This window comes from Coturnix japonica, chromosome 5 (genome assembly GCF_054131305.1).
Source record: "Coturnix japonica strain WE chromosome 5, WE-NBRP24, whole genome shotgun sequence".
NCBI lineage: Eukaryota > Metazoa > Chordata > Aves > Galliformes > Phasianidae > Coturnix > Coturnix japonica.
The window spans coordinates 31,145,930-31,377,666 of record NC_140667.1 but is presented as its reverse complement, the minus strand read 5'-3'; the positions used below and the strand labels follow the sequence as shown (position 1 = coordinate 31,377,666).

Here is a 231,737-nt window from a genome sequence, read left to right as displayed (position 1 = left end):
GCAGTGCATGGCTGCCTCACTGGTGGCCCACACAGACATTGGGTCATGGGCTTGTACAACACGTTAAAACCACCAGAGGAATCTTGCTGTGAAATGTATCATTAGTGTTACAGGGTGGATTATAGACTGCTCCTGTGATCTGAGAGTGCTGCAGGCAGTGTGTTAGGAGAAAAGCTTTCCAGATTGTGCTCATGCAAATTGGTATCTGTGATCACATTCATTATGGCTCCCACTACAACATTATTTTCACACTCTAGTGTGCTGTTCACTCAGTCTAAACTTTTTGTTACTGCAGGTTGTATGACTACAACTTAGCATCTCTTTGCCAACACCTTTACAAGAGTGAGAAAACATTATTTCAAAGATACAAATATGGTAACAGAGGCACATGAAAAGTAATGGGAGTGCTTAAAGTTAACCAGAAAAAGGGCGGCATGGCCCTAACACTAGAGTCCCCCAACAGCTTACTAAAGCAGAGTTTCTGTCAGTTTGTTTAGTTCATTTGGTTCAGCTTAGTTTTTTGTTCTCAGGAAATATTTTCTTTTGAATGGGAGATCTACGTAACTTAAAGAGCTGGAATTGCTGTAAGATGGAAAAGTAGAAGAGAAATATGACCACATTATTGAGCACATCCTGTTTTCAGTGGACAGTAGGTCTTTTCAGATTGATTAAACTGTAAAACTATTTCAAAATGACTTAGGATTAAAAATACAATCACAAAACAGCAACATAATAGGAAATTCAGAATAAGCAGACGTATCCAATAGATGGTTTTCAAACATTTTGCATGAAACAGAGAGTGAAAGGAATGACAAGGAGACAGAGCTGCCAGAACATAACCTTTGAGAAGATCCTCAGGACAACCTAAATAACTGTTTGGAACTAAAAGGAAAAAGCAGAGAGTGCTTTAAAAAAATGAGAAAGGCAAAATCTAGCCATGAATTAATCCAACAAAAGTCAAAGCCAAGAAATTGTGAGCAGTGAGTCATCAGTAAAAGGGCACTTGCGTGTAACATACGGGTTCAGTTCACAGGTACCCAATCTGTTTTTTAAAATTAAAATTTAAAATATGTCAAAAATATTCAGTGTTCAGATGAAAGTTGAAAAAAAGACTTTCAAGATTTCAAGTCTGTATTTTGAATGTTTGGCTAATACATCAACACAGGCTGGCTTGCCAAAAATATTAAAATACAACTAAGGAGATCATAAATTAGTAAATTGTCAAGTATTCTTAATACACGTTCCTAATGCCAGACATTTATAATAGTAAAAGAAGGTTACTTAAATAATAAGTGTCAGCTACTATTCAGAGAGCTCTGGATAGTTTTACTTTAATGTACAGGATAAACTTTGCTTCAGAAAAGCCATTTGGAAAGAAGTAATAATGCTTTAACTTGGAAACATGAAAAGTGCCTATATTTTAGGATTTCAATATTCACTTAGAGAACTATTATACCATGCAGTACAAAGCTTTTATTAAATCACTGCATTCATTTATTTGAAATAAAAGTTTTATTCAATCACTGTATTTTGATAGACCAGACTAGTGTGTGTAGACAGGAGATAATGGATTGAGCATAACGTCCTTGAAGGTGAGTAGCTGCTTCAGCTCACCTCTTTAATACTCAGGAGATATCCTGCTTCCATTGCCCATTGGACTTTTGAGAGCCAAGGGGAAAGATGCATCAGTGCTGTCTGGTGTAACAAATCAGCTCCTGAATCACCTAACTATAAAACTCGCAAAAAAAAAAAAAAAAAAAAAAATTAAATGATCTCTGCTTAAAATATCTCAATGTCATTTTTAAATCTCTTTAAGAAGATCAGCCCTGGTGACTTTATAGCAGCATAGCCATGTGCATTGTAAAGGCTCACTGGTACTGTAGCCATCACTGGGTTTAGAAATGACTAAAACACAAAGTTATTAAATCTGTTCTGGTCTTGCAGTCTCATTGACCACTTCATTTTAGTATGCTTACAAGCAATTAAAGAATTTGATACACAGATTTCTGAAAGAGGCGAGACAGAACTTCACTGGTGTAGTGATCTATAGGAAGGCATGGAAAAAAGAAAAAAAGAAAAAAAAAGTGATTGCCATATTCTTAACACTTCTTACATTGGAAAAAGAACAAATTACATTCATGGGTTACTTTTCAAAGACATCTTCCGAGCAATTATGTTGCATTTTTGAATTTTGAGTTCTTCAATGATCAGCAAACTTTTTGTGTCATAATACACACACAACATATTTTCCTGCAAGTTAAGCCCAAATGTTAGAATCTGTGTGCTTATATATAATCCTCAAAAACAGTGTCATAGAACAGGATATGTAGTCAAAATTAAAGTATAACAAAGAGCAACAAACAAAGTAAACAAACAAAACCCAAGGCAAAATAAAAACCAAAACAATTGCACCTATAAATGTTAAGTATTTGTTGTCTTTCCCTCTTTTCATGAAAACTAACATTTGTGTATCTATGTGCCCATGTGCCTGTCTCCTATCTGCCTATCTTCAGCTAGCATGTTTGTTACAAAGAAGCTGAAGAAGATCTTTGAAACAACTAATTAATGGTAGGATCCAGTAATTACAATGCATCTGCAGCATAAGGCAGATAAAATGGTATTAAGACATTTATTTCTATTATAAAAGCCTTACATATATGAAACAGCATTTTACCCTCCTACCTGCATATCAGTGTTGAAGAAATTGCCTTGTTCACCTTGTTCAAACTTACAGGTCAGCAGACTCAGTCTTAGTTACCTGGACACTTAGAAGATGAATGAAACAAACCAAAACCAATAACCTTTCTGATGAGGAAGAAAATATGTTACTGTTTTAAAACCAGTGCATTGTGTTATCATTTCTCAGTATTAGGAAAAAAGAAGACAGAAAACTTGCAGGAAAAGTGAGTTTCTGTGACTCTGGGCTGTGGACATAATGCAGTGAAAGAAATAGAATACTGATGTTTCCAGGGAGAAGTAAGAAAATGATTTAGCCTTCTAAAAGAATAGAATTCAAATAAAACAGGCACATCCAGGTATTAGCAAAATCTTTTTTGACTGTGGTGAAGAGCAAAGATCAAATGTGTTTTAGTGTAGCCTAAAAATGATGCTGAATGCTAGTAAACCAATACACTGTTAACAGATTCTAACCTTTCCTGTTATGAAATTTGATTTAATGCATCCATGTATTCATATGCTGGTGTATAAAAAACTTTCTGCCTTCTTTCTTCTAAAAATATTTGAATAAGTAAGTAAGTTTGACAAAAATAATTTTTACAGAAGAGGATGGCAGTTCTACTATATTTCTTGATGTAATAGTAAAGGAAAATGGCATTTAACAGTCTATTTTCAGATAATAATCAGCATAATATGCTGGACATGCAAAGCATCTGACAGTGTAAAATTCTTTTATCTTTAAAAACTGGTTTTGTATCAGCTGCCAAGTGCCTATCTGGTAATGGGGAAGAAAGTGTGGGGTGCAGTGCTACCCAGTATAAACATTGTGCCATTCATCTGACTTTGCTGGAGTTATCTCAGATACATGCTGGCACAGAAGAAGGGTAAATGTCGTACTGGTCATGTAACTCCTGTACTCACACATGAGAAAAGAATGAAAATAGATGTAGAACACTGGCAAAAATTTCTGTCTTGATGGCTTAATTGTATAGCTTTGGCCTTAAAATAAGATTTCTCTATAGTTGTACTGCCTCAAGTCATATCCAGAAGGCTTTCTCTCCTACACCAACCCTACGTCATAAGTAAAGTATTAATGCAAGGAAATCAGTAGGAGCTTCACCTATGAGTCCGAGCCTGTTTTAATGAAAGCAGAGATAAAACTCCTGTTGATTTTCCAGGGAAGAGTGAAGCCCTGGGGAATGCTGGTAGCTCTTTGTTAAGAGCTGTCTACCAGATGTACAGCATTGAGGCACTCACTATCACTCAGACAGAGGTGATAAATCCTACAGTCTAACTATCACCTCCATCACACATTTCGGTAAAACATTTGTCTTGTATATCCCTGTGAATAATATCTCCCCAGTCCAGAAAAGGGTTAATATCTGGCCACAAATAACTTATTTTGAGTTCACTTGAAGTCAGCAAATTCAACATAAAATTGAAAGGGAACAAAGTCTTTAAAACAATATTGGATCTAAAATTCTGAAGTTATAATCAGTTCATTGTAACCAGGCCTAAATATATCAAACTAAAGAACTGATGTGATCAGAGCAACTGTCATTTCCCAAGATCCACCTGTTATTGCCAGAATGTATCTAAAAATAAGTCAGAAAAAAAAGCACAATATTTTGAAAAAAAAACCCTTTATTGTTCATACAAAGCTGACTGTCACATATCATGAGGCATCATTAACAAGCTAAATATGACTTCGCTTAAATCAAACAGTGTTGCTTAATGAAAGTATCCAACACAGTCACGATCAATTCTTTGTTCTTTCCTGGATGAATGTGTGTTTTGATATCAGCTCATCTCTTTTAAGCTGCTAGCTTAGCCAGCATATTGTATGAATAACTTCTTTCCCAGGTAAATCCACCACAGGTACTAAAATCAGAGCTGGGGTCTTCTTGCCCAAACACTTTTCAAGGTTTTCTTGTAGCCCTAAAACAGAAACAAAACAATTAATGAATCCTCTTTGTCTCATTTACTATTATTTGTCATTTCTTAAAAATGATTCCTGAATGTGTTTTTGATAACTATAATGGAGTAACAATTAAAAAAAAGTGAAATGCAACACCGAGTTTTCAGTTTATACAGAAGGAAGAATCCAAGTTAACTAATCTGAGATGAACCATACACGAGTCTTTTTAAGGCTAGGATTCAGCAAAAGCTAGAAGCAGGACCAGCTTTGAGTCAGTGGTCTGTCAGTGACATACACAGCAAGCTCAAATGAAGTGCAGGCAGTAAAAATAACTAAGGCTGGTTGAAATATAGTTCTTTGTAATTTCTGATATTTGGATGATGAATGCATCGTTGTCTATAAGTATATTTCTGCTCTCAAGTCTCACCCTGTTGTGTCAATTTACTGATGTAAAATGGGCCATTTTAAGTAACGTTGTGAACATGATTTCTATTTGAAATCAATGGAAGCATTTTGTGTTGAAGATAAAAGGAAGTGCAAGGATGACAGCGTATACATATCTGAAACTACTAAAAATACACAATCCAGCTACAGAGCTTGGTCAAGTCTGTCCAGTGACAGAAATCTGTAAATTTCAGGTCTAGGAGGGGAATGATGATAGAGACAAACTAATCAGGAGAATAAATGAAGAAAACTAGAGAATGGAAAATTAAAAGGCAGCACTAAGACATTTCTGGTCTTGCTGCAGCCTCAATGGAACTGGTAGGAATCCAGCCACACAGAGTCTTTGAAGCAGACTACAGAAACCCTTTGAAATAGCCCTGCAAAAGGAGTGGTATGGTATTGCCTGCATAGATATGGGTTTCATTAAGTTATTTCTGTCTGTAGCTTCTGTGATTGCTGCAGTTCTTTTCAACACTAAGCATTCTTGGCTAGAGAATGTAAAGAGGGCAGAACTTGAAGACTGACAAACTGTTGGTTTGTGGTTTATTTATTTATTTATTTTTTGGAATGACTTCCTGTGAAACTGTGAATAGGCAGTTCAGTCAAAGTGTTACCTCATATAGGATAAAACAGGAATTTTGCCATTGTATTCATTGGTGCCAAAACTGTTCTCTCTTGCTACCTGGCAGCAGTATATAAATCAATGTAATAAAGGCAACACTGCCTGTGAAATATTGCAAGACGGTACCAGCCTTCTGAATTCTGCTGGCTTTCTTGTATTAACAACATTGACACTAGAGATGAAAACAGATGGGGTGAGCCAAAGATCAACAGTCACCTCAAAGGCCAAAGGGTGTCACGTTGTGTGTAAAAAGTAGCTCTATGTATTTCAGATATTCAGTGACTTGCTAATTAGGCATCAGCTAACATTCTCATTCTAAAATTCAATTTCAGTAAATGTTATAGCTATGCTAGCTCAGAAGGCATTAAATAGAAGTGGGTGAGAGAAATTAACTTCAAAAATCACCAATTCAGCCCTACAAAAATAGCATTTCCTCTCTTTCTTCAATTAACATTGTGAAAATGCAATTTCATTCTTTACTTTTTACAGCCTTAAAAGTTGTGTAACAGTGCTACCATAACGAAACCAGGTATTACTTTCAAAGGAAGAATTAGATGCATCTTTCTGCTTTTTGAGGCAGCCAAAACATTTGTAAATATTTACATTTGAACACAACCTAATGAACTTGCTTAGCAATCAGAAAGAGACACCTTCCTTGCTTTTCTATTGCAGGTGCAAACTATAGCAGCAAAGCCTACACATATAATTGAAATGTAGCTGAAAATCTGGGACACCTGTCTCTAAATGTTTTATTATACTTCTAAATCGAACAGTATGATGTGAAAATATTCTGCCTTAGACATTCATCATTTTATGATTGAAAACTGTAACTTAAAGTCTGCTTATGCAAATTTCCCCTGGAAAAAAGGATATGAGGTTTTCCAAAGTACAATTGTATGGTAAGGTCCCAGCAAAAGACAATGCACAGTTAGTAAATCTGTGTCAGTCTGTGTAATGATGGCTGACACAGTACAAAATGGACAGATGTGCATTTAACCTCCTATAAATAGTATATACGAAAACATCTTCCAATACTAATCATATATGTTAATGATGTGACACAGTTATTTATTAAAACTTGAAAATTATGCTTTTTGATGAATAAGAATCTCAGTCAACAGTGTGAGCCTTGGAGTTCAAAAGTTTTGTTGCTTTATGTACAAAAAAATGTTTCCTTAGTTGCACGCTGAACTTGTAAAAGTTGATCTTAAAAGTGAAGATATGTAAAGGGCAAAGGATTATAGTCAGCGTGTTTACTGGAGCTCTAACAGGAGTTTTGTGACATAATCATCTTAAATTTACTTAGTCTGCCCTTATGCAGAATGTTTGTTAATATAAAAACAAAAGCACTTTGTTAGGAAGCAGCAAACACATGGTATGTATTGTGCACGTTTTCATTTCCTGTTACAGTATTCAATATTATTACTACATGACATTTTCCTAAAGGAGGTGAGCTTCCTCCTGTAAGGTGAATGCCCCCTTTTGCAACTAAGCAGCAAAAGTCAATGGCACAACTTCCATACCAAGTTTCTTTCTGATCCACTATGCACTTTTCTATTGACCTAGGCACATATGAAAGATACGGACATAACCAAAAGCTAAAATGAATGAAAATAATTAAAATTTCTTCTCTCTCTCAATAGAAATTCTGGAATTATCTATTTCAGCCATTCCTTTGTAGGGACAGCATATTGAGATAAATAGTGATCATTATAATGATGAATTCATGCTGGCTTAGCATCCCTTCCATGTAATGTGGTATATAACATCATAAGCTATTGTTTTGGAAGGTGCTTTTCACACCAAGTGGATAAAACAATATTCTGGAAGCCCCTATAAGGTTAATGTCAAATGACCAGGAAGACTGTTTTCACATCTGCGCTGTCATTGGCTTCAATAGGATTTGAGCCAGTATGAGGTTAGACCACAGACTCCACTTAGGTGTTTCCAGAACCAGGTCTCTATTTTTGCTGACATATGCTTGCTTCAACAGATATTTGCAGGTGAGGAACAATCTGATAGCTCATATTGAAAAGGAAAATGGTAACAAAAATGAAGATCACATTTAGTCCAGTACATTAAAAAATCACTTTCATATTAGAACTACTATCTTTCCTTCACATTTTAACCAAAAGATATTGTTACATTGCTTAGAGCAGGCTTTTAAATCCCTGAGCTAATAAAGCTCAGTTGCTTCAGCTGCACAGATCTGACATGAAGCATGTACTTTGAAAAGATGCGTCACAGGAGATCAGGTTCCTAACAGTTGACTAAGAGTTCCAGTCCCAAAAGATGTGCCCCTGGTGTGCAGAACACTTAACCCTTCGACCAGTACCAACATGACTATTCACAAATTATTGATGTCCCTAAATCCCTGGCAGATTGCAGACAGTTCTTGTCTCCCTTGAAGTCAAAGCATATGGTCAACTAATGAGACGGATTAAAAAATACATGTACACATCCAAGGCTTTGCCACATGCATGTAAAGGCAAAAAAAATGGAAGAAGGTGATTGAACTGGACTGAACACTGTTAAATCCATGATTAGCCTCTTGTTATGGATCATTTCCATTGATCTATATACAGTTTCACAGCACAGTTTAATTAAAGCTGTCTGGAACAAGCCTCTGCCTTAAATGATCAGGCAGAGCAATGAAAAGGCAAAATACAAGGAACTGGAGACCACCAATCCCCTACACCTCCCCCCACTCCTTACCATCCTTAAGCATCCAGCTGACTGTGTTTCTGGGTTACAACAATAGCAAGGGAAGAAAAATTGTTTTTTAAAAAATATTCTGTATGTACTACTGTTTATGAGGCTTTAGTGTCAATGAAATCAGTTCAGGATTTTTCTCACACTTTTACATAAAAATAATATAGAGTTTAAAATGACGTACTTGAATGTAAGATTTTAAAACCAGTGTAATTGGTTTGCTTGATTTTCCTTGTCCAAACTAAAAATCTAGCCCAGTAAATAAAATTCATTGTTGGAATATAATAGTGAATTGCTTTGCAAAATATGATTTTGTTATATATATATATACATACATTTTATTTATATATATATATATATATATATATATATATATATATATAGTTATTGCAATGGTGAAGACTGCTCTGCCCACAGCAAAAACTGAGGTGACATGTTGTAAATACTTGTGATTCCATTTTGACAACTAAGCTCTTGAACTTAATCTACCAGGAGCCTATCAGTTCCAAGGAAAACTGTCCAAAGATATGTTATTCTGTGCTTGTATAAACAGCTTCCAAAATTACTGAATTTGAAGTCTGTGGGAAACATTCACATTAAGAAAAAGAGAAAAAATATGCAATTGCCATGTAACATAAGAAGCTAGTTCATCAAATTTTGATTTTGAAATAGAGAAGTCTAGACACAGCAAAACAAATCTTCACAACACAAACTGGATATTGAAAGCTATGTAGCAGAGAACACAAATTCTATTAGTTTGCTTTACATAGTTTCAAAGACTGGCTCGGGTAATCACAGGTTTAAATCAGTTTACCAGCCTGACTAAAATTCAGACTGGTCATTTGCGTCATATATTACGGCAACAGACTTCTGTAAGTCTGTTGCAACTTGAAGCATCTGTTTAATTATTATTCAGGAATATTTTCCATGCCAGGTTGTTTAACGTGCATCATCAGCATTGCATTAAGGAGCTTATAGTGTCTCTAGAACTGCTCCTAATCTGGTCTGCCAATACATGTCACTGAACTCCCCTATTTACCAGAGCTTAACAAAACTCAGTACACCCTGATCATCTTTAGAAGTACAGAAATAATCATTATCCTGATGTTATAAATGTGTGAAGACAGACTATCACCCACGCAGAACAAGAAGGACAAAGGAAAATAATACAATAATCAGGACAAATAATTGGGACTGGTTTGCTTCCAAAGCAAGTTTCATTTCCACCCTCCTATGTTTAATTATTGGGACAGGCTGTGAAACTTATTTAATAACATCTGTTTTAAAAAAAATAAAAAGTAGATGTCAATTAGAATATTTAAGAAAAACAAATGCATTCTTTTAGGCATATTTCTAAAGTATACGTATTCCAAAAGTAAATAAATGAAATTACAGAGGCAGTTGCAGGACTGCATTTGGAACTCTGGTCTCCAGATATATGTGTGTGGTCAGATGTTAATACAGTCACTCGGGTTTGCATAGTCTGCATTTGCAAGCAGTTCTTTTATAAAAATGTAACTTAAAGGATTTTTCCCAGTTTTATGGACCCTTCTTGGTATGGGAAGCCTATTGGCTTCTTACTTCAAGTTAGTTTTAGTTGTAAAAATTAAAATGCCTTTTCCATGTAATCACAAAACTGATGAAAATGGATTTGAAACATCAAATACAGCATCCAGCTTGTTCCTAATACCAAAGAGTCCTTATGGATAGCAACCTTGTTTGGTTAGCTGTTGGATAGCAACCCAGACTGATAGGACTCAGTGCCTTTTTGGTCAAAAAATACCATGTGTTGTAGGCAGAAATACTTACATAACAGGGTAGCACTCCACACAGCACACTGCTTTCTAAATGCGACCTCAGACAAAAATCTGCTATGAAGGGAAGACCACCAACTTATATATATATTTTAATAACTGACTGGTAATGCTGTCTGTGCAGTGTATTCCTTAATCCATTGAAATCTATCCCAAACCTGGGAAAAAAAAAAAAGATGAAGCAACCCAGTTCTAAAGTCCTTACACAGGCAATGGCAAAACCAGAATGCAAACTGATGTAAATTTAGATAGGTGCCTGCATCAAGGCCCAAGTAGCACTTCCTGAATCGAGCAGAAGAAGAGGAGGAAAATAAGCTGCTTTCCTCCATGCTTCATCAAGAACTTGTGCTCTCAGAATCTGTGTGGAAAAGTTGCGAGTATTCATGTAACAATTTGGCTGACTAAAGACGGGTAAGTGACTGATTTCCTCTGACCCAAACTAGTCGGCACTGAAGATGCCTATGCTCCACACTACCAGTGCAAAGTGAAGAGGGACAGACAACTCCAAACAACCAACTCTATAGGAACCTAACCACTGCCTGTTCCATCTCAGTCTCACTGAACTCTCTGCTGTTCTTCTGTGCCTAGATGGGAATGTGTGGGAAGGAAGAGGGCTCACTCATCATCACAGAGTGTGTTATTGTTTACAGAAATCTTAATTTCCTAGAGCAGAGTCATTAGGCTGAATAACTATGGAAGTTTTTTTAGACTGCAGCTAATGTATTTTTTTAGCATCTGAAAGAAAATTAGTAGATAAAGAAGTTATCTTTAGTGCTTCTTTGATGATGGACCTGTCAGCCTTGGCAATGCATCTCTTTTATCAATTTGCCACAATTTGTTTTCAAGGCAATCTTTGATTAAGGACCAATTTCAGAAGACTTACTCTGGGTGCTAATTAGTGCTTTCCGGACTCTGAAGGATTTAGCTTACAATCCTTTCTACTTACTAAACCTTGTAATTCAAGTTACACGAAGATGGGAACAAACCAACCCCTTTCTAATCTTCTGAACCCTGTTCAACTCAGTCAGGAACAAACCCCTGTTCTCTGCTTCCCTAAAATGGAATTCTATTTTCTGTCCTTGCCTACATGAATTTAAAAATAATACTTCACAACTATAAGGAGATTTCAAACTAATGAACTTGAAAGACATCCTCAGAGCTTCAATATGGAGTTGGAAGCCTTTGCTTCCAAATTACCTTTTCAGTGTTGCTGAAGTGTTAGGAAAACCAGGTAAATATCTATTTCACTTCCTGTTTCCTCTGCACTGTTCTGGGTGTGGAGTTATTCTTTAAGAGAAGGGCCCTTGCACCCTCCTTCCCACTCTCAGATAATCCTTTCACCTTTCTTCTGATGTCATACTAAGCAGAAGACCAGCCACTAGCTCAACAATGTTTAAAAGGTAGCTGGGGGGTACCAGGTAGCAGACTAAAGCTGAGTTTATAACATGATATTGTTCAAACTAGGAACTATGTAATAAAAGAAATGAAAATGCCATCAAATTACTACACAGAAATAACCAGACAAATAGTCCAGCCCAAACAAACCTGATATAGAATACTTGGCTACACTGGATATTTGAAACCAGACTAGAGAAAATAAGAAACTACATACTAGAGAGAATAAACACATGAAGGGTTACAGAAAATTACCTAAAATGATCCACCTGTGTTTTCTAGCAGACAGCCTGTAAAGAACTGAAGGTGGAGGAGATAAGATGTTTAAACCGAGTACACAAGTACAACCATTGTAAACTATCCTTGGACACAACTTCCCCCAGTCTTCCTTCCAAGTTTCTAATCTTCAGCGTAGTCTGAAGGCTGGCAATAGCTCTTTCTAAAGCTTTATGGTGTGACAAGATGCACCACAAACACCAAGGAGTTAAGCAAATCCAGAAAACTTAATCATCAAGTGCATATTTATGCTGATATTTCTAACAACTGCAGTTTCATCACAACTGCAGCCCTCTAGATAATTACATGCCACTTAACTGTCTCCACATATATAGAAGTAAGTTACCTTCCAAAGTACACTGTACCAATCAAATTAGGTATGTTATCATGCACATCAGTAGCAAGTCAGAGAAAGAAATGACTCTTTTAAAGATAAACAAATGTTGTGAGCTCTTCTGTGCATTAGCTATGGCTATTTCTCAGTAAAAAGAATAAAGATTTAGCTTCCATAATTCTTTCAAGCTGCCGGCTATAGTTTAGAAAACAGCAGAGCATGAAAACCCACTGCTTTGTGTTTTCCAGCATTCTGTTTTTAGCAATGTCCTATATACAGGTTAAGAATCAGCCTATACAAGGTTATAAATGTGGGCTTTTGTTTAAAATGTCATTAACCTTCAGCACTAAATAAAGAAACACTTAAACATGCCTTTCCAGTACCCACAGTGAGGTCTAAATATAATTTCAAAGAGAACAGAGGGCTGAACTTTCCGAGTGCAATCACTGGGGGAAGAACTTATGTTTTTTTTCTAAAACCATGACAGAGTGCAAAGATCACAAGCCTGGCTTTTTTTTTTCTGTGTGCTATCTTTCAACCCTGTAAGAACCCAATCTCTTTAAGGGGAGGATTGTTACTGAACTTGTATGCTAGCTGTATTCAGAATCTCTAGGGAGGACAGGCTACAATGACACCAAGTAGGGATGAGTTATGACTGGAGACAGATTATTACAAACTTATAGAACAGTAAGGACTCATTTTTCAAGTGGCATCTCAGAATGCATTTCACAGTATGTGGAAGCATTTGTTTGCTCAGATAGTAATCTTAATGTGACTATGAGAACAGTTATAAATGCAAGATTCACTAGAGGCTCATGTACACATTTTTTTTCCAATGCAAAATCAGAAAACTGTGCACTTCCTTAAGTTATTTATCTTTTTCAGATTAATTGAAAACCTGGTGTGAAAATGATCAACTGCAACAGCACCTGTGCAGTAATTATGAAACTTGCTTTTTCACCTCCAGGTCACATTACAGCTACTGCCTTTTGCCCCATAGTTCAGAGCATGAGATGGCACAGATTTGCAAGCTGTAGGACAGTTGGTGGCTGTGCCCTCCAGGTGAGGCTGGGAACATGGTGGGGCAGCGTGTGTAGGAAGCTCAGCTATGCCTGCTGGGAATTCAAGAACTTTTAACTCCAGGGCCTGTCAATCTGGCACCTTTCACAAGTGTTAAATTCACTGAAGTATATTTTTTAAGAACCTGTCATGGGACATACTGAAGCAAATATGTCCTTCAGTGGTTACACATGGACTCAGTTATAACAGTGTTTGTTAAGGGGTTTGACATCCCTGAATGATATGCTTGGTACAGCTTCCATATCTGATCACTTATTCAAGTCCACCAGTCTCTAAAACTGGTGGGTTTAAGAAATATCTGACTGCACACAGTACATATAAGATGCCCCACCACAAAGAGATGCTTATGTAATGGCTGGGCATTATATACATCTACTGGTGGAGGAGATACACTCTACAAATAACAAAAAGGGTTTCTAAAAATGTTGTGTTAAACATCTGTAGATAGGGTACAAAGAAGATAATATATAGTTATTTTATGATAAATTATGCCATAATCTTTTAAAATAAAATTGTTGGAATAATCATTTTCAGTTTCTAGGCCAGACTCTCAACTCTTGTAAATTGTATCTATGCTATTTTACACCTGCCAAGGAGTGTGCACAGTAGATCACATAGTTATATATAGATTCACGTTCAGACTAATGAGATTATTTCTAGATGTTTACTGTTGGAGAGAGCTCTGAAACTTTAAATCAATCTGCCGCAATAACATAAACAACTTATTGTAACAAAACTAGATAAAAGTGCACAGAACATGTTAAATACATTATTAGGTCGATGAAGATCATTCTTATTGATCCAGGTCTGGCTTCACAGCACAGTTTAATCAAAGCTGCCTGGAAGAGGTAACAAAGAGTGGTCATGGCATTCACCGTCTTTCATCCCAAGGTCACTGATTTAATCTTAGAGTCTAGAAATAACTGAAAATTCATTACTGTTGCATCTGACAACTTACGTGATATTGACTGGAGCAAGTTAAAAAGAAGGGTAGGCTAAAGCTGAAAAAGAAGGTATTTAGAAGAGGAGCAAAATGTGGCAGCCATTTCAGCCAAGACAATGTGCTGCTGGAGGATGCTGTTGGTCCATCCAGCAGTTTGCAGGTTCCGGATAGTCACCCAGACACCTCCCCTGGATTTGGAAGATTTATATTAATTGAATTTTTATCCCATATTGTAGAGACCCAAGATATCAATACCTTCTTATTCCCTACAGTCAAGAAAGAAAATGAGAGAGATGAAAGTCTTTTGTTCCTCTCCATGGCCTCCAAAGATGACAAATAAATCTCACTGCTAGTGCTTCCTGTGTAATATGAGCTCATAGTTTGTTTACAGATTTGGGAACAGGAGACTGGGAAAGTCATGCAGTTGTGTCAACTGGTAGCAAAATGAAAGAAAAAAGTCTGAAATTTGGCCACATAGCAATGTGAGCTGCAAGTAATTTCTGCTCTAACTCAAAGTTATTAACAACATTATTTATAAAAGCCTTCCTTAAGACTTATGTACCATTTTATCCGGCACTGAATAAACACTAAATAACAGACAAGGTCTACCACAAAGAGTTCAGTACTATCATAAATAAATAAATAAATAAATAAAAACAGAGCTTAAAAAGGAAAGGGTGGCAAGCAGATAGGAATCTGAAGCATGGAAAACTGTGCCAAAATTACACATTATTTGTTAACACAATTTTTGGAAAAATAAACGATTGACCCCGAATTCTGACCTACCACACTATTCTTCCTCTTGATAGCACAGCACAGCCAACACACTTAGTAGCAGCAATAAAACAAAGGCCAAGATCTGAATCATCCTTTTGTGGGGGTTGCTGCTGGATCTCTGAAAGATGAAATTGCACCCCTGTACAGCACTCTACTGCCTGTACATGTTTCAACTGCTCTGGAGTTTGAACACTTCAGAAGCCTCTCTCAATATTTCACCAATAGTGAACACTGGAGTTTAAAGAATATCTGAAAGTTACCTATGGACTTGATGTCAAAGCAGTCTATCATATGTTATAAACTTCAGAATCACAGAATGATCCAGGTTGGAAGGGACCTCAAGGATCATGAAGCTTCAACTCCCCTGCCTGGCAGGGCCACCAAACTTCCATGTTTACTAGATCAGGTTGCCCAGGGCCCCATCTAACCTGGTAGTGAACACCTCCAGGGATGGGGCATCCACAACGTCCCTGGGCAGCCTGTTCCAGGTCCTCACCATGCTCCTAGTAAAGAAAAAAACAAAAACAAACAAACAAAAAAAAAAAACTTGACTGTTTTATGAATGCTTGATAAATACTATAATTATACAAAATGCATTGCCTCTTTATAGCCACATGGGTGATGGTTAAAGTACCTAGCATAGTCTCTCAGTGAATGGAAAATCTGTCCAGGTCTGGCCCATGGCTAAAGTATTCCTTGTTCCAGCAGGTGGGCCAGCACCCATAGCTGAGCAGCCTATCAGAAAGTGTTGAACAGCTCTTCTGTCTGCACACTGGCTCCTCCAAAAGCAATTTTAGGTTCTAGAGCTGTAAGCCATATCTCTACCAAAAACAATATCAGCTCAGACAGCCAATTATATTGGAAATTCTTAGAAGGAAAATAGATGCAATGTTTTAACCACTCATAAGAAACATGAAGTGTGAGTGATGGAAAGGTGACCTTTATCTTTCCCATGGAAAGGAGGCCAACCCACAAGGCACAGGGAAACACGCTCTTGTTTTATCCTTGTGTCTGCTTCTGTTTTAATAATGTGACCTGCTGTAGATGATCTGGTTTTAACAATGTTGCTACTGCCAGAGGGAAATAAATTGTTCAAGAAGAGATGTTAGATTTAAAGTAAAGCGATGATGCCCACATAGCCCTCCCTTTGGTCAACAGTGATACTTCATGCCACGGGCCTTAACTTGTCAGGGGACATCTTGCCATCTGCACTACAGAACGCGGCAGAGAGAAAGACAGACTATAGAAAGCCATCAAAATCTGTTCACAGGGGGCAGATATTCTCCCAGAATATCTTCACTGTAATGGTCTTACTGGTATCTTCTACATTACATTAGGTAAATGAATTATGCAATTATCAGAAAGATTGAATAGAATCAGGCACATCTTTTTTTCCTATTGTAGCATGCGTTTGTGGGTAGATAAGAAAGACAATGGAACATACTTGGCCTTGCTTAAATTTTGCCAGATCACCTTGTGGGGCAAAGCAAACTTGCCTACAAGCTGCCACAAGAAGTCCTAGGGTCATTCAAGTCATAAAGATCATGGTAAGACAAGGTGAAACATGAAGATGCTAAAGACTTGTTAACATGATGATGAATAATAATCTGTCAGATTTCATTTTGGACTTACCAAGAGCAATGAGGAAAAACTAACTGGGTCTTATCATATGCAGTCAGAAGTCTAACCAATTGAGGCAAATGTAGCATTTGAAACGTAATCAGATCCAAATTTCTAATGAAAAATAACATGAAGTATTTAAGCTGTAACCTACTTGCTCAAAACATAAAACTTGGTTATTTATTCCTCCAGAATCCTAGCTTTTTCTCAAGGGAAATTTGGAAGTTTTAAGCTCATTGATCCTCAGCTTTGCCGCTCTTCTCTCCTCTGACCTTTTAGGTATTTTCTGACTACTGCTGCATTTCTGTTCTGACTGGTTTGTAAATTATAAATCCTATTTTACTTTTCTTTTCTTCTCTTCCCATCATAATCATTTTTCTGGCTCCATATCAATATAACTTTTTCTGCTTTATACAGTGGTTTACAACTTGAATAATTTAATACAACAGCTGCTATATTTTTACTGCAAGTTATTAAACTTGTACCATAGGTCTCTTCCATGCAATCTATTAAACAAAACAAAACAAACAAAATAATAATAAAAAAAGAAAAGACAGAAAAGAAAGGGAACTGATGATTGCTATAACTGTAATTCAGTCTTGAAATTCTGAATGTGTCATAAAATGCTCCTGATTCACTTGCATACAGTAGATCTTGTCAGAATTTCTCAGATCAACTACCTCTTCATACTTAGTTCTCCTCACCTGTTAATTCAGTCTTGATATATGAAAAACAATGATTTCACATTTCAGACAATGCAGTGTTTGTCCAGGGTACAGAATAAAGTATCCAGGGAGAGGAATGCTGTTGCCAGCTCTCCCCCTGAGTAGCTGAAAGTCCTAAGGAAAGTTCTTCTGGCCTCAATGATGCACATAGAGCTACTCTTTACTGATTTTTGCTATGGCTGTCAGTGGTGTAAAGAAAGGCAGTCATCTCCTTAGGCCTTAGGTGGGACTTTTTTGTCTGTGTTTTGAGTTTAAGGTTCCCAAAGTCAATCCCAAAATTTTATACTTTCATTTTTTAGACTAGTAATAGCACTTACCTTCAATTGTATTATGCTTTGTGATCACCTTAGAAATCACAGAATCACAGAATTGTAAGGGTTGGAAAATATCCCTATGGGATCATCTAGTCTGACTCCCTTCTAAAGCAGGTTTCTTAGAGCAGGTCAGACAGGGAAGTGTTCAGGTGAGTTCTGAATATCTCCAGAGAATGAGTCTCCACAACCTCTCTAAACAGTTTATTCCACTGCTCTGTTACCCTCAAAGTAAATAAGTTTCTCCTCATGTTTATACAGAACTTGCTGTGTTTCATTTTGTGCCCTTTGACCCTTGCCGTTTTTCTGGGATCACAGAAAAAAGCCTGGTCTCATTCCCTCGACACCCTCCCTTCAGATACTGAAAAGCACTGATAGACCTACTCTCTGTCTTCTCCAGTCTTAACAGTCCCAGGTCTCTCAGCCTTGTCTCATGAAGGAGATGCTCCAGTCCCCTAATCATCTTTGTGGTCCTCTTAAATTCTCTCCATAAGCTACCTTTCTTGAACTAGGAATCCCAGAACTGGACACAGTATTCCAGATGTGGCCTCACGAGATGAAGAAGGGGAGAACAACCTCCCTTGACCTGCTTTTAATGCACCCCAGGATACCATTAAGCCTTCTTGGCCACAAGGGCACACTGCTGGCTCACGGCCAACCTGTTGTCCACCAGGACACCCAGGTTCTTCTCTGCAGAGCTTCTCTCCAGCAGGTCAGACACTAACCTTTTGTAATACATCTGCTTATTCTTCCCCAGGCGTAGGACTCTGCACTTCATGGAATCATAGAGTGACCTGGATTAGAACGGGCCTCAAGGATCATCAAGTTCCAAACCAGCTGTCTCAGGTGGACTAATTTAAGTTTACTTCTGACAACATAAATTTGTCAGAAGTAGATCATACTGACTTGAAAATTATACATGTATTCCTATTTCCAGAATAATTATTCATATTTTTGAAACTTGGGATAAAAACTTCAAGATATAGTATAGATTCTTCACAATCCAGTGCAGTAAACAAATTCTGCACAAAATGGATTATTGGTGGATGCCTTATTTCTTTTACCTTACAGAAGTGAAATATTTCAATTTCTAGGGCTAGGCTTAATAATCTCCTGAACATGTTTCTAACGATTTGGCAAAAATAAAATAGGTAATTCCTGTAATTCACTTAACTGCATGACCTTAATACTGATAATACAAAGGCTTTTTACTTTGCCTGAATGATTAAGATTCTGCAGTAGAAATCAGCTTGAGACTTCTAAGAGATCAATATAACAAGCTGAGAAATAAACTTTACTATTTGTCCAAAAGCTTGATAGAAGAGCAGACATATCAAACTTAGTTTCCTAATTGTGTTGCTATGATTTCATCTCTACTTACAAGGATAGCTCACTTAATAGAGTGAAATGAAAGATCACAGGGGTCTTCTTTTTTTTTCAAGACTCCAATCATGCAATGCCAAAATGATTAATGGTAACAAAGACAATGTTGGACACCTAGATTAAGCAACAAGGTGTTTTTTGTTGTTGTTTGTTTGTTTGTTTTAAAATAAAATATACAGTAAAAACAAATCAAAAAATGACTTGGAAGACAATTTATGTTTATGTACTTGAGAAACCCCAAGAATATTATCTAGAGGCCAGCAACTCTATTTTGACATCTATCTTTTTCCTTCTCATTCCATATCTTAGATATTATATTTACCTTTGTAATTTTATAGTTACACAGATAATTAGATGAAGGCATATGTATATATAATGTATATCAAGAAATATGTTAATTACCTCCACTCCAGAGGTACTTCATGCTTGACCATTTGAACAACATTTAGTAACTGATCACAAATTTCTATTTATTGTCCCTTTACCAATCAGAATCCTACTTCTAACAGAATGATACAATTTGTGGATTTGCTTCTCTAAAGCTTTACTCTCAAAGTTCCAGGGTTCAGTACAAGGGTTGGATGTATTAGTAAGAAACTCAGCAATTCCAGTCAGAAAAGTCAAGACCATGAAACATCTGAAGAATAAGCTTGTTCCCATATGGAAATGTCTAAATGTCATCCGTCACTATTGTCGCTTTTCCATATATCAGATACTGAAACCAATACGCTGTACTGGTTCAGTAAATTTGTCTCTTAACAAGTTAATAAAACCGTGATCTCCACATAGTCTTTCCATCAAAATTTCATAGCAAAAAATGAGAATATTAAATGCACTAAGATAGGGAAGATCTGCTCCATTTGCTCTGTAATGATAATCTTTTACAAAAGAGGATTTTTATTATTAATTCTTCGCCTTCTAGGGATATTATAATTTCCTGGAATGTAAAAATGCCTTAAGCACAGCAATTTGCTGAGCTAGACTGAATTTCAGGATGTTTCAAATGAGCTGACAAACAATGGCATAATTAGCAATTATTAGATCAAGACTGTACAGAATAGATAGACAAGCAAACTGGCCAATTGACAAGCAAGTTGTGGATATTTTTTTTAAAACTGCAAGTCGGTGATATGCTTTGATGTGCATCATAACTTTTCTTTTAAAGAATTAAATACCATGCTGCTTATTCTTTCTTTAGAAATGCAGATTATTCTATCAACTAAATCCTTGGGGTCATAATCATTGAACACATCCTTCTGTGTATGAATAATGAGGAATTTACAGGCTGAATATAACTCATGCACTAAAAGTGATTAGACTGATATTTTATTTTTTTTTTCAATTAAATAGTTACAAATCAATTGCATAAGCATGCTAAAATGAAGACTTAGTGTATTTCCTAAGCACTCAGTTTCACAGCTCCTATATGAAATGTATTATTTTATCTTAGCAAACAAAGAATGCAATCAGATACACTACAGGAAAAGTGAAGTACAAGAATAATGTATTTTATACTATCACTATATTTTCACCTGGATATCACTATACATCTTTCACTATATATCACCTAGATATTTGTTATTTATATATAATTTTGTCAAGCTGTCAGATAGTGGCTGGGAAGTGTGGCAGCTAGATGACAGAGACAAGGCTAAGGGGCTGTTTGAGATGCAGAATAAAGTTACTAGCTGAGATTTTCCTCTGAAAGAGTCAAAAACGGAACAGTCAATAGGCTGTTATCTATAGAGACAGGTTCAGATTTCAACAGTGTCCTGCCAGAATGGATAGCCATTGAAATGAATGCCTTAATTATTATTTTAATTTTGACTTGATCACATTCAGGAGGAATACTTCACAAGAATATGTACTGATTCACGGATATTAGTCATGAGTCTTAGGATTCTTAAAATAAGAAAGTTCAAATTAGAAAAAAAGGAGGGAGCTATTTGCATGTAATTTAACAGTTTAAAAGCTAGGCATCTAAGGCAAAACAGCTCTCTGTTCCAAAAGATTATTAATCCCACTGCAAAATACATCATAGGATAAAGGGTCCTTGGAGGTGTCTGTCTCCCAGCACAAAGAACCTAGATCATTAGGTTAAACAAAACAGTCAACTTCTAGGCAGTTAGAAAAAATTAATCTTACCCTAGGTGTTCAGGCAACTGTGAATTGCATCACTCTCAGTTATAATAGCATCACTGAATTTAAATGGATGTCTGGTTAATTGAGTTATTACTGCAGACAACTTCATTGCATAGTCCCTCACATTAAATCATCGGCTAATCCCTCCTATTCAAAATTATTCCTGAATGGCTTTCCAGTCTTAACACACCAGCTTCAAGTGGAAATATAATCAATGTTCATGCAGAACAATGTAACACTTCTAATATCAGAATGATTTAGGCACACTTTATTCAGACATATAGTACTACGTATTTGTCTAGTAAACTTAGGCACGCTTTATGTAGAGAAATAATGCTATCTGTTTGTCTGGTAAGCTTTTCCTTGTCAGAAAAATTTAATTTTAAAAATAAGCAGAATATAGAAGTTTGCTATTCAGTATTTCTAGCCTAAAAGAAATCTTAAAGCACATAGATCAGCTGCTTAAAAGCAGCTATAATTAGAAAAGAAACTATGTAAACTGGAAGCTTCTTACTCAGATCTTCTACTTTGCAGTCTGCTTTGCAACTCCAAGAGCATTTCAAAACCTTTACACAAAGTGATTGTCTTTGCATTTATTGTTCCTGTAGGGCTAAATTTAGACTTCAGACAAAGCTTAATTTTAAGTGTTAAAAACAAGGAAGCCTTTCTTAGACATCCTAATTAAAATAAAGGAAGCTATTTAAATCTGCCCAACTGCACACCAGTGGCTGTCTTAGTGGCAACACTCTGGGCAACATGTAAGATGAGGAAGTCAAATGGATGAATCATATACTCAGCTGCACATCAAGCACACCACATTCATACAATTAAAAAGCTATATGCACATGCTTATACTCCTGAAAAAATCAAATTTAGATTAGACTAATACAATAAATAACAGTCAATACAAGAAATGCAAAAAAAAACCTAAACCACCCAAAACCAAAACAAAACCACAACTCAAACTGAACAAACAAGGAAACAAAGCAAACACACACAAAAACCCAAAACCACCACCAACAAAACCCAAAAACTAAACCAACCAACCAACCAAACAACAAAAACAAAAAAATAATATAAAAAAATCAAAAGAACCTTCAAACCCAAATAGCTTGGAACAGAATTAAAGGAAATAATTCTGACTCCACTCTACATCTGGAAAGTCTAGAAAATATTCAGGCACTACACATACTCCTCAATATTGTCATCTTTACCTACAGTTACATAATGATATTAACTGAACATATCCCCCTACTTTAACAAACTGAATCAATGCCAGCTAGTTGGCAGTCTTTGTTTTTATTTCTGATTTCACTGAAGACTGATTATCCATCAATTAATAACAGGTCTTTCAATCCTGACAGTTTTCTGTCACCTTTGAATCAATCAAATGTCTTCTAGATTAAGTCAGCCAGGCAGAACAGCGCTAAGCTATGTTGTCTCAAAGTAACTCAAAGAAACGAATCACTACTTTTAAATGAAATTCATGATAACTTTGCAGGGTCCAATACTCGCACCTTATTGGTCATGAGCATCATGAAAATAAATTATTGGTTGCATATATACACATAAAATGATGTGTGCATCTGGGCAAGAAAACATGCCTCAATACTGAAGATTATGTGATGACTAAATAATAGGAAACTATCATATGATGGGAATTAAATGGTTTTATGAAGAACTATTTAGAGATTGAGTAGCTCTTCAATTTTTCTTGGAGTACTAGTCAAACTTGTATGCTATCTTCACCTAATGCCAATGAATCAGTGCCAAAGCCTTACACAACTGTTAGCTTTAGTCTATCATATTAAGAAAAAAAGAACAACAGAGAAAATACTCTGTGATAGGAGAAAGACTAAGTCTGGCATATGTTTATACTATACTACATCTGATATGTCTGTACTTGAAAAGATAATCAGAGTATGACTTTAATATTAGTTCTGATAATAAGAAAAAGCGTATGCAACTAACTCTTGATAATACTCCATTGGTTATGTTCGTGCTATTATGAATTCTATTCTTAATTCTGTTATAGAATTATGAATTCTACAGACTATATAATTGCAAAATTAGTCTTAAATATACCATGTTTAAAAAGTCTGGCCTAGAGCTATGGCATTTTTCATTTTTAGTCTTTGATCTTTATCACAATCACAGAAACCATTTTAACTGGCAAGACTTAATTCTTTCATGCTAAGGGTAGAATATATTCTTTTCTTTATATCTGTTCACTAACTTACATGGAACTGAATTTCCAGTTATTGAGGTCAGTATCTACCACTTCAAAGGTTGTTTTACACATATTTTGTAAGCCAAGATTTTTTGTTGCTCAACAGTATGTCAGCTCAGTGGAATGAAATACATTCTATAGCAAACACATTGTTAGAAAATAAACCAGAAGATTGAAACTAATTGTCAAAATAAAATGAAATATATGTCCTTCCTGGTCTATGGCACCACAAATAAAAAAGCAATAGTAATTTCACCTTTGCAGGATGAGAAGATGTGTTTCCTTTTTGTATCAGTTACTTTTAAGTTTACTGCTCTACTTCTAGTATTACTGAGGCATATTTTTAGCAGTGATATGACAGAAAGTGATTTGGTGCAGATATAATTCATTAATGCTTTTAATTTCTTCACCTTTAAAACAGAAAGCAAGATCTAAGAATATTAACACTACTTAAAATTTGAAACTACATATTAGATTTTACTATTCTTAATTTATCTTTTCAATTGCCAGCCACTATATCAAGTACTGGATTAGATAGTCCAGGGCTCCATCCACCCTGGTGTTAAACATCTCCAGTAAAAAACTTCCCTGACAACTAATCTAAACTTCCCCTTCTTTAGTTTAAATACATTGCACCTTTTCCTATCACCATATACCCACGTAAAAAATTGATTTCTCATGTTTATAACCACCCTTTCAATACTGGAAGACCACAATGAGGTCTTCCTGCAGCCTTCTTTTTTTCCAGGCTGTACATGCCCAGTTCCTTCAGTCTATCTTGGACACTACTGTGTATGTTTAATTTATATCTATTTACATCATCTTCCTTTTATGCCTTTTTGCACTTAGGAATCTGCACTCCTGTGCAGGAGAGTAGGCTGGAGAAAATATTTGGCAAGAATTCAGAAGACAAAAGTTCAATTTCTGTTAACAGCTTGCTAAGAAACCTGAATTAGTCACTACCTTTGTCTCTTGTCTCTAGGTTCCTTTTCTGCAAAACACAGGTGGATGCTGCCTAAACTCTTTTCTCAGGTACCCTGTGATCAAAAGATAAGACTGTGCTACAGCTTGATATATCCTTTTATTTTACTGAAAATGCTCTCTATCAAATTCCATGATAGACCAATGTAATATCTCTGAAGGCACAAAAAGAAAAACATAATGAGAATATATAGGAAAGAAAAATCAGCTGATAATAGTTTCATGGTAATAGTGGCAGCTATTAAAATGATTTCATCTGAAATAACAACTAAAAAAACAGTTGAGGAACAGAAGCAGAAGTTCAAAATACAATTCATATGCTTAATAAGAAAAAGTCAGAACAGTGGAATTTCTACTTCCAGGTAATTCATTGGCCACAGTAGATTTCATAATACTTTGGAAATGTCACTAATGCTGCATTTAATGAAATGTCAACAAGCTCTGCACGGGCAGAACACTGAGCAAGATTACAGCCTTTCTGCAATCACTAACAGTTTGAACTTACTCCAGGAGTTATAATTTTTTTGGTCCACAGCCTACAGAATGTCTGTAAACTATCTGGCCTTTCATTTCAGCTTCAGTCTTGCAATACAATTTGTGTGAAATGCTCCCTATGGCTACAAGTTTGACTCACTTCAGCAGTAGGTCATGATTATGCTTTTAGGGACAACAAAAGCTGTTTGTAAATTTTAGATAAATTCTATTTCTTTACTACTCATTATTTGACTTTTTATGAAATTTACCCAATATAAAATCTGTGATCCATAAAGAAGGCAAGCAACAGCAATCACAGTCAAACAGCTTTAGTCAACCTAGTGAACTAGTCAACTCCAGTTCACAGCTACCCGATGATGCACAGAGGCTGATCAAGAAAGTTGACTCAAACACCAGATTAAGACACCCCTAGGAGCTTTAAGATCGTGAAACAGATTAATGAAGCTGACGCAATTAGTTCCAAACATGCAGAAATATTTAGCCTGTAGGAGGAGATAAAGATTCATATCTGGTCAAAGAACATTTTTTGAATGAGCTAATATGGAACTGTCACTTTGCAACCAGAACACTACTAGTCAAATAAGAAACTATGGTTGCAGGAACACCAGTAGCTGTTTTGCAACACATTCTGTAATGATTACAGTGTACCTGCACGTCTGTTTGTTTGTTTGTTTTTTAGTTTAAATAAAAGTGATCAGTATGGGGGAATTCCTGTTCCATGAGGATTTCAATAAGAGTTCTAGAGTTGTAAAAAGTTGTAAAGTTGTGAAGTTTTTATAGAGTTCTAATTGATCATAAGGTACTTGCTCCAAATTACCAGGCCTGCAGTTTGCCTTGTGATTATCTGAAAATTATGCAGTTTTTTTCATTCTGATATAACTCAGACTTTGCAAGAAAAATTATGCATCTCTTGTGAGAGTCCTCTGAGATTAATGGACTTCAGAATAATGGAGAAGCAGTTTGTCAAATACAAGATCTAAGAGTGTAGCCAACATTTGTTTTCTGTTACTAATTATCCAAATAGGATATTAGAAAATGAACTTGCAGAATCCTGAACAGAGACTGGCAGTGCTAGTGTCTATTTTAAGAAGAGAAAGACACTTCAAAAGCTAGACACTGCAAAGAAGCCAAGATGAGTTCACTGAGCTGCAATGAGATGTGTTTTTGCTTGAAAACTGAATGACATAAAACATGTTCAAGACAGACTTCATAACACTGGAAACTTAAATTGATCTCCCAAAGACAGTGAGTTTGAATCCCAGTTTAGGAGAAAATATTTGAAATTTCTTAAAAATTCAGAATGAAAGTGTCAACAGCCTGCTTACACAAATAATGAACACATGAAAAACATGAACAAATGTTATAGGTGAATGTTCAAATACTGAACACATGAAAAAACACAGTTTTCTGTGTTAACAGTTCAGCAAGGAAAAAGAAAAGCCTACTACTAAACTCTATATTACCTTTAAACCGTAGTTAAATTAGTATGGGCTGAAACGTAAAGACTGAATGTTATGTCGCTCTACTGATATGATTTTGTGTTTCTATGGTCTCTTTTATGTTGTCAGATTATTATTGGAGCTATGTGAACAACGCAGAAAAAAAATTTCAAGAGAAATCGGCAAAAGAAACCATAAGTAATATTAGAAAGAACAGGGACAATGGCAAAAGACATGACACTGAATTTCCAGAGAGAGAGCACTCTGATATACGACTTTCATTTTTAAATTTACATTGCCTGTTTTAATCCAATGAATGTTGGGAGTGAGAGAAAACAACTGTCACCTAAGTGTTTTCTTAAACATTTAAACATTAAAATCTCACAGGACCTGAATGACATCCTCCTCTATGTAGTCATGTAATCATGACAGAAGCTCTGATGCAAGCAAATCCAAAAGCAAGCAGAAGAATTAAACTGAAAGGGGCCAGAATCATCCTTCATTCCTTCCTAGCAACAGTCAGCAGCCACAATGACAGAAAAAATGGACAAAAATTAGAGGTGACCAAGATGGTATGATCAGGCTCCCATTTAATTATCAGCCTGCCCCAACAGCCCTTTCCACCCATCCCTCCCTCAACACCTTCTCTCAATTTTCTTCAGTCTTGACTTTGACCATGTACTTTTAGGAAACAACTGTTTCTTTTATTAAGAAATACAGTTTTTCCTTTCCAAATGATATAGAAATTTTATATGAGTGGGGGAAGGAAAAAACCTTTGTGGTTTAAAATGTTTAAATACTTTCTGTATTCTAAGATAATATTAAGATCAATTGATCGAAAATTTTCTCAGCAGAGATGGGAGACAGAAAATTCATGTTCACCTGAATTGTTCACAACACGTTTTTAAAACAGAAGCTTTGTCTTTATAATGCCGCTTGCCATATACTCGTATACATCACTCGTGTCTCCTTTGTCTGGATCTAGAAAGTTTAGACCCCTGCCTCTTGGTTCTTACATCTTGTTTTGTTGCAATTGGTACCTGCCTCAAGTTTCATTCTTCCACTGCAGAAATTCTTGCCAAATAATGTTAATAATGTAATTACCATTTCATTTTGCCTAAAAGACAAAACATCAGTTTCAAATGACGTTTGGTGTTCAGATTGATTCAATTTTAAGTTCTTTCTGAAACTTGGGCTTGTTTTACATGCCTTGGCATGTGTTATATGAGAACAGGGATCACCCTTCAGAAGAACTAGAGGCTGAAATCTGTCAGTACCATCACTCTGTTTCAAAAGGGCCAAGGTCTTGCTCTAGTTCCATAGCTCCTCCTGGCCAGTGCTCTTCCACTAATGCCAGGACAGGTTTTATTTGTGTGTCAGAAAAAACACACAAGTTTTCCTAAGTTTTACTTTCCTATGGGAAGTATATGCAAGTCTTACCACATAACAGAAGATGTCTGCCTTTTTGTCTTTAATGGCATAGTAGGAGGAACTGACTGGATATATTTTAATTAAGATAACTAATTGAGGGTTCCAAGCCAACTCAGTGCTAAAAATATACCATTTTTTTAATACCAATTATTCTTTAATATGACATCAGTGTACCCTGAAACTGGTAAAGTCTCCTTAATATAATTACTGACTTTGAATAGGGTTGTGCTGAAAACTTCTGGAGTGCTTTTCAGCCTGTCTGTAGTATATTCATTGAAAAGTGAAACATAACACGGGGAAAATTGTAAAAGAGCATTGTATGCAATCTGCTTAGAATTACTCCCACCTAACACCAAACACCAGAATGTTCCTTCCAATTAATGCCCGTCAAAGACATTTTTAAAGCAATATCATATGGTAAACTTTATGTAGAGCAAGTATTACAGCATTAATCTCTGTAGCCAGGAACTATTATACAACATGTTTCCTATCAAATGGAAATCTTAAAGCGCTTAAAAATTTTGCAGAACTCCTACACATTTTCAAACAAGTTAAGCCAAAAATGACAAGCAATGCCTTTAATGAAAGCATTGTTAAACAGCTGAGGTTTGTGCATCTGAATATTTAAAGGTATTAGATGAAAAGTTCAAGTGGTTTGCATACAATGACAGTTAAAGACAATAACCAACAAAACAAGAGATTTGAATTTAGATGAAAAGCAAACTTTAAAAAGGCCAAATCTAAAGATAGAGATACTGAGTATTTACGTTACTGTTGTAATCTGAGTGACCAAAATACCTGATTAAATCACAGCAGTTAAGCTGTGCTACATGTTATGAAAGAAAGTAATTCCAATCATATTCTATGCAGTTAATGCAAAGAAAAAATAGAGTAATCAGCTAAATTAGAACGTATTTATCTTTATGTACATAATTGTAGAAAAAGCCTTAGGCTCCTTCAATTAGCCATGCTCACTATAGAAGTCTGGAAATGACAAGATCCCTTGACAATTCTAAAATGATGTAGTTATACCCAATAGAAGAGCAATCTCAAAACAGATTTGATCTCATAGCCCTTTCTGAAACAAGACACACATTTCAATGAACAACTCTTCAGTGCTCTACTTACCTGGTCTTATTAGAATGCTTCCTGTAAAAGCACCTGACTTTGGAAGTTGCTTAGCATCTGTAACTTCAGCCAAGAACTCCAAGAAAAATAGAGCTGTAAAATTTCACCATTTTATATGAAGATAGCAAGTCTCATAATGCTTCCGTGCCACAAACAAAATGCTGTTCATACATCAGTGTACGGATGTGATATTCTTAAGAGGAAAACAAGTGAGATGCTGTTTCAACACAATAGCTTGTATACTGAATCATCATATACTGGATAGAATAATACACCAGGAAAATAAATCTTATATATATATAGTAGTTCTTTTTTTCCTGATTTTTAACTTATTCAGTGCCCTGGGGATAAGTTCACATTCATTCTCTGTAAGGGAAAATACTTTTAAAAAGGTGGTTTTTTTGTTTGTTTCTTTGTTTGTTTGTTTTTTTGTTTTGTTTTGGTTTTAATTCCTTTGCTTTTACTTTTTAAACAAAGGTATATAATTATGACCAAGTGCCAGTTAAGGAAATATGATGTAAAATAAATATTTCAATCAGATCCATTAATAAAACTTTCAGAAAAAATTGCAAAAGCAATATTACTGCAATTATTTTTAGATCCTTAGATACAAATATCTTTCTTTTTCTCCAGCCTAAGAAAACAACATTTTTTTAGGAGTTCAGTGAGATGTAATACTATAGTCCCATCACTTGTGGGCCACAACCATAAAGAGACTCTATTCACAGTTATACTACATATTAACTCTTTCGAACAGTTTCTGTGAAGCAGAAGACTACACAGTACAGGATAGAAAAGATTATCTTCTTCTTACATATTATTTTTATTATATATATATGCATGAAATATGCATGAAATCATGTACCAGTCTAATTTTCATTAGCAGCTGCCAATATCTTATGAAGCTTATGAATTTAGATGTCTATATAATATCACAAATATTAGCAAGAGCAACAAATCTGCTCCTCATTGAGTCAGTAGCTTGCAAAAATATTCTTAATCAAAATTCTCTAGTAATACAGCATACAACTTTATAACACACAATTCCATCATTGCCCTTAGAGACAGTGTAGAAAAATTACACTATGCAATAGCTGTCTAGTTAACTCAAACTTATACTGTTTTAGTTTTTGTGTTTTCCTGCATACTTTGAATTTACACTATTGATATGAAAATGTTGAAGGGATAGGAGAGCAAAAATTAAAAATACTTTTAAATAAAGAAAAAGCCTCCAAAACCACCTGATAAAGATGAAGTTGTTTAACCTTAATAACTTATTAGTAACTCATAGAGCTCAAAACAATGCGAAAACATAAGCTTCTGGTCTCCAAAAATGAAAATAATCTGACTTTAAAGACAAGTATAGATGTTTCTGTGAAGAAATCTGATAATTAAGTATCTCACTATTATGTTTTTATTGCTACTTAATGATAAAAACTAATAAAGTGTTTTGTATTTTTCAGAAACATAATTCATCTATGGAAGGAATGAACTCACAGAATACATTTGTATGCACTGCTTATCTTTAAGTTTACCTAAATAAACATACTGATTCTCCTTAGTGTAATATTCTCTTTATCAAAAAGGTATTATTATCTACTAATCTGTTTAAATGAGAGAAAAAAATAGAAAAAGAGATCAAAGAAAAAGAAAACAAGGAGAGATATGTTACTGATTCCTTTGCTGAAGAACTCAAAAACATGTCAACATAATGTGGAATGATGATAGAGAACACAGAATAACCCATAAATGTATCTTAGATTTCAGTAGCAGAAATTCAGAAAGAAACGTGAGGTAGTAGACAGCTTTAAAACAACTAGCTCTGTATCAGTGTGCTTATTCCAACACTGAGTGAATCAACTAAAGAACTTATTTTAATTTAAAGTTTTAGCCAAGGTTTTCATATACATCTATGTAATACATATCCTTCAAATGCCACATACTTTGAGTAAGAAGAAGCTCTAACTTTGGTATCTGCCCTTGGCACCAAGTGATTAGAAAATGAATTTATTTTTCTGAAAGAAAAATGGCCACTGCTCTGAAATAGGTACATAATATACTTTAAACTGCATCTGGGTATAATATGCTTTCCTATGAAAATTCATTCAAGAAGCAGTATTATTTTTTTAAAAAATCTGCAAGTCTTTGATAAAAAACAAAAAATTATTTCCCCATAATCTCATATGAGATGTTCACAGTGAAGTGTAGTAGGTACAGTAACAACATAGCCTTGAAAACAAGTGCAAAAACTTAGAGCCTTTTAGCAGTAATTTAATATATTAGGTCCTTCAGTTGGATATTTTGGATGGCAAAAGCAAGATTACAAAGACACCTCTGTAGCCCAAGACCAAATTTAGCCGCTTTTACCCTTTTAAAATGTCATTTCAAACACACTCATGAATCACATCAGCGTTTCCTAATTGCTTATATATATTGTAGTCTGATTCATTCCCCCAAGGACTAATTTAACTTTTTTATTTTCTTTTCTTTCTCTACTTTTTGAGTAGCAACATAGTTTTGCTGCTTGAAGAATTACACCTGAAAAAAATTTCGTTAACATGAAACAGAAAGAATTTAAAGTGAATTTTTTCATCTTCTTTCAGTTTGGCAACTTCTCAGAGTTTTCTTTTAGCCTACATTAATAAAATTTGGTAGAAAACCAGACTCAGTTTTTAGTCTACTTCAGACAGCATCATGATATTTTAAAAATATTTGTGCTTGGCCAAATTATCTGTTAGCCACAACAACTACTTCATTAAGCAATGACTGCAAAGATGGTCAGATACAAATCAATTTTATTTCTAACCACAAACTGAAACCTATCATAAATGCTATTTAGAAATCCTAGTTAGCACAAAATGTAGAAAAAGATTGCCTTCAGTTCTGTGGAATGCATTAACTATGTAACATACTAGAATGATTCCAAAGAATAGGAAAAAACACAGGTAATGAAAGAAATAGTTGATTGTGAACAGATTGCTTTGATATAGCAACATTTGTATGGCTGAGTGTAGAGAAGAACTTGATAGTGGCTTATGAATATCTGTAGGATGTAAACAGGAAGAAAAATGAGTATCTGTGTTTCACAGGTGACAAATAAACTAAAATAGGAACTAGCAAGTATGATTGCAACTATGGACACTGGGATGAAAGAAAAGTAAGAATAAGATTAAAGAAATTTTTTTTAAAATGACCAAATAGCTGAATGTTGAAATGGTGTCCTCTTATGGACTCTCAGATATTTTAAGGGAAAGGGAAAAGGTCATCATTCAGGCCTGAAAAGTAGACTATAATTTAACCCACTGAAACTATGCTGTAGGGATCACTTGTAGATTGGCAACTGGATAGTCTGATAGGGTATTTAAATTTTTGAACTTTGTTGTGCTGAACCTACAAGATAGATCTTGGAAGTTACCAGAATGCGGTTTTGATCACGTTATTACTCTCAAATCCTTCTATTAATTTCAATACTGAAATTCACTCACCGAGTTACACTGGTTTATCTTATGGTAAGGTTCCCTGCCTACTGAAAAAGGGGTATACGGAGAACTGTAACATCTGTACTGAACTGCTCCACTCATAAGCAGTCTTACTTACGTTATTGTCTCAAAAAAGGCAAAAGGCAGCATCACATCTGTGATTAGGTCTATGTGTGATGAGAGATGCAATACTGAAAATGTTTGCATATTCTCCACCCTTATTCTTGGAATATCTGAGACTCCATGCTCAATTTGCTTTATTCTTATTGCGCCAGCAGCTAAGGGACTATTCATGAATAAAATAAAACCACAGTAAGTATACAAGAATCATTGCATCAGTGATGCTGAAATCTAGATAAAAGATACAAAACACTGTTCCTCTGAAGTCACTGCTACTACTGGAGCTGCTTGCCAGTATTTCTGGAGAATGATCAGAGAGTCATATCTGCAGAAGCTACAAAAACTTCTTGAAATCATTGCGTCTGCTCAGTTACTTCTGATTAACTCAACCTGTTCTTGATTTCTATTTCTTTTGCCCAATATAAATTTTATAAATAACTTGAGAAAACAGGTTATTTGTGTCACTAGGTATATAGTTGTAAATGACTACATCTGTGATTTCTAGGGTTGTTCATAATTTCACAAAGAGACTGTATATTTAAATGTGATATGTACATTGCTACAATAGCACCTTATACTGTCATCGATATCTTGCTTCAAATAAGTTTTCCTCTTTATTAAAAAATGAAAATCCTCATTCTGAAACTGATAATCTCAGTAAGACAAAGAGAGTTGTGGTACTGCCTTGACAAATTCCTCAGAAAACATTTTCATATCTCAGAATTCTCAGAAGTACTTAATTCCTGGTGTTGTTTCCAGTATCTTCACAAGAAATTACATCTCCTTGTGTTCTTAATCTAGATTTGATATTGCAACTGCTGTGATAATCAGGACATTAAAACTGCAGAGGTTAAGAAATATAGTTGGATTATAGATCTGTTTTTTGACTAGGTCTGTTAGTAATTACCCACTAGCTGCTCAGCTTCGCTACACATTCCTTTAGGGCAAACAAGTAAATAAATACCGAACAATTAATTCAGCTTTACTTTTTTTGCAAGTCTAGTGCACATAGACATGTTGTTAAAAAATGTACTATTATTTTCCCTTGGTGCACTTCTAATTCACTGAGAATTACACTACAAAACTTACGTCCACCAATACTAGAAACCACATACTTTGGAAAACATGTAGAAAAAAATGCATGTTGATAATGCAGTATCTTAATTAATCACAGAATTATCAAGGTTGGAAAAGACCTAGAAGATCATCCAGTCCAACCATTACCAATACTTCCCAGCTAAATCATATCCCTCAACACAACATCCAAATGTTTCTTGAACACCCCCATGGTCAGCAACTCCACCACCTCTCTGGGCAGTGCATTCCAGTGCCTCACCACCCTTTCCGAGAAGTAATATTTCCTAATGTCCAACCTGAATCTTCCCTGGCAATGGAATAAAAAAAGATGGAATGTAATACTATGTTTAGAAGCAGTATGTTTTAAATGATTCAGGGAATTACTATGTCAGTGCAAGGATTCCTAAATGAATGCCTAATCACAAGTCCCATTTCAAGCAAGATTTTTTCCAGTCTGGTTGAACTCCACTCAACTAGTATTATCATTATTTTTTTAAAATTAAGTGTAGTATAATTGAAGCTTGATAAACATGTGAGTACAAACACCCTTTTAGTTTTAAGCATTTACAGACTACAGCCACATTTTAAACTGGTTACACGTTCATTTTAATGCTGATACCAGACTGTATTTCTATTCCTGTTAGCTTTTGCCTTTTTATATTCTCCCTTCATTTTTCTATAGCATTAAAAGGGGATTATGTAATATGATGTTCTGATGAATGCAGGACCTTTTCCACTCTCTAATAAATATTCAAAAATATTTTGCATACATCTTGTGAACAAGGCTTGTGAAATCATAATGGGATGACTTATGAGCATTCAACTTCCCTATTCTGGAGTATAAACTAGTCAAATGGATAGTATAGCAAATCATCCTGACACGTTTATATTAATGCATATTTAAATGAGAATAAGAAAGAAATAGTCAAATTTATGTTAAAGACTTCTAAAGGCTTAACAGCATCTTACTAAGTATGTATGTCAGCTTAATCTAATCCTCCTACTTCTATGTGTTCTGCAGTCTCAGCATGGTGCCCATAAAGCTCTCGTATGTTATGAGGGATTGCCTCTGAGAAGTTCACCATCAATACTACACTTTTAATAAAACTTTACATCTGGTCTTAGGATGACAGAAAGCTATCTGTCTCAAATTTGCATCACAAACCTTTAGCTTATTTTGACATCAGTAACATTCGCTATAGCAATTTCCAATAACCTGTTACAGTAGGTAGAGTGTATATATATGTATATATATATTTATATATATGCATAAATATATACATATATTCTTCACCCTCATCTTACTGTGTCAGGTACAAACAGGCTTTTCTGATTTATTTGGACTGTTCCTAATATATGTTCAATTTCTTTGCATCAGAAAAAGCATTAGTCTCATAAGAAGCTTATTTCAGACTGTCTGTGTTAGTATTCTTTTACTCCAGTTTTAATCTAAGACAAAAAGGTAACTTTACTTCATTTTCATGCTTTTGCTAGAAGAGGCAATACACTGTGATTCAAGCTCTTTCAAGACTTCTTCTAGACTATTTACCAATCTGATGACATGATGGAATTCCAACTGAATGTCAGCAAGACTGGAACAGCTTTTTCCTCAAGCCTATCTATAATAATTTCTATCTATCTCATTACAGTTACATCCGTCTGATGTGCTTCACATTAAAAATATTTGAAAAGCAAAGTCTAGCATACCCTGCTAAGTTATTAATATTATCATGCCCCAGCAGACAATGGATCTGATTGTAGTTGAAAACTCCAAAAGGATAGGTCTACTTGTGGGACTAGTAATGTCTAACACATGTTGAAGATCAAACATGTCAGTAATGGATCATCATACAGATGGTTAGCAACCAGCACTACCTGAGATGAATTAATAATTGCAACTGAAAAACTGCTCCCTCAGTATCATTTGTATTCTGGCAGCCATATCAAGGAAGGAATATTTTTAAAACTCCATGCATTAGGTCTCAGATTTTCATGATCAGAACACTCCTGCTTTATTCTCTTTCCTAGTAGAATGCTTCTCTGTGTTTGAAAGAAACCTACCATCCCATTGGTAGTGAAAATAACTTGTGACAGCCAACTGGGCTTGCAGTGAAGCAGACAGTAACCTTTGGAAGTAGTAGAAATTATTACAAAGAGATATCTAAATACTCAATATCTTAGGGAAGTCAAAAAAGGCAGGCATAAGCAAATTTAGGCTAAACTCAGAACTGACAAGACATATAATAGCTCTATTTTGGACGTAAGGACTGTTTCCCCTTGTGACTTCTCTGTCCCATTCTGATTCATGCATCCACAAGCACTCCAGAAGCAAAAGAAGTTTATTTGAACTTCCCTAGGTGTACTAAATGTAAGCATCTAAATCCATTCAGGTAATGAATTAAACTTCTGGGTAGTAAAATCATTATTTTTCCTCTCGTGCTGAATACAGATTTAGGGAGAAGGCTGAAAAGTTAATTGCTATTTGTAAATGAAACTTGAGGACTACATCAAAGCTGAAAAACAACATAGGAATATACTATGATAAACTGAAAGAAAGTATGGTCATCAGAGCTTAGCAATCTCTAAACAGTTAAAATACTTTAAGAATCAAAAGGAAAGTCTGATTCAGGTATACAGCCTATCGGGACTCTAGAGTTAAATCAGATTATTTTATCTTGCTTATGGGTACCTTCTGGAATATAGAGAAATGAATCTTGAAATCCCTATAAAGTGCTTGTTTAACTGAGTGTTAATATATATTTGAATACATTTTCAGTTATGAGAAGTATGACTATAAGTATAGTATAAAAGACAGTAAATTATATATTTCATTAATAGGCTTAATCCTTTCAAAAGGTAAGAAGATTTCACTGGAGTCTACATGCCTTTCAAGGCGCCAAGAACATATATAAACAAGACACTTTAAAATACCGTTGGAATATTTCTTCTTCTCATCACATGAACTTTCTGGAATTTTTTCCTAAGTAGACAAAAGTTCTTTTTGAAGTCTTTGTCAATGGGTTTGTGATACTTGTAAGTTTAATTTATTCTATATATTCTACAGATTGCAAGAATGTGTTTCTTATCCATGAAGATAATGATAAAATTGCTATAATGACAGGAATTATTATGACAGGATAGAGATCTGAACACAACTAGAATGAATATACGAATATCAAAACAACTTTCTGTATCTGGGCCATTAGTAGTGTAACATGAATCAAACTGAATCACATTTTCATGCAGACAATTTACACATCATATTGAGCAATATATTTAATAAAGCAAATTAAATTTATTTGGAAGTAATTATTTTATGGCCTGAGAAATATAAGAAAGAGAGCAGGCAAAATGATAATGTTAATCCCATGCCAGAAACATGTTTTATCAGGTTTCCTTTTAGCTCTTAAACAAGATGTAGTAAAAACAACAACATTCTGTCAGACTATATGTTCATTTCTTGCTTTCTGGATTAAATATGCTTATGCTATGCCACATTTTTATAGCTTTCAATTCCTGTGCTTTAAACCTATTAAACAATGTCAAGTTGAATTTTCTTCAAAAACTGCTGCAGGTTAAGAAAAAAAATAGGACAGTAGAATATTTGAGCGCTAACATTTATGTCAGCTAATTAATATGGATCAGTTGTGGTTTGCAAAGACTTTTAAAGTGCATGCATATTTGAGACAAATATAGATGAAGGATCTGATTTAGTTCCTTCTCAGATTGATAGAAAGCTCTTACTGATTTCAATACAAGTATGATCTACCAGTATTGTATGCTTGACAGATAAAAGAAGCTTTTTGTGTTCTTGCATAATATTAGTTTTTCCAAATTGACTACAGCCAAAAATACACATGCATCACATAAGAAATAAATCATAGTTGCAACATTGTATTTTTTGTTCTTTATTCTTTTTACTTGGTAATGGAATGTGATTTTGATAAAACTAAACACTGGGAAAAACATTAAACTTCTTCAATTAAAAAAATCTGTCTAATTAAACTGCTAAGAAATTAGCCTGTTTCAAACTTTGGCACCCCCTTATTTTGGGATACAACAGCATTTTCTTGTTTCAGAATATTAATATTTCATTATTTAGTCTCCAAAAAGTTCTTGTTAACACCAGATATTTGGTTGTCTGAACATAGTTCTACATCAAAACAAAAATGGACTACTGCTCAAGACTGTTTAAACAAAAGAATCATGATCCCTATGTTTGACCCCGAGGCTGCCAGGTTTCTTGGCAATTTCTTCTCTATAGAAGCATAGAATAAATCAGTCCAACCTCCTGCTGAAAGTCAGGATCAGAAAAAGCAAACTAGAGCTTCAATTTGGACTTTAACGTCTCCAAGAATAGAGCCTCTTTTTTTCAGAAGTATGCCTTAAAAGAACAAATATACCTTAATTGGACTTTTCCTTGAAAGGCACTTTTAACATGTTTTTTTGTAATCAAACCTTATGTAGGAATAAAACCAATTACATTATGCTTATTATTAAGACTTGTTTTCTATCAAAAGTCTTACCTGATTGTAACACTCCAATATCAAAGACATCCTTCTTGAAGAAAGCTCTAAATGACAAAGGACTTGCATTGAAATCTTCTGAAAGGTTCTCAACAGCTTGTCCAAACACAGAAACTAAGTCATGAAGAGGTCTATTTAAATCAAGCTGAGAAGCAGGAGGTAAAATCAAGCTCAGACGTACAGAGACTGATGCACAAGATGCAGAGCTGGACTTCACAGATTCACAATCAATTTGGTAGGACTCTGATAACATCTTCTTTGCAAAATGTTTTCTGTGCAGCGGGTCATCAATTACTGCAGTAACATGCCATTCAATGGCAGCATCTCTGGGTAAGTTAGTTACAACAACCACAGCAAGCGTCCCACACTCTGCAGCTACTTCATTATATGCTTCTAGATCTTCAACCTAAAAGATAAACAAAATATTGTGCATATTACATAACTAGTAGAAATTAATGTTGATCCTATGCAGATGATATATTAAAAAAAAAGTATCTGCAGTACAGCTATTTCGTGGTGGCTTTTATTTCTTTTTTTCCTCTGTAAAATTTCCTTCCTACTTAAGTCATTTTGAGCAACTATGAATTTGTCTGGCAGTTAATTTCTGCTCTTTTTTTGCATATGGCAATTTCTGTCCATTTCAATGAACAACATTTCTTTTCTTTAAAGAATAGAAATAGTAATAAGCACTGAAGCTACAGTGATGGATTAACAAAATACACTTATTTAGTTTATAGCAAAGATTCCTTTCAGACAATTGCAAACAGCAGAGAGGTTTAATTATTGTGCCCTGTTCTGGAGCCCCCAGCACAAGAAGGACATGGAGTTGTTGGGGTAGGTCCAGAGGAGGGCCATGAAGATTATCAAAGGGTTGGAACACCTTCACTGTCAAAACAGGCTGAGAGAGCTGGGGCTGTTCAGCCTGGAGGATTTTCCGAGTAGACATTAGAGTGGCCTTCCAGTACTTGAAGGGAGCCTACAGGAAAGCTGTGGCAGGACTGTTTATAAGTGTAGGTAGCCTTACAAGTACAAGGGGAAACGGTTTTAAACTGGAAGAGGGTAAAATTAGACTAGATATTAGGAAGAAATTCTTTAGTGTGAGGGTGGTGAGAACTGGAACAGGTTGCCCAGTGAGGTTGTGAATGTCCCCTACATGGATGCATTCAAGGCCAGACTGGATGGGGCTTTCATAGCAGAGGGTTGAAACTAGATGATCTTAAGGGTCCCTTCCAACTCAAACCATTCAATGATTCTATGATTCTAAATGAACCCTCTTAAACGCAAGAGCATCTTCTCAATAGCAGAATCACTTTGAAAGCACCCTAAGTTGTTTTTACATCAGTCAACACATCTAATTAGCTCACTTGCTAAGCCAACTCTGAGAGTCTGACCTCCTTTTCCTCTAATGGTATTAATGAAGCAGGAGGAGCTTTCTTCTAACTTCCTTGTAAAAAAAATAGGATAAATCACATTGGAACATGTTATTTAAATATTGGAAGTGCATATACTGTTTCAAAACACTTAAGTGGTATACCATGAGCCAGAAGAGGAAACTGTCAATTTGCAGTCATGTAAACACAAGTCAACTGCGCTTAAATACATTAACTAGCATTATCTTTAAAATCTAAAATTAGTTCATAAAAGTATCATCTTGTCCCCATATTTTTACAATGTATTCAATCCTTTTTTACCAGAATACATAGAACAGCGGCCTCAGAATGCCAGCTCCACAGCTGCTTTCTTGCTCCTTCCCACTCCAATGGCATAAGTGAAGAAATTCAAGGACTGACACAAAAGCAGTTTGATAAGCAAAGAGGAGGAAGAAAGGAAAAAATACAAAACAGCTCATGCAAAGACAATCCCTCAACACCTGTCACAAGCAGACCTATGTCCAGCCAGTCTCTAAGCAAGGAGTATCTTTCCAAAACCCACCTCCTCTTAGTTTTTATCATTGCATAAGATGTCGTGTGGCATGGGATATCCCTTTGAACTATCCAGACCGGCTGTCTTGCCTGTGCCTACCTCAGCTTCTTGTGCAACCTCAGCCTATTTGCTGTACGGGCAGTGTGAAGAGCAGAGAAAGTCCTGATGCTGCTCAGACACTGCTCAGATGTAGCTAAAGCACGTGATCCACACTGCTCTGGTCACTCATCCAATACACAGCACTGTAAGGGCTGAAGAAGTTCAGCTCCACAGGCCAGGCGCACATTTAGGCGTGCTGTTACCTTAAATTCATATACACCTATTAAATGACAATGTCTACTTATGGAAAGCAACTAAATTTTATGATATATGCTCTCAAAAAAAGATTAATGTACCTTATCTTTATCTCCTTTTTGAACAAATACATTCTAATTTGAAAAATTTTAGTTATATATTCTGTTCAGAAGATATTTTTTGTCTTATTTTTTCCTACATTTTTAAGAGACAATATATATATTTAGTGTTTTTGAGATTAGGGATTTACATCATCTTTGTGTACACAGATAATAAGTTTTTTATATACCAATTTGCTTACCCTGCAGTATATTTTGTTTATACTGTCCATTGCCTGATCTCTGAAAGGAAAAATAATAACAAGGCAAAACTGTCATTTTACCTGAAGTTGATAAGGCCATATAACTCTCAGTACCTTCAATTCACAAGCTCAATTTTCATCCGCTTGCTCTCAACTTTAAGAGGAAGAAATAATGACATGTTACAGGCACTCACAAGGTTATTGACAAGCATTTTCCAGAGAATATCTTTGATGCTTGACCCTTGTGAGCTGTTTACATGAAAAATGCACTTACTTCTATATTAACGATAGTGGAGTCTAATTCTATACCAAACATCTAGCAATTGCTTTAGCATTTCTGTTTTTGATATGGGAACAAAAATAGGGATAATTTGTCTCAAATTGCAGTCACTCCAGTTATAATAAAATCTCACTGAGTACTGTTTGCTTTCAGTACTTTCATTAGGCAAGCTGGGGCTGTTATTAAGGTACCAACACATAAATGTTATATTAGCACTTAACAGGAGGAGAGCACAATATTCTCCTCTAGGAGATGAATTCCAGCCTTGTCAATATAATTCTGCTCTGAGTGCTGTAAAACAGTTTGAAAAGATGAAACACTGGAGCTTTGCACTGAGGGAAAAGAAGAAAAAAAAAAGGCATGCTCATTCAGGCTTAAAGGCCACTTCGCTGGCCCAAGGTGCTGAGGTAGAGTTTAGAAAAAAAGTCTAGAGAAGCTCTCTCAGGTCACATCAAGCACTAAGACAAACTTTTCTACTTCCCTGTACTTGTCTTAGGTTGTTAAATCAATTACTCACTATTTCTGCTTGCCTTCAGCTGCCATTTAGAATATGAAGAAATACATGAAAATTAAGGCCAGGAGAAAGCACATTTCCAAATTTAACAAATGAGAATCATTCTGAGTGAAAGACTGTTCATGGTGCACCTGTGCAGTACCTTAGCACTCATAACCTTTAACTTCAGAATTTGCGCAAAGCACAAATGATAGAGCTAGTGGGGACTAAGAATCTTTCATCAGCTGCTAAAGAATCATACAGAAATACTTCTAACAATGACCTCTCCTGACTTATTTTCAAGAAATCACTGACATTTGTGTTGTACATGGATGCTGCATTTGAGTTACCTGTCAGAAATTTACAACTGGATTAAACAGCTGAATATAGCTATAATAGCCTCCCTTGTACATGGGGATGAATATTTATACATCTTCTGAGAAATTCTAATCATATGATGCAGGAACAATATAAGTTTGTATTAAGAATGAAAATAAGTTATTCTTTACAATTGATTCTACAGATACCTGTGGTAACAGGAAGAAAAACATGGATTTAAGGTTATTGCACAAGGATATTGCTGAAAAGCATTCTATAAACGAGCACAGGTTTCAGCCTAATCCTTCTCCCACAAATTGAGGTTGAGAAGGAAGAAGCCTGGCTTGGCCTATTATTCTTGGAGACGAAGTGTCAAATAATTCTTGGGAACCTCTGTGAAAATCTTATTAATGAGGTGATAAAACAAGGCCAGACAAAGTGATTCCTTAAAGTATGTACAACCTGAACTTTACAAATCCCTACAAATTTCATTATGCTGTAAGTGTAGCTGCTATCTAAAGGCATTTGCCCTTAAATAACTATTTCCTGGCTAAGAATTAACAGTACTCAAGTGATTTACAATTTAAGTAAGAGGGCATCGCCTGTAAAAGATCCTCATATCTTGCTATGAACATTTCCACAGGAAATTTAAATATTTAAACCAAAAACAAACACTGTAAAGTAAATTTACACTAGGAATAGTTTATCTGTCATCAGGAAAAATAACCAGAATGTAAAGCTTCAATGGCAGACTGCTGAGGTACTATGGAAATGGATACTTCTACAGCATATATATTTACATACTCTGATTTAAAGAAGACTGGAGCAGGAAGTCAGTATCCTTTCTCCATAAAGGAAATAGCCTCTGAAAATAAATTAATGTGTAACAATGCCTTCTTCCTTGGATGGATGCAAACTGCAATTTTATGATGCCAAATTAGACTGATACCATATTACAGTAAACACTGAAACAAGTCCCATGCTATGTTAAGTAACATCATGGAAAGTCTTCATGGACTGATTAATAAAGAATCACAGCGGGTGACAGCAGTCAGAAAACCAAGTAAAACATGATGAATTGTTAACAAAGGAATAGAGATCACAGTGGGCTGTGTTATGCCACTGTAGAAATTCACAGTTCATTCACATCATGTATAAAGATACACACCTCTTGATCTTTCATTTGAAAAAGGTCATGCTGGATGCAAAATGCATTCAGAGGAATACCACAAGAATGATCAAAAAGCTCTGAAAACTTTGAATGAAAATGTTCTCCAGCTTTATCAAGGAGAATTGTGCCAGGGTTTACAAAGTTATGCATGACATAAAAAGAGTAGATCGAGATAAGAACTGATTGTGCATGCTTGTCTTTCTGTAAAAGAGTCATGGATCATCAAATGACATTAGCAAGAGCATGGTTACAAAATGTACAGTAGTGGGTGACACTTAAGATTCCTTGACAGAGTGCAACGGTTCCAGGAGCATTATACAGATATACAAGGGAACCTGAACAAACATTTAGAAGATAGAGTCAGTAGGGATTATAAAAGAGACATACTGAAAATCCTACTAAAAATAATTTATATAAAATAGTTAATAATTTATACCTATATTAATGATTTACATAACAATTACAATAAATTTAGTTATTTTAAAGATGAACTAAAATGGTTTGAAGCTGGAAGAACATTAGAGTGGGTATACGCTTTTCATATTTTTATTGTTCACATCTGCTTAGGACTACTGTTAGGAGTCAGAATACTAAGCAGAATGTTCACCACTATTATTATTCTTATATTGTCACATAGGAAATTATGCAGTAATGTGTTTGGTGAAGAAAAATAACTGGGCTTTCTTGACAAGACAGGCTGAGTTTCCACAACTAGTCCCTTCCAACATTTCTGTAATTGTTAATATTTATCTAAGTACTCCACATTGATTTAACAGATTAATGGTGAGCATACAGTCAAGCAACAGAATACAGGTAACAGCTTTGAAAGGAAAAGCGCTTCTTGTGTCAGTTGAGCAGAGGTACTGCCATCACTTTCATAGTGGAAGATGCAGAGTTTAATCTGGTTACTCTTGGCCTCTTTCTGAGGGAAGAAGAAAAAAAAAAAGCTTTGTCTCCTTTTTTTTTTCTGAAGCAGAAGCACAGAGAGAACTGGAGTACCGCTTTTGAGGAGCTGAACATATTTTAAATTCTTGTTTATACAGATACAGCATTAGCACAGACAAGCAAACCCTAACGCACAGTGCCATGTATGAGGCTTGTCTGCTTTAGACACCTGACAGAAGTTCTTGAGCCCCACTACCACCAGAGCCACCAAGACAATCAGCTGTGTTTTAACTCCTCTAATGAGCTCATGCTATGGATACTTACCTCAAAACTGCAAAAGTATAAGGACAATTGGCTAGAAATATAAAGGGTCTAAAGGCATGACAGAACACCTACTGAAGTACACAGTACTACAGTTAATAAATGACATCACATTCAGTAGGCTATTCTAACCAGAAGAGATGAGAACTCTGTTTTCATTATATACATGGATAGACCAAAGCTGAGAAGATAGGGTGGTAGAGACATGACTTAGCTAACACTCATAAACAAGTTTAGTGCAGAAATATAAGCCTGTTCATAACACTAGACGGAAGGTTTACAACAGAGTGTGTCAATTCACTTTTAAATTTGTAATCAACCTATATCTCCACATTAAAGTAAAATGGCTAGCTGAACTGCTCTGTGCAGAACTCTTTCCTGAGATTTGCTCAGATACAAAGGTTATTGCTCTGGCTTACAGTACCACCACATTCTAGTGTTTTGTATACCTTAGTTCTTACTAACAAGTCATTTCATTTTCATCATGTGTGCTCCAGTGCTATAAGCTTAGTTAAATGAAATACACTGGGCTAGAATGAGTCTAAACCAGATTATTCATAGGGTGGTTTTAAAAGAGCCAACTTTAAAAGAGCATTTCTGTCTAGTGGTGTATTTTTTCAAAATCAAGTCAGAACTATTAAAATTCCTAGGGACAGAAGAGGAATACTAAGTATGGCACAAACCTATATTGGAATAATTTTATGAGCATTTCACACTTATTTAATAGAAACAGGTAAAAACTTCAGTTATTAACATTAATTACACAAATTTGTTTATTTTGGCTAGTTTCCATTTGTTCTAAATCAGAAATATTCTCTCTGTTGTGTAAGGTCTATCTACAGACTACCTACTTCACAGCTGAATATGGAACCAAGTTATAAGACAGATGAATGTATAATTGCTATCTCTACAAAGAACTGACTCAGAGAACAATAAGAAAGATACTGTGATGTTACTTTTAGAAGCTGAGTTTATGAAAACCTTCTATGGTATGCATTATTACACCATTATAGTGGCATGATTAATGTGCCTGTAAATAATACATTTAAAATGTCTTTTACACTGCCTGCATAAAACAGAGTGCATCAAACTCCTGAGATCCAGTTTAGGCTTGCTAGAGAGTCTCTCACAACAATAGGTTTATGACTTTAAAAAGTAAAGATTCCACTAGGAAAACTGAATAAGAATAAAAATGTCAGTTGCTGAAAGTAGGATAGAAACAATCCTTTTCAACATCCTAGTTAATCTAATAAATAGGCCACAGACATTCCTGGTCTAACAGCCCTGAATTAAAAAATTCAGACTTTTTGCAAAGCTTACAAAAATAAAAAGTCTGACACTCATTATTCTTTCCTGAAATAAAACAGATGCCACACAAACACAAAGGAAAGTAGAAACAGGAAAACAAATAAGGATTTAGAAATATAGGAGCAATATTATTTCTAAGGGTTTTTCTAATCAATGTTTCTTATCCTAATAGACTTCAAATTACTGTGATCTCTTCCTATAATATTCCCATAAGAAGGCATTTGAAAAAAATAAACATTGAGTAAAGTTAATTTGAAATTAAGTAAAAAGTAAATAAAGTAAAGTAAGTAAAATGCTTTCTTGAAAACAACTGTACTGTAGTGATGCAAATTTAACTATTAGATATGAACTGGTCAGCAATTAATATGCCAATCATTACTGCTGAGCTTTTGCCAAAGGCATTTTGTTGGCAAAAAAGAAAGTTTACTTTTAACTGTTTTATCAACAACTCATAAAATCTATATGATATAATTCCAACTATCAGAATTTTTTAAGTCTAAAATCTTCCGGCATGGTAGTCAACCAAATATATTGGAAGAAACTATCACAACTAACATAACATAACCACTACAATACAAGTAAGCACTCTCAGGGAGCACGCTGCACAATAAATCTGATCAATTTGATTTTAGAAGTCAAGACAGGTTTTGTGGGATGTGGATGTTATATTTAAGCCTATAGAATCAAAACTTTAATGATGAATGGTTTCTGAATAGCACAACTGTAAGCATATCTAAGATTTATATATAAGAAAGAAAAGCAAATGCAGAAGCCTGTGAAAAAAGAGTTTGTAAGAAATCAGATCAATAACTATATACAATCTATAGTTTACATCACTCAAACAGAATAATTTAGCAACTTGGTATTCTTTTACCCTAACCACCAACAGAGGCTTCAAGAAAAGGAATACATTTTCTTCATTTTTGTGTGACAGACAAAAGGCTCAGCTGAAATTAAAGACACAACCTTAAAAGGTCTCTTTTGATTATATTTAGTATACAAGGATATCATTTGCTTGTTAAGTTTGCTTCTCTTTTCTATTATTGGATCTGTGTTTTGAATCCTTTCATTTAGGACACTAAGAAGACACAGTGCAAACTCTGTGACATGATCAAAATAAAAGCAATCAGTCTCACATTTCTATTAAGACACAGTCAGCTTTGAACAAGCCTCAAGAAGAAATAAACAACCAAAAACCTGAACAAAGGCAGTATAGAAAGTCTGTAATAACTAGGCTAACCTGGGCTTACCAAACTGGAAATTTTCTTAAAAATTAATTATTACAGCTTTTCAAGGTAATTTGAAGGAAAAAATAAAACACAAATGGGAATCAGACCCTCTTCTTTCTCAGCCTGGGCAAGAATATCTCATGCTGAAATGCACTAGGACATACATGAAGTTGGTTTTAACCAAGAAAGTGGCTCAATTCAAACTGCAGTCTGGAGCAAAAGGCACCCGAGATCACAGTCAGTACAGTAACTAGCCCTAGTGACAGGCACCACATTGAGCTCTACTCCAGTCTTGTCAGAAATTTTAAGGCAGAGACAAATAGCAAGTCTATAACAAGTCGGAAAAACACCAGAAAAGGATTACAGGTCTGTCATTGGAGTATAAATGTGGCCACCAGCTCAGAAGATGGCGGGTCCTATGTGGTAGCATTTAAGTCAGCGCAGAGTATTGGCAGAGAGATAGAGCTATAGACAGCAGTGAAGAGAGCTGGCTTCTAGCCACTGCACCACCATCCAGGCTTAGTCTTGAGCTGAAGATGGTCTGCCCCATTCCATGTCTCTTACAGCCATGTACACACATCCCTTAAAATACATCCAAGAATGGATACTGTAACCCTTCCCTAGGCAGACCATTCCAATTCCTAATCACCCTCTTGATTAAGAAAATCTTCCTAATATCCAATTTAAACCACTCCTGGCACAACATGAGGCCATTTCCTTGTGTCCTATTACTTGTTACCCGAGAAAACAGACCAAAACCTTCCTTTTTGCTGTAACCTCCTTTCAGGAAGCTGTATTTTAAGTACACTCAAAATCAGAATACTTAGGTGAAATGTAATGGCCTGTGATATACAGGTCAGGCTAAATGATCTGAAGGTGCCTTCTGGCTGTAAAAGCTTCTAAAGCTAAGAAATTTGTTTTACTCACTATTTACACTCTACCAGGCTGCTGTGCCTGAACTCTAAATACCCACAATGAGAAGGCAATCATCTTACTCATTATGGCCTTTAATATTCCTTGCTGATAGTTTTAAATTTTTAAACAGCCTTACCTGTTGTGCTGCCTTTTATGTGTTCTCATACTTACAGATATAATTTTGGAAGCAAAATATCTAAACAGTAAGAATAATAAAAGTGAAACAGGTTAAAGCTTCTTAGCAGTAGGACGCTGCTGCAGCAAAATCCTTCCAGTTCCCCTACATTTCTTCCCCAGCAGGGACTTTCTGTCAAGCTGTGAGTTAGTTCTATACAATAATGCAGGCTGCTGTTACTGCAATTGCACCTTTCTGTATCTCACTATTGTACTAGAAATTCACTTTGATTTTTGCTTTACTCCTTGGTAATAATAATATTTAAAGAAATTCCTGCAGAGCTAAATGCAAATTTCAGCACTGCATGCTGGATACTCAAAAGGGTAGGAAAATGTAAAATTGGTAAGAAAATAATTGCACATTAAAAAGCTGTTCTATTTGCTTTAAAAATATTAACTTCTTCTCAACAAACTAAAGATTCCCGAGCCAAAAGATAACCAGTTAACGACTGGAGTTAAGATTCCTTGAAATACATCTCAAACATACATCATTCAATATATCAGTTACAATGTGGAAAAAAAAGATAACTACTTAGGAACAAAGTCGTAAATTGATAGCAATATAAACTGAAAGCAAATGAAGTCTGCCACATGAAACATGATCACAGACTGTCACTCTGAGGGTTTTATTCTTCATGTCTAGTGTCAAAAATAAGCACTTAGGAAAGAGATTCCACTTGAAAATTACTTGAGAATGTGTATTCAATTGGGACGAAGAATGGGAAAAAGTTAATGATCAAAATCTGCTTTCTGGGCATTAAGGATAGCTGTTTTTATTATTCAGAATTTAAATTTCAGATCTTGATTGAAAAGATGTTTTCTTTGAAAGACTGCTTTTCTTCTGGACTTTGAACTCGATCTGTTGAGCTAATTTTCAAATGAAGTTTCATCTTTTACTTCACATATTCTAACTACAGTCATATGTTCTCCTGTGGACATGTAGCATTTTTAGCAACTGGTTAAAACTCGTAATTAAATTTTACAGTATGCTTTGAACAGAACTGTGATGCTATTAGAGCCAGAAGAAAAATAATTTGGAAATTGTGGTGAAATTACTAAATTCCTATGAATTGTCATGCTTTAGCTCATTGGGACAGCCACCTTGATAAGTATTATGATATATGGATCTGGGTGAGCTGTCCTGGCTGTGCCCACGCCCACTGACTATGGAAATTAATTAGATGACAGCCAGACATAGCATATCCACTTGTGACAAGAATTTCAGGATAACTAATTTCAGGCACCTAAAAATTATACATATCTCAAGCTCGGCTTCTAACTTCTCAGCAGTTACTGGAATGACTCATATAAGAAAGTACAGTTCACCTGATGGTGAGGATACTTACTACTGAGATATTTAATGGGATATCAACTCTTACATGTAGGTTTACAGCACCATGCAAATTTTTTAATAAATGGTTTTTGTTCAACAGATTTTAATATATATGCTAATTAAAAGTTGAAAAATTAAGAATTCATGTTCATGGATAAGGTTTGTACTTTTTAATATATTTACCTATATGCATATATATGAAAATGGGAAGGATGGCACAATGAAAATATGTGAAAGAGAAATTAAAATGAAAAAGTATATGTATATGCATACATCTCCCCCATGTAATTCTCTGCACAGAACATGCATGAGATACCATGCACTATGGAACACATATCTAGAATTCCATGCAAATATACATTTGACAAATTATGACAAAACTTTACCAAAGTTACCAAATTAACTAGAAATTATAGAAAAATAGTATTTTCATCAGTTAATGTGTACATGTTTTTCTTTTAGACTTCTTCTTCACATTTATTAAAAATAACAAAAATAAACATTAAATAAAAAACTAAAATAAATATAACCTACACAAATAAAATAACTAACTAAATAAAATTAAATGAAGAAACTAGTAAATAAACAACTTTATTGATCTCCTCTTTGTTGAGAAGTGTGCAGAAGTAACTACATTGTCAAAAACAGGAGGTGGTCAACATGTTTTCAGAGTTGGTTATAAAGGAGATGAATAAAGACCTACATAATATTACCACTGATTACTGTCTAAAAAATGTTAGACTTCAAGTGTGACCAGCTCTGATCATTGTGTTACAACTAAAGGATCAATGAGGCTGTACACATGTATCATATCAGCTGGTAATGGTTTTATTTTTCATCCGAGAAGATGCGTAAATGCAGACAAAAAGTTGAATGCTGAGCTGGCATGCATGTTACTGAATATGGACCAATTAGCATTGCTTAACTTTGTTATAGAATCATCAGAATAATGCTAGTTTACTTTTAGGCTGTCTGATATACTTGTTTGGAAGTGAAGTACAGAAAAGGATAAATATTTATTGTTTTATTTTGACATTTATAAGTAGTCACACAGCAACAAAATTGAATGGAATATTGGTGGGAAGGTTCAAACTGTATTGTCATACCACCAAAATCCACCTCTGGAGTTGCCAGCCAACATGATAAAATAGGAGGCATTACTTTCGGAGCATACCTCATACTATATAATAGTAAAGAAGTATTTCCACTGGAAGATGGTCAAGATTCAGTGCAGAACAGTTGTTAGTAAAAATGTCACTGAAAGTTGGGATGGTGAACTTGCTCTTCTTTTGGTCCTAATCAACAAGATTACCTCACCCAGACAAGGACAGAAAAAGACCCTGATGAATCTCCTGAGGTTTCCTCCTTTGTTAAGGAGATTTAAAATGCCCTACCTGCAATTAGGAATACAGTTAAACAGGGAAGTTTCCTGAGTGAAAGTACGGCCTTGATCAGTTTTCAACCAGAATTGCATCCTACCCACTCTACAGAGGCACTGACAACAGGTACCAGCCTGGAGGCTGTAATCCTGTTAATGGCTTTCATAGCCATCACATGTAAGACTTTGGACCAGAGGCTCCAGTCTGAGCATAATACTAGATGTGTATATGCCCTCTTACTTAGCACAAAAGTGACAGGCTCAAAGTAGAATTAATATTTTCAGCAAAGGAGATGTAGAATCACTCAAAAAAAAACCCTCATAAAGGGACTGCTGCAGGGGAAAATCAGTCAACCTGGATGAACTAGGCTCTTTACCACCCTCAATAACTTGACATGTGTTTCTTCACTGTGTCTAACTGAAAAACAAAGTTTATACGCATGTATATATTACCTATAAATGGCAAATAAGCTAGTGTAAATCACTTCAAGGAAATCAGTTACTGTGTACTGTGACTTTTACCAGCTGAGGATTTGACTGTACCTCTATCTGCCTACTAAAACATCGACACAACAAAACAATAAAACCTCCCTTTTCTTATCTTGCATTGTTCATATTTTATGTTTATGTTGTGCAACAGGTTAATTTCATGTATGCTGTTTAGAACATTAGGCAGTCATATGCTTGTATATATGCTTGTTCAATTTCTAGTGAAAGCTTTAGTGAAAATGTGCGCTGCTGCATTGTTCTTTGTGTCGGCTATGTTCCTTTTTTAGAATTCATCAGCATTCCACTAATATTACAAATAATCTTTTTTTTTTTTTTTCTTTTTCTTTTTTCTTTTTTCGTTATATAAAAGGGAAGGGTAATACTTTCACCTCCCACTGTGGCCCAGTGTCAAAAGGCAGAATATTTTCAAGGACCTCCAGAGTTCCAATATCTGCATTTGACCTGTGTTAAGTATTCTCATTACAGTTGCTTCAAATGAATACAAAAGCTTTGTTTAATCCTAACACAGGGGAAATGAAATACACTAGGCATGAGATGAAAGACCCAGTACCTGTGCGCTGTTTGAATGCACTGTGTGTTCTTAACATGGGCCATAAAAGAAGGCCATTTTAATATATCAAACTGTAGAACACTCAGAATAGCATAGTAGAAAAATAAATGTTATAAACTTGATGAGACAAAAGAAGGAAAACAGAAACATATTTTCTTCTACTGGATTTTTGATCGGTAATCCTTTCCAAATACACTGTTTTCTTATGCTAAAATTATCAATTACCTTAATTCATCCAAGAAAGATTTACTTACAGTCCAAATCTAGCAGGGAATTTTCTATTCCGTTCAAGATGTAAGTAACAGAAGGAGACCATTTAAACTAGTACTGTCTATACTATTGTCTATAGGGCACAGAATTTATAGAACTATTTGCAAATCTAACACTTGCATTCAACATAAACACTAACTCATATGTAAGATAAAATATACAAAAACATGTACCTGAATATTGCAGACTTAAAAATCTGCTCAGGATGGTGAAAAAGTACATACCTGCTCACTGAAATCTGTTTGGGTTTTTTTGTTTGTTTTTGCTATTCCTTTTTAGTTATATGGTAACTTTATTCATAGGTAAAGAGAATCTTAAACCTCTGTCAAATCTATTGGAGTGCTAACAAACTGAATTCCATGATTTTAACACAATCTACTTATGTTCTACTTAAGATAGGGAATGCATTAATTTTACTTAAACTAATGTTCTGTGTACTCCAAATGTTATGTGCATACCTGTACAATGCAACACAGTGCTCTTTCACAGACCCACAATGCTGTTCTAAATGACTGCACTGAAGATGTAATTACTCCAGAAACAGCTAGTCAGCTTTTGGATCTGGAGTTAACTAGTTTTTAACTAACTTGAGACTCTGCAGTCTTCTGTAGGTAAAGCAGAAAGACACAGGGTAGTAAGAATGGTTTTTACAGGAGTGTCAAGGGAGACACGGTGCAGGGAATCCAGAGGCTCCTAGATGACTGCTCTATTTTTACAAAGTTCTAGTTCAGGTTAATTTACATCTTTTTACATCAGAACACTTCATATATCTGGCAAAAAGGATTTAAATTTAGATATTTAAAGTTGGCATCAAGATGCCCAGTGCTGAAATAAGCAAGGAACCCATTCATAACATATGTCAGATAAAATACCGCAAATCTTTCTTCCATCACTTCTGCACTGAGAGCTACCAAGACACATATTGTCATCAACCTGACTGGCAGGTTCCTCACAGAAAGAAAGTAAGCTGTAGCACTCTTCATTGGTTTTGAAACAACCATGGAACCACAACCACTTATACTGAATGCTTACTAAAAAAAAGGAGAAAGGTACACAGGAGTACTTTTAAAGTTTGTCTTATCTTTGTTTGGGAATTTACTGGAGAAAGAGGATGAAAAAAAAAAAAAAAAGATGACAGAAAATACAGTGGGAGCAGAGTAATAAAATAATTTAGAATGGAAAATGGAATTAATTTACAATATCATCATCTGAAAAAAGAAAAAGAATGTATAAAATGAATTTCTGAAGTAAAAGGTACATTTTATGGTCTTTGAGCTATTAATAAATCCTGCAGTTACATGAAATATGACATTCCTGTGTAATTCTTTCCTCAATTCTTAAAAAAAAAATAAATTGTTCTCACTATTTCATCAAAACTTTTTAAAGCTGCCTTCACCATTTCAGTTCACTTACAAATACAGACAATCTAAAACACTGAGGTGGTAACTAAACATTATGTGCTGAATATGTTAAAGTATTTCCTCATGCATTTTTCTTTTTATAGAAGTCAGATAGCTTCAGATAGGTCTGGCAAATATGTCCCAGATCTCATCAAATCATAATGAGAACTGAACTCATTTTTGACATTCACTGATGATTATCAAGAACTGTATTTCAAAAGCAGCAAATGGCCTCTGAGTTTTTCTGTGACTAAGATCATGTGCTCTTATCTCAGAGACAATACTAAATTACTAATACTTTGTCATGGAATGTACATTTGATCAGGAACAGCCAAAAAAAACACCTATTACACCAATTAACAAAACTGAAAAATGTTACTGGCCTAGCTGTACTCATTCTTGCCAGGCTTTAGCAAGATGAAAGAATAATCAAATGCAGCAGTTAAACAAGCTCAAATGCCTGAAATCTTAATACATTACAGCATGTTTCTTCCTCATACAGTTAAGAATGACAAAAGTAGATATTGTGAGGTATAAAAAATGTAGTGTTATCCATCTGAGCTAATCTAGTGGAGTCTGCCGGACAGACAGATGTGCAATGCACCACTTCAAATGCACCAACAGTGTACTACAGGAATGATTCTGCACAGAAAGCTCATGGGGAGTGGAAAAAGTAGGTAGAGGCTGGACTCAGATTTGAACTAAATCTAGTGAGAGCTCTATCCAAACAGCACAACTCAACCTCTATTGAATCCAGTGTGTACACAAAGTAAATTAATAAAATTTAGCAGGCACACTCACTGTTATATCATTATACAATAATTATTTGGAATATTTCCATCTATCAATAATGCCATCTGTCCCACCCAATACAAATGGACTACAACCCATCTGGCTTATTTTTTCTATTGATTACTCTGCTGAATGAGTTAGCAAAACTGCTTTTAAAATTATCATATTACATGACACTGTCATTAAAAGATGTGAAATAAAGAAAAACAGAAGATGAGACTTAATTGGGAGTCTGTCAGCTCTTCTTCCAGAAAGTTTTAGCAATGCTAAAAGCTTGTTTTTTCTTTCTTATCTTTTTTTTTTTTTTTTTTTTTTCCCAAGAGGGGGGCTACTTAAAATGCTAACTACTGGATTAGGCAGAAACTGTTCCTCCACACTACCACACAACTGCTACAATTTCTGACTATGTTTATTAACAAATCCTCATGAAAGTATCAAAAAAGTGTAAAAATGTCCCAAAGTATGCTGGTGAGAGCTTACTTTTTATTAGGACTCCTAAGGAGACTGTGGAAGGAGAGTAGCTTAAAATGGAATGTTGTAGGCTGCTGATAACTGAGACTTGTATTTGTTAATTCCAATTATTTTTCCTAGGTTTTGGCATTGATTATTTGTTTGTATAATTGTCTTTTTTCTGTTTTTATGGAGCTGTTTTATCTTTTGATTTTAACTACTGCTTCCCTTAGCTTTAATTTCTACAACAAATACTATTTAATAACAATGCAAACTTTCCTGTCAATCTGAATTTCAGACGGGATGGAATTGTTTTCTTCAGAATGTCTGGTATGATGCTATTTTTTTGTTCTAGGAGAAATATAATATTGATAATACACCAATGCTAATAGTTGCTGCTAAGCAGCATTGTGTAGGGCCAAGGCTATTCTCAGTGAAGGGCCTGAGGAGCTGGGACATAATTAGGACAGCTGACATAAAGTGGCCAAAGGGATATCCTATACCATGTGACTGAAGCAGTTTTGAAAAGGATGGAAGTTCATCTCGATCTTTTCTACTGCTCAGGGGCTGACTGAGCATTGGTTGTGGGGATGGTGAGCAATTACTTGTGCATCACAAGTATATTTATATATAGTCATAACTACTATCCTTCTCCTTTTCTCTGTTTTAGTAGGTAGTTTTATCTCAGCCCATGAGTTCTACTTCATGGGTTTTTTCTCTTGATTCTGTCCCTCCTCTATCCCACTGGGAAGGGGGAGGAATGAGAGATGGACTGTGTGGTGCTTAGCCATCTGCCAGGTTAAGCCACAAAACCATCCACAGAACTTAAATTCTTACCTAGACTCCCTTAATCTAGTTTCAGTTTCTACAATTCCCTGCTAGTTTTAACAAGTGAAACTTCTCTTGTGTCTGCTTAAAATGTTGATCCAAAGATTTTTTGCCAGCCCAGTCATTTAATATTTCTTTGGTGCAAGTCCTTACTGGGGCTGCTTTTTTATTCTTCCATTGCCACTCATGTTTTCTTTCTCCACAGTGGATTCTTATTACAACCTTCCACCTCTCATCCCAATCAGACTTCTTTTTCTCTGCCCCTGAATAGTGAGTTATGATATTCACTGCTTTGTTTTCACTAACAGAATCTTTTTTCCATGGATGACAGAAGAGCATTTTCAATTGAGACATCATCTGTTCCTATTAAGCAATCTGTAGGTTGTTATTGATTCACACTTTGACCACTGCTTTGAATAAAGTTCAAGAATAATAAAATACTGTTATGTTTGGATGGCTTAATTTACTTGCAGAAAACAGACTATTATTTCATTTCTATGGCTCTATGTCACTGTATCTCCTAAAACTCTCTGTAGTACTACTGGCATAAAATAGATGATTTCACAAACAAAAACTAAGATAAATAAGGAATGTGCTACTGATATTTTTAAACATAGATGCCTTCAGAGTAAAGCTGCTGTTTTCTGGCTTCCAGAAAGACAGTATGTTACAAGCTCCTTCAAATAAAACACTAAGAGGTATGAAAAGTACATTTCCTATTTTTATTGATTCTATGGAGGCAAGGAGAAGTGTAATTTAATTTACATATAAAATAAATTTAACAGTAAGCTCTGCCATTTTTCCCTGTTCTCAGAGCAGAATCAGTTGAAAAGATCGTTTCTCTTAATAACATGCCAGCTAGTACTCCTGCAAAACAAAAGCTCATTGATGAATATCTATTTAAATTAAATTAACAATTGCATGGTCAATTATATTTTCTGGAAAGGACAGATCCCTCTGGTTCTTTGTGATAGAAGTGTTTGAAACATCTTTTTCTATGCTTTGCTGTTTACATAAGCCATTACTAATCATAGAAGTATTCATAGCCTGAGGAAAAATGCAACCATTCTGAATCTCCTTTTAATAAAATGACAGGGAAACTGGAATATCCAGCTACTAGTCCATCTTGTTTCCACTGATATTTTGAATTTTTCCAATTTTATGTACATATTAGTTCACCTCCTAATGTTTTTGTACACTTTATACACTTCTAAGATGTTTTATCTTAAGCATTCCCAAAGCCTTCTAGGTGGCTAACTCTTCATAGGAGTGTACATAGGCACCAATGCAATTTTTAAGCTATGACTTGAGCAATCAGAAAGTGACATGAGTCAGATACTGTTAATAACTCAAAAGCAAGCAATCTCATAATGAGTTTCTCAAGTACCTAAGAAGAACCTGCCTAGTTATCTCATTAAGTGTAAGACCTGAAACACTATATAAAGACTGGCTGCCATGTACAATAATTACAATGTATTTAGAAGATTCTATATGGGAAAAGGAAAATTTTCAAAGATCAGCAAAACATTACCTATCTCCCCTCAAGTCTGTGTCTGTATATATTATAAATAAGGAAGTATGTGAAGCCAATGGAATGAAGTTCAACAAGACCAAATGCTGCATCCTGCACTTTGGCTACAACAACCCTGGGTGATGCTATGGGCTTAGTGCGGAGTGGCTGGAAGACTGGACCTAGGGGTATTGATTGATGCTTGGCTGAACATGAGCCAACAGTGTGCCCAGGTGGCCAAGAAGGCCAATGGCATCCTGGCTTGCATCAGAAACTGTTGCCAGCAGGAGCAGAGAGGTGAATGCCCTTCTGTACTCAGTGCTGGTGAAGCAGCATCTAGAATACTGTGTCCAGTTTTGGGCCAGCTAATGACAGCTAAAGATAGTATACTGATATTATTGAAAATGCACTGATGTCACACTTGCTGTTTCCATTTAAAGCAAGCATTGATCTGTAAAACCTGTAAACTTGGCAGACTCAACATCATCTTAAGAACTATGCTAATATCTCTATGGCAAGTCTGAGAACCTGGTATAAACATGACTAGCAAAAACAAAGGCCAAGGTTTTCAGTAAGACACAAGCTTTGGAATAATGTCCTTTACAGAAAAAACCTAAGACATTACTGAATTTCAAAAGACTAATATTCTGTGTGATGGTCTTACTTAGAAGAATGTATCTTTCTGAGTTCCTTAAGTGATTCCAAACCAAATCATAAAAAGTTATTACCATTTTTCATCAGCAGTCATAAAAGTAAAGTTATTTCTACACTCTGCAACTTAGCTACTTCTGAGAATTTTACAAGGACCTTAATAACTGACTCATTTCAAATATACTGTAAAATTCAAGGCATTCACCAAAAAAAGTAGAACATAAAAAACACCTGACAGCATGCCCTAGAGTAGAAATTGCAAGGTGTAAAACAAACAGTACATTTTACAGTGAAAACAGAAATGAAAAATCAGGTCCTAGCAGACCTGTAAGAGTGCTATGGAGAAGACTGGGAATCTTTCAAATTCAATACACTTAGTCTTGGAGGAGGATATCTTATTACAAAATCTATGTCAACTGTGTCAGCTTCCAAGCAAGTCTACCTCTTCCTTCAGAAAGACAAGTGCATATTGCAGACAGACTGAGCATGAATTAAAAAAGAAAGAAAACACTTGTGAAGCACTGCCTCTTCTTCCAGGGCAATATTAACTATTAACATATGCTATGCTTCCAAGCCACATACCTCCCAAGAAACAATAACAATTAAGTTATATCAAGTTGCATAGCAATTATGTAGTAACTAGTCTTGTTTACTCATTTATAGAGTACATAGCTACATTTTGTTTACAAGATTTGTGGGCATCATCCTTTTAATGCTTGCAGAGTGTTCTGTGGTTATTTAAGGAAAATGGTAAGTGGATAACAGAAATCATTATGATATCATTATAAATCACTGGGGAAATTGTTGTACGGTTAGAGATAATCTAAAGTCAACCAATAAACTAGCATACCTCATTCTGTCATAGAAGTTCAGCTGAATAAGAAATAATAAGCAGTGAAAAACTAAACTCAGTTGTCATGACAATATTGCTTGTAAGAAAGAATGGGGGGGAAAAAATCTCAACAGAGTAACTAATAAAAAGTTAAAGTAAAATGCCCTGTTCCTACTCTACAAAAATATATGGGCAGAGGTAATTCAAATAAGGTATTGTTCACATTTTGCTAGAGGAACTGACTGCTTTTTAAGAGTTTTTTTTTCCATATTGCTTGGGGAATTAAGACAAAGTTAGTGATGAATATAACTTTCTATTAAGCAATTTTCTTTCTCAATTGTGCACAACCACTCATGAGTCAGACATAACAGCTCAATCAAACCCTATTATATTAGTTTTACTTGAACCCCTCTGAAATACACTGAGAAAATTTTGATATTACTACAAGACATAAGGGGGGAAAAGACAACTCAAAACGAGGAACGTGGATATCATAGCTACCTTTTTACAACCTCTTACTTTCTTCCTCCAGATAGAATGAGCAACAGGAATGTGTTTGCTGTCCGTTACATAGCAGATCGCTGTGATCACATGGCATAGCATTGTCTTCTGGCTCATAGCCTGGAGGACTTTCTCTACATGGCTGAGAGCAACCGTGGCCTCAGACCACACACCACCGCTAACAAGCTGCATAGTACACGGTACTAGGCCAATCTGTCCAGCACAGTAGAGAATATCTCCAACCTAAAAGAATAAATAAATAAATAAAATTACAGGAGTACATAGGAAACAAAGGGAACAATTTTCAATTTTCCAAGTAATTTCAGCACTACTGTTCTTTGCCATTGTTTATCACTCACTAAAAATGTAGCAAACATCATTCTAAGGGTCATTTTTGATAGGGCTTTATATACTTCATATGAACACAGTACCATAATAAACTTTAAACTAACAGTTATTATATGGGTGCATGCACCATCTCAAAATAATATCTGATGTAACTGATTGTTACAGCTTGTGCTGATGCCCAGATATGATTCTTGCTTGTTTTCAGGTAAGCTTTCATTTCTTTTCAATGTTCCATTTGTTTCACTGTTGATTTTCAGAGTGAGAATGCACACCATCTTTCAGAGTATTACAAAAATCATCACAATCCTCTTGAAGGTAAAAGAAAATTGAAGATTGAAAATAAGATGCAAAAGAGTGCTATTTAAACAGGGATGGATATATCTTTTGAAAACTGAATTAAATGGGTGGTCAGATATGCCACAAACATATATTAAACCCTACTGCAATGGAGTTATCTTGAGCTGACTTTCCTAAATTTTCTCTCCAACACTGAACACCCGCTTTCTTGAAAGCAGGCAGCAAAGGAAATTTTTATTCTTATGACTCAGACATCTCAGAGATTTATTATAAAATCTTAATGTAAATATAAGAACTTTTCATCCTCTTATTCTATACTTCTCTTCAAGGTCTATATATGTCCTGATCAGAGAAGTAATGAATATTGTTCCAAATCAGAAGAAAACTAAGGACAGAAGTGGGAAATAAGGTAGGCGTAAGCCACTTTGAAGACTGCACAGGAAGCAATTTGCTCAAAGAGGAAAAATGGACTGAGTGAGGATTCTTCAGGAAAAATTTTCCAAAATTTACTGTAAAAACTGTAAAAATTCTTTACAATTAAGAATAATTAAAAAAGAAATCTGTGTCCTAAAAGACATGGCAATCAAACCATGTGACAGACCCATATGCAACTCCAAATCTGTCCTCATAACTGTCTGTGCCTCACAAAAGACTCACACATGTAACTATTGGAAGAGTATCTTATACAATTTGGCATACAAGTTCTATGATTAGCAGCTGAAGAGGGGGAGGAGGCACAGAAGAAACATATCAACTGACATCCATCAACAATTTAAATTGTTTAAAATATCTGAAATATTGTTTTGATAATGCTATATATAATCCTGAATTTTGAAAAAAAATATGCAAGTAATGTTTTACTTCATAGGAACAAATGGTCTTTTTTTTTTATCCTTTTCTTTCTTTCTTTCTTTCTTTCTTTTTTTTTTTTTTCCTAGTGCTATTTTAAAATATGTGCCATTGAACAAGGGAGTCCAGCCAGCTATCAAGTGGCACACTGACAAGATGAGAAAAAAATTCAGGAAGACATTCAGGATTCAGAGAGGCACAGGTTTGTTTTTAAATTAAGCCACTTATTTCCACCTCTGCTAAGTGAAATCCACGTGTTAGTCAAAAACTCTGATACAGGTAGTTAATAGTTTACAGAAAAAAAATCACACTGGCAATATTTCTTCCTCTTTCTGTTGGGCTCCTGCTTTTCCATGCATTACCCATTTTAATTATTAGGTAGACAGAAGAGCTGTTCACCCAGTTCACTTCCCCTTTCTTGAACAGATTGTTTGAGACATAATATGAATACTAATTAATGATAAAATATCTGTCAGTGTTTTGAAATACAGACTAAGATAGCACTTTCTTAAAGTATCCTGGATAGTTCTGATACAATTAGCTCCATTGATCATAAGCAGGGTCAAAAAATATCTCTGAAGGATTTGAGCAAAATTGGCACTGCTTTTGGCTCAGGTTCAATGAGAATTTTGCAGAGTTCATTTAAAAAAATAATTAAAAAAAAATCCCTCTGTTCCCAACATACTTGTTTGTATCTTAAGCTGTAATTAATAGAGAAACAGAGTTCTCAATGTGCTACTATGCTATGCAAGGGTGGATTCAAAGGGGAAATAGGGAAAAAGGGTCAAAAGAGGCCACAGGTTTTGAGCAACTGTACTTCAGGGGGACATGACTGAGAGTAAGGAGAGGGGGAGGGATGTTCTCCTCATTCCCAGTGACTTGGTCATGAAAAGAAAATACAAATAAACAATCAGCAGGGGCAAAGCAGCAAACCAGTAAAAACACTGTTTTAGCAGATTTCTAGAGGTTGTCCAGAATGTTTGAAGCATTATACAGAAAATTGTTAGCAGAGTAAAAGTATTTTAAACAGGGAAGACTTTATAATATCTTTTTCACAGTGCTGAACAACAGGAGATGTCACAATGTATGGTGCCAGTCCTTGTGTTGTGAAAGTGTTCAGCAAAATGCTGCTAGAATGCTGCAACAGTTTATCCTCTTGGAGCATCTTCAAAGATAAGATTTTTTCAGACTATAGATTCACAGTGTATCAACTCTAGAGGACTTCCATATTCAGTAAATTCAGCAGAGAAACAAAACTACAACATAATGGAAGTGTAGTCATACACTGATGATTTAATTTTTGCCATATCCCATACACATACTTCCAGTGCTAAAAAATCATTAAATATTAGGAAAAAATAGTAATAAAAATAACTTGTACTGCTGATATGCTCACTTATACCAATTCATTTCCAGAATAGCTTCAGAAGACCCAGGAGTTTATATACAGAGGCTCATGCAATTCTGATTTTTTAACCTTTCATTTTCATTTTACCACTGCAAGTTAAATGAAAGTTTAGTCTCTACAAACTAGCACAATAATTTGGCAGCTCATTGTTTCAGTTAGCACAACTGAAAGCACTCAAATGAACTCAACAGAATCACAAATTCAAAGCAAGAAATTTATACACACAGGAATGCTAAGCACTTATTTAAGCATTGCTGCTTTTCATTTTGTACTTATGCTGCAGAAAGTAGAATAGAAAGCTAGATCACAGCTAATATGGAGGAAAGTCACTATGGCAGCAAATAACTATTCCATTTTTTGAGCTGTCCTTCCTACATTCAGTTCTTATGAACTTAGAAATTCAAATTTTAGAAGCAAAATAAAGAAGTTGGAATGATGCTTGGTGCTGCTTCAAGTTGTTCTAGCACATAGAAAAATTTTTAACAATATTGTGAGACACAAAACATCTGTGTTATCAAGACAGCCCCTCCACAATACATGATTCAGGAAAAGACACAAGGAGAAAAATAGTCTTGATTGGACACAAGGACTAACCTAAAATGTTAATTAACCAGAGAATTCTATAATTCTGGCTACTTGCAAAGGAAAAACTAACAGGATACCTCTAGATCTGCACTGAGTTGGCTCATTTTGTTTGTTTTTGTTGATAAAGGCCAACAGCAACTACAGAAACTTTGTAATACTTTTCCTACTGGTATTATTAAAATGAGCTAGTGATTGACTGGCATAAATAATAATAATAAAAAAAAAGTGCAGAGATTTCTTAATAGAGACATTTCAATCATTCACCTATAGGTTTCTATGTCACTGGTAATATTTGCACGATATAAACCAGTACACTTTTCTTTGAAAGGATGAAGTCAATATGCAATTAACCAAACCTTTATTCTGAAGGCAGTATGGTGTCTGAGTGACTGCTGCCCTTTAACAGGCCAGGGTACTCAAAAGATTCAGTGACCCTCTGACCTAACAGTGAAATAACCTACCATTATGCTCAGTCAATGTAAATAAGCATAACTGACAATGTGCTAATAGGCTGCCTCTGGTCAGCCATGTGTACCTCTGACCTTAATGAAGACCTAAATCAATTAATACTCCAGGCAATAAAGACCTCTGGCTGATTAAGTTAGCTAGAAATCATCTTTTCTAACAGGATTAGAGCTATAAGGTGGTGAACTTTTTATTTAATATATGATAATCCTTTCTTCCTAGGGCCCTTTTATTTTAGCTAATGATGGTAAAATTGCTTTTTGCAATGTGAAATCTTTTATTCAACTACCCAATGTGAATAAAGTTTTAAAGGTACCATTTAGACAATGGTAACTGAAAGGCTCTAAGTTCATACTATGAACACAAATTACATCTGACTAACATGCTTCCAATACATCACAGTCTTCAATATGGTGCATGTGTTTTTTCTTAAACTATTTAATTTACAAGTGTGTAGGCTAAAAATTCAGTAAATATGTTGATCATACAGAGTTTAGCTTTATTCAGTGCAATATCAGCAGCTAAAAGATGAAGGATATACTCCCAAATGAAAAATTAAAAAATTGTTTTATTACCCTTAACTAAACAGAAATTGACTCGCATATGAATCCACTTAAGACTTAACTAAGAAGCTTGTGTATTGCCCTCAAATTTGGAGAACTTTCCTTTAATAAAGTTACTGCTTGTCTTAGGTTCAAAGGAGTGTAACCAATCAATGGTATCTGTTACTGCTTTCATACTGAAATATCTTTAACATTTATGCAGCTGTCAGAGATTTATAACTCAGTTATATGCTGTTAAATGCTGTAACATCAGCTAGCTGATTCTCAACCTAAGTTGGAGCTTTGTGTGTTTCAAAATCTATTTGATTACCTAATCTGCATGACTACAGAACACTCATATTCTAGTATTGTCCTTCACAATTTATATAATCAAATTGTGATACAATTTTTTCTCTTTCAACTTATATTTGTGAGTTTCTAGGCCACAAAAAAACATCCACTGAGTATTTTTGTACCAAGAACTGACCAAAATATTACATTTGTCTATACAATTGTGTTTTTTTAACTGTAATTTAGCAAATCTAACATACACTGACCCACAGTCAGACCTGACACTGAGCAAATTGTCTAGATGAACATCTAAAAAAATCCATGCATTTCTCAATTAGAAACTACAGCAAAGATAAGCACCATGTCCTGTAGTATGCAAAAAATAAATAGTTTAAAAGGACTACTAAATCAACAATCCATCTGAAAAAGCCACAACATCCATTGCCATCAATATGAAAACAATTTTTTAAATTCTTCCAAATATCTCTCATTCCGACTCTGTGCTTCCCAGCCATAAGCACCTGTTATCCTTTAAAATCCAAATAATTAAATAATTCAAATTAAGCCTTTAAACTGCACTGGATTTACAGCAAATCGTCATAGCAGATACTCCTGAAGGTGTGTGTAGCCCCTTGAAGTTCAGCAAAATGCTAAATACACAGGCATGAGGGAGACAATCAAGTCAGAAAGCGTAAGAAAGATCAAAGACCAAAGTTTCAACTTCAAAATCATTTTTTAAAAAATGTGTTCTAGATCATCACAGGAAACTGTACTGTTTGTATGTGTTTTTGTGGCAATATCAAATCTTGATCCATGTTGAATCAATTTATTCAACTGATGGGAATAAAACCCACATATTTTTGATTTTTAGAAGAAAAAGATTCTGTGAGGATTCAAACTGAAATGTTCACATGAAAACATCTCAAAAGCTGTCATTCACATTCCAGGGGAGTATAAAACAGAGAACAGAAAGAAATTTAGCTTTTTAAGTCAGTAAATGCCATGAACATTAGGAAGGGTCTCAAATAAGGTGGATGAAAAAAGCTTTGCCATCTAATATATTCATGGAAGCATGACAGCAAGGCTTAAGTCTGCTCCTGAACATTCATTTTGGTCCATTTGGAATGTCCAAAACATAGGGATGAAATGAAGAAAAGGGAAGTGAAATGTATTTTATGTATGCTATCTATTTATGTATATTTTGGCCACTGTCCTGTACCAGCACTCAGGTTATATATTGTTCCTTCATGGAGAACTACAATTGGACAGTTCAAAGTCTTAATTGCCTTATAGGATAAACTGTTCTTCATGACCAAAAAGATGTTTTTTTTCCAAAATAGAAAACAAGCAGTCTTCATATTGGAAAATGAGCAAGTTAATGCATTTCCTTATTGGGACAGTGGAATGCTAGTCTTCTTGACTATTAATCTGTCACCTTTTACAAAGCCTACCATTTCCTCTCAAGCTTTTGAAAAAAAATCGCAAGTTCTCACACAAGCACATTAGCAAAATCTGGCAACTGTGAAAAACTGCAGAACACTCAGATTTATGAACATACCTTACCTAAAAGATAGAGTAAAACTTCCAAACTGATTATCATTTACTAATTTCTTATTCATATCACTATGGATGAAGATGTCAAGCCAAACAAATGAGAAAATAAGAACTTAGATTACTCTACTGAAGACTATTTGGGCTGGGATGAGGATGGAGAGACTTTATAAAATCAGTTAATCAAGAAAAATATATACTCAAGGTCCATAAAAACAATACAGAAAAGACTAGTGTCTAAAAGTGTAAAGTGATAAAAATGACAACGTGGACATGCAATATTGAGAATGGATACAGAATTTTTAGAAAATGCACATTATGTCCAGTATTGCTGATTGCATTTTTGAATTATAATTACATATGCATAGATTAGGGAATTTAATAGTTGTAGTTCGTTTGGATTCTTAAAATATCTGATACAGCATCTTCACAAATTATTTTTAACTCTGCTAATTAAAAATGCTGTTAAATAGCTGATAGGCCGTAAGGAGAGAGTAATGAAAATGCAAGTGTGCTGAACTGGGGATCCGTAGGGATTGGTATCAAGCCTGATTTTATTTAACATCTTCATTAAATCAATGGAAGAAAGGATTAACGGCATGGTAATGAAACTCATGCAGGGTACTGTTAGAATATACACCAATAGAAATAATAAAAATGGACACAGATTTGAAACAGGCAGAAAATAACAATATTAGACTTAGGAGAAATGAAAACATATACCAGAACATATTGCAAAAATATTTTGAATCACAGATAATCGTATCACGGAAGAAAACTTGATTGCAGCAGTGCTGAGCATTGTATCATAATTCTTCCTAATAACAAATTAATCATAATATAAAGGAAGATTGTTTCTGTCTCTGTTCTCATGCAACAGGTTAGACTTAACAGATTTAGTAAATATTTGTTCCAGAACAAGCGACACTGATCCTTGGCTAATGGACTAAAATTTCATCAAAAGTCAGAAAGTGACACTATATTCTTTTGGAAAAGCTATGATTTCAAAAGGAATGTTGTAAAATATTGAGTGATATCAAAGTTTCAGATGATTGCTCAGGGTTTTTAAGTGCTTTTTTTTTTTAATTCCTAGCAGTTAATCAATAACACTGATTTTCAGCTTATAGGATAGCACAGCTGAACTCAAAGTATGAGAAACATTTTAATCAGCTATGGTAAGGATATAAAAAATTTAAAAAATATATCTATTTTTTCAAATAGTAAATATCTAAACCTTGCACAAGGTTAGATAAACATCCATTTGATGTTCCAAGTCAGTTCACTTGTGATTTTGCTTCTTATGACTAGAACGCTAAATTTACTCTGATGAGGATAGGTTTGTAACATCAGCTTTCTTTCTCAGTTCTGTATATGAAACAACAACAACAACAAACCCAACAACATAACTGGAATATTCTCTCTTTGATTTCTAACTCTACTTTGAGGGGAATGCCTCTAGAGGAATAGGTAGCGTATATAAAAGCGGGACAATAAGGTACTTTTATCCAAACACAATATCTAAAGAAAGATAAAGAAAACAGAGAAAGTGATTCAATATCCTTACATACTTACTTGTGTTTATACTACAAGCCTAGTCTCTACTTTTTTTCCTCAAACATTCCTGTACAATACACTTAGGGACCTCATTATATCCTGTTGTTACTGGAAATGTCCACTTATATTAAACTAAAGCATCATGTAAACTACAATTGCAGTGATAAAGCAGTCTAATAAGTTATAACAGAAATTTCTGGGTTGAAGTTTCATTATGTTTATTCATATTTCCACTCACCTTGTGGAAACTTCATCCACCCTAACCACCCTTATTCTTATAAGGGTGTTACTGCTCAAGGCTGCAACACTTTTCTGGAATACATCCAATAAAGATTGTACTCATAAAATACTATGAAGAATAAGTTATTTTTTTCCCTTTTCTACCCAATGGATAACTGGGCAGAGAAAATACTCTGCACTGAAAGATAAAAACTGTTCATCCCACTATAATAATTCCCTCAAAATGCACACTGTATGAAACATGCTAACCTGATGACATTCCATTCTTACAGAAAAGATTGCTTTCCCAGCCACTGCTTGGCTTAAAATTCTTACTGAAAATATGCCTTTCACAAATTTTATAGGATATTTAAGGAAATGGTCTGTGGTAACTGTGAGAAAGGAAAGAAATAGTTTCAGAAAATCTAGAAATGGTTTGAAAAGGGTTAATTGTATTGACACTATTACTGATCTGGGAGTGATAATTGTTACTTTAGCTATTTAGTGTAGCTTCATATTTCACCTGTTCCCTGTGTATATGCAGTCCAACAGGAATTTTACTTATGCCTGTGACTACTTAATAAGCAAAACTAAAATATCAGTTTGTATCAAAGACTATACAGTGCACAAGTCCAATTTATAATAGATACCCCCACTACATCCAAATGGAAAAGTGACTTATTTGTCACAGCTATACAAATATGTACAGTATATGAAATAGCAAAACAAATATTATATAACATATACAAATTATATATTTAATTGCTATTTATAAGTATTTTATCTATTTTTTTTTATACTGTGGTGATAATATTTTATTACATGGGGCACTTTTGTCTAGGGCTTCAACTTGCAAAAAGTTCTGATTACACTTAAAGAAACTGAAACCTACAACTACAATCCATCAATATATTTAATATTCTTCACCAAAATAATATAATATCATTGTTTCTGCATCAAAATTAAACTAAACTTGACAAAGAAATGAGTTTGGGTATCAAGAACAGTGTGGCATTAGCTGCAAATACCCTGTGAAATCTAGCAGTAGAAGAAAAGTTAAAATTCTGTGTGCTCTGAGCAGTAAATCATGATTGAATTTGTTAATTAAAATAAATTGTAATTTGACATTGAAAATTTACTATAAATTCTCACTAAAAAACCCTCAGAAATACAGTAATTGTGAGGTGTAATTCAAGAAGAAAATTCACTAGCAACGTTCTTGATGCAACTGCCTACTTATAAAAACTTCTAGCAGAATAAAACTAAGAAAAAGTAGACAAAGACATCAATAATCTCAGAAAGACACTAATTATACTAACATACTATCAAACACTTTTTCCTAAGTTGTCTTTGTTGCATTCTTAAGCACTGATTTTGTATCAGAATTTCAGAACAGACAACTTCCTTATATAAGATATATACTAAACTCCTAAATGCGTGATCAGAAATTTAAAAATTATTATGCTGGGTAGGCAGACTTTACAATATACCTTTCAGAGGGCAGATCTTTCTCTCGCTCTTGCAGGATTTCTTGACAAGAAGTTACCTAGTGACTAAACTGTAGCGTGTACCATTTAAAAATCAAGTTCCCAACACATTTTAATTATGTATGAGTGCATATATTTTGTTCTAATGGCGCAGTATTATAATTATACACTATAATATATATTAACTGATACTGGGAGTTAGAATCTTGCTATCTATTTTTCTGAATTTTTCTGTTTTATTTTTGTACATTCACATTATTTTTCTCTTAAACTACCTATTTTCATGGAGATTTCTAGATGCCATTAGAGAGATTACTATTAAAATAACTATTTTAAGTTCTGTCAACTGAGATGCAACAATGTTTCTAGCCATTTTAAATGAAACAGTGAGGTCAAGAACCCATGCTTGTAAAATTGCTGTGTGTTTAGCTCTTTTTGTTTGCATTATTAGTACAAATACTATTTTGACATATAATCACTAGTTGAGGAGTCATCCTCTGAAACATAAAAGGGAAAAAAGAGAAGCCTTGAAATTAAAAGTGGGTAAACAAGAGGATGGCAGAGGCAGAATTCAGTAAGGAATAATCCAAAAATTAGGACAAAATGCAGCAGTGCAGAGAACCAGGTTCAAATATCTCCTTTGGTATTGTTCTATTGCAGTACTGCTGCAGCAATGGGCAACATCTCTCAGGGCCTTCTACAGGAACTGCTCTACTTTGTTTAAATGAGCTCATGTCCTCAGATCAGTATTATTCTTCTGTTTCTTCATTATTATTTTTTAAAATAAATATGCACAAATTCAAGATTGCATGGTAAGATCCTCTCCACAAAATAAAATAAAATAAAAAATTATCAGCAAAGATCTGAAAAGCTTTACCATTAATTTCAAAGTAAGATTTCTATCTTGATAATTCAGTATGATCCAAAAAGAAACCACCTCCTAAAATTTTAGAATTCCAGGTCTCTGTGAGAGAGCCCTTGTTACATCTAGGTTTTAGAAATAATACAAAAAAAAATTACACTTAACATAGAATAAGCCTTATAATGAAGAATATTTAGACCAAGACGAGTCTGTATAAACACAGTTTTAGTGAAATATTTAATTTACTTATAAGAACTGATGTGATAAAGTGGGAACTGTGTAGGGAATTTAGTTTCAGTTTAATTTTTGAAAATAAAATAAAAATGCCTTTAGAAACTTAATGTGAATGTGAGATGTGATCTAGAAGTTCAGTTTGAAGTATAATGGTTAAAACTTACTTAAGCATAAGAAATGATGACTTAGAAACAGTGTCAATGGCGTTATCATTGGAAAATCTTTGAACTTGTTATTTGAATTTCATAAATAACCAATGCAGCAGCTCTTCAAAAACAGAGCCTGTATCAAAGAGAACAGTTTAAATATATAATTTTGCTTTTAAACTTAGGAAAATTATAGGCATTTCACAGAAAATATGACCTGACATGTCAAGACAAATGTCTAATACCTTTTTCTTCCAGCCTAACAGAAGAAGCTTCTAATTATCAATGAAACAGTATTTTAAAATTATTCAAACTGCCAAAAATAATGATGGAAACTGTCCTCTTTAAATCTTATTGACTGTTTACCTGACATACAAGCTTGAAATAGAATGACTTAACTGTCATAGATGTATCAGTAGTATGTATGGGTGTTGTTCTAAGGTGCTGTGAAAATAACTTTTGTTGTTGTTAAAAGATAGTTCTTATTTTTTGATTAAAAAGTTTGGTCTAAATTCAGCCGGTAAGAATTATTTGCTAAGAAGTCCAGTTAAATACAGTTAACATGCAGCACCTTTCAATATGTGAATTCAGAGTTTGCATTTGACACTGTAAGTTTTCACAGCACTTAACCACAAGCCATACAGAAGCTGCCACTTGGACCAGAAGGAGTTAAATTTTATAGTTCTTATAGGGAAAAACATTACAAGGTTTTGCAAAATAAATAAATAAATAAATAAATAAATAAATAAATCACATGCAGATAGTGAATAATTAAGTGTTTAAAACAAAGAGAAATGAACTATTTCTGTGATGTATGTTTTGACTCCTAATAGCAAGTATGATTCTTCAGAATAGCTGTGTTAGAATTAGGAACGACACTAACAGGGAACGAAAATGGATAGGAAAGAATTGTAGATGTAATATCAAAAAAGGTGGAGAAACAGTAATTCAAACTATTGCTTTTAATTGTTTGCAACATTAATCCTCACAGATGTTAGAGTAAAGGAATGCAATTCATGGTACAACATGACTTTGCAAAAATGATGTCATGCTTTGATTTCATGCAAAATTTTTTAGAAGCAGCCACCAAACTGCATATTGCAGGACTAGGCCACGGATGCAGATAATCATGAGATTCAAATGATATAAGCCCTTTAAAACACAGAGAATAATAAATCTTTACAGCTCAACACCTTTCCAACACAGGAAACAGAGAGTTAACCAGTGTATCTAATTTAAAAAAAAAAAAAAAAAATTAAAAAAAATACAGGAGGAATAAATCTGCTATAGGGACCTGGCTTGATAGACCTTTGAAGGTCTTCAAAACTCTCACTAATATGTTATTCTCTCAAAAATATTCCCATAATTCTGCTGTCTCCCATCATTCCTTGCCTCGAGATTCATCTGTCAACTTTGATGCATCTTTTAAAGTACCCCTCCAAGCCTAAAAACCATGACTACAGACCACAGAAGAGAACTCTTTGCTTTGAAACTAGCTGATCAATCAGAAGATCATTTACCTGCAAGCATTATTTGGTGAAGCTAAAGCGGCACATCAACCAGCAGCATCTGAAGGCTGAGGCAGCAAAACGTCAACAACAAATTGTCATTGGCATTCCATTTATGAGCCTTCAAACAGCATCAGATCTTTTCCATGGGAAACCAGATCAGGTCAGACTGGAGCTGAATATTTCTTAACAAGCTAACCATCAAAAGAACTTACGTTTTGAATAAAAAGGCTATCATTTGTTGATTTGAATATCAAAGGGATCCACTGCAAACTCCCAGTCTAGAAAAACCTCCCTAAGCTACACCAGACAGGTGTTTAATAATCTATTATTAAGGCACTATTTTAGGTTACTCAGAATCATAAAAAATAGCTGTAACTGTGAAGCTGCAAATGGGACTGCACAAAGAAATGAATGCTATTAACATACTATTAACAATTCAAAAGAATGAGTTGACATACCAATCAAACTTGTTAATTGACTGTCAATGGCCTGTCCCTGAATATACAACATGACTGCATTATATATTTCAAATGCTGACAGGAAGACAGTTTCATTTGCATTAACTTCATAAACTGATCAACAACCAAACTGCCACATACATTTATAATGGGAAGCTGAATCATTTCAATATTCATGCAGCTCTGTAATTGTAAATTAGGTACTGGCAAACAATACAATACTGTACATACTCTAAAATATCCTAAATTTCTCTGACCTAGTTTCTTTTAAAAAATAAAAAAAAAAAAAGAAAAAAGAAAAAAGTTGCCTCTTACAAAGATGATTATTACTTTAATTTATGGTTCATGCCTTAGGCAAAATTTGCTTGCAGCCTAGTTTGCAGCCATACTTTATAACTCTACTCTAGATGCATAACTGGTCTGCAATATATTAGGCACACAAAGTCATGTAAAATTTTCCTTGCTTTCTTTCTGTGAAGTGTAAATATCATTAAAATACAGAGTAAATCTGAAAAAAAAAAGTGAATGAAAATCTGTACTATTTCCCTGCTGTGACACAAAGCAGATGTCAGCACTAAAACCACTGCAACTTTCTAATTAGATATCAAAACATGTAATTTAAAGTGGAAAGTATTGTTCTTGCACATACTTCCTTGTGTCCTAGAATTTATTGCCCTCAAAGGTTCTGTCTATATAAAGCATGTTGCCCAAAAATATCTCATAATTACAGCCATTCAGTTTCACTGGGATTGACAGTGATAGCAGCTGAAATGGCTGTAGCAGCATTGCCATTTTAGCCAAATGGTTAGTCAGACACACTATGACGAAAGTCACAAATCACACTAGTTGTAAGAGCAGAAGTGTTTCTTATATTCCTACACGTATTTATGAACACAGCAGAAGTGATCATAGGCTGGTAGTACCTGGAAAGCTACAAAAAGAAAGAAGCTAACAAAAGACAGAGATGAACACTTATCTCATTTAGGATATCCCCCTGCAATATTTAGTATATTGTACTTGTTCTTACTGAAAAATATAGCTAACAGTTAAGCCTTCAAATAGTGTCATTAACAACTCTGTATACAAGTATCTATTTATATGGTTTGATTGTATAAGGTAGATATGAAAGAAGAAATTTGTTTTTATTTGTTCTTGAAGTGCTATAGGCATATTTAACACAGTGTATGCAGAAATAATAGCATTGCTTTGAGAACCAGAGAAATGAAGCTAAGTAGAAATGTCATAAATGAGGATTAAGTCATGAAACTTTGAAAAACTTCCACTGAAATCTAAGTAGTAATTGATAAAAAATTCTGAAGTTGTCAGGTCAAGAACATTCTGCCTCTATCCGTATGACCTGGAGGAAGCACAAGCAAGTTTTAAACACCTCAACTGTAAATGTATGCTGTCTTCTTTTCCTCTTTTATTACTACTACTTTCATCCTGTCAATACAGCAGCCACTTTCCTGACTTTAAAGTTATTGCAAGAAGAACCATGCACTATACACCAGCATAACCATACAGATATCACATAAATGTCCAATAAATCTGCAGTCATGACAATCTTCTCCTGCATTTCCTTTCACATAAAGCATATCAGAGGACAGTTTCTGTGAGCTGCTATATTTTAAAGTTTATTATTTGTAGTACAGATGTAAGACTGAGAAGCAAAAAATATTCACACTTATTGTTCTAGCAATTGCAATTGGAGAGTAGAAAGATTAACAAATTGAAATATAAATCCTTTTGAAAAGCTGGAATACAGGGGAGTCACTGTGGTGACAGCAGTCCCAAATCATCCTAACTGATAATCATGAAGGATTATTTATACAACAAACTAGATATTAGCTTTGATATCTTCCCTGAAGTATAAACTGAGTAACTATCATACTGAACAACACCTTATGGGGGTACTGCAAAGTTCTTATACTGACAAAATGGGCATCATTAAAGCTGCAACACTCTTTCAGATAATCAGTGTAATATACGTAGTATGTCATTAAAAGCTTTTTATGAAACCGTCAAGGTAAAGAACAGCTAATCACTAGAAGGATGTAGTATCCATAAAACTAGCCATCATAAAAGGAGCTGGTCATTTATGTGCTAATAGTAATATACAACTACAGTGAACACAGCAATTTATGCTCCAGGATTTATGAACATTGATCACAAAATATATACACATACACAGCTAAAATATATGTACACAAGCGCATTACTGAAAGAGAAATTGTGAGGGATATTCACATTTCAAAAAGGTACCTTATTCATTATAAGAAGCTGCAGTTTGACTTAATTCAAGCTTTACATTTTAAATGATTACTTGCTAATTTACTGAAATATGCATACTCAATGAATTTTTCACTATCTTTGCTGAAATCTTCCTGACTTTCAATTGCCTCTGACCAGCACAGATTATCTGGGTGGGGATAAAAACTGTGATTCATCACCCCTGTTCTAAAGAATGAAACTATAACAGCAGTTCAGACCAACATGCAAAACTATGCATGAGTTTAAACCACCAATAAATTTATTGTTATTCTACTACTATAGATTCTTTGTAATTAGATTAATGTCATAACATAATACCAGACTAATATCTAAATTTCATTTATAGAATTCAAATTCATTGCTGCCTTTTCAGAACTTAGGAAAAAATAATCTTGCAGATTTGTTATTGTTACAAACAAGAAAGCTCAAACTTCACACAGTGTGAGCCACAGACAACTTAACCAAGACACTACAGGCAGTTCCTTAAAAGCAGAATAAGATCTGACAGATTGCTTCACAGGAGGGAAAAGCCCAGAAAGAAAATGTTCAGTGAATGTTTAGTAATCTATCCATCTAAGAAATATCCAAAGCCTTTCCATCCCACTAGGAGAAGACTGCTTCTGAAAGACTAAGCACCACATAAACTTATCATATTACAGATCTCTTTTTACTTTATGCGCTGTTCATTCAAGGGCTGTGATCAATGTAATAACTCCAGAAGATATACATATTCGACAACATTTGTAAAAGTCTTGCATGACTAAAATTCACTTATCTATCAAGACAGTTAGAACAAAGTTGAACCATAAGGAAATAAAACCAAATTTGTCTCATGTGAATGTCAGTCTCAGAAAAAAATTTCACAGAAAAAACTGCAATATTTGCACAGTAGTTGCATGTCTCCAGCATGACAAAAAAGTAGATCAGTTTTCAGTAATATAGTTGGAGTTAGTGCTAATGTATTATTTACTATACTCATCTCAACCTTCACAACAATCCCATCCTGTTCAGTTGTCATTACTATAACTACCCCTTTTCCAAAGCAGTAGGGTATGTGAGTTGGTTAATTGGGACATACACAAAAAAGTGAACACAAGCCTTTGCAGACGGTGACTGAACCTTGCCAATCTTGTGTATTGGATATTTCACTTTGATAGGGGAAGTTCTCAGATTGCTCCATAATGAGATAAAAATCTCATTAATATTTTCAGAGTTTTAATGCCCAGTTTTTCACAGCAAGAATGTCATTGCAATTTATTCCCTCAAAACATTCCTGATTTTTATTGTCATGAAATTAGACCGTTGCAGAAGGCTTCTTTGGAAGAACAAGCTAGGAGGGTTTCTTCCTATTATAGAGCAATTCAGTTTTTCTTTCCTACCTGGTAAAACATGGATGAACCATAAAGATGAAAATGATTTTCAGATACATAAAATGCATGTTAAATATCAACAGAATTAAAGTCTGCTGTCTTTCTTCTGCAAAATCAAGTATGTCATGCAATTTACAGTATCTAACTGATCCAACTCAAAATCTGGCAGTTAGGAAGCCAAACTGCAGTGTAACTTAAGCTATACTATTTTTATTGTTTAAGGCTAAACATATAGCTCAAAAGTCTACCACATTCCTTACAGGAATATCACTGATAAAACAGTAAAGCAAAACCAACAAAAAAATAACAGAAAACAATTGCTGTTCTAATCTGAGATTAGTATATGACAAAAACACAGTGTAACAATCCAATTTCTAGCTTGTATCGTATATTTCATGACACTTAAAATGTATATGGATATGCTATGTCATTTCCATAAACATTTCAACGTACGTAGAAATTTTTAGTGTTGAACAACTTAGTTTATGTATAATACGTTCAGAACGGATACTTTATTTTCAAATGCAAAAACCTACCTTACCACATCAAGAGTAGTAAGGCCTAACACTAAAACAACTATTTCCATATACCAAAAGCACTTCACCAGTAAGGTTCTTCGGTTTGTTACTCAGCTACAAATGTTGCAGAATTTTAGCTTTAAATTTCTCAAGTCTTTCCTATTAGATGCTGAATAGGAGATCCTTGATGGTTTCTCTGTTTAGGCTCTCTAAGACCACACTGAATTCTGGTTCTTGGAAAAAGACAAACGATTCATAATCCACCATTAAAGAAGGTCTGTCTTTCTGCAGCACGAGTTTTTGTGTGCATATGCATGAATATATATATATACCTAAGAAATTAAAGCAAACATAAGCATACTATCAACACTATCTTTATATATTGTGTATACTCATGCTACAGTCTTTCCATTCAAAAAATGCCGAATACAGAGACAATGGGAAGACTCTGAAGAGGTTCAGTGATCTCTATCGAATAAAAGTATGAGAAAATGATGATGCATGATAGATTAAGACACAAAATTATTAAGTTACAGAGATCACAAAATATATGCAAGTCAGTAGGAAAAATATGCAAATCTAGAAATCACCTGAAAAATTCAGTTTTGCTGCATAGTTAAATGACATTGCTGAAGCTCACTGCAATATAGAAGTAAGAAGCACCTCTATGATCAGTACAGGAAAAGTAATTCATGATGAAACATGTTAGAAACAGCTACTGACTTTTATCTACAAGAGACATGATACACTTCAGCAAAACTACTTTGTAACTCTGCAGTTTGGAAGTTTACTCCAAGCTCAGACTGAGAAGTACACTCTTAGAAGAATCAGACTTTTAATCTGTAAGTTAGAATTCTCCCTGAATTTTGTCACTTCAAACTCTGCAGTTAGTCATTCCCATAATTAGTCAGACTGCACAAGCTCTCCTTTGTGTAGCAAGCAGATGTTCACAGACTACAGGGTTGGTCAGTTTGCTATTCAAAACTGCTATTCAACTAAACCTTTGTTTTCTTCTCTCATCGACTACTCAATATCCAGCTTTGAAATTCTTGTTCTATCTTTCTTGACACATTTACATAGCATTACCACCATTCTCCTGAGAAGGCAAGGACCATTCCTCATTTCCTTCAGCTGATACTCCAAATTAACAATGAATACTGCTGGTTTCCATTGGCCTCCCTAATATATCTTGTTCACTAAGCAGAAAGAATACAAAATTGGAAAAATCCTAGAGAATAAGAAAAAGATGTGGGTAAAAGATCCTGCTCTCCTCTATTAACTACCTCAAAAGTGACAGGAACAGAATTCTCACAGCAACAAAGCTCGACAAGTAACAAGGTACTGAATTACTGCATTAATCACTTTTCACACATACAGATGGGTGCTATTGCACAGTTCTGAGACCCCACAGACAGGTATATGTACAATGCAAGCAATATGATAATAATATACTGATGAAGAACAGATTCAATGATTTTCCCAGGTTTATAAAGGAAGTCTTGTATGTGAAACATACCCAGAAGCTTTTTCAGTGAGCATCACATGGTCTTTCTTCCTTTCAGGTTCTACTTTGAGCGCTTATGCTCTAGATCCTTTACTTCAGTCTGTTTGAAATATCAATAAAACAGTGCATAACACTGTTCATAACACTGGTCCAGTATTAGCAAAATGATGTGTTCTGAAACATGGCAGGGGATGTAATGGCTGCTCACGTTGCTGTTATTTATTTATTTTCCGAGAGCATAATATGATGACCCCAGTACCTGTTTGGCTAATATTTAACCAACTTATTACTTTCTGCTACATTTTCCAATTGGTCTTTACAGGCAAAAAAAAATTTGAAACTAAAAGTTATACTGGACGGACAATAGAGCTGTTGCTAAGACACCTGAGTCATAATTTATCAGCTGACCGCAGTGCAGACTTCTGAGCTGTCACAATTAAGCTAAAGCCATTAGGCAGAGTGAAAGCATTCAGCTAGTTTAAAGAAGGGACATAAAATACTGGTTTTAAAACTTTTCATAGAATTTAAGCAGAAATAAATGGAGAGTCCTGTAATATCCAATTGTCACTTGAGCAATTAAGTGAGATACAATTAACCTGGACAAATCCAAAACACTCTCATGCTAAAACATAGCCCCATAAACAATTTCAGTTTCAGTCCCTATCAGTTTGATCCTCCTGATAACCGAGTTTTAGAAGCCACCAGCTGAATATTACATAATATAAACATAACTCACGGACACGCACCCTATATTAACATCAATTGTGTACTTCAAGTGCACCATAAGCACAGAATAGATCTGAAACTGCAAGACTATTACACCTGAAATTCATAGAATCATAGAATGGTTTAGGTTGGAGGGGACCTTTAAGATCATCTAGTTCCAGCCCCCCTGCTATAAGAAGGGACAGCTCACTCTTGACTGGGTGGTTCACAGCCCCATCCAGCCCAGCCTTGAATGCCAAGGGGGTATTCAAAAAAACGAAATTATTCTATGATTTTAAATGTATGCCATAAGGATTCCCTTTCAAAAAGCAACAAAACACTACAATTTTGTTTGCAAGACACACAATTATTGAGAGTTAAATAATTATTAAAAGTTAATTATTACATGAGTTAAAATTAACATCTGATTCAAAAAATCACATCTGTATGCTTGAGCTCTTATAATAAAGGATCCCATCTTCACAGTATTTCAAATAGTTCAAAACTATCCAAAAACTGTTCAGTATAATGTTGAAAAACAAAATGCAAAAACAAAATTATTAATGCTGCCTAATACATAATTCTCATATTTATATAAGTGCTTGATCTAGGATCTATACTAAAGGTTGCAATGGAATACAAATTCCTACTTTTCCTTATCCACAAGTGGCTTTTCAAAGTGTATTTTAAGAACAGTAACTTTATGGACACTCCATCTAGTATACAATTTGTTAACACCTTCAAAATGCAATATCACTAAAGCTGGTACTGATCTATATCAATTTGCTTTTTTTCTAGTTGGAAATAGATACAAGATAAAACAGACTTTTTTCACATGATCTGAAACTCATGTTTTAGTTTCTCCATTTACATAATGGCAGAACTTACTACAGCTTTGTATCCATCAGGTTTTTCTAATAGAATTTTGGTATATAGTCTTTATGTGAGGTTTTGCTTTTGCGGATAGCAGAATACCTTTTTATCATTTTGTTGTATTAGACATGCTTTTCTAATATGTGTGCCCCCGTGGCGCAGGTAGGAATGTCACGTTGCAACACCGGAGGCCCTGGGTTCAAATCCCCCCTGTGGCACAAGTGGTAGAAGTGCCGCTCTGCTACACAGAGGCTCAAATCCCGGGACTCAACGATCTCTAAGGTCCCTTCCAACCCGCACAAGACTATGATACTATGATAACATACTTTTATTGCATTCCGTACTGTACCACTGAGCTGTTCAAGAAATAAAAATAAAAATAAAAAGGGTAGGGAGTAAATTGGCATCAATTATCAAGCTGACCAGTAAGATCAGAATTAGTATCTCCGGGATAGGCCGAAACAAATATGGAGATAAATATGAAAGAAAACAGTAACAGAGATTTCTCATTTTGGAGCTGCCACAGTCCAGAGAGTGAAATGCTTTTATTTTTATTTTTATTTATTTTTTTTTTCCCCTCTCCACTGAGAAAACAAAATCTCTTTATGAAAAAGGACTCAGACTAATCCCAGGGCCTTAACTGTTATGGAAAGAAGAGACCATTTCCTATTTGAAATTTCCCTATTGTTAAAAATACTCTGGATACAATATTACAGTAATTCATAAGCTAGTATGAATTTTAGAAGTCTGGGCAAGTCACTGTAAACTAGAGGGATTTGGAAGAAGAGACTGTAATTTGCAGCTGTTATTTGTATGTGTGCTGTTTTAAAGCACAGTAAAGAGAAAGGAAAAATTACTTCCTTTTTTCAGTTCTCAGTGTGGTTTCATATGGTTAAAATAAGCAGAGATTCAGGATCTGGAGGTCTCGCATGTATGCAGGGTTTCTAAACAAAGTAAGTAATTAATACTATTAAACAACTATTAGCTATTATTAAACTCTTTGCACCCCTTGTAGTTTCCATGGAAATAAACAGGAGGCATTACTTTTGAAGCACTTTTTTGTTTTGTTTTTCTAGAAAACCTCAAAAGCCTTACTACTTATGTATACTTCTAAAGCTTTGACTCTTACACATCACCATATCGTCAATATTGCTTAGCAGTTAGCAGCTCCCATGGAGAAACAGAAAGCTCAGAAAAACTGAAAATGTTATATGCTGAAGAGTAATCTAATAATATATAATAACAATACAAAAATACAGTTGGTTAACTACCCATGTACTGACAACAAAGGATTTCTATTTTAAATAACTGTCATGCTGAGACATCCTGAATACTAGTTAAATAATGAAGGTAATTAATTATTTTGGGGGCTGAAGAAATCAATTTTCTATAATTGGAAGGAAAAAGATAAACAACATAGTAACAAAAATCATGTGTATTGCCAGCAGACAAAATTTCCAAGAAACCCTTTTTCAACATCACATAGAAACCAACTGAACTGTGAGCAGTCATATAGTATAAATCTAAAACAAAGAACAACAGAAAAAAAAAAAAGGTGAATTGCCAAAGGAGACTTGGAAGGGTTCAGACTCACCTCCATGATTCACATATATGGAGGTAGAGTTTATATTTTTTTGTAAATTCTAATTAACATTTTGTATTTTGAACTGGTGAGAAGTCTCAGGAAGCACAAAAGCGTAGAGGGGTTCAGCTGTGAATGTAATAAACTGAACTAAGAACTTGCATCTTCCTCATGTTTAATCTGCTTTGAGAAGGGGAAATTCCACCAGTAATTTCATAAGTCTCACTCAAAGCCTCTCTCTTGCTACTCTGTCTTTCTCCTTTTCAATTTACAGTCTTCCATGCCCTTTATTAAACACTTTTCAAAATAACACTTCTGAATATAAAATCTTAATAAATGAGACGTCTGCAAGTATGCTTGACATCTCAATATCTTTCAATAGTTTTCTGAAAAACAATGACTTAATAACTACTTTATGGCCTAACAGTTCTATAAGAAAAAACTGAAAGGTCATTTTTTTTCATTTTTATTTTCAAATTTTTTAATTGAAAAAAAAAGATTTAAATGCTAAATCCTTATAAAAAATGGTGTCAAATTAAATCTTGGCAATAATTTCTGCTTTCCTCCAAACTCTGAAACTGTTTAGCTAGAGATGGATGAGTGGAGAATCTCACCACTGTATATAAATACCTGATGGGAGTGTGCAAAGAAGGAGTAGACAGGGTATACTCAGTGGTGTTCAGTCACAGAACAAGAGGCAGTGGGCACAACTGAAAACACACTGGGAATCACCTCCTGCTGAGTGAATAATGGAGCACTGGCACAGGATCACCAGAGAAGTTGAGGAGTCTCCTCCAGCCTCCTGGGAATGGGCCTGAACAATCTGCTTTCGGCAGCACTGCTTGAGCAGTGGTTGGACCACTAGAGGTCCCATCCACAAAATACTATCTGTAGTGTTTTCTCAGTTTTCTTAACTCTCCCACTCTCCTCGATGTTAGTCTTTTCTGTTCTACTCTTTCCTCTCATTTTCTCAGAACAACGTAATATGGAAGTAGCTTTAAGCTGGCTAACTGAAACGATTGCAGTTTGAGTCCACTATAGTTTAGCTGGGTTAAGGCAGTATAAAAACGACCCTATTTCATAGCTACAAACAGTATCTTTCTACTCACAGATTCTCTGTTAGCTTTATCATAATGCACTCAGAATACCATGTTTACTCTGTATCACATACAATCAAATCTATGTAGTTCTATTTCTTCTTCCCTCAATTCTTTCCTCCTTTTTGCAGATCAACTTAAGAGAATATTTCAAGAAGAATCAGACTTCACAGTATGTTTGTTCTATGTCTAGCGAAATGGGAATGAGTTAAATTTCTAGAGAATTCACATACAGAAAGAGAAAGGCCAGTGAAAGACATTCTCAGGTGAGTACCAAGGGACTTTCCTCTCCCTACCTAACTTATGATCTCTTGCCTTCCATTTTCTTTGCATTTTCTTGAGCTGGGTAACTGGCACAGTCTACTGAGGGTGTTAAAACCACAGACTGCTCCAATCTCTACTTTCAGAGTATGGCATTTCAATATTTTCAGGTTAACTCTCCAGTTACAAGTCAAAAACTACACAGGAAGTTCTAAAGAATAAGAAGGACAAAGGAATACATAAGTGCACACTACATACATGCATTTCACATATATGCAGAACTTAATCTGAATAATTTTTTTAGTTAAGAACTCTATGAATAAAAAGAATGTAGATCAAATGGGAAGCTTTAGACTGAGCTTGCTGCATGAACCACTGGAGAAAAAGAATAATGTTTGTTTGTTTTTTCCCCCACACATGCTAATAAACTGTGTTGGAAGTCACTGACAGTCAGTCGACAAAACCTCTTTAGAGCAAAGTAATATTCAAAGGATATTTAATATGTATGTATTGAAGTACTGTCAAGACTAATTTATCTGAAGATTTCCAAATGTGAAAGATATGAAAGAAAAGCAAAGAAAAAGGTAATGGAAACACATAAGGGAAGAACCACTTGGGATATGTATCCTTCTATCTGAAACCCTAATGAATCTAGAAAAATGTCCCTAGTTTCCTCCTATGGACTCTCTGGTTCCTTTTGCATTGGTAGTTTTAGTATGGTAGAGAAAAGAATTGGATTTAAGCATCTTCTTACACAATTTCTTAAATATTAGCTAGAAAAAAAGTAGTTCTTCAGACACAGCATTAATTCCAGAGTGTCCGCTATATAAACAACAGTGAAACTGAACAACCCTTATCATCTACTGCTTTTTTCAAAGGTAGTAGAAGAAGGAAATATGTGAATTCTACTCAACATAATAAACTGTTAAATTCCACGCTAACATGGCAAGGATCCCAGAAAAGTGATAAATGAACATTCATGATTGAAAATGGCAAACTTTGAGAAAACATTACAAAAGAACTTGCATCACATCTTTCATACTCACACAATTTGATCTTTCACTGGACATGTTCTTAACAAAATATCATTAATAGTGAACAGTATAAATTAAGAATTTTACATAGATTCTGATGTCAGAAAGGGGAATCCTAAAGGCATGTTTTAAATCCTTCACCAAACACTAGAAAGAAAAAATACGCAGAGGCCAAATGTAAAAATATTGCTTGAATATTCTGTATCAAGATTGTATTACAAATCATTAAACAATAATGGAAAGTTTCAAAGCTCTTATAATTCTTCAGTCACTTCTGTTATGTTTTTGTGCTTTGCTCTCATATATCCAAAAGTTGTATTTTCTATATTCTAAAATGAAGTTATACATGAAAATATTATCAATCCTTAAGAAATCACTGCAAACTCAAGGAATCATAACTCAAAGTTGTTCACTCATCAAATTTAGCCCTCAAAACACAATTCAATCTAGGCAACCAAAATGAAGAGGACTAATAGACAGTTCAAAAGATTTTCTGAGAGACAAAGAAAATCTGAACACTTGTTGCTTTCCATTCAAAAGTCACCAAAGCATAACTTAAGAATAAAATATTAATCAACCTTTAAATAGACAGGTAAAGACTATTTATTCTGTCAGTTGAAAACATAACCATCATAGATCACCCAGAAAAGTAATAAAATACACACTCATTTTTACAGATTGTTTTCCTCCCCCTTGTGAATAATGCAATATATAGTATTCAATTTCTATAATGAATAAAGTTCTTTTTTAATTATTTAATTATTTTTGTAATATATAGACCAGAATGTAAGACCATTTTTTTCCTATGGAAATAATATAGAAATAATGTTTTTCTCCATTGATTCCACACATTCGTTATGATCTGACAAGCATAGTGATTTGAAAACTTAACAAAAGCTGCAAATTATGGAAAAGATAATTAAGAACTCAAAGAATCTACACATCATTAGCAGGATTTTTTGTTTGTTTGTTTGTTTTTGCAGGGGACTTACAATATCAAAATGCAGTTCTTACACAGATCTCCATAAACAAAAAAAAAACCCTCACTAAAAACTTGATTAAATTACAATTATGCAGTCGTATTATTGTTACACGCACCTTGACCCAAGTGCCTGCAGTTTTATTTATACTGACTATCAACCTGAGGTAGGAAGAATTATTTGAATACCATGAACAGTAAAACAGGTCCTTAGAAGTGACAATTTTCTTTTTACTTCTCCCCCTTTTTATTTTGATTTTATTATTAGACCCTCAACTCGCAAATGCTCAACTGTCACAAAAGATCAGTGTTACTGCACCAATGGCATTAATCTGTTGTTTGAAATGTATAACAGAAGACAAATAAAGGAGACACTGCAAAATGTCTTCTTCAAGTAGAACCAGATATTGAAATGATAAATAACATAACCTATGAGCACTAGTTATAATGTTCTTGGGCAGAAGAGATTTCTAAATATCAAAGACTGTTGCTTCGTTGTCAGATGGTCCATAAATAAACTATGGTCAATTCATGACATTGGACCTTTTCTTCTTGCTATGCTACTGTAAATAAGTATGCTCCCCTTGCCTGTCTGAATTCTACATGCCTATTTCGAGAAATGCCGCAGCATATAAGTAACACTGTCATGTCCGTTTTGTCAACTACATGCTGATTATCCTTTTCTATCTGCAGTTTGGGAACATTATCAAGGTCAGAAGCAATCGCTCAGAAAACTGATTCTGAAGCACTTGTGTCTGATAATTTCTCTAAGGAATTTTCATAAATAAAACTCATATAACACAGTTATCTGAAAGATTTATCTTTTTTACGTAATGTAGAAACAGAAATTGTACCAGTAACTCACTAGGTGCCTAGTGAAAGTGTTCGTTTATTGCATGTAATTGTGTCTTATTCCAAAATGATATGTCTAATTTCCCATTATCATATCTAACTTCCATATGCGTTTAGGAAAGTGTCCACTTCCTTCAACTCTCCTGACCTCCACTTTTCTTGGTGGGGCATTTTTTTTTTTTTTTTTTTTTTTGACAAATTGGTTATGAGGCATTTACAACTGATGCACATATCGCAAAATTATTTCTGCCAAGCTTCCTCCATGACCTGCCCGTGGGACATGACATGCTCTGAGATGCATCGCTCTATCAAGCTGAATCTTTCCAGGACAATGCAAATTATGACAAATTCCATCATCCTGCATTATGCGCTTCATGCTAATCTTCCTAATTCGAGAAAATCAGAAGGGCTTGCTGTTCTGCTGAAGGGCACGTTGTCTGAATGAATGATGGTGAAGGAACATTTGCAATCCCCTTCATCTTCTAATCCCAGCTGTGGCCACCCTTGCCCTAAAACCACTGAGCAACCTTTCCTCCTATGTAACACTTGCATCAGAATTAATTCCAGATCAGTCCTTCAGTCCTTTGACAGAATGTAGAGAAAAACAGTGTGCTTTTTTTTTCTTTTTTTTTTTTTTTTTTTGTTCTGGAATTAAATGAATATACTTTTGTAATACTTGGGAAAAGCATTTTTAACAAAATTTTACCCACAGACTTTTTCTGCCTATTTCTTCTAGCCTAACAGCCTTTCACAGAAGGAGTACAATCTTCATGAAAATAAGAATCACTTCCCACAGATTGTGGAACCACAATTTCAACAAAGTTTAAGGCAATTTCTGTTCTTGAGCACTTTTGACTTTAGGAGGTTATGCTAGCTCAAAGAAAATAACCAACCTGCAATGAACTCTTCAGAAACTCCCTAGGATAGGAATCTACATCTCTGAGTCATTCTTCTCTAGCTCAGAAGGTGGCAGTATTACTACATGAAAGAAACTTGCTAACTACCTAGTATTACACGTTCACATCGCTGAAATAAACATGTTTAATTCCCAAAGAAGCATATATTTTATCCTGTGGCATAATTTACTTATAACATTAAAACTCAAACATGGAGCAATTTGTAGCAATAACTATGATTATGCTGTTAGTGGCCCAAATGTCACTGTCTAGATTAGGCTAAATGATACCTAGCACCAAAGAGCTTCTGTGATTTATTTTTTATTATCACTGGTAGAACTTGCATGCTTAAAAGGCTCCCCATTCAAATTATTCAGTTTTCTCAATGACTGGAGTAATCATAGAAATGATGATATCACAATAAATGACTAAAATCATAGCAATGCTTAAAACATTGAAACATTTTGGACAGGCAAATATTACAGATTTAAAAATAAAACTTCACAGTAAAAACACAAGGTATACTACAAGAGGAGAATTAAAATGCATCACAGTTTTTGCAGTCTGCAAGACAAATTAAAAGATTTTAGTCTCAAGAAAAAATATACTGCTTTATAAAATGAAATGTGTGCTTTAAAACTGTTTTCAGAAATATCAACAAATATATTCGTGATGCTGTTTCATTAAACAACAGAGAATATTGAGATAGATTAAACAGATTTTACTTTATTCTCATATTGAATAATAGGAATTTTTGCTATGTATAGCTAGATCCTTTCAATCTACAGGAATGGTGTCAGGTCAATATTGTGGATAACATTTCTTCTATACTATTATTTTAAATTAGAAAACTTTCATTTATAAAAAATGAAGTGTAAGCCATAATTTCTAGTTCAGTAAGTTTTTCAGAATCAATAAACTTACATAGTAACTAATACATTATGTATTAGTACACAAATATATAACACTAATATATTATAATACTAATATTACACTACTATGTAAGTAGTACGCCTACGTAGTAAATAAAATATAGACAAGTTTTATTTTGCATTTACTGTCTATGTCTTAATGGAATCTTGTATAATTGGCTTGATGCTTTACTGAGTCTTCATACATGCCTAATAAGTACTCAGCACAGATCTACATTAAAGAATTACTAAGAAGAGACAAGAAGATCTTTAGCTTTATACTTCATTCCCAGTGAGACCCAAACCCTCAGAGGTAAATGACTATGTGAGCATCATTTCAGCAAAAGGCACCGGGCACACCCTGTGCATGCTGCGGCTTGTTGACATGAACCAGGGCAGGCAGACACCAATAATACATGAAGTGCGGTTCAGAGGCAATTAGGATCAGTTGTCAAGGCCAGGCCATTAATGAAAGAACATGTCAGAGGAGCCGGAGACTTCAATGGTTGAGGGCAAGAAGGCGATTTAGTGTGACAGATCGAGTCCTTCCAATGTCCTCAGTGGTACATGCTAATACCAGCCTTAACAACCTTTTGTGGCAGTGTATAATGCGACTAACATGGACTTTGATTCAGCAAAATGACTGCTGCCACTGTTAGTCTGTTTCATTCCAACAACAGTAAAAGCACTGCTACAAATAATTACCCACTTCCTTCTCCCCCCTCCTCCATTTAACGCAGCACTCCTTTATGCATGCCATACTGTTTCTCACTAGAAGGTCACAACGTTTATCCTGCTGCTTTCCTTTCTTTTTTGTTCTTTGTAGGGCTTTTTTGGATGTTTTTTTTTTGTTGTTGTTGATGTTGTTGTTTGTTTTGTTTTTTTGGATGACACCTTTTCTATTTGTTAATATAATCTAAAATTTTCCCATAAAGTAATTAGGTTGAAAAAAAAGGAAATTAATTCAATATTGCCTCATGTGACTAATAACAAATGAAAAAAAGAGCAAACCAAACTGGTCTAAAGGATTCACTTATGTAAGGAAAGAGCTGATATGCCTGATTATTATTAACATAATCTAGTGAATTAAAAGTATACAGAAATTTGAGTATTCAGTACCTCTCTTCCAATATTATTTTCCTTCTTAGGATCTGAGTGTTCAGGTCCCATGTGAATACGCAACGCCACATGCATTTAGGAGTGAAAAATTTGTGATGTCACAAAATGAAGGAAAAAAATGTGTAGTCACATTCACTAAAATTCCCCACACATTTCAAGGGTGAATTCATAGATTTGTCAAAGTAAATACTGTTCCATCATTGATAAAAATTACAACTTGAGGCCTATTTTACTCCTCTTACACCAGATGATGCAGTTCTTCCCTATCACTTCTGTCATTCGGCAATTCCTGAGCTGACCTTTCTAGAGACAATACTTATCTGAGACTGACAGCAGAAACTATCTCTGTAGGATGAATTTCCTTCTCCCTCCACTATTTCTGTCCACTTTGACTATGTCTGACTCATCTTAGCTTCTCTTGTATTTTTCGTCTTTTCTTGCTGTATTAATTCTACAGCTAACCCCTTAACCAAACTTATCCAGCATTTTATTTTCAACCCAGAGCTTTGAGCACTGAATGTCTACTTTGTCTCATTTGGCATATTTTACTGAAATATTTGTTAGTTCCTTTGCAACATTCTTAGTCTCAGTTCAATGTTATTTTCCTTTTTATCTTCTTTACAATTTCACTTTATTCAGCTCCTGAACCCACTAGTTAGGAGAAAAATCCCAGTGACTGCAATGTAAATATGCTTTCATGAAAGTACACAGCACTACCAAAATTTAATCCAACACAAAATTTTTGGCATTTAAGCAGTTTTTCTGACACCTATTGATAATTTTGGTTTGCAACAATCATGACCAAAGGAAAGTTATATCTAACTCTCAGCACATATACTAGGAGTTAACAATAACTTGAAAATTAAGCACGTGGCTAACCCAATCAAGCCTTAAGATTTCAGTTGGCTTTAATTTTCTATCCACAGATGTATCAATGATCACCATTTTTTATCGAGTTTGATTTTTTTAAAAAGAGAGTATTAACAAATAGCATTACAAAAACCACAAACATTATTCTATGTTGCAATATTTGATACAGAGCAGAGGAATTGCTAAGAAACTTCAGGACAGATGTTTAAAGGCTATTTTAATTTCCCTGTGCTTTCCTGTAATACTTTAATTCTTTCATCTGTAGTCTACCATAAATTTTAAAAATTAAAGAAAATACTTGAAAACAGTTGCTTGAATATCAACAGTTTTTTCTGATATTGTCTGCACAATTAAACAAAACTTTTATTCACTAACTCAAATTTTGATAGATTGTTGTTATTGTAATGAACAGAGGATATTTGTATCATAATAAACAACTAGGTATGTAGTTGACAGCACACAATAATCATCACAAAGATTTAACATTATAAAGCTCTGAAATTTTCCTGAAATTTTAGGTATACGAGATAACGGACATTTTTGTAATAGAACCATTCACTTAAATGAAAAGCCTAGTAAGTTTTAAGAATAAATAGAAACATTTTAAAAGAACAGAACACAAATATATTATAAGCATATTAGAACCTGTAATATTTCACAATCAAGACATGTAACTAAACTGGAACTACTTTTACTATCTCCACTTGTATTTATAGGTACTTATTTTCTACTTGCTACCATCTCCCTTAATTTTGAATACCTTGAAAACACGTTTCAATTATAACTTACCAGACACCATACCAATCTTGTGACTTTAAGGAAGCACTATTTATTCTTAAAAACAACTCTTTCCCTCTCAAGTTACTGAATGGGGGTGGGGTGGGGGTGGGGGTGGAAGGCAAATAAAAAGAATGAAAGAAAATAAATATATCATACCAGTAAAAAATCCCCCTATGTAAGTGCTAAGACTTGCAGCAAAAGAAACATAAAAAATAATTAGAAAATGTAATAACTTCTCTGCCTAATACCATCTTCACAGTAAATTTCATCTCTATGGACTACAAAATATTTCTTTTTTTTTTTTTTTTAAATAATAACAGAAGGAAAATTAAGTCAGCACTGATATACAGCTGTAGTTGGAAACAGAAGAAACAGGTCACACTGACACCATACCATAAACAGGAGAGAAACAATGTTGCCTTGCTGAAAGTGAATTGTGACTTTCTCTAGAAAGATAACTAGACACAACACAAACTGAACCAGAACTCCAGAGCCAAAACTTTATAGTTTTGAACACCAGCTGGATATTGACCTCAAGTAACAAAAGCCCTCAGTGTGCATGCTGAAAGACAGAAATGGTTCAGGGAAGCAATGCATGTAAAAATGTCATCTGCAAGGTAAGTTTTCTACATTAACATGCAAGAACCAGTAGGAATAAGTCACCACAAGCTCAGAATATAGATAAATGCAACTATAATTTGGAGGTGTAACAAAATACAAACAACCAGAAATTATCTTCAAATGACTAGCAGCTATAGAAGAAGAACATTTAAAAACACTTCATTAGCCTTGGAAACAATAAGAATGAGATGTCAAAAAATTGCTCTCTGGTGCAGAAAAATCAAATCCTGGACTCTCTGAGCCTAAGACCAGTGCACCCCTTGCCACAGAAATGCAAGTAAGCTTGGCTTTTCCATTTTAACTTGCTGTAAAATGTAACAGTCAGGCCAACTAATTTTGCTTTGAAAATATTGTTCTGTTTCATCACAAAGAGCTGCTAAGAGAATGTTCTCTGAAACAGAATTCTCTAAAAGGATTTCAAGGATGCTTTTTATTCACAGAATTTGTGGTGAGAAACAGTACAGTTGAACTCAGGGATAAAAATGTGTTCAACCCCTGAAACATTATCTGTAGTTTAAAGGAAAGCTGTGCTTCTCTAGCACTTGTACTTGAGAGTAGATAATAATGTTGCCTTGAAAGAACAATTTTTTCTTCCTCCCCCCCCCCCAGGTTTTTAAAGAAGTAAAAGGAAGCTTTGTCAAAACAAATTGAAGAATAAAAATGATTTGCAGTCTTTCAAAATCAATAAGAAAGGATAGGAAAACAACCAATAATCTATCTCCTTAAAAGGTTGAAGATCTTACTAAGAGCCATGGACACAAACTGCACTGGCTCTAAAGATGATTGCTATCTTTGCTAGCACTGCCTGAGGGTGATAGATCCCATACTTGCATTGAAAGAGTGCAAGGAGGAAAAAGTTGGAACAAGAGCATAGTGTAACAGACTGATTTCCTCAACTCAGCTGCCTATAGTTTCAGCAATAAAATAACAACTAAAAGTAAAGAGGTTTCATGCTTAAAATATGTGTCAGATTTGGAGTATCAAAAGCTGTTTGGAAAAAAATATTTCATGTATTTTTGAAGTTCAGCACTGTGTATAATGATATGGAGGGCATTGATTTATCACAGTATGTTCTGCTTTAACTGGTTTTCAGTCCAATAGTAAAAATATGGCTATGTTTATGAAGATATGTTAGTGTCTCAGTAGAATACTTCTGCAAAGAAGTTGTAGAAATCACCAACTTGATGTCTTGTAACACCTGGATACTTTCCCAAGGAAGTACAAAACTGGACTAGAGAGGAAGTATCATGAAAAATAAATGGATAGTTTTATGAAACTAGTAAAGAGGGAAGTTTGGTTTACATGAGTGTTTCAGTGGGCACACAACAACACTGAGTATCCTCAGAAGTGGAATTTTTGCAAACCTAAAGTTGGGAGAAATACCAGCCACACAAAGAACCAAGATGTGATTTCTGTCTATTGTAGGGAATGTATAGGGATGAGTTTTCTAGGGCACAGTATGGCTCACAAACAGTTAACCTAGTGAAAATTCAAAGAGAAAGCACTTCATGAGCACTTCAAACCTGTCACAATAATCACATAACTGAACCTCTAGAGAAAGAGACAATGTTTCTGTTACTGAGCTCAACCCTCAGGCTCTGATGCATCAAATTCACCAGTGAAAACAAAGTGGGATGGGGGATGGAAAAATTTGAGGTGCCAAAATACCAAAATAATGTAGTGGACCCAAATAAATTTGCCAAAAGCAAATACATAATTCTGAAAAAGATGGTTGAACTCCAATTAGGATCCCTCTCAAAAATAAAATTAAAAAAATAATAAATAAATAAATATATATATATTTACATATATTAACATAAAACATGGAAAAGCAGAAAAATGTAGGAAAAAATGAGCTTATTCCTTGGAGATAATTTTGGTGACTGGTCTGAAAGCATTGACATAGCTTTTGAAGCTAAACACAGGATGGGGAGAAATGCATACATATCAGTTTGCTATCTTTATATGAAAAATGGAAACTGTAGAGGAGATGTCAGAGAAAGAGGCAAAGGTGGAGAAAGAGAAGATACTAATTACTTAGGAGAAACACAGACAGGCAGGCTAGTAACAATGTTCCAATATTCAAGGAACTTTACAGAGATCACTGTATATTTTTAGCAGATGTTCACTTAAAAAAAATAAATAACAGGAGTACAAATTCTTATTCTCATTTTCTGAAGACATTTAAGTGAATTTCCCTTAAGGATTAGAACTAAGAGATTACATAGACTTTGTTTCATTAGAAGTGCTTATGCTAGTGCAAAAGGATAATTTTTGCCCTTGACAGATTTTCTGTACCATGGGCGGCACACTAGTGGCTCGTTGTCACTTGGAAATTATCGTAACACTCAAAATTTATTATGATGCTAGAAGTGTTGAAAGAGAACCAAAAGATGATAAATAGTAGTTATTTACTTCAGAGAGATTCAATTTCACCCTGATACACACTCTAGATCTGTTGAGTGTACTTCGTATGACACAGTGAGAAACTCACTGAGGTTAAAGAGCAGCTTGAATACTAGGATAGATGGTTCTGAGGAAGTTTTTCTTGGAAGAAATTTTGAGACCAGGATATTCTTCTGTCACAGGCTGTAGGTATGCAATGATATTCTAATAGTTCCATTGATAGATGGCACGTGACAGGTAAGGATTTAGGATCTGCAGCAACTTTTTTTTTTTTTTTTTTTTTTTTTTTTTTAGGTTGATAATTCCTAACATTGTTTCCTGGTGGCCTTTTTTCACAGAAGTGTTTCTGTTGATTAAAAATCCTCCTTAGATGGCTGAGATAATTTCTGCTCAGACCATATGTCTTATTCAAGGGTCTAACTGCACACTGTATCTTTTAACAGGTTGTTGTAGATTTTTATTTTATGGAAGTAGGTGGACTCATTTTCTCTGCATACTGGAGTTTTTACACTGCAGTGTTGATGATGATAGTCTCTAGAAAACTAAGTGTAGGAATGCTTCACCGATGGCTTGGCAAAAAGCTGGTAATTATTGAATTAGTGGTGGAAATACATATAGTAGTCTTATGTTTACAGTCCAGACAATCAACTTTCTATCTGTATATGTCAGATTTATTATGATGTTAATAACAATAATTTTCAAGGCAGTCCATAAAGACACTGGCCAAGTGCAGGGTTATTCTCATGTTCACTTTTTTATCCAGTCTGATACAAATGGAATTAGTGAAATTAGCTGTTGTCACAGTGATACTGAGATGTTTATGCCAGTTTTTCAGATTTTGGTCATTTTCTGGTAAAGCTTCAATGGACATTATAAAGTGGCAGACTGTCGTAGAGATGAGAAGTAATGCAGAAGGCTGTGAAACTGTTGGTCAATAAGCTGGTCTTGTTATGGGATCAGTGAAGAGAGTCTCATTTCCACCATGGAAAACTTTTTGTTAGCATAAAAAGTGGAGTGAGGTTTTAGTGAGGGTTTCATGGAGTACTAGCAGATGGTAGTAGGCATGCTAAGGTTCCCTTGTTTGTGAATCAGAGAGAGCTAGCAAACAATCCAGAGAACAGGAGATGAAGAGAAGCTGAGTCAGGCTTAACACTTCCACTGAGTCTCAAAAGAATCTCTTGGAATTCCCTATAGGATTTACACATTAGTGTCAACTTCATTTAAATAGTCCACATAGTTTGTGATCACTATATATGTCTTCCATTATTTCTGGTTTAATTCAACATGTATGCTGAATCTTAGGGATTCTGAAGTACTCTTCTGATTGACAGGCTTTGATTGTGCTATTTATTGCTGATTATTGCAAAGCCAAATCCTTAATCCTTTTTTTTTCTTTTTCGAGACAATCAGCATAATAGCTGAACAGCTGAAGGTGTGATTTTTTTGTCTGTTATGTTTTTAATCCTATGCTTTTGATGTTGTTGGCGATCTCCTGGCATTTATCAGGTGAAGCAACTAAAGAAAACCATACAGATACCAAGTGACATTACTTTTAAAATTAAGGCAATGCTCAGAAGGATCAGGAATAATATGACTGCCAGCACAGCCAGTCATGCATTGCAGATGTTCAGTTGCTTGAGAAGTATGATTTTCAAGTCAAATTAAGGGAACAAGCAGTTACCTGGAATGAGCTGCTCATAGTAATCAAGCCATTTAGGGCACTAAATCCCACTGCTGCAAGTTTTTCATCTCTATATACTATATAAGTATAATATATAGTATACTATATATACTATATATCTCTATAAACTCCTATACATAAAATTTAAGTACATGAACAGAAATCAAAAGGATTCCTTTCATACATAAATTCACACATAGCTCCTCATAGAATTAGTAGAACAATTATGCATTTTCAAAAGAATGTCAAATACCAGGTCACAAACTTTTACATGTATCATTATTGAGAAAGTATTCATATCTCCCATTGATCAAATTCTAATCACATATTTAAAACACTGAAAAAAAGTTGGGTTTGTCAGTAAACATAAGCTTACCTGTGATGAGAATACAATACATATTTAGAGCCATCAAAAGAACATGGAAGTACAAACCACAAAAATACTAAGTCCTCTTCCTTTGAGGTAAAGAAAAATGCTGTCTGAGGAAAAGAAAGAGGAAGTAAAAAAACTGTGCAAGACACTTTCTATTAGGCAACTGGAAGAATTCTGACACACCTTTTTTTTGGCTTCTCTTTTAGTGTTACATTCACATTCCTAAATTTGAAACTTACCTGGTATTTACATCAGCCAGCACAGTGAACATACAGTTTACTAAAATAGCTACTTGGAGGCAATAAATAACTCCAAGTCAAATTCTGGAAGGACAATATCTAAGTCAGACAGAATGCCACAGTCTGGGACTGAAAAAACGTCAGTGTCTGTATCACTTCTCCAAGGAAAACAAACAAAAGCAAAACCAAACATAAATAACTAACCACCACAAGAAAAACAAAAAACAAAAACCCAACAAGAATGACAAAAAACCCCAGACCTGCTCATTTTCATTAAAGCTGAAGAAAAAGATGAAGTTGGTACCTTAATAAACATACTCTGAGCTTCCTCATGACGCAAAAGTGAAACACAGGCTGTCTACTCCAAGGACATCTCCCTCTTTTTAGGGTTCCTGAGTATCCCTCTAGAGAGTAAAGATGCCTATAGCATCTCAGATCTAAACTCTCTAACCTCTGAAATTTGACACTTTGTTTATAGTTCCTCACTTTTGGACTGTGTTTATAAAATAGGAAAGTGGGAAGCACATTTCCAGTACACCCTGCAGACAAACATTTGGGTAGTTTGAGCTCTCGATTAAATGTTCAGCCTCCAGGGAACTCAAACTTAATTTCTGCACTTCCTAAGCAAGCACACTAAACCCTTCATCATATAAAACATGACAGTCATCCTTTTCACCTCCTCATATTTAAATTCTTCTGGGGACCATGGTTTAGGTTTGCATATTCTTAAATTCGAAGAGATGAGACTGTAGAGACAAAACAGACAGATGTCTGTCTCCCTAGATGGCAGCAGCAGAACCAGTCAAGGTTTAGGCAGTTACAGATTTTTCAAGCAAACAGAGAACTACCTGGCAAATTTAAACTGATACAGAGTGAAGCAGAATTTGGGGGAAGACACTATGAAGAATTGCCCTAAGTAAGGCAGTTGAATCTGACAGCAGTGCCTTAATACACTTTGTGTAAAACAGCGGCCACTGAAGCTATGACAGACAGGCAAGAAGACAGTATATCCTTAATTTGTTTTAATGCACTAAGCATCTCAGTTCCACATCTGATTTCTGACAGTCACCTTAATATGTGTGGGAGCCAAGATGCTCTGTCGAATGCATGTTCAGAATACCTAAAAGCAGAGACAACATAATAGATGTCTTTTAGAAATCTCTATTACTATTAGGATTTTAATAAATATATTTTATTTACCATACTGTCTACTTATATATATTCTGTTTGCATTACTAGTTTTATAATACCAGTTGTTTGTTGTTTTTTTTTTCGTGGTTTACTGACCTCATCACTATTTGGATGCTGAATCCTAGGGAGGAGGAAGAGTTCAGTTTCATTAACAAAACTTAAGTGGCAAGGTTGAAAGAACAGGCTCCCTCATACAAATGTGGTATTAGGCAAGGCAAAATACCTTATCTAGTGAATCAAATCCTCTGTGATTCATCCTTCCTTAACTGGCGAATTATTATTAATCCACAGGAAGCATAAGCATTTTTGAAGTGTTCATTCACTTGGGGACTTTTAGTTTGTACACCCTTTCAAACACCTCTTTCACAAATGTTTATTTCTTTAAGAAACACATATATATTTGCATTTCTAGTTCTCAGCAAGTATTTAAAAACTGTGCCACGTATAATATGAAAATGACTACATCATAATCAAAGGGGAAAGGTTTGGAAAATGTAAATATATGCTTGGAGATGTTTGTTTTCTTGAATCAGCTACCATTTTCAAAATATGCTATATTTTCAATGTAACCCATTTTTCATCTGCCCAATTACCAGCAATCTTTTTTTCTGCTATCAAAAATGATCATTTGTTTCTTTATTGTAGTAGATAAAACATACTTTCATTGTTTCAGCTCACAAGCTGCGCAGATACTACCCACTGTTCTTGCCTCCAGCACTTCACATTATTGGTGTATTATTTCATGCGTGCCCTACTCTTTTATCAATTGCTTTTGAAGTAATGTTAATAGACTAGAAAATTGAGACATTTATGAAGTATAGGCAGTGTTTATGAAAAAATCCATAAAATATGACATAGGCAAGACAAGATAAAAGCAGCATTTTAATAGATTATGGCAAAGAGATCCTGTCAGAAGTTGACAACTGACTCCTCCGAGATCACTAATTTTTATGGGATTAATTCTTTAGTATTAAAAATGAAGTTAAATGTCCTAATTAATCTGTAAATAGCACACCCAGAATTAAACCTCGTGGCCCCTTCCTTGGCAGAGCAATACTTTTGAGTAATAATTTTGAGTAATCACCTCAAACTGATAAACTGAGTAAGATGATATTATTAGCTAAATAGCTACTTGGATCAGACGTTATTGTATCAGTGATGTAAGAAATTGGCACTATTTGATAAAGACGTTCATACAGTAACTTCTGATTCTCAAAAAGCTACAGATCACTTGGATTTAACTATACCAGATGTGTCCAGCCTGTGGCCCACGAGCTAGCTATGTGCAACCCTGGATAGGCCCACAGAAAAAAAAGCCACAAATAAGTGATTTACTGAAATAAAAATAAACAGGAAACAGAACCCAAATTAGATCAAGTTGCAGGGACCCGGACACTGGAATTTAGCCAGACTAAGAGTTTGTGTTACTAGGTTTAAACAGTGTAGAAGAGAACGCTGAGAATAAGGTGCCTGAAGGATAGTAGAAACTGGAATTTGGCAGCTGTCAGAGGGAAAGTATTGAGGTCATGAGGAAAATCTAGAAGTGTCATCAGACATAATTAAATCATAGATAATTGTGTATCATTATATTTATAAAATAGGTAATGTCATCATCAAAAATTATTGTAGAATATTTTACAATAGATTGTAAAAATATTGTACAATAGATTCTACTGTTCCAGTTTATTCGCTCATTTCCAGATAGAAAAACAATAAGGAAGTTTTCCAAAACAAAGTTCAAATAGACTTTTAAATTACTTCTGCTTTTCGTGTTTTAGTTGTGATACGTTTGTTTTTTTTTTGTTTGTTCGTTTGTTTTTTTAAATGAAAGCAAACCACTTTTGACTGCATATTCTGAGACAGAATATAGACTAGATACTCTATTGTACTTGTACTAGAAGGGTATAATATTACTTTGGAAGTCTGTTTACAAGGAACATCTCCAAACATCAGGGCAAAAGGACCATACAATTGCCTCTCATCATCAACTTAAGCTTTCCACAGATGTATTGAAAGCATGATGAGGACAGTGATAAACTAAGTGATTTCATTCTGCCTGACTGTTACAGTCTCCCAGTAACATCGGACATTAAAAAAAAACAAAACAAAACTGAAAATAAATATGCAAATACCTTAATTCTTTTTTAATATGGCTAAAATTCACTACTACAGGTTTCTCACACAGGACTGGAAGATGGTAAATAAGATTTACAAAACCAGCATGGAGTCTTTGATCTCTCATTACCCTGTGAGATTAGGCTTATTTAAAGGCATAATAACATTTATTACATCATCTAATATAATTAGAAAATAACACGCTATCACTGCAAGTCCTAGACGTTTCTGATACAATACAATAACTCTAATGTATCTTACATTCCAGTACCTGATATAGACAGTGTTCTACACTATGAAAATAAGTGAACCAAGAAAAATAATCTGTTTTTTTTTTTTTCTTACAAGTCAGTCAGTCATATTCTATCTTAAAACAGTTTACGTCTACTTAGAAACACTGAAGTCATTTTTAAAGACTGCCCCTGTTCTGCCACAGATCCAAAGGGTATTGTCATTATAAATTTCTAATTTTAACTTTTTGTCCTCATAGTACCAGTGGGCTAGACTTGGTTTATAAGAAAAACACTGGTAAAGACATACGGAGTTTTTGCAGTATAGAAGGTGACATACTTCATCAGCTCAGCTGGCGCCAGTTAAGAGGATTTCTGCTTCATTGCAAAAAGTTTTCATTCAGATTTTCAGTCTACTTAGCAATGATACTTTGTGCCTTGTTTTCATATTTTCTATATAGTGTGCAATAAATTTGTTATTAATTGGAAATAAAGTGCAGTTCTTCAGCCTCTGTGTACTTTTAAATGGTTGAACAACATCAAGAGCAACTTCACTGCTTAGGCACCTTACAATTGACTAACTGTGGAAAAAGTCTGGATTTGCTCACTTTAAACAAATTTAAATACACTTGGTTGTTCCTAAAGTCTATTTATAATCTAGGTAGATTATAAAAATGAGAATGTGATAATGACACAATCTAACCATAGTAAGCAACAAAAAGTTCTCTGTTTTTGAGATTTAATATGCTCTTAATACAATTAAGAATAATTTAACCTGTTTTGTGAACAATAACGTGATGATTTAGATTACTTTTTCTGTTTTGTCCATAAGTTTTAAAGATGTAACTTAAAAATGCTTATTTTAAATTTTTGTTCTCCTGGAAAGAGCACAGCAGAGTGTCACAATGATGATAAAGGGCCTGGAGCACACCTCTTATGTGGAAATGCTGAGCAACGTGGGACTGTTCAGCCTTGACAAAAGAAGACTCAGAGAGGATTTGATCAATGTCTAAAAATATCTAAGGTGCGGGAGGCAAAGGGATGAGGCCAGACTCTTTTCAGCAGTGAGCGGAAATAGAACAAGGGGAAACCGTCACAAATGGAAGCATAGGAAGTTCTGCACAAACGAGTGTAAGAACTGCTTCACAGTAAGGGTGATGGAGCACTTCTCTGGAGGCATTCAAGACCTGCCTGGACACCTACCTGTGCAACCCTGTCTTGGGGCCCTGCTTTGCAGGACGGCTGGACTCAATGATCTCTAGAGGTCCCTTCTAACTGCTACAATTCTGTGATTTAAAATTTTTTTTTACAATAGAAAATATTTTCCTTAAACTTTAATACCTTATTTCTTTCTGTTGTAAATTCATTTGGATAGGAAGGAGACTTTTAAATTTTACCCACTTCAGTAATCTGACATATAGTTCACATGAAATAACAAAGATTCCTTACCTTGATGGATTGACTGTAAGGTCCTATGCTAGCAGGTGCCCAGTGGGAAATACTCTGCACATGCATGACCAGCTTTTCTTCACTTAATACGTCATCTGTTGCAATGTCACAGCTATGCGCAAGGCAATCAATGCAAAACAGTACGTCATCAGGTAACAGGGTTTCCACACACACTCTGAAAACAGAAAAAGAATATCTTTTTTATAGTGTATATAGTTATTTTAGGAATATAAACAGCTAAAACAGCTTTTGGATAGTGAGGACCCTTGTCATATCACCAGCCATTTTTCACTGACTAACCTTCCATTTGTTGGACTAAATACTCAATCTTCTAAATATCAGCAGCAGCTCACTTTTGCTTTGCACCAGCCTCACATGTTATAATACAATACCAAGCACATTTTTCTGTTATACTATTAGTTGTTAGACAGATGCACATTTATGATAGCACAGAAAACCTACCTAAGCATTCATTAAGAAAGGTCATTTTTGTTTGCTCCAAGCTTAGAAAATGTTTGCCTGAATGACAGACAAAGTCTATTGCAAATGGTTAGTGAAAAAATCTGCATGTGTGTTGGGGGGTGTGTGGGAGAGGGGTGATGGTAGGGAGGGGCAAATAAATAAAAAGAAAGAAATAAAGATAAAAATAACAACAACAATGATGTTTCAAAGCCAGAAAAATAATTATATTTGCAGTTTATGCATTAAAAAGTCATTTAGTTCCCAGCAGGTATCCAACAAAAAATTACTTGTTCTCTTTACATAACATGAAACACAATCTTAAAAAATTCTTATCGGCTTGCTTATTTCATCCAATAAAACTATATTTCTCCCCTCCTCTCCCATGCAAATAATTTTTTTTTCCCTCATTACCATCATCACAAGCATGGATGAATGGATTTTCCGCTTGGGATAGTACATTTTCAAGACAATTTTGCAAATTTAGTGTAGATCTAGACCCCTGAGTCTATGCTTCTAGCATATTGCTTGTGAGAACTCCCACAAACACATCTCTGTGCATAATGCAGCGATGCAGACATGGAAACTGCTGCTTAATTTTTCTTTTGACTAAAATGCAACACAAACCTGTATGTACTATAAAATAATCATTAAGTCATTTCCCACTGCAACTTCTTAATCTTTCTACCTGCTATTTTATGACCTTTCCAAGAAGTGATGGAAAACTATGTGCTGGTTGTACAAATGTGAAGGCTTAAGACATGCAGCAGCATGAGAAATGAAAATGACGCAAAATCAGGGAAAGGGTAAGTGCCATAAAGAGCATTTAAGATACATAGCAGTAGAGATATATTTTTGTGTAGTTTACAGCAGAGTCTAAATTCTTCCTCTTCAGGCACAGACAACCAACACTACATTCCTCCATTGTTAGCTTACTCTGGACTACAATTAGGAGCTCAAAAAAACCTATTCCTGCTGTCTCTATTCTCTTCTGACACTCAGACTGTAGGTGGTTAAAAGGATGTGAACATACCATACCGTACATTATCTTAACAATATCTTCTACCTATTTTCACATTCTACTTAAAATTCACATGACTGAACTACACTCTGTAATAATAAGTATATAATATTTTACATTAGAAAATGCTGAAAAACTGATTTGAAAAACAACAAGATACGAGGCATATTTTAGGTGTCCCTGTTTTTGGAAGTGGGTTGGACTAGGTAACCTCCAGAGGGCCTATTCAACCTGTAGTAATCTATGATCCAAGTGATTTTTCAAACCATAGCAGTTCTGAACATGGTATCTCAGAAGCTTAAAAACATGAACTACTGTTACAAGAAATATGCTTTTCTGACAAATGCAAGAAAGAATTTCCAAAGGGAGAATTATGTTTAAGAACTTAAAAAAGCAGGGTAAATATTAATAGTCCAATTTCCAGCAATGTTAACAAACAACAACAAAACCCCTAACAATAAACAAACTAAAATCAAATAACATCAGGGACAAATTCTCAATACTAACAATTGTTTCATTATGTCAGAGCTCATCTAGTATCCAATTTAATAATTCTGTATAATGGATATTTAACAGTTATGATTTGAGGATCTATGAATGAAAACATTAAACTTGGTGCATTCTGAAGTAATTTCTTACTCATATTTTGGGTAAATAATCAGCTTGAGAGATGAGAGGGGAGGATTGGATATTGCATATCTTGACTACACAGAGGCCTCTGAGACTATCTAACATAGCATTTTCATAGAGAAGCTGATGAAGTATGGGTTGGATGAGCAGGCACTGAGGTAAAAACCAGCTCAAAGACCAGGCCCAGAGGGCAGTGCTCAGTGGCACGAGGTTGAGTGGGTGGCCTGTAACTAACAGAATATCCTGGGAGACTATGCAAAGTCCAACCCTGCTGAAATCTTCATCAGACCATCTCAATGATAGGGTATGCATAGCCTACCCTCAGAAAGTTTGGAAATAATACAAAATTAAGAGTGCTGAATGTTACATCAGAAAGTCATGCTACCATTCAGGATAACCTGGACAGGCTGGAGAAATAAACTGAGAGGAATCTCATGCAACAAGAGCAAAATCCTGCAATGAGATAAAACCCCAGGGCTTGCTGGGAATTGTCCAGCTGGAAAGCAGCTTCATAGAAAGGACCTGGTTGGTACTAGTATACACTGAAAGCCAGTAATGTGCCCTTATCACCAAGGTTTGATGGTATCATGGGCTGCATTAGGAGGAACACTGCCAAGATCAAGGGAGGTGCACTAACAGGCAAACAGAACTACATCAACACATAAGACCTGCCATTTCACCTGAGTTAAGGAGAACTGATACTCGCAAAAATGTATTACTTTTCACAGTATCACAGTCTGGTGTGGGTTGGAAGGGACCTTAGAGATCATTGAGTCCAACCCCCAGGATTCAAGCCCCCTGTGTAGCAGAGCGGCATTTCTACTTTTCTATAAAGTCATATTGAGGAGCATTTATAAACCTATTGGAAAGTAATAAGGCAAGAATTTCTAACTCCAGTGTTTCTGATTTGAGCACCCCTGATGTGATTACATCAAAAGGTAGCAGAAGTCTGTTTCCAGGTCTGAGAGACATAAACATTTGTAGAAAAGTTTCATAAATGTGATAACAATAATACAGGATGTTACAGTGTATCATAAATATACTCTATAGCAGTAGTCTAATCCTACCTTGCCGGTGGACACAAATCAAATTCTGTCACATAAACTGAATTTATAACATTGAAGTCTTTCATGCTCTTCATATACAGATGAACCAAAATAATATCCTTCAGTTTCAATCCTTCTGAAGTTATAGTTGCTGCAAGATAAAAAATAATGTAGCTGTTAAAGACAAAATATTTTAAACACAGGCATCCTGTGTTTGTTCAACAAAACAAACTGGTAATAACTACTTGTCTAAACATGACTGAAGGCTTAGCAACATACTACTTTTCTCTACATAATATCCAATTTTTCATGAAATTTTATCATGCTCATTTTCTAAATAGACAGAAATAGAATGAATAAATTTGTTCCACACAGTAGTGAATCCTTACCAAAAGAAAATGTATCATGCATTCATGCAAATAGATAAGTTAATTTCCTAATTATTTGCATCACTAAGTTTTATCCTTTTTTTTTTTTTTTTTCCTGTTCGTTTTTTGTTTTGTTTCAAACTATGACAGTAATCTATAAGATTTTGAATTAAAGGTGAACAAAATTGTAAGGGACAACAAGAAATCCTTTAGTCCATAACTCTTCTCAAAGAAGATCGAACATTTATGAGTTATTCTAGAGGGATGTTTGTCTAAGCTGATTAAAAAAAAAAAAAAAGAAAAAAAAAAAGTGCAATAATAATCTCTGCAAAATGAAAGAGTTATAAATGGCAAGATAGACGATAGGAAACAGAAGTAGCCACAGGAGAAATGAAGGAATGATGAAAGCATGGGAAAGCTCAAGCACACAGTTAATGAAATGATGCTGGGAAGTAGAAATAATAAGAATGTGTATGCCTAGAAAATTTCAGTCACAGCATTTAAGAAGAATGTGTTACTCTTACATATGTCAGTACCATACAAGATATGCAGATCAGCTCTGCAGTGTGGACCTTTTGTAACTCCTAAGTAGGAGAAATAAAATGAAGTAAGTCTTCTCTGAATGACATGAAGAAATATAATATATAATAGCAGTTACCTAACTTAAATTAGACAGATAAAGCTCTTCTTGGTGTAGTTTTGGGGATCAAGTCCTTTAGAATTACAGTCTGTATCTATGCATATCTATACATGGTCTTCCAGAGGAACAGCGTGAAAGTGTAGTCTTTACTGTCACCTTAGTGAGAAACAAGTCTTTTTTTGAAAAACATTTCTCTGCCTTTAAACACAGTCCAGGACCTGGCACACTTCCATGCAAGTCAATGTGGTCACACCAGCACTAGCTTTTATTCTAAATATTTCAGCTTTATTTAGTCATACTGTCATTAGTGATGGCAGTCTGAAGAGGAAAAGGGCAGTCTGAAGAGGAAAAGGGAAATTCTCACTGACAGAAAAAGAGAGTCCCTGCTATGTCACACAAGAGATTACAAAGCAACTGACATAGAACATTTATGAAGTCAAGATAGATCTACAGAAATAATCAGCTGAGAAATTAGCACATAATGATAATTCTGTCCAGAAATATAAATGTATTTTAAAACTGCCTGATTGTAATCAATAGGTGAATATCAGCTGCTATTTCATCACTCAAGGAGAAGATAATGACATTTCTCAAATTTCTGGCCAGAAGTTTAGTCAAGTAGAGTTTGGGACTGAAGCTAAAGGTTCTGCAGCATTATGTGGAATGCCAGAGAAACAAAAATAAAGATAAAAAAGGTAGTCTAAATTGTGTAAACTAAGAAACAAACTATAATTTTTGGACGTGTAATTGTATTATAGCGTGTAAAAGGTAAAGGGATTTCGATAAATTTATAATTTTTAGCTTTTTAGAAATATCTTAAGTACGGTCCCATTTTCTTCTGCATGAATGAGAGGAATGATGGGAAATAATAACTCCCTAGCTTGCAAACATAATAAAATTGACCTCCCGAAGTACTGCTGTTAGTATAAAGGTAAAAGAGATGAACCATTTACCAATTCATCACCGGGGTTCTTACCAACATGTCCTGCTTCCAAAGAGAGGACTATTGCATTGCATATTTCCAGGATACACCATGAAAGCCCTTCTGTTGAATTTTAAGCCATTCACTCTCATCACAAAGTAACTATAAAATACAGCCAGCTCAGTCTTTCTTATACAGAATTGCTTCTGACACACACACAAAAAAATGACTTTTTAAATTTTTTTATTTTTTTTTTTTCAAAGTTACCTGGATCGTTAGGCTGAGAGCTACAGAACGCAACATCAAAATTGTCTACAGCAAGTAGCATTCTGGACTAATTTTTAATGTAATAACAAACCATGTTGTTCCAGTGAAACCTAGGAAGATATGTCATGGTAAATCTGGCCCAAAGCTGCTTTTTATGTAAAGCATTTCAATCTTTGTCATTTAAAGACATGTTTTAAAAAAAAGTTTAAGGAAACAAAAGTAAACAGCAATGTACTGAATTCCCTCTTGTGCTTGGTTTTATGGGAGATATCCGGTCACCTTATGGAACAAATGCATGTTTCATAATGACTGACAATAAATTTATATTTCTGAATCCTTTTAGAAGGACTTATCCTTCTTAGAGATCATTCCATCAGTTAATCCTGGAAAGAAAAGGTTAAAAGGACTGTGCCTAATTCATTTTTAAACCATAAAGGACTGAAATGCTATATAGATAGGAAATATGACAACAGATGAAGCCTTGTGGATATCTGCCTATCAGCTAAGTTCTCAAAAACATATTGTTTTGTTTTTCCATGTCAGAAACTTAATCCATCTAGTCGTCTACAGTCTCTAACAAAAATAATATAACAACAAAGGAAATCTGAGAACTGACATTTTCAATCAAAGATGAGAATATTGCTGTTTTTCCTGATTATAATACAGCTAATGAAAGAAATGTGCTAAAAGCAACAGGCCACTGAACTACTCAAAGACACAATCAGTTCTCTTCTATGAGAGGTGCTGTAGCAAAAATATAAATTATATGTATTAGCAGGTACCCATTCAAATATAGTAAGAACAAATTCAAACATTATGCAGTCCCTTTGCTTTAACTAACAAATTTTGCCTGGAAGATTTATACTAAATACTGCTACCTTTCATTAAAAAATTAATCACATCTTCCCTTAAAACTTCCAAGCAACTAAAACTTTGCTTAAAGGCCTTTCATAAACAACTTCTTTTATTTCCAAACAATTTCTACGGTTTCTTAATCATCCTATATTCAATCATGAAATCAGGCACATATGTCAAAATTTTTACACAATAATATTTCACAAGAACTTGTGAGCAAGAATTGGAGCCCAACAATTTACTCAATAAGAATTATTTTCATTTTCATGAATTAAATGAAGACTGCATAAACATGCTTTATCAAATGATTTTAATTAAAAAAACCAACCAAACAGAAAAACAACACACCAAAATGTGAACACCTTGTATTATATCAGTGTCAATTAGGGACAGGAGAGTAAGGAACGTGGATTTCAAGATTTCCAAGAAAGAAATTTCTTACTTGCATTAAGAATATAAGCAAGATTTACAGCTACTGACCTAATCCTAGATTCCAAAATGTTCAACGGTTTTTCAGGAAAATTAATTTAAAATTACAGTGGCTACTAATGTGCTTTAGCAAGTAGACAACATCAACAGCACACATGCACTCTCACACAGTACATATTGCAAGAAAGCTATAAAGCCAGTAAGTACTATGGAAGCAGCATCACAGTGACACGAATACGGTGCTGCCTTTCTAGGGCCTTCAATGACAGCCAGTCAGATGTCCAGTATTAAAGCCAATAGTGATTCCAATCAAATGCTGGATGAGGTGGCAAAGTGACAACCATAACACCTGTAGTTACAAAATCAAATTGCAATACAGACTCTTTATTTAATACCATATTTGAAAAGTATTATTAGCAGCTGATAATGGATTATCTGAAAAAATCACCTTTTAGAGACGAAAATGCTTCCCTTGCTGCCTCTTGAGCATTTTTGTCTTTTGATGGATGAAAGTGTGCAGTGATGCATGAAAACCACTGGTAACCAGTCACAGATTTCCCTGAAATTCCAACTGTCTTACCTATGGGAGTTTAAGAACAGCGCTATGATAACAGAGATGAAAACAGTCACGTTAATGAAGAATACATTTTAAACTATTTAAGTCAGAAGAACTATCGGAAAAAAGAATAACAATATAAACTGTTTAAAATATCTTCATAACTTATTTACAGTATTATTACTTATTTACATCAAATATTACAAGTATGCTGGTATCCAAGCTACAATTCGGTGCTTGTCAAACAAAGCAGAATTTCTTTAACAGAGCCTCCAAAAAATGTGATTGTAAGTAGTATTTAGCTGAGAATTTCATTTTTTCTCTCCTCCTTTACTTCTTTTCCCCTGACTGTTTACAATTTTTCTACTTGTTCTGATAAAAACACATTACAAACAGCTATACTGGAAAGTTAAAATTTTAGAAACTATTCAGCCATCATAGGAACAGATTTTCAAAGTTACCTATCAAAATTTAACAGAACTTAAAGGTTTAACGTGGTTCTAATAAACAGCAAATGCTTAATCTGTGTAAGTGCTTTTGTTTTTATTGTTTTGTTTGTTTTAAAAATCCCTAAAAAATCCACGTTAAAGTGGATTTTTTTTTTGCCTGTGCACCACTCCATACCAAAAACTGTTACACTATGACTATGAAACTTCCTTTTCAGAGCTTATTAATCTTTGGGTTTAGAGTAAAAGTGATGCTGTGGTACTTCAGTGAGTTACCATTCTAAAAACATGACTTTATACTGCGTTAGTCATCTCATGTTTGAGGCAATACTAGTAGCAGGCATATGATTTGTTCTGCAGCTCACCTAAGGGACAGTAACTTGTTAGGGTGCTAAACATGATAATGCATGAAACACTGTGACTGCTTTTACTAATGGGACAGACACAAAGCCTGTCCGTATAAGCACGCCAAGTCATGACATTTTATTATTCATTCTAGAGTTCCCTTTTATTTTTTCATTTTAAAATGGAGTTAGGATACAGGTGCTGAAATGACCTTCTAAATAACTAATTCCCTCCCAGTGTAATGACAGTACTATTCCAGTAATTTAGTTCAGGCAAATTATAAACATTAATGTGTAAAAGAAAGAAAAAAAAAGAAAAAATTGGGTTATGTTTCTTCCACAAAATAACTTTCATTGCATTATCACAGATTTATTTATTCCTACCAGAAAACTTAATTGTAGTGGGATATTTTTTATTTTTTTTTAAGATGTGGCTATTAATGGGCACAAATTGTCTTATAGTCTTAACAGCTACACCCCTCCTCAGCAGCACATTATATATACACTATTACTTTCCTAATGAAAGTTGCACAAAACTCACTGAAATCCAAAGAAGTATGTTTCAAATCCTTCCAGATAACTGGACCAAAATCCTGAGGTTCATCCAGTTCTGAAGAAGGTAAAATATCACCATTGCTGCAGCTTTCTTCACAAGAGCAGCTACTGACCATAAATGTATCTGAAGATTTCTCCTGCTTGAGAAAAAAATTATAAAATAAACCAGCAAACAGCATGCCATGTAACGTGAAATGATCATATTTCATCATTCAAGCTTTCTGTTTTAATTACTAAAAACACTTCAGCTTTACAAGCACCTAAGCTTAGAAGAATTAATAGAAGAGCAAACAATTACAGTTTTCCCCACTATCTAGATTGCAAAATTACCAGCATACAATATGTTTCCATTGATACACTATATGGGTTCAAATTCCAGGTTTAGTAAGCAATAACAACCAGTATGAGAAACAAGGAAACTTCAGATAAGAGATAGGATGATAAAGAAACACTTTTCCACAACTTTGCAGGACAGCTATGTTTGCAAAAAAAAAATATAATAACTAAGGGAAAAAAGGAACAAGAGCACAATAGTAGCAACTTGATAATTAATTCTGTCAGTAAACACTTGAGACAATGCAAAAGACTACAAGAAAAGTTTTAAAACCCTGTTAAATCTCGAGTAAATGCAGCCACTGTAAGCCTTATTCCACTCACCTCATGAAAAGACTATGCACTCCATCAGACTCCACAAGCTTTAGAATGCTCAGAATGTTGAGATACATAGAACAGCATTTTTCAGAAACATCTTGATAAGGAAGAAAAATAACGTATGGTGTCTTCTTTTTTTTCCTAAATTCTATACATGCAGCAGATGGACTACCACTAGATAGACTATGTAGACTTCAGCAAAGCCTTTGACACTGTCTTCCACGGTACTCTCCTAGAGAAGCTGGCAGCCCATGACTTGGACAAGTATACCCTTTGCTGGTTAAAGAACTGGCTGAATGGCTGGGTCCAGAGAGTGGTGGTGAATGGAGTTAAACCCAACTGGTGACTGGCCATGAGTGGCATTCCCTAAGGGTCAGCATCAGGGCTTGTCCTGTTTAGTATCTTTACTGACAACCTGGACTAGGAGATCAAGTGCTTCCTCAGTAAGTTTGCAGATGACACCAAGTTAGGAAGAAATGCCAATCTGCCAGGGGGTAGAAAGGCCCTACAGAGTGACCTAGACAGGTAGGATAGCTGGGCTGAAGTCAATGGGATGAAGTTCAACAATGCCAACTTCCAGGTCCTATACTTTGGCCACAACAACCCCAGGCAATGCAACAGGCTTGTTTCCAACCTTGGCGATTCTGTACTTCTAAATGCTTTTCTGGGCCTAGGAAAGAAAACTACCCAGTGTGCCTTCTAATGCAAAAAGCATACACCGATAAGTCTTCCAAAACACTGTACTCACTATGCTTTCAACAAGTTGTGTGATTATAGCATACACATGTATCTATTTTTATTTTTAGATCAACAGTCAGAACCACAACTCTCTTTCATCTCATTTTCCAGTGCAGCCTAATCTGCAGGACGTGCTGACTTTGGCATCACTAGCTTGGCAAACACTACTTGTATTCACCTAAAGAGAAAATGAACTGAATGTTGTATGACTGAATTTGTCCATGAAACTTAACCAAATGATGCTGCAGCTTCACATACTACTCAAACATCTTATCTTTATATACCGTATAAAAATGATATATTTTGTTTTGCACACTTCTGAAATACATTCAGAAAATCATGATAAAACCTAAGAGAGCAAGTCAAAAAGGTGATAAAATATGAACCCTTAATATAGGATTAAAAACTACTGAATATTGTTTTAGCCCACAAATTAATTGCACTGAATATGGAATTCCTATGCAAATCTCGATGAAAAAGAACATCAATATTATACAGCAAAGCACACATAAATGCATAAGTTATATGACGTAAGGTCACCCAAAGTGTAACCCTCTGCATTCTCTGTTTATAAAGAACTAGATCTGAACAAGCTGTCAAATAACAGGTTATATGAAAGGTTACCAGTCAATTCTGAATATAAAATTTTTCAGAAATAAAGTCAATTTTATACATTTTTTATATTTTTCCATTGGAAAACAAAGCATATCTAGTAGTAAATTTAAAAGTTCTTGATATTAAGCAAAAATAATAAAGAAACCAAAAAGGCACAAATTCATACTACATATCAGAAGTCTGTGATGAGAGCTCTATATTTACATTGATGTTTCACCAGTTAAGTGAAAAAGTTAAGTGAAAGTAGGGTTTTGGAAATTTTTAGGAAAGGCTATATTACAAAACAGGTCTTTACTTTGAGAGGAAACTCAATTCAGCTTCCTCTAACAGGGCTCAAGGGGAGTGCTGCAAAATCTAAAACTATGCACTAAGAAGAGCTGGTGATCTTTCATTGGACCTCATTCTATTAATTCCAAGAAAAGGATGGACATCAGAGGAATAATCTACCTTACGTGAATCAATGGTACATGAGATGTTAAAAGAAGTCAACAAAAAGTAATGCTGTAGCACAAAAATGAAAACTGCAATTTATCACAAACACTATGTTCATTCAAACACTACAACGCACAAGTATCCAGTAGCATCTATACCACTTCCCATTCACTGAATTACACCTTCGACTACTGACATCAGTCAATATATTCTGCCATTACCTAGGGAACACCTGACAGCCAACTAGCTATTCAGTTACGACTTACAGAATAAAAATGAAGTAGCAGAAATCTAATTCAATTACAGATCTAAAATTTGATTATGCTACAACAATCAAGATGAAGAAAATAATAAAAGTTCCACAACACAGCTCTTCATAGAAATATACATACGCTGCTAAGTAGCACCAAGCACTATAAGTGCTATAGCATCCTTCTTGCAAATGATGCATTTTTTGAGTTAGCTGCTTTTGCTGACAAAATTGTGAAGTCCGTCATGAAACAAACGACTAGAATTAGAGCATGGACATTCAGAGAGTACTAATGCAATAAACACATCACTTGGTAATAGCCTTTGAGAATGCACAGACAATGACATGAATGACACTATGACAATGCTGTGTTCTTTTCTGTTTGCTCATTGTTTGCTTCTGTTCCTTTCTCATTAAAACACCTGGGTTTTAACTTCAATAGCATTATATTGCATTTAAATGGTTAACAAAGAATTACTGGGATAAAAATACACTGACTAGAAAGGGGGAGTTCCAGCTTGTTTCTTGATTTTGTCAGGCTTTACATAAATATCTTCTGAGACATCTAGTATTGATAGATAACTGTAAATTCTCTCCGTTACCTAATAAGGATGATTGGATTTATGACATAATGCAAGAGAACGTGAAAAGAGCACCTATTCAGTTTTCATGCTGTCTGTGAAGATCGCTCTTTCAACTATGTTTCTAAACATCTTTTCTGTAAAAGTGCTTCACAAAAAAATTCATGACCTACAGTAAGACTCACAGACTTTATTACAAGTGGTGTGGTGAAACCTACAGCACTTCTGTGTAGCACTAATAATATATTATTATTATTAGTTTATTATTATTATTATATTACATTATTATATTATTATAATACATTATATACATTATATTATTATTATTATTATATTACAAATAACTCAAATGTATGACACACTAAATTTTCAGATAATCGACTGTCAAATCAATTTTTTCTAAGTTTTTAATATTTTATAAGTGATCATATCAATATTGCTTCACAAATATAAATAAAATCATGCATGTTTACAAACACACACAAGCAGTTAGTTACCACATCCTAGAAATTCTTTGAGGCTTCTTAGATACATCAAAGACTATAAAAACAATTATAGGCTATCACTAATTTCAATGGCTACAATATATCACAATGATTCATTCACAGCTCACTCCTACAATGCTCCAAAAACATAGCTAATCAATCACATTCAACAGGAGTACAGTTGTAGGCTTTGGCAGAAGCATTAGGTGTGGAACCTGGCACACAAAGAACAGGCTCAATTCCAGTATAACTAGAGCAGCCAGACTCTGCTGAGTAGTTATATTCAAATCTCATACAAATGCTAATCTTCCACTGCTGTTAATAGAGAAAATAATCTAAGGACATAAATCCTAAAGTTACAGACTGCCACAAACAGACTTTCTTTGAATAACACTGTCATTATTAAAAAATAAAAATAAAAAAAACCAAGCTTGCTATAATGACATTTTAATTAAATCTTACTGAGCCTATTTTACCACATAACATTTTCATGTTACTTCACAGAAGCAATGTATTTTCCCATTTGTGTAGACTGTTTTTCCCTCACCCACTGTACATTGTGATACCAAACTAATTTTGGATCAGAGCCTGCATACATGCATATGGTTAACTATATTCATATAACTCTTGTCACTGATGTAAGCACACTCAGAATGAATTTAAGCAAATGCACAGAACGAAGTTAAGCAAATGCACAAGTGTTCCAAGATCCAAATTCTCTGGTTGAAAAAGCCTTGGAACTAGGACTCTTACTGATATAGCTGAAATTCCATGTAGTGGTCTTTTATGAAAACAACAGATTGTCTTCTTAAAAAGCTTACATTCGCCACCATAGAAACTGGTATAAAAACCCATCACAACAAAATTCCAAAACTGAAGGTTTTCCACTAAGCAGCAATGAGAATATAGCACAATAGAGAGCTTGTGAGACATAAGACATATGAGGACTGTGATGATCTGTTCTTTGCAACTTACCTTGATAACAAAACTCCTTGGAATAAATATAATGAGGGAGACTATGTACATCCCTTGCAGTAGAGGGAGACCATGTATATTCCTTGCAGTATATCAAGTAATACATACAGACACATACGAAAGAATGTCCTTTACTCTAAAAGATTTTAAAGTAATGAAGAGACCTCTCCAAAAGTATCTATTTTTTCTGAGAACTGGACTTCATCTGCAACCAAATGAAGCATGGAAAAATCATTCAGTTATTATCCTACTGTTTGAAATGAATCAATGTACAACGAAAAGATGTCTGCAATTATTTGTTACAAAGTTTGTGAAGTTATTTGTTACAAACTATAGTTTCCCACAGTGATGGCAAAGTATTAAAAAAAATGCCACCAACAAAACAGCAAAATTCCCTTTCGTGCTCCAATTATAAAGTCTAATTCCTAACATGCTAGGTGCAGATGGATTAAAATAATTCAGATAGAAGAAACAAGACAGAAAAAGGCCACAAAGTTAATTGAATCTAACCTCCACGATTATACTCCTTCAGCATAAAAGGCATGTACAAATCTACCAAACACCTTTCCTGACTTTTTGAAATATTTTAAAAAGTCATCTCTAAATTAGCCTTTGAAATTTATTTGCTGATGTTTAACAGAGGCACAACTGCTTGCATTTCAGCAAAACATTCCACCCAGATATGGAAAAATGAATGAATATCATTTCATAGCAAGTAAATACAATGCATTACTACGTGCCAAGGAAGTACAGCATCAAACATGACTCCTTTATCTGTTGCAGGTAATCAGGCTCCATTTCTTCTGCCAAGTGTAGATAGAAAGCTACATGGTTCTTTCTAATCCTGGACTAACTCTAACCTAAGGGGCTACAGTTTGACAGCTGGCATTGTTTTACGTATATGTACTCCTACTCACTGGGACTCAGGGAACAGAGCACTCATTATTAAATGTGACAAAGAGCAAATCTTAAAGCATGACTGATAGTTAATACATTCACTACTGTTATCAAAAATATTCTCAGAAAGAATTATTACATAAGAAGCTCCAGAAGCCTTAATTTCTGTTTCTAATAATTCAAAACCCAATATAGCTTATCATAGTAACAGAACAGTATGAGATGGGGCAAATGCAAAGGTTTTGAAAGTTAAATTTGCTGTAAATTAAAAACAAACAAACAAACAAACAAAAAACCAGAAACCCTTGCAGTTTTACGCAGTTATATTTTGCCACAATTGAAAAATATTACAATTATATTGCATGCAAAAATCTGTTACATTTGATTTACTGGAAAATGCTTCAGAAAGTGCCTCCCCTCAGCAAAGAATATCTTACAATTTAAAAATGCAAAGTCACAGAGTTATTGGAAAAGTGAAACAGCAATGAAGGTAGGTATCTATTTGATGTATATCAAAGTGGTAACCTTTTTTTTTTTTTCCCCACAATGAAGTAAATGAAGCAATAATGAATTTTAAGCATGCGTGTTTCATGAGCACTATTTATTCTCGATGTTTCTGTAGAATACCTTTGGAAAACAGTTTTCTTAAGCTGCTTTTTTGCTGAAATTCTAATATTAGTCTAATAATAAAATCGTACATTTAATTATCTCTTAATCTGCTTTGGTGTCACTGCTAATGAAAGAAAAAAAAGGAAGTAAGAAGAAAAAACTTTCAAATATAGAAGAATGCATCTTGTGGTTTCATACATATTAAATCAGAACAGTAAGTAAGATGTTATTTTCCCCCAGGCACAGGGGCTCATTTTGCTGCCAGAAACAATCTAAAACAAATTTCTACCCAAGCTTTGTAGTTAAACAAGAAGAGATTTATCTGAAGAAAATACATTCTAGAGGAAGAAAGACAGCAGAGACTAAGGTACACCTAGCATAACAAGTGCACAACAGTAATAAGGTAAATTTCAAAGAATGTAAAATTACCATCTGTGCCATATCACTAAGTTAAATTGAATACAAAAATAAAAATTAAAAATACATATTTCAGCTGAAATATGTTAAATGCTGAAATGATAACAAAATGTATGTCATGATGAATTACACATCACTGTACAGTCAATCAACAGTTTCTACAAAGAGCTTAGATAAGTGTCTACATTTATACATTTTTCATTCTCATTGAAAATTTTTGCTCAAATTTCAGTAATCTTTTGAAAGTCTGAAACTAAAATTGTTTTGTTTTTTTGGTTTTTTTTTCCGATCAGTGATTTGTTATTTTATGACTGACTTTCAATTGCTGAACTACTGATACCTAAAATTTTTTGAAGGGCTTGTAAAGCATGAAGGAGTGAGAAAAAGTACAGTGCTACAGGCATATTAATCTTAAAGACCTCTCTATCATTACAAAGATAAACTGTGCCTAGTAACATGCTGTGCTCTGAAGGACTGACTGGCTCTCAATATTAACACTATTCTTGAATAGTGAGCTCATTTTAACATGATGCAAAATTAACCTGCAGCCAAAAGATTCTAATGCTTTTCCTCATGACATAGACACGGCAGAAAACAGACTATTTTCCTTTTATTTCTACAAGATATTGTCTATATACTAAAATCCAGGGTATACCTCTGTAAACCTTATGCCTCTAGGAGTCTGACAGCTTTGTCTACAAGGAATATGAAATAAGATTTATTACAATACTGCCTGAAATTGTGAGGCTTTAACCAAATCTAAAACATCTACATAAGAAGGGCAAGAGTTTCCATTCAAATAAAAGTGAAAATCTTGATTCTTATATAAAATATTATGCATTTTAATATAACGTTTTCCTGATTTATGTAAAGCTTTGTGTTTTTCTTTTTCCCTAGACTGTCACTTTTTAGTGATATATGGTGCATTTTAGCATTAAGTTTGCCATAAGCAAGAAAAGTCAGGACCCCCAAAGAAATATTAATATGTCATCACTAGTTCCACGTGTCTCCAGATTTTCAATTATTCAGCCTATTTGGGTTTGTTTCATGTAGTTAGTTGACATTCTGTTTCTCCTCACATATACTTTACCATTTTGTATCTGAAAGAAGTCTCAAAATAGAAACAAACAGAATAAAATTCAATTCACTTTTTATGGGAACAGTGAGGTTACCATAGCATAAAAAAAAAACCCACAGATTTTATCTGTATAAAATTATTACATTACGAAAGGTAATAAATATGCGCACACAAAAAATAAAATACAATAAAATAAAATAAAATTAATCTCTCAAGAGAAATGAGATATAAATTAAAATTGTAATAACCGTAATAGCATTTGGTAACAATCCCTTCAACCAGAAGAGGTTCAGTGATTGGCAAAGCATAGAAAGAAATGGGAAGGACTATAAAAAGATGACTGCAGTAGTGGTAGGAAGATCAGCTCCAACAAAGTTGAAGCACTTAAAAATATTAAGGAATAAAAAAAACCCACATATTTTACCTGCAAGATAATAAGAGAAAAGTAGAAAAGAGTATATAGGTATGAAAACTGAGATGTATATATGACAAAAACTACTGAGGGAATCCCTGCTAACTACTGACAATTCTTTCAAGCTCATTGATCAGGATATCTTCACTGTTTTAAAGTAATTCATTAGACATAACTTTCATACAGAAAAGATGTTTGGTACTTGAGCACTAGGGTTCAGAGGGTTTTAGAATCGTCCACTCTGCAACAGAAACAGCGTAAAGAGATGACACCTCCAAGCAAATCAACACTGTTCATACGGTTCCAAATACAGATGCATTCTACTCTGGGGCTGGCTGTATGATGCAGCCAGTCACTTGACTGCCCCATGCCAGTTGAATACGTTAAAGTTTCAAAATGGAAAAATGCTACACAAATATAAGACCTTCATTCATTCATCATCCAAGCATTTATACTGAGTACTTCATTTGTCACGTTCTGAAATTCAACTAAATATGTACATCTTTATTTCAAAGAACACAAATGAGAAGGTGTAGCTTAACTTCAAACTATGCAACACAAAAAAAACATGCACACAGCTTTAAGGGGAGATAACATTAGGAATTTACTTGCCTTATTCTCCAGGTGCATTTTCAGAAAATGAAGGTAGGCCACTGGTGCAAATGCATCAGCTGAATGCATAACCACTTTTGCAGAATCTCTGAAATGCAAAGTTATCAGAATCACATATATATTAATGTACAATTTAACATGTTGATAATGCTTCACTGTGTAAAAGACTGCAAGATAATCAAGAATCTTTTTTTAAAACAATTAAGAAAGTTTTTGCCATACAAAATTATTCTGATGAACAGCATGCTATTTTCAATAAGTTTCAAAAGGAATAATTTATACATCCAGTTCGGAATGAAGATATTTATTTAGATATAGCCTATGCAATCATAATTGACATTATATTTTGCATTCCAGAGACTAATAAGTAATGCAATCTTTTCATTTTATCAATGTGAGATTTTTAAAAGTCTGTTTTTTCATCATTAATGCTCCAGGGACTAGCTCTTAAAGTATTAACACCATGCAATATTTCACGCTGAGAAACTGACTGATTTGACCATCTTGCATCTGATACTGAAGACTACTAGACACAACTTTTTAATGCCAAATGTGTTGGTAGCAATGATAAACTTACTGTGTGCTGATTCAAATTAGTTAATTGTAGCTTTTATTTTTACAGACACAATCTGTCACATTTTGATTCACAAGAGGCTTTATCTGTTATTTCCATCTGCACGGTTTTACTACTTAAGCAAAAGGTAGCTCTAGGAAATAAGTATCAGAAAGTGAGAAACTGAGATGCATTACAAGAAAACCTGAAAATTCCTATAAGAAATGCTGAAGACATACAGATAATTTTCTTGAAATCACAGTGCTCTTAAAACTTCACAGTATTCAATGAGTTTGGCCTGGGGATTCCAAACAAGATCTCTAGTAATGATACATGCATACTGGAAACAGCTGAAGTTGGCTAGATTCCACTGACTTAATGAAAGCATAAAGCTAACAGAAATATCTGCTTTTTAAAATGTGGCTTAGCATATATAATCAAAACTCCTTAATGCAATCACCATCACTATAATACAATGTACCTTTAGCATAAAAACTTTTAATTCACTATTAATAATAATAATAAGCTTTTAATTTATTGATTGTCAAGTTTATAGCTTCATTCTTGAGAGTTACTATCAAGACTTTTATGACTGAAAAATCAAATTCTTTTAGGACTTCTTAATGATAGCACCTTAAAATTAAAGTAATTCTTTTCAAATGGTCACAGTGCCTACTAATTCAAATAGAAATTTTGTAAATGGCTAGAATATCACTTCAGAAATTTTTAGTTGTAGGACCACATTGATGGAAAGCATAAAAACATACTTTGAGATGGCAATGATGTCAGAGGATAACACCTCAATAAGCACTGCTTGCTATTGAAAGATACAACACCAATGGGGAAGTCTGGTACTATTCAGTGATGCAGTAGTTACTTTAAATTTCAGAAAAGCTTATATCCAAGTGGAAAAATGATATTTTAGGGTTATTCATTGTACAATTTTGTACAATTTAAACAAATAGTAACTTTAAAAAAAAAATACTTTTACAGAGTAAAAGAAACTATCCCCACATGTACAAATTCAACAGTGCAGCATGCATGCTAAACATTGATACTTGTCCTAACAGTTCTATAACTGTAGCTTTTAGATCTTATCTGTTGCTCAAGAAGCACTGTAAACAGTAACATGTCTTCTAAGTATGAAATGCATTCCTGAAACAGACAGTTAACACATGGATGGCACCACAGTAGGTATTTGGTTTAAAATGCTAATATTTCTCCAAATAGCTAGATTATGTGGTGTTGAAAAGAGTATTGCAATATATAGCAGATAAAATATGTTTCTTCAATTAATTCATTTTCTGTCAGCCTCTCTGTACTGTGTTATTCAATACTAAATACAACAAATAGGTGGTATAAGAGTTTTGTTATCAGTAATAAGTCACCAATTCAAAACACAGGAAGTCCTTTACTTGGCATTATGTATAGCTTAGGAGACAGTAAAAGAAGTAAATAGCTAAAGAACATTAATAGCAGAGAGCTTATCAAAAAAACCCAGTCACTTGAGCGGTTCTGAAAATAGTGAGAGAAGTCAATCTCATACTCAAAGTCATAATTTTCCTTAGGAACATCATTATGTTATGACAGAAAACCAGGAATTTTTCGAAGACTTTAGACAACAATAAAAAATAGTTTGAAAAACTGTCCCAGTCTGATCCTTCAAATCATCTTGAAGAACTGGGAAAATACTTTAAACTAGAGAGTAATATTTTCACAAAGCAAACACAAGTTAGGGCAGGTCTCCTTTGTCATTTTCTCCTCAAGTTTACATATCTAGTTTTGTTTCTAAACCTAATCACAGAGCTAATGAAAAAGTAATCAATGCAAAATTATACTTCCAAAACATTTTCAGCACATCAATTTAACTTAGAAGGAAAACAAATTGAAGCATTCTATATTCCATACATACTAGTGGGCCTTCATCATAACATTAGGCATTAGGTAGCTCTTATGTAGACAAGAACTATATGATTTCCAGAGGTGTCAATCAATCGCACTATAAATAGGAATGTAATGGCAGAGTCTAAATGCTTAAATGCTGAGCATAAGAAAGATGACAACAGACATTCTCGTAAAACCAGATAAAACCCATCTGACTCCTGGTTGAGTATTCCTGCTGTAAGATCTTTGTTTCTCTGCTGAATATTGTTTATTTTCAAATATTTCACTCAATTTGGCATGCTTGGTTTGTGAGGCATATTTTTAAATGAAGACTGAATGGTTTTGCAAGACTTAATTTAATATTCAAAATCAAAATTAACCACATATTCTTACATTAAAACAACTCCCACTTCTCCAAAACTGACACAGAAAGGTTATTTTCTTCCTGATATAGCAGATTTCCTTATTCAAAGATGACAATGTGAAAACACAGTCACAAGTTTCATGCGACAAAAGCAGTAACCAGTGAAAATGCTACCCAAAAGTAGCATTTGGGAGGCTGCAGGAGTGCCTTCTGTGAGAAGAGACCAGGGACTGTCCCCAGTTCCAGCTGGCTACATAAGGGCCCCTATGACTGGTGAAAACTGAGACCATTGGCCACACAAGTAGCACCTCTGAGTAACTCATTTAAGGATGGGTAAGAAATGCTGAACAGCAGCTGTGTGAGAGGAGTGAGAAAAGAAAAGTGAGAAAAACAGCCCTGCAGCCACCAAGATCAGCACAGGAGGACAGGAAGTACTCCAGGTGCAGAAGTACCCTGTAAGCCCATGGTGGAGTATGTTGGCCCCCTGCAGCCCAAGAGACAACAGACAGCAGAAAAGCCAAAGCAGAAGAAGATTCCTGGCTGGAGCTGCAACCTATTAATTTTAATTGAGCTGTTCAATGGAGCAGTCCGTTATCCTTTTCCAAACCAAGCCTGTTTTGCCCATGATGGTCTCAATTTAGCCATCTTTCTGCCCTTATCTTGACCTGTAAGTTTTGCACCTTAATTTTTTCCCCTGCAAAATGAGAGGGTAGCTTGGTGAGTATTGGCCAACTAGCTGGCCAAAGTTAATATACTGTAACTGTTATTTGGGAAAGAATAATCACCAATGTCTTCCACAGAAACTTACACTAAGGAATTTAGGAACCCTGAAAAAAATTGTACAGGTTTTAACCTCTACCTTGGAACTCTTGCAATGCCACTTAAGTTTAAAAAAAAATTATCAGGACGTATATCACAATCATGGCTATTTAAGCATCTGGAAACTAACAGCTTAACAACATGATTACACAGTCTGTTTTGATTCACCCAGTGAATATGAAAAATAAGAATAAAAAACTAAGTAAAGTTGTAAAGATAATTACAGAATCACAGAATCACAGAATGACCCGGGTTGGAAGGGACCTCAAGGATCATGTAGTTCCAACCCCCCTGCTTGGCAGGGCCACCAAACATACACCTTTACTAGATCAGGTTGCCCAGAGCCCTGTCCAACCTGGTCTTGAACACCTCCAAGGACGGGGCATCCACAACCTCCCTGGGCAGCCTGTTCCAGGACCTAACCACTCTCCTAGTAAAGAACTTCCCCCTAACATCCAACCTAAATCTTCCTTCTTTTAACTTAAAACCATTTCCCCTAGTCCTGCTATTATCAGCCTTTTCGAAGAGTTTACTCCCCTCCTGGGAGTAAGTTCCCTTCAGGTATTGAAAGGCTGCAATGAGGTCACCCCGCAACCTTCTCTTCTCCAGGCTGAACAAACCCAACTCCCTCAGCCTGTCCTCATAGGGGAGGTGCTCCAGCCCCCTGATCATCTTTGTGGCCCTCCTCTGGACCCTTTCCAAAATCTCCATGTCTTTTTTGTACTGAGGGCTCCACACCTGGACACAGTACTCCAGATGGGGCCTCACAAGGGCAGAGTAGAGAGGGAGTGGTATTATTTTTTATATTATTATAAATTAATTAATTAATTGTGAATTATTGTGATAATTCACAAATAACAAATGATACTAAACAACATTTAATGAAAAAGAAACTACAAATATTGTAAAAGCTCACCAGGTAATAGATTTTTACATGAATGGCCCTTAAAAGGTACGCTTTTATAACAAAGCAGGAGACAGCTAAGCAGGCCTAATTACGCCTGAGAAACAAAATATCAGTGTAGCTAGCTATTCAGTTTCCACTATAGAATTTTAGAACTAGCTTGAGTAATTGTTTAATCTATCTCAGGTGTACAAAGAGATCTTTCCAAATGAATACTGGGCAGTTGTATATCAAATTCTAATGGAATACCCAGATTTAAACTGTAACATAAGAAACCAAATATAGTTAGTAACGTAAACAGTAAACTAAAAAAATTTAAGCCAAAAACTTACGCAGGTATATTTCATCTATCAGTTAAAACTTAGCTACCCTTCTTCCAAAGTATACATTTTGTTGCAAGTGACGAATACAAATACTGAACAGGCCACAACTGGTTTTATAGTTGGCTACGTAAGACATATCATGCAGTCAACTAATACTTCAGCTCAGCAGACTTCCACTATAGCAGTTACTAAACTTTTCACATTTTATCTATCGCTCAACCTCCCCCTGTGATGGAACAGAGTGAAATGCTTTCTGGTTCTCTGCTCTACACAGAGACCAGTGGTCTGGAAAAATGAAAGAAATAGATCTTCACTGTGAAATCTTTACCATGTCTATATGCACAAAAGTCCTGACCTTCTGTAAGATGGCCATCATCAATACATGACTACTGATCTGTTTACAAGAAAGGGAACAGCAGTTGAAACATCTCACTCAAAGCAAACAGACTTAGCTATTTAACAGACTACAAAGAAATTTACAAGACTCGAGCGTTATTCATGTCCCACTACACAGACTTTAGCAATTTATGTCAAAGGAAAAAGCTACTTAGATGGATTCATCCAGTGTTTGTATTTAAAATATCCTCTAATAATAGAAGTAAAATGTTTTCGACATCATTCTAAGCTGCTAAACTTACACACACTCACTTGTGCGCACACACACACAGTTAATGGAACCCACAGGCTACTGATGTGGCAGTTTATCAAATGTAGCTGTAATGAAAGATAAATATTACAGGCAATTCACACTTCATGAAAGGATAAAAGTGTCAGTGTGTAGGTACCAGTTTTACTGCAGGCTATAATCAGCAAGTAAACGAAAGTGCAAATGTCTAAGAAGTTTATAGCTTTCTATGAAGGCCTCGTCTTGTCAGGTATTGATTTAGGTTTTCAGAGGACTTGGCCAGTGTTAAACAAAGTGAGTGTTTGTGAACTTAGAGGATATGTTTTTCACTCTGCCAACAAAAGCTGCCTCAAGCTAAATGTGAAAATGCTCTCATTGCTTTAAAATAATGAAATGGAAGAAACTGTTCCTTACACAACTATTTTCTTCTTAAAGAGAGGGCAATCCAGAGTGAATGTTTCATATTCTCCACCTTCTCCGCAAATGTGTACACCATATTTCTCAGAAACCTAAAACAAAAATAAAATTTAAATACACCGGTGTTACAGTAAAGCACTCATATACATTTTGCTGATAAATTCAGTGTGTACCTTCTGAAAGAATAAAATAATAAAAAAACCCTCAAACATAACACAAAAAATTCTTGATTTTTTTGTATTGTGTATCACAATGATCTATGAATTACCATTGTGTTATATTTTAAGTCAAATTGATACAGCAGTATTCAGGTAAACAAATCAAATCCTAATCATTCTTTCACAAGAGTCTTTAAAGTTTGTTCAGGCACACTAACCTCGTTCTCTCCCTTTGGCAAAGACAGTTCACTTCTGTGAGAAGTCTGTACTGAAAATCAATAAAAGATGTAGCACTTTACATAGCAGTGTACAACAAATAAAATTTTGGCAACAGAATTAACAATTGCTTCCATACTTTTGTAAATGACTATCTTGTTCTTAAAAGTTCTCATAAATTGAACTTTCCAAGTCAAAAGCCAAAAAGCAAAAACAAAAACTGAAGAGGTAACAAAATATTGTTTCCATTCCAAATCATACTAAATACGGTTTCTAAGTTGATATATATGCAAATATTCCTGAAGCTCTGGGAATCACACTAAAACAAATAATTACATCATTTACTAAATTTCAAATAAGAGACATGATTAACATCAGTGACTGTGGAACATGAACCAAAGTTCATTTGCTTGAGTAGGAAGAATGAAATTGCTTAACAGGTCATTGTAATTCTACATTTACTGTGTCATTGGTAGTAATCAAGCACATGCATCATGCTCTGAGCACAGGGACACCCCCCCTTTCTCAGCATGAAAAAATTTTGATCCTGGTTGCATAACATTTATTTAAATTCAGTTAGTTAAACAAAAGGCCTAAGTCCTCTTCAAACTTTTTTATTTTTGGAAGGAATGGGTAATCAATCTGAGAAAACAATACCCTGGTAATAGTCTATGTGACCTTGCGGTTTAAGCGTTCGTGTGGTGAAAAATCTAAGTCTCATTTGCAAGAAATTTTAATGTATGACTATTGGAGACATTTTTCATTTTCCCTTTGATATTTTCTTAAAAACAAAATGGACAGAAGAAAACCTTTAATGAAGTGTGTTTTTTTAAACTACACTTCTGACAGAAGAATAAACTTTCTCTGTCAACAATAGCAAAAAGGTTCTACAGGACAAATACATCAAGAATAATTAATGTTGATGCAATAAGAATGGACAATCTACAAAACAGTTAGACAAAACCTTTTACTCTTCTTCTTGGAGCTTCCATAAAACAATAAATAAACAAAACCCCCTAAACAAAACCACAATATAAAATGAAGGAGAGAAACCTGGACAAGATCTTTCTAACCTTTTCCCTTGTGAAAATAAGTCACTTTTAAAATTGTTAGTTCTGCTTGTAAATATTTGTACCTGTAATAATTACAGGAAATTAACACCAAATACTCAAAAAGCAAAAGATGTTTTATTATGTTTGTGGCGGGAAATCCATTTTTTCAATGTTACTGGCTTTAAGATCATGCTTGTCAGCAATTACCCTGGGTGCTAAAGAGTTTTCCAGTTTCCACTAGTGTCAACGGGAATTGAGGACATTCAGCAGCTCTTACTCATAGAACAGGCATATAATGTGCATTTCACAAGTGGGTGGTATTTTAAAGATGCTATAAATGGCAACAGAAACTTGTCTTTTAATCATTAAAAATATTCACATTTTTTCAAAGATTAATATATTTTGTTTTGCAAGCTGTTATATTCATAAAGAGACAACACAGACTCTAATCAGAATTTTGTGATTGCTAGGACTAGTCTCAAATGAGCCAGAAAATTAAAAATTACACAACTAAAAATGCAAGTCCAATCCAAAATCTCTAAGAAATACATGTAGAAATTAACTTCTAGGCTCTTCATTTTAAATCAAATCCTCAGTCAGTCAAAGGGTGTTTAAAAGAAGAGTTCAAACATTAACAAAAGAATAGCCCCTTTTAACTTTGGGTAAAACAGAGGAGAAAACCTGATTTTCTGACTGAAGTTGCATAAGATAGAATACGTGAATTCCAGTGCTTCCTGTCCAAGCATAGACTTTTTTTCAACAAATCAGAAATTCTACATAACATAGATACGCTCTTTACATCCAGAATTACTCATCAACTTATAAGGTAAGCAAACAAACAACCAAACAAAAATAGGGACAGAAGCACAGACAAATATTACCATAATATACATTTAGTGTTCTATTAATAAATCCCAAGGAGAGGGTGAACAACCTCAGAGGTTTGGCAGGTTGCCAAAAATTCTTCAGTGTAAAATGCTAGGGCTCCTGGTATGCAAGAAATAGTTATACAAGAGAACAATTAAGTAATTTAGCAATTATATAGCAACCATTCCTTAGTAATTAATGTCTTATAATTTAGGGAAAAAAAAAAAATAAAAAATCAGGAACTTTCCTTGCCACTATCCTGAACCAATACTCATGATAAAAGCATGGACAGCAGATCATCACTGTACTTATGAACTCAACCTTCCATATGTAATGAGAAAAATATTGCAAATCTAATCAAAGTTCTTCCCATTTAATACTTAATTTTTTTTCCCCACTCAGTACAATTAGAAGACTGAAAATTTAGGCAGCAAAGTTAAATAATTCCATGAATGAAATCAGAGCTTTTTACCTCTTTTAATTATCACTGACACTGATCAGAACAATACATTTTGTTTCTACTCCTTCCTATAAATTGTAAACACCATGCAATCACATTCTGTCTACAAGATTTCTGATGCTGAAGACTTCATTGGGTTGCAAAATAATTTTTCAAACTGAAAACCTCTGAAGTTTATAGTTACTGATTTGTTTTCATCACTCTTTAAGACCAACTCAGCACAAAGAAAAGGCAATTCAGTTGTATTTTGACTTTCATAGCATGCACACGCAGAGGAAACTGCTACATACACATGTATCAGTTACGCAGTCTCTCTGACAATGACCCAATAAACAGTTACAAATAACCAGCCCACAAGCTCTACACTTTTCTCCCCAAAGCTCTCCCTCATTCCACTGGGAGTTGGCAGTGAGCAAAACTACATAGTAAGAGAGAAAAGCGAAGGAAAAATAGTAATGGTTACTTTATTTTTTCTCCCCAAAACGTGTTGTGCACCGTGCAGTTTCTCACCATTTGCTGACTGCTGACCAGCCAGTACCCAAGCAGCAGGCTGCCCCCTCAACTCCCTGCAGCTTTATTGTTCATCATGATGCCATATGGAATAACACATTCCTTTGGCCAATTTGAGTCAAGTGTCCTAGTTCTGTCCACTCCCAGCTCCTTCTCGTCCCCTTTTGTACAAGGCAGTTGAGGTTCAGGTTGGGTATTAGGAAAAGGCACTTCACCAGAGGGTGCTCAGGCACTGAACAATGCATCCCAGGGCAGTGGGTAAGACACCAAGCTGACAGAGTTAAAGGAGCATTTGGACAACACCCTCAGACATAGAGTCTGGATTTTGGGTAGTCTTGCGTGGAGCCTGGAGTTGGACTTGATGATCCTCATAGGCCCCTTCCAACTTATTGTTTCCAACAAAATTCCATAATCCTATGATTTTTTGGCGCTTCACAGCACCTGCTCAGCAATTTCTAAAGGATCACTGTGGTATCAAAACTGTCTTTTTCCTGAAGTCAATTCATGCCCTCATACCAGACACTACGAATAAAATCAACTCTGTCTCAGTTGAAACCAGGACAGAGTTGTTAATTTGCTTGAGAACAACAAAAGAGTAAGCTCACTTTGTGACAGGAAGCATACAAAAACACACTGTTAGGCAACAAGGTCAAGAACTGCTAACTTAACAGCCGAAGCAGAACCACAGATCGGGGATATGAAGAAGCACTTTGACGAATGCCCCTTGATGACATAATTTATGCAAGGGAGGACTTTGAAAGTGGAAAGGGAAATATGTGTGTGGGGTTGAATGGAGGTTGTACGGGACGTGCATGCATGGAGGCCATGCCAGTATATAAGCTGTGTGATGCAGCAATAAAGAGACAGCAGGCTCCATGGCATCCATGTTTGTGTCTCACTCCGGGCAGGGTCCAGCCTGGATTCAGTTGTCAGTAATGACACACACATTCAGGACAATTATTCTCAGACTGTACATAGCTCAATGTTTGACTCTTCTAGTTCAAACTCTGAGAAGATGAACAAAATCTGGTCTTCTTATTCTTATTATTCACCTTTTATTTAAGTAAATGTACTAGCTCCATCTATAAGCATTTCCATGATGTGATGACTACATACCCCTACGGACAGAATTTAGTATATGCTTGGGAATAATTTTCTTACTCAAATTTGAAAGGCGTTACTGTATGCATTCCAACTATATAAAATCTGACACAAAATGTTCAGATGGTGACAGCTACAGAGAAATTTTATATCACGTATGATCTTGTAACATCCATTACTCGCTGTTAATTTTTCTGACTGCAGTATCACATTCAAATTACAACTTTGCCTATGAGTATTTTTTTCAGTAATACAGTCATACCTCCAAAAGATAAGGCTCCATTTGATCCAGTGTTTTTCCAAGATGCTTATCTGGATCTAAACCTGAAAAACAATGAAAAAAAAGTATTAAAATATGTTTTATGAAGTAATGTTATGACTTTTTTTTTTTTTTTTAAATATAGCATGTCTACCACAGAAATTTGTCTCACTGTATTTAAAATAAGTTCTATTCTAAAGAAAACCTACTTTGTCAGAATATTTTCATCCCCTTTGGGCAACACGTTTTCATGCTCATTATGAATACAGCCAATTACCTTTTGTATTGCATGCCAACTAGATAAGCTGTTGCTTTCTTTCCCTAGAAATTTCAATAACCAAAGTAAACACATGGGTTCAAAGTAATAGATAACCTAAACAGAAATTACCTTCTCAACTCAGAAGTTCAGTTAGAAACTAAGAAGTTTCCTTTCTACACATATGTTAAATTAAAACACAAGTTTTTGTTGTTTCTGCAAGAGATATACTAAATTATTGGAAAAGACAATTTTATCCTTAAAAAAATAAAAAAGCTACCTCTCATATGTTTCTCACAAAAAAAGGCAGGAATTGGAAAGGATGAAGATATAAAATGAGTTCGGATTTGCAGAGTATCTTAAATGCTTTACCTCCTCATGCATTAGAAAACATTCTGTAAGATGTCTATGTATTGATTTAATTTTTCTAGACAAAAAGTAAGCTTTATTAGCATTTGATAGCTCCAATACCTGGCCTTTCTGCATTCCTTTCTTGGCTTTTGGCCTTTATGAGTTTTACCAGCTTAGGTCTGCTACATGGTCACTTCTCAGAAATAAACAAACAATTGGCAGTAATTAGCACTGGGATTAAAAAAAAATAATAATAAAATAAAAGCACCTCAGAAAAACTCTTTCAAGAGCTGACGTACTCATCAATGAGAAATCCAATTAATATCCTAGTTAGATTTGATTGTAAGTGGTCAAAAGGTCACAAAATTAAAAGTAAGAAAGAAAAACAGAAATGACAGCTTCTGAAAGACATAGTACACTGGAGAGTTTTCAGTGATCACATGCCCTAGTACTCATCACAATACTTGTCTATTTCTTCCTAGTGTACTACTTTATATAATAACATTATCGTCAAAGAGCTGCCACCAGAATGTCTCAATTTAGAAGCAATTTCTAAAGCATGTTCCTTGCAAAGCACTTTAGCTCACTGATAATAAAAGTTGTTATATAAATGTATGGTTTACTATTATATAAAGTCTTTGACGAGTTCAAATAGCTGATATGCCTTTTAATTTTTACAATAATGCTCTTGATATATTTAAATTTAAATTTTTAAATGAAACTAAATTAACAAGATAGAGTGAATGAGATTTCAAAACATAAAAGTTTTTAAATATTTCATTAAAGCACATCAAAAATTCCCTTACTATTCGAGGAAACATTTTACAAACTGCTTAATAATTAAAATGAAAGAGGACAGTTTTTCCACCTCTGTTCTCGTCTTGGTAGTGATTTACTGCTCTTTATTAACAGAACGAAAATGCTTATTAGCTATATAGAAGATAATGATCGTGTATGTTTATGAAAAATCAATTCAAGATACCTTCATTGCAATACATTTACTTTGCTCTGATTTTTTTATTTTAATTTCTGTATTTTTTTTTAAATACATTTCAAAATCCCATCATTTTCCATACTGTATAATCAGGCCAGTTGTGCATATTTCTAGCAGGTTATATTTGTTAATCTGCTATATAAAGGATAATGGAGCAAAAAGGCAAATAATGGAAATGTTCATTAAAAACTACCTTTATTCTCGAAATGTATGCTACTTCTATATGTACATACATGCCTGCATTATCAGATGAGGCTATAAACACTGACTAACCCCAAATTGGGTATTGGTTTGTCCCTAAGATTTGGGATTAATATTTTTTAATGATTTACAAGATCAATAATCTTCATTTTGAAAAATATACCAAATTTTTTTAACAGGTATGAGTTTGGTTGCCCACTCTTTAAACTTCTTGCAACGACTTAACTGGAGACCATCTTCTATACTATGGAGACAGGAAATTTACTCCTCAACTTAAATGATCATGAAGCACATGCAGATATCACAACCACTTAATTCAACATAGAACATATGCATCTGCGATATACATTGTGATAAAAGCTGATCTGGCCAACAGTAAGCAACTGCAAAGACTGTTGTCTTCCGACAAACACCAGCTTAGCATCATGTCCTTGAATTTAATGGAACAGGTGTGAGTGCCATTTTATAATACTTTTTGCACAATACCAGATTAACTTTCTCTATTAATAATCACTACTTTTCTGAGATAGTCAGTCCCTTCCCTTAGTAAACTATTTGTTTAAATTTAACCTAAATTCTCATTATAAACAACCGCTAACTGCATTTTTGCCAGAGATGAACAAAAGCCTGCATGCCACCCCCCTAAATATCTGCAGAAACGGTCACCACTGCAGAAAGGCACCACCTACAAACTCACTGTGCTCACATCCACTGTTTGATCTCCATAAACATTCAACAAGTGTTGATGAATGTAAATGGGTGCCATATGTTCCACATGCAGGAATTCAATGACACATCTTTGCTCCAGACACACTTAATCAGACATCACATTATCAGACGATCCCTTTGCTGCTATATTTAATGTGGCAAAATAAATGAATGAATAAATAAATAAATAAAGCAGAATATTGGTTGGAAGTTTCAACCTCTACTGTCATATTACTAGCATCTGCCTCTGACACTAAAAGCCATCATAATAAAATAGGAGGTAGTACTTTCGGAGCAGCCTTCATAGATTTATTCTTTTATTTTGAACTTGTGCTTTTTTTTTTTTTCTTTTTTTTTTTTTTTTAAATGAAGGAGTAGATTGATTAAGACACTTAAGGCAACTTAGACTATAAAGGGAAACAACATATTGCAAATTCTTAGTATGTATGTTCAATTTAACCACATCCTCCAGACATAAAACTAGCCAGGAAGAAAGCTGGATGGATTGATAAACCAACAACAAGGTCCGGATCTGGATGACTGTTGTAAAATGAATAAATTAATTAGGAAGAGAACTGTAATTTGCAGCACTGACATCTATTTTACTTAACTTGCATGTATCAATGGGAAGCAATTACAATTCAATTAAAATATTCACTTTTATTACTTCACTGACTGACCTTGAAGTTAATGCCTGTTTTATTTAATTGCATCATCTATGAATAAATGTTAACCCTAGAATGTTATGCCCCATTATTTTCAATGCATTTTTAACTCCCCAGCTGAATTACATGGGTCAATTTATTATGTTCTGTCAAGAAAGCAAGTGGGGCTTTATTTCTCTGAGATAGATCAGTACATGACAACATAAATACCTTGCAAGGTTTGCTACTTTTAGCAGTACCCAGTAAAACAAGTTGTGCTTTCACCTCAACTTTTGTTTTAATATATAAACCAGTTCATGATAGCACAAACTGTATAATCACTTCAAAGTAATGTCTACTCCATCTGCAATTACTGACAAATCCACTGACAGGAAAAGAACAAACAGAATGTTTGCAGAACTCTTGTGCAGACACAAGACAAATGTTGTAGAGAACTGTAGCAATGTAAAAACCAAGGCAGAAATTTAGGGCTTTGTATGGTAGTGAAAAAGATCTATCAAAAAACATTACTAAAAGGCATTTCAATGATGTCAAGTATTAGTGTTAAGTTACTTATAAATTAGCATAGTGAAGGGGAACTACCTGGTATCACTTGCATTTTTCACAACCGTTAAAAAAATATCAAGTTCCATTTTCACATTTTGAGTAAATAATGATGAAATAATGATTAGTTTTAAGAAATAGTGGTGCATAGATTATTTTTAAGAGTTGCATCAAACCAATCAGTAACTTCAGTAGTTGGAACAGAGACTATATGACTATCGTTGCACGTAAAATCCTATACCTGATGTCTTGTTTTTTTCCTTTAAAGAATCATAATTGATTTTTCTGAAACAGGGCTAATTACATCTATTTATTGGGATAATTTACTTGGACATAACTGCTCCTCAAGGTTAGTGGTAAAGTTAGAAGTTAACACCAAAGGCTAGTTGTAGAACATGTTCCCAGTACATTTTATTTTGGAACACAGTTCATCGTATTCCTCAGAAGTTCATGAAATATTTTCTCAACTAGGTTACTCTGATGTCACCAGATTTTAAAATTCAAGAGGTAAAAGCCTGTAAAATTTTTCATAGCAGCAATGTTGATTTTACCTGTAATCTCTTCTGATTTCTTAACAAAGTTATTTGCATTCTAGTTACATCCAGGATTCAAAGCAACTTAGCTCTATTGTTTCAGAAATACAAATCTCAGTAATTCTTTCAAGAAATTTTGGAAGAGTGGAATATTCAAACGTACTTTTAAAAGTCTAAAACATTCATAGCTTAAGAAGGCATTGCAGAAGAAGTGTTTGAAAACAGGATAAACTGTTGTTTTCAATTCCATTTTTCTTTCTGATCTTTCAAAACAAAACATTATACAGCAAGTGATTCAGCTCACTGAAAACAATGCCCTGATCAATTACCCCTCAGGAATCTCAATGAACTTCAGAGACATTTCAAATTGGGTTTGTACTGCTACTAATGTATTGCTTTCCTCATACGAGTCTGTTTTCAGAGTTTCTAAACTTTGGCATACTGAAATGCCTTGATTTATTAGAGCCGGTTTATTTTATTTATTTATTTGAGCTAAATATTTTTTAAAGCTGGTACCTACAAATTTTTTTATTACTCTATTTCATTAAAAGAGCTCAGCCACCATAGTTTGGATTTATATATATATTTTTCTTCTTTCCTTGATAAATGATTCTGAAATTTCTGTGCTTTGAACACTTGTAGTGCTGTTCAACTTAGAATAAAGGGATTAAAAATTGATTCTGTGGCATGTACAAGAGCTTAAATTTGTTTCACTGTCATTAAAGTCAACCCACACAGACAATTTATAAAATGTTTAAGATGCACAGCTCCCAGATAAATCAACAGGGACTTCTGGAAGAGCAAACCGGTAGACTACCTGCAGAAGGGCAAAAGCTAGAATAGAAATGAAGAATCAATTTAGACAAAAACTCGTTGAGATTTGGAAAGCAAGATATCACAGGCTATAACTACACACACATGCATTTAAGAGTTTAAGTTCTGTTTCAGTGCCAAAATCTGTGTAGTGATCATGCATTCAGAATTTAAATCTTATCAAACACTTAAAAGCAGCAATTAATATCTGGTTGTTAACAAAACACCACCTCTCCCTCTTGCTTTTCATTCTGTCAAGCCAACTTTTGACATTTTTTCCTGAATTCATTCTCCTCCTCCACTTTTCAGCTCAAAGCTCTCTATTGTCTTATCTCCTTCATTAGTGTACTTACTTCCTTGTCTCTTTTACTTTAAATGTCTAATATCCCATTGCTAACTCATTTCTGTCTTTTCACTTCTTTTTTGATGATTTGATCTCCCCAAATTGCCAAGTGATCTTTCCACACTTAAGCTTTCTCTGACATCTCCATAAAAATGCATTACACTTCATTAATGCCAAATCCCAATTACATTTTCCTGTTTTCAGCCACATTCACTTTTCCAGTCTTCCTTCTAACTCTTGTTATCTGTAACCATTAAAAATATTGACATTCTTTCCAGTCATCCACATCTTCAACCTACAAGGCCCAACAGACAGTTTAGAAGGAATCATTTATCTCTAACACAGTTCTAGATCTGCTCAAGCAACTGTCATCGTCTCATCTCTTCTTTTTCCACAACACACTGTTTTCAACCACTTCGTTCTAACCACGTATTCACATCTTTCTGAAACCTCATCTTAAACTAGTAAAAAAGTATCAATCATTCATAAGCAGATACAAGTATGAATGACATTACAAATACTAAGATTATTTTCTTCCTTGGTTCTTTTAAGCTTTAGGCTACACTTATTTCAAAGTCTTCTCTTAAATCTTCCAATGCTTTGTTCATTTTTTCCCCAATTATCTATTCTGCATCATATTTCTCTTGAATTCCAGATCAATTTCTGGTCTTGCATCCAACATCCTAATTTTCTATTTTTTTTTTTCCTATGGGGTTCTTTTGCTCCAAGGAAAAAAAGGAAAAAAAAGAAAAATTAAAAGCAATAGAAGGACCTACGCTAAAATGGCTCCTGTAGTTTTGCAATTCTGCTCAAGTCCTTTCAAAAAATATGCTGCAAACAGGTGCAGCACGTTTTATTGTCAATAATATGAACGATGTAGCTAAACAAAGTAGCCGACAAATGTACTAGGCAATTTGCCTAAGGCAAAAATGTCAATATACTTACACCTAAAGGTCCAGATGGGAAGATTTGTTTGAAAATTTAGCAATAGAATGTAGCAGATTAGGAGAGGGAGGAAAAGAGGAATAAGAATATCTTATTTAATTGCATGGTAGGTGTAAAATTGATGCATTAAAAGTTATCATGCATGTATACAAGATAATCCCTGAACAAAGTTTAAATCATTATTTTTTCTAATAATAGAATACATTATTGCTAACAGACTTGACAATCATTAGTTTAGTTAATCAGCAATGACTGACAAACAAATTCATACAATACAGTATGAAAATAAACAACTGGGATCTTATTTTGATTTCTTAACAAAAGCCTTCCTCTTATTACATCTTTGAACTCCTTGAGAATATTCTGAAAATATTTAGAGAAATCCATATTTAGAGAATGCTCCCCTGTGAAGATGATATAACAAATTCTTTTCATTTCCCCTGTGTTTAAAATTGCTCAGTACTAAGAAGTAGAGACTTTTTCAAGAAAAGCGTTCTGTTCCTTCGCACAAAACTTAAGACAAAAATCATACATACACAAATTTTACATCAGCATTTGATCTGATATTCCAGCCAGCCTGGATTAGAGATAAGCTTTTTATGGAAAGATATATTTTTATCTCCCCCACAGACAGCAAGTTCACCACATATGCAAAAAAAAAAAAAAAAGAAAAAGAAAAAGTAAAACTCCAGTATCACCCAACTGCAGAGACTGCATTCTGCAGCCACACCGTCACAGGGGCTGAAGCAAGAACAGCTTGTGAACAGCTTTCTCCTTCTGAAAGAAGGAGAAAAGATCAATCTTTCAGCAGCAACTCCCTATTAGATCAATTTATCTGTAGCACTAAAATTAAACCCTTAAGAGCTTAAACAGAATCTGCATGGAGTTCTTTTTCTACTACTCTATATGTAAATCTTACCTGCACTAAATTTAATAGCAGTCTATCTATTTCAGGGAGTCAAGATTTTACTTCTGTATAGTAACATGCAAATATAGTAAAAACAACACAGGTGGTTTATTTAAAACAACAAATTAGTACTATAGGTACTTCTCTGATTTCATTATACTCAAAATTAACATCCTATCTTTTCAGCGAGAAGCTGATATTAAAACAAAACAAAAAACAACAATCCACCAACCATATGAATCCTAAGAAAACAGCTTTTCAAAGTAGGCAAGCATCAAGATCTCCTTGCAGCAACAGAGACTAGACTTCAATACATGTACTTTAGACAGGTTGTTTTCAAAAGGGAACTTTTTTTGTTGACAGATAAAAGATGGCAATAGCTCCCCCTAAGGACTCATTACTCTACAGAGTAGAGGGAAACAGCTTGGGTAATCAAGTAGGACCCAGCCCATCTCAAAATTCAGGCTCTCACAGTCCTTTTAATTTCAACTCCACCCATGATCTGAATCACAGAAATGTAGGAGTTGGAAGGGACCTCTGGTGATCATCTAGTTCAACTTCTCATCTAAAGTACGCTCCCTACAGAAGGCTACACATAAAGGTGACCAGACAGGTTTTGAATATCACCAGAGAAAGAGTTTCTACAACATCTGTAGAGAGTTTATATTTTTCAGATATTTAATTCCATAATTAATCATTACCATAAACAAATTGGGATAAACTATAGTGTATAAAGTACCTAGTATATATTAATTGCATAAAAAAAGATTTGGACTTACATTCTCAATGAAGTACTGAAGGATTTTTGTTTTTTCAGTTTAAACAGTGTGCACTTACAAGAAATGTATTGAAGGTGAATATTCATCTTAAAACATCAAGGAAAACTACAATTGTGGAGGACAATTTCCTCTAACTGCATGTCATAAAAAAAATTAAAAAAATCAACTGCATTAAAATAACTGAATTTTGTAACATTTTAAAATGTATAAATGGAACATAAGTTTTAGTGTCAATTCTTGTCTCTGCAAGAATTAGACACTCTTAATTATGTAAGTAAACTAAAAATAGGTAAAACTCTATTCTCAATTTTTAGTGAGGACCACACTGTGAAAAATTAAACCTTAAAATTCCATCCAAACATTATCTTCCTCCTCCTCCTCTCATTTCAAGTTGAGTATTAGAGCTTTTGCTGCTGTAGATGTTCTAGAGCCTGGTATAATTAGAAGCAGTAGATAATGTTACCAAGAATAAAAATTGAATCTGTCATATGTAGTCTCTACAAGCTAGTTATCACTTTAATACACGCAGCGTGTCCACAGAGGAAGGATGCCAAAACTGCATCTTATGATTGTGATATACTACACTGTCTCACACAAGCAATGAATATTACTGGAACTTCAGGTGCCCAAGTACTAATGATTCTAACTGTTTTTATTTTAGCTGTTACTGAATGATCTCATTCTAACTTTCTGGCACTTCTAATGAAGGAAGATATATTTCAAATATAAAAGCATCACACATCACACAGACATCTTCAACAACAAAGTGGCACTGCAGCCAGATATGCACAGCAATCTATTTTTAAATTTTTTTTCAGTTGCTTAGGTTTGTGTGGAACATTTCTCTTTCATCATTAGAGCCTCCAAAACATGAAAGCAAGCTAATGTACTTATAGATCAACATAATGCATGTGAAGAGGTCTTGCTGACAATAATACTCTTGCATGCAAGTGAGAGCAATTGGTATTCCATCTGGAAAAGCATGCTGTTCTAAGATAGAAAACTCTTGCCACTGGCAAAGTTTATGGTATTAATTTGTAATGGTGGATTTAAGGAAATGTACTAAACTAATGTTCATTTACTTGCATAATTATCTGTTTTCTACGTAAACCAACAGGCTTTACCTTGCCAATACTGGCACTGAGTTAATAGAAAACAAGACAAGGTGTACAAGTATGCCAGCTTTGATGAATGTCAAGCTCAAGTTACTGATTCGCTTCTTGAATTAACATCTGTACAACGTACTACCAAATGCATTAGCCTTCAGACTATTAAATCTGTTATTTTTAATATTTTCATTGCAGTTTAGCTTTGATTATTAATCTGAGAGGCGAAAAGTTAAACTGTATACTAGCTTTTTTGCTACTTGATATGTTAAACAGCCTTCATACCTTAAATTCACTTTAATAAGGCATGCAATTATTAAAGCATTACGGAATGGCCCCAGAGCACACAAGCTCCATTAAATTTGCTTACATCTAATTACGTTTGCCTGAGGCAGGTGAGAAATTGACTCTGATAAGATCTTCTTTTACCTGTAGCCAAAAAAATAAAAAGGAAAAAAATATCTCACAGTCATTTTCTATCTAATTGCTATCTACAAGTATTTATGGCATTTGCTCCTCACACGAATAGTCAACAAAGGACTCCTTGTGCACACGTCTGTTTTAAGTTATTCTTCTTTTAAAACAGTGCAGAACACAAAGGAAAAGCTAATCTTACTTCAGGGATGAGGCGACAATGTCTATTTGTGAAGCATTTTTATCTCTTGTTTAAATCATACGTTTTCCTTAACATATTTTAGATAAATCATAAACAGTATTTACTTGTTCCATTTGGGGGCCACTGTTTGTTTGTTTATTTTTGCTGATTAGTTCCCTTTCATTATATAAAATAGCCTAAAGTCTATGAAAAATTATTTTGATTAGAAAAAGCACATTGATTATTCTTGCTGGCATTCTTTTAATTCTTCAGCATAAGAAATGTAAGTATTTTATTTCACAAAAGAAAAGAACAACCAATCTTTCCCTTTTTTTTTTTTTTTTTTTCCCTTAGATTTAAAAAAGTGTAATGCAGTAGAAAACACAGCATTTAACTCTGATGGTCTCCCACAGATTCAGGAAAATGCTATTAAATTGCATCACTTGTTACTTTTCTGTGAATTAGGGAACATGACGTCTCTAATATTTCTAATCCCACTAATAGATCCTATGTGAGATCATCATAGTGATAATGTAAGAAGTTATTAAAACATTATCACCTAAAGAGAAGTGAATAAGGAACAATAAAAAAGAAATAATCTTAAAAAATCATGGATTTCACCCAAAGTCTAAAGGCATTGTAATTCAATTCCTGGTTAATATTTCAGTAGTAATAACAGCAAAGTATCAATTAATCCTTTAAAGAAGTTGGGCAGACCTTAAGAATTTAATGTGAAAATTGTCCAGAATTACCAGCTATCAGATTTCTATGGCAAGCATATACAACTCTGTTTTTTAAACATATTGCATTAGCCACCAAAGCCATTGATGCTCCTGAATTATACCAGTCATTCTTCGGTCCAGTGGACCACCAACCTTCAGCTGTCTCATAAAAGAAATGGTACTTTGGTCATGTTATGCATAAAAATTCATTCAATATTTTTAAACACAATTCAGCATAGAAGCCTGAAATCAATATTCTGTACCATATTTATCATGCTCTGTACTTCTCAGCCATATTTTTATGTGGCACATAAAGCATGTCATTCAATAAGACTTGCTATAAAACTTCACTTGGACTCTAAACAATAAACAAATACATAATCTTTTTATTTGCTCTATTATACAAACCTGATATGACATATTTGACAATGCAAAGATGTTAATATTCTGGTACACTAAGAAACTAAATTGTAAAATCCATCTCTTTAGAAGAAAACGACAAACTTGCAGTTTGCTACATATATATATATGTATATATATATACATACATACATATATATGTGTGTATATACATATATATATGTATATGTATATATATGTATATGTATGTGTGTGTATATATATATATATATATATAAAAACACATAGACTTCTTACACAAGCTGCTTTAGCCTCATATAATTACATACTGGCTTATGCTAACTTGTCATATTTCTATTAAAACTTTTATGATTGTTTTATAATATTGTCTAGTCACCACTTTGCATAATCTATGAATACTGTGAATTATGTGTGTATCTTTACTGCAATTCAAAACTAAACCATAACACAAAACTTGCAAAGGAATTTAATAACCATGCTCTGAAGAATTACTTTCCAGATTTGACTTCTCAGAGAAAAGACCAAACTGCATACATGTAGTTATTCAGACATCACAAGTGTTTTTTAACTACATTGGTTTGTTTGTTTGTTTGTTTGTTTAATTTCTTTATGCTCATACCAACATTTCTAATCCAAAAAAGTAGAACAATTTTTCTGTTTTTTTCTCTTATTTTGTAGATTTGTTCATTGACATTTTAGTAGACAACACTGTTCAGAGTCTGAATACATACCAAAAGCTGCCACTTTTATGATTATAGCTTCAATGTTAGATGATATCATTTCTTTAAGCAATATTTCTTCCTTCCGACGCCAAAGGTAAGCTAAAGGTTGAAGATTAAGTCTTCTGCATCTTAAAAAAAAACAATATCAAGAAAAAATGAAAACCAAGCATTGTATTTTTTGTACAGAATAATTAATTTAAAATTAAAGAAAATGATAAAGTCTAGCATTAAAAAAAAAAAAAAAGAATCTTGTTTTGACTATAATTTACCTACAAAAGATGCAAGTCGTTGATAAATCTGCATGGGAACATAAGGAAAACGGAATGGAAATGCATTTCTAAAAGTTTATGAATGCAAATCCATTAAAATCTTAGAAAACAATAACTTTTTATGAACACAGCTAAGGCAAGAGCTACCAGTGTGTGATAACTGTTGTACGTCAGTAAATAAAGTTTGTTGCTCTCAACAGACCTGTGATTTAGATCAACAGCCAATGAAAAGAATCACTAATGTAAATGTTTACAGCTTGAGGTACAAAGTAATAACTCAATAATGTAAATTTAATTATTTGTTTTTATGTATATCATACTGATACAGTATTTGATTATCACAGTAGAGAATTACTAATTTGCAGTATTGATGATTAATCCTTCTGTTAGTTGTCAAGTGTCATCAGCTGGTGATAAAATGTATAATGCCTATGTTCTGGAAGATTTAAAAACATTAAAATATGTCTCAGTGTGCGACAACATCAAGAGATGACAGTGCCTTCTACTGGGATACAAGTGCTACGGAGCAATAAAAGACAATGAAAAAAATTACCTCAACACTTCTGACAGCCAATGATGACACAAGAGGAGTGCACTTAAATGAGGGCAAGGAGGGGCAGACCCAGAGTCCACCCCTTCTTGTCACTCAGGTGCAGCTGTGCTCTCTGGGCTTGCCACAAGTTCTCAACTGGTGCTCAACCATTGGTTCAAGCCATGAGCTGGAAATTCACTGCATTCAAATAACTCAAATGTTTTATTTATTTGCCACTTAAAACTGTTTGACAAATATATGGGATATCTCATCATTACCGGCATCAAGTATTTGTAGTTAAACAGATTTCTAATGTTGACACCTATATTCATAGTTAGCACTCACGTACATCTGATTGGTTTTATGATTATTAGAGATTTTAATAGAGAGCTCTGTTGTGAAATTACTAGAAATATTTAGCAACTCTAAATGTCAAGGAGTTCATTAATGTGCCTAACTTTAGCTTATGAATTAGCTGAATCCAAGTAATCGGGACGATTTATGTAAAAAAAAAAAAAAAATGTTGAAAAATACATATACAGGACCACAGTCTCCGTAATTCATTTCAGTTGAAACTCACTCAAAGATCTGAACCTATTTCAACTTGGAGAGTAATCTCAAACTCTGGTATACTTTCTATTGGATTTTTACTAATAATATGTATCACATACAATGATAATAAATATGTAACACATAGTTTCAGGGGAAAAAATGAAAGAAATGTATTTACATTAGCAAGCAAAATGAACTGGGCATCACAGAACACGAGAAATAAATTTATCTGTTCCAGAATTCGTTGGAAAACAAATGAATAGAACACTTTCCAGAACATCTATGTTAATGAAGATATAATGTGTTCTTACACATCTTCAACTCGAACTCTCTGGTAGTCAGAAAGAATAGCTCCCACAGACACACCCTCCACTGCTTCTTTGTCCTAGAGGAAGACAAGGAACAATAATGATAACCATTGTATACTGATCTAAAAAATAGAGTTTCAGTACTTCTATCCGAAGAATCAACCATGAATAAATAATTTTACCAGAGCCCAAAATGGGCTGCAATGAAGCTGACCCGCATGTTGGCCATGACTCCAACAGATTATGCAAGTACCATTCTACAAGTAATAATCACTGTAACTAAAAAACACCAGATTTAACAGCCTATTCTAATATCTTCCTGACACCCTGAAAATGACACACAGCTCTTCACTTAACTGAAATGTCAGCTATCCTCCCTACAAATAAATCAGTAATGTACAATCATAAACATTAATCAAAATGTTAGCATTTGTCATAAAAAGCAGCACAAGGATAAAATATGATATAACATTTGCATGCAACTTACTTAGCATCACCTACAAATTGTAATAAATATATTAAAGCTTTTCCAAGACACTGTCTCTGGAGCCCTGCTTTATTTCAATTACTTAAAATAACAGTTCTCTGTTTTCTTCTTGCAAAAACATTGAAAATGTAACAATTGGAAATGTACACATGTAAAATATTTCATGAACTTTTGGCTTTTTAAGCTGCTTGGGTCCCAGTCAACATGCTGTACTCACTTCCTTTCATCAGCGTTACTCCAGACACAGCTCTTTGTTCTTTCAACCAAGGTTAATTGTAACTATACAAGGTAAGTTAAGTTCTGGAGCTGATCAGTTACACATCAACCCTTTGAAGCTTGCAGGAAGACTACCACAAAATTTTGAACTGTGTATTTGTGTACAAATTCCAAAATCAAAACCTGTCATAGTACTGAACTAAAATTTTCCTTCACATTCTCACTAATTTCTGCTTCTTCAGTGCAGAAATTTTCAGTGGTTCCCAGCGCTAGGATAAGAGGCAGTGAGTACAAACTGGAAAACAGGAGATTCCATCTAAAGATCAGGAAGCATTTCTCTGCTTCATGGGTGACAGATGACTTGGCACAGATTGTCCAGAGAGGCGGTGGAGTCTTTTGGAGATATTCAAAAGCTACCCAGGCCCTGGGTACATGGCCCTGTTTACACAGAAGTCACTTCCAAACTCATCCATTCCATAATTCAGTGAAAATAAATTGATTCTATAATTGAGCAACAATAAAAAGTACCACTCCTAGAATTTCAATGGATTTTTTACTCAACTCCATCTGCAAAGAAAGACAGAGAATGTCTTTTCTCACTCAGAAACAATTTTCAGATGGAGGATGAGTATGTATGCTCTTTCTCCTGTATGAAGCCTCTTTAGAGCCTTCAAATTAATGTGCTGCAACTCTCTATAAGGTTGTTTTAAAGTAAAGGTGACACAGGCAAAATCAAATAAACTTTCAAGCAGAGTCAAAAATAATACATCAAATACAGCATCTGAACACTCAACACAATGTAAACTTACTTTCATACACACACACACACAAATAATTTAAAAAAAAAATCAAGTTATTTCCTTTCTTTTTCAAACATATTTGAGTAATAGCACCCTCAGGAAAATTAATGTAGATTACTAATTAGGTTAATTTAAATTCACAGTTAACTTTTAAGTCAATTAAATATTAAGGCCAGTGAATAATAAAGTCATTCTGAATAAGGGTGTCCAAAAGAATATTTAATGCTGTTAAATAATCCCTTTTGGAATTATTGGATTAATTTGCTTGATAATCTATGGGAGAAAAGCTCTTTTTCTATGTAGGTTTTCCATATGACAGGAAAGAAGAATCACCATAGCAATGAAAAAGACTGCTAATGTTCAGAATTATTCAACACGGAAATGCTTTTTCAAGAGTTCAATTTGCTGTTCCTTTTTTCCCTAAAAATTAGAAGAATACACACACTAGGCTCTTGAACTTCAAGATAGTAAGCCCTATCTTGTGTCCTTTACTAAGTGAATAATGAAAAAATGTCAGAAGTACTTATTATTATTATACTAAACAAGCTATATTTTCTGAATAAAGTGGAAAACTCAAGAGGTGGAATCATGTCTTTCAAACCTACTTCTTCATACCTGACAAATGGTACATTTCTATTATGTTATATAACGTATTGGGCTCAGCATAAACAAACATTGGCAAAGGTTGGGGAGTATTTGCTTATTCTACTTATTAAGATTTTTCTTATTTTTGTTATTACTATTATTTTGTTTGTTTGTTTGTTTCCACTAAATTAGCAGCAGTTTGCACTCTATAAACAGAGCTGACTGTAATTCAGCCTTTTTCAGAGTCTTTTACAACACAAACTTTGCCTGGTAAAAAAATTCTTTCATAGTCACACAGTACAAAATAACTCTACTAAACTTATGGGGTAACTTCTGAAAGTAACACCTTCTAAGTATTTCCATGGAAACTACAACAGATACAAAAAGAACAATAACACTACCTGATTTAAAAAGTAGATTTTCAAAAGCTTTTATAAGACTGAGGTATATAATATCCTTCACTAATAGAATGCTGTATAGAAGAAAAAAACATATCAGTTAAGAATTAAAAGAACTAAATTTAAAAGTATTTTATAAAAAAAGAGACCTTCCCTCCTACAAATTCCAAGATTGAGACATAGTAAAACTTTTCAATAAAGAATATAGCAATACAAATAACTCCCACAAGTGGCCTGTGTTTGTGGCCTTAAGAGTTCTGACTTCTACCCTTTAGAAAATGATAGCCACTTCCATGGAACTAAATTCTGAGATTTTGTAAACTCACAGAGAGTGAACAGACCACATTTCAAAATTCAAAAATATCACCAATTAAGCAGATTAGCAATGCTGCCAATGTTTAACGGTCCTGTTTTATTTTTTATGCATGCCTGTTGTTTGTAGTAGCATTATGCTGCAAAGGAAACCACCTCCTAATACAATTTAAAGTTACTCTGAACTTCTACTCTTATTGTAATTTTGAACAGAAATTGTTTGCCAGCCACCTCCACCTTTTATATTATACTGCCATCAATTTTTATAGAAAATAGAATTGTAACTATTATTTTTGCTGTTGTTGGTTTGCTAATAGGGTCAACTGAAATATTCAGGGCTTTCCTGAATGCTTCTTTCAAAAAGAAATTATTCACAAATGAAATGTTCAGCCACAGTGTGTGAGTGGAGAACAGTACTTAGGAAACTATTTTTAGAGCATATTATCCACACAGTTGAGGAAAGTTCTTATTAAAAATCACATTGAATATGCCATCTATTTTTGTATTTGTTTATTTTTTTTTTAATTTTTTTTTTTTTGCATCTATTCATCCACTGAAAAAAACAAGATCACTTCTTAAGTAAGAACTTCTATTGCTCAAGCTACCAGAGGCAAACTATCCCGCAAACCAAAGTTTTTGAAGTATCTCACACACGCTGCACGTGTAGTCTCAAACTACATTAACTATTATATCATATATAATTTTCCATATGCTTTTACAATACGCATGCTTTTCGTTCCTCATGAAAGATGTTTTTTATTATATTCATAATACTTATCATAGTGCAATGATACCTCTCCAGTTATACAATTACATCTAGCTACAATTAATTTAAAGAGTGGAGGTGTATGAATACTAAATACATACATAAAAATATACATATTCATAAATATATATATATACAATACATAATGAAGATAGTAATGAATGGAAGATCGTCATAGGCTGTTAGCTTGCAAACTATATTAATTCTTATTTAAATATTCATACTCCATTCTGTACTCATACTAGTTTATTTCTTTTAATATTGCATAAGTTTTTCTTGATCTTTTAAAATGACAGTACTTCATGCTATATTTCAGTTCTGGTTAGTATCTAAGTGTAAGGACTTCTGACAGGGAGCTATTCACCACCATCACTTTTAATTTAGTTTTCTTGCAAATACATAGTTCCATCACTATGCAGACAGCACAGTGCCACAAGGGGAAACAATTTACTACTGGTAAACTTAACACCACATAGTTAATAAATGCTTTGCAACAGAAGAACTAGTGTGTGTATATATATACATATACATACATACATACATATATATATATAAAATCACAAAACGGTATAAATTCACCATATAAATTCATCTTATTCAATACATTTCAACAAATCAAGTCTAGTGCAGAACAAATTCAAGAAAAAATTACTGAAGTTTAATAATATTCACAATTTCCTCAACTAGACCAAGTTTACAACAAATACCAATTACAGCAAGGTTTTAACTCAGTACTTCAAGCACTGAAAGAAACCTAGTTCTTCGCTATATTCACGGTGTGGCATTGGAAGAGTTACTGGACAATTTGCAAACAAACAGAAATTACTCCAGAAATAAGTTCCAGATTTAACTGTGACATAGCTCAGATACTACACTTTTAAATATGTAATCTAAACATGATAGATACCATTAATACATGTTGACAAAACTCAGCTTGTGTAGAGCAGGCTGAACTCTGTAGGGAGTATCAGGGATTAGCACTTAACTCAAAAGCCAAGTAAGCAAGTTTGGGGAAGAAATATGTTAGTCCCCGTGTCTTAGAAAGGGTAACAAACAACATGAAAATGTTCGATGAAAATTAATATTAACTTATTCCAATATCTCACTGGTACAACAAACCAGTTGAAAGTAAAAAGAAATTTTTGCTTCTTTGGAATTTCTGAGGACTACATAAAGTATTTATGTTCAGCACAATATGTAACAAAGTATTTCAACACTATGTAATGTGATAGGCACTAAATGCAAATACGAATACAAATACATGCTAATAATTGTTTATATTCTATTACTTAATATTGTAATTTCTCCATCAAAACTACTAGCAATACTTATTTTAAAGGCAAATATGAAAAATAAGTTTAAAAAAATAATCGAATTAGAATAGATTTTTCTTAGTCACAGTATAACTTGCTTTTATATGCAAAAGATTACTAGCTTCATCTATAAGTGAAATTACATTACTATTACAGCCCTTGTTATTATCATTAGTCCATTCCTATTCATAACATTCATGAAAAATAATCTTCATAATCAATTGTGTTTGAACAACAAATAGATCTTTGCAACTGTAACTGTATTAAACTCCAGAATTGCTGTTTAAAGCTTTAGTTTTGAAGCTATGTATATTTTAAAACAGTTTTATAAATAACACAACTCAAAATTACTGCTTTTTTCATATTATAAATTACTTTCAGCTACATTTTTTTAGAATATAGAATGAAAAATTAAACAGTTCTGTGAAAGCTTCAAAGCATAGCTGCCATGCGCATGCTCACTGTTAAGACGCTTATGTCGAACCCATGCATAAAATCAAAAAAGTAGTCCTCAGCTGACATGAATATAGAATATAAAGAGAAATTTAAAATAATTTAAAATAGCATACTGTGGTTTCATTTCTGATCTTTTTTTCCTTATTTCAGTAACTGAAATTCAATTAAAGATAGTGATAGTAATAAGTAATTATGTCTCCATAAGCACCGTAGTACACAATATCGATAAAGGTATTCCACTAGTAAGTAAAATTGCAGTGGCATTAGTACTGAGGTTTTTTTTAATTTCACATTTTAATGCCTTTACCTGACCTTCTCAGACTTCAGCAAAATGAAAATTAGTGCTAATGTTTTCAATTTAATTAGTACATTACAAGCACTGTAATTATTAGTGGGAAATGTTATATTAATGAATGTAAAAGTTAGCAGTAAATTACCTCAGAGTTATTATCAATTTCCCAAGTTACTGCTCCTTAAGATAACCCTCTCCCTATGGTCCTTCCAGTAATTTTTCTTTGCCTGATAAACATGATGATTAAACAGCACGCAGTGCAAACCTTTGATACTTTTTAAATTAAATCCATGCCCAGCCTAAGGGCTGTGTCTGATTTCAACTAAATGTGTCAGTTAATCAGATAAAAAATTATCAGCAACTAAAAGAAACAGCAGCCTTAGGCTTCATCAGTGTCAGGGAAAGCTGAACAAAATAAGACATACAGACAGTATCACATTATGAGTAAAGGTTACTGTTGAGCATATAATAGCACAGAACTTTTCACCACATTAATGATGTCCATCTTAAACAAAACATTGCACACAGCAAGCAAAAGAATACCTAAGAAAGAAAAAGTGCTAGATCTGTGCATATATGTGCCTGTTTACATGGATGCAAAAAGAAAAAAGAAAAAAAGAAAGCTTGAAGACTCTCACTGATAAAAATGGGAGAATATTGCTAAAAATTAACTTCCTATAGGAGATATGTATAAGATCTGTATATGTAGCTGAAGGATTGTTAAACTATGTTTAATTTTTTAAAAACTGCTTCTTACTTTCACCAAAACAGAGTTTATTTTATGGCCAAGATGTAGAATAGATTATCTCAAAATAAAATTACCTTTCTAATTAATATCCTCCTTGAAGCTAGCGTTAGTAACAGAAATTGTTATGAGTGATTAAATTAAAGCGTAAGGTCATTTCTATCTAGATTAGAAGTGTCTATAATTTGACAAATTTTCAATTAAAGCACAACATATTTGCAGATATGTGACACATAAGTACACATTAGCAACAAGACTTTTCTACAATTATTTGCATGGAAAATTCTTACATACAAGATTAGACTTATAATTTCTAAAGCATTCTAAGACCAATGACTATACGCATTTCAGAGTATGTGATTTTTGTAAGCTTAAATATGTATTTCAGAGACAGCACAAAATTTATTAAAGACGGTAAAGAAACATTCCTGAGACCATAATTGTGATTGTGAAAAGCCTACTGGCTCCTAAGCTTCAAAACAGGTTTCTATATCCACAAAGGTGATCAATAAAAGCCTATTCATTAATCTGTTCCCTTGCATAATTAAGTTATTTTGAAAACTGAAGGTCAAAATTTTATAAGCATTTTTAAGCATTTTTTTTTAAGCACTTTATAAGCATCTGGACATTAGGAAGTATTACTTCTCGGAAAGGGTAGTCAGGCATTGGAATGCACTGCCCAGGGAGGTGGTGGAGTCACCAACCTTGGTTGTGTTCAAGAAACGTTTGGATGTTGTGTTGATGAATATGATATAGCTGGGAAGTATTGGTAATGGTTGGACTAGATGATCTTCTAGGTCTTTTCCAACCTTGATAATTCTGTGATTAAGATAGTTCCTTAAGTGGAAAGCTACAAAGCTAATATTCAGAACTTCTAAGGAGAATGAGATACTATACTTAGGAAATAGCAAATTCAGTATTTTCATTGAGTGGAATTTAAGTAGCAGTAACAGTAGCAGAGGTATTAGATGTGTGTGATGGTAGGTAGTAGATGCAGAAGAAAGTGATTATCCTCTTTCATCAGGAAGAACATTCTTCTCACTTTTGGAATCCCTCAAAATAAAAGAGATATAAACCAGGACAAGCAGCAGGCCACTCAAATGTGGAAGACCCTGGACTGCTTGCTCTGTGCAGAGATGCTGAGGGAACTGGGTTTGCAGTTTGGAAGTACAAAAGCATCAGGTAGAACCTAATGCGGACCTGGCAGAACTGATGAGAGATGAGAGGATTACCAAGAAGTAGGATCTTCACAATGCTGTAGACAGAGAGCATGATGGACAAGAGGTGCAAGCTAGCATAAGAAGCTTAGATGGAACATCATGCAGAAAGCATTATAGCAGTAGTAAAAAAGGAAATCCACAGATGATGCGCAGTCTCCATCTTTGGATGGTAAGCCCTGAGCAGCCACATTGGACCTCATACCTGAGCTAGCACTGGTTAGGAGTTTGGATTAGATGATCTCCTGAGGTTCCCAACCACATGAATTTTTAAATGATACTCATTTTTTCTTTTCCTATCAATGAAATCTGAGTGCTGTTGACAACACTGTACTAATGAGAAAGGGAGTAAGAGAATTATGGTAATTAGTGTCCCCTTTCTAAAAATTTCATGCTTTTTTGCTACTTTATGAAAAATAAAAAATCATATTTACTTTATTCTCTAGAGATGCTTCTTCACTGTATTCCACAAGCAGGCTTTTAACAGGTTTTAATAGCACAGAAAGAGACAAGTCAAGAGATATCAAAAGACTGGACAAGACTGAGAGAGGCTGAGAGAGACTGAGAGAGGAGTAGCTTTGAGACAAGCACAAAAGGAAATCAAAACGGAAATCCTCAAAAGAAACAGAAAAAGCACGCAAACAGAATAAGCCTCTTCAAACCACAAAGACCTTAAGAGTAATGACCTTCTCATTCATAAAATCAATCAACTCTCGGAGACAAACACAGTCCCACTTAACAATGAAAAAATAACTGCTAGCCAAAATACTGCAAACCTCTTTCCTACGGTTTCCACATTGCACCCACAAGGAGATGCATGTATAACACTTTCAGCTCTACTATTAGCCATCAGTTTGTGAGCTGGTTCAGATGATAACTCCCAGTGTTCTACATAATGTCATGATGTGGAAAAGAGATAACAAAAATCATAAAACCATGAAACCATTTTAGTGTATGAAAAACGCTGTGAAGTCTAGGATATTGAACATATTGTATATGTCCAATATATAATGATATCATTAATAACAAAAAACAAAAGGAAAAATTAGCCTCTTGAAACTGCCCTGTCAAAACGATCGGTTATGACTTCAGAAGGCCTCATGAACATTAAGAGGTCTGCTTGCTGAAGCCAACAGAGTAATCGACTGGGGTGAAAATAGACAGTTTCATAATCCAAAATACTACCTGCTAATAAGTACACTGGTATAGTTCACAGAAAAAAAAAAACAAAAAACAAAAAACCTACACTTGTTTGAGGAAAGAAAACTTGATTGCTTTTTAATTAATTATATTAATTAATTAAACAACAACAAAGAAGTAGTAGATTGAAAAATCACCTCCGTTAAGCCTTTTAGTTTTATTAAAATAACATTAATTCTATATTTTCAAACAGAAGCTGAAAAGTAAATAGCTTTTTAAGTTATATGTTTAATGTCTCCCTCTCTGATTGTTGATCCTAATTTTACAGGATATGGGATAGTATCCTTTTGCATTACTTTCTTAAGGAAGTACTTTCTTAAGCAACACAGCTTACTGAGAGATGCAAAGAAAGGTCACCATATACTTGACTTAAACACATACACAAAAATACTGGGCTCAGTTCTACTGTGAGAGAAAAAAAGTCTTTCAATTTCAAATTGAAAACCACTGTATGTGGTAGCATTCTCTAGATTGCTATAAATTTCAAGATCTTACAGATCATTACAAGTCATCTTGAACTTTTCCATCATCTGTTCAGAGACATGACACAACATATATCTCATGGTTTTATTCCCTAGGAAGAAGTAATTCAGAAACAGGGGTGGAAATGAATTTAATACAGACATTAAATCCCTGTGTGAACACCTCCATTAAGAACTTTGTTAGTCTTCAGTGGGCTGAGCCTGACTCATGTACAAAGCAAATTAATTTTGAATAATAGTATCTATACAGAGAGATAATAGTGCGTAACTGTGTAACTAATCCACCTTAAAAGCTAATTAGGTTCATTTTAATGAATGCCCTACGTAGAGCACAGACACACACAATAATACGTTTAAGCGTAACTGTTGGCATAACTTCAAGAGTTTTACAGATGCAATTACTGAAATATTGCATGCATATACACACTAAACTGATTAACTGAGTACGTATTCATCAGCTCTCGGTCACAGCTTTCAGTATCTAATGGCAATCTTCAATAACCACATTTAATTACTGTATGGTCCTCTTGCTACCTGGAAGCTCCAAAGACTCCCTGAGTGCAGGAGCATGTTTGTATATACATGAGCATATGTACATAACAGTAAATGTAAAAGGAATCATGAGACCGAAATAGCATTCTCCAAATCTAATATCAAGAATTTGAATGAAATATTGAAATACTTCACTTTCAAAGTGTTAAAATTAAGTTAAGAATAGTAAATACATAAATTCAGGGCAATCTTCCACTACAGTCAACTCAGCACACCACAACAACAGGTTTTGCTGACATACTGTTTTCCATTTAGCTCCATGTCCAAAGTGAACAATTACTCTTAGGAAATGCAATTCATTTACTAATGACTTTTAAAAAATAAAAAAAAAAAAGTCATATCATAGACTAAACATTTTCTTACATTACAAGTACTCAGTTCTGCATAGGAAGAGCTTTTTGGAAAGTTATCTGATTTCACTTTATTTTTTATTTTTTTCCTAAAGTATTTAATTTAGATCAACTTTGAGATTCACTTTTTATAAGTAAAATGTAATACTAAAAACAATGCATGTAACTGGCCTACCTGTTCTAAAAAGTTTAATCAGTAGTTTTCTTACATAACTTTAAAATGTTTTCATTTTCTTTTGTTTTAGGTTGGAAAAACCGTTTACAGTGAGAGTGGAGAGGCACTAGAACAGGTTGCCCAAAGATGTGCTCGATGCCCTGTCCCTGAAGACTTTAAAGGCTAGGCTGGATCAAGCCCTGGGCAACCTGGTGTAGCTGTGCATATCTGTTCATTGCAGGGGTACTGGATTAGCTGGCCTTTAAAGGTCCCTTCCAATTCTAAGGATTCTACAATTCTATAAACAAGTCAAATGAGTGCACAGGAAGACTACACGCCACCAACAGAAGCAACAAAATCTCTGTCAGGAAGACAACAGTCTGCAGCTGAATATGCAAGTGCACACAAACCAAAACAAACAAAAAAATCCCACATTTTGTGCAGAGATTTGTTTTCACATAAACATATGTTTCACCAGAGAAAACTTGCCTGCAGACACTTCCTTCTGTAAATCTTATTTATAACATTACCTCAACAAAGAAAGATTACTTAATTTGATAACCAAATTTAGCACGGTCAACTCCAGATTGAATAAAAGACATTACATTGTAACAATAGGTTGACAGTGAACATCTATAGAACAGTTAAGTAGTTATACATGCATGTTTGTTCCCATGCTAAACTGGGAATTTTAAATTTTGGTGACCATAAGTGCAATTATTTTGCAATCAAAAGCAATTATCTCAACCCTTATTTTCATAAAAGGCTGACAATAAGTTTTTAAGCACTTCTTATGCATTTAACTGGAATCAATAACCAATGACTAAGTTAAAAAAATTGCAATAGCTAAAACTGCATGCATATTTCCTCAGAGTAAAAGAATAATAATAAAAAGTTGATCTTATGTAGGTAAGTACTTGCTTTCATATTATCAGATCAATGGATGGCCAAAGACAAACCTTTACCAAATTGAGGTAAAAGGAACATAAATTTGGATCTTCTCTTGACTAAAAACACGCATGATTTAGATACTGCTAGTCAGCTCCTCTGCATCATACTCTCTGACTTCCGACAAGCCAGACTTTCTTACATTTACACTTTTAGTAGTATCTTTAGCAAACCATTAAAATAAGTGTTCAAAAGCAAAGTTCTTACACATGCACACAAGTTTCTACACAACTTCCATGTGGACCAATTTCTAGATGGTAATGGCAGTCTGCCTCCCCATGATGAAGACAAATAAATAAATAAATAAATAAATAAATAGAAAATCCAGTACAGCACCTACAAAACAGACTCAATGGCTTGTTCTGATTAGCTGGGGTATACAGCATGGCTCTTCCCCGTGACCAGGTACTGGATAGATGGATGGTTCAACTCACTAAGTCAGTAATACAGACACATATATGTTTATACATATATATAAAACAAGTGACTTGCAAAGCAATTGCTCAAAACTCATCAGTCTATGCCCAGCCTTTCCCAGAGCAGTGGCTGCACCCCTGAGCAACTTCCTACTGCTTTTCTAGCTTTTTTTTTTTTTTTTTCCACATCATGTCATATGCTTTGGAATATCATTTTGTCCATTTCAGGTCAGCTCTCCTGGTTCTTTCCCCTCCCAGTTTCTTTTGCCCCTTTAGTCCTCCTCCCCAGCAGGTCAGCAAGAGAAGCTAAAAAACTTAAAAGTTCCTTCACTCAACAGCACTTCTCAGCAACAACCAAAGCCAAAACAAAGCACCATACAAGGCAGTATGAAGAAAAAAACCAGCTCTGATCCATCTCAAACTAAGACACGTTTTATAAGAGTAGGTGAATTTCAATTTAGGATTGAGATAAAAATAAAAATGTTATTCAGTGCAATATTTGGACAAGTCACGCAAACACTGTCAAAAGTTTTCATTATTAAGTAATAATATACCTGAGATGCTGATTACAATCAGAGCACATTCATTAAAAACTGCATCAACTCTCAGCAAAGTGTCAAAGTCTCAATTTTTAATATAAAGCATGCATTATACAGGAGATTATAGCAGTAGCAATGGGTTACTAGAATACAAATTTCCCTGCCAATTAATGCCTAAGAAGAAAGGTGCCTGCAAATGTAACATTTACTTAATCTCATTTGATATTACTGTAATGGGAAACTTTAGGCCACTACAGACAAACAGCTGTTAGCTTATATCTCAAAGGCTGAACTTAAACAACCTCTCATGGTATTCTATTCTGGTATTTCACCACACTCACAGTTATCAAATATGTTTCCATATGCTTAATTGGAACTTCTCGAATTCCTACTTGTACCTGCCACCCCTTTATTCACTGCTCACATGCAAAGACAGGCCTGCCTCTGTCTTCTCTATGTTCTCTGAATAGGTACTTGCAGACAACTATGAAGTCTCCCCTTATTCTTCTGTTTGTAAGACTGAACTGTCTTCTTGCATGCTATGTGCATCAGCACTCTGGTGATCAATTTTTGCAGCCCTTCACTGAACTCACTCCAATATGCCTACTATCTTTGTTTTACCAGAGAGCTCCAAATTGCACACAAGAGTGCAGGTATAGTTACAAGTGCCAAGCAGAGGGGAAGTGTTACTTTCTTAACTTGCTACCTACAATCTTACTAATAAAGCCTAGTATGCAGTTGGCCTCTTTTGTGGCAAGTCTCCTCATACGCAAATAATTTTATTGATTTCCAATCCCCAGCATGAATGAATCTCTGAAGTATCATGCAAAATCTCATATAGGATCTCTAATAAATATTTAAATTTTCAAATTATTCCAGTGACAATCTACTCTGGATTAATATGCTCCAAAATATCCCCATTGTCTGCACTGACAACACAGAGCTGAGGTCAACAAGGTTTGGAATTTTTTTTTAGGACTGTTAGGAATCTCAATAATAGAATACCATAAGTTTATTCCACATTAAATTACTACGTTTGTTACATTAAGTTAATATGTATAAATTCTTTATCTTTTCTGTTTAAGTATCTCAAATCCTGGAAAACACTATGTCCAAGGGCTTAGGAAATGTCACCAAACAAAAATGAATTAAATGCAGACACACAATTGCCAAAACCTTCTACTGCCTATGCAAACTTAAAGCAACAATGATAAAATACTCCTTTAAATTAAACCCCTTTTAAAATGATGTTTTTCTTGCTAATTTCTAGTACAATGACCCTACTTAAAGCAACGCAGTCCTTTTAGCTTAATGGTTACTATTCCAGAACTCCAATGATGTAACTGCCAGAACAGAACAAAGGTTCATCCCATTTCCTTATCACAGGAGAAACAATTATTCTTCTATATAGTCTCAGTTCCAAATATATATCCTCAATGCAGCCACCTAGTCACAAATCCTTTTAGACTGTCTACACCTACCTTGGTTTAGAAAGGATAACCTATGTGGAACAATCGTCTAATAATACATTCTCAATAACAGAATTTTCACATCTACAATAAATACGTTTTTGCAATAGCTTAAAGTTTATGTATAGAATTAATTAAAAAATAAACACTTGAAACAGGAAGGAAATAGAGTGCGCCATCAACAAATAACACAACTTTCCTCCTTAAAGAAAGCATGTTAGATGTGTTACCAAAATGTTCCACTCAGTACAGCAGTATACAACACTGATCAGCTACAGCACAGGCATGTAGATTCAGAAAGTAATTCCTTTTGTTTATTTCCATGGTAATAACAAGAGATACAAATAGCACAACAATACTATCTGAAAGAGCAAATTACCAGCCACAAAACATTATTTTTCAATATAGCTGCCACCATCAGCTATGCATTTCTGACAGTGATGTACAAGAGCCTGCACTCATAAGATCTGCACCAGCAGAAACAACCCAATGTCACACATTGTTCTATACATGCACTTCCATGTCAGATGCCATTTGGTCAGATTGCCCCTCTGCTGCCATCTGTCGTACAGCAGAAAAATATAACAGGATATTTGGTGGGAAGGTTCTACCTCTACTGCCAGAGCAGCACCATCCTCTACTGAAATTGTGGGCCAACATAATAAAATAGGAGGCATTACTTCTCAAGCTGACACTGTAGAGCATTTTTGTCTCAGTCATAACTGGTTGGATTAATCCCAGCACAATATCCTTAAAATCAGTGGCAAAAATCCTAAAAACTGGTAGGCTTCATTTTAAACAGGTTCCCAGAATGGAGTATACTAGGAACCATCCAAACCAAGTCTGATAACAAACTGTTATCTGGTTTGACAGTGTTCATACCTTCAATTCAGTTTTTAACTTTTCCTAAAAAGCCTGAACTGTTAATGCCTGCCAGAGTCTGACTAAGTTGGCATTATTAGCATGACAATATTAAAGGACAGAATAGAATTAAGTTTGAATTAATTTTACTTTTTAATTTCAGACATTTAGAATCTTTAATATTCCACAGTTGGCAATGTTTCTGCAACAGGGCAGCCATTCACTGACTCCATGTCTTGTCTCTTCCTATAATACACTTTATGCAATCCATAAAATTGGCCACTCATTTTAATTACAAGATGCAGGGCTATTTCCCACTGACAGATCCTCATTTCCTTTCCAGAACATTGCCTTTTAATTTCTAAATCACTTGTGTGTCATTGTAACTAACAAGTAGTCTGGGAATACAGCACCACTTGGATGTTCTAGATCAATCTGCTTAAAGCAACAAACTATTCCAACAGTACACTAGTCTGAAAAATCCTACACATAGCAGAGAAGTGCTAGTTTATGGCTGAGTAAAAGAGAAAGCTCAGAAAAATTAAAAATGCAATCAATTTACTATAAGCAGAAGCATGTTTTTCAAGAAATACAAATGGACTGTACCATAGAGTAATTCAAGTCAGCCTCCTCCATTTATACTGGAGCCTTGAAATGGGGATCATTCCTGTTCCCTATGGCACTGATCACATACAGAAGGACCAGAGCATCTGGATGCAAGATTTCAGACAGCAACATGATGGCTAGCACATCTTGGTTCTGTTGATAACCAGCAGCAACACACTGAGAAGAGTCTGCTAGTTATTAGCTAGTTGTGACTTACAAAATAAATAAATAAATAAATAATACCGGATTACACCGTAATCAAAATTGTCACTGATGAACTTCATTCAGTACAAGAAGTTTTCTAATGTATCAGAATAGGTCCATGTTTTTGCTTAAATCTAACAAAAAATCCCATCAATCACGGAGGATAAACATTATGTTATATTGTAGAAGACTATCAAAGAAGACAGTGAAATATCGCACAGCATGTTCTCAGACTATACAAAGATATCTTTGTATACATTACTTTTATGATTCAGGTAAAATTGTTGCATTTCATACAACTTAAAATGCTAAACTAAATCTCTAGCAAATCACAAACATATGAAAAAACAAATGAAACATTCATTAAAACAAAATTTTAATGAGAAATGCAAAAATTACCTCCTATTTCTGTCTAATTGTTGGAAACTAGGTTTCCATTAGTGGAAAATCTCTAAAAACACATAGGCTATGGCCAACCCCAAAATAAAATGCTATTTGATACTATTAGAAAGCTGTGTTTTTTGTATAAGATTCTGTATTGCGTAGCCACTACTAAGTGCAACTGCATAAGATGCTGCACGTAGTTCACAGTGGTGTTTTTTTTTTTATTTTAATTAAAATTAAAGTTAAAAAAAAGAGCAAAAAGAATACTCCACAACCTGACAAGCCCCAGTTGCTAAGCAGCAGTTTTACACCTCCTTAAAAATATTATACTAATGACAGACTATCATTTGTACTCACTGATGGTAAAACTAATGATAAATTCATTGTATTTTAGTATACCATCAGAAACAATATTATTATTTTTTCCAGCAAACAAAACAAAAACAGGTTCTATTTCCCTTCCAAAAGTATTCTGGGTTAAGCAAACTGCAGAACTCAAAAGTTAAAACTGATCTGACTATAAGAATAAGCACTATAATTATTCTTTAAATTCTATTAAGTACTTTAACTAATCTTTAAAAGCTCTAGTTCTGATAAAAAAAAATTACAGATCTTGTTTTTATGACTGCAGCATTAAAATATTGCTCATTCTGTTATAATACAGCATATATACTCCTTCTGACAACTATATACTAAAAATTTCTGTTTTCAAATGCCAAAAAGTCATATATGAAGAAACATGAATATGTGTCAAGAAGTGCATCTTCAAATATTTGGAAAGACACATTTAATACAAGGATGCTTATAAATTCAAATTTAAAGGATTATTTGATTTCAAATCTGCTTAACTTGGAATGCTTTGTTGTTGGGTTTTTTTGTTTGTTTGATTAAATTCTATAAACATACCATGAATTTATAACCCTTCTAAATTTTACACTGTGAACTTTACTAATAGCTTGAAAAGAACAGTGGTGCTTGGGAGGTTGCCTCATCTCCTTGATTTTTGAGGTCTTTTTTAGCAGCAGGATACTAAGAACACTCCTTAGTCTTTTTTTGCAATCTGAACAAAGCATTTGAATCAAGATAAAATCACTACATCATGAATGTTAATATAATTCTGAGAAAAATTGTATCATGTGACTCCAAAAGACCATCCCTTCAGGGAAAAATATTGTGTTAAAGTGGATTATTCTCTTAGTACTGTAATGGAAAAGCATTCGACCTAGTCACCAAAAGAAAAATCAAAATATACATTTAAAGGAAATATTGTGAAACAGATAAGACAGAAACCCCTCAGAACTGTAAAGAAATGCATACATTTGTACACAGATGTACATATATACACATGTGCACACACAAAACATATATACATATTTTAATGTAATTCTCTCTGCATATGTTTGTCATCTTTAAATTTTTTTCAATTATGTATGTATAAGCTTGTGTAGTTCTAGATATATTTTGCAAATATAAAGATACATTCACATGAACTGTTCTTTTGCGACAATTACAAAGAATATATACAACTCAGCTCTTTGCAAAAAAAGTTGGGAATTTTCTTTTTAATTTTCTGAACATTTTGTGCCAGACCATATTCTAAACAGCTTTTACAAAGTGATAATGTTTCTCTGACAGTGTTTTGTGTACTTCACATAAAATTAAATCTCAGCAAACCCTGAGAAAAAGAAAGCAGAAAGCTAAGTAATACAGCATGTTGCTCTTTTTGACCCACAAAAGATTATCAGTTATTTTAGAAGTTATGACAGTTTTCTCAAGTCCTTAAGGAGTCTGACACCATTGGTATAGCATTTAACACCGCATTTATGGTTATATTACAATACAATAAAACAGCAGGAATAGCGTTTGTATTACTTGGGAATTGTATTCCTTAGGGAAAATGAACAGTCCTGCTGTAAAATAAAAAAAAATTAGACTCCTTCAAAATGCAGAAAAATCACTACACTCCACACAGCGTGTGAACTATGGGATAAATTTCAGAATATGTCATCAAGTGCAATGACTACAAGATTTGTCTCTCTAATGGAAAACTGCATTCATTAACAATAAACACTGATCAAATGTAATAACCATAGCCAATATAAGTGGTATGTGAATACTTGAAAAGTCTTGGTAAAAATCAGTGATATGCTAATTATTTATTGTTTTAATACAGATGACTTCATAATTGGATCTACTATTTATTGTTGTCAGGTATGAATAAAAATCAATACAACCACTCTCCTCTTTCCTTTCCCTGCAGAGCACTACCATAAATCACAGTACAAATGACACAGTAGTTAATTAATCTGAATATATTAGTAATTTTATCAGTATTCTTTGATAATATTTGAATTCGCAGCTACATTTTCTTATTTTCCACCTTCATTTGCAACTTCATCTAATCAAATTTGATTCAGCATCTTTAAAAGTTACAACATGAGAGTTCCTCAACAAGTCTTGATATTTTGAAGCTTTAATTCTAGAAATGTAAGGTTGAATAATGGTAATTCTCTCAGCCAAACTTGAAAGCTGCTACAGTGAAGCATGTGCAAACTTTATCCACCATTTTCTAATCAAATGTTTTCATATTTTCAATATCAGAAGAAAAAGAATTACAGTAATGTAGTTTGATAATCATTGATGACGGTTTGAAGCACACTGTAACCACCACTGCATTGTCTCCTCAATATCAAATAAATGCAAGCCACTGTAAGCCAGATGTATTTCTGGACTTTAAATGCAAGAATGACTAGCAGAACCGTTCAAGTCTAGGAACACAGAGAGATAAATTTCAGTTTTTTGAGGTTTGATCATCTCACAGGAATTTTTAGTATCTGATTTTCCTTAAGATCCTCACTATAAACCTCTAGAAATCTCTTGCCCACAAAATGGAGATTCTGCATCTCAGAAATTAAAGACCAATTAAGGCCCTGTGTGGTATATCCACAAAAATGAATGGCCAAAACCTGCAAACTTCATTCAGATTTTGAATTAAAAACTGATATTAGAGATTATTTATTCCTGCATGAGTATTCTATGCAAATCTATCTCATCCTACTCATTTTACACAGGCATTTTCCTTTTCAAGTGAAATATGATATTACTTATATTAGCAACAATACAAGTTTGAATCATGTCCTAAAATATAGATTCACATGAAGTCTACCCTACCCTAAATCCAGACAAAGCAGTAAGTGGCAATACTCCAAGAAAAAGCAATATATGCAATCAACACTGCCTCAATCCAGACAAGACCACATGTTAAAGGAGGATTAGTTTGCTTCCCAAAGGTCAAGACAATTTGGATAACAAAAGAGAAAGGAAGGTTCTGCCTTGCAAAAGACTCTGAAAAGGAGACCAAAAAACCAAACAAACAAAAAGAATAACAAGGAAACAAACAAACAAACAAACAAAAAACACAAGAAAAAAACAGAAGGGAAAGTGCTAAAGAAATGTAGAAAATAACAAAAAAGATCAGCATAGAAAAAGCAAAAGTGACAGAAATATGCAGCAAAGTCAAGCTTTCAGGTTATTGTAAATACAATATTGACAAAAATACAGAAAATTCACCCTCCTCTAAAGCACAGCACAAAAATTTCACTTAAAAGTGCCTAAACTGCAAAAATTATTAATTTTATGGTAAAATCTGCACAATCTAGATTTATATATCAACTTGCATAAATCTGAAATATATTTTCAATCTTGCAAAATTCTGACATCATCAGGGCTGTATGCTCAGGTTGCTCTCCAAGTGGCAAAGTTATATCACCTTAAAATTTACGATTAAATTTGTAACTGATTACAGTTGAGAAGAAAATTTTTTCCAATGCAATGAAAATAAGGCTTTCCATCCCTAAGGATGAGATGCCTTTAGTCACCATGGGAGTGCCAGAAAGGGTACATGAACATGAATGAGAAGCAGGTTGGTAGATCAGCAGTGTTTTATAAAATAAGAAAAGCATACAGCTTTCTGGGGCAAAAAATCAAAGTTAAATGCTAGGAAACATTTAACACTTGGGAGAGAAATACAGGAATTAGAGAGTAAAAATGGTGAGAAGTATAGATTAAAGAGGATCAGGAAAAGCCTGCCAAGAAAAATCAGGAACCCCATCAGAGGGATAACTTTCATTTAACAGAGGCAGAATGTTTATATCAGGCTTTCAAATGGAATTGTTATTGTTTTACTGGGAGACACCAGTTTTTAAACTGAGAAGGTTTTATGTTCTTAATGTTTTAAACCAGTGTCTTTATTATCATAAAATTGTATTGTGATTGCAAGCTTAGTAGAAAGAAGTTGAGAATTGCAAACCTACATTCATCTGAAGCAATAAAATACCAGAGGACTTCCATGTGTGGTCTCAGTCAAGAGTTGTTGATACAGTTAACAAAATAGCATGAATGTAAAAGTTTTAAATGCATGTACTGACACAAATATAACCTCTTGTCAAACACACCTACCTAAGCATATCAACAAGTGACCAAAGAGAAAGAACAGTTCTATGTTTTGCTGAAATGAGAAACTAGGCATTAAGAGATGACCCTTACCCAATAAAGACGGAAATGTCTGCAGTGAAAATTAAACATGGACAGATCCTGTGTAGGGACAATTCAATTGAAGATCTGTAAATGCTACTATCTTCCACCCTGAAGGAATCAAGAGGACCACTTAAAACCCAATTATTAATTTTGATAAAATATACCTTTCATAAAATAAATTTTTTTTAAAAAAATCTTAGCACAAACCACCTAAGAACAGATTACCTCTCATTTCTTCACCTAAGTATTTTACACACAGGTTGTACTTGAACTGACCTCTTAATATATCAGAAATACAACCTTGCATGTTACTAAGCGGAGAAGAAAAAAAATCTACCAGATTTCAGAAGTTGTGAAAAGAAAACTTCCCCAGAATTAGGAGTTAAACATTTGCTACAAACTAGAGTGCCTAAGCACTGTCTGAAAACAAGCCTGAAAGCAGGAAGGATTCTTTTGGTTCTGGATTTCCTATAGATTCAAGCATTTACTTAGTTATTAATTTTAGAAACACAATACTCTGCTTTGGTCAAAAGCTTAATACTTTTCAAAATTACTTCCATGCAAATAGTAAAATAATAACATATAAAAACTATAAATGCACACAATTCAGGGTAATAGCATGGAAGACCTCATGTTTTTGCAAATTTGACTTCATGCTCAAGTCTGAAGTACGTAAACTACTGAGACAGAAAAGAGAAATATCAGAGCAGGCAACTCTAGGCACATACAGTATCTCGTATTGACTAATATTTCAATGCTGCAGAAGACTACGAAAAAATATTTGAAAATACTTAAGTATATTATTTTGCATTTATATTGCAGCAAAAGAGACTAGTTTCTATTCGATAATGCACTATAACATGGCTTGGCAAAATAATTATGCAGAAAATGAATAGTCCATGGCTGTAGTGACACTGATATCAACATACTGGAAGCAGCTGACAGTAACACAGGACTAAGAATACCTACCAACTGATGGAGCAGCAACTATAAGATAAAACAACAAACGAATCAACTAAATAAAACTTCCCACTGAAACCCTCAATTGCCTCATCAGTACAAACATTTAGCCCATTATACTTTTTTCCTATATATGAAATAGGAGAAGGTTGGAACTAAGCTTGGTAATCCCTTATTTCACATTGGGAAAGCTTTTACTACAAAAGAGAGTGTAGATTCCAGACTCCCTCACGTGCCTGGACCAAAGTGACACGGTTTTATGATTTTTTAGTTACTGGTATTCCACATCATAACATCATTTAGTGCACTGGGAGTTAAAGTATTAGCACACCAGTTCCAGGTACCTGACCAGAGGAGAAGAACTACATTCTCCAGGGGGATTTGCAGTCAGAGAGAACATATAATTCCTGGCAAGGTCACCTGATCGGGCTTTTCATCTTGACACTCTTCTCCTTTGCTTCTCCTCGCTGCTGCCCGTCCCGACTGCATGCACCACTTCAGTGTTAGTGTAAGGCTTTCAGCTTTTTGGACAGTCTCACTCTCATTATATCTGATTTATTAGCTTTGATTCTAATTATATTATAGTGCGTTACCTTGCATTCCAATACCATATTCAGAAAACTAGTTTGTTTCTCCTCAGATCATTGCCACTGTTTTTAATTATTTGGGGGTCTGCTGTTTCCCTTTTCTGGAGGTGCGAATTTTGCAAAATCCTTCCATCCCACTCATCACGGAACCAGGCCAAACCAGCCCATAAACCACTGACACAAAGGTATGCACATGCATATGTTTTAGGTCTTTTTATCTTCAATTAAAAGTGTTTATACTGCAGAATCAAAAATAAAACAAAATAAAATTACTAAGTATCAGCTATTCACACAATCTTTTGTTTATTCTCCTTGTAGCCGGCTTTGTGATATAATCTTTATCATGTGTTTAAAATCCAGTTTTCCTGTTTCACTTAACTACAAGATAATGCAAAGGAGAGAAAGGAGAGAAAGAACTACACATTTGCTATTTTCAAATTCTCAGCTGCCTGAATCTGTAAATACAATAAAATTAACATACATACGTTGCATTCTCAAGCAACCACTTTCAAAAAGGTGTCAATATTCAGTACATCACATGAAATTACTCTGAACACACAGCATAGGTCATCAAATCCTCAAAACAATTTTATTAAGCATGAGAAGAATTTTTTTCCTCAACTGATGAAGATTTCAAATAATTATCCTCTTCCTCTCTTTGTGATGCTACACACAACAGAATCACTGAAATCTGAATAAATCTTTTCAAATATTTATTATTTAAATGATTGTTTTTTACCCCTTTTTATTAGGGATGAAATTATGTTCAGATCAGAAGATAAACTATTCAGGAAAAGCCACTGAAAACTGGAAAATTAGATTTTATCAACATAACTGTTGAAGTCATTCTACTCCATAAAAGTTAGTTAACTTTTCATTTTCAGTGCCAGAGAACTCGATGTCAAAATACTAAAGCCACCTCACAACTAATAGCACAGATTTAGTATTAAAAAGCAGATCCAAGTCTCAGGGTAAATCTTCCTTTGAAAGCATTTATTGATCTTTCCCTCAGAGCACTGCACACCATTTCTGTACAGAAATACTTTTGAGAATAGTGATGTAAGCAATGAATAAGTCACAATGACAAGTGGATAATAAATAATAACTGACAGACTTTCCTTGAGAACGTAGAACTGCTCTCCAAAGGATAATGAGTAGTAGGATAAAAGTGGGTAAAAGGTGGCAAAAAAGGGTTATTGTAACGTGTGTTGATACACACGCGCACAAATTTTAATTAAAAAAAAAAAAAGGAACTGGTAGATATCTGAAGTAAGAAAGTTAAAGTATGTGAAATAAATAATAATTACAGGGCTCTGCAGTATAAACTAGCAGAATGAAAGATGATTACATGAACATTAAGCAAAGTAATTTCAAATTTCAAAAAGCAATAGTTGTCTAGCTCCTAGTTCTGAAAAAAGCATACTGAATTTCTATAAAATATTATGCATCAATACACAATAATATTTTATTTGAGCTGCTATGTTGGCCAGAGAATACAGAAGCTGAAGAAACCCAGGAATACAAAGCCATGCCAAGTAGCTTAAAGTACCTACCTTGATGAAATAATTCTGTAATAACTACTCTGTCCCACAATGGTATCACTGTTTTATCTACATGTTTTGTACATGACAAAAAAGGCCAACATAGTTTGCAGTACAACAAGTAACTTTCAAACTACTTATTAAGACACTGAGTAAGCAGCACAACCGAAGAAAAACAGCACTACTGACACTCCACAATTCTTTCTGAGAATATTTTTCTTATAAACACAGATAGACTAGTGGGTAACAAGGTAAAACCTTACCACTAGCTTTTGTCAATGAAAATAGCACACACTCAAAAATTCTCCCTTGTGTGATTAAGTTCCATAGAAAGAAAATGTTTCAAAAACATAAGATTTTTTAAAAATCTCATTAAAAGAACACCTTAAAAAAAAATCTTAACTGTTCAATTTAAAATTAACCATTAGAAGTCCAATGAGTTTGTAAAGATTTTTATAAGTGTTTCCAGTGAGAAAATATAGCAATTCTTTTTCAGATACATGATGTTATATTTTAGACCACAATTTTTATTTTTTTAACTTAAAGGTACTGTTATAACATAGACAACTGTTAACCAGTAAAACTGATGGCCTATTTGGATACTTATAATTTTCTATAAAGAAAAGACTACCAACACTCAGTCTCCGCATCTTTTGGTATTTCAGAACCAAAGAAATACTGAAAATTGAAATCAAGATGATATTCAGTCATAGCCTTACCTACACTGTATCAGCTCACCTTTTATGAAAGGACATCTGAAAAATGGTTTAGTGATCATGGTGTAGGGAGCCTGCTTTGGCAGGGGGGTTGGACTCGATCTCTAGAGGTCCCTTCCAACCCCTACAATTCTGTGATTCTGTGATCATGCTTATGCATATTATTTAAAATAAGTATGATTCAACTAAAGAGGTAACCTGAGCTCTACTGTCCTTCACTCAATATTTCACACATAATCAAACTAGATGAAATCAAGTTTGAGAGGAAGTAATCGTAGTAAGGTGGGATAAAATTATCATTGACATTTTTAACTAAAAAATAAAACTACGCAGAATAAATAGGACATTTTCAATCAATATGTGTAGTGGCTGCTCTGTTTAATTCTTTGCCCAGTCTTGGTAAATAATGCCTATTCTCAATAGACAGAAAAATTGTACTTAATTGTCTCCAATAATGCAATTTAAATTTAATTAACTTGAAATTTAATTTGCTAGTTTCATTGCAAGAAAATATAATTTATTGTTTTTATTTTACATATGGACATCAACTTATCTGTCTCAAAAGCCAGTTTAAGGTTGAATCCTTCTCTAAGGCTAACCAGAAAACTCTTTTAAAAAAATCATCCATATTTATTTTCTTTACTGCACGAATGACTTGAAGTTCTATTTTAAAAAATTAAACCACATCTAAAGTAGGCATTGAATGATTAAGAATGAAATTTATCTAACATTTTTCTAATACTCAATTTCTGCCCTGTCTTCAAGAGTCAAATTTTCAATATCACTATAGCGGTTCTAAAAAAACCTCATGTTACAGCCATGCTTGTAGGAGAGAGAAAAAAAAAAAAAAAAGGCAAAAAAAAAAAGCAAAAAACTCACGCCATTTTACTAAAACAGAAAGAAGGAAAGGAAAAAGAAAGAGAAAAGGAGAGAATAAATTTTAAAGAGATCAACAAGTTTCTGTCAGTATTACAAAAGTAACGGTGCATGAAGAAGCTCATTATCAAAAATGAAACAAACAAAGAAATCAATATGTAGGATTAGCAATAATTGTGCAATCTGTGCAAGGACTAAGCTTCATTCACAATTCTACTTATATTTAGAGTTATATAAAGTCATTTTGCCCAATTTAACATTACATTTTTTCCAGGAGAATAATATATGCTTTACTGAAACAAACAATGAAACCAATCTACCCCAAAGTCTGTAACCTTTTTATGTTAATAGGTAATACTTTAGAGGTACTCTCTGTATTTGCCAGTGCACATTATGCCATAATAGTGACATTCCAGTATATGAAATCACACAAGCTGGCATAAAGAAAAGATCGCATATGATAAGTAGAGATTATCCATTAAATTAGGCAGACAAAAAAATTAAAAATAAAAAAAATCAAAGCTTGGACACACTGCATTTTCAAAGCATCTTGCCTCTTGTCATGGATAGCCATTTTAATTTCATCTTCATTTTTACCAAATCTCAAATACTGTAGAAAGCGGCTTTTGATGTACTATTTACTCCAAAAGAATTATGATTTGTTAGAAAAAAAGTTCTGAAGATGTATCAGGCTGGTGCTTTTATCTATCTACTGTTCCAAACAAACTAAGGGATGTGGGCAGCCGTGCGTTTTACACAAATCATTAGAGATACAGGAATGTTTTGAATAGCCATCAACAGTTACATCATTAACTATAATTTACTACAATGACTTATGATTTTCAATTCATAGAAGTGCATTAAGAATTGGTTCTACGTGTACATTAACACTCCCCATCCTAAAATAAATCCATTTAACTTTTCACAGAATGACTTTTATGATGTTGTTATAGAATTAGCAAATTGTAGTTAAAACATTTATTTTTTAAAAGGTCATATGTTTTTATTGTAGTTTATAGTATTTAAATGGTAGAATGAGAGTGCGAATACACATGTATGAGAGTGCTGGGAACATGTGTATTAACCCTGTCCAATAAGTTCTGCAGAAAACACAGAATAAAAGGTATTTGCATATTAAGCTATAATGAGGTAAAAGAGAAATCTACATTGTAAATCAGTTTTGGATACAAATCAATACTAATGAACTACAATTACTTCAGTCAGTGTGTGAATTAAAACAACATCATTAGTAAAGCTTAGGTGTTCTGCTGGTAAGCACATCACAGACCATGCAAGATCTAGTTTAAAGTAAACAGTAAGTACAAAAAGGAAGTTTCAGATTATTTTGTTATGAAGCTCCACATAAAAACAAACATACACACACTTCAAGAAAACCTTCAGAACTCAAAATCCTATCCAGCTTTAATGACTGCCCCAAACGCCTGACAAAATTTCAGTTTTTCTCTAGATAATGATGAGAGCTTCTAAACCTGCAAGAGGATTCAGAATATTCTCCTTTGTTCTCTTTATTTTATATAATACAGTCAGTGAAAATCAAAATGTTTCCTTTAGAAAAATGGGGCTTTGTTTGAGTTAAAAATAAATCTAAATACACCATTCTTTACCTGAATGCTCAAAACCAGCTGTAAGGAGTAAGCACATAAGGAGGAACTATAGAGGGCACTGTTGCTCCAGTTTTCTAGAGTTACAATTGAGAAAAGGCCCAAAAGCAAACTGCCAGAAAATAAAGAAAGAAAGAAAAAGATTCCAGAGTTAGAGCATGCAAATGCACCACACCTAACAGGTAGTAAGGCAAAAAGACTGAAGATGTGTTTCTGAAGGAAAACGGACTGAATAAAAGTTTATATAATGGAACATCAGACTACTAGGCATACTGGAGCACACACATCTGACGTTTTCCTTTGTAGCACTTTCCATGGAGTAGGTAACTAATCACAGAACTGCCTTATCCTTTGCAAACAGCAACCTGGTTCAGGAATCCTAATCGTAATCCACATGAAAAGGAGTAATGACTGTTCTGCAGTTCTACAGATAGAATTTATCAACACAAAGACAACACAAAGGATCTCCATACAGCACAGCTATCTGTAAAAGGCCAATTCTGCTTTATTTCTTTTGTAATGACAGATACAAATCAATCATTTCTATTTTGAAAATAGTCATGTTGGTGCAATACAAATCAAATGAAATCCTATCCTTTCCAGAAGAATCATCTCTAAAAACACTAATCATCTCTAAAAACAATCAGAAAATGTCCAGCTGAAAGCAATGGGAGCATGCAATTGCTGTGTGTATGACATTTATATCAAACAGAGGGGTCATTAAATAAGTTAGCTTAAATAAATTAGTAACTGCATAAGAAAGCAAAATGAATTCTACACAAAGAATGATCAGAGATGCAAAAATTTATGAAGACGATTTTGATAAATGTTTTACTGTTCAATTATATATAAGCTCTCCTTTCTTTGATTGCATTTGATTAGAATTAACTGCAATTATATTTCATTAAAAACTAATAAATTTTAAAGCATGTATTACTGCTGCCTAATGAGAAATATAAACAATACAAAGCAGCCAGGTGCTGCAGCACAGAATAGGACTATATTTTTTCTTTATTTTATTTTTTAAATTTTTATCCTTTAAAAGGAGGGTAAAGGTTCCATGTACTGAACTACTGAAATAAGATAAGGATAGTACCATTCACTTAAATGAAACTGTAGAGGAGAAAGGTGTTGCTCATTTTTCGACAACTTGCTGGCAAAAAACACAAGCAGCACATTTTATTGTACTATAGGAAAAGATATTGGACTTTTAAGAACACAGACTTGAATTTCCATTTAAAGAGAAAAGGCTAGAAGAAAGATATTTTCAAATCAAATTAGGCAATGACTGTGTAGTAAACCAAAGAATAACTGCTAACAGAGAAGATGCTCAAGTAAACAGACAAAACACCTACCTGAAAACTGTCCATACTATGTGGGTGAATGAACAAAGCCAGCAAAACTGAAACCATACACAATGCCTGTGGATACTCACTCACAACCTTATGCATAAAAACTGTGACAGAAATTATGAAGGAATTGTGTTTATAAGCACATAAAGACAGAGGTACCACACAAAAAGTATCTGCCACAAAAAATGAAAACTTTTTTTCAAATATACATACAATATGGCAAGAATAAACAACAGAAGTAAATTTACCAACTAAGATCCCAATTTCTTCATGGATACAAAGATTTTAGATTCCTTGTAAGTGATTTAAGTGATAATTTCAAGGAAATAAAAGATAAATCATTTAAAAAAGAAAAAAACAAAAAAAACAAAAAAAAAAAAACCACCAAACTGAAGTACATCTGAGAAACAGGTTTCATCCAGATTTTTCCATATTCTGATTCCAAAAATACAGTTTATAGCTTCCACAAATGAAATATAAATAGGGAAAGTTTACTAAACTTCACATTGGTGTATGTGTTGTATATAGGCTAATTCTGTTTTAAACTGAAATTATTTTGTGATTGCTGAACACACTACCAGTCTAGCAATCTATTTAGCTACTGGTTTACATTAGCATCACTTCTGATCCACGTTCCAATTTTATTTAAAAAGCTTCATCTTACTCTATTGTTTTCAAGGACTAGTGAAGTCTCACTATTTTCATGCTCCTCTTTAAGTGTTGTATGCACGTCATCAAAGCCAGCTTTTCTTAGCCACAAGGTATTAATAAAAGAAGTTAATATTAACCCATTAAACAAACAACAACATTAGACTAACGTTGCTGAAGTTCTTAATTTAAAATATGCTAGTTCTATGTAAAACTTCACTGCAATTTAACTCAGAAATTTTGTAGCTCATTCCTACAGACATGCAATTGAATCCAAATGGAGCTGTAACTGTGGCTGTTGAGTCTATGCATGTCACTTAAACAAAACTCAAACCATGAAAAAAGTTTTGATAACATTTATAAAATTGACTTAAACATTTTAATGTATTTTTCCATTTAACTACAATACTGAATGCCAAAACGTTAATAGATAACTCTCTAAATATTCAAGATATTTAACAAGATATGTGAGATTCCTTTCTCCCCATGCAATACAGAACATTAAAACCAATTTTACTATCGTAATTTATTCAAAGCTTGATTATGAGCAATAGCTGCTAGAAGAAATACCGCATTGTTGATTCATATACAACCATTTCACTTAACTACATTGGATAATAGCAGTGCTCCTAGAGGAGCATAAAAGCTAAGTGATTAGAAGTCATTACTGTTAATTAGCATTCACTTTACATTGATAGGGATGAACCTTTTCTGCACTGAACAAATGCAAAGCTTTTATCTGAATGTCTGCCAAACCTGGTCAAGGTAGGCACTGGAATAAAGTGTCAGTGACCACTAAGTAGAATTCAAAACAACAATAATAAAAAAGCAAAACAAAATTCAAGGATGTATCATCATCCAATTAGTGAGATTCAGTTTTTAAACAGGAAAAGGTTTGAAGGGAATGAATAAAACTGGAAACTCATACTTCACATTCTGCAATCTCACTGATAAAAGGAGGAAATGTGTGTTTATCAAACTTGCTGTGAGTGCACGGTTCATTGGGCGTCTTGTAAACAATGCCTGGCTGCCTATTTCCAAATGCACGTGAGAATCCTGCAACCCAGAGCATCATACAAGCAAGCAAGGTCATACAAGAGATGCCCTGGAAATGGGAAATTAGGAAAACCTGGCAATCAGGGGTTTAAAGCTGACCAGAACAAGCCCTCAGGCTTGTTTACCATCTTTCACCACCAGCCTGACTGTCTCTGCTTATTCAATATTAACATAACACGAATGAGAGTGAGTGAAAAAAACTCCACACACCTAACACAAAGAAATATAATGACTTTTGTTTTTGTTTACATGAAGCTCAACATTTCTCACGGTAAGAAACTACCTCAAACATTGCTCAAGATCCCATTCTTGAAGGAAAATTGACCCCTCCTGAATAGCTTAGATGAGGCAGAGAATGACAGGCATCCTGTTGACTACAAAATTTCCTTCTTCCCACCTCATTTTAAAATTCAAACTAAAAAAAAACCAAACCAAACAACACCAACAAAAAAAACCCTGTCCCCTGAATGAAACAAGACGTATAATTATTTTTACAGCACCAAAAAGCACTGCCAACCCTCTTCCCTTAACTCATCCTCTCATTCACTGCTGCTGACAATAGTCATCCCTTTGATGAAAAAAGCCACTCGAGAATTTAAAGTAAAAAACAAAACAAAGTCAATTAAAATAATAATAATTAAATCAATTGAATATGAAGAGTGCAATGGGACAATTAACATTCTCACAGACAAATTCACTCCAAAAGGACAGTGGAGGAACAGTCACTCTAGATAGATATAGTGCATCCTGCATTAAAAAAAAAAAAAGGCATAAAATATTTTGCCTGAAAAAATAATGTGACTTTATAAACAAGCATTGGTGAGTATTTCTTATAAGGGATGGAAGCCATTTTATAAAATTTCTAAAAGTTCACATATCACATTAATATCTAGTCAAAAAGAAATGTGCTAAAAAAATAAGGCATCCAAATATTTACTTAATCAATACAACAAACAGAGGGCACAAAATAATCTAAATTTCATTGTTTCATTTACTGTATTTTAGAATGTTTTTTCAATACTAACATTATGATTTTTTTTTTTTTTGTTCTAGTGGATTCTGCTTCAATCACTGAAGTATATGTGAAGTTAAATACAAAACACACATTACTCACATTTTGCAACAATTATAAAATATGGTAATTACTTAAAAAAACTTACATAGACAAATACTTCTTCCTCTAATTTAATCTCTCTCAAAATTTCTGAGAAATATGACTTGAAGAAATTAGCCTATAACATACACAAATAATTCAAACTGCAACAGAAAAAACACCAGATTTTCCTCAACTGGAAAAAAAAAAACAAAAAACAAAAAAAAACCAACTCAAGAAACTAGAACAGAACTGTTCCAAGCCCTCTGAATTCCATCAGTAAATGGATGATGTTACCTCTTTTTTCCTAATTTTCATAAAATATAAAAATAATTTGTAGAACATCATGCTTAAGTCCCCACATTAAAGATTCTTGAATAGCTGGTAATATTTAGATCATTAAGACTCCTAAGAAAGTTTATAAACCTTACTCACATACGCTGAATGTATGCAATTACTCCTAATCATGGAAATACTACCACTGAAGACAAAGGGAGACCATAAAAATGGATACCTATACACCTAACGATTACTTCTAAATATGTCACTGTCTGTTTCATAACACATTTTTAGCAGTGAGGTAATACTTGTTGTGGAAGTAGATTCAGACTTCAATAGATTTATTCATGCTTTTTTTTTTTTTTTTTTTTAAATCTAGGAGCACCCACCCAAAAGTTTGGCTGCACAGCATCCACAAAGTCAGTCATCAGAACTGAATCTGAGAACTCATTTTACCCATTGACTACAGCAGCTCAGTTCTGCAGATCAGTGAAAGGAAGACTATTCCTATATCCTTCCATAACATGGAAGAATATTTGCAATAATGAGGAACTGCAAGATTTATTTTCAATAAGGGAATTAATGCCTAAACAAAGGACAAAGAATAATCTTGTATTCCATTCTCAAGCCTCCCTCTCAAGCCCCATCTCTGTGACAAAAGTAAAGGTTATTTTGTTTAAAACATTTCATAAATCCAATACACTCAGCATCAACTCTTATTTTTCCATATGATGATCAATGGATGATACCATAACTAATAATCCCTCCGTCCTGAGTTCCGAACTATTAATTTCTTTCAAGTATAACTTTAGGAACCCCTAATCTCATAGGTTCATATTCTCATAGGTTATGAACCCACAAAATGCAAAGCAAAAACAACAGACACAAGTAACATTTTTAAACAGAAAATACACTGAAAATCAACTTACATACTTTATAATAGACATACACAAATATATGACCCAAATATATTACAAGGAAGCAATAAACAGAAACAAGTTTTCAAAATACTAATTAAAAACAAACAAAAAAAAAAACCCAAAAAAAACCCACATGAAATTATTGAAAAATATTAAAGAAAAAGATGAAGAATATCTTGAAGAAAACAACTGTTTAGCCAGATCTAGATTTTTACAAATTACCCCAGCAGTGGAAACTTACCAAAAAAAGCAAAGCTTTCACAAAGCAGAGCAGATAAGGCAAGAAATATGAAAGAGAAGACAACAATTTACTGAATCCTAGAAGTAAAACTAGTTATCTTGCATTGGATTTTAGAATCTGGATGCTGCAAAAACTGCTGCCCTGGACATAGGTCTAAGTTATCGACCCATGGGGTACAAAACACAACCTAACATTCAATAGAAAACAATTCAACACTCAAGACATCTCACACTGCTTCACCATTATGTGCTTGAATAAAACATCAATGCACTGTTTGGACAATATTGTAACTACACTGAAAAGGGACAAAGTAGTTAAATAGCTTGTATTGAGCAGTGCATTACAGGAAAGTTTCTTTAAAAACCCCTCCCTGCTTCATTCTTTCTAATCATTAAAAAGAACAACATTGTTCTCACACTTCAAAAAGCAGTGACATGGTAAAACCCTGAAGGATAATTCAGATAACTAAGAAACCCTAATGCTGGAGAATAACAGTTTGCTGAAGAAAGCCCCAAGATGCGAAGCAACAAACACGTGCAAACTGGGAGTAAGTGCTCAAAATACAGGATAATGGATAATAAATTAAGTTATTTATTAGATTTCAGAATCTGCACATCTTACAAAGTAAAAATATTGCTATCAGGTGAGGACTGCCTGGTTAGACATCACATAAATACTCTAATATGCTTCATAATATGTAATGGATAAAGATGATCTAAAAGAGGACATTAGGCAAGTGGAACGTAAACATAAATTTACTTCATAAATATGAAATCAATCATCTGAGTTTATGACAAGAAAATTAACTGGTTTATAGTCATCAACAGTCAATATCACTTTTCGAATCCTGGACTGTTACCCTGGGTACCTAGCACTGCAAAGGAATGTTTAATTTCTTAAAAGTCACATTAACAAGATGTATTTATAAACATCAAATGCACTTAGTTTCATCACATTATTGTTTCAAATATGGTTTAAATTGTTTAGTAAAAAGAAATAAAAATAAGTACTTTCAATGCAAGTATTCTTTACCATGTGAAAGCAAAATTTGTTAAGCAATTTTCAACTCAATACACCTTTCCTCAACAATTATTCACAAATCATTTGACAGAAAAACACAGCTATGTTACTTTCACCAACGTTTTGAAATTATGACCACTTAAGGATGCATTCTTACAAAACTCCTTCAGAATTCCCCTCCTGCCTTCAACATAGAGCAAACTGAGATATATTAACATACCTGGGGGGAAAAAAAAAGTCATAAAGAGAAATCACCATTAATTAAAATTTACACAGTAAAGGTATAAAACTACAGTTATAAATAAAAGTGAAAAGTTTAAAATAGAAAGCATTCAAAGTTACTTTCAACACAGAAAAAAGTTTAATATTTTCTTTAAAATTAAAAATACAAAGAGTTACAACTCCTGCAGATTATGAACCTCTGATAATTACGCAGTTACTCATCAGAATAGATAAGACTTCTACTGAAACTCTGCACTGAAGTTTCATAGATCTGGCCATAAGAGCATGTTTATCTAAAAACTAACATAGAAACAAAATATTGTTAATATTTGTGCCTTTAAAATATCATGCAGTGGAATTAATGTTTCTGTACAGGAAAGAAATAGATATTTGGTTCCAGACAACTTGATAACATCTCTTTCAGCTATAGTTATAATTACCATGTATTAACTTCCAAAGCAGAACTTGTCATGATTTAACATTAGCATTAATTTATGTCAAGCATCCATTTCTCCAAAGACAGCAAGGATCGAAAAGGAAGTATGATCTTAATTGCCATTAATCTGACCATTTTTAATTAAATTGATCAGTAATTTATTATCTTACACAGCGGCAGAAAGCTGCTATCATGCAGCTTTAAGAGACAGTCTAGGCAAGTCCCTATAATTTCTAATACTATCATGGTGCAAAAATTGTATAAAAGTGCTGTGCCATATTTCTTTCAATTCCAATACTACATTCTATTTAAAAATTCCATGAAACACTCTAGGGCACAATACAGCCCACATGCACTATTCTCCTCTGGAGTAGTCTCATACTCAACACAGGTACATGATCTCGATTTTCTCTGCCAAAGATGTTTAGAAAAACATAACAACCAATTTCAGCATTGGTTCAGGAAGCAGTCTGCACATAAGCCACATTCTTACTCTAATCTGCATGTTATTTTTTTTTTTTATTGAACAAAGAATAAACCTAAAGCTTTCAGCCTTAAACCTCAGTTCAATGAGAAAAAATGAAGGAGGAAATGCTCAGTACCTGAACTGAAGACAAGAAATATCTTCAGTTGAAGGTTCAGAAAGTAGTCTATCAGCTTTATCCATAAAAGTAAATACGTATTTATTTTTATTTATAATTATTTATTATATATAATTTATATTTATTTTTAGAAACAATAAACATGTTTTCCTATACATTGTATTGTTTTAGTACCATGCAGTGCAGTCACAACTATCATGTTATATATTAGCATATAGTTACAGGGCTACCAGAAGCAAAACCAGTAGAACCATAATTGTAAAACATTCCTTAATACTTTGTGCACTATCTGCAACACGCAAACACACAGATTCTAGACTATATAGCACATGCACAACCAAATGGAAACATCTAGATGCTTTTTTCCATACACTGATAAATGCAGAAATGCCCTCACAATTCTCTTTTTCAAGTAATCAAACAACACATTTCAAATATGAAAGTATATATACATTCGGGTTCAGCCTGAAATGTGGATTAATATGACTTACATTGGAAGAAAAAGGATAAAGTGAATAAAGTTACACTATATATTTACAGTGCAAGGAAGAAAAAAATAATGGACATTAAACTTTTAAATGTGTGACTGCTGAAAACTTTTCTCAAAGCTTTCCTCAGTGGATCATTTACCTAAATTCACAAATGAGTTGAACTATTTAAACAATCAAGGCATATTGAAGCAACACACCTGTCCTCAAGTATTTCATACTTTTCATTCATCATCATACCTTAACAAGTTTCAAGAGGTGGTAAAGATCTTCGACCTCATCTTCCTGACATGTCGTATACACTTTTCCAGTATTTATGCTGGTACCCTTTATGAAACAACGATAGAGTGGCAAATCCATTGCATCAGCATACAGATCAATGGCATGGTGTCCTACTGTCTGATACATGTAGCTGTCCAATTCATCTGTCTGCCCTGCCACAGTTAAGAAATAATCTCATTAGCTACATAATTTCAACAGTTAAAAATAATCATAATACTTCAAAGCAATGAAAAATATCTAGATGTTAATACTGTTTGGTTCAAAAACAGATGTTTATTGACATTAATTCTATAAATATGGGGGGGGGGGGGGAAGATGTTTTTTTGTTTTTCTCAACCCAACAGACATGTGTCAAGAATACACTGCCTATTTGGAAATTGTGGAGTCTGCTTCTCCTTCCCTGCTTCATCCAAATATCCAACACTGGTCCAATTCTTCTCTTATTCATATGGTAATTCAATTAGGAGTACACCTCAGAGACACAAACCCAAGTGCATTTCAGCATATTCAGTGCAAGAAATTCTGAATGCATTGCAACACTGTAAGTAAGTAATGGCTTGTCACAATTTTCAAAATTTTCTGTGTTTACATCATTTTCATGGCCACTGAGAGACAAGAGCAAATTATTTGAGCCAAAGTGGAATAAAAGTAGATTGCTACAATGTTCTGACATTGATTAACATTCAAAAAGAAGAGAAAATTTCTTACAGTACCAAGTCCTTTGTACCTTCACTCATTCTACTAACCAAACTTAGCAGCAAGGATCTGATCACATTCTATTGTCTTAATCAGGACAAAAAAAAGTAACTGAAATTTCTTACAAGCAGTTTGTAGCTAACAAATGGAGGAAAAAAAAAAAAAAACAGTTAAAAAGCAGCATCATAGATTAAAAATAAATCTTAAACTGTTTCTATATAAAATCTTTCAAATAAGATAAGTTAAAAATATCGCTGAAATTTCCATCTCATTTGTTAAGCTACCTCAGTTTATTGTTTTAATGCTAATCTATCATACAGGAACTTCTCTTAATTTACACATTAACACTTAAAGCTGCTCTGCTGTACATCTAGCACATCTTGAGAAGGGTCTGTAATACTGATCAAGGCAACTAATTTGTGACGTAACAATTAGATCATGTCACATTTGATGCCATACAATAGTTACAGTATTTGCTTAAAATGGGCAAATCCAAAAACATAATCACAACTAACCAACCTAAACCAGAATAGCTGATTTAAAAGAAAAGTCAGTATTTTCCAACATAAATAAAACATGACAAGGTCTTTAAACCAATATTCAGTTCAGAATACATAGGTTTTTTATTAATTGAGACTCTCCAGGCAGCAGTGGTGCAAGATAAAATAAAATGAATGGCATAGAATCTTCCATTGCCTGAAGCACCTCAATTAACTTTCCACAAAATATCCAAACTACACACTTAAAGACAGCATTTTATGATTTTAATGACAGTATTCTACTTTTCTGATGGGGATAAATTAGTTTAAAGACAACTTATTTCAATGAGATTATACATGATTATGTGCTAGCTATGAAGAAAATAAATTGTTCCTGTACTCCCAAGCATTTGCTAGGCCTGTCCATGATTTATTTGTGATGTCAGCTCCCATTTTCTCTCACCTTCTCTGCATACTTTCCTAACATGTAGTTACCAGGTTAACTGTTGATGGATTGAACAGTTAACATATGTTAATACTATAACATATTTAATATACTCTCCTGTCAGCTGGTAACAGCACAAATCATTTTATGCTTTAGACCAACACAGAAGCAGCAGACACTTCCCTGCTCAGCTCACCACAGATTTAGTCTACCTGACATGATCCCATTATCTTTTGCAGAGGTAAGTCTAGGCCTAGTGTGAAACTTGTCAGACATTTGGTCCAAGCTAAAAGGAAGTAACAATTGTACCAATATAAACTGCAGATCAGATCAGTTCTACAATTCAGTTCACAAACACTGGGCTAGACTTTTGGAGGAAGATGCGTGAAGTTAAAAACAAACAAGCAGCTTCAAAACTGCTTACTTTGGCATAATGGTTTATGCTAGTTTACTGCATTTTTAGAAATAGAGCATTCATTTTGTTTGATCATCTTCTCTTCACACTTACACTTTTTGTGCTGCTTAATTCATACAGCCTCTTCCCATACCACCAGAAATATTTGTGCTTTTTTTAAAAAAAACAAAACTGTTTAAGCCTTTCTTTTACCAACCTTCATCTTGTGGTTTTTTCTGTTTTGTTTTGTTCCTCTCCGCCGCCCCCCCCCCCCCCCCCCCCCCCCCACCTTTCAAAGAAAAATAAATTAAATTTAATAGGCATCCATATCATTTTCTTCCTTCTACCTGAGATTTCTAGATACCCTTCAGTATGTAAATATTGAAAGCAAAGCTGTCAGCCTACTGTTTCTAATTAACACAAACAAGCAAAAAGCTTCTATGTAGTATTCCTACATACCTGTGCTTTCAGCAGGTCTTAAGTTGGCTAGAGCAACAATCTGATGCCCAGCAGCAACACACTGCATCATATTATAGCAGCTGTCCTTCCCACCACTGTCAAAGAAAATAGTGGCAATTAAGTGTAAATACTGCAAAAAAACTTCATCTCTCTCTGGGACTACTTTAGCCCACCTGCCTAGCTCTCAAAATGTAACATTATCAGAGTAGGTTACAAAGTTCTTGAATAAGAAGAGGTCACAAGATGTTAGTAGGAGCTAAAAAATGATTCCACCATAGCAAAGCTGAAACAATGTTTCCTATTTATAAACAGTAGCCATAAAACAAGTCTCCCGTTCTAATTTTTATCTAGTTTCTCTTCAGAGACCTTACATGAAGAACAGCCACTTCAATTGGAATCCCTTCAGAACAAGAACTATATTTTACTTCAGAGACCAATTATTCCATACCCATTATTAAGTTAACATGGAAACAAACAAAACTCCCAGTGTCTGTTCCACAGAGCAATCAGATTTAGCTGTCCTTCTTGATGAAAACTATAATATCTGGAATAACATTTATTCTTAACGGGATATGTTGTGCAAAGTTTCAATACTTTAAATGTACTTCCCATTGTCAGAATTTCTAATTGTTGCAGGCAGTAGGTTCAGTTGGCGTTGCATGAAACGTGCCATTTTTTACTACAGATAATTGCAGATAACAATAATTACAGTCGATTAAATAAACACTGGAATAACAAGTGGAAAAACATTCCCCTCTGAGGCCAAAAGACAGTACTACAAACACACGGAACATCATTAGTTTTAACTTAAAACTTAATGAAACTTTTTTCACTGCCAGTGAGAAAAGAACCCTGCCCTAAATTAATCTTTCTCACATGGATTTTAATCCCTATCAAAGAAACACTACAATCTATCAGCAAAACTAAAGCTGGTGCAGATACAAACACTTCAACAACCCTTGCTCAGATTCACACCCTTCAAACTGCACTGCAAACACCAGCCCATGTCAGGAGCCACAACACCTCTGTGAAATTGCTTCCTGCCTCGTGGTCCCCGGGACCAGGAAAGAAGAGCAGACAGCATGCTTTGCTGCTAGTGGCCACCAGCAGAAGCATGCTTTGCTGCTAGTGGCCACCAACATTTCTCTGCTGTTAGGAGCAAAATGTTTCACAGCATCTCTAACAAGAAGCTCCCACTTTTATCTTTCTCTTATACAAGATCTTGAAACTATATAACAGTAATACAATCATACAGCTATTCCCTTCAATTTAGGCTTCTATCCATAGTAAAATCTGCATGCTGACCCCAGCTTACTGCGTAACTTAAATCTCAAGAAGTTGTATAAACAACATGGAATCTTTTTGTACTTTACAGACTGTCATAAAGCAGGTGCTTATGTTTCAGTGTTATAAATATGATAAACAGATTTCTAATTTTAGGGTCCATCTGTACCTGACATTATTCTCATTCATTCCTACAACATTCTTCTAATCTATATATGGATAAAAGAGCATTAAAAGATGTATTCATTAATTCTGAATACTGCTCTTGGTAGCTTGAAAATGTAGTTAACATTCACTTCATAAAGTGAAATTTCAGGCTGAACAGACTTGTAATAAGACAAAGGCTCTTTTCTTTCTGAATGACTCCATTCTAAAAAGTAAAAGCCTCCCACTAGTGCTGATTTCTACTCCAAATACAGCTTAAGCCAAGTAATGACAGTTAATATTTCCTTTGCCATTCACAGAGTTTCAATATTAACATTTCTAATTAAAACTAAGGCGAACATCAGAATAAATCTATTCTGTTATCTTTTATCATAATCTTTTACGTTGTCATTTTTAGATGAGGCTACATTCAAATTTCCCACATTTAACATTTGTAGAGTGCTTGCTGTATCACACGGTACTATGTTGCTATTTATTTTCCATATTACTGTTATCATGGCCCTAAAAAATAACTGCACCAAAGAAACAAAGGAAATGGTTCCTACCTAAACGGCTTTCTAATCTAGCAGTAAAACACATAACAACTAAGTCCAATGAGACCTGACAGCCAATACTGGGTGAGGAAGGTGGACTCAGCACAGTTCCAGCCCAACTAACATGTAATACCTGGTAATTAAATAATAATAATAATTTTTAAAAATCTCTAAGAGAGATTAAGGCAGATGATACTTTTTGAGGAACACTCAATGACACTGGTTGTACCCATGGTTTGACAGTACTCCAGGGATGTTAACAGGTTTGACTGTAAACTAACAACATACCTGAAGAAAAAAATAAAAATAATAAAAATAAAAATAAAAATAGGTAATGATCAAGGCACAGATCAATAAGAGACTTTTAGGAAAAACATAAAAATAAAAATCCTTTTGATCAACAAATGTAACCATTTACATTAAGAAAATTCTACAAGAATTAAAGAATTGAAAAAAAAAATCATATTTCAGTTAGAAGACTGGCTTTAAAACATCTATGATTTAGCACAAAACACAATACAGGGCTTAGCCCATAAATATCACCTTAACGCAAGACTATCAACTTTAAGTGTGGCCAACATTTTAGAAGAAAAAGAAACAGGCTAAAGTAGTCTTACACATAATCCTGACCTTTTCAAAAGTAAGAAGCACTTTTCAAATACTTTTTTCCCTCTGATCTTTGAGGCTAGCTCTGTTACAAAGATTCCAGACACTTTGATGTCTATTTAAAATTCTTCTTAAAACTATTACTGAAACTAAATCCATCCTTGTAAATTGCCCATAAAAATAGCAATTGTGTTACAAACCTGCTTCAGGATTTCATTTCATCCTGCCTTTTAACACATTCCTCTGTTTAGAGAATATCAAAATAAATAAACCTGGGAGACAGAAACTTATCTCTAAAACATGAAAAAGCACTGAAGTTGATTTTCCCTGTCTGTATTTAAGCAGATCTTGAGAAGCCCAGATACCATTTGGTGTTCCATTTTTTCCTCTTTGGGTAGTATTTCAATGATTTGTAATTGTTGCAGCCAAATATCAACTTCATTGGGGTTTGACATCAGACATTGCCCAAAAGAATTTAACACATTAAATATTAGGGCTTTTTGTGTTTCAAGAAAATAGATTATTAAAAAAGCGAAACTACAAAAATAAAAAGAAAAAAAAGTATTATTTACACTACAACAACCGTGGAAACAGACAAAAAGCAGCAGGACTGCATAAGAAGCAAATAAAGCACCTCACAGACAGGGCTGAACCAAATCACAGCTATTTCAATGGGGAGCTCCCGTTTTTATTTAAACGAGCAAAACGAAATGCCTCTCAGAAGGCAGGCAAGGAAGTCTATCGTGAGAGACCATAAAGTATTTGGAAGGGAAACAAAAAATAACCTTGAAAACTGAACTAAAAGTGAGCAGAACTGCCCTAACTGAACGGTCTTGGCAAAGGCCCCGCTCACGAAACAGGAGCTGACCGAGATAAGGGGCGGGCAGCAATCAGCGGAAATGTCTTGCATTATATTTTTATTTTCTTTCACAGACCGGTATTGCTTGCAGTTCCCGGCAGCACGGCAATAGCAGCGCGGCAGCCTTGGCCAGCACGTGGTTTGGGGGGAGGGGGGGAGAGGGGTGGTTCTGCTCACCCTGCCCGGCCGGACCCTCCCATCCGCCGGGCGGGGGCGCGGGGCAGCCCGGGGGAATGCTCGGGCGGTGCTCGGGGCACCGAGACCCACAGCCTCTCTCCGCTGCGCACTGCTCCGCCGCCAGCACTTCGCTGGCCGTTACCTGATCAGAGCCACTACTCGCATGCCGCACGCTGCCCCGGGGCGGTAACACTGAACAGGAGTCATGCGATGCGGACGCAGTCCAACTTCCCCGCCACCCCGGGCTGCGCACACCGCCGCTACCGCCCGGCAGTCTCCCCGCGGCAGGCCCTCCCAGGGCAGCCCGGCAGACTGCCTGAGCGAGGGGGAGGCGCCCCGGGCCGCCGCCAGGCCCTGCTCGGGAGGACGACTTCTCCTGCGTCCGGGAGAGAGCGTCGAGAGCGCGGCGGCCAGGGCCGGCCCGGGGGGGAGCTCGGCAGCGGGAGGCGGCGGGGAAGGCAACGCGTGGGGCGCCTGCGTGCGGGCGGGCCGCCTACTGCCGCTAGGCCCGGGCGGGCCGCTTGTTCCGTGCGCAGGGGACGCAGCTGCTGGGTCAGCCCAGCTTTTCTCCTGCTTCGTTACGGTGCGGGAGGAAATTCTGCGGGACTTCAGAGATTGTCACCTCGAGCCGACTCACGGCGGTGCCGGGTAGTGCGTGCACTTTCAGTTCGGCTTGGATAGACGCTTTCTTGTCACCGCGGTGCCGTGAGGGCCTGTGCGGACAGGGCGGGTGGGAGGAGAAGGGCTGCCTGTTGCAGCGCACGTGGGAAATGTCCACCTGCAGCACTGAGCTCAGCTTCCGCCGGCTGCAAACCTAATGTAATCCTTCTCGTGGGTCAGTTTCCCTAATAGCCAGACCCTTATGCCCGTAGTATACACTACTGCAGGACTCTAGGCTGAATCAACATGGTAATAAAGTCTGGCCTCTGAATTCAGACTCAGTTTTCTCGTTTGCAAGTCAAAGCCAAAGCCTGCTGGATAGTTTGGCGGATGAAATAGCAACTACCCTAACTCTTACACCACCAAATAACAACACTGCTAGGTGTATCCACAACTAGGCATTATGTAGTGCTGTAAGAGGCCACCATTCCCCAGGCTTGTGTGCTCAGAATGGAGTTGGAGACAGACTCCTGTGTAGCTGTTTGTTGCTTGTCCTGAAGGAGTCTGCTACAGAAAGTCATCAGGCACATGTAGTACCTGATGTGTCAGACCCTGGCCTTCTGGGTTCAGTTAATCACCTGTGAACCAGCAGTTATGACTGCATATAGACCATGCATTATACTGACCAGGAGGTCTAACACCTGGTTCCATGCAAGTTGAGTTGTACAACCAGTGCAACTAACATAAAAGGCTTTGTTCCTCAGAGCTGATGACAAGGGTGTGCTTTATACGTGCTATCTTCTCAGCCCTATGTAACATGATATTACGCACTTTATAACACCCTGTACCATTAGGGCCAAGTGCAGGGCTCTGGGAAACCATTTGCCTGCTTACAATTAGTTGCAAGTTCCCAGGAGGAAAAAAAAAAAAAAGAAAAAGAAAAAGAAAAAAAACCCACACACATAAGAAAACTCCTTTTAAAAAAGCATTTATTTTTAGTGAAATTATAGTGATAAATGCCCCAGATGACTTGACTGTACTTGATTTATAGGATTTGTACAGTAAATTCCTGCAACTTGTAAAATAAGAGTAGTTAATTTGGGGCAGGTATAAAGACAATAATAGCTTACTAAATACACTTCTGAGAAAGTTAAGATGCAAAAATCAGTGTAAAAATTGATTTTTCCTGCATAGGAATAATTATGAAAAACCCTCTGTTTAAAAAAATATTTCTTGAGCTCATGCTTTGGCCATTGCAAGCCATCATTTGTGAGACAAAATATTGGACATACTTGGGAATTACAAGGCAGTCTGATTTTCTTGTAGTTTTGTAATGAGTACTTAATGCAGACTTCTTAGCCATTTTTGCTTTCCATAACTTATTAAATGATTGAAACCATGGTTACTTAAACCTGAAATTTTAATGAAAGGACAGGTTTTGTTTTGTTTTTGTTGTTGTTGTTGTTGTTTGTTTTTGGTTTTTTGGTGGTTTTTTTTTTTCCTTCTCAGAAAGGTATCGGAGGCCTGTTCTGAATTAAAGCTGAAAATCCAGGGGACTCCAAGATTTTAGATGAGATTAAAAAATTGAATCAAACAAAATTGTATAATAGATGTTCTGGTAGAAAATTATTGCACCTTTGACAGAAGGCAGAATAAAGGTATTTGATTTACTGGGAGAAAAAATGTGGGTGGATATTTTATCACACATTACCTCCTGTCTTTTCTGTTCTAGAATAAAATCTTTTGGTTATAAAAAAAAAATAAAAAATAAAAAAAAATCAATTAGTACTTGTGAACTTCTAAAATATGCTGATTTATTATATTTAAGAGCAATACATGGAATGTAAAAAAACCACATTTCTCTAGTTTAGAACATGCAGATGATATAAAAACAATACTTCTAATCATATAACTTTATAACAAAAAGACTTGTAAAGCTCTCTTCTAAACATCATTGTTAGAAGCTCTGGAAAGATCTGAATAATTCAGAATAACTCTGAAGTCTCCTACTTTCTCGTAGGTCCATTATTATTAGTCTAACTGACACAATGCTGTTTCTTTTTCAGCAGATGGTTCTGTTACACTCAATTTTCCAGCTTTCAAAAAACAAATTTCCACTTAAAAGTCAGACTTACTGTTTGAACTAGAAGTTACATGTGACACTACAGGACCAAAGTGTGCTTCATTTTCTCACAAGACTGGAATTTCTGCTTCCATTCTGTGAAGACATCACTAATTATTTGCACAAATAAAAAGTTTATTCAGCGTGTGAGATATGCCAATAGCAAATTAATAAAGCAAGGCTGCAAAACAAATTACATTTTACCCAAGAGGGTCCTAGTTTCAAATAATTTGAAATGTATTCAGTAGGTAAATCTTTTCAGTCTCACCCACCTGATGAAATAGCTCTGGTGCTTTTTCTGCTGGACAGAAGACTTTGCATAATCTGTCTAACTGGCTGTCCAAGATATTCTACTACACTGTTGCAGTAGTTGAAGCAAGGAAGTTCACCAAACCTTACTTTCTTCTTGAAGAAATACTGGCTACTTTGTACAGATAACCAGCAATGGCTCAGTAATTCTTTCTCACCATTTCCTGCCTAGAAATTTGAAAATAACAATAATGAATTCATATTAGTGGAGGAACCTGACAGAGGATTAAAAATCACAATGCAGTATCCCTAATGACCTGGAATAGTTAATTAAGTTCTCTTATAAATGAGTTCTAAAAATAACTTACTGAAAGTAAGTTATTCTGAGAAACAGCTACTTTAGCATACCTGAGCTGCAGTGCCTATTAGAAAAGGGCCAATTATCTGGTGACTGGCAGTTAAAGGTGAACTGCTGTAGTTCTTAATTAAAAGGCTTCATATTATAATCACCAGTAAGTAACAGAATACTGCATATATAAGGTAGACATAGCATTAGAAAAAATATTTCCATTTTAAAACAGGGATTTTGAAAAAACCTTGTCCTTTGCTTGCCAAGCCCCTGTGAGAGCTCTGGTGCTGCCACCCGTGCTACTTGCATAGCACTGACATGCTCCCCTAGGACCCACCTGTAACCAGAAGGGTTTCTCTCCTGTACCATGTGGCAGCATTGTCACTGCTGTTAATGCCCAAAATTGTTATTACAGAAATATTATTTTAGGTTTTAAAAGAGAATACATCTGTTCCCTAGGCTAGGGAACTGCCTGTAGAGCTCCTTTAGCTTCCTGCCTGTTACAATTGGGAAGATCAGCATGGTAGAAGGGTGACACAAAAATATAATAACAAAGGGATCAGCACAGATAGGATTTCACAGGAAAGTAAGTGTGCTCACTCAACCCCAGAAATCTAGGCTTGCAGAAAGGACTCCACAAGAGAGGGATCTCCAACCAGAAATCCTTCCCTAGTGGCAATCAGCCCCTAAATGGGGTCTAAGAGAGGTGGAACCAGGCTTTGCCCCTTACCTTCACTCACCTGGTTAATTGCCTTCACCTGTGCTCTCAGGGCTGACCAGTCCTTTCCCCAGGTGATAAGAATTTGCTATTCTGATTTATTTTAATTCTGATTGCAATGGAAAAGTTAAGCATGGACACTGTATTTACAGGGTTAAATAATCCTGTATATTCACTTTTCATTTTCCCACTTGTGAAGAAAAGAAAAAGTTTTTTTTTTAGAAATAAGCATCTCAATTTTAAAATTTGTGTAACATTTTAAAATACAAAACAAATGTGAGAGCTCTTCCAATGTTACATTATTACAAATGTGGATTGGAGATGAAGTTATATTGTGAAGAATTACATGTACAATTTTCAAAACAAAGTTTATATTACATAAAATGATGCATTTCCTGTGAAGTTTCATTAATTGCCAGTGAAGACTGAAAACAGAAATTTTTTAGCACTTCTATGTACTAAAATCTATTATGTCTCATTAACTGTTCTAGAGGATGTGAAGATTGTTTAGGCCCAACAATCCCTACAACATATCCATCATCCAATAACTTTGACTCTATAGCTACAGGCTTTAACTTACTGTGAATTAGCCATGCATTTGATGGCTACAAAATGCCTTGGAAAAATATAGTCAGAGTAATAACCCTTGAGAACAGGGAGAAATTAGCTGTCAAGTTAATGAAATTAAGCTGCACTATCTTCTTCATCATCACAATTTAAATGACTGTGATCTTGTAGGCAGAAATGACTGGTCTATTTTTAAAGAGATGCAAAAGTTTAGAGAAACAGCTTTAAAGAAGGGAATCAAGAAATTGAACTTCTGTAAAGAAATCTAAAACTGAATGGCAGCATCTTATTGTGGTGATAGAAAATTTGGGATGCTTATTCACTTATTAAGTGGTGCTGCAATTCATCGCTGATTGAGAACATTTGAGTAGGCTAAAAGTGCTGAAGTTTCAGGGGAATAAGCAAACAGCAGCTTTTTTTGGGTCTCATTTGTTTTACTGCAAAAAATTTCCCATGTCATAAAATATTTATAACATCACTTTAAGTAATAAGAAGGACTATTTTCTTTGTACTCCAGTGTTCCTATTGTGTTCAATTATGCCAGAACAAATAATGTTAACTTTAAAAATCAAAACAGTTTTTAATGTGTTGCATTCAAGCTGTTTTCATCTTAGAGTAAGCTTTTTTCATGGGACAACTGGTCTAATAAGTATGGTGTATTAGTAAGTCCTAATTAGGACAATTAGCTTAACTCTGGAAGATAAAGCATTCTATCCCTGCAAGGAAAACAAGAAATCAGTTGTAACTTCCAGCATCCAACCGAACTTTATTACATTGTAGCATAAACGACTGACATAATATGCCTCTGATTTTTAGACCTCAAGGAAGGGTGGATTTGACAGTGCCCTTTCAAATAACATTGAAGCGTCAGCTCCCATGCCAACATCATGCTCTAATCAGTACAGTCTTTTTTGTTGCAGGGTCTTCCACCTTATAATTGACCCTGACATATGCTATTCACTCTACCCCTTGGCTTTGGACATATAAGTCCTGTCATGGTCAATTATAAGGTGATAGAGCCTGCAACCACTGGGACCATTGCTTAAAATCATCCTCCACAGTAAGCCCTGAAGTGACCAAATTCAAATCTATCTGGAGGGAAAGAGGGGATTCAGTCTTTGATAAAACCAATATTCTTTTCACTTCTGTATAGAAAAATGTCAATTTCCATCATACAATATATTACTGAGACAAATGGTGACAGTGCTATTTCTGAAACAGGTTAAGGAAAAGTACAAAAGCCTTTACCAAACAGCATGCTCTGAAATGAGGAAATTGTCTGTGTGAGCATACAGTATGCATAAAAATTAGATTACGCTACATTTGAAAAGCAGATGAGAATTTAAGAGTGACAAGTGGGCAAATGCTAAATATAAGGGCATGTTACTTCCTTTCCAACATTGCTTTGTCTGTATGCTTTCTTTTATGCTGTGTTTAAGCTTTGAACTAAAATACTTTGCACCAGCCTGAAAGACATGCCTGATTACCTTATTGGTAAGAACTGGTCTTGAACAAAAAGCAATTCTCCTCATTGTCCCGTTGGTTCTGTAATGCCTAAGAAATTTGGCAAAAACAAAAACCAGAACACTTGGTCTCTGATCTCTGAGTAAGCAGTATGACTTTCACAAACATACACTGTACTCGTACAGAATCTTTACAACTTCAGGAGTAAGAGCTGAGATGAGCAGAAGTTTTAACATCCATCTGCCAAGATTTGCTGGAGAAGCTAGATTGTCAGATGTGGGGTCATTTCACACATTTTCGGGCTTTAGTCACCTATGTAGTTAAGCCAGAGGGACAGCTATCCCTGTTTTTTCTTGTGCGGACATTCATTTCAATTTGCAAGCTGCCATTGTCTATTTTCTGTTTCTTTGTTGTTTTGTTTGTTTGTTTGATGAAAAATTGAAGGGAATTTCAATTATCTATAGTGTTTTCAGTCACAAATTATAACCTACAGGGATCTTTCCTGATTTCTTTTATTACTGACAGTTTATTTATCTCCAGTACCTAAACCACTCAATCCAAAAATAATCCTTAAAAAGACCTTTGTGAATGTGCTATTTTTTACAGGTAATACAGTATGTAATATTTTGAAAAGTGTGTTTTGATGATATCTTTATTTCCTATCTTAGCTTGACTAGACAAAGCTCTAATTAACATTCATATAATTATCTAAGTCTTTTAAAATCCCATCTGTACAGTTTCTCTTAATGATGTATACAGAGCATAGCAGTCCCAATAAATACCAAGCACATACAGTGCAAGTGCTTTTAATTTAAACCATACTGCTGATTAGTGATGGGGTATTCTGAAACTGTTATACACATTCTGTATTTCAATTGTCATGGGAACTGAACAGCTCTTCCTGCTGAAGTGCACAGTCCTACATATAGCTGGGAGCTGCTATTCTAGCATCTGCTGTGGCTGTGTCTACTATCCAGACAAGTTAACTTTGGAAACTACTGAATTAGCTAATTTTGAAAACAGGTGGGTGACTTTACTTCAATGTGAAACTCAGCTCAAATGTTTGCTGGACAGAAATTTACAGTTATGAAACTATTACTCTCTATTATTCTATGTAAATACCAAATTTCCTCAACTTCATAACATAAGGGATTACTCCTAACATACACATGTTTATCTACCCCGCATATATCACATGACATCCTAAGCATTATTTCATATAAGAGATAATTCTGCTTTCAACAGGTTGCAGTCTGTGAAATGAGGAGAAGAACTCCTGGCTGTTTTATGGTTTAGAGCATGACTGAATACACTAACAGGGCTCCATGAAGTACACATTTCAATATATATAATATATTTCTAATAATATTTAAAGTCTACATAGGTCTTATCCTTTAAATACCGAAGAGGAGCACCCCTACTGCACTTAAGAAGCAGAGGCAGTAAAACCTCAAAATACTGGGACACCACCAGTGATATGAATGTTAAAATCTGATTCTCTGGTAAATAACTTGTGTGATTATTTGTGCAATTTCAGCTGTTCTTTATTTCGGCTTCTCTATCTGTAGTGTAGGCATAGTTATAGTTTGCAAATTATTTTGAGATTTATAGTTACAAAATATCAGTGTAATAATTATAGACAAAACAATCCATTCTGAAATCTTTTAACTCAGTTCTAAATATCAATCCATAACATTTACACTGTAGCAATCATAGTAAGTACTTTATGTCTGATGGATAACTTTTGTAAGATTAGCTTGTTTTTAATGTTTATTTGCAGGTTCTTCTGGGTAAGTATACAGGAGCATCACAAGCAATGTTTAAATCTCACCACGGCAATTGATTTCTCTATGCTCTACCAGTTACATATCTGCAGAACTGCCAGATGGGGAGAGAAACTGCGATGAGAAAATAATGATCAGGTTGTGGTTTGGTAAGAAAAGGGGTCAGATCTTAGATACATTTCAAAGAGTGTATTTTTACTAACTTTAAATATTTAAGCAAGTTCTTAAATAAAATCTTTGCACTGATCTGTCCTCATGAATGACAAAAGAGAAAGACGACGATATCATAGAGCTAAAACTGACAGGAATCTTAACCAAATACAATTATTATGGAATATAAAAATGGTAAATATTTGGATGATAGATGCTGCAGCAATATGGGAATCAAATGGTTACTGTAAGTTTTGCCATAAAGATTTCTAGAAGGTTCTGTACAGTCTCACCTTCTTCACTTATGGAAAAGAGTGTTAAAAGAAAAAAAAAAAAAAGAAGAGAGAAATTTGATTCTCCCAGGCTCCTCTGTAAACAACAGCTTTAAAAACAAACATTTAAAGCCAGCAAACTAGCAAAACCTCACTGCATTTTTTAACCCATTTTCAGGCAGCATTACATCAACAACAGAAATAATTGCTGTCAGTTTGTACTTTTTGACCAATAATTCTCTGTATATCCTGCAAGAAACTTGAGTGATGCAAATGACCTTATTTTTACAGCATGCTTTTATTAAATAGTTTATTATTTTGGCAGACTAATAAAGATTTTGGTATTTGCTTTTATTTGCAATAATATTACCACCACATAAAAAAGGATTTTATGTTCTTTTTGAGGAACAAGGAGGATAAAAGTGTTGATGGATAGTGCAACTAAGGCATCAGCAATGAGCTGGAAATGAGACACATAAATATGAAAGCAGAGCTAAGAAAATAGAACTGCACCCTTGGCCTTTCTTAAAAGAACACGCGCATGCTATGGTTCATTCATACAGTTACAGAAACTCCTTTTGTTTTAAGCGAGTTAGTGAAAATATGTGAAGAGAAAATATTATTAAGATTCTCACTTGTTTGATGTATTTCTGTAGTTAGTGTCACCATTAAATATTTCTAAAAGTATTAAGAAATCACTGCTGAGAATGATTATTTTTTAAAAGATGTTTATTTTACCTGAAATATAAATTTTGTACATCATTAGAGCTGTATAGCAGTTTAATTTCCCATTTTTCCCTTTCCTAACCCCAAATAGACCTAACATTCATCAAATGTTATAGAGTGGAGACATAAAAACAAAGATTAGACAATCATACACAAAATTTCAAAACAAGATTATCACTCCTCTAATTAAACAAACAAACAAAAAAAACAAACAAGCAAAGAAACAAAAAAAACCTAGATAGGATATAACACGATTAAATGTATTTATCATGAGTGGTAAGGGGGTTCATTTCTTATTAAAACACCTGTGAATACAGTATTAATTATGCAGTAATCTGAGCTCTTGAGCAACTCCAGAAATATGGTCCTAGATGCTAAGGGTACTTTTCAACAGTGTGTAAGGTTGTTAAGCATCTATTTTAATCTGAACCTTAGTTTCTCAGCACAAGTAACATACTTATTTAAGCAAATAATTATATGTGCCTTAGAAATAATAATATTCAATTGGTTGAGGGTACTTAAAATCTGAATTGTGTAATCATCCTTAAAAAAGGCAAATGATCAAGAAAAATATGAACAGAGGAAGTACTACATGAAAAGAGGTGAACAAGCAAATAAAACTTCACCTGTCTGTGCATTTTTGTGTTACATTTGCCTTTCTAACAGGCAGACAGCAAGTGAGAATCATGAAGTATGAGTTTCAGAGAAGAGTAAATCTAACAATTAATTATATGTCAAAGCTTAAGAATCAGAAAACTGCTTATGCCCATTGCCAGTCATTCACTCCCTGTCAGTAGTAGTTCACATCTTTCCTGGGATGGCATCCAACCACAGTGGCATCTAAAATATAGCAGGCTATATTGTTACAGTTGGAGGTGAAATTGAAAGTTGCACCAAACAGAAGTGACAAATTCACATTGCTCAGTGTTGCCTAGCAATAAGAGATGAGTTTATTATGAACACTGACTCTATCCATCTCTAAGGGTCTTTGTATTCATACCAAAATGATGCTATTCTTACAGGCAAATGGGGCAAAAATAGAATGGGCAGAATGAGGAAGCAACCCTGATAGCTGAAAGTTTCAAGATTCTCCTCTGGTTCTTGGGAAGTCCTCAGGAAGGAAAACACAAGAGCTGCTTGTGTTTCACTTGTCAGTTTGTCCAGGTAGATGTTTCCCCTCTTAACCCTTGTTTGGAATGCCAATAGTAATGCCATTTAATTAGAAATGTGATTGTAGCACAAAAACTTACTGTATGGCCTCAAACTGTGCTCTGAGGTGTCTATTTTGTTCCACTTTTTGTTTGTTTGCTTGTTTTTGGTTCGGTTTTTTTTGTGTGTTTTTTATTTGTTTTGTTTTGTTTTTGTTTTTTGAACACAAGATGTCAGGAAACTTCTCCCTTCTCAGACACCTTGCTGTTTTCTTTTTTAACCATTACTTACAGGTGAGAACTATTACTTCTCTCCTGGATATACTGTGGCTTTCAAAATATTAAATACTTGACTATTCAGATAAACTGAATTTTCAAGAAATATTTAAGCATCCTTGAAGCAATTATTTGGCCACCCACCCACATTTTTAGGCACCTAATCAATTATAAAAATCCACACAATAACTTCTATTAAACAGAAGTCTGATAACTGATCTGTATCTGTGTTTTTATGCCATCTGCATTTTTGACAACTGAATACTTTTGACAGCATGGTCCACTGTGCCCAAGTTCACATCAGTTATTTTTCCTCACTATTTTTTTTTTTTTTTAACTTCATGTATCTTCATATAATATAAGAATGTAGGATATATAACACACTTTGCTTTATGCACTAAGTTTTACAGCGTTTGCTTTTGAAGTTATAAACATATAAAAGCAAATCTAAATGCAGTGGAAGGAGGCAATGTTAAATATATTGATGTACCAAAAAAGTTGTTACTTTAGAAAGCTTCAGAAACAAATACAAGTACAAAGAAATAAATAAAAGTAAGGATGAAATTTAAAGAATATGTATTTAGGTAAAATAGGATGAAGTCTAGATAAAGGCCATGTTTAACTTCTTTTAACTTTTTTTTTTTTTTAATATTTATGAAATTGTTAATTAAAAATGCAAATGTAGAAGTATCTCCTTAGCATATGTTTTCACCCAGTCCAATTAATTGAACCAGGAAAACAATTAAAGAGTTTTGGTTTGGTTTTATATTTTGTGTGCAAAATGGAGCTATTGACTCAAATTCTCTCAGTAAGCTGAGCAGGTACAAAAACGAGGTGCTTACATTTTGTAAATGTTTTTGTAGAACCTTTTAGTAACTTTGGTCCTTTCTTTATTCCAGATTCAACGTGTTACAAACAAACATATTCCACCTGTTACAACAATCTGGCATATTACTTTCTTGATACGTGATGATACAATACCTCTCAGGTTTGCCGAGTAGCAAAGAGAAATGTAAGCAAATGAAAAGGTTTTCCACTTTCACAGTTTTTTTTCTGCTTAGGGTTCTGTTTGTCTGAGAACTGTATGAATAGAAGCCATATTTTATAGTATTTCTTTAACCTCTGCCATCTGGTGTAGGTTAGTTTTTCCACTGCCAATTTATCCTAGAGGCCTCAGTACCAAAATGTTTTATTTCTAGGTAAACACTTGGACTTTATAAACCCAGTTTAAAAAATCAGAACATTATTTTTAAAAACTATATATTGCAATTGTCACTAGTGACGACATTAATAAACACACACAGACAAATATGTGGGTTTAAAGGCTTCTGGCCACAAAAGTATTTTCTGTAACAGAGCTCTAGAGCTGTCAGGTCAGCCAACATCTTTAATCACTGCGTCATGGTCAGTTATCATGAAGGAACTTGAATATTCCCTCCTCACCCGAAGTCAAGTGTCAGGGGATTTGTACCACTACAGCCAAACCTTCTCAGTCAAGCATGGTTTCAGGCAGATAAAACTCACTCATGCTGAAATCAAAGATTTAGCAGCTTTTTATTTTATTTTTTAAATTAACTAAACTTGCTTTATTGCAACAACAGAGGACTGCTTCTACAGAATAATATGGCAAATACTAACCACTTAAAAGAAAGAATGCAGTAATATTTCTAGCAAAATCCTTATCCTGTGACTAAAGAAAACAAAACAAAACGAAACAACACAATGCCCCAAAACAAGCAAAACCCTTATATATCAGAACTCTAGCACCAAGAGGAGAAAGGTCTTTCTAAACTTACCAAAATGTTGAATTTTGTCCTAGCCAGCAATTTTGCAGATCTCAATTAAAAAGCAATACTGTTGATGGTCCTAAGCATATCAAAAATATCCTTATAATTGTAATGAAAAATTGAAGAAAAGTTGCTACTGCTGTGAATGAGCAGGCATACACAGTTCATTTTAATCAGTATTCTTCAGAGGCAGACAATCATCAGTGAAAAGGCACAGATTTGGTACAAATACACAGATAATAAAAGTGAACATTTCAAGCTGTGTGTAGGCATGATCAGAAGGATAGAGAAAAAGGAAATAGCTGCTTGGTTTACTCTGATTTAGAAAAAGATTTGAAAAAAAATATTAGGAAATACTTTTTATCTACATCCTCTTGGTCTAAAGCATTTTTTGTGTTTATCTCTAAATTTTAAAATATCAGTGATAGATTAGTGTGTCACCTTCTTAAGGCTTTCTGGAGTACTCAGAAATGTGTTTTTGGCACTGTCTGATTACTTTAATGAAAATTTCACAAAGGATAAAAATATTTCTTTTTATTCAGGTTCAGATTCAATTTGGGTTAATAAAAAGAAAGAAAAGTAAATAATGTCATTAACAAGTGGTTTTTCAAGATCTGAGCTATAAGGCAAAAGTTGCACTCTCTTAATTAATTTAAAATTTGACTAGTTTAATCAGTACAATCTGGTAATGAATGATATTTGTTGAATTTAAATCCGTAGCTGATAGTGAGAATTCTTGGGGCATGTGCCAAACAGTATGGCTAAAGAGGTTGCATAGCACCATTCATCTAATCTGGGATATGTTGTTCTGTATTACTTGTAACAACACTAATTGCACTTATTTTAATAAGCTCAGTTATAAACAACAGTATCTGGGGAACATCCTGTCTCCACAATGGCAGTAATGACTTGTGGTGCCTTGATGAACAGCTATTGAAATTTCCCTAGTATGAGTCATCAGAACTAATAACCAGTGCCATATCATAGCTTGTTTAATCATCACTAAAACTAGTTCAGTTTTACATAGTCATTTTCTGATACTTTCTTTGAGAAAATTCACATTTTTTCACCTTAGAACTCACCATACTGCTTAGTGCTGATTCCTAAGCTGACATGTCCTGCTTAAAACCTGTTAAGCAGGAAGCCTGGAGAACCTGCACTCAGATATTTGCAGTGTCTGGCCCTTCTGTATCTTCTCAGCACCTCTTACCAGCCTGCTCACTTTCTGATCTCTTGAGTCTGACCCAATCATTTTCTCAATGAACTCCAAACTAAATGTCCTGTGTCTAGCTAGATATTGTAACTACTGGAATATTATCTTTAGCTTTCAGAACACAGATACGCACTATCTGTCCATCTTGTTATTTATTCTCTTCTACCAGTTTTTCCTCCAAACCTTTTGTTAACATTACTGAATTTCACAAAGGAAGATCACAATGTTCCTACTTTTTCTTGTGAAAATAAGCATCTGTGTGAGAAGAAAAAAATACAGTTAGAGTTCCAACGAGGAGAACACTACAGTTATTTGTTGCACATTTGGCCATTCATTAAACATGCAATGCAAAGCCAGACACACTGCTGTGATGCTACGTGCTGTGTGAGTAGGGAAAGAATCAGGGAAGTAGATTTTATGAACTTTCATCTTGTGCCATTCCTTAAGCCTGGGGGCTAAATTGGTCTTAACTGAAGGGAATGTACCTCAGGCTCAACTCCAGCACCCAGACCTAACTCCTGCCAAGGGGCAGGTTCAGGGCTCTGACAATCTTCCCTGTATTTCCTGCTTAACAACCTTATCCCATTTTCACTGACAACTTCTATTCCATCTTGTCTACAGCCAATTTATTTGCCTGGCAGCCCTGGGATGAGGGATTCACATGGCAGCAGCATGCCAGGCTGAGTAATGAAATGTTTTTCTTTGGGATACTATAGTGAGGCCTCAAGTGGTTTCAAATGCACACCAAAAAAATTCTATATTTTAATTCTATATAGAAGTGAATTTATAGGCAGGTGTTATTTGAATATACTCAGAAATAAATTAGGTTAGTGTTTTAGATTGTTACATTTTGGTTGTTTTTTGGATTTGTTTTGGTTGTTTGTTTGCTCTTTGTATATTTGATAAGCATATAGGGAAACGTTCACATACCATGAACATCTTGCCTGTTTTTATGAGGTGACTTGTACATGGACAAATAGATAAGTAGATCCTCATGATCATACACAACGTATCAGTGGAAGAGACTGGTGATTCTGGAGCTTGTCAGGAGCTTCATTCAAGGGCCACCATGTATTTTCCGTAGTTTTGCTTTGTGTATAATAAACAGTCAAATACATTTTCAGACCCTGTGTTTTTCTATAATACACATTTTTAAGCAGGTTTCTTGGCATGCATTTTGTTTGTACTGTGCTGAGGTTGTTTATGGCATTAGTGATTTGTGTGTTTGTGCATGTTTGCATTCTGTCTGTTTATGAAGTATTTCACTGGTACCCTTACACAGCATGTGGTCGGCCAAGGACTGTACTTGATAGCATGTGTAGTTAGCATGCATTTTGCTGAAAGGCATTTGAAGTAAGGTAGGTTAAACACTGCTTACATGCAATTATATAAAGACAGATTTGCAGGTTATACTTGTCTTCATAGAAGTTAGATACAGAAAATACCTGCACTATTGGTGCAGTGATGGAAGTGAGAATTTTTGCCAATTTTTCCAGCAATCACATCTGTTTGATGTTCTTGAATTTCATAAGAATAGGTCAATTCTAATAATACTGGGAACATTCATGTATTTTTATTACCCTAGATGTCAAAAATAATTAGTGGATGACTCATTAATTTATAATAATCTCATATATGTAAGTCATCTTTGAACTGAAGTACAGGAGCAAAACTAAACTTCTTACAAGAATAATTTAAATCACTTTAGCCAATTATTGACAGCTAAGTATAAGTAATATTTTCAGGACCCACAGACAGTGTCACCAAATTAATTTGTGAATTACACAGAGCTCTGGGTGTTGATACTTTTCCTGATATTTTGAAAGTGTAGGTTTTTCAGCATTTGTCTACCAAGACATTACAGGAATACTAGTTGCAAAAAAATTAGTTGTTTAGCAGCTTTAGACTCTCACAGGCATCAGTTCAATAAGGATTTTGTGAGCACTACGGGGTAAAATGTTGTTTTCTTTAGAGGCCCAGTTGCTGCTTGAAGAACATCATTCTTTTCATAAATTTTATCCTAGAGTCCAAGAAACTTGTCTTCTGCAGAAATTATTGAGGATGTGTATAAAACTTAGAAAAAATAGAGCTGACCAATAAGAAATGATTTTGAAAATTCAACCAATATTATTTTACTACTATTTTTACTGAAGTACTTCACAGGTAATAAACTCTACGTATCAGCTCTGATTTTCCTGGGGATATTTTCTTGCAAGTATGCCTCTTCCCATTCTAACAGAATATTACTGGACTCTTTCTTAGTATTTCTTTTAGCTTGCTCAAATGGGCATTTGTGAGATCTTAAAATACATTTCATTGAGATTATCTGTTGTTTGAAATTGAGAATTAAATTAATGAATATTAGTGGAAGTTGTGCAATTTTCTTTCTAGTTTCTGAATATAAAATACTATACCTTTGTATAATTTATAACACCATGCTGTGCTGTACAACCATAGTTGCCTCTTCTGTATAACACTCTAATGTACATTGAGACCTTTGCTGAAGAATAATTATTTAAGTGAATTTAAGTGAATTAGAAAGAAGATAGCTAAAGGTGGAATTCAGACCCTCCAGCTACTCTTTCTGTTCGTAGCATGCCATACCTTTGTTATTCCTGAGAAGCCTAAATTCACTTCACGGAAAATAGCATTTCTGTGCCTAAAGACATAGGAGCCATTCATACAGAAATGAGAAGCAAAATGTGTACAAAATAAACTTTACATCTTATGACAGTAGCAGCAGGTTCATAGTGTCAAGAAGAAAAAAATGATGAAAGAAAGCCAAAGCTGACAAATTGAATTGTGTCTAATCTGAATGTTGAACTTTGTCTCCCTAGCAAAGCAGTGGGTTGTTGTTGTTTTTTGTCACAAAATAATAAGTCATAAAGGTTCCTTCTTATCGTAATGCTTTAAAATAAATATGTATGCCCTATGTAAATTTACAGAACTTGTCATCTATATGGGTATCTTAAACATTTTAAACTGGAAGAGAATTTTAGTAAAAACTAAATGATGATTCTATGTTGGAGTTATTTACATTACATTACATGTCTACGCTAGTACAATTGTTTAGAGATTAGTATCCAAGAAGAAGCAAAGTAAAAATCCAAAGAATCAAAATTCTCTATTTTTGCATATTTATATGGAACATTTTTATGATATAGTACTGTAATACTAATATTGTGCATTATATAGAAATCAATATATAGTGGATTGAAAATGCACACATAAGATATTTTTCTATCTCCTATCTATAACTAGATTTGACATACTCATTATTGTTTGTATATAAATCAGAAGTGATTCTGATAATGTCAATGTTTAGAATGTTGTAAGAGGTTATCATCAAGTGCTTTATGTATAGTAAACACATATTAACATTTAAGAGATGAGCCAAGACAATGCTTAACTACTCGTTTTGGGTTGTGTCCAAATACTGGCTCATATGCTAACTTCTGAGAAGTACAGTAATTTGATAATGTTATTCAGCAGACATAACATATATTTATTTTGTAAAAAAAATTAAAAAATTAAAAAAAAATCTATGTATCTTGAATGACTGTAACATCTATATTACTTACAGGTTTGCAACATTTTAGCTTTGGTCGTTTCCATTTTGTGCTTTCAGTGTGTTGAGTGTAATGGAAAAAGGACAGTTTACCTTTCAAGAAAGCTCAGCAGATATTTTGGCACTTACAGCATGTAAGAAGTTAGGCACTGCTCAAGTGAGCATGATATTCACAACTCCCTAGAAAGCATTTTTAAACCCTGAGAATTATTTCTGACTTTGCAAACAATATTAAAATTATTGTCTAAATTTTTTCACCTAATATGTAAAAACACCCTAAGGGACTGAAAATGTGTTCAGTCTCATTATACGCATTGGCTTCAGGCATCATTACCCACTGAAAGTCACTTTAGCTCCAGGTGTGGCTATTTGCTATTAAGTAATCAAGCAGCTAGTTAGTATCCACTTAAAAAAAAATTTTTGTCCTTAAGACAAAAGGAGAAAGACACTTTTCATGACATTTCCAATGATCTGGAACTTCTTTCTTGAAATGGTATTCCAAAAATTTGCTTTCTCTCTTGGAACTGGGTCAGAATTTTTCTAGCCTTGATAGAATTGGCATCCTTTCTCCAAATTGAAATACGCCAGCCATAGTATTTTTTTAGTAGTTCACTTATCTTGCAGAAAATCTTTGATAAGGCCACGAACGCAACATGTATGTTACAGACTTCCATGAACCTGCAAGATTACCTGACTGTGAGTAACCCCTTCTGCCATTTGATGTTACTAAGACTTCAGAAAGATTGACCGTGAGACAGCCTTCTTTTTCCCCCAGAGGCTCAATGTTCTTTCTGTGCTACATTTCTCAGAAGAACTCTTTGTTTGAAGAAGCTGGGCAGGGTAAAGCTGGCAGACTGGAACACTGCCCTGATGTGTTGTGACAGACATGTAATCTGCCATTTGACCAATGGTTCACACATCAGTGTTAATGTGAATGTGACACCTCTCAGCATACTGTTAATCATGCATTACTCTTCTGTCTAAAATCTTGAGATGTGGAGTAGACTTTTATTCTTTTTAGAAGACTACCCAAAAAATCTAGTGAAAATTTACAGCCATAAATGCAAACTGATTGACAGCTGCAAATCATAGTCACAGCAACATTGCTATATACATATTTATAGATCCATAGATTTTAAAACTGAAAGCGTGCCCCGGTGGCGCAAGTGGTAGGAATGCCGCATTGCAACACCGGAGGCCCTGGGTTTGAATCCTCCCTGTGGCACAAGTGGTAGAAACCACGGAAGGAGTTAAAGACATAGTGCCATGTCAAGTGTGAAGAAATCTAGAAGATGGCCTTCCACTGTCTGGATGTGAGATTGATTCAGCTTTCTTTTCCTTGCAAACATTTTGTTGTCTCTTGGGTTTTGTTTCCTTTTATCCTGGAGCTTCATCACCAAAGTGCTCAGGAGTTCATCTGCTTTCATTCAACTGAAACACATGTACCAGATGGTGCAAATAGCCCAGTATATTTCAATCCCATATCCATGTCAAGAAAAGAACAAAAACAAAAGCCAAAAACCAAAAAACAAAAAACCCAAACCCAAAAAACTACAACAACAACAACAACAAAAAACAGCCAGGCAGACTGCTGCCATACTTGGTTGCTGCAACTAATGGTATCAAAGGCTGGCTAAGAAGAATGACACTGCTTGACAATAAGATTTTTCAGGTCTGGCAAAGAAGTTGCTTTTGAAGCTAAAATTCCACTTCTACTCTGTAGGAGTTGCTTTTCATGATTAATTAATTGTGTTTACACTAATCTATAAAGGATGTAAAGAAATACAAAAATAGAGTTGCAGTAATGTGTCTAGTTATGATACTTTATAGTAACCATTCAGTCACGTGTATTTTAATCTACTTGTTAGAATAATAATAGAAATTAGCCTACAATGGAAAGATCTCTATTCTGTCTAGCATACATGAGCACTACTGCTCTGCTTTTGCTGTGTGAGTAGTCAAGACCACTGATCTCTTTAGGTCAGTGAAGAGCAAAGAGATAAGTTTGTATTAGAAAAAAGAACCTGGAGATAGTTGAAAGCTGTTTGTGACAAGGGTTGACTGTGAGGGCTGACTCCTAGATACTATAAAAGAAACCAGAGAGCATAGCCAGAGTTTTTCTTCCCTATTTCTTCTTCTGGAGTGTTACTAATCTTACAAATAACAGAAGAATCACATGTGATACATTAGGATAACCTGTCCCTCTGTCAAATCTTTAAGACTCAGGAAAATTATTCTGTTACATGTGCATAATTTGATCTTCCTCTTGTTTACAAGCTAAGGTATGAGGAATTTAAAACCTGTTAGAGCTTTCTGCTAATTTTAGTGGACATACAGTATTTTTATATCAGTTTAACCTCCTCATCAAGTTTTTTCTCTGTATTTTTTATTTCACTGAAAATTAATAATTGGTTTGAATCAAAGTTTTTACTGCAGAAGTGACAGGCTTGATTCTTCCTTCTGGGACAGAGCATTTCCGAGCTGAGTGGAACACCACAGCTATTGTCACATAACTGAAAGAACTGCCTTAAGTTATAATAGAATTATCTGCACAATCCTTCTTTATGAGTATAAGTATAGATGTATATGAATGTTCCTGTTGAAAATTCTATTTAAGTGTATTTACATATATTCAGAAGCTCTGTTTTGCCTGCAATCATACTCTCTGTGGTTATGGAAATATAATATTAGGCAAAGCTTATTCCAAAAAGTGTTGTTTACTTGGCTAAAGGCAAATAATAGATTAAGTGAGAATCATCAACCAGACATTTGAAACAATTTACATGTATTGAAAAATTGTAAAATGAGAGGCAGGACAGAAATGTTATTTAATATGACAGATACAAGTGCAACTAAGACTACTAGGATAAAGACAATAAGAGAAACTTCAAACTGACTATCAGAAAAAATCTGGAGAGTGAAGAATATGCAATAAACAACTGTATAATCTCTACAGGGAAGCATTAACAGTCCAATCACTTGAGATTTTTAAAAGGCCAAAGGAACAGCAAAATACATGGTGGGGAAAAAGCTTGAATTGGCAGGTAGATGGATTAGCTGACCTATTACTTCTTTTCTATTGCAAACTTCTATGATTTTATGTGGGGAAAATTCCTTTTCAACCCACGCTGGCAATCTGTTTATGCTCTGAAGTATGATGATTGACATCCCTTTTAACTTTTAACCTAAAGAATGTCTCTGCAAGTGTTATTGCTACATATAAATGTCTAATGCTTTTAATAAAAAAAAAAAAAAAAAAAAAAAGAAGTCTTTCAATTAGGGGACTGTATCCATGTGCAAATGCAGAATGGAGATCACAACAGAGTCTGAGGTGTTATAGCGGCATGGGCAGCACTCCCACTCAGGAAGAATGGAGCGTTGAGAAGGAAAACGGAGCATTTGGGGCTTAAAGTCTACAGAGAGATTGGAAGCAAATGAGAAAAGAGGTTAAAAACAGGAAGAAAGAAGGGTATAATTTTTTTTTGAAAGGAGCAATAAGAGATAAAAAAATGGATTGAAAGGTGAAGGTGGAAAGGCATAAGAACACAGAAGCAAGACAGGATAGGAGAACAAATTTTTGAAGTTGAACAAGAATACTGATGTGCTGCCTGTTATTATAGTAGTAGAGTTCTTTCTGCTTAGAAATATGCTTACCCTTGTTTCATCTATGTGTAGCCTTAATATATATATATATTTTTTAATTACAAACACTGTAATACCTAGTAAACTCTGCTGAAGAACAATACATGGATTTTATTAATAAACAGTGCATTTCACAATTAAAACAGAAGGATAGGCTGACCTTGTATAAATATAGAGCACACTCTTTGAAAAAAAAGTGTCACATTCTGACAATCCCTACTTCAATTTGCTTTTCACTGGGAAGATGAAGATGGGTTTTATGAAAAGGAAAACATCACAAAAGAAATAACTAAGAAATGCCAAATTAGCAAAACTTAACATCTTTAAATAATACTGTGAAAAATATTTTTCACATTTTATGTATGTAAAAATACAAAATTACTGAGAATAAAAATTAAAATTTTTACAGATATTTCCAGTTACTGAAAAATGCCTTTTTGCTGTTGCTTATTCTCACTTAAAATTTGCCGAAGCCTCAACTCATTTCTGTTGAGGGCTGTAAAAAAAGATTGAAGCCGGGTCCTGGAATATGAACAAACAATGCATCTAACTTAGTGCCCCACAGAATATTTTAAAATTATTTAACACAAATCATCTCAGTGTCAACAACTCATCACAGATAAACTATCTAATTAACAGAAGCCATCATAGTATTTGAGAACTCAGTCTTGGCTCAGTTGATGTACCAGAAGGGCACTCCTTGATAAGCAAAAATTATAAAGGAAGGATTAAAAAAATTACTGCCTGAAGTAGATTCATTTTAGTTTTAAATTAACCCTCTGCTAGTTTTTTGGGTTTTTTTTTTTCTTCCTTTATCATTATTATTTTTGCAAATCCTTATGAGATAACAAGCAAGGCTGACCTCATGTTCCAAGGTATATCCCATGCATGTTCCAAGATTCTGTAACATGGTCTATTTTATGGTGCAGTATTTTTACAGTGAGTCTGCCATAGACTTGATATCATGCCAAAATGACAGCTCAGTTAACAAAAGTGTCCTTTTCATAACCACTTCTGAGATAGTTTTATCCCACTTCTAAAAAATTACAAATGTTGTCAATATCTTGAGGGTAAAATTTTCATTCCAAAACACTTTGGGGCAAAAAGCAGTGATTGTTGCAGCACAGAACTGATGCTTAATCAAATCTAGTTTCTTTGTTTCCCCTTGTGAAGTTTGTGGGTAGAGAAAGACATGGTACATGTAGAAGCAACATAAGCTAAAAAAGTTACCTAAATTGGGACATACTGAAGAAAGATTTCTCTTAAATCTGAGGGGTGATATTTACATGTCTAGATTGCAGGGAGAGAATTCCATATAATAAGATTAATTACCCTAAAGGTCCTCCCAAAAGTGATAACATTTAATGTTATTTTTAATATGTTTCTTTCCCTCCCTACTTGCCAACAGTTTTTCCCTGCAGCTTGTATTATCCAGTAAGAATTAATGTAAAGTATAATTATTATTTTTTTTCAGCTGGTTCCACAACTAAAATGGCCATCTCAGAGAATGGATTTTGGTTCTTTGAGGAAACTACTGGATAGCATTAGTATGTGACACTCTGTCAAATACTGTAGTATGGACATGACAAAAAAGGATCTTGCTATTAGAGCGTTTTCCTGGGTAATATTTTAGACTAGAGAATTTTCTCAATTAGAACAGATTACACCACTGACAGCAAGTTTTGCAAGAAAATAACTTATCCTTTGTAGTTATTACCATTCCTGGAGCATTTCTAGGCTGAGCAAAGGCATACCTTCCACCATTTTAGCAAATAGAGATGCTGAATTTTATAGTCTTTTAAAAATAAAAAAATAAAAAAATTAAAAGCAGAGCAATGAGAGCTGAATAACCTCCAGATGTTGACATCAGTGTATTCTGCAGCAGAAGATTCATTTTAAACCTTGATCTGAGATTTAGTGTCACATATATGGAGGTACTTAGAGACGGAACCCAACTACCTACTTTAGCAAATCTGAGCTCTTGCATTAAAAATAAATGAAAATACTTGAAAGTAAATGCTTCCATCTTTCTTTGAAAATTTTGAAAGCTATGAATTTTTAATGGAATTTGTTACAGTCATTTAATTAAAAATTATTTCTCAGCTTCAGTTATAACTTGTCAGAATTATTGAGAAAGACTGATAAGAAAGACAGTAAGTCATACTGATCATTTTAATGGTGTCAACATGTCATGCAATGAATCAGATGTAGAGAATTCCATTTATTTGTCTCACCTTTCACCTGACTATACAGTAGAGGTGATGTTATTCTAGAATAATTCTGGTTAGGAAGGTATGACTAGGAATCTGGAGTGAGCCATCTATGCATGCAGCCATCTAGTAGCCATGGAAAATATGCCAGTGTAAAACTTTCTGTACAATGGACTCAAAAAAATCTCAAAAACATATCTGGGAAGAATAAGTCTGTTTCACTCAGTAACAATGCAGTGAGAGTTCTTCATATCTTCTCCATATCCAGAGGGATAATGCTGGGTATGGATATATTGCAGTTTTTCCTATATACTTTATTTAGTTGTGGAAATAACCAATTTTTCTAATTCTTTGTAACATCAGTATAGTGATTTCAGGTCATTTCAGACTGATGGCAACATCAATATGCACATGTAGTGTTTCATCAGACATAGACATGAACAAACTTGAAGTTTTCAGAGATCTTCTCCAAGTCTGGGGATGCTACTACATATGTATCCTGCTGTCCTTAGCAGTCCAGACAATGTGCAACATTATCACTTTAAAATGTTGTAATAATTACGAATAAATTCTAACTGATCTCATTGAATTTATTTCTACAAAATGAATGGCCAAATTATTATACAGCATTAACAACCCCCACGTACCTCCAAAACCTAGAAGCATCAGATTTGCACTTAGCCTCTCAAGAATCACTGGGAGGAAATGCAACAAACTAGGGACAAGCCATAAGTTTAAGAAGAAAACTAATTTCTGAGAAGTATTTTTCATTAAAAAGGGAAATTAAATTATTTCACAAGTATTGATTTAGATCTACACATACTCAGCACTGACAATGAGTGCATCCCCAACAGAATGTCTGGACACCAAAAACGTCTCTACACCATCATCATATGTTCCTGAATCTGACACTGTCAGCATGCTGAAGCGGTCTCTCCTAAATGTTAAAATGGGTTGGTTTGCATCTGATAAATATTAGAAAAGGGGCTAGCTTTCTAGGGATCATTCTATCAAATTGGGATTAACGTTTTCCACTTACTCCCTTAAGCTTCTGGAGGAGCTGACATAATTCAATGACTACAAAAGTAACACCTTTGTCATTTTCATTGTACTTCATTTCACCTTCTCATTTGTGTCTTTTTAAAATAAGATGTCTAACTGAATATAGTAATCAATGTGCCATCGATTTATATAATGGAATTGTAATCTTTTCTATTCTCTATTACCTTCTTAACACAATTTAACATCTTATTTGCTTTTTTAATCACCACTGAACAAGTCTCTTCATTGAGCTGTCTACAGTAATGCCTAGATCTTTTTTTTTTTTTTCCTGAGAGGTTACAACTATTTCAGGAGACATCATTACGTATAAATACTTCAGACTGTTTCCACTGATGTGTTTTAGGGAGGTCTTATATTTGTTGAGCCTTATTTGCTATAAAGTTGTTCAACCATTTATTTTTGCAAAATTCCTCTAAAACTCTTCATAGTCCCATGATACAAATCAGTTCACAATTTCAGCTGCTTTTAGTCTTTAGCCTGTTCTCAATTTGAATATACAGAGTGAAAATTATTTTTTTGCCAAACTTGCTTTTATGTAATTAACACTCTGTTCATCATGTTGGAAACAAGAATTTTGATGCTATCCTTTTAGTCTATGGTGGTAGAGCCAAAATAATCATCAATCACAAAACAGGATAAACTCCAAAGAAATACCTGAAAAACACCTACTGTAAAATGGTAAATCTAACATTCATAGCAGTCTAGACATAGCTGCATGATACAGCATTGATTTGTACTCCTATAAACGGATTCAGTGCTAAAATGCTTGCATACTATCATTATGTCGGTTCAGTTATTTTATATTTCTATTACTCCAGAGTTTGCTGATGGAGTAATTACAGCTGTACGCTATATTGATGGAATTTCTAGAATTTCCTTCATTAAATATTTTTTATTAAATCTGTCCATTCAGACTTTGTGTAACAGCTAAAGGTAATGAATCTTCAGCCTTTTCAAAAGACAAATTTTCTGCTATGAACACTGTGTCATTACAACTCAACTGAATGCAAAGAATTTGGATTGCGGTGTGATTCAAGTCATTCACTGAACTCATATCATCCACTCAAACTCAGCAGTACCTTAGAGAAATACAAAGCAGAATAGCTGTCTTTTATATTGTACTCTCTTGGTAGAAGAATAATAGAGATGCCATGAACATTGCAGAGGTGTCACATTAGCTGCTCTGTGCTGGTTCTGAACTAAATAGTGCAAAGGAAAAGGGAACTTATTGTTAGGGTTTTTTTGTTTTTTGTTTTTTTTTTTTTACAAGCATAAAATAGATGAACACTGCTTTCTAATAAGCCTTATTTAGTTTTAAACACATTTCTTGAAGTAAATAGTATATTTTCCTAATTTTCATGTCTTTTGGTATGCTTCCAAAAAACTTGGAAGTGAATTAGTGTGCAATTTGCATCCAAGTCTCAGCCAAGGGGATGTGGTTTATTATAATACATGGCCCTCCTAATTATTGAACAGCCCGAGAAAACTAGGCACAGTGTGCATCTGTTATTGCTTGACCACACTGCCAAACATAATTTGGCAAGCGCAGAAATGTACATTGAGCAGACCTACAGTCTAATTTGCATTAGTTTGTAGTAATTATATGAAAGCTATAACTGAACTAAGCTTGTCCTTTCATTTTAGATCGCATCATTCTTTTTGAAAAGAATTCTCAATAAAAAATGGAAAACAGTTAAGTAACACGTATTTAAACAACCCTGAGGAATACTTTGTTTGCACAGTGAACTGTCTGAGTATTATTTAAACATTACTCAAATATTATTTCTGCTTGTTTTGTAAAATACCAAAGAAAATAACCTTCCTCCTCCCCAACCCCCCGGATTTTATTTAGAATTTTCTTTGTTTTCTTTCATCCCCATTCAGAATTTTTTAATCTCTTTTGCCAAATTCTAAAATGCTGTACAACTCAACAACCCATAACTGGTGATTATAGACAGTGGCATTTTTAAAATTCAATAGCTAAGGATGAAGGGGAAGAAAATCCTTTCTTGCCTTTGCCCCTGTCTGAAGTCATTTATTTAATCCAAACTTTACTCCCAACAAAAGGAAAGCAGTCTCACAATAAGCCTTCTTGTGTTAATGGTGGAAATAATGACCAAAGCCCAGCAAAGCTGAAATGCTATGGTAAAAATTCCTGAAGATTTTGTCCTACCAAAGTTCCAAGTGAAAATTCTTGCTTCTTTCATTCATTTTTTAGGGATATTAGTTGTTCAAACATACAGAAATGTACATCATAGCTCTAAGTAAGTGATTATAGGAACCTAAACTAGGCCAGCATATGGGAAAATACAGCAGAATCTCATCTACGGGAATCACAGTTTTAAGACATTTATTATGTAAATAAAATGCTTTCCTGAAATGCAACAACTGGGCATAAAAATAATGAGAAAGCGACTAGACTGAATTCTCATTGAAATCAGTGACAAAAACTACAATTCACTTCAACATTAACAGGATCAAGCATTTCAGGAGAGGGTTTTTTTCCCTCCCCTTCTTAAGTAAACACAGACATTTTCTGCTTCAGCTGCAGGGGCTGAGAAGCAGAGGCAGTGTCTTTGTTGTTGGTAAACAATCTGACAGTTCATAGTATTGGACCAGTCAGAGGGCTTTCAATCTCAATTATGAATATTAAGAAATAAGTGTGTAGTCAATGCAGTTATGAATTCTCCGTTAGTTTAGAGTAATTATTAGCTGGCATATCCAGAGTCACATACAGTTACTGTGAAATGACCATACGGAGATTATGTAAATGAGTTTCCAAGAGTGCAAATGCAATGAAGTATAAACGTGAATAAAAACCGTGGAATATCATGAAATGATTGAATACTACCTCTACACTCTGATTAGCTGATCAAATCTATTTTCATAAACAAAAACAAACTTGCAGTGAATTAGAGAGGAAAGAAACCCTAAGGTACTTCTGCTTACAAATGGCATTTCACAGTTGACCAAATGATGTTTTCCTTCTCATCTGCTGTAGCACAGTATGTGGAAAATAAAGTTATCCTTCCTTATACAGCGTTTGCTGTAAAACTAAAGACATTGTCAGTCTAGATAAGATTATATCTCCCTTATTTTCCACATTAATTATAAAGGTTGTTCTACAATGAAATGATAATAAAACTGACTGTATAAGGAGACAGTATTTTACTGAACCTATTTCTCTCCACTTACAGTAATCTCTCTTTCCTATCCTCTTACTCTGGTGATTAAATTAAGCAATAAAGGAAAGAAACTTGGCAAGAGTGTTGTAAAAGAAAACCACAATCTTTTGGTAGCACCAAAAACTGTTCCATAAAAACAATCTGTCATCATATAGTTTGGTGTCATTTGTGGTTGTTTTTGCTGTTGTTTAGTAATTAATATTTCAAAGCCCTTTGTAAAATTGCAGCAATTGCTATTTCTACATATAGATAATGTGGATAAAATACAAGAACAAGGCAGACTCAGTAAAACTGCTAAATTGTTTTCTGCTTTTCAGTTTCATAAAGTTGAAGATACTACTCATTTTTGCACGGTTTGAGACAGGAGCAAAACTCCACATCTCACTGATCCCTGTCTTTAGTGGAATATTTTATTATGTGTATCAGCTTGAATGTGGTTCAAGTGTCTTGCCAGAAGACACTCTCACACTTGGCATATTCATTCTTTAGAATGTATAATGTCTATGCAATTGATTCCTCATTAGAAGTGCTTTGACATGCCTACTTTTAAGACTTCTAACTAATTCTGAGTGACCACCAAATAAAAACCTCTCAGTTTTCAATGCAATAAAAATTCTGAAATAGGCAAAAGATGGCATTAATGAAATTAATAATTTCAAAATTAAAATATTTTTCTTTTCTGTCATCTTCACTGATTTTCCTCATTTATAACTTAAAAGTAATTAATCGTTCATTTAACTTCAGACATCTCCAGAAACATGCATTGTACGATAATACCTAATTTGGGTTTCAACTTTGAATTAATGAGAATCGCTGCTGGATACAGTTAAACACTTTATGATGACTTGTTGAAAGAACAGTAATGGAGATATGTATGCAAAACACATTCTGTTAAACAAAGCCTGCATATAATAAATAGTATGTGCTCCACCACATGTGTATGCATTTTCTTTCATGAAACTGTTGGACTTCTAACTGTGCATGGATTGTGTGTGTGTGTGTGTGTATGTCTTAAAAGCAGAATGCAGATCAACAATTTGCAGAACAATTTCCTACAAAACAATTCATTTTCAACTTTTGATTTGCTGCAAGGTTTGAAATGGTAGTACTACTCTGAAAGTCTTCTGGGAAAAAAAAAAAAAAAAGAAAAAAGAGTTTTAATCACATAGGAGAGACATCTTGGAACCTCCCACAAATTCATATAAGGATGTCTAAGCCTAGCCTTAGTCAAGTAATTCAGCTTGAAAATGAACAGTTTGGCACAAGGGAAGGTTATCTAGCAGAGAACTCTTTTAGAAAATATGCCTCCGAACACCTTAACCTAGCAGATCTTTGTATAACACAGGCAAAATAAAATAAAACTTAAGTCTATTTTATGAGCCAAGTAACTTCTTGTGCCAAGACACACTTTGAAACCATCTATCTATACAGTCCAAATCCTATTAGTATGAAAGTTCTTTATAAAGTTACAAAGTAGATGTAAATTGCTACAGAAGGGGAATTTCTACATCTTTATCTGTCCACAAATTTAATGACTGTTTTGGTTTACTTAAGCATAACTTCCAGGGAAAGCAAAATTCCTTCCTGGTACAGATATAAAAGGCAATGGAGAAATTATCACTTACTGAGCTAACTTGTATCAAGAATTAGTCACTCTCACTGTCAGGAAGACAAAACAAAACAAAAATCTTTATTTATTAGGTTGGTGGGTTTTTTTTGCTCACAGTCACTTGCTCAGCTTTCTTCTAGATGAAATGGCCGTTACATACCCAGCAATTTCCCACCAAAATCAGGTATCCTTTATCCTTTGACTAATTAAACAGAGACAACTCCCATAATCTAACATTTTTCCAGCTTCGTAGTAGGAAAATTGAATTGAACATTCTTTGGTGAATGTCACTTATTTCATATGTGAATTTTCCATCAAAATACAAGTGCTACTTATTCATCCTTAAATAGGATTTTTTAATTTCTCCTACAAAGATATTTGCTGTTGATATTGTATGGAAAGCAGACAGTGGCTATCTACGTGAAAAAATATTTTGGCATAATTAACATAAGTGATTCAATGCATTTTGCACATTTCTATTTTTTTTTTCTTTATAATACACATGAGCTTCCTTAACTTGATTCCCCCTTTTATTTTTTAATATAAAAATTTCATCCTATTGCTTTCACAAGTTTGAAAGGAGACACAAAAATAGTTCAGCACAATTTTTAAATTAACAAGCATAGAACTGCAGAAAAAAGCTTCCAATCTGAGCAGCAGGTAATTATGCTCTCTCACAAAGACTAGATGCTCTTTCTTGACATCATGTGATTTCCCATAATAGATCGTCCCAGTGTAAAATACAAGTCTTGTCATTATTATCTCTTTCAATGTGGATGATAAAATGGCAGATATGGGCCTGAGGTTAACCTTGACTGGATATATTAAAGCAAAATTTGTCTTTTCCCTGTTTTCACTGGATTATAGAAGTTTACATTACTTGATGTAAATCACATTGTTTCTCAGCAGTGAAAGACATAGCCTAAATCTTCAGACAGTGTGAAACAATAGCTGTAAGCAAAATGTAAATTGCTCCCATTCACTTCTGTGGTGTTACAATTCTGACATGAAATCTTAAAAGGTGATATTTTAAATGATTTAACAACATTTAGTAAAACTACATAGCAATACAGTTCTTTGATAAACCAAAACTGATTTTCTGTTTACCAGCCTAAGAAAAATCAACTTGTTGAAGGGCTTACCATAACAACTGCATTTTAATTTTTAATGCAATAAAATGCCACGACTGATGTACTTTAGACTAGGAAACCAGTCATCTTAAAAGCAACCTTATTTCACCTGAAAACTGAAATAAAGACTTTGTTGGAATAGATATGGCCTAGGACTTGGATGTCTAGGTACTACCACAGAATGAATTTAGATACTCATTTTGTCGTATCCAAATTTGTGTTTTATTGCAGCGTGGCTCATAATTCTCAAATGTGACAAAAGAAAAACTATTATATGATTTACAACATAAAACTAACACAGCAAAAATTACATCTGCATGTATAATTCTTAGCTAATGTACACCATGTATGTATGCATCAGAATATGGTATCTAATTCAAGGCTATATTTTTAATCTTATTTAAGCATTTGGGTTTACTGACCAATTTATTTTACTTATTTTGCTGGGTGCTCCTGCTCATAAACAGAAACACTCAAATATTTACAGGAAATAGATGAAAATCTGAAAAAAAGGTTATACTAAAATTTGTCAATATGAGTAAAAGATGATATTTCAATAATTCATCTAGGCCTACCAACACATCTTGTCTCACTGCACCACCTGCTTTATGGTTGTACCACCTGTTATAAATTTGGTCACCCTGGCAGTGCCTTCAGAGTTATGAAGCCATACTAGATACTAGGTGTAAAATGGGATTAAGGACTTGCTAATGTGAATCACTGTCTATTTCTATTCCATTGAATTATTAGAGTATTGAGATACAGAAGAGTGAAATACCTGAATTTTCCCCTAAGAAAAAAAAATCAATGAAATCTAAACAGAAATACTAATATCAGAATATCGGTATTGTGATATCTAGGTAGATCTCATAGCTAGAAGGCAGAGAGAGGAAAGACTTCTTTTTGAACATACTGCAGAAAGCTATAGCTTTTTTTGAAGGCTTATTTACTCATGTTGGCATTCACCAATATTTAATAAACAGAACAGTGTCATCAATTATTCTAACTAAAAGCAGAGGTGGAAAAAAATATTCCTCAGACTACTTATGACAGGGGTCTACAATTTTAATAAAAATATAAAACAATCTTTTTTTTTTTTTTTTTTTTTTTTTTATGAAAGAGGTACCTACATAAATTTACATGATTTTATGCAGGGTTACTTTTCTTAAAGAGAATAACCAGCAGTGTTTGCTGGTTATGGGTTTTTTTTTGTTTGTTTATTTTGTCTTCCAGGCTGTTAGATGATCACTACTCATCATTAAGATAAGTACCGTTGATCTGTCTGCTTAGAAAAAAAATAACCAAGAATTCTAATGAAGTACCAAATACTGCTTTCAAAGATATAGTCTGTAGAGAACACCTACTTCATCTTATAATTGCAATTTCAATTCAGGAAATATCTCACAATCATTCTATTGGATCTGACACCAGCAGTATCCACACAGGCATTCTGTGCAAACTCCCTGTTTTTAGAGGTCTTCCTATCACTGTTATTGGTCCACAGATGATGAAGTATGACACTCCATAAACAATAAGCTGGGCCTTTTGTAGGCTGCCTTGCTTTTTTTGGCTTCAAACTGCTACTGAATGTCAAATCAATTTGGCTCTCATTAGAGCAGCTTTATATGTGCAAATGTATTTGTGTCTAGTTCCCACTTTTTCTATTTTTGCCTTCCTTTCCATTTGCTTTTTTTTTTTTTCCCCTCCTCTGTCTTAGATGATGTCATTTTTCCCTAACCAAGGCCAACACCTGTTTCTCTAAATTAGGAGTCTCTGTTATAGTAACACTGTACATCATACAGCCTGGATAAAGTCAAGAGCTGCTATAACATTGACTTTTGATATCCCAAGAGACAGCAGTCTAGATAGTGGCTTACACACCTTGCACTAACTTTGATAAGTATTGAAACAATAAAACTGACCCATTGGCTAAGAGCATCTTATCTCTTACACAAAATTGTATTGGGCTTGGTGAGGTGTTTATTTTTTTCTCTCCACTTCTTATCCAGTTAAGAGGAACAAAGAATGGCAACACCAAAGATTTCTGTTTTCATAAACTGCAAACTTTCCCAGACAAGTTAAATGAAGAGAAAGGAATAAAATAAAGATGACACAGACGTCCCGGTGAAGACACAGTAAAGCTCTATTCTACTAGAGTACACTAGAAGGAGTCTAGAATGGCTGGAGATTAGGGAAGAGGAATTAGCGGGGAAAAGAAACAGTGATATTCTGACAGGCTACTGTAAACTCTGTGATGTGTTGTAAGAAACACAGGCTCATGTCTCTTGCATTTACAACCACGTTGGCACAGAAACTACTTCTGAAGCGTGCTATGCCTGGAATGGCTCAAATTATATTGAACAATGGTATACACTTCTCTAACTTTCAGAACAAAAAACACTCTCCCTCAGCATATAGAAACTAGAAACAGTATGTACTTCTACTCTTCTTGGGAAGACTATATAGGCTTTCAACTAACTTCCTAATTATGCCCAGGTCAGAGGCATGTTTTATCCTTGGTAACAAAGACCCTGCAATTAGTCAAACCACACTGTGATTTACATTTTGAAAATATATACACTTTAGAAGCCAGAAAACCTACAGATAGAGAACAGAACTAAGATGAAATAAAAAGATGCTAACTATACTCAAACTTCCTCTGAACATGAAGGTTTGGCTCTTATCAGGAAATAAACATTCTCTGCATACTGCAGAACATAACTAAAACTTTTTCACACTAGTTCCAATAATGGACTAAACATCTTCAAAGGATCCCAGGATCCAAGACAAATCCTTGCTCAGTTTGTGAGGGGATGAACTCACTACTGTATGATAAGACTCTGAATCAAGAACTCTCCAAAGAAAATGTTTATTTTCAGAACTGAAGAAGAGGTACGCTTGGCTAAAATAGTCAGTGATTTGAAATCTAAAGCTAGCTCTAACTGAAATATACTGGTAAGCTGCCATCTGTGGTTTTCTTGAGCAGAAATTTTGACTGAAGTCCAGGTTTTACTAGATATGAGGCCACATTACAGAATCCATCCTCCTACTCAACATCATTCCTCATAATGTTTTACTATGTCACTGCCTTTGGATTAAGGACTATAGCAAAGAATGGAAAATGTGTAAACTTCAGTTGCCAAGTCATTTCTTGGTCGCTCTGTTAAAACTATCTATAGTGAAAACTTAATTGTTGACATCTATTCTAGCCATTCAATTGTCAAAGCATTTTTCATGTGTAATAAAACTGCATAAATAGCTCACCCCAAATATAATCAAACAAAAAGAATAAGAAAGAAGTAAATTACATTTTAAAAAATTTGAAAGCTTATTGATTGATTTGCAGAAGCACAGCAAAATTCCTTCATAGTGGCCTCATGAATGAGATGGTAATATGCAGCTAAAGCATAATGATTGGCATATTAAATACAGGATCTTTGTCACCATCTGTTTCCTGATTGTGTCAGCAAGTTGAGTTTTTTTCACGGAAGTGTGAGAATACACCATGGCCTCGAAGTATCAAAATGTCAATTATACATCACATTTTAAAGCTGGAAGCCCAAATCACAAAAAACATTTTGAAATGTCCCTGAATACTGCTTGGAACACTGACAAATGATTACCTATCCTTCACATTTAACCTCACCGTACGTTAGCATGATTACTGGGCTGAAAAATAAAGCAGAGCAGAAACACTATAGAGACAAGATTTGCAAAATGGGAATGAATATTAAAAAAAACGAACAAAACAAAACAGAAGAAGGTGCAAAAGGAGACAAGGTAAGACTAGGAATTCAAAATAAAGTGAAAAAGTGCAGAACAGTCCTATAAAATATTTGTTATTCCAAGCTCAGCTACTTTGATAATAGTTTTTTATTCCTTCTATTTCCTGTTACAAATAATACTCACTGGTAAGAAAGTGAGGTTTTTTCTCCTCTGCTTTTACTGATAGATGTAAATATGCATACTTGTTGTGTGAGGAATGAATAAAAGCCATGGAAGTTGAAAACCTATGCCAAAGCCAGCTAAAATATGGGAACCTTTCCATAAATACAGAAGGTCCTGGTCTAGACACCCAGTGTGAGAGACAGTGGAAGATAAGGATTTCTGTGTTACACGTAGGATGAGCTCTGCTAGCACCATTAGGCATGCTTAGTTACCCAGAAGTGAAAGCACATGAAAAGCTTCTGAATCCTATTCTGACATATAAATACAAGTCCCTTTCAAAGCTGAAAAGGCCAGTAGTGTCTCAAGGTATTATTTCTGCTAGGAAAATAAGACAGAGGGAAGAGGTATCATGTAAAATGATTCCTCACTCTCTGAGGACATGATAAGATCACCAAATAACTTCAGTGGCCTTTAGATTTGCTCTTAGACCAATTATTACACAAGTGAAAATGAAATTGCTGTGTCTGTGTAAAATGTAATGAGGAACATAACCATGTCCAACCAATTCAACACAAGCTAAGTTGAAAAGACTATAAGGGGACTAGAGAAAAAGTAAAAAAGTAACCTTCCAAACTTGAACATAATTGGGAAGTAGCCTTTTAATGGAGCATAATGAACCCCTTTTTTCTATCCATTATGTCCAGCTATCTACTGTATTAATACTATACAAGATACACAGCCACCAGTTAAAGCAAACTACTTATATGGCATTTGAAGGTCAGTTAATTTGGTTTTGTTTTGTTTTTTTTTTTTTTACTGTAACAAAGCAGCACCTTACAACATTCAAAACTGATTCAAAATAAATTCCAGAATAAAGAGGCTTCAATTAATTAGCTAACATGTTTGGGATAATACCCATATCTGTAGAATGAGGATGCTAATACTTAAGAATTAGAAATTGCACCAAGTCTAAACAATAATAGCATAAATCTTAATATGGCTACATATATTAAGCATGCATGTATGTGCATTTTATTTCCAGAGGTTTGGAAAGGTCAATCTGGTCTCCTTAGATCATTCTCCAATTGCATTATAGGTAGGCATCTCTCAACTGCTAGTATAGCAGTTTTCATTTTTTCATACATCCAAAGTTCACATAAATGCCCTGTGAATTTTCAGCAGTGATTTGTATATTTCAAAAAGAACAATATGCACTGTCAGACAACCAACTTTCCATTTACCAGCAAATGTTCATCATAAGCTGCTGGAAAACAGGCAATAGTAAAAGTCAGAGTCAAAATTATGCAGCTATAGTTTGATTGATAAACTTCATAGTCTGAACATACATATATATGTATGAACCAAAATTCTGTGCAGAAAAGAATGAATACATGAGAAAGCTCTTCTGAGAGCTTTCATATGTGTCAGTTGCCAAGGAAACCACTGTATGTATGCTTTTAGAACAGGTACCACTTTCAGGGCTGACTCTTGTGCATCTCACACTGAGATGACTACAGAACGCAGGAAAATAAGAGTCAAGCATACAGTAAAAAAATAGCTAGTCCATTACTACCATTCTATGTATATATAAATTTTATATATAATATATATATCATATATATATGCATAATGCTGGTGTCATTATCCTCCATGCAATTGAAGTTTAGATGTGTGTTGTAACTAACTTTTTGAAATTTGTCTTTAAACATTCTTGGTCCTTGAGTTCTTATGGCAGGGATAGAAAGAATTTTTTGTCAATATCTATTTTTTTCTCCTTTTTGGAATTCTATCATATAATTTATTGTTGTATCCTTAGTAACTTGCAGTCCAAAATCACTCTGCTCATTATCATATGACAAAGAGTTTAATTTTTCTTTTTTTGGATGTCAATTGTTTGTCACTTGGCTGCTCTATTAAGCAACCCAAATGAAGCAAAAAGTCCCCTCTCATCTTTTTTTAGATTACAGTTTTGCTATTTAGGACTTGATCCTGAAACAAGCAAGCTCAATAGGAGTACTGCAATTGAAATTACTGCATTTTCCTTTTCACCCACATCATTAACATAACATAGAAAATTTTAATCTTTATTCCATGAATTCACCTGGCTATTTCTAGATAATGAACATTTCTGTCATACTCAGGGGAGTAATCTTATAATATCAAACCATACTCTAACTTCTATGTCTATTTTTTCTTTTACTTTTCTGCATCTATTCTAGATGTAATAATATTCATAGCTCCATTATGAAATCCACCAATTTGTTAAAATTTTCAAACTAAATATTAAGAGAATCCTTTTTTCTACATATTTTTAATTAAATTATACTCAAAATTTGTAAAGTGGAATAAAATTGTTTCAGAGCCTGCATGAGAGCAACTTTACTCAGAAGAATAGTCCTGAGGTCAAAGTCAGTTGAATTATCTGAGTAAGACTGCTTAGGTGTTTAACTTGGATTTCATGAACAGAATTGATATTGCTAGAGGCTGTAAATCTGTATCTTGGTGTCAGTTCTTACTGTGAAAAAGAAATAATATTTAAAGATAGTTTGGTTTTTTTTTTCGTTACTGATCTATCTGTACTTCATGGTAGTTTTAATAATCTCTGGATTGAGTATATATATGTACACACTCAAAAGATATATATATATATATACACACACACACATACATACACTGAAAGAAATATGTTTTTAAATGTACAGCTACGCTGCCAGGACTACCAGAATGACTTAATGAAAAGTCAGGTTGCCCAGACAGGTTGTAGAGTCAACTTCTATGGAGATATTCAAGACCTATCTTGACATCTACCTATTGTATGCAACCTACTGTAGGGTAACTGTTTTAGCAGGGGGCTTAGACTTGATGATCTCTTGAGGTCCCTTCCTACCCCTGCAGTTCTGCAATATGAGACCAACAGCAAGAGTGTGGCTGCAAAGAGAATGAAGGCTTCTTGTGAAAACTCCCCCACTCATAACCTTCTCACTTCAACATGTCCCACTGTAGAACAGTCAGTCAACCCACATGTACTGTTAAGCATGAGGATTATGGTTAGGAAATAAAAGGTTTGAGACCCACAGGAAGAGTGAGGCTGCAAAGAACTTCCTATACCATACCAGCAGCATGGGCCACCGTGGTAACTTTCTCAACTTAATGTTTTCAGCTGCAGCTTCAGCCTACCTGTCTACAGAAATTTCTGTCCCAGGCTTAGAGCCAGATTTATGAACAGAAGAATCAGCCTTAAAACTTAGCTTTACACTTTGTGGTTGCTTCCCACATGTTATGAAAAACTGTCTAAGTAGATCCAGATAAACCTTTCAATTCAAATTAAAACGTTTTCTTTTGGAAATCCTCAGTGAAGTGAGGGCTTCCAATCTGTTTGAATATTCTATGAGTTAGAAAAATGCTTTTGAGATTGTTTTTTTTTAGAGTGTATTCGTAAAGCTTATAACTTGATATTTATAATATGAAAAATTATTTAGCAGAAACTCAATTAATACAAACAGGACTATGGTTACTCGTTATTATGCAAAGACTGCCATTCTTCGTTTGAAAAAATATATTGATATGCCATCTTATATAATATTGATACTATAATTTTGACAAACCCATTCCAGAATCATTTCAAAGCTGACTGCACACCTCCCCTGCTGTTATACTACTTTCTTGTTCATTTGATTGTTTGTTTTCACGTGATTTCTCCATTTCACAGTTAAAAATTATAGAGTTGCTGTAGCATTAGGTCTAAATGGAAGAATGCTACAGGGTATTTCAATAACCCATATTGGACATCACTGTTTATTTTAAATTTGATCTTAATTATTGAAATACCAGGCTCTGCAAAAACAATGGATGCCCTCTGTAAATGGTAATATTAATCAATAAAGTAGGGAAAGTTAATGATTAGTGTTGGAACAGAACTACCATGCAATAACTGACACTCATAGCCTCAATAAAGAAAGGAAAAAAAAAAATCAAGATACTAAATAGGGCAAATAAGACACCTATCCTACTTTTCAGGAAGTTTAAGTCATCTTGTTCATCCAGGTCATCCCTTTTAAGCCTATTAAAAGGTATCATTGTATCATAGTCTCATCATAGTCTTGTGTGGGTTGGAAGGGACCTTGGAGATCATTGAGTCCAACCCCCCGGGATTCGAGCCTCTGTGTAGCAGACCAGCACTTCTACCACTTGCGCCACAGGGGGGATTCGAACCCAGGGCCTGAGGTGTTGCAATGCAGCATTCCTACCACCTGCGCCACCGGGGCACACAGGTAGGTAGGTAAACTTAGTATTGAAATAGACACATTGCATAAGAAAGGACTGCTGGAGTTATCCTGTTATTTTCATGGCTTGGAGTTGTTGCCAGATTTGCCTGAAGTACCACAAATACAGCTGCCAAAACTGAACCACAATATTACTGTCAGAAGAATGTTGTAGGTGTTAGGTGTGCATTGTTTTTCATAGTTATAGTACTGTTGACTAAATTAAAGTCTTTACAGTATACTAGTACAATGGAACTTCAGAACTGCTTTCTTATTAATGAAGACAAAAAATGTCAGTTGGCACATTATGGAGGCATCAGTCTTAGGAAGTAAGGTCATACTGATGCATTGGAAGCTGGACTAGCATTTTTCTATTAGAGATTTTATTAATTCACTAAATTTTTAAGTATACCTTTTTAAAAATATAATTTCACTATTGTTTCCTTACCATATTTTTTAAAAATTAATTTTGAAGAAAAAAAAAATCTTCAGAGCATTTTCTTCATACATGTTGTTTTAGTTTTTAAAAAAGGAAAAATTACACTCTCCTTGTATCTGAGCATGAGACTAAGAAGTACATCTGCTACATGTCCGGTATATTACTCTGCTGATGGGAGTATTTTACATTAACATTCAGCTTTCTTACCAGACTTGATCCTTCTAAGTCAGAGTTAGAAAGAGCGCAAGGAGGACATTTAAGTAACCTCTATTTTACATTCTTCCTACAATTCTGGCTATTACCTGAGGAATCTTCCAGGAAGTCAGAGAAGTACCTTTTTGATCATCCAGAGGAACTGAGCTTACATGATCATGCAGCCCACCAGGATGATGAATTGACCATAAGAAAGAAAAAGGCTGAACTGTTTAATATCTCATTTAAACTCATGTAATGCTCACTACCTGTTCTGAGATTTAACTATGAGTTATGTGCCACAACACTGAGAGTCAGAAGCAATACCCAAAAATTACCTAGATCAATACTCACTTGTAAGAGAAGGTTGAAGATACTCCTACCACTCATAGCAGATGTTTAAGGCTTTTTTGTTTTTTGTTTTTTTTGTAAAAGGCTTGAAAATTTGCTCCCAGATACCTTATCTGAGAAGTTGTTATAGTTAGATCCCTGTTCTTTGCTTTTTAACATCTAATTAGGCAGAAATACCTTACAAATTAATCTAAGCAAAACACAGTTTTTCAATATAGTGACCACCTGCACATTTTCACTAGCAATAAATAAGATCCTGCATGACTGTGCAGTCAAGAAATGAACAATTAGCAGAGTGGCGTGGTCAGACTGGTATTTTACAGGTCATACAACTACAAAGATTATCACAGTGGAAAGGGATAATAAAAAAAATAAATGAAACTGCTCACCCATGTCACAGAAAAACTCCAGAGAGAGTGACCGCCAGAGAGAGATTCTTCCCCAGTGGCAGTCAGCCCTTAAAATGGGGTTTAGGAGAGGTGGGGCAAGGCTCCACCCCTTCTGCTCACACAGGTATATTGCCTTCACCTGTGTTCCCACAGGTGACTCAGTGCTTGCCTCAGGTGAACAATTAATGGCTCAAGCCATGATTCAACAGCTCCCATACATTAATAAAAATATGCATGGCCATCTGGAATATAGCTTGTCTTTTGTGTCACTGTCATGTCACAGCTGAAATGACCACCCACAGCCTCACTGTGCTCACATTCGCTGTTTGGTCTCAAACATTCAGCAAGCATTGCTGAATATCAGGGGGTGCAATTTTATCCTCAGTGAGGAATTCAATCACACACCTTTACTTCATACACACTTTCATGTCAGACATTTTATCAGACCACCCATCAACTGCCATTTTGTCACACAACAACAAAATGTAATGAGCTACTTCCAGGAAGATTCCGCTAGTACTACCAGGCCACCAACATCTGCCTCCAATATCATGGATCAACATAACAAAATGAGAAGCACTACTTTCAAAGCAGCTTTCAAATTCATTCTTTTTTTTTTTTTTTTTTTTTCCCTTCAGGGCTATTTCAATCTATTTTCTAGACAAAAAAGAAAAAAGGAATCTTTTAATTTGGTATGTTTAAGTCATGCCTTTTTATTAGTTATTTTAAAGGTTGGTTTTTTTTGTTGTTTTTTGTTGGGTTTTTTTGTTTGTTTTTTTTTTTTTTTAACTTACACACTTTAGAGTTCATTCTTTTCAATTATGTTGATAAGTGTTGATACTACATTTGAAGCTGTGAAGAGTCAGCTCTTGAAACAATGATGCTGAAGACAGAGAGAGTCAGACAACTGTTTTCATTAACCTAATCTAATAGATCTAGTCTGTGATAGGATTTAAAGCCATGTCAGTGCAAGCACTCCCACCCTCCCACCTATCATTCTCCCATCTGTCTCATAGTTCCAGAGCTCTGAGGACTATTTTGATTTATATTGCTTTACACAGGTAAAGTGATCTCTCACTTGAAGAGCTTAAGTAGCAGACTGATGTACTGCTTATAGCAACCTTTTTCATTTTTGCCTATATTTCACTACTGTTTTCCAGCTTCCTGTTGCTAGCTCACATGGAAGGATAATTGGATATGTGAAATGACAATTTATTGTCAGGAACTTTATTGTAGTGTTAAATAAAAAGCAAATCTCATCAACTGGCTATTATCTTCAACATGTGGTCTCTGAATGCTTCAGTTTTCTGTTCAAAAAAGAGACTATCTTTGTTCATAATATAAAGATGACCCCTTTACGTCATTTAGTTAAGCTTAATATATTTCAAGCTGTTATATATCAGAAATCCAAGATGAAAACATTTTGCTTGCCAACCAAATAAATAATAGAATGAAGAGGAAATACTCTAAAAATTAAAAATATTGGACCTGTTTGAACATACTACCCTATATGGTTTTCTAGAAAAACAAAAAGGAAAAAAAACTATTTGGAAGAATGTTTACAAAGTTGTTTTCTTACAGCAAAAGAGTTAGTACTTGTGCTGTTGACAAACTGAGTTTGCACTCATTTTAACTAACTCTTTTCTTTCTGATCTACTTGGGGTGCTTCCCAGGAATTAATTGATGACAGCCAAAGATGATACTTCTGTTCTATACTGCACATGACTTTCAAAGAAACACTAGGAAGTGCTTACAATTAGTGGTTACAGAATAAGGCCAAAGGGAAAGAGGAAGTTGTATATCCTGACAGTTCTGCAGTCCACCAAGTCTGTTATTTCTGTTCTGTCTTTATAACAGCTATAAAATACTAGCTGGGAGTATGATGTCAATGCATCCACTTTCAATAATTGATATGATGAATAATCTCAACCTTCTGACACCTTCTGTATCTCCCTACATCTCAAGAAACTTCATTCATCAGCCACATTTGAAATGTTTAAGTGATCTCAGTGATGTATGAAGCACTGAAACTCCCTTGTTAGAAATCTATGCTACTAACGTTCTATCAAATTAAAAAGCCACTGAGCTCTTGTGCATAAAATTATCATAAATTATCTCTGAAGGTTCATCGCTGTTTAGAATGTTTAATTGCTCTCTCAACTGAACTTCAGCAGCTCTGGATTATTAATCAATTTGTGAGAAGGTTTCTCAGTGTCTTCAGGCTGCAGAGAAACTGCAAAAGAGTTTCATGCAGCAAGTCAATAGCAGTCATCTATGTCCTTAAATATAGTGATATTGTTCAAGATATGTTGATTGTTCACTTACCGGAAGATTGCAAATTTGTAGTTAACTCAGACTAATTTATTTGAAAAACAACAACAACAACAAAAAAATAGATTATCCAAAACAATATTTATAAATAAGAATGCTGGCAGATAAGACAGGCATTTAAAGAATTTAATCCAGGTCTTGCTGTGGCATCAGCAAAGGTATTTCAAAAAAAAAAAAATCTATCCCTGAGTTATGCATTACTTCAGACAGTTTTCTTTAATTATTTAATAATTTAATCTTTAAATTATTTTTTTTTCATGTGGGAATTTCATTTTTATAGCATATCAAAACAGATTACTTAATTGAAATATGTTTCATTACAAGTTTTGAAAATGTATCTTTTTTTAAAAAAAAAATTGTATCATATGAATTCATTCTCTCACAGTTTCCTTTCCCTTTTTCCTTAAGATATGAAATTAAATGCAAACAATAACTTATTAGAAAGCGGGTGATAGTGGTTCTATTTCTCTCTCTTTTTTTTTTTTTATTCCCAGCTTTTTTTTCTCTCTATGCCAGATTTTTTCTTTTTCCAGAACCAAAAATATAGAAGATTCTACCTTCAAATATTTTGTTGCAATATACGTAAGGGTCTTTAAGTCACTTTTCTAATGCTAAAACTTCACAGAATAGGAGTAGAAATATTTAGAAATTTTCCCATGAAGAATCATCGTACTGTTTCCTATGCATGTGGAAAGGTAGATAATGACTGCTATTGCATAGGTATTTGAAATTCATCAACTATCTTATATTAGGTATGTTCTTACAGCATATCAACTCCATTAACAGATGGCAAAACTAGAAATAAAACACCAGTAATAAGTACAATGCTTCTGTATTCTTTCTGACATCTAAGGATACCAAAGCACCACAACAAATGCACAGCTCCTCAGTAAAATTTCACTGTTACTCCTCTCTACTCTACAGAGCTTTTAACACCAAAATATTTAGATTGTCATTTATCTTTGGTGTTGAATCAAACCCAAAGTGATGTGCTGAAGATCGTGTATGAAATCTGTTAAGGAAATTTAAAAAGCAACCAGATCTTCACATTCCCAATAACATCTGAATGCATTAATATTTCCTTCATCACCTTCCTGAATATGATGACTTATAGGCTTACTAAACTGTGACCAGATAGATTACAAGCTTCTCTGTATTTTAGTCATTTGTCCATATCACTATACAAATTTGTCATATCATATATTAACGGTAAGAAAATATTATATTGAGCAGTATGGATAAGAAAAAGTGCACTTCATATCAACAAATTCTACAAATTTTAAGTTCTGTAAAACAAGAATATATTACAAGTGTATATGTTCTTTTTACTTCCATCTTTTTATCCTTTCACTTATTCATATCTAACTGGACGTGAGGATAGTATTTATGGTCTCAAACCTACAAATTCTTTGCTCTAGTTATCTCATGAGATTTATGAAAATAAACTCATCAGTAAGAATCAAGATTGTTGTCACTATTCCAATTAATAAATCTGAGTAACAGACACCAGTTCTGTATTTTACAAATAAGGTTATGCACCTCCAGTCAAATACAGAGAAAATGAAAATGGTGCTGTAATTGGCTCATTGATAAATCAATGGAAGTGTGATAAGTAATGTAGTTTGGGTGTTGAAGAACCAGAAGCATGTGCGTAGTAAAAAGCAAGAAGTCATACTAAGTCAGAATCTTTGGCTTTACTTACTTTCATAGTCTCTCTGTTAGTTTCCTTTCATACATCCCTTTTGTCATTTAAGATTGAAAGCAAGAATGACTTCTATAATCATTTATAAGCCATTTAGACTGACTCCCTGGTGGTTAAGTTTCTCCATCATCCATATAAACTTTGAGCCTGAAGCAGAAATTCTAGTGATGTAGGTGTCAGTCTTTCCCAAAATACATGTATGCTACAAGCAAAGATTGTTGGTGCAGATTATGCCTTTGCATGCATCAGAGCATTTAGAAGTCACATAGTAATGCATGCTTGCAAATCAGAAAGCATGTTAGTCTTTGATGTACAGCACTGCCAGTACATGACTCACGAATATAATAGCTTATAACACTCCACTATGTAAGTCCATTTATGACATGTTGGTCACTATGCATGAAAGGATCTCATCAAAAGTTTACTTGAATAAACTTTCTGTATTTAAATTAAATCAATTGTAAATTATACTCAGTGATAATTTCAGATATTAAAATCATTATTGATCATGAATATGTACATATTTTATGTCGAAAGGGAATAATTTCTTTGGTCTATGAATTGAAATCTTGAAAAATCCTGAAAAATCGTATTTTAACTGAAGATAGTGAGTCACTTGAATCAACTGCTAGTATTAGAATCTTGTACACTGAATAAAAAAAAAAAAAGCTTAATTAAAATAGAACTGGGTGACAGAATTATACTGTCACTTGTAATCCATAAGTGAATTTTCAAATGTTTGAATCTCACAATAATACAGTATCTGCTGCAGACTTGTGAAAAAACAAAAGTGTCATATATCTGTATCCCTTTTGCAGAACATGACATTTTCTTTTTTTTCCCCTTAATTTATTTGAGGGAGATGTTATGGAATCAAGTATGTTTACTCTAAAGACAAAGCCATTGTAACACTAAAACAGTAGAGATTAGATTTCATCCATGATGCTACCTTACAAACAAGAGCTGATCTACTTCTAGCTGATCTTGCTCATTTATACATCTTCTAATATTTGAAATAGCTTTAGTTGGCAGCATTAAAACTTATATCCTCATCTAATGGCATCTCTTACTTTATTATTTGTTGGTGTTGCTAAAAACTAAATAACTGTATCTTCTTTAGCAATAATAGCAACTAATTATTAATTAAAAAATTACCTAAGATAATCTTGATGAGGAAAATATATTAAAACGAGTAGCAGCATTCATAAACATTAATTTACACTATAACAGCAAAAACTGTAGAATTCAATTATATAATGTGTCAATGTTTATCATAATGCTAGATGAATAATTTAAATTAAACAGCATTTATTTCCCTTTCTCTGTAACTTTCCACAATAAACAATATTCTTTTAACTGACTTTCACATATTTATTCTGCAAGTGATTAAAATTTCTTCCTACACATAAAAGTTAAGGGATTTTTTTTTTTATTTTTTAAACAGCCTGAAGAAAGGCAGTGATGACCACATAAAGGGAAAAGCAATAACAGATAGCCAGCTCTAAATCACTCAGAAAAGGGACAAAAGTCACAATCTAGTCATTAAAAATTTAATTACCTCTCCTCAGGATCAAGGCCTACCAAATATTCCAAAAGAAGGGATCTTCAGGTAAAGAACATTCCATTGTAGCAGACAGCCCTTAAATAAGACTTAGGGTTCCACTCATTCCTGTAGCACAGGTGAATTACTTTCACCTGTGCTCCCAGGGCTGGCTGTGTACCTTCACCAGGTGCTCAGTCATTGCTTCAGGCTGTGACTTAACAATTCCTACATACCATATAACATTCACCTTATGCTGTGGTAGTTTTATTTTCACTGTCACCATTTCATAACTTATTTGTCTGCCATAATTTCTAAAGAGATCCTAATCAGAGTGTGAAGGAGATTTTTCTATGTGATGCCTTTGAGGTTAGTCAGAGCTAGCATAACAGTACATCTTGAATCATTCTAACATTAGGGGTGTTTTAACCTTCAGGCATCAGCCAGCACAATATGTTACTTGTTTGCATTATTTTAGAAAGCCTTGATAATCAGGTATTGTGAAACTTTCATCAATAAATAACAATCAGTTTTAGAATGTTGAGTATTTGATGAATTGAAGCCATTTGAATCAAATAGATGAATGAATATTCAGTAATTTCTGTCCATGTGTATACCAATGAATAAAGACTTTAACTGAGAAAGAAAAAACTGTGGTCACTAAAAATTTGTTAGAAAGAATACAATTCTCATCTCATTCTTTGTCTTTCAAAACATTCTGCATCTATGCACACTCAGAAGACCCAGAAACAATCTATGCATCTCAGAATCTTGAATTTGCATAGTACCAGTGAAAATTCCAGGCTGTCTTGGAAACTCACAGACTCACCTTAAATTGGTACTGTTCTGCAGCTGCAAGGGTAGCAGCTACCTCACTGACAACTAAACAAAAGCTTGCACTGTAGTTCATGTTTCAGCATTAGTTGCTTTAGATTAATAAGTTCAGTTGATTTATGAAAAATAAGGTATGTTTCCTATGAGACTGAAAGATGAGAGACTTGATATATTAGTAAAGGAAGTGTTTATTGTGCACATAGGACTCTCAAAAGAACAAATCATGCCAATATTTTTCCTATCAAGATCCACAGAAGAAACACATTTAGGAAGCAAATTTCTAATACTTCGTTATTGATTTTGTCTTTTTTTCTCCCCAAAACCACTAACAAATTAATCTTAACATTCATTTTTGTTTTGTAATATTAAAGGTAGTAGCAAAGAATCAAGCTGTAGACGTTGCTTAAACACTGCATTGTAAGGTTAAATTAATGAGTTGAATACAAGAGACCGGATTTATTAAACTAGATCTCTTTAGATGATGCAAATCATAGAGAAAACGACATAAACAAAACGTATTTTCTGGTTTTTTTGGACACCTAGCTGAGAAATGTTACTCAACTGCAATCTTTAGGAACATTGCTTTAGCCATTTACCACTCTGACATCTTTTCTCTTTGATTCCTGTGTAATGCACAGCAGATTAAATTGGTCATTCTTTCACCAAAGTCCCTTAGGAAAGGATGTAAGTGAAAGAAATCTTTGCATATAGAAAATGGCTACTATGTAATAAATCTCATGCCAAAAATTGTGGTTCTTCTGCAGAATTCTCGTAGTGATTTAAAAACCTCTTTCAGAAAAATAGTGTGAAAGATAAGGAGACATATATAGTTACATTTCTGATTGCATTCTGTGTTTAAAAACATTTCAATCATTGCTTTTCACATACATGTTTAAGAACAAAGGCTTTATCTTTGTGGGTTTCTATAATGTCACTGCCGGCTACTCATGCTTATCTTGGTGGCTAGAATGGTACTCAGTCTTCAGTAGTTAGCATAAAGTTGCTGAGGCAGTTGGAGACATTTTCATTTAATAATAATAATAATAATAGTAATAATAATAACAACAACAACAACATATATATATATTTAGGGGATGAGAACAACAACAACAACAACAACATATATATTTAGGGGATGAGAATCCTTCCAGAGCATGTGCTTCTTGTGAATAAGATGTCCTAATATCCAGGAGTGATGTGACAAATATAAACACAATCTTCTCACATCAGTTGGGTTCCATTGCATTCATACTATAAAATTTGTAGGAATAGCACAGATGGATAATTAATTGTGACACCTGACTTCTACCTCTTCTTTTCTACTTATCTGATAATAGCTCATACAAAGATGGTCCATAAAAGCAAAAGTTAACTTTAGTCATCTCTTTTTCCACCCCAAATTATCTCTTCCTGCTGCCAGAACATACAAGTAAACAACAGGGATCTTTGAGCAAATCTGATGAAACCAATCATCTGAAAGTCATGCCTGGAAGCTGATAGCAGTTGAGGATGTAGAGTTGATAATGCTGGTTTAACAGAAATGCAGTCAGGCTGTAAATAGAATTGATTCCAGCTCCCACAGCTGTAAAGAAATAATATGATGCCAGTACTATTTTCTGCACAGCTACCAGCAGTAGGCCTTCAGCCCAGTATTGTTCCTCATGAACTTTGTAGCTCAGATGTTCTGGCAGTATAGTACATTGTATCACCGTGTTACAGTCTGCTAATAATGAATGTAGGGAATTTCTTGACATACCTGAAAGTCTCTAGAAGCTACCAAAACTCTGCAATGAGTAAGGGATTTGATTTTATAAAATGTTGTTTTCTGAAATTGTTCTGTTACTCTTCATTATTTTTGAGAGAAAAAAATTGGCCAGAAGCACTAGACAGCTTATTCTTGACATCATACCACATAATCAGACATCAGTGTGGGAAGAATCCAATCTTTCTCCCACAGCTTATGTTGTCTCAATGATACTTCCTTTGATTTACCCAAAGAATGTTTCCCTTCACTTAATGTCACTAATGTTCTAGTGAACTAATGTTCACTTAGGGCCTTCACTTAGGTCCATGACCTAAGTTGTATGGAGAATGTATTGAAATGCATTCTCATTGTTTCAGGATGTTGAATCTAATAATGTCATCCATAAAAATAAATAATTTTGCAAGTCTGAGAGAAATCAATCTTTTTATCACTGCAATTCAAAACTTATTTTTATTTCAGGCCAAGCAGAATAAACATTGCTTACTGACCACTGTAAATTCAGCCAATACAGAAACACTTTTATCAATTTTCAGTAAGCTGAGTTAAAATTTCTTATTATTATCTTTGAAATAAATCTGTTTGCTGTCACGTGTTACCTAGATTTACCCATGTCCGTGACAGGGGGAGCCATCCCGTAGGGCCCCCCAGGCCCGGAAAGGAAAAGAAAAAAGGGGAATGGGGTAAAAACAGCAGCAATCTAAGGAGGAAAACTTATTTTACTAAATATGATATCGGAATACAAGATAACACAATATAATGTAATATAATTGAGGCTAATAAATCAAACAAAACAGAGAGAGAGAGTCCCCGAAAACTGAGAGGCCTACTGTGAACTCTAGGTGACACGGCTGGAATGCTTCCCACTCCCCGAGAAGTTCAAGACAGAGAGCTCCAGCCTGGGAACGAGATTATATAGTGTCCTGGTCTTATCCGTGACCGTGATGTTCTCTGGGATATGTAGACTTCTTCTGTGAACTGCACATTCGGCAAAATCATCCTTGCTTTACATGATGTTATGATGTGGAATACTGATAGCAAAATTACAAAATTACAAAACCATGACAATTAGAAATATTTTAGAATACTCTTTATTGTTATTTTAGACACTCCTGAAAATTCTGCTGTATGAAACATTCTGTGGTCCTGCTTCACTGCTGGTGTGTGTCATTGGGCTTACAAGACAAGCTTATTACAGACACAATATGCTATATACTTTTCTGGAAAAGTTACTGAAAGTTACTGTTACACAAACACTATATAAACTACTTCGGTCAGTTACATATATCTGCAAACAGTGTACAGTAATATTATTTTTAAAATTATTATAAACATTTCTATTTCCAATATACATTTTCCTAAAATGGAGCATATTCATTAGAAATAGATTAATATCCTTAAAGAAATGGGATTCTATAGTCAGGTACACATTACTGAAGGGTCACTTTAAATTTAAAAAAAAAAAAAAAAAAAAAAAGCCAGGATTTATATCATTTGATAGAGTGGATGCATGATTCATGCTTTAAATTCTTAATATTTATTTATTTATTTATTTATTATGAGAAAGTAGAAAAGGGAAGTCCCATCAATAACAAGCTTGATCACTGACACAAATAATATAGAACAAAGTCTAGAAGAGCAAAACTTTCATCAGAGCTAGACAATTAGTATTTTATTAATAGACATGAGTTTCTACAGTTATAACCTTAACATTCCTGTAGCTGGTTGGTTTTGTTTACATACACAAGAAAGGCACCCAAATTGTCTAATTTAAGCACATAGGCTTATTCTTTGATTTTATTTATTTTTCCTTAAAAACAAATGAAATCTGCTGGAAAAAATGTCACATTTTCTTCCGAGCAACACAAAATCCCAAAGTATGTTGCCTTTTGACAATTGTAAGCATATCCTGAAACTTGACAGAAAAGATAATTACATCTCTGTTCTATGCACTGCAAAATACAAGTTAATTCTGTTCTTTTACTGTCACAAAGTGCATAGAGGTATCATGAAAACAACAGATTTCTGAATGTTATTTGTGTTGCACTTTGTTTGAGTAGCAGCTATGTACTTACTATCTATATTATTTTACTGTTGCCATCATCTGACTGATTCCTCTAGGCAAAACCCCAACATAAATATTAACTGTTATTACTGTACATAAGTGATAAAGTGATAATGATGAACACTAGTAGAAGTATATATGCACTGCACTCTACTTGGAAGTCTCCAGAGTTTATCGTTGAAAAGCAATCACTCTTTAATTTTGAAAAGCAATGAAAGTCAACAGCTGCTTAAATGAATAAACAATTTAAAAAGGATTTTAAAACTATTTTATGCAATTGAAAGAGTAGGTGGTCAATCAATAGTGTTATCCTTATGCTCTGCAAAAATAATGCTATTAAGTTTTATTGCCATTGTACCTTTCTCTTTG

The 231,737-nt window shown here is 34.4% G+C and overlaps 1 protein-coding gene across 20 annotated transcripts; it reads right to left on the bottom strand.

The window, feature by feature from the left end:
- Positions 1–4,302: 4,302 nt before the first annotated feature.
- DPH6 (diphthamine biosynthesis 6) lies at positions 4,303–182,061 on the bottom strand. Of its 20 annotated transcripts, XR_014947186.1 has the most exons (17): positions 181,925–182,061; positions 178,159–178,253; positions 175,644–175,837; positions 140,460–140,533; positions 138,805–138,923; positions 127,235–127,296; positions 122,985–123,029; positions 122,606–122,700; positions 116,720–116,807; positions 107,954–108,107; positions 106,515–106,646; positions 102,607–102,736; positions 99,430–99,604; positions 58,696–58,938; positions 38,079–38,484; positions 15,420–15,494; positions 4,483–4,614 (listed from the first exon to the last, which is right to left on the bottom strand). XR_014947186.1 is itself a non-coding variant. In XM_085550401.1 (16 exons), exons 1-16 carry the CDS (start codon positions 181,803–181,805, stop codon positions 4,499–4,501), a joined length of 2,151 nt encoding a protein of 716 aa, XP_085406527.1. In that variant the 5' UTR covers positions 181,806–182,061; the 3' UTR covers positions 4,303–4,498. The 20 variants fall into 20 exon arrangements, 18 of the variants coding, with proteins under 18 accessions (XP_085406527.1, XP_015720383.2, XP_085406538.1 ...); XR_014947187.1 differs by lacking the exons at positions 15,420–15,494; positions 122,985–123,029 and adding an exon at positions 10,182–10,344 and having other exon boundaries at positions 4,303–4,614; positions 107,954–108,104; XM_085550401.1 differs by lacking the exon at positions 15,420–15,494 and having other exon boundaries at positions 4,303–4,614; positions 181,783–182,061.
- Positions 182,062–231,737: the final 49,676 nt, after the last annotated feature.

Coding starts and splice junctions, on each gene's coding strand:
- DPH6 (XM_085550400.1), bottom strand. CDS start 181,989: ATGACTCCTGTTCAGTGTTACCGCCCCGGGGCAGCGTGCGGCATGCGA. Junction 140,534..175,643: donor ACCTCTTGAAACTTGTTAAG/GTATGATGATGA, acceptor GTCTTCCTCTAG/GACAAAGAAGCAGTGGAGGG. Junction 58,939..99,429: donor CTTACAGTCAATCCATCAAG/GTAAGGAATCTT, acceptor TTATTCTTTTAG/GTTGGAGATATTCTCTACTG.